General features: G+C 40.0%; 1 protein-coding gene, 6 long non-coding RNA genes and 3 pseudogenes across 8 annotated transcripts, besides 9 other annotated features; 3 read left to right on the forward strand and 7 right to left on the reverse strand.

Annotated features, from left to right (window-relative positions):
* Positions 1–25,889: 25,889 nt before the first annotated feature.
* On the reverse strand, positions 25,890–41,882 carry SDR16C6P (short chain dehydrogenase/reductase family 16C member 6, pseudogene; annotated as a pseudogene). Its single transcript, NR_103832.1, has 4 exons — positions 41,774–41,882; positions 41,295–41,426; positions 33,114–33,271; positions 25,890–26,015 (listed from the first exon to the last, which is right to left on the reverse strand). The product of NR_103832.1 is annotated as a short chain dehydrogenase/reductase family 16C member 6, pseudogene (transcript).
* Positions 40,795–41,994: an enhancer, noted in NCBI's record as "P300/CBP strongly-dependent group 1 enhancer chr8:57302182-57303381 (GRCh37/hg19 assembly coordinates)". NCBI's record gives its function as "activates an origin of replication core promoter dependent on BRD2, BRD4, P300/CBP, MED14 and CDK7 cofactors, with strong dependence on P300/CBP, by STARR-seq in HCT116 cells {active_cell/tissue: HCT116}" and the evidence as "EXISTENCE:reporter gene assay evidence [ECO:0000049][PMID:35650434]".
* Positions 46,115–86,054, reverse strand: LOC105375849 (uncharacterized). The gene is made up of 7 exons (XR_928910.2): positions 86,001–86,054; positions 73,144–73,233; positions 65,725–65,886; positions 63,798–63,879; positions 61,714–61,845; positions 48,780–48,914; positions 46,115–46,563 (listed from the first exon to the last, which is right to left on the reverse strand). It is a non-coding gene; the product is annotated as an uncharacterized LOC105375849 (long non-coding RNA).
* Positions 66,253–66,753: an enhancer, noted in NCBI's record as "H3K4me1 hESC enhancer chr8:57327640-57328140 (GRCh37/hg19 assembly coordinates)". NCBI's record gives its function as "activates a minimal SCP1, AML or CMV promoter by ChIP-STARR-seq in naive and primed H9 embryonic stem cells {active_cell/tissue: H9 hESC(naive and primed)}" and the evidence as "EXISTENCE:reporter gene assay evidence [ECO:0000049][PMID:30033119]".
* Positions 66,754–67,254: an enhancer, noted in NCBI's record as "H3K4me1 hESC enhancer chr8:57328141-57328641 (GRCh37/hg19 assembly coordinates)". NCBI's record gives its function as "activates a minimal SCP1, AML or CMV promoter by ChIP-STARR-seq in primed H9 embryonic stem cells {active_cell/tissue: H9 hESC(primed)}" and the evidence as "EXISTENCE:reporter gene assay evidence [ECO:0000049][PMID:30033119]".
* A 1,791-nt stretch (positions 86,055–87,845) lies between the features above and the next one.
* Positions 87,846–89,839, reverse strand: LOC124901948 (uncharacterized). The gene is made up of 2 exons (XR_007060914.1): positions 89,607–89,839; positions 87,846–88,248 (listed from the first exon to the last, which is right to left on the reverse strand). It is a non-coding gene; the product is annotated as an uncharacterized LOC124901948 (long non-coding RNA).
* A 2,289-nt stretch (positions 89,840–92,128) lies between these two features.
* Positions 92,129–97,813, reverse strand: PENK (proenkephalin). Its single transcript, NM_001135690.3, has 4 exons — positions 97,741–97,813; positions 97,598–97,653; positions 96,988–97,128; positions 92,129–93,109 (listed from the first exon to the last, which is right to left on the reverse strand). The coding sequence occupies exons 3-4, from the start codon at positions 97,123–97,125 to the stop codon at positions 92,444–92,446; spliced, it is 804 nt and encodes a 267-aa protein (NP_001129162.1). The 5' UTR covers positions 97,126–97,128; positions 97,598–97,653; positions 97,741–97,813; the 3' UTR covers positions 92,129–92,443.
* Positions 96,584–97,475: an enhancer, noted in NCBI's record as "H3K27ac-H3K4me1 hESC enhancer chr8:57357971-57358862 (GRCh37/hg19 assembly coordinates)". NCBI's record gives its function as "activates a minimal SCP1, AML or CMV promoter by ChIP-STARR-seq in primed H9 embryonic stem cells {active_cell/tissue: H9 hESC(primed)}" and the evidence as "EXISTENCE:reporter gene assay evidence [ECO:0000049][PMID:30033119]".
* PENK-AS1 (PENK antisense RNA 1) lies at positions 96,979–203,239 on the forward strand. The gene is made up of 4 exons (NR_125813.1): positions 96,979–97,672; positions 147,395–147,527; positions 199,465–199,530; positions 201,490–203,239. It is a non-coding gene; the product is annotated as a PENK antisense RNA 1 (long non-coding RNA).
* SEPTIN10P1 (septin 10 pseudogene 1) lies at positions 127,802–129,450 on the reverse strand (annotated as a pseudogene).
* Positions 146,101–154,169, reverse strand: LOC101929398 (uncharacterized). The gene is made up of 2 exons (XR_001745919.1): positions 153,698–154,169; positions 146,101–147,505 (listed from the first exon to the last, which is right to left on the reverse strand). It is a non-coding gene; the product is annotated as an uncharacterized LOC101929398 (long non-coding RNA).
* On the reverse strand, positions 169,490–210,995 carry LINC00968 (long intergenic non-protein coding RNA 968). The gene is made up of 3 exons (NR_038236.1): positions 210,625–210,995; positions 171,293–171,739; positions 169,490–171,192 (listed from the first exon to the last, which is right to left on the reverse strand). It is a non-coding gene; the product is annotated as a long intergenic non-protein coding RNA 968 (long non-coding RNA).
* Positions 210,158–210,297: an enhancer, noted in NCBI's record as "active region_27401". NCBI's record gives its function as "activates an Ori minimal core promoter by ATAC-STARR-seq in GM12878 lymphoblastoid cells {active_cell/tissue: GM12878}" and the evidence as "EXISTENCE:reporter gene assay evidence [ECO:0000049][PMID:35858748]".
* Positions 211,583–211,632: an enhancer, noted in NCBI's record as "active region_27402". NCBI's record gives its function as "activates an Ori minimal core promoter by ATAC-STARR-seq in GM12878 lymphoblastoid cells {active_cell/tissue: GM12878}" and the evidence as "EXISTENCE:reporter gene assay evidence [ECO:0000049][PMID:35858748]".
* Positions 215,662–215,837: a silencer, noted in NCBI's record as "fragment chr8:57477049-57477224 (GRCh37/hg19 assembly coordinates)". NCBI's record gives its function as "represses an EF-1alpha promoter that drives an FKBP-Casp9 reporter gene in an ReSE screen in HepG2 liver carcinoma cells {active_cell/tissue: HepG2}" and the evidence as "EXISTENCE:reporter gene assay evidence [ECO:0000049][PMID:32094911]".
* Positions 216,419–217,876, forward strand: LOC105375850 (uncharacterized). The gene is made up of 3 exons (XR_928912.3): positions 216,419–216,459; positions 217,457–217,553; positions 217,732–217,876. It is a non-coding gene; the product is annotated as an uncharacterized LOC105375850 (long non-coding RNA).
* Positions 235,841–236,341: an enhancer, noted in NCBI's record as "H3K4me1 hESC enhancer chr8:57497228-57497728 (GRCh37/hg19 assembly coordinates)". NCBI's record gives its function as "activates a minimal SCP1, AML or CMV promoter by ChIP-STARR-seq in primed H9 embryonic stem cells {active_cell/tissue: H9 hESC(primed)}" and the evidence as "EXISTENCE:reporter gene assay evidence [ECO:0000049][PMID:30033119]".
* Positions 236,342–236,842: an enhancer, noted in NCBI's record as "H3K4me1 hESC enhancer chr8:57497729-57498229 (GRCh37/hg19 assembly coordinates)". NCBI's record gives its function as "activates a minimal SCP1, AML or CMV promoter by ChIP-STARR-seq in primed H9 embryonic stem cells {active_cell/tissue: H9 hESC(primed)}" and the evidence as "EXISTENCE:reporter gene assay evidence [ECO:0000049][PMID:30033119]".
* On the forward strand, positions 239,553–239,919 carry RPL37P6 (ribosomal protein L37 pseudogene 6; annotated as a pseudogene).

The following is a 288,358-nucleotide window of genomic DNA, read 5'->3' on the forward strand; positions in this document are numbered from 1 at the left end:
TCTATTAAGTCCATTTGGCCTAATGTACAATTTCAGTCCAATGTTTCTTTGTTAATTTTTTCTCTAGATGATCTGTCTAGTGTTGTGAGTGAAGTCCCCCACTACTACTGTATTACTGTCTATCTCTTTCTTTAGGTCTAGTAATACTTGTTTTGCTCGGTTGCTGCTGGTTTTTATTATCTTCTTTATGTGTTGTCAATTTTTTTTCCAACTTTTTTTTTAGGTTCAATGGATACGTATGCAGCTTTGTTACATGAGTAAATTGCATGTCCCTTGGGTTTGGTCACCCAGGTAATCAGCATAGTACCTGAGAGGTAGTTTTTTATTTCTTACCCTCCTTCCACCCTCCATCATTAAATAGGCTCCAGTGCCTATTCTTTCCTTCTTTGTGTCCACGTGTACTCAATGTTTGGCTCCCACTTATAAATGAGAATGTTTTCTGTTCCTGCATTAATGTGCTTAGGATAATGGCCTCCAGCTCCATCCATGTTGCTGCAAAAGACATAATCTCACTTTTTTAATATCTGTGCAGTATTTCATGGTGTACGTGCACCACGTTTTCTTTATCCAATCCACCACAGATGGCCATCTAAGTTGATTCTATGTCTTTGCTATTGTGAATAGTGTTCTGATGAACATACATGGTATGTGTCTTTATGGTAGAAAAATTTATATTCCTTTTGGTATATACCCAGTAATAGGATTTCTGAATCAAATGGTATTTCTATTGTAAGTTCTTTCAGAAGTCTCCAGACTGCTTTTCACAGTGGCTGAACCAATTTATCTTCCCACCAAAAGTGCATAAGTATTCCCCTTTCTCTGCAATCTCTTCAACATCTGTTGATTTTTGGCTTTTTAATAATAGTCTGACTGGTGTGAGATGGTGTCTCATTGTGGTTTTTATTTGCATTTACTTAATGATTTGTTTGTGTCATCCCTGATTTCTCTCAGCAGTGTTTTATAATGCTCATTGTAGCGATTTTTCACCTCCCTGATCAGCTGTATTCCAAGGTATTCTTTTTGTGTCCATTTTGAATGGGATTGTGTTTTTGATTTGGCTCTCAGCTTTGACATTATTTGTGTATAGAAATGTTACTAATTTTCATGCATTGATTTTTTTATCCTGAAACTTTGTTGAAGTTTATCAGATCTAGGAAACTTTGAGAAGAGACTATGGGGTTTTCTATATATAGTATTATATCACCTGTGAATAAAGATAGTTTGACTTTCTCTCTTTCTATTTGGATGCCTTTTATTTCTTTCTCTTGCCTGGTTGCTCTGGCTATGACTTCTAGTACTATGCCGAATTGGAGTGTTGAGATTGGGCATCCTTGTCTTATTCTGTTTATCAAAGGGAATGCTTCCAGCTTTTGCCCATTCAGTATGATGTTGGGCATCAGAATAATAAGATAGCTCTTATTATTTTTGATGTATATACCTTTGATGCCTAGTCTGTTGAGGGTTTTTGACATGAAAGGATGTTGAATTTTGTCGAAAGCTTTTTCTGCATTTATTGAGATGATCATGCGGTTTTTGTTCTGTGTATGTGATGATTAACATTTATTGATTTGTGTGTGTTGAACCAACCTTGCATCCCAGGGATAAAGCCTACTTGATTGTAGTGGATTAGCTTTTTAATATGCTGCTGGATTAGTTTACTAGTATTTTGTTGATGATTTTTGCATCTACGGTCATCAGGGATATTGGTCTGAAGTTTTCTTTTTTTATTGTGTCTCTGCCTGGCTTTGGTATCTGAGTAATGCTGGTCTCATAGGATGAGTTAGAGAGGAGTCTCTCCTTCTCAGTTTTTTGGAATAGTTTCAGTAGGATTGGTACCAGCTCTTCTTTGTATGTCTGGTAAAAATTTGGCTGTAAATCCCAGTGGCCCAGGATTTTTCTGGGTGTTAGGTTTTTTTTTACTTATTCAATTTCAGAACTTGTTACTGGTCTTTTTAGGGTTTCAATTTCTTCCTAGTTCAATCTTGGGAGGTTGTATGTTTCCCGGAATGTATCCATTTCTTCTAGGTTTTCTAGGTTGTGTGCATAGAGGTGTTTATAACAGTCTCTGAGGGTTTTAAAAAATTTATTTCTGTGGGGTCAATGGTAATGTTCCCTTTGTCATTTCTGATTGTGTTTATTTGGATCTTCTATTTCTTTATTAGTCTAGCTAGAGGTCTATCCATCTTATTTATTCTTTCAACGATCCAAGTTTTTGTTTTGTTGATCTTTTTTATGCCTTTTCTCATCTCCATTTTGTTCAATTCAGCTCTGATTTTGGTCATTTCTTTTCTTTTGCTACCTTTGGAGTTGGTTTGCTCTTATTTTTCAAATTCCTCTGTGTGTGATGTTATGTTGTTAGTGTGAGATCTTTTGACTTTTTTTTATTATACTTTAAGTTTTAGGGTACATGTGCACAACGTGCAGGTTTGTTACATATGTATACATGTGCCATGTTGGTGTGCTGCACCCATTAACTCGTCACTCAGTATTAGGTATATCTCCTAATGCTATCCCTCCCCACTCCCCCCACCCAAAAGCAGTCCCCAGTGTGTGATGTTCTGCTTCCTGTGTCCATGTGTTCTCATTGTTCAATTCCCACCTATGAATGAGAACATGCGGTGTTTGGTTTTTTTGTCCTTGTGATAGTTTGCTGAGAATGATGGTTTCCAGTTTCATCCATGTCCCTACAAAGGACATGAACTCATCCTTTTTTATGGCTGTATAGTATTCCATGGTGTATATGTGCCACATTTTCTTAATCCAGTCTATCATTGTTGGACATTTGGGTTGGTTCCAAGTCTTTGCTATTGTGAATAGTGCCGCAATAAACATACGTGTGCATGTGTCTTTATAGCAGCATGATTTATAATCCTTTGGGTATATACCCAGTAATGGGATGGCTGGTCAAATGGTATTTCTAGTTCTAGATCCCTGAGGAATCACCACACCGACTTCCACAATTGTTGAACTAGTTTACAGTCCCACCAACAGTGTAAAAGTGTTCCTATTTCTCCACATCCTCTCCAGCACCTGTTGTTTCCTGACTTTTTAATGATCACCATTCTAACGGGTGTGAGATGGTATCTCATTGTGGTTTTGATTTGCATTTCTCTGATGGCCAGTGATGATGAGCACTTTTTCATGTGTTTTTTGGCTACATAAATGTCTTCTTTTGAGAAGTGTCTGTTCATATCCTTTGCCCACTTGTTGATTGTTTGTTTTTTTCTTGTAAATTTGTTTGAGTTCATTGTAGATTCTGGATATTAGCCCTTTGTCAGATGAGTAGACAGAAAAAATTTTCTCCAGTTCTGTAGGTTGCCTGTTCACCTGATGGTGGTTTCTTTTGCTGTGCAGAAGCTCTTTAGTTTAAATAAATCCCATTTGTCAATTTTGGCTTTTGTTGCCATTGCTTTTGGTGTTTTAGACAGGAAGTCCTTGCCCATACCTATGTCCTAAATGCTATTGCCTATGTTTTCTTCTTTTATGGTTTTAGGTCTAACAAGTAAGTCTTTAATCCATCTTGAATTAATTTTTGTATAAGGTGTAAGGAAGGGATCCAGTTTCAGCTTTCTACATATGGCTAGCCAGTTTTCCCAGCACCATTTATTAAATAGGGAATCCTTTCCCCATTGCTTGTTTTTGTCAGGTTTGTCAAAGATCAGATAGTTGTAGATATGCGGCATTATTTCTGAGGGCTCTGTTCTGTTCCATTGGTCTATAAAGCTGTTTTTGTACCAGTACCATGCTGTTTTGGTTACTGTAGCCTTGTAGTATGGTTTGAAGTCAGGTAGCATGATGCCTCCAGCTTTGTTCTTTTGGCTTAGGATTGTCTTGGCAATGCGGGCTCTTTTTTGGTTCCATATGAACTTTAAAGTAGTTTTTTCCAATTCTGTGAAGAAAGTCATTGGTAGCTTGATGGGGATGGCATTGAATCTATAAATTACCTTTGGCAATATGGCCATTTTCACAATATTGATTCTTCCTATCCATGAGCATGGAAGGTTCTTCAATTTGTTTTTATCCTCTTTTATTTCATTGAGTAGTGGTTTGTAGTTCTCCTTGAAGAGGTCCTGCACATTCCTTGTAAGTTGGATTCCTAGGTATTTTATTCTCTTTGAAGCAATTGTGAATGGGAATTCACTCATGATTTGGTTCTCTGTTTGTCTGTCTGTTTTTGGTGTATAAGAATGCTTGTGATTTTTGCACATTGATTTTGTATCCTGAGACTTTGCTGAAGTTCCTTATCAGCTTAAGGAGATTTTGGGCTGAGACAATGGGGTTTTCTAAATATACAATCATGTCATCTGCAAACAGGGACAATTTGACCTCCTCTTTTCCTAATTGAATGCCCTTTATTTCCTTTTCCTGCCTGATTTCCCTGGCCAGAACTTCCAAAACTATGTTGAATAGGAGTGGTGAGAGAGGGCATCCCTGTCTTGTGCCAGTTTTCAAAGGGAATGCTTCCAGTTTTTGTCCATTCAATATGATATTGGCTGTGGGTTTGTCATAGATAGCTATTATTATTTTGAGATACATCCTGTCAATACCTAATTTATTGAGAGTTTTTAGTATGAAGAGTTTTTTTGTATGAAGGCCTTTTTTGCATCTGTTGAGATAATCATGTGGTTTTTGTCTTTGGTTCTGTTTATATGCTGGATTACGTTTATTGATTTTCATATGTTGAACCAGCCTTACATCCCAGGGATGAAGCCCACTTCACCATGGTGGGTAAGCTTTTTGATGTGTTGCTCTATTCGGTTTGCCAGTATTTTATTGAGGATTTTTGCATCAATGTTCATCAGGGATGTTGGTCTAAAATTCTCTTTCTTTGTTGTGTCTTTGCCAGGCTTTGGTATCAGGATGATGGTGGCCTCATAAAATGAGTTAGGGAGGATTCCCTCTTTTTCTGTTGATTGGAATAGTTTCAGAAGGAATGGTACCAGCTCCTCCTTGTACCTCTGGTAAAATTTGGTTGTGAATCCATCTGGTCCTGGACTTTTTTTGGTTTATAAGTTATTAATTATTGGCTCAATTTCAGAGCCTGCTTTTGGTCTATTCAGAGATTCAACTTCTTCCTGGTTTAGTCTTGGGAGGGTGTATGTGTCGAGGAATTTATCCATTTCTTCTAGATTTTCTAGTTTATTTGCATAGAAGTGTTTATAGTATTTTCTGATGGTAGTTTGTATTTCTGTGGGATCAGTGGTGATATCCCCTTTGTCATGTTTTATTGCATCTATTTGATTCTTCTCTCTTTTCTTCTTTATTAGTCTTGCTAGTGGTCTATCAATTTTGTTGATCTTTTCAAAAAACCAGCTCCTGGATCCATTGATTTTCTGAAGGGTTTTTTCTGTCTCTATTTCCTTCAGTTCTGCTCTGATCTTAGTTATTTCTTGCCTTCTACTAGCTTTTGAATGTGTTTGCTCTTTCTTCTCTAGTTCTTTTAATTGTGATGTTAGGGTGTCAATTTTAGATCTTTCCTGTTTTCTCTTATGGGCATTTAGTGCTATAAATTTCCCTCTACACACTGCTTTGAATGTGTCCCAGAGATTCTGGTATGTTGTGTCTTTGTTCTCATTGGTTTCAAAGAACATCTTTATTTCTGCCTTCATTTCATTATGTACCCAGTAGTCATTCAGGTGCAGGTTGTTCTGTTTCCATGTAGTTGAGCAGTTTTGAGTGAGTTTCTTAATCCTGATTTCTAGTTTGATTGCACTGTGGTCTGAGAGACAGTTTGTTATAATTTCTGTTCTTTTACATTTGCTGAGGAGTGCTTTACTTTCACCTATGTGGTCAATTTTGGAATCGGTGTGGTGTGGTGCTGAAAAGAATGTATATTTTGTTGATTTGGGGTGGAGAGTTCTGTAGATGTCTATTAGGTCCGCTTGGTGCAGAGCTGAGTTCAGTTCCTGGATATCCTTGTTAACTTTCTGTCTCGTTGATCTGTCTAATGTTGACAGTGGTGTGTTAAAGTCTCTCATTATTATTGTGTGGGAGTCTAAGTCTCTTTGTACATCACTAAGGAGTTGCTATATGAATCTGGGTGCTCCTGTATTGGGTGCATATATATTTAGGAGAGTTAGCTCTTCTTCTTGAATTGATCCCTGTACCATTATGTAATGGCCTTCTTTGTGTCTTTTGATCTTTGTTGGTTTAAAGTCTGTTTTATCCAAGACTAGGATTGCAACCCCTGCTTTTTTTTTGTTTTCCATTTGCTTGGTAGATCTTCCTCCATCCCTTTATTTTGAGCCTATGTGGGTCTCTGCACATGAGATGTGTTTCCTGAATACAGCAAACTGATGGGCCTTGACCCTTTATCTAATTTGTCAGTCTGTGCCTTTTAATTGGAGCATTTAGCCCATTTCCATTTAAGATGAGTGTTGTTATGTGTGAATTTGATCCTGTCATTATGATGTTAGCTGGTTATTTTGCTCACTAGTTGATGCAGTTTCTTCCTAGCCTTGATGGTCTTTACAATTTGGCATGTTTTTGCAGTGGCTGGTACTGGTTGTTCCTTTCCATGTTTAGTGTTTCCTTCAGGAGCTCTTTTAGGGCAGGCCTGGTGATGACAAAATCTCTCAGCATTTGCTTGTCTGCGAAGTATTTTATTTCTCCTTCACTTATGAAGCTTAGTTTGGCTGGATATGAAATTCTGGGTTGAAAATTCTTTGCTTTAAGAATGTTGAATATTGGCCCCCACTCTCTTCTGGCTTGTAGAGTTTCTGCCAAGAGATCCACTGTTAGTCTGATGGGCTTCTTTTAGTGGGTAACCCGACCTTTCTCTCTGGCTGCCCTTAACATTTTTTCCTTCATTTCAACTTTGGTGAATCTGACAATTATGTGTCTTGGAGTTGCTCTTCTCGAGGAGTATCTTTGTGGCATTCTCTGTATTTCCTGAATTTGAATGTTGGCCTGCCTTGCTAGATTGGGAAAGTTCTCCTGGATAATATCCTGCAGAGTGTTCTCCAACTTGGTTCCATTCTCCCCATCACTTTCAGGTACACCAATTATACATAGATTTGGTCTTTTCATATTGTCCCATATTTTTTGGAGGCTTTGTTGATTTCTTTTTATTCTTTTTTCTCTAAACTTCTCTTCACACTTCATTTCATTCATTTCGTCTTCCATCGCTGTTACCCTTTCTTCCAGTTGATCTCATTGGTTACTGAGGCTTGTACTTTCGTCATGTAGTTCTCATACCATGGTTTTCAGCTCCATCAGGTCCTTTAAGGACTTCTCTGCATTGGTTATTCTAGTTATCCATTGTAGTTATGCATCTAATTTTTTTTCAAAGTTTTTAACTTCTTTGCCATTGGTTCGAACTTCCTCCTTTAGCTCAGAGTAGTTTGATCTTCTGAAGCCTTCTTCTCTCAACTCATCAAAGTCATTATCTGTCCAGCTTTGTTCCTTTGCTGGTGAGGAGCTGCATTCCTTTGGAGGAGGAGAGGTGCTCTGATTTGTAGTTTCTGGTGTTTCTGCTCTGTTTTTTCCCCATCTTTGTGGTTTTATCTACCTTTGGTCTTTGTTGATGGTGACGTACAGATGGGATTTTGGTGTGGATGTCCTTTCTCTTTGTTAGTTTTCCTTCTAACAGTCAGGACCCTCAGATGCAGGTCTGTTGGAGTTTACTGGAGGTCCACTCCCGACCCTGTTTGCCTGGGTATCAACAGCCGTGGCTGCAGAACAGTGGATATTGGTGAACTGCTAATGCTGCTGCCTGATCGTTCCTCTGGAAGTTTTGTCTCAGAGGAGTACCCGGCCGTGTGAGGTGTCAGTCCACCCCTACTGGGGGGGGTGCCTCCCAGTTAGGCTACTTGGGGGTCAGGGACCCACTTGAGGAGGCAGTCTGCCCGTTCTCAGATCTCAAGCTACGTGCTGGGGGAACCACTACTCTCTTCCAAGCTGTCAGACAGGGACATTTAAGTCTGCAGAGGTTATTGCTGTCTTTTGTTTGTCTGTGCCCTGCCCCCAGAGGTGGAGCCTACAGAGGCAGACAGGCCTCCTTGAGCTGTGGTGGACTCCACCCAGTTCGAGCTTCTGGCGGCTTTGTTTACCTACTCAAGCCTGAGCAATGGCAGGCACCCTTACCCCAGCCTCGCTGCTGCCTTGCAGTTTGATCTCAGACTGCTGTGCTAGCAAAGCGTGAGGCTCCATGGGCGTAGGACCCTCTGAGCCAGGTGCGGGATATAATCTCCTGGTGTGCCGTTTGATAAGTCCATTGGAAAAGCACAGTATTAGCGTGGAAATGACCTGATTTTCCAGGTGCCGTCTGTCACCCCTTTCTTTGACTAGGAAAGGGAATACCCTGACCCCTTGCACTTCCTGTGTGAGGCGATGCCTCTCCCTGCTTTGGCTCACATACAGTGCACTGCACCCACTGTCCTGCACCCACTCTCTGGCACTCCCCAGTGAGATGAACCCAGTACCTCAGTTGGAAATGCAGAAATCACCCATCATCTGTGTCACTCATGCTGGGAGCTGTAGACTGGAGCTGTTCCTATTCAGACATCTTGGCTCCACCCATCTTTTGACTTTTTGATGTGGATGTTGAGCACTATAAACATTCATCTTAAGATTGCTTTAGCTGTGTCCCAGAGACTTGGGTATGTTGTATGTTTGTTTTCATTCATTTTATAATGAAGTTGGTTAGTTGCTCCAAAGTTTACTGGACTCAGCCATGAAACAAAAGGATGAGCTGAGGGATTATGTCTCCTGGCTCCAGAAGCATATAACTTAGCCTCAGTTTCTAGGGGTGCCCTGGATAAGAGTCTTCTTTTCTGTAGATAAAGTGCTGAAATTGCTGAAAATCAGACACAAGCTCTTATCATACAAGTGGCTAATCTGCAACAGAAGGTGCACACTCAGCCTTGCCAGGTGTCTACTGTTAAAGTGACACCAATGAGTCAGATTCAGTCTATTTATGTAATCCTATATTTCTCAAAGGTTTTTTTCATTAAAGAATATTTTTTCTTTACTTTCTTCTGACTTAGTTCAAATAATCAGTCTTTGAGCCCTGAGAGCCTTCCCTCAGCTTGCTCATTTTGCTGTTAGTACTTTTGATTGTGTTATGAAATTATTGTAGTGAGGTTTTCAGTTCTATAAGCTTGGTTTTGTTCTTTCTTAAAATTGCTACTTCATCTTCTATCTCTTGAATAGTTTTACTGGATATTTTGGAATGGGTTTCAATTTTCCCCTGAAACTCAATGATCTTTATTGCTATCCCGATTCTGAGTTTTATGTCTGTCATTTCAGCCATTTCCTTCTGGTTAAGAACCCCTTGATGGGGAACTAGTGTGACCATTTGGAGGTAATGAGACACTCTTGTTTTTAGAGTTGTCAGAATTCTTGCACCGGTTTTTTCTTATCAGTGTGGGCTGATGTTCCATTAACTGTGGTGTAATTTGAGTATAGTCACTGACTGATTCTAGATATTTTCAGAGGGTCAAGACTTTTTCTAAGACCTTTATATGTGGTTGAATTCTTGTTCTTGGTTTCACAGAAGGTATATTAGCAAAGCATTTTTGGTGTTGAAGCTTGGTCTGTGATCTAGTACATGGCACTTGAGCATAATGGCTGGTAAGTAGGTTCTTGTTTAGCCATGTGGCTCCTTTGTATTTCTTTGAATTTGTAGCCATGCCCCCTCTCAGTCTTCTGAGAGTTTGGGCTCCTTTCCCACTTGAGGCCTGGAAGATCTTGGCTTAGGACTTTCTGGCATGAGCTAAGGCTCTTTGTTCCCTCCCCAGCTTGGGGCCAGCAGGGACAAGAACCTTGACAGTCACAAAAGCAGAGGACCTTTCACTTTTCTCTTGGGACTCCACTTCAGAGAAACACTGAGCTGATGTTAATTGGAAAGACAAGCCTGGGATGGGGCAATTGTTGTGGGCCCAAGTCTGGGGGCTCCACCTGGTGATGAGCCAAAAGGATGGGGGCCTCACAGGGAAGACAGACCAGCCTCTTCTTTCTAGGGTGGCTGTGGCATGCTGGAGATGTGAGTATAGCACTTAGGGTCTTTGTTGCTTTCCAGGCTGAGGTCAATACACACTGCAGTGACAATGACAGAGGGCCTTTCAGTTGCTTCTGGGAGCACCAGCCCAGAGAAGTGTAGAGCTGCTGCCAATGTGAATGTTTATCTGGGTGGGGGGCTGCTGCACTGCAGGCCTGAACCAGGGGTTCTGTCTGGTGAAGAGCAGCGACCTAGGGGCTCACAGGGAAGAGTGACTGGGGTTCTTTCTGTATGGCAGCTACAGCATGCTGGAGGTCCCAGTGAAGCAACCAGGTCCTTCCTTCCCCAGTCTGAAGGCAGTAAGGACAGTATTGCTGCAACTCCAATGACAGAAGAGCTGAGGGTTGTCTATGGGATTTCCTTCCCAGAGAAATGTATAGCTGCCAGTGACAAAACAAATCTGGTGGGGGCAGGATAGTTGGTGCTGGAGGCCCAGGTCAATAGGCCCTGTCCAGTGAGTAGTAAGGTCCAGGGACCCATATGGAAAACAGTCTGGCCACTTTTCCATAAGGCAGCTGCAAATATCATTTTCCACCCCTTTACTTTCAGTCTATATGTGTCTTTTCAGGTAAGGTGAATTTGTTGTAGGCAGCATATTGTTGGATTATATATATACGAATATATATTTTGAAATGGAGTCTCGCTCTGTTGCCCAGGCTGATTGCAGTGGCACAATCTCAGCTCACTGCAAGTTATGCCTCCCAGGTTCACACCATTCTCCTGCCTCAGCCTCCGGAGTAGCTGGGACTATAGGCACCTGCCATCACACCTGGCTAATTTTTCATATTTTTAGTAGAGACGGGGTTTCATCGTGTTAGGATGGTCTCAATCTCCTGACCTTGTGATCCGCCCACCTTGGCCTCCCAAAGTGCTGGGATTACAGGCATGAGCCACCGCTCCTGGCCGTATTATATTTTTTTATCCATCCTACCAGTCTGTATCTTTTAAGTGGAGCATTTAATCCATCTACATTCAAGGCTAATATTGATATTGAGGCCTTGTTCCTGCCGTATTGTTGATTGTTTTCAAGTTATTTCATAAATTCTTTGTTCCTTTCTTTTTCTCTTTTTGTCTTTGTGGTTTGATGAGACTTTGTTGTGTTGCCATTTGATTCCTTTCTCTATGTCCTTTGTGTGTTTGTTCTTTATAAGAACTGTGAGTTTATATTTCACTGTGTTTTCATGGTGGCAAATATCAACCTTTCTTTTCATATTGAAGACTACTTTGAGCATTCTTGTAGAGTCAGTCTGGAGGTGACAAAGCCCCTCAGTATTTGCTTGTCTGGGAAAGACTTTATTTCTCCTTCATTGATGAAGCTTATTCTGGCAGCATATAAAATTCTTGGCTGACAGTTTTTTTTTTTTCTTTTAACATTTTGAAAATCGCATCTCATCCTCTTCTGGCCTGTAAGGTTTCTGCTAAAATGTCCACTGTTAGTCTGATCAGGTTTCCTTTATAGGTGACTAGATCCTCTTCTCTTGCTAATTTTCAAATTCTTTTTTCACTTTGACTTTAGGCATTCTAAATATAATATGCTGTGGTGAAGTCTTTTTTGCAGTGTATTTTACTGGGAATTGTTGAGTATCTGTATCTTGATGTCTGACTCTCCTGCTGGTCTTGGGGGAAGTTTTCATGAATTATTTTCTTAAATAGGTTTTCTTAACATTGTGATCTCTCTTCATCCCCAGGAATACTGATTATTCATATGTTCTGTCACCTTATGCAATACCAGATGTAGGAAGACCCCTTGAAACTAGTGCTACTGAATAAAAGATGAAATGCTTTTGATTATTGTAAATACAAAGTTGCATGCAGGATTGTGTAAAGACAATGCCAGGTTGGACTGCCAGAATGAGCCAACAGCATGTGATGTGCTTTCCCCTGCAGAGAGCCTATGAACGGATGTGCAGTCAGGGAGGTTTCACATCACCAAGATTCCTATCCCAGAAAAGCAGATGTTTATAGCTCTGGGAATGGAATGCGACCCTTGTGGAGAGCCTATAAACGGATGCATGGGAGTGGGGGCTCCTGTCCATATGAATAAGATAGGGCTATAAATGCCCTCATCTTGCCACAGCTCTTCTAGGCCTCTTCAGGGTTAAGGCATACTCCCTTCTGAGAATTTCTGGTCTAACCAGTTGTCCAGCTTCATGTCTTGTTTCTATGGATTGTTTGTAATCAGCTTTTGATGCAGCTGTTACTGCTGATTAATATCTTGCTAATCATAGGTTATGGAAAGACTGTGTTTCTGTTTTAAAGCTCTGTTAGAAATTATTGATGCACACACTATATTATAAATTCTTATCCCTGTATACTGTACTTCTGCATTCAGATGTTATGTTAAAGAATTACTTCATCCCCATGTGACCATCTCACCTCATAGTCAAATGACCCTAAATCCCTCACTAACCTACCCCCGCCCTCACTAAACTTAATAATAAATGCTGGTATATTCAGTGCATTGTTGGCACCTTGGGACCAGAAGCTGGTGACCCCCTGGACCCAACTTTTGCCATCTTGTTTGTGTCTATTATTTCTTGGCCTGCTGATCCACCTGGGAACAAAGAGACAGCCCCATTGCATTGCAGGCTGCTGGCCAGATCCCGCAATAACCAGACATCTGAAAGTCTTTTTAATTCCTGTTATCTTATTTTTGTCTGGCTGAATTATATCAAAAGATCTGTTTTCAACTTCTGACATTCTTTTGTCTGCTTGGTCTAGTCTATTATTGAAGCTTTTGAATGTATTTTTTCTCTCAATTAATTTTTTTTAATTCCAGAATTTCTTCTTGTTTTTTAAAAATATCTATCTCCTTGGTAAATTTCTCATTCATTTTCTGAATTGATTTTCTGACTTTGTTGTATTTGTTTTCAGATTTGTCTTTCATCTCATTGGGCTTCTTGAAAATCAATATTTTGAATTATTTATCTGGCATTTCAAGGAATTTTTTTGATTGGGATCTGTTTCTGGACAATTATGGTCCTTTGGTGGTGTCATATTTCCCTGCTTTTTCATGTTTTCTGTTTCTTTCTTTTGATATCTGTGCATTGGTTGTAGCAGTCACTTGTTCCAATTTTTTGAAATTGCTTTTGTAGGGGAGAATTTTTCTTGCAAATACATGTGGGTTGGTTGAGTAGAATACTTTGGCTTTGATTTGGTTGCCTGCAATAGTGTGATCTTTGTATGACTTCTTTGCCAATACACAGGTCAGTGGTATCTTGGTATCTGTAATTTCCTTGGTGGCTTAGAGTTAGTTGAGATTGTGTTGAAGTTTTTCTGGGAACTTGGATGCCAATTGTGCCAGCCTTTGGGCCCAATAGTGGAAGCAATGGGATGAATATGCCTGCTTTTATGCCACAGGGTGGCTTACACTGGCTCCATTGTTAGTGGGTCCTAGGGGGCTTATTCTTGGGTTTCTAGATGGCTTGCTTAGAAGGTAGTATGGGGATTGGTGGGCCAAGTGTGTAGGTAGGTTCTGAGGCTGCTGGACAGCCGTTGTCACAGCAGTAGTGGTGGAGAAACCCATGGGTATCCAAGTGGTCCATGTTGGTGTTCCTCATAGCTGCAATGGGTTGGGCAGGCTAGTCCCCTGTTCCAAAGCTGCTCATAGTAGGGTGGTGAGTATTGTCCTAAGTGTGCTTAGGAGAATTCCATCCCCTCTCTCCTTGAACTGGCTAAGTGATGGCTGCAGCTGCATTAGCTTGAACTTGGTCCATGGGTGTGACAGAGCCCAGCATTAAACTCTCAAAATGGTGCCAACTGTGGGTTTGTGACCAGAAGGGGCAGAGCCCCCCTTACCTAAGCAGCATGGGCAAGAGGCTGTGGGGATTGTGGTTGCTTGAGTCTCACAGCAGCTTGTGGCAGGGCAGTGGGTATTGTCCTAGATATGTAAAGAGGAGCTTGATTTTTCTTTTCCTTCCTTGGCTGGGTGGTAGCTGTAGCCACATCAACTCAAACGACCTGAAGAGGGGGTGAAGCCCAGCCTTAAATTCTCAAATTGGCACCTTGGGCCTGTGGCCAGGGAGGGCAGTGTCCTCCTCAGCCAGGCAGCATAGGCAAAAAGCTGTGAGTAGTATGGTCTCCTCATTTTTCATTCTCACAGCAGCCTGTGGCAGGGCAGTGGATACTGTCCTGGATATGCATATTATAGCCTTGTTCCATGTTCCCCTTTGGCCAGGCAGCAGCTTCAGCCATGTCAGCCCAAATGCAGCCCAAGTGTGGGGTGCAGCCCAGCATTAAACTCTCAAAATGGCAGCTTGGGCCTCAAATCAGGGAGAGTGGGATCCTTGCCAGGCAAGCATGTGAGCAAGAAACTTTGGGGAGTGCAGTCCACTAATGTCTTTGTTTCAATGGGAGCCTATAGCAGGGCAGTGGGGACCCTCTCAGGGGTACATGGGAGCCCCCAGTCTCCCCTCTACTTTCTTGGAGCAGTGCATCAGCTGCAGCCATGTCTGTAGATCTTCATTATCTAGGCTCTAAAAATGGCAGCTTTTGGAGGCTGGTCTAGTCACAGATGCCTGTAAGATTGTGTGTTGATTCCCTTTCTGAATCAACGTCTCTGTGCAATCTTTAGAGAGCTCTGTATAATCTTTAGAAAGCTCTTTATTTCAGGCCCAAGGCCCAGTGGGCCAAGAGTTTCCCCATAGCTATATCATACAAGCCAAGGGGGTTTCTCTCTTACTGTTCCTTTTCATCCAGGAGACTCTCTTGGCTCTCAGTCGGTCCCTGGTTGGGCAACCTGCCTTGAACCCTTTCCTTCCTTACTTCTAGTGCTTCCTGTCTCTTTTCTGGTAAATCTTAGTGTTCTCTCCTAGATAATATGTCCAAAATGTGAGCATCTATTTACTATTCTGGTTCCTTTTTATGGAGGAGGCACATAGTACCTGTGTCTAGTCAGCCATATTGATCCTCCTCTGTCTCAAAAATATTATACACCATGATCAAGTGGGATTTATCCTGGGGGTGGAAGGATGTTTCAACACATGCAAATCAATAAGCCTGATACATCACATCAACAGGAAAAAGAACAAAAACCATATGATTACCTCAATAGATGTAGCAAAGCATTTGATAAAATTCAGCATCCCTTCATAATAAAAACTCTTAATAAATTATTTATAGAAGGAACATACCTCAACACAAAAAGGGCCATACATGACAAACTCACAGCTAACATCATACTGATTTGAGAAAAGCTGTAAGCTTTTCCTCTAAGAACTAGAATAAGACAAGGACATTCACTTTTATCACTATTATTTAACATAGTAATGGAAGGTCTAGCCAGGGCAATTAAGCAAGAGAAAGAAAAGGGCATCTAAATTGGAGAAAAGAAAGTCAAATTGTCCCCTCTTTGCAGACTACATGATCTTATGTATAGAAAAACCTAAAGACTCCATCAAAAAACTCTTAGAACTTGTAAACAAAATCAGTTAGTTGCAGGATATAGAATTGACATACAAAATTTAGTGATGTTTCTCTACATCAATAATGAAATAGCTAAAAAAGAAATTAAGAAAGCAATCCTACTTATAATAGCTATAAAAATAAAAGTATCAAGGAAAAAATTTATCTAAGGAGGCAAAAGATCTCTTCAATGAAAACTACAAAAATACTGATGAAAGAAATTGAAGTGGGCCAGGTGCAGTGGCTCATGCCTGCCCTCATGATTCAATTACCTCCCACTGGGCCCCTCCCATGACACATGGGAATTATGGGAGCTATAATTCAAGATGAGATATGGGGGGAGACAGAGCCAAACCATATCACTCCTCAAAAAACTAAAAACAGAACCACCATATGATCCAGCAATCCCACTATTAGATATTAGCCAAAGGAAAAGATATAGGTATGTCAAAGAGATATCTGCACACTTGTGTTTATTGCTCCTCTGTTCACAGTAGCAGAGATATGGAATCAGCCTAAATGTCCATCAGTGGATGAATGGATAAAGAGAATGTATATATACACAATGGAATACTATTCAGCAATAAAGAGCAATGAATCCCATCATTCCCAACAATGTGAATGAGCCTGGAGGACATTATGTTAAGTGAAATAAATCAGGCACATAAATTAAATACTGCATGTTCCCATTCATATGTGGAACCTAAAAACGCTGAGCTCATTAAAGTGGAGAATAGGATCACAGTCATTAGAACTGTGAACCCCAAAAATCTGAGACAGGTCTCAGTTAATTTAGAAAGTTTATTTTGCCAAAGTTGAGGATGTGCACCCATGACACAGCCTCAGGAAGTTCTGACAAAATGTGCCCAAGGTGGTTAGAGCAGTTTGGTTTTATACATTTTAGGGAGACGACATCAATCAACATATGCAAGATAAACATTGGTTTGGTTTGGAAAGGTGGGACAACTCAAAGCAAAGGCTGGAAGACTCGAAGCTGGGAGGGGGCTTCCAGGTTATAGACAGATAAGAGACAAATGGTTACATTCTTTTGTATTTCTGATTAGCCTCTCCAAAGAAGGCAATCAGATATGCATTTATCTCAATGTGCAGAGGGGTGAATTTGAATAGAATGGGAGGCAGGTTGGCCCTAAGCAGTTCCCAGCTTGACTTTTCCTTTTAGCTTAGTGATTTGGGGCTCCAATATTTATTTTCCTTTCACATTTTCCCCCTTTTCTTTTAAAAAGTCTTTTGAAGAAAACATTTTAGAAGAAAATGAGTCTCTGGTCTCAGGTTTCATCTGATCTCTCATAGCTAGGATGGTTTATTTCTAGATGGGCAGGTCCTGAGTTATTAGGAAAGCTCAGTTTTAGCAGGTTGTGAAGTCTTATGTTCTATGAGAGAAAATAGGAGGTGGAAAGGAGAAAAACAATAATGAAGGAAAGGACAATTCTGGAAAATCAATGTAGGTCACATTATTCTGAAGTCCATACATCAGTAGGTAGGTATGAAAGTGGCTTATGTATGTAAACAGGTTGCTGTTATTTTTTTCTGAAGTTTAAGTTGGTTAGCTTTAGTTTGCAAGACTTTACAAAAGCACAACTTAGTTTTTGGTGACTCCAAATTAGGAAAAATGAAGGAAAAGAGAAAAAAATGGAAAACATTATTTTGCAGACTTGTAGCCAAGAAAAATCAGAATTTGGTCCAAAGTGTAGAAAATAATAAAATTTGAAAAACATTAGGCAAGACAAGAATCTAACATGAGGTGTACTATAGTTTTTGAAACATAATTTTTCTCTCTCCAGCTTCCCAATTTTACTAAAGACAAGTCATTGTAGGACTCATTTGCCTTATTTTACTTGGCCTGATTATTTGTATATAGTGCAGCAAGATTAATTTTTTTAACAGAGGTTTTAAAATTGACTGTGAACCAACTTTTTCCATAGAAGGAATCTCACATAACACTTTGTAAAAGCTGAACCCAGCCATGGACTTGTACCATCAAATACTTACGAAGGGTTAATTCCTCTTCTCTTTAGGTTCCAAGATAAACTTGGGGTCCTGGGCCTGTCAGAAAGTGACATTCTTTACTTAATACAGGTCAGGAACCCTGTACATGCATGGTGTAAAAAAGATATGAGGCCAGTTTTTCCAAGGGGCTTTTATTGGCTCCATAAGTCAAGTTTGATTCCTTAGAAGAAAGCACACCATTCCAGTCAAAGCCTTGGTAAAATAAACAGCTTCTCTAAGTGTGTCCTGTTACAAATGAAAACAGATTCTTACTGCACTTATGCAAATAACTGTATTGCCATAAGTTAAGAATACTCACAAATAGTTTCCAAAATCTGTAGAAATCAGGTAGAAAGAAAAAAAATATGCTCCAAATTTTGTTCATAGGAGTATTCTAAATTGTGGAAAGCTGTCAATAGCTCAAAAGAAAGGTTTTCTTGACTTTGAAAAACAAAGCAAAGGATTAACAACATTTTAAGCAAAAAGTTAAAAAGATTACTTCAGTCATTTATTCAGTTCATGCAGTTAATTCCCATTCACCCTGATATTCATGAACATTTCAGCTCTCCAGTAGTCCTGACAATTTTTTTCTTTGTTCTGATGTCACAATCTCGAAAGTTATCAGAAACCTCAATTCAAGAGCATCTGTTAGTTTTTATAGCTTATTATAAAACCACCTTCTAAAGAGGACATAAACAAGACAATTGTCAGTGGATGACAAAAGTTTTAGGGCAGCAATAGTTAAAGACACAATTGACAAGGAAATTTATTACCTCTGTGGCACACAATAATTTAACATGACAATTATAATAATAATTATTATTATTTTGAGACGGAGTCTCACTGTGTCACCCAGGCTGGAGTGCAGTGGTGCTATCTCAGCTCACTGCAAGCTCCGCCTCCTGGGTTCATGCCATTCTCCTGCCTCAGCCTCCCGAGTAGCTAGGACTACAAGTGCCTGCCACCACACCCAGCTATTTTTTGTATTTTTAGTAGAGATGGGGTTTCACCATGTTAGCCAGGATGGTCTTGATCTCCTGACCTCATGATCCACCTGCCTCGGCCTCCCAAAGTGCTGGGATTACTGGAGTGAGCCACTACGCCCGGCCAACAATTATAATTATTACTAATAATGTAAACAAGGTCATATCAGAATTACAAAAGCTCATGGTTTTGGAACACATACCAATAACATATTTATACAAGTACAGCCCCCCACCAAAACCAAATACCATTTCATATTTGACAATGCTTCCTATATAATTTTTGTACCAAATAAGCCAAATTATGTTATTTTTGGACTTTAGGGAACCTAACATCTTAAAGGATTAATTAGGTCAGTAAAAGGCATAATTTATAATTTGATTTTGAAAAGTCTGTCAAATATCAAAGGTTTAAAACACTTGATATCACAAAATAGAATCACAGATCACTGTAAAACAAGTCATTCATTTAACCAAAGTGATAACTCAAGGATTTCAAAAAAGGTGAACCCTCATTTTTTGAGAGAGGAGACTTAATTTTCCAAATGAGAAGCCCTAATAAAAACAGCATGAAGCCAATTAAATTTGTTCTTTAAAATTTTATAAACAATCTATAAAATTTTAATCTTGACCATAAGATATCACTTCCATAAGCCTTTTATAACCTTTATAACCTTTATTAAGGAGTCAGTTAATGCTTGAAGAAAACCTTGTTAATCTGACATAGGGGCCCGTACGCTGGTCTAACATCAGTATGCCTTTGACATTAATGATTAATTTATAGAGAAACTGAATTTATTTTATCAAAAATTGGCCCTTACAATCTCACATGCCCACCTCTTCTGCAATAGTCCCTGGGCCTTCAAGAGTTGAATAGCTTTAATTTCTGGCCCTGTGTCTCAGGAATCCAGTTTATTTTGATTTACATCTTCTACTGGGCCTGCCTGAAGATGAGGCTTTAATTGCTGTCAGTGTTTAAGATTTAGCAGGACTTGGTGTTCTTTTTAGACCCAGCAGTCAAAGCCCTGTAATTTAATGTCACAAGTACTTTAAAAGCACACACGGAGAGATATGTGGACATAATAACCTTGATTAAATCCTAGCTACTTGGGAGGCTGAGGCAGGAGAATTGCTTGAATCTGGGAGGCAGAGGTTGCAGTGAGCCAAGATTGCGCCACTGCACTGCAGCCTGGGTGACAAAGCGAGACTCCCTCTCAAAAAAAAAAAAAAAATTAATCTCAGTTTTTTCCTAAGCAAACCAAAACTTAATAATAATGTCATAGGAATTGTTTCAATACCCTGTAAAATCTGTTAGGCCACTTACCAAAGGCAAAAGAAAAGACATTCTGCACTGCACAGAATATTATGTTGGAAGAAAACATTTCCTTTAGACCTTTAAGAAAACATTGCTAGCATCAGGCCACAACAAACAGAACTCAAGGAAAAAAACTTATATGAGCTGAAAATGAGTAAGGAGAGTGTTACAATTTTGCACCTTTGAAAGGGGGAGATAAAACTGAAAACACTAAGATACAACAAAAGTTGAACTTTGCTTTTTAAGAAAAACTCTTGAAGCTGGGTGTGGTGGCTCACACCTGTAATCTCAGCACTTTGGGAGGCTGAGGTGGGCAGATCACTTGAGGTCAGGAGTTCAAGACCAGCCTAACCAACACGGGGAAATCCCATCTCTACGGAAAATACAAAAGTAGCCAGGCATGGTGATGCATGCCTGTAATCCCAGCTACTCGAGTGGCTGAGGCAGGAGAATTGCTTGAATCTGGGAGGCAGAGGTTGTGGTGAGCCAAGATCATGCCATTGCACTCCAGCGTGGGCGACAAGAACAAAACTCCGTCTCAAAAAAAAAAAAAAACCAAAAAACTCTTATAATTTATTAAGAGCAAATCAATCCTTAAGAAAATTTCATTGTTCTATCCAATTATTTAGTGTATAAGTTTTTTTTACATCAAACCCAATCTCTAGAAAGATCTATAATCTCCCTTTAGTTATAGACAACTTGTTTCTTGGTTTTTTAAAAAGTATATCTGCTTATTTTGACTTACACAGACCATTCATGACATGCTTGGACCTTCTGGTTCCTCCTGAACATCCCTCTTTCTTAAAAAGCCAGTCATTTTATTCCAGCACTAAATCTGTACAAGATTATTTCTCATATAAAATTATTTCTCCTTCAGCTTTCTTACAAAAAAACTCTTTATTTTTATAAGTTTTTAAACTTCTCTCTTATTTTCTGGTTCCTTTCACCTTGTTTTATACATAACCCTTAAATAAGCTTTGAGGCTGGGTGTGGTGGCACATGCCTGTAATCCCAGCAATTTGGGAGGCCGAGGCAGGCGAATCACATCAGATAAGGAGTTTGAGACCAGCCTGGCCAACATAGTGAAACCCTGTCTATATTAAAATACAAAAATTAGCCAAGTGTGGTGGCACACACCTGTAATCCCAGCTACTCAGGAGGCTGAGGCAAGAGAATCGCTTGAACCTGGGAGGCAGAGGTTGCAATGAGCTGATATCATGCCACTGCACTCCAGCCTAGGGGACAGAGTGAGAATCTGTCTCAGAAAAAAAAAGATCTTCAAATTAGACAAAAATTTTTCAACTTTTTAAAAAAGGACACAACTATTTTTTAGAAAGAATGTTTTTCTACAAATATATTTTATTGGAAAATACCCAAATAATGAAATAGCTATTGTTTAATTTACTATAACTTTAGTTTCTAAATTATGACAAGTTTTTCTACAAGTATTTATCCCGTTACATTTACCTACTTATTTTATTTTAATCATTTACCTAGATTATTTATGAAAACTGCCATAGTCATTATTTAAAGTTATGAAACTGCCATTGCAAAATTATAACTGAGAAGGTGAAAAAGATTTGATGTAACTGACTGCATCTTGCTTCTAACCTCCAATCTGTCCTTGTTGATTTTTGGGCAAATTTGGGAGGAACTTGGTTTATAGTTTCACTTTGAAACAAAGGTGATAACAGTTCCTTCCCAAAACAAACCTTACTGCCTGCAGACTAGACTGCCTAAAGCCACAAGATTAGCAGTTATGGTAATCTTACTAAATTCAAAATGTAGCTATTTTTATTAAACTAATATCAATGTCTTATTTATTAAAGATTACACAGCAAAGATCATTCTGTCTTGAGCTGTGTTTATAGCTTTATAACCCCTATGCCAAATTTTGACACCTTATAGTATTTAGCAGGAATAAGTATGAAATTGCTTAATTAATAAATGCAAACAAAAATGTATGCTGGCAATTCTTAAGACATTTTCTAATATAATTATACTTTACCAATAATCTTAAAGCTAGCTTATTTATTAAAGATTTTAGTTAAGTTGCATAAACTTGAAAAAGCATTTGACTAGTCTTTTTTCCACATAAAGTATTTGATTCAAGTGCTTTTATTTTCTTAAGCCAATTAATTAGAGCTTTCTTCTTTTTTTTTTTTTTTAGCTCTTTTTGACTGATTTTTGTTTCCTCTTTTTAAAATTATTATTATACTTTAAGTTTTAGGATACATGTGCACAACTTGCAGGTTTGTTACATATGTATACATGTGCCATGTTGTTGTGCTGCACCCATTAGCTCATCATTTAGCATTAGGTATATCTCCTAATGCTATCCCTCCCCCCTTACCCCCTCCCCCCACCCACAACAGTGCTCGGTGTGTGATGTTCCCCTTCCTGTGTCCATGTGTTCTCATTGTTCAATTCCCACCTATGAGCGAGAACATGCGGTGTTTGGTTTTTTGTCCTTGCGATAGTTTGCTGAGAATGATGGTTTCCAGCTTCATCCATGTCCCTACAAAGGACATGAACTCATCCTTTTTTATGGCTGCATAGTATTCCATGGTTTATATGTGCCACATTTTCTTAATCCAGTCTATCGTTGGACATTTAGGTTGGTTCCAAGTCTTTGCTATTGTGAATAGTGCCGCAATAAACATACGTGTGCATGTGTCTTTATAGCAGCATGATTTATAATCCTTTGGGTATATACCCAGTAATAGGATGGCTGGGTCGAATGGTATTTCTAGTTCTAGATCCTTGAGGAAACACCACACCGACTTCCGCAATGGTTGAGCTAGTTTACAATCCCACCAACAGTGTAAAAGTGTTCCTATTTCTCCACATCCTCTCCAGCACCTGTTGTTTCCTGACTTTTTAATGATCGCCATTCTAATTGGTGTGAGATGGTATCTCATTGTGGTTTTGATTTGCATTTCTCTGATGGCCAGTGATCATGAGCATTTTTTCATGTGTGTTTTGGCTGCGTAAATGTCTTCTTTTGAGAAGTGTCTGTTCATATCCTTTGCCCACTTTTTAATTAGAGATTTTTAAAGTATATTTTCAGTACTGAAACATTGTGTACACAACACATAAATGCATAGACATGTTAGGCATGCCAATAGAAGTCCATCTTATAGATTCAGCTTTACAAGTAGCAGGATACATTCTTGGCTGAGTGAAGCAAAAGCTGATATGTCAGATCTTCTGACACCTGAGTGAGGGGTTGTGGATCAGTTTATTTAGAAGAAAATGGCCCTTCAAAAACCACTGCTGGGTGTCAACTGAGCTAGGCAAAAATGTGTTAATGCTCTTGCAGCATGAAAGAAAAGTTAAACTGTGCTTTGAATACTTCATTTAAGAAGGCAGAAAGATATCAACATTTTAGAAAGGTTTTACTCACAAACCTGTTAAAAGATAAGTTTCATTTTCTTACAAATATTGCTTGTTTAGAATGTTTTATTTCTGTCTTAAAATTTTTTTCTCACTTTTCATCTCAAGTTAAACTATGCTTTTTATTTGCATGAACATAGAAATATTATGTCCCTAATACTAGGATAGATCTGATAAAATGAGTGCTCACTTTTTGGTTAACTGAATATGTGCTTTAATTTACTTGAAATTTCAATTTTTGGTGTTACCATTACTCAGTAGGTCTGGAGCCCAATGGAGATAAAGCTAGACTATTGTAGAGTGATTACAGCTCAAGAACTATTCCCAGCCCAGAGGTGAGATTGTTAGGAATGTTTGCCACATAGGTGGCATATGTTGTGCCCATTTCTCATGAGGATAAAGGATTTTAAAAGAAAGGTTATGTCATGTATTCAAATACATCAGTTAAAATGGCACTCTGTTGAATTAAGTATGAAAATGTTTCATTTTCAAACCAATAGTGTATATAATTCTAATTTGTACTTTTTTTTAGTGGAGTAAAAGAGCTAAAAGTTTGACATATTCAGATGCAAAAGAAATGATAAGTTACAGATATGTTTTATCAAATATTCAGTTTCAATCCCACTAAGGGTCTTGAAATGAACATCTAATTCTATTAGGAATGAATAGGCAACACAAATATGCCTTTACTTTGTGAGGCAAACATTATTTTTCTTAATTATGAAACTAATATGTACCTTTAAAGCTGATGTTTAAAAATTATCAAAATAAAAAACTGACTTATAAGGTCATTATTTATAATTATCTCTCTTCCAAAGGTATTATATATTATCTATTTTAAAATTAAATTAAGGTCAACTTGCATTAATATGTTTTTATAAACATATTATGTTCAAAGTCCATTGAAAAGACTGTAATGTCCTGATTTATAATGCTAAAAAATGATAAGAAAAACTTGATAGATAACTTGAATGCTTAGAAAAATAATTGGTGCGTAAACTATGTCCAGGAAACACAATTGACACTTTTGAAAGCTTCACTAATCCTTGGTAGACTGCAATCCTTTAAGCATTAGGAGGAATTGTGAATAGTTTATCCTTAGAACACTTTTTGATTCTCATGTTTGAGTCTTGAGCTACTGGTGTTTCCCTTCAGTTTCAGTCTGAAGTTCATTTGCTTTCTTTCTCCCTTTGAAAGAAGCCATGCAAGTGTCCACTCCAAGGTACTCACCAAAGGCAATCAACATTTTTGGAGATATTATTCTAGAAGAAAAGCAGAGAAAAAAATTATGATCCTTTAAGAGGAATCAAATAAACTACTTTGCAAAGAGTAAGTGCAAATTATACAAAGTTCAAAATGTCACTTAATGGGAGGGCTGAAGAGAAAAGTGCTGTGTCATCCCCAAGTGCCATCACCATCCTCAACACCAATGGCTCTCAACCCTGGCTACACCTTGGAATCACCAGAGCTTTGAAAAGCCCCAAAGTTCAAGCCACAATTTATCCCTGTATCACACCCCCTGAGTTCTGTGGAGAGACTATGTATATCCTTATTTACTAGACTAACAAAAGGTAGCAAAACTAGAAAAAAAACTGGACCAGTTAAAGCAGAATTTCTGGAGGGTAGGGGCCAGGAATCTGTAGTTTTAAATGTTCCCTGGGTGATTACAATGTGCATCCGAGATGAAGAACCATTGTTTTAGTTCCTTGAGGATAGAGGCTGTGTCCAGCTCAGTTATGCTCAATTCAGCTCGATGTGGCAAATATTTATGGCATGCTAATTACACGTTAGGTATTGTCCTAGGCTGGGGCAAGGAGCAGGAAACAATTCAGACAATATTTTCTGTTCTTAGGGATCATGCAAGGTAGCAAGTAACCACGGGTGAAATGAGTGCGCCAAAAACCAGGGTCAGGTGTGATGGAATGTACAATGTGGGACTTTGACCTAGCTGAGCAATCAGGGTAGCTAAGGATGAATAGGAAATATGTTAAATAGATATAAATAGTAAAGAAAGTACTTTATTTATCAGTAACATAATTTTGTAATAGTGAATCTCTGCTTGTGCTTTCTACTCTGCTACTACTTACAGCAGAGGAGGAGTATTTCTTGACGGTAAGACCTTAAGCTCTGTAATCAAATTGGAAACTTCAGTTTGAAACTTTGTTGCAGCACATATTATTAGTTGTTTAACCCTGCAAAAATTACTGTCTTTAAACCTCAGATTTCCTAAATTGATAAAATTCACACAAAGCTATTAGCACAGTAGCTGGCATGTAGTAGTCACCCCATAAATGCTAAATCTGGACCTGGGTGGAATCCATGAACAAATACCTGGAATTCATAGCATGGGCCTTGTATGAAGTTGCTGGAGCTATTTCGCAAAATAAAATGAAGAACTTGTAAAATACTCTTAATATTTTTCTGGCAACATACTTGTGTTTTTTTGTCCCTTGTTTTCAAAGTAGAGCTCTACACTAACCAAACTAAATAGTTGACCAAAACCAAAAACATAAAAAACAAACAAAAAACCCCAAATAATTTGTTACTTATTTGTGTTGAAACAAAAAATGTGTGTTTTGCAAGACCTAAATAATTGTTAAATTTAGTCAGTGTCTGAAGCAACCAAGACACAGCAATAGTCCGAAAAGTTGTTTTTGCACTATTAAGGTTCTTCCTCTTACCATTAAGTAAATATATAAAGTTGCTTTCTATGCAAAAGAGGTAGCAGTGATTGGACAATTTGTTCACAATAACCAGAATGATAGTGAGGTCATTATTAACTTACTGTTTAAGAATCAATCCGATATATGCAAATTTGGGTATCATTAAATAAACTTGTTCCTCTAAAATAGCATTTAAAATTTTTTTGGCCACATACTCCTGCTCCAGAATTGGTAACAGAAACGGATACCTGGAATAACAATAACAAATAGTGATATCATCAGACTGGTATCTTTTTGCTGTCATCATAGGGCATTGATTATGAAATTTCAGATATGGAACTATAACATACAGCTTTAAACAGTCAAACAAAGGCCAGCTGCAGTGGCTCACGCCTGTAATCCCAGCACTTTGGGAGGCCGAGGTGGGCAGATCACCTGAGGTCAGGAGTTTGAGACCAGCCTGGCCAACATGGAGACATGCCATCTCTACTAAAAATACAAAAGTTAACCGGGTGTGGTGGTGGGCGCCTGTAATCCTAGCTATTCAGGAGGCTGAGGCAGGAGAATCGCTTGAACCCGGGAGGTGGAGTTTGCAGTGAGCCGAGATCGCACCCCTGCACTCCAGCCTGGGCAACAGGGTGAGACTCCATCTAAAAAAATAATAATAATAATAACAAACAAACAAACAAACAAAAACTAGTCAAACAAAATGCAAATCTTAGGAATTGCCTTGTGTTTTCTCTTATGATCAGTAATAGGACTAGTGCTAATATATTTAATTTCCTGGAGTAAACTTCCTGCTTTTGTTGATTTTCTGCTGTGTGATGGTCTAAACATATGGAAGTAATTGCTTTTAGATTTTTTTGTTTGTTTGTTTTAATACAGAGTCTCGCTCTGTCGCTCACGCTGGAGTGCAGTGGCACAGTCTTGGCTCATTGCGAGCTCCGCCTCCCCGGTTCACACCATTCTCCTGCCTCAGCCTCCTGAGTAGCTGGGACTACAGGTGCCCACCACCACGCTCGGCTAATTTTTTTTGTATTTTTAGTAAAGACGGGGTTTCACCGTGTTAGCTAGGGTGGTCTTGATCTCCTGACCTCGTGATCTGCCCACCTCAGCCTCCCAAAGTGCTGGGATTAGCTTTTAGATTTTTTTCTTCTTTCTTCCCTCTCTGTCCCTCCCAAACATCCCATAGTTGTATACTATTAAGAAGCAAAATTGCAGCCAGGCACAGCCCAATTGCTAATGCCAGCACTTTGGGAGGCTGAGGTGGATGGATCACCTGAGGTCAGGAGTTCAAGACCAGCCTGGCCAACATGGTGAAACCCCATCTCTACTAAAAATACAAAAATTAGCTGGGTGTGGTGGCCCATGCCTGTAATCCCAACTACTTGGGAGGCTGAGGCAGGAGAATCACTTGAACCCAGGAGGTGGAGGTTGCAGTGAGCAGAGATTGCCTCACTGACTCCAGCCTGGGTGACAGAGTGAGACTCCATCTCAAAAAAAAAAAAAAAAAAAAAAAGCAAAATAGCAAAAATTATCTTACCAAAAAAAAAAAATCTCTTGAACATGTGTAATGTGTCAGTTTAGGTAGATCATTGTTACAACATTAAGCAGAAATAGATGTTTGTGAAATCAATAGTTGAAATGGATCAGAATATAAATAAATATCACATAAGATATTTTATACTTTTATATTGTTCTGCTTAATTAGTTGAACCACACTTCCCTCAAAAATTCTGTTTATCTCAGCTGATTTTGGGAATCTGATCAATTTTCCACAACTGAATGTTGACAGTTAGTCTTTATATTTTATTCTCCTAAAGTTTTCCAGAACTATAGCCTAAAGGGCTCTAATGATTATTTAAAAATAGAATCTACAGATCATTGTTTAATTCTCTACCATTTTAGGATTGTGAATCTTTTTCTGGAGACTGTTTTTTTTTACGTTTGTTTATCTAAGGACACCAATTTTATACAAGTTATCATTTAACATCACTGACTTCTCTGGCTACCATGCCCCCTTATCCTGGCTGGTCATATTCTTTCTGTGATCTTAACATTCGAGCTTTTAATAAGACTTAGTCACATATTAACAATTCTTACTAATATTATTTTAATAATAATGTTAGAAACAAAGTAAATAGCTTAAAAATGTATATAAGTATACTTACATTAGATATAACTACATATGTACATATACATAAGTTTATTATAAATGTTACTGAGATAAAACATGTATAGTACATGATTTATTACTACTAATAAAATATACATTACTTTTTGTTATAAACACCATATAATCAATTACTTTTCACAGAATGTTTTGCTAATTTTTGTTGAATTCTTGCATCACATATATTCTGTCACATGGATGTGACACACTTTGGTTAACCATTCATCAGTTGATGGATATTTAGATTGTTTTTACCTTTCAGCTGTTATGAATAATGCTGCATAAACATTTGTGTACAAGTTTTTTGTGGGGACATGTATTTTCATTTCTCTTGGATATATACCTAGGAGTGGAATTGCTAGGCCATGTGGTAATTCTATGTTTAACATTTTGAGGAACTATCAAAGTATTTTCCAAAACAGTTGCACCAATTTACAGTACCACCATCAGTGTTCGAGGGTTCCAATTTATCCATATCCTTACAACACTGTTATTGTCTGTCTTTTATATTATGCCTTCCAAATTAATGTGAAGTTATTCATTGTTTTTAAATAACAGCTTTATTGAGAAATAATTCATATACCGTAAAATTCACTTCCTTAAAACATAAAATGTGGTGATTTTTAGTATATTCAGTAAATTGTTCATTGCTATCTAATTCTAGAATATTTTCATCACTCCCCCAAAAAACTTCGTACACATTAGCAGTCATTTTCTCCTTGGCCTTTCCTTCAGTCCCTGGCAATCGATAGTCTACTTTCTGTTTTTGTAGATTTGCCTATTCTGGCTATTTCATATAAATGGAATCATACAATATGTGGCTTTTTGTGTCTGGCTTCTTTTGCTTAAAATAACGTTTTCAAGGGATATCCATGTGGGAGCATGTTTCAAATTTCATTGCTTTTTATGGTTGAATAATATTTAGTTGTATCAACATACCACATTTTGTTTATTCATTCATTCATCACTTGATGAACATTTGGGTTGTTTTCACAATTTGGATATTGCTGCTATGAACATTTGTATAAAAAATTTCCTTTTCATTTCTCTTAGGTATATGGCTAGGAGTTCAAATATGCTAACTTACTGTTTGGCTTTTTGAAGAATTGTCAAACTGTTTTCCAATGCGGCTGGACCATTTTATAATTCCATCAGCAATGTATGAGGATTCCAGTTTCTCCACATTCTCATCAACACTTGTTATTATCTATCTATCTATTTGAGTTTAGCCATCTTAGGGTGTTTGAAGTACTTTCTCATTGTGCTTTTGATTTGCATTTCCCTGGTGATTGATGATGGTGAATATCATTTTATGTACACATTGACCACTGACCACTTATATCTTTTTTTTTTTTTTTTTAATGGAGTCTCACTCTGTGGCCCAGGCTGGAGTGCAGTGGCACAATCTCGGCTCATTGCAACCTCCTCCTCCTGGGTTCAAGTGATTCTCATGCCCCAGCCTCCTCAATAGCTGGGATTACAGGCGTGCACCACCACACCTGGCTGATTTTTGTATTTTTAGTAGGGATGGGGTTTCACTATGTTGGCCAGGCTAGTCTCAAACTCTTGACCTCAGGTGATCCACCCACCTAAGCTTCCCAAAGTGGGATTAGAGGCATTAGCCACCATGCCTGGCCATCTTTATTTGAAGAAATATCTGTTCAGAGCTTTTGCTATTCTTAAAAGTTGGGCTTTTAAAAATTGTTGAGTCATCAGGAATTATTTATATATTCTGGACACAAGTCCCTTATTAGCTCTAAGATTTGCAAAAATCTTTTCTCATTCTTTGAGTTGTATTTTTACTTTACCGATGTTGTCCTTTGAAGCATAAGAGTACTTAATTTTGATGAAACTACTTTATTTATCTTCTGTTGTTGCTTGTATTTTGACATCATAGCTAACAAACCATTGCTTAATTCAAGGTCATGGAAATTTACATCATTTTTCTTTAAGAGTTTTATGATTTTATCTCTTATAGGTAGCTTTTGGATTTATTTTGAGTTAATTTTTGTATATGATGTAGGGGTTGAGGTTCAACTTCGTTGTTTTGCATATGGCTATCAAGTTGTCCCAGCACTATTGGAATTGTCTTGACACCCTTGTTGAAAAGCAATTGAGCAAAAATGTAAGAGCTTATTTCTGGACTCTCAGTTCTATTCTGTTGATCTATATATGTCTATCCTTAAGAAAGTTTGACACTGTCTTGATTAGTATAGTTTTATAGTAAGTTTTGAAATGGGGAAGTGTGATTCCATCCGATTTTCTTCTTTTTCAAGATGGCTTTGGCTTTCTGAGTACCTTGCATTTCCACATAAATTTTAGAATCCACTTGTCGAGGCATGCAAAAAAAGCAGCTAGAATTTTGATAGGAATTACATTCAATCTGTAGATCAATTTGGGGAGTATTAGTGTCTTAACAATATTAAGTCTTCCAATCCGTGAACGTGGGATTTATTTTTATTTAAGTTTTCTTTAATCTCTTTTGAAGATGTTTTGTAATTTTCATAGGATAAGTTTTGTACTTTTTTTGTTAAATTTGTTCCTAAGTATTTTATTATTTTTGAAGCTATTGTTAAATGGACTTGTTTTACTAATTTCATTTTTGGATTATTCATTTCAGATGTATGGAAATACAAATGAGTTTAGTACATTGATTATGAATATTGATCCTTTGCTGAATTCATTTTGTAGATGTAATTGTGTGTGTCTGTGTGTGTGCACATATGTATTCTTCAGGATTTTCTATATACAAGATCATGTCATCTGAGAATAAAGATAATTTTGCTCCTTTTTTCCAATCTGAATATCTTTTTTTTATATTTTGTCTAAATGTTCTATTGAACAGTAGTTGAATCAGAGTGGTGAATATGGATAGCCTTGTCTTGTTCTTGATCTTGTGGGGAAAGCATCCAATCTTTCAGCATTAAACATGATGTTAGCTCTGGCTTTTTCATAGATGCCACTTATCAGGTCGTGGAAGTTCCCTTTTATTTCTACTTTCTTGGTCTTTTTATCTTGAAAGTGTGCTGGATTTTGTCTAATGCTTTTTCTGTGTGTTTTGACATGATCATGCAGCTTTTGTTGTTCTACTGAATGATGTACTGTATTAAATTCTCTTTAAATATTAACCCAATCTTACATTCCCAGGATAAATCCTCTTTAATCATTATGTCTTAATGTGATAGGTTGCTGGATTCAGTTTGCTGGTATTTTATTGAGGATTTTTGTGTTTATGTTCATAACAGGTATTGATCTTTGGTTTTATTTTCTTGTGATGTCTCTGTGTAGTTTTAGTATCAAGGTCATCCTGCCCTCATAGAGTGAGTTGGGAAGTGGTCAGTCCTTTTCTATCTTTTTGGAAATTTTTGAAATTTTGGTAGCTATTCTTCTTAAAAGGTTTTATAGAATTTCCCATGAAGCCCTCTGGATCTGGGATTTTTCTTGTGGGAATTTTTTTAGATTACTAATTTAATATCTTTAAGTCTATTCAGATGTTTTTTCCTTCATGAGTCAGTTTTGTTAGCTTGTGTCTCTGTAGAAATTATTCCATTTCATCTAAGTTATCTAGTTTCTTGGCACATAATTTTTCGTAGTATTTCCTTATGGTCCTTTTCCTTTCTGCAGCATTACCAGTAGTGAGGTCCTCTTTTTTATTCCTGATTTTAGTAGTTTGAGACTTCTCTGTTTTTTCTTTCTTGGTCAGTCTAACTAAAGTTTTGTTAATTTTGTTGATCATTAATGTTGTTGGTTTCATTGATTTTTCTTAGTTTTCCACTCTTCTTCATTTCTGGTTCTCTTCAGCTCTTCCTGTGGATTTGAGTTACTATCTGGTATCGTTTACTTACTTCAATATAATTTTGTCCCCACTCACGTCCTTTTTGCTGTTATTTTCAAAAATATTACATTTCTATATGTAGTAGGCCAAATAAAACTATTATGTACCTTTTATTTATACAATTGTATTTATAATCAATGAAGAGAAGAAAGGAAAAGAAATAGGCATTTATACTGTCTTTTAAAAATTACCTACTTTGTCACCTTTACTGTCACTTTATTTCATGTGGATTCAGATTACTCTCAGGAGTCACTTGTTTTCATCTTGAAGAATTTCCATTAATATTTCTTGTGAGGTAGTATGCTAAGCAACAAATTCTCTGTTTCAGTTTGCCTTCCTTTTGCTTTCATTTTTGAAAGAAACTTTTGCTGGATATAAGATTCTTGGTGGGTAATTTTTCCCCCAGTACTTTGAATATGTTATACCACTGCCTTTTGACTTTCATTATTTCTGTTGAGGTGTCAGCCATTAATCACATTTGGTTTCCTTTGTACATGATGAGACCTTTTTTTTCCTTTTGCTGGTTTCAAGATATAGCTTTGTTTGTGTCTTTTAACATTTAAATTTTAAATGATTGTCTTTGCTAATTTTGACCAGCTTAATACATGGCTCTTTGGGGAGAGCTTTCCCCTATACATTCTGTCAGCTCTTGACCACTTGTTTTGGAACTTTCTATTTAATTTTAAAGCTTCACTAGACTCTAAATAGTTTCATTGCCTCTAAGCCAGGCTTTCTGTTGGCTGTCTCCATGTCTCACAAATAAAGTTGATTCATGTCATTTGGATTGTGTCAGTCTCTTTTTTAATGATCATAACGACTACACTCGTCCTCATATCCAGTTTACACTTTCCAATATACTCACTGACTGGATCCGTATGTAAAAGCTCTCATATCACATTTGCATCCTAGTTTGGGCTGTTCTAGATAAATTTAACCTTCATACCAAAATGTCACTCTGCATTATTTACCCCCATATATTAATCAATTTTACAAAATATTTTATTTCAGAGGTTATTTATACCTTTATATTCTCTTTAGGAAAAAGTTGTCTTCTCAATACTACAATACCAAATATTTTCAAAGTTCTCAGTATTAATTTATTTTATATTTTAATATACTGATTAGTATTTTAGGTTTAAATTTTTACTATACCATAAGCCTCATAACTATATTATTGTCTTTAAATTGAATAAATTTATAAATGTCATACATATTGAAATTTTCTTTTACTAAATTAGTCATTCACATTGTTTCTTTTGTTTTACTCTCCAATTTCAAAACTTCAAAATGATCAGATGATGACATATAGTGGAAGTTTGTTATAAGAGCAAAGATTACTTTAAGAGTTAACTTGCTTGTACAGCCCTCAAACATTCCAGTGTTGATGAAATGTGGGCACACGATGGTGCTTTTAACTTCAGTTTTCTTTATCATAGTTAATTCAAAAAAGAGAGATTCAGCAAAGCCAAAGGCTGCAAATTTACTTGCAGAATAATCTGAAAAAAAAGTGAGGAACTATTAGTAATAGAGCTTGACAAGTTAATTCTTGGAATTATTTTAAAAATTGAATCTCCTTCCCCTTTTTGTGGCTTGTCCTTGGGGACAAAGCATTCCTGTCAGAGTCAATTTATGTGGCCAAACACTCCACTCCTACATATCCACACTCTACACCCAACAAAAAGATGGAAATCATATCAGTGTTTCCTAACCCAAGAAGACCAAAGCCAATAGGCATATTCTGGCTGTTTTTTTTTTTTAGAAGAGAATATATCTCCTTCTGGAAATAGAAGAGAATGCTGGAATTATAAATAGAGTTCAATATTCCAGAGATTTCCCCTTGATGCAGGAACAGCTTCTATCTATCTTGGAAGAGTCCTAATTTCTGACTTCTGTGACACATGGTGAAACAAAGTACTCATCTGATAGTCCATTAATACCAACTACTCCTGCTATACTTGAAATACAAACCAGGTGACCATGGTTAGCTTTAATCACGGCAGGAAGGAAGGCCTTACAAGTCTGAAAGGTATAAATGCACTTTGTCAATATTTCATTCATTTATTACTATATTTGCTTCATAAGTATTTGATGAGTTTACTAATTTAACAAATATTTATTTAACACCATAATGTGTTAAATTCTGTGGCAGTAGAAAAGTAGGTACCATATAATCATTGTTTTCAGTGAGATTAGAGGTTATTATCTACTAATCTGTATTATTTGATTTCTTTTTCTTTTGAGGTAAACTATACTAATTGACTCAAATGAACATTTTATATTTGTGGTTGGCTAAAAATCTTAAAACCTAGTTTTTCTGGTATGCTGAACTTTTCCATGTAGTTTTTAGCAATTTATATTAAAATTTAATTGCATTTACCTTCCTGGCTTTACCCTAAACAAGATTTGCCCTTGCCCTGATGGTTTGGCAGAATGGGAGGAATTGTTTAAGGAAAAGTGAATTTCAGTGCAAGCTAAACACACCCAGGTAAGTAAAGCACTACCATATCTTAGATCTATTCTTATTTCAGCACTCCTTTTCTCATTCACTATGTAAATCCAAGTTTCTAATATCATTATCTTGTTGGCTGTGTTATTCTACTGGTTCTCTTATAAATGATTTCAACCTAACCTTGACAATGCTCTGATCTGTTTCTATGAGTTTGCAATGTTAACATTGTCAGAATTTGGTATGTATAGTTTTGGAGAGTGCCAAGATGTGCTCACCTACAAGGGGCCAGTAGAATAGAAAGCAGACACTGGATCAAAGAATGACATATTTGTTTTTGAGATATTCTTCATCTCAGTAACCTTGTCCCAGAGCTGCTGAACTAATTGGCAAGTTTCTGCTTAGATGTGAACAATTGGCCTCTTTTGACATTTCCCATCCAAACGCGGTGGCAATTTATACATGTGTCTTATAGTTGTAACATCTTTGTCTTTCAAAAATTAAATTCTTGTTGCATCAGTCATGACTGTAGACTAGTTAGAAATGACAAGAGCTGGTTATTGTCTTTCAACACAAAAGTGTGAAAGATCCGGCCAGATGCCCAGAGGACATCTCAGTGACTGTCTGGTAGACCCAGTTAGGTTTAAGGACAGGAAGCCTAGGTATGGAGGCCCAGCAGTGGCACCACTATTGATATCTAAAAGTTTATGAAACTTTCAAGAAAATGAAGCTGAGAAATGGAGTTGAAGGTGAGTATCAGTGCTACCTTTGTAAGAAATCCCATGGCTGGGGACAGTGAAACTCCCCAGAGTAAGGGAGAGAAAGCAGTGACCTACAATAGTTTATCATACAGCCGAACACTGGTGAAATTATAAAAAACAATGATGACGGTGGGAAGTTACCTGTTCACAGGGATGTAGCCACTTTTAGGAGTTTTGGTTTTTGAGACAGAGTCTTTCTCTGTCACCCAGGCTGGAGTGCAGTGGTGTGATCTCAGTTCACTGCAACCTCTGCCTCCCAGGTTCAAGCCATTCTCGTGACTCAGCCTCCCTAGTAGCTGGGATTACAGGCACGCACCACCACGCCTGGCTTATTTTTGTAATTTTTGCAGAGATGGGGTTTCACCATGTTGGGGAGGCTGGTCTCGAACTCTTGGGCTCAAGTGATCCACCTGCCTTGGCCTCCCAAAGTGCTGGGATTACAAGCATGAGCCACAGTACCCAGCCTAGGAATTCAATTTTGTTTGCTTTTCTCTATCAACATTTTTTTTTTTCCTGCAAAGTTTTCTGTATATGTATTTACTTTTGGCTGTGGCTGAATTTGTGGCTAGCTTCTCGTATGTTCAGTTGAGAAAAAAGTTCTCCCTCCTAGAGGGAAAAGGAATAGGTAATGACAAGGGTCTGTTTGAATTTGCAGGCCTATGTACCAGTAGAGCACTTTTTTAGGACATTCTAGAAGATGAATTGCTCATAGGGACCCATACCTAGTGCTCACTAGATGTATATCTATTACTAAAGGAAAGAAAAAGGAATATAATTAAGTGTTGAGTCAGCAATTAGTTGCCAAAAATGTATTTTACCTTTTGTAAAATATTTTTAGTGCCTGAGAAATTAATAGAAAATTACATATGGATCTAGGTTTGCACATTACTCCTAATCAAAGTAAATCTGTGAACAAATCAGATTTGTTTGCTAAACAGCTATATTCTGTTAATCAGGATTTCCTGATTTTATCACATGTGGGATGTAATGAAAACAAACATCAGATTTGCTTGATTTCATTTTATTGCATTTATGTAAGACTTCTTTTTTTTTTCATGGAAAAGCCAAATTAATAAACTTTCTAATTTTTTCAATACTGGTTTATGGGTCAGACAGATTATCTTTGTTTCCACAAAATATTTCTGGTTACAAAGAATACAAATATGCATACAGTTAAATTGAACTATAATGAATGATGACTTTACTATCAAAAAAAGATTGATGTTTTTGAACTTTAGTTTTGCAAGTTGCTTTCACTTAATTACTGCACTTGCATTGCCTTTTATAATTTTTCAGTGTCATCCCTTTGACCACCTTTTAATATCACCAGTGATTGTATTGCTCTGTAGTGTAACTTAAATGGCTTGAATATTTTAGGATAATATTAAGTTGGGTAAATTTATGAGAAATTTTTGGTTACCAATACAATTAAAAAAATTTAAATTCATAGAGAAAAGGTATTGAGTCACTCAGCACCATTTCGACCTGCTTTTCGTAAAGCTTCATTTGAGATAGTAAATTCAATGTAATATACACCTTAACTTTTAATATGATAAAGTTGTTTATATTTTAAAGTGATCATTGAAAGCCAAAAGTGATATAGTTACATAGTGATACATTTTTTTGTGTGTGTTTAAGCTCGTATACACATATAAGAGCATATTAAAACTAATGAACAAAAGAAACTTCAGTATGATAAAGATGATGGACCTGATAGCTTAAAATCTCTTGGAATATTCCAGTCTGTTGTAAACAAGAGGTATTGGAAGGTTATTTTTGACCTTTGTGTAGTCTGCCCAGAGAGCATGGATTCTTATCTTGTCAAAATATTCTTACTCTGAGCACTTGAGACCTACTTAACTTTTTGTTAAATCAAATAACCAAAACTGGCCACATCTGAAAGATCTAAAATCCCTTAATAATTATACTGTGATGTGCTGTTAGGTGTATTTAAAAATCAAAACAAAACTATTGTCACTCTGGCTCTTAAGGCAGCCAATTACAGCTCTTCCATAGTTTTTGTTTAGAAAAATAAGTCTATAGAGGTGTTTTTGCATTCAAAGTCATCTTTGGTACTTCTTAGGTGACCAAATCACCCATGGTCTGTTCCCTTGGCCTGATTTCATTACACGGCAATTAGCAGCAGCAGGGTGGCTAGAGAAAATGAGGTACACTGGGTATGCTCCACATTTCTTCATTAGCTGAACCCTATTTAGGACCTGCCCTGAGAAAATGTGGGGAAAAATTGTCAACTCCAAAAGAGAAACTCAACATTTTCTTGGATGAATTCATTAACACAAATATATTTAACCAGAAATTGCACACTTGCCAGGACAGTTAGAAAGACCCTGAGGATTTGTCAGTGCTCTTGCTATAATAAGTAACCAAATTCTTATAAAATAATTATGTCTTATACCCCAATACCAGTTTCTATTTTCTTAATTTGGTATCTTTGGTTATTGAAATGAATTAACTAGAGCCATTGAGTTTTGTCATCAGTAGGTAATTTCTAGTCTTCCTGTTCTTGCCTGGAGTCTTCTAGAAGTACAAACTGGAAACTGTGCCTTGTCAAGACAGCCCAGAAGGACACACTCAGAGTCGCAGTGTGGCCTGGACCGTGCCAAGGATCGACTCATTGGAATGGGCTTCCCAGTGTGGGCTGACGTTGCCACAGTGAGGAGGCCCCTGCAAGGTCATGTCTGGGGCTGAGCCAGGTCCACAGAACCTGTTTAGTACAGGAGTAGATGGCTATGTGAAAGCAGGCCCTCACCAGCATCAGGCAGAACAGAATTAATGGTATATGTCTGGGTCACAGCATCAGTGAGGGAAATTTAATGTGGTCGAAGTTCTATTTTCTAATGGGCATGTGAGCAAGCCCTTTTTACTTCTTGATGTGTTTTCAGTTCTCTCTTCAGGAAGCTAATGCAAAGTGGCATGAAACTTTTTGAATGCTATCTTAATTCAAGGAAAAATATCTTATGGGGATCTTGATTTAGATTATAAACTGAGTGAAGATTTGAAGGAATGTAAGGATGATAATAATTTTAGTACTTGAAATTCAGATAAATGTTTTCACAATAGGTTAAGCTTAGAAAAATGTGTGGAATGAAATTTAACTTATTCTAATCATTGTACATTCATATACAATCAAACTAATTTTACAGATAATATGAAAGCTATTAATTGCCATTGTGCACAAACCTACTGATGGCAGTCGGTAGATTCTATTATAATGACTTACTGAGATCCTTTATCTTTCATGGTGATGTGCCTATCTGTACCTGTTCAATAAGTAGAGCGAGGCCTTCTTTTCCCAGGATATAATGAGTAGTTTGATAATGCAACCAGAGCACAGGTGTGCCCAGTTTAAGAATAAGTTTAATTTAATCATGTATGACAAGCCTATTCTTTAGGGATGATGGTTGCTATTCATATATTGAACCAGCTGCCTCCTCAGGAAATTGAACTGATACCTGCTTTATGGGTCACAAGTCCCCTTCCAGCCTTACAGGTATTAAGGGAGGTCACTTCCTGGTAGACCAGGAGCCTTGGCAGGTTTGGGAGACCTCAAGAAAAAAAAGGCAAATCTCTCACTAGAAGAATTGCAGTACAATTTCTCCCCAGAAGTACTGCAGGCAGCACCCGGTGGAGATATATTTATTGGGTTTGGTCTCATAAACCCTTGGAATAGATGAGCTAGTAAGAGCAGTAGAACAAAATTTTAAAAATCTCTCTAATTCTTGAGATGAATCAAGATTCTTTCCATCATCTTCAGATGGAAGTTGATTTCCTGGTTTCAGTGGTTGCTCAGTATCATCTGTCTCTAGGTTTGCTGACACACAACCAGAAGGCTTATGTGTGTTTATTAATAGCTCTTACCACTACCTATGGAGCTGATTCAAGGCAAACAACAGAGCACATACACAACGTAAAGATACAAGTTCAGAGGCTACATGAAGCCTAAAGAATGAGAAGGAGCTACTATGTGAGTGAGGAGAAAGAATATTCCTGTTGGAGAGAGAACAGCTTGTGCAAAAACCCTCAGGTGGGAAAGAGCTTGATGTTCTCTGGAGTTTAATCAGGATCCTTGGCTTGTAGAAAATTAGCAGAAAGTAGCTGGCTGTGGTGGCTCAAGCCTGTAATCCCAGCACTTTGGGAGGCCGAGGCGGGCGGATCACAAGGTCAAGAGATAGAGACCATCCTGGCCAACAAATTGAAACCCCGTCTCTACTGAAAATACAAAAAATTAGCTGGCATGGTGGTACCTGCCTGTAGTCCCAGCTACTCAGGAGGCTGAGGCAGGAGAATGGCGTGAACCTGGGAGGCGGAGCTTGCAGTGAGCTGAGATCGCACCACTGCACTCCAGCCTGGGTGACAGAATGAGACTCCATCTCAAACAAACAAACAAAAAAAGATGTGTTGGAAGTCACCAGTGTTGAGGGTGGAAGGCCCTGAGGAGCTGTTGGTGAGAGATGAGGATGGCTTCATCCAGGGGCTGGCAGCAGAAAGGAGAGACATGCACTTGGGCATGTTGTGCAGGGACAGCCAAGGTTGCTGGTGTTGAGGGAAGGGGAGGAATCAGGATGATTTATAGATTTGTGATGTGATTGTAATGGGTGCACCCTAGCTCCATTTAACAAGATGACATTTCCCCTTTCTGAAGGAAATGTTTGGGGTAGGGTAGTACAGGGAAGGAAATCAATGGTTTTCACAAATGTTTCTGGAAAACATATTATACGGCAAGCACTGTGGTAAGTGCTCAAGGAATATTGGTTAAAACAGGTTAGTGGGGGTTCCCATTATCTTCCCAGTGACCAAGGAAGAAGACCAAGGAAATAGTTCTGAGTTCCATGGAGAGTGGTATAAAAGTGTACAGTGGAAAGAGGGAGGAATCAGGAGACATGTAAAGGAAGCCCATTCCAAGGTCCTATTTTTGGAGACACAGAGAACTAGGGCCATACCTGTCCCCACTTCCCCATGTCTCCCAATGCCCTGGTTTCAGCACCTGTTTCTCCCACAGGCCCCATTTGCCGCTGATCCCTGTTCATTCCTTGGCAGCATCAAGTATGAACCCTCTTAGTGGAAACATCTCTGGTAACTCTTCTCTCCTTTAGCCTCTACCCACTTTCTAGAGTTGCACTGACCAAGGAGGTAGCCTTTAGGCATGTGTGGCTGTTTAAATATGCATTTAAGGTTGGGTGCGGTGGCTCACAGCTGTAATCCCAGCACTTAAGGAGGCCAAGGCAGGTGGATCACCTGAGGTCAGGAGTTCGAGACCAGCCTGGTCAACATGGTGGAACCCCATCTCTCCTAAAAATACAAAAATTAGCCGGCACAGTGGCGGGTGCCTGTAGTCCCAGCTACTCAGGAGGCTGAGGCAGGAGAATCGCTTGAACCCAGGAGATAGAAGTTGCAGTGAGCTGAGATTGTGCCACTGCACTCCAGCCTGGGCAACAGAGTGAGACTCTGTCTCAATAAATAAATAAATAAATATGCATTTCAATAGATTATATGATATAAAGTTAAAAGTTTAGTGCTTAATCCCATTAACCACACTTCAAGTGCTCAGTAGCCACAGATGACTAGAGGCTTTCATATTGGGAAGCACAGATGAAGGCCATTTCCCCCATCAAAGACAGCTCTACTGGGCAGCATTGTGTAAACCACTCCAGGCCTCAGGAAAGACACTCCTGAGCCATGAATTAACTCATCTTTTTCTGTAATTTTTCACTCTGTACTTCTTCCTTCTGTAAGCATGGGCCACCATTTACCAGTTGCCTGACCTTGGGGAATTCATTTAAATACTTTGGGCCTCAGTTTCCTTATTTGTAAAATGAGAGTGAAAATGGCATAATGGCTGCAAGTACTCAACAAATAGTGGTGATTGTGATTCATCCCCCCCTTAATTCCTCTATTAGAATGCCCAGTCCTGCATGCCCATAAACCACCACTCTAAAAATAGCCCCTGTCTCTGCACAAGCTCCTTTTGCACTCATGGCCAAATTAAATCTCTCTTGTATAATTGCTGTCACTTTCAGTTTGTATTTAGGTGGGAAGATTTCTGACAGCCTAATAAGTCTTGGGAACAAACTGCAGAGGGTAGAGGGAAAAAAAATTTCTCTGATAATTTGGAAGAAAACAAGATCAGGAAAAGCACAACAGATAAACCCTGCAAGGATTGAGACCCCACATCTTTCAATGGAAAATCCCCAAATGGTATGTTTATAAAGAAATGCATGAACAAGTGTTTATAGGACTGCATGGAATTTTCGTACTCACCAACAAAATAAAATGATAAAGAAAGAGGTTTACCCAGAAATGAGTGATGGCATTTACAAGAAAGGATTTTTCCACCATGTGATCTGGAATATCGAGGAAGGGCTTTCCCGTGACTAAGTCAGCATTGTTAACGAGGATGGTCACGTCACCAAATTCTTTCCTGACCTGGTCAGAGGGAGGCAAGCATTGGTTCAATTGAGGCACTGCATTTTGACATTTATTTTCTCAAGTTGCGATTTTTTTTTCTCATTTTCTTCATGTAGTTTCTCTGAAGCTAGATTTTTTTTTTTTTTTTTTTGAGACAGAGTCTCATTCTGTCGCCCAGGCTGGAGTGCAGTGGCACAATCTCGGCTCACTGCAAGCTCCGCCTCCTGGGCTCACACCATTCTCCTGCCTCAGCCTCCCGAGTAGCTGGAACTACAGGCGCCCGCCACCACGCCCAGCTAATTTTTTGTATTTTTAGTAGAGACGGAGTTTCACCGTGTTAGCCAGGATGGTCTCTATCTCCTGACCTTGTGATCTGCCCGCCTCAGCCTCCCAAAGTGGTGGGATTACAAGCGTGAGCAACCGCGTCCGGTCGAAGCTAGATATTTTTATCTTGCATGTAGAAATTCTTCAGCTTAAAAAAAAAAAAACAGATTTAGCCAGATTCTGGATTTTTTGTGTGGAGACGACCTGCAGCATATTTTCCTCACCTCCCATTTCTGTTACCTGACTGCCCGTTCCCGGGTCACTAATGGCAGTGGAGTCTGAGTGACACTGCCTGCCTGCATGTCTCAGAACGGCTCCCTTTAGATGGCCTTCAGGTTTTCCCGCAGCACATCAGCAGGTGTCTGATGCCTGCTTCTGTGGGCGTCATCTCCCCTACTTCTCTCTGAGGAGGAAGGCAAGACATATCTCATCCCCTCAAGCCGGGTGAGTTTTGCATGAACACATCCTAAACATGGATGCCTTTGATCCGCTGCCGATGGACTTCCATGTTTCTGTGCTCTTCTATCCAATGGACCCCGTAGAATCGAATTACTCTCTGTGACTGATGTTGCCTTGAGTTCCTCAGCTGTGCCGCTATTGTGCCTCCTAAGTCCTCATCATTTTCCTTCACCCTTCCCTCCTAAATTGCCCACCTCATCTGCCTGCACGAACCCCAATATACCACAAGCGCTGATCAGAGAAGAGTATGCTCCAGGAAACACCTGAGGGACTGGTTTCCTCTCTTCACCGTTTTGACTCACATTATTATGACTTTGTAGGTGACATTGAGAAAGGTGACCCAATGGCAAATCATGAAGTATGTTTAAACAGCAATTAAGACTTTCCTCCCCTGAAATGGATCTCTCAGCTGCTACAACTATCTGTTTCTTTTTTTCTAAACAAGGAGCACTACCTGCCCTGATTTTGTTTTCTAATTCCTGGTCCATGCACTGCTAGTTGAGCCTGCCAGATAACACGATTTGGAGAATAAGGTAAATATTGCTGCTGATGTAGTAGGTTGGAATGAGCTAGGAAAGGAATAGTTAATACTGCTGAGCTGATGCTGGGCTGAGGAATTAGACTCCTCTACTAGGGAGAGAGGCAGGGCAGAGGCAAACATCCACAGGAGACTAACTTTTAAAGAAGGGCATCTCATTGGCTTGGTGAAGCAATCAGTGTGAGCAAGTGCTCAAGACCAATGAGGTGGTAACAGGGACCCAAGAAAGAGGTAGAATCTTCAGCTTAATACGTTCCTGAACACTTAAGAAAAGCCCAGTGGCTGCTGTCATGCAGTTTAAGAAGCCTTGAGCCTTAGGGACAACAGGGACAAGAGAAATTTTATTTAGATCATGGGATTTAATTTTTACTTTATCTCCAAGAGGCAGTCTAGGGAGGCATCATTATCCTAGTATACAGATGAGGAAACAGGCTCTGAGAAATTAACATCTTGCCAAAAGACCCATAGCTTTTGAGAAGAGCAACAGTGATTCACACCCAATTTAAATACACACAAAAAAGCTGTTTCCCTCCAAATTTACTACTCTTTCTAGTAAAAATGATTATTGCTGTAACAAGCCAGTCTCATGTGTGTGCACATGCGCACACACACACTCACACACATACAGATAAATATTAATCATTGATTGGACCTGGACATTTGAAAATAAATTGTGAACCTACTTATTTTAACAAAAGCAATTTATTAATATATTGGTTTTCTATGAATGTTACCTCACTCTAATTTTGGGAAGTTAATTACCATGCACCTTTAGAATGCTGTTATTGCTATTCACTTTTCCACGAATTTCAAGGAATCTGGTAAAGCCTGTGGTTTGTTGAACGTCTTGAAGCACAACCCTAGTATTTAGGTTTCTTGGAAGTTGCTACATAATTGAAATAATACAAAAAACACATATAAAGTAGTTGGCTGAGAAAAATTCTATTTATAGGAGTGCGGAAAAGAACATTTTAATATGAAAAGATAATTTTAGGTTAAAGTTTTAGTCTGGTTTCTACTAAGTAACAAGAAAATGTTGACCAAGAAGGAAAGATTTGTTAGGGGTTGGCAGTGGGGGAAGAAGGCAGGAGATTACAATACTTTTGATCAAAGAAAGAGGATTATGAAGGGGTCTTTCGATTATGCACATATTGTTGATGTCCCTTTGGGAATGCAGCATGGGGTCTGACCTAGGCAATGGGGTCCCTCACTTGTCTGCTCTATGGCCTGGGTAAGTTCCTTAAACTCTCTCTGCCTCTGCTCCATCACTAGTAAAATGGAGAAAATGATAGTACCTACTTCGTTGTGAAGATTATATGGGATAATACTTTGGAAGAAAACACTTTTTCCAGGGTCCTGATCTGGCTAGTTAGTGGTACTGGGACTGGAGCTCTGTTAGACTACTTCCCAAGCTCATCCCGGATATATTCGTCTACTAACTTTTCCAGCCATGTGTCTTTCCTTTTTACAAATGAGGACTAACTTTGATCCCACTTGCTTTGTACTAAAATATGCCTAAGGATCTACAAAACAATACTTGCATTAGCTGGTGATGAATTATAAAGAACAAATCCTATGGGACCAACGAATAAAGAAGAAGGCAATAGAAAATGAAGGTCAAGGGTGAAGAGGGTGCTTCAGAAGGTTAAGTGTCACAAAGTAGGACTCAATCAATATTTTTTGAATGGATCAATAAGTGAATTCCATATATAGAGCTTAGATTGATTGTCAAAGGGGAGGAAAATCCCTTGGAGATTCTGTTATCAAAGTGTTTGCACCCCTTTGGGCCATAGCATAGTGGATAAGAGAACAGACTTTGGCTTCAACCTGCCTGGGTTGGAATCTTGGCTAATCATTAGTTTTATGATCTTGGGCAAATTACATATTCATTCGGTCCTCAGTTTTCTCATTTGTAAGTGGGGATGATGATAATGATGTATACCTAAGAAGGTGATATTGTGTTGATTAAATGAATTGTGATGTGTGTAATGTGCTTAGAATAGTAACTATTTGTAATATAGTGGGCTTTTGGTTTTTTTCTAGTGCTGTCTTGACCAATTTGAGGCCATGGCTAGAGGCTGATCAGTTCCCCTTCCTGAGCAGCCAGTTAAGTCCACATATCCAAACACTTCACTTATTGAGTCCTCACACTCTGGGCTGCTCTATGCCCACCACAGTTACACCAGGGCCAGGTACCAGACAACCAGGGGCAGCCTCCAGGCCCTAGAGCCCCCTGAAGTTATTCAAATTAACCAGTCCTGAACATGCTTACCCTGCCTTGCCCATTCCTTCCTGAGGAAAACACATAAAGGCCCCCACCACTGGCCCGACCTCCCTGCTTCATGAGTGACCCCAGTGCTCCCCTTCATGGTCCTGTAGGCTGTGCTGTGTTTGCCCCTGGGGACTGTGAGCAAAACAAAATGGAAATGCTCGATTCTGTTTCTTTCTCTCCATCTGCGTCTGGCCTCACCACACCGTACTCGAGGTAACATGGTTGAAACGCTACTCAAAAGCTGACCCATTGCTGTTAGGGTACCTGCTAGCTACGTAACAGATGGTAGCTACAATTTAGAGTATTTGTCAATAGTTAATGTGGAGTTAGAACAAATATCAACAGGCTAAGTCTAAGAGGAAATTTGATCTAAAATATGCTAAATGCATATTTATATTTATTTTTATTTTTGTTTTTACTGTATATTTCATATATAGCCTCAGTACATGATGATAATGGATATGATGCATTAGAATCACAAACCACTGGCCCGGTGTGCTGGTGCACGCCTGTAATCCCAGCACTTTGGGAGGCCAAGGTGGGCGGATCACTTGAGCTCAGGAGTTCCAGACCAGCCTGGCCAACATGGTGAAAACCCATCTCTACTAAAAACAATATATAAAAATTAGCTGGGCATGGTGGTGTGGGCCTGTAATCCCAGCTACTGAGGCAGGAGAATTGCATGAACCTGGGAGATGGAGGTTGCAGTGAGCTGAGATGGGCGCCACTGCACTCCAGCCTGGGCAACAGAGCAAGACTATGTCTCAAAAAAAAAAAAAAAAAAAAAAAGAATCACAAAACATAGAAAGTTAAGTTAAAGCTGGATATGATCTTAAAGATCATTTGGTTCAATCCTTTTGTTTTACAGACGAAGAAACAGGGACCTAGAGAGGGCCAGTAACTTGTTAAACATTGCACAACCAATGAGCTGCAAAGCCAGGAGTAGGCCGCTTTTCTACCACCTCCTGCCAGTGAATGAGTCTCCCGGAAACACAGCTGGGCAGCGCTGGGCTCAGGCTTCTCAGATCCCCACTTGCCTTGTTTACACTGTTCTCCCTTTTGAAGGTTACATAGTCTGATTTCTGACATGCAGAATCAAGCAGGAAACACATAGAGAGCTTGAGGGAAATTTATGACAAACTTCTATCTGTAAAAGTGCATACAAGATGCAGTATTTTCTTTGGGAACAGAAGCAGAGAACACCAGTCAGCTTACCTGATCAGCAACTCTGTAGACCTCTTGTCTGTTGCTACAGTCACACGTGTAGGGAAACACTTTCTTACCACCCTTTTCTTTGGCCAGTCGACACGTTTCCATATTGCCTTCTTGATTAACATCCCATAGAACTAAAATGGCTCCAAACCTGGCAAAATATATAGCCAATTGCCTCCCAAGTCCACTTCCAGCTCCCGTTGTAAGTACAATCTCTCCAGCAACATTCTTTTTCTTCTTGGGAATTATCTTGTAAACCAAAGATTCCAAAAAGTAATATGGAAATTTTCCCAAAAGTACTGAGGTGTCTGCAATCACATCCATGTTTATTGACTGCAGAAAGGAATGTTCTAATAAGGAAAAACGTAAGTGATAAATCCATGATACTATGGCAACTATTACAGTACACAGAGAACATTTTGCACAAAGAAATTTACCTTTGAGATTTACCTTTCATTCTCCAAAACATACAAATTAACAACAATTGACACAATTGTCAAACTTAAAATTTATATAAATAATGATTATGGAAATATTTTTTGTCAACAAGTACCTTTCCCTACAGGGCACTTGCTTACACTAATCTAATTTAACCCATAGGTAGGTCACAGATTACTAGGCCAATTTTACAGGTAAAGATATAAAATCTTCGAGCCTTGAGTTGCCCAGTATTATTTGACTAGTAAACTAAGACGTTGGAAGTACATCAAGTGCTCTCAGGGTTGCAGAACAGTTAAGTGGTGCCACTACAATCCCACAAAGGACTTGGACCCAGGGTTGTGTGGCAGGGAGTCTGGTTTTCAGTGGGATAGTGGAGACACTGAGAAAAATGGGCAGGGAGGATTGCATTTGAGTTTTAGCTAGAAGGCTGCCTCTAAGAACAAGGAGAAAGGGTATTACAGCTTCCCCTTGTTAACTTATTGAAAATATTAACTATATTCTAAAAGGTATTCTCCTTGGAAAATTTTAGGGACTTAGAGTGTTCACTTGGAGATTTCAAGCTTACAATCATCAAAAAGATTAAGCCATGAAAAATTCACTCTCTTCTCTAAGCTTATATAGACTTTTCTGATTCAAGCACAACCCTAGAAACATATAGTACATTACAATGATGAAACGAAGCTGTATCTTATCACCTATAAAAAAATACAGGTATTATGGAGAAGGCATTCTGGGCCACAGGATTTTTGTGTGGAGAACAAGAGAGAATTGGGACTTTCCTCATAACTTTTCTGTATAAGAAAGTCTGTTTTCAAGGTAGATGATTTATCTTGAAAGAAATTCAAGTAGCTTTCTATGAAAATCACTAAATTGCAGCAACATATTGTTATGCTTTGGGACCACTTTGAGGACAAGAGTTTTGACATTTCTTCAAACCTGAACTAATAGCTCACACCCTCAGACCACTGAAAGTGTTCAATTTTGGAATAAAAGAAAAAAGTACAAATAAGCCTTGATAGAGAGAGTGCTGGCCAGAAAAGACAATTATTCCTATGCAGGTCCTGGGGCGGCTGTGGCAACCAGGCAGTTAGAAAAAAAAAAATCGTGAAGCATTCCCATGAGCAAACACTTAAGTGCTAAATGGCACCATGTGCTTATTTCATTCTCAGAATAGCCCTGTGGGGTAACTATGAGGCTTAAATGGGGACATAACTTGCTGAGGGTTGCACCATTTGTAGGTAGAAGTGGGATTTGAGCCCAGATTCTATGATTCCAGAACTCCTTTTCTTTTGACTACTACACATGTAACTCCCCAAATGACTTCAGTTAACTGGGCCTTGAATCACAAGGATCGTCTTTCATTTTTCAGGCATGTACTGAGTGCTTCAGGTTGAAGAATAGGCCATGAGAATGGAGGAAGTATTAGTACCATGTTCACCCACATTATGTAGGGTGGAATGAGTAGGATTCACTCTGGAGACGTGGACTCAACTGCTGGCCCTGCCACCGACCAGTTGAGGGCTTTGGGCAAGGTTTGCCTTTGTGAGCCTCTGGGTATTTGTCTGCGAAGTTGGCATGATATTTAACTCCCAGAAATGCTATACATTTTCAAATATCAAATGTAACAAAGCATTTTATAAATTGTAAAATGCCATGCAAATATTAGCTTCTATCACTTGCACAGGAGCCTCTTTGATGATGACACTGAGTTTGCAGCCAGCTGGCCATAAAGATGCCAAACACGCAGGCATGGGAAGCTTTTCTCTACTGTTTAGCGTTGTGCCTCAACTATGAAATTGCTGAGGAGGGCATGGGAGACGAGTTTGTTGACAGGTGTAGGGCTCCACTGAGGGGCCAGGACAGGAATTCAGGCACATGTGTGTGGCACACACAAGCACGTTCCCTCCACTATCTCTTGGCTTTCTCTCATGTCCTTAACCACCTCTTCTCAACTTGCCAAAAGCCACGCTAGCGAACAACAATTAGAAAAGAGGAATAAAGAGATGATCATAGAATGACTTCACACCCCTATTTAGAAATTGCACTAAATCATGCTCAGAGAAACTCATTCTCAGCTGCAGACACTTAGAATGTTCTCCTGAATGGCTAAATAAATGAATCTTACCTGCAGAAATGCTGCACTCTGGTAGCACGGGCGTCCTTACAGGGGCTGAAGCAAACACCACTCATGTCGGTAGCTAAAAGCTCGCTCTTAAATAACTTTGGGTTTACTATTTCTCCCACAACTTCTGAGATCTGTCTGTGTGCAAGATAAAGGAGTGTCAACCATGAGAATTTGCCTGGGCTTCACTTGTGCTTGTATTAGTGCAATATATGGCATACAGCCTGCACTTTCAACTCCCAAAGTGGCCTGGAGGAAAGGTGCGTCCTGTGAAGTAATTTATAGGCATAACACTGGTTTTATGTCAGGCTTCCCGTGGGTATCTTGAAATCTTTATTTCTACACTGAGGACACAAACACCTCCTTAGTTCTGTTAGGAAAATGTGAAACACAGTTGCAGCATCATCTAAACAAGTTGATTGTCAGGATTCAATATTTTCTCCCAATTTGTATTATGAAAACTTATCAATACAGAAAACTTTGGGAAATGGCACATAAATGTTCTAAGAACCCAAACTTGAACCAAACAGTCAAGCCAAACATTTTACCTTTTTTTTTTTTCAACAGATTCATCAATAATCATCTCACTCCCCAGCTCAAAAATATTGAGACTTCCAAATGCACTAAGAATAACATACAGTTGCCTGTCATGGCCTCCCTTATCTCTCCCTCACCTCTCATTCTCTACTTTTCTGCTTTTTTTTTTTTGAGATGGAGTCTCACTCTGTCACCTGGCTGGAGTGCAGTGGTGTGATCTCGGCTCACTGCAGCCTCCACCTCCTAGCTTCAAGCAATTCTCCTGCCTCAGCCTCCCGAGTAGCTGGGACTATAGGCACGTGCCACCACACCCAGCTAATTTTTTGTGTTTTTAGTAGAGACGGGGTTTCACCATGTTGACCAGACCATAGATCTTGATCTCTTGACCTTGTGATTTGCCCACCTTGGCCTCCCAAAGTGCTGGGATTACAGGCATTAGCCACTGTGCCTGACTGCTTTCTTTTTTTTTTTTTTGAGACAGAATCTCACTCTGTTACCCAGGCTGGGGTGTAGTGGCCCAATCTCTGCTCACTGCAACCTCCACCTCCTGGGTTCAAGTGATTCTCCTGCCTCAGTCTCCCAAGTAGCTGGGACTACAGGTGCATGCCACTGCGTCTGGCTAATTTTTGTAGTTTTAGTAGAGATGAGGTTTCACCATGTTGGTCAGGCTGGTCTGGAACTCCTGACCTCAGGGGATCTGCCCGCCTTGGCCTCCCAAAGTGCTGGGATTACAGGCGTGAGCCACCATGTCTGGACACCATATTTGCTTTCTATCTCCTCCTCTCTATCTCTGGCTGAACCGTTTGAAAATAAGCAAATATCATATTATACTGCAAATACTGAGCCCTCATCTCCTAAGAAGGAGTTATTCTATATAACCCCAATAAAATGATGAGACCTGATAAAATTAACAATTTCATACTATCATCTAATCCATATTCAAAGTTCCCCATTTGTCTCAAAGATCCAATTAAGAGTCATGCATTGCATTTGGTTGTGATATCTCTTCAATATCCTTTTGTCTGGAACAGCTCTGCTTCATCTTTCTAAAAAAATTATTGATTTATCTATTCACTGACTTTTTGAAGAGTCCAGGCCAAATGTCATGTAGAGTGCCCCATATTCTTGATTTGTCTTTCTTTTCTCATGGTGTCATTTAACTGGACTTCTGTTCCCTGTATCTTCTTCAAACTTCAAGTTAGAATTAGAGAGTTGATTATACTCAGATTAAATATTTTTATCAAGAAAATGTCATACATGATGTGGAACACTTTATTGCAAAACATTAAAATGTCTAGTGTCAGGCTGTTGTTCCATTATTAATGATGGCAAATTCAGTCACTAGGGAAAGTGGTGACCACAAGATTTCTCCCTTGTTCGGGCACATTTCCCACTTTATAATTGCTAGAAGTCTGCGGAATGGTACTTGGGCACCATGTGACTCTTGCTCCCCATAATCTTTCACCTAATGGTTCTTTAAACTATAGTCTTTATTTTTTAGAGCAGTTTTAGGTTCACAGGAAATTGAAAGCACAGATTTCCCACATAATCCCCACCTGCCCCAGTCCTCCCAACATCAACATCCCCCACCAGAGTGGTCCATTTGTTACAATTGATGAACCTACATTGACACATTATTATCACTCAAAGTCCGTAGTTTACATTAGGGCTCACTCTTGGTGTTGTATGTTCTATGGATTTTGACAAGTGTGTAATGACATGTATCCATGATTACAGTATCATACAGAGTAGTTTTACTGCCCTAAAAAATAGTCTGTTCTCTGCCTATTTATCCCCACTTCCTCCTAACCCTGGGGAACCACAGAACTTTTTACTGTCTCCATAGTTTTGCATTTCCTAGAATGTCATATTGTTGGAATCATACAGTATATAGCCTTTTTAGATTAGTTTCTTTCACTTAGTAATATGCATTTAAGATTCGTCTGTGTCTTTTCATGGCTTGATAGTTTATTTCTTTTTAGCACTAAATAATATTATTTTATCTGGATGTACCACAGTTTATCCATTCACTTAAAGACATCTTTGTTGCTTCTGAATATTAACAATTACAAATAAAACTTCTATAAATATCTATGTGCAGGTTTTTGTGTCAACATAACTTTTCAAGTCCTTTGGATAAATACCAAGGAGCACAACTGCTGGATCATGTGGTAAGAGTATGTTTAGTTTAGTAAGAAGCTTCCAGACTGTCTTCCAAAGTGGCTATAACCATTTTGCTTTCCTTCAGCAATTAATAGGAGTTCCTGTTGCTCCACGTCTCCATCAGCATGTGGTATTGTCAGTGCTTTGAATTTTAGCCATTCTACTAAATGTGCAATGCACCTCAAGATTTTAACATCTGTTAATGACCCTTGCCTAAATCAGTGATTACACTTGGGCATGAAAATGCTGATTTTCTAGTTTAGCATTCTTTCCACATTTATTAACTGGCCTTCCTCTGTAACAGGTATCATTTTGCTGTATTTTTTTAATAGTCTTTCTTGCAATGGAGGATTCTAAAGAAAAGAATGACTCTCACCATGTGGATTTGTTATGCTTTGTGCCTCTCAGGGACTCACAGAAAGCTACATGTAACTGACTGTTACTCCATCATTTTGTATGCCTCATAAAACCTAGCCAATGTCTTGCATATGACAAGTATTCAGTAATTATTTATTGAATTTAATTTAATTTAAGAATGAGTCTCAAATGCTATCATGGATGTGGTCAATGAACTCTCAGTGTACTTACAAGTTCCTGGAAAACAAAAATGATATGAATCAAATATATAATGGCAGAAGAGAAATATTTTGAAATACTTTTAAGATTAACATCCCATAATTACTGCTTTACATATCTCTCTCCTCCACTAGACTATGAATTTCTCAAGGGGAAGGACTGGACAAATTAACTTTGTATTCCTGGTACCCAATGAGGGGTAAAACTCACAATCAATTCTTCATAAATATTTGCTGAATCCACGAAATAAAGTTGTAAGATTGGTTCATTGTTGGACTATTTTTTTTCTTCTGTCATTCTAGTATGTCTTTTTAAGCCTGTGGCTTCCTTTCTTAGGTTCACCATGTGGCTGCTGGTGTTCAACAATCACATTTAAGTTCCAACCAGGAAGAAGGGGAAGGCAAAAAGCAAAAAGAGCATTTTCCCCAAAGCCTGCTTCTGCTACTTCTGCTTTTAGCTTCACGACAACTGTCATCTGCAGAGGAAGTTGAGAAATGTCATCTCTTAGCTGGGCATATTGCTCCTCCAATAACATTAGCATTCTGTTACTAGGTAAGCAGGGGTAGTATTCTGGCAAGATCAGTTTGGGGCAAAATTTCCTATTTTTCTATTTTGAAATCCTTAGTAGAGTTGTCTTCCCTCTAGTTGAATTCATCCTTCCAATTTCTCTTCTGAGAAAATAATACTTTGATACACACATCTATATACACATATGTGTACATATATACACATACACAGACATGTACACAAATGCATATATGTATATATTTGCATTGTGTTATATATGCACATAGAAATATATGTTTCTATACATATGCACATAAAAGCATATATGTATTTATATCCACCATCCCTGTATACACTCACATATACATACACACATATACACACACATACACACACACACACACACACACCTTTTTGTCATAGCTCTCTGGGAGTTCTCTGGGATTGACTGGGATTGATGTTGAGGAAAAGGTGTGAAAGATCAGAACGAATAAGTGCAGGGAATAGAATTAGACAGGACTCTCTTCTACAATGTCCAGGGGCAGTTTTGATTAGTACAGTACTAGATATTCTTACTCAGGTTTTTGCTTGTTTATTCAGTAATCACTGAACTTACACTATAAGCATGTATTCCAAATAATCATTTTGTTTTCTCTTGTAATCACTGATGTCAGGTGCCAAGTGTCTGCCCTGCAATAGTGGGCATGACATTTGGGAAGCCCACTGTCCAGCTGCAAAGGAGGCCTGAGCTTAGCTAGGCCTCTGGACACTGCTGATCAGAAGAGCGAGTGCACAGGTGGATGCGCTATCTATGCGCCTTTGTCTGTCTTCATACCTTGGGCCTTGGGAGGTTTGTTCTCAAAACCCCGTTCCTGCCAAAAACTTTTGTATTTGCTACTGACAGTTTAATCATCAATTCATCATAGCACACCTACATCCCATACAGCCATGAGGAACACAAGACCCAGGTGAAGAAACAGCACTTTATTTCTCTAGAGTTGAATTGTCTTAGCTCTCAAGGCTCCATTTCTACTTACAGCAGATGATTAATCTTACCATTTCCAAGTTATTCCTTATGTCTTCTAGGTTAAAGCCTAGTCTTTTTTGGATAGATAAGTCAAAATTCTACACTCTGCCTCATTCCATTGGGTGGCATTAAGGCATTGCAGGAAGGCACAGGTCTTCTTGGTTGACTTTCTCTGTGGCTTTTGATGTTGATGTCACCCTCCTTTTCACTCTTTGTGGACTTCTACATCACAGTGTCTGCTGCTGGGATTTCCACCCTGTTCTGCTTTCCAGGGGCCAGGTCATGCATGTCACTCTGCCTGCTCTGCCCATCAGCAATTTCTTTGCTATCCTCTCTGAGTTCCTGCTAGGCCTTTCCCTAAAAAATGTGGTGGTTGGCTAATGATGCCCTGTCCATGTAGTGGCCCATTGCACTTGCAGATTCTGTGTTCCTTCCTTTCCTTGGCTGAGTCTTCTAGGGTATACATTAAGAAGCTCATAAAATGTTTGTGTTTCAAATTTGTGTCTTCCAAAGTCTTGCTTTGCAACTCAAATCCCTGTTTTTGACCCTTTGCTCTGGTTAATTTTTTAAATCATATTTTTGCTTGGTCAATACATCTCAGGCACAGGACATCCCACTAGGAGCACTACATTGGGTAATGTTTCATAGGACCTTTCTGTGTAATCCCTTGAGAGTCAGTGGGTCACTGCTGGTCACCTGAGCAGGCATGCACAGACTGACGGCTGACTTGACTATGCCTCTCAGATTTTACTATAATCTTTCAATTGTTAACTGTGAGGTAACATTTCACATGAAGAAAAACTTAGGAGCGACACTATGAAAGCCTCATTATGCTGACCTCTGCCCTAGCCCTGGAGTAGGAATGCAGAAGATTAAACATCAGAGGCAGAAACATTCAATGAAAGGAGGAATCCAAACCCAGATGAGGTTGCCTCCTGTCCAAAGAGGAGCCAGCATCCTCAGCAAAGCTTTTAGTTCCAGAGAATATAGAGCTTTTGACCCAGACCCAGATGCATTTCAGTGGCTGGGTTAGGGGTCTAGCAAACTTAATAAGGGTTTGGGGTTTGCTCTAAGCAGCTAGGGCTGTGCTTTCTGCTTAATAAAACAGCCAGTAGCCATCTGCTATGGTCTGAATATTCCCCAATATTTTTATACTGGTACTTAATCGCCAAAGTGATAGTATTGAGGTGGAGGCATTAAGAGGTGATCAGATCATGAGGGCTCCACCCTCATGAATGGATTAGAGCCCTTATAAAAGGGCTCTAGAAAACTAGCTAACTTGTTTTTCATTTTTGCCCTTTCTGTCTTTTCTGCCATGTGAGGACACAGCATTTATTTCCTCCAGAAGATACAGAACAAGGCACTATCTTGAAAGCTGAGAGTGGCAGCCCTCACTAGACACTGAATCTGCTGGTGCCTTGTTCTTGGGCTTCCCAGCATCCATACCTGTGAGAAAAACATTTCTATTATTTATCAATTACTCAGTCTAGGATTTGTCATAGAAGCATAAGTGGACTAAGAGAGAAATTGGTACCAAGAATTGGGATATTGTTAATAACAAATACTTGAAAATGTGAAAGTGGCTTTGGAACTTGGTAATGGGTAGAGGCTGGAACTGTTTGAAAGTGCATGCTAGGCTGGGCACGGTGGCTCACGCCTGTAATCCCAGCACTTTGGGAGACCGAGACAGGTGGATCACGAGGTCAGGAGTTGAAGAAAAGCCTGGTCAAGATGGTGAAGCCCCGTCTCTACTAAAAATACAAAAATTAGCTGGGCATGGTGGTGGGCAGCTGTAACCCCAGCTACTCAGGAGGCTGAGGCAGAGAATTGCTTGAACCTGGGAGGCGGAGGTTGCAGTGAACTGAGATCGCGCCACTGCACTCCAGCCTGGGGGACAGAGTGAGACTCTGTCTCAAAAAAAAAAAAAAAAATGCATGCTAGAACAAGGCTAAATTGCTGTGAGCAGAGTGTTAAGGGTGATTTTGGTGAGAGCTCAGAAGAAGAGGAAGAGGTCTTCTTAGAGATTGTCTAAGTGATTGTGATCAGAATGTTGGTAGAAATATAGACAGGAAAGGCGATTCTGATAAGGTCTTAGATGAAAATTAGGAATATGTTATTGGAAATTAGACAAAAGGTCATTCTTTTTACAAAATGGCAAGTAACTTGACTGAATTGTGTCTGTGCTTTGGGGAAAGCAGAACTTGCAAGCAATGAACTGTGATATTTGGCAGAGGAAATCTCCAAGTTAAGTGTTCAGGCTGCTGCATGGCTTCTCTTGATGGCTTATGATAAAATGCAAGAAGAGAAGATGAATTAAATATGGAATTTATAATCCTAAAATACACAGATATTAAAGAGTTGGAAATATCTCAGCCTAGCCATGTAGTAAAAAAAAGAAAAAAAAGGCTTGTTTGGGGGAAAATACTAATGGCGGCTGGCAAACTACAATATTATTCATCAAGACAGTGGGAGAATGACCCAAAAGGCATTTCAGAGATATTTGAGGCTGCCACTCCCATCACAGGCCCAGAATACCAAGATTTTGAGGGCACAGTGGTTTCAAGGGAGGGGCCCAGGGCACCAGTGGGACCTTACAGCTCTCTGTCCAGGCCTGCCTCAAGTCTCTGCTTCATATATTCTGGTGCAGCACTCCCAGGCTGCCCCAGCTGTGTCTCAAGCAGGCCCAAATGTTGCTGGGGTTGCCGCTACAGATGGCTCAAGCAGTAAACCTTGGCAGCATCTGTGTAGTGCCAAATCTTTAGGTGGGCAGAGTATATGAGCTGTGGAGGCATGGCTACCTCCACCTTGAAATAAATCTCTGTTGCTTGTAAATTACCCAGTCTCAGATAATTTGTTATAATGGACTAAGACATGAAGATCAAGCAATTTCTTTAGCTGAGTTTTAGAAGAAACGTGACACACAATTGGAAACGTTCAGGCATCAAGGCAGGAAGCAACAGTGCATGATACGAGTTCAAGATGATGAAAACTCTTACTGTGCTGTGCAAATAGCCGCAGGATTTGAAGTGAATGTAAATAGAGCAATAGAAGAAATAGCTGGCTGGGAATGGGAACACTGCTATTATTGGAGAGACTCCAGCTATGTGTTCAGGGGAACTCAGTGAAGGGTACTTACCAACATAAGTGAGAAAGGGGGTTGTGACAAAAAGGATAAATATGTCCCAGAGGAAATGATGCCATCAAAAAACCTCGCATACAGAATTCTCAGAGGTAATTTTATGATGTCAAAAGCACAATGCATAAAATATTAAAAGCTGATCCAAACTTAGAAAGGTGTGGGAAAATTCAAGAAAGCATAGGAAAGATGCTTTTCCCATATGGTAAGTTACATGATGAGAAGACAAGCATGGGTGGAACTTAATACATGCTTTACAAAGAAATAAAACACTTTAATTCTCAATGTTTCAAGTGTTTTAAATTACTTTGTACAAAGTAAATACTAGTTCTACTATTTTTAAGTTTCCTCATACATTTATAACCAATGGTAATAGAGCTTTTAATGTTTTGGCAAAAATTTTTAATGGTTATGGCATAATTGTAATATTTCCCATTTACGGTTGAGATTGTTTTATATGCTTACAACTTGCACTGAAATTTTTTGGGTCATTTTTATGGTCTTGCACTACTTTTGCTATGCTTTCAATGTTTGTTGCCTCCCAAAATCATATTAAAATTCAATTGCCATTGTAATAGTATTGAGAGGTGGGACCTTTAAGAGGCAATTCAGCTGCGAGGGGCTTTGCCCTCATGAGTGCATTAATGCCATTATCACAGGAGTGGAATTCTTATAAAAAGATGAATCTGCCCCCCTCTTGCCTCTCTCTTTCACTCTCTCTTTGCCCTTATGCCATGTCAGGATGAAGTAAGAGGGCCTTTGCCAGATGATGATGGCTCAATCCTGGACTTCCCGCCCTCTAGAACTGTGAGCCAATACATTTCTGTTTATCGTAAATTACCCACTCTATGGTATTCTGTTACAGCAGCACAAAATGAACTAAGGCAAATGGGCAAAATGAGGAATGTCATTATGTAATAATATCTCATTGTATGTTTCTATTTTTTTTTAAGAGATGGAGTCTCACTGTAGTGTCCAGGCTGGGCATGAACTCCTGGATTCAAACAATCCTCCCACCTCAGCCTCCCAAGTAGTTGGGACTACAAGTGCATACCACTGTGCCCAGTGTGTTTTTTAAATTTTGAGATAATTTAAAACTTATAGAAAATTTGTGAAATTGTTACAGAGAACTCCCCTATCTCTTTCTTTCTATGTATATGTACATAATAATAACACATATATATTTTTCATCCATTATTATTTTTCTTTTTCTGCATGATGTCTCATTGCATTATTGCCACCTAATCCTCCACTGTGTGTTTCCACAAAACAAGGACACTCCTGCAAAACCACAATACAACCATTTACATCAGAAGGTGAATATGTAGCTCACAGTCTCCATTCAAATTTCTCCAAACACTCCAATGTTGTCTACTATTGTTTGAAAACATCGACTGGGCACAGTGGCTCACATCTGTAATCCCAGCACTTTGGGAGGCCGAGATGGGCAGATCACCTGAGGTCAGGAGTTTGAGACCAGCCTGGCCAATATGGTGAAACCCTGTCTCTACTAAAAATACAAAAATTAGCCAGGCATGGTGGTGGATGCGTATAATCCCAGCTACTTGAGAGGCTAAGGCAGGAGAATCGCTTGAACCCAGGAGGCAGAGGTTGTGGTGAGCTGAGACCACGCCATTGCACTCCAGCCTGGGCAACAAGGGTGAAACCCTGCTCAAAAAAAAAAAGAAAGAAAGAAAGAAAGAAAATATCAATAATATATATTCATATTGATATTATTTGAAAATATAAACGTCAAGATATTTAAAAAATATATATTACCTGGCTCTGCCACCTAAAAGCCTAGAATTTATTACTGCCCCAGTAGTAACAAATTGGATTGTTTTTTTGCTTGTAGTTGACATTCTTTTTAATCTCCCTTACTCTGAAACCATTCCTCAGTCTTTTCTGGGTTTCCACGGAAACCCAGGAAAATTTTGGCTTTCCAAAATTCCGTGACCTTGGCAATTTTACAAAGTGCAGTCCTTTTACTCTGTAGGAAGACCCTCAGCATGGGTCCATCCAATGTGTCCTCATGTCCAGATATAGGTCATTCAAGCATTTTTGAAAGGAATACCCAGAAATGACAATCCTTCCTCCACCTCAACCCTGACCCTGCCATCAACTTCTCATCTCACCTCACTCCTGGCGCCTCTGAGGGGAGGGAGAGGAAGAAGAAGAAGAAAAAGAAGAAGGAGAAGGAGGAGAGAAAGGAGGAGGAGGAAGAGGAGGAGGAGGCAGAGGGGGAAGGGGTGGAGGGGGAGGAGGAGGAGGAGGAGGAAAGTCTTGTAAGCTTTGGAAATGACCTTGCTTTCTGGCACAATAAGGTACCTCAGGCCCACCTTAAACTTCTATATCAGAACTCAAATTAGCTGTTTCTGTAAGAATTTTCATTCCTGGGTCGGGCGTGGTGGCTCACACCTGTACTTTGGGAGGCCAAGGCAGGCGGATCACCTGAGGCCAGGAGTTCAAAACCAGCCTGGCCAACATGACAAAACGCCATCTCTACTACAAATATATATATATAAAAAATAGCCGGGAGTGGTGGCAGGCACCTGTAATACCAGCTACATGGGAGGCTTAGGAAGGAGAATCGCTTGAACCCGGGAGGTCTCCACCTCCCGGTAGAGGTGAGCCGAGATTGTGCTATTGCACTCCAGCCTGGGCAAGAAGAGTGAAACTCTGTCTCAAAAAAAAAAAAGAATTATTGTTCCTTCCAGCAGAATATCAGACACCAAAATCTAGGATCTTAGGTTGCTCATTACTACTGAAGCAGCAATAAATTCTAAGGTTTTTTTTTTTTTTTTTAAAGTGGCAGAGCCAGATAGTATATATTTTAAAATATCTTGACATTGACATTTTCAAATCAACTTTAGCATTGAATCATTTTAACTTGTTTTTTATTCTATATACATCTTTTTCCTCTTACATTGAAAATCTTTCTTCCCATAGCTCTTCTTCATTTTCTTTCAATATAAGGAGAATAGTTACAAAACACATAAATATTACTACAAACAGCAAAACTGCTGAGGAAGTTCAAAATTCCCCTGAGTTTCTTTTTATTTCTAGAATGCCTTCCACTATAAGCACATGGTTAAAGTACTATGTTCTAAAGGAAATTGAGATACATGTTCCTGTGTTATTAACTTGATATACACACAGGTACATTTGTTTCAGTTTGTTTAAAATTAAAAATATTCTTTTAAGATTTAGTTTTAGTTATTGTTTGGAATAGGTAATTCATATTAATTATTCGAAGAACAAAGTTATATAGCCAGGTACTCATGGTGGATATCCTTCTATTCCAGCCATAACTACCCCATCCCATTTTTTGTGCTTTCTCTCTCTTTCTCTACGAATATATACATATATATATACATATATATACACGTCCATATGAATTTATACACACACACACACACACACACATACACACAAACACATGATTTTGATGTACCTAAGTTTATCTTTTAACCCTACCGAACTCTGACATGGCCTGGAATTCTTGTCAACCCCTCCTAGAGATTAATCACACTTGGCAACTGGGGTGAAATCTAGTTGCCATCTCACAACATCGAGCAAAGCTCTGCTCGATGTTGGCTTTCCCAATTACATGAGCTATTCAAATCCTTATTGATCCAGCTGCATTTGGCACAAGACAGGGCAGAGACTACTCAGTGGTCTATTGCAAGTTCCAGGTGCCAGGAAATGAAGTATCTGCCTTGTTTACAATTGCATTCCTGGCACATATTATGTGCTTAATAAATATTTTCTGAATATGTGAAATAACAGTCACCATGAAGAGAAGTCTGCTGACCTGAAAACTTAGCTTCTAATGTGTTTGGGTTCTGCTCAGCATGCCCCATCAGATGTGGACACCAAGAAGCTCACTACAAAGACTAATGTGGGTCCTTGATGGTCAGTGGTGCTGAGGTGTTCCAAGTTAAAAGTCAACTGACTTCTCTGGCAGTAAGTTCATTGGGCTGCATATTTTCTACTCAGGTGAAGGGAGGGAAAGGATAGTGGCTCTCAAATTGTGGTCTCAGCAGTGTGGTCTCAGCAGCAACAGCATCGCCTTGGAACTTGCTGGAAATACAAATTATTGGGCCTCACCCCAGACCTATGGAATCAGAAACTCTGGGGAGCAGCCCAGCAATTTCAATTTGAACAAGGCCTGCAGGTGATACTGGTGCACACTCACGTTTGAGACCCACTGGGCAATAATCTACAGAGGACTGAGGATCTTTGCCAGGTGCAGAGAGAGAAAGGTGTCTGGCCAGCATCAGAGCATAAGAAAGCAGGTGAGAGGGCTCAGGTCCTCAGACTGAGGTGTCAAGGAGGGATTCCAAGCCTGTAGAAGGCGGGAGAGAACAAAACATGTCTTGAACCTCTGCCTGAGCTTGGCATACTGTGTAGCAACAGGGGTTCAGGTGGAAGGGTAGGAAATAAACAAGATCCTGGATTATGTTACAGAATCTTGTTTACAAATACAAACAACAACAACAACAACAAAAAAGTCGTGACCCAACTTTTGGAAGTGTAACTTCACAATGGATTAGCTAAGAGTTTGACTTATTTTTATCTTACCTCAACCACTTGTCATGGGTTCGTTAGTTTACCCATGAATGTGTGGTAGGCAGAAGTCTAAGAGGGCCGCAAGGTTCCTGCCTGTGGTGTGCACACATCTTTTCCAAGTCATTCAATCAAACAAGAATGGAGGCATTGCTGTGAGGGGATTTTGCAGATGTTCTTAAGGTCCCAAGTTAGTTGACTTAAGAAAAGGGAGATTATCCTCTGTGGATCACATCTAACCAGGTAAGCCCATTAGAGGAGACTGGGCTGACCAGGCTCTTGCTGACAGAAGAGACTAGAAGGGTAAGAGGAATTCAGCATGAGGGAGATTCTCCATGCTGATTTGAAGGTGGAGGGAACCATGTGACAAGGAATGACTGTGAGTGGCTTCTGACAGCCAGCAAAGAAATAGGACTTCAGACCTGCAACCACAGGAATGGATCCCTGCTACTCCACATGAGCTCGAATGAGAAACGTAAGCTTCAGATGTCCTTGTCAGCACCTGGAACAGAGGACCCAGCCATGCTGTGCTCAGGCTTCTTCTGTCCTGTAGACTGTGTGAAATAAATAAAGTTGTTTTAAACAGCTGAGTTTGTGTTACTGTGTAACATCAAACATAGGAGATCAAGAATCCTAAATTAAAGGGAGAAGAGGACTGCCTGGTGGTTATCACACATCCTGCTAGTCTCGTCCTTGCCTCCATCAGCACGGTGAAACCTTCCTGATAGGGACTGGTGACCTGGGAGGTTGCACCCTCAGCAGAACTGAGGACCCGCCTGAGCAGGCCAAACGGGCAGCTTTGAAAATGGAAAGGAAGGGCAGGTATCAGAGGCACTGTAGAAAGAAGTGACTATGTGACCACTGTGACTGAGGGATCCAATGGTGGACGTAGTCTAAATGCCTTTGCCTGTCATTTAATGTCTTTGTAATTTGATTCTAACTAGTTTTTCTGTTAGATTTTTTTCTGGATTTTTTCCCTGTCACTTAAGTTCTGTGCCACCTAGCTTACCCAGAGTCCAAGGAGCAAGCTGTTTATATTCCCAACTCTCTCACTCGCTAACACTTTTCCCAGCCTGGAATGAGCTCTCTTCTCTTCTTCCACAATTGACAATTGACAGTCCCAATTGACAGTTTAGAGACAGAGAGAGGCAGTGGCCCTTCCATGTGTTGTCTCTACTAAATACTGAAAAATGAAGAAATGCCAAATAAGAGTCACCACACCTGTGGCTTTAAAAATTGACTGTTACATTTTTAACCCAGAAAATACACTGTAGTATAATTTTGATAATGACACAACTACAGGATTTATTTTTTAAAAAAGCATTAACTCGTGATGCTTGCTATGTATTCTATAATGAGCATAATCTTCTTCCAGAACTTTGAGTGGACTCTATGACAATGTATGTAAGATTTAGTAATGTGAGGCCCAGGCCTGATTCCCACCTCCCAGAGCCCTCTTGGCTCCATCCTGCCTAAACACCACATTGTTAGACGAGTGGGTCCTCCATCCCATCACAGCTCTGATTCCATTTTCTCCATTGCAGTGCACAGTGACAGCACTTTTCCTGAATTATTGTCTGATCTGTTTATTTTTGCCTTCTATTGATAATCAATTTTAAGTACATATGCCATTTGTGTGCTATCCATTCAGCTGATTTTTAAGCCATTCATTTATTTAACCAACGTTTTTCTTTTTTAAATTTCCAACTTTCATTTTAAGTTCAAGGGTACATGAGCGGGATGTGGAGGTTTACAACATAGGTAAATGTGTGCCATGGTGGTCAGCTGCACAAATCATCCCATCACCTAGGTATTAAGCCCAGCATGCATTAGCCATTCTTCCTCCCACTCCCGACCCTATGGCAGGCCCTAGTGTGTGTTGTTCCTTCTCCTTGTGTCCATCCATGTGCTCTCATTACTCAGCTCCCACTTATAAGTGAGAACATGCAATACTTGGTTTTCTGTTCCTGCATTAGTTTGCTGTGGATGATGGCTTTCAGCTCCATCCATGTCCCTGCAAAGGACATATCTTTCCTTTTTATGGTTGCATAGTATTCTGTGGTGTATATGTACCACACTTTCTTTATCCAGTCTATTATTGATGGGCATTTAGGTTGATTCCATGTCTTTGCCATTGTGGATAGTGCTGCAGTGAACATATACGTGCATGTATCTTTATAATAGAATGATTTATATTCCTCATGGTGTATACCCAGTAATGGGATTGCTGGGTCGAATGGTATTTCTGGTTCTAGGTCTTTAAGGAATAGCCACACTGTCTTCCATGTGGTTGAGCTAATTTATGCTCCTGCCGATAGTGTAAAAGCATTCCTTTTTCTCCACAACCTCACCAGTATCTGTTGTTTTTTGACTTTTTAATAATAGCCATTCTGACTGGTGTGAGATGTGGTTATCTCACTCATTGTGGTTTTGATGTGCATTTCTCTAACGATCAGTGATGTTAAGCTTTTTTTTTTCATGTGTTTAACAAACATTTTTCAAATACCTGTTTTGTTGAAAGTTGTATACTAGGCTCCAGGGATTACAGCTATGACAAAGCACCGAGGATTATTTTTTTCGTAGTAAGTCTAGTGGGAGACAGATAGAAAACAACTAATTGAGTAAAAATATTTAATTCCAGTTATATGTCATGGAGGAAAAATGCATTGCTCTCAGAGAATCCAAAATAGATCTTACCTAGAGAGATTGATGTGCTTTGTTACCCCATAGTGAGTGTTTCACGTTATAAGGATACAGTAGCTATTAATTAATAGCTTAATGAGCAAACCAGGATTTCTGCCATTCATAAAGTACATAAAACCTTACTCTTTACATGAAATAGATGCAAAAAATCACAGTAGATTTAAAGATAAACACTTTGATAGTTTTTTATATTTCAAGTTTATTGTGGATAGATACCTGGTTTCCTTTTACCTTTTGGAACTTACTGAAATATATCCATGGTTCTGAAATAGAGTTGTAGGACAGTAATGGATCTTTTGAAGTTATTTGGCCTATTGCCAGAATTTTGACATCAAAGTAAAGTTCAACAGTGAGCCTAACACTAAGAAACTACATTGGCTAATAAAATGGCCTGGAAGACTTGATAGAACACTTACCATTTGGGGCTGTTGTGAAATTTTCTTAATTGTACAAGCCAGCTTTGAAATTTTTACAACATAATAGGTACAAGGTTAATTGTAACAAATGTAGTTTGCCCAGACTATTTAGACTAGATTAAAAGTGATAGCAAAAAATTAATAAAAGTGATTTTGAAGAAATATTTTTAGTTGAATATAGAAATGCAAATTGGATCCGCTATCATAAAATTTAGAAAGGTGTTTCTCCCTTATTAGATATTAGGTTTTGTTTTTACATAACATCCTATTTTATGCAGAGCACAACGTGCAGCCAGTCTAGGCCTGCAGAGCTCGTGAAACTAAAATAAAGACATCCATTTCAATAATGCCCCAAATGAGATTGATGGCTATCATCGCTCCCTAACTGATCAAAAGGAATCAGGGCTTGGGGAGGTCATGCGTAAGTCACACAAGTGACCCAAAGCTAGACCCTGTCCTGGTACTCTTTCCACAATATCACATCTGAAAAATTTATACAATTAAATGTATATATATAATTAAAAACATACACATAAATAAAACCAACTCTAACAGAACAAAATCCATTTAAGAGAAGTAGGAGTTGCAGAACACAGCTTTCTTTATCGATTCTGTCAAACTCCAAGGACTTAGGGGCGCTAGAGACTTATACTTTATTAAAATAATCCACGAAAATTACTGTATGTGTGTGTGTGTTTTCATTAATAAAATATTGTCTCTTTCCTGGAGTTGAGTCTTCCTTCCTGTAAGCAGATTTGAATGTTGTTATAATATATTTTGAGCCACTCTAAGAAGGGAGGAAAGGACACAAAGTGGAAATGCTCACAATTCTGGTCGTCTGAGGAATGTGAAATCCCTCTGACACTGCAGTGATTTCACCAGTCCCATTTTTCTGCTTGTAGTTCTGCAAATGGCCAACCATACTGAACAGCTTGGTCTGACTGCAGGTGCCAGTCTCCCCATGGAGCTGCTTCTGAGATCTTTTTTTCTTCTGCAATCTCAGGGATTTTTATCTGCTCATTACTACATGCTGGGTCTCAGCAACCACACAGGGTGTTCAAGTCGAGTTTAATCAAGAGACTATTTACGGAGATGTGGACAGGGCATGAGGAAACTGCATGGGAGAATGAGGTGACCAGTGGCTGGTGACAGAAGGCTGCCCTGGGTCTGAAGGAGCAGAGGCAGGGACATTACCAGAACCGAAGGCAGAGAGGAAAGATGGAGAGGAATCTGAGACCTTTAGTTCGGGGGCCCAGTTAGCCAGTGACAACCCTGCAGGGAAGAAGCTGGAGGTATAAATAATTCATAACTTACTCTTTAATCTGCTGGTATGTCCACTCAGTCAAACTCAACATGAAGCCAGAGAACAATGCAGCCCATCCATGTAATCTATTTAGGTAGCTTCTGGCAGGTGTGGAGCCAAGTAGATGCTGTTTATCAGACAGTTGCTCACAAGCCTGTAACACAACCTGGCCACTTTAAGAAAGCCAAAGCATGGCCATCAGTTCAGGCAAAGCTTGACTTTGCTTCAAGACAATGGGTTTTGAGCTCTTAGTAGAATTTGCTTTATTTCAGTCTCCAACTTCAGCAGTCCCTCAGCCCTCCCTCCCTCAATATCTGCTGAGTGAGCTTGATGTTGGGTTTGTAACCTAGAACTTACACTTTGAATATCTTTTCTGGTGGACACAACCTAGAAGAATGTCTAATAGCTATTTGTTAGAGAAATGAATAGGCATAACTCGCTTGACCTTGTCTCAACTAATCCTCTGTTGAACTTGTCTCTGGTTTGGTCAGCATGTTTGTTTTCTCACAACCCAAGTGCTCTATTTGATTGACAGCCCTCACTGCCTTCCAAGGCTAGAACCTGTTCCTATCCTGTTGGGATGGGACAAGAGGGAACTTCTTGGCAAAGTGCACTTGAGAATACCAAAGTTTGGAAGCGTTGACTTTTCCACCTTCTTTCCTATTCTTTTAAGAATTTTTGGGGGAGGAGCCAAGATGGCCGAATAGGAAAAGCTCCCGTCTACAGCTCCCAGCGTGAGCAACGCAGAAGACGGGTGATTTCTGCATTTCCATCTGAGGTACTGGGTTCATCTCAATAGGGAGTGCCAGACAGTGGGCGCAGGTCAGTGGGTGCGCGCACCGTGCGCAAGCTGAAGCAGGGCGAGGCATTGCCTCACTGGGGAAGCGCAAGGGGTCAGAGAGTCCCCTTTTCTAGTCAAAGAAAGGGGTGACAGACGGCACCTGGATAATCAGGCCACTCCCACCCTAATACTGCGCTTTTCCGACAGGCTTAAAAAACGGCGCACCACGAGATTATATCCCGCACCTGGCTCGGAGGGTCCTACGACCATGGAGTCTCGCTGATTGCTGGCACAGCAGTCTGGGATCAAACAGCAAGGCGGCAGCGAGGCTGGGGGAGGGGCGCCCGCCATTGCCCAGGCTTGCTTAGGTAAACAAAGCAGCCGGGAAGCTTGAACTGGGTGGAGCCCACCACAGCTCAAGGAGGCCTGCCTGCCTCTGTAGGCTCCACCTCTGGGGGCAGGGCACAGACAAACAAAAAGACAGCAGTAACCTCTGCAGACTTAAATGTCCCTGTCTGACAGCTTTGAGGAGAGCAGTGGTTCTTCCAGTACGCAGCTGGAGATCTGAGAAGGGACAGACTGCCTCCTCAAGTGGATGCCTGACCCCTGACCCCTGAGCAGCCTAACTGGGAGGCACCAGCCAACAGGGGCACACTGACACCTCACACGGCAGGGTACTCCAACAGACCTGCAGCTGAGGGTCTTGTCTGTTAGAAGGAAAACTAACAAACAGAAAGGACAACCACACCAAAAACCCATCTGTACATCACCATCATCAAAGACCAAAAGTAGATAAAACCACAAAGATGGGGAAAAAACAGAACAGAAAAACTGGAAACTCTAAAAAGCAGAGCGCCTCTCCTCCTCCAAAGGAATGCAGTTCCTCACCAGCAATGGAACAAAGCTGGACGGAGAATGACTTTGATGAGCTGAGAGAAGAAGGCTTCAGACGATCAAATTACTCTGAGCTATGGGAGGACATTCAAACCAAAGGTAAAGAAGTTGAAAACTTTGAAAAAAGTTTAGAAGAATGTATAACCAGAATAACCAATACAGAGAAGTGCTTAAAGGAGCTGATGGAGCTGAAAACCAAGGCTCGAGAACTACGTGAAGAATGCAGAAGCCTCAGGAGCTGATGCGATCAACTGGAAGAAAGGGTATCAGTGATAGAAGATGAAATGAATGAAATGAAGCGAGAAGGGAAGTTTAGAGAAAAAAAAATAAAAAGAAATGAGCAAAGCCTCCAAGAAATATGGGACTATGTGAAAAGACCAAATCTACGTCTGATTGGTGTACCTGAAAGTGATGGGGAGAATGGAACCAAGTTGGAAAACACTCTGCAGGATATTATCCAGGAGGACTTCCCCAATCTAGCAAGGCAGGCCCACGTTCAGATTCAGGAAATACAGAGAACACCACAAAGATACTCCTTGAGAAGAGCAACTCCAAGACACATAATTGTCAGATTCACCAAAGTTGAAATGAAAGAAAAAATGTTAAGGGCAGCCAGAGAGAAAGGTCGGGTTACCCTCAAAGGGAAGCCCATCAGACTAACAGCAGATCTGTCGGCAGAAACCCTACAAGCCAGAAGAGATAGGGGGCCAATATTCAACATTCTTAAAGAAAAGAATTTTCAACCCAGAATTTCATATCCAGCCAAACTAAGCTTCACAAGTGAAGGAGAAATAAAATACTTTACAGACAAGCAAATGCTGAGAGATTTTGTCACCACCAGGCCTGCCCTAAAAGAGCTCCTGAAGGAAGCGCTAAACATGGAAAGGAACAACCGGTACCAGCCACTGCAAAATCATGCCAAAATGTAAAGACCATCAAGACTAGGAAGAAACTGCATCAACTAACGAGCAAAATAACCAGCTAACATCATAATGACAGGATCAAATTCACACATAACAATATTAACTTTAAATGTAAATGGACTAAATGCTCCAATTAAAAGACACAGACTGGCTAATTGGATAAAGACTCAAGACCCATAAGTGTGCTGTATTCAGGAAACCCATCTCACGTGCAGAGACACACATAAGCTCAAAATAAAAGGATGGAGGAAGATCTACCAAGCAAATGGAAAACAAAAAAAGGCAGGGGTTGCAATCCTAGTCTCTGATAAAACAGACTTTAAACCAACAAAGATCAAAAGAGACAAAGAAGGCCACTACATAATGGTAAAGGGATCAATTCAACAAGAAGAGCTAACTCTCCTAAATATATATGCACCCAACACAGGAGCACCCAGATTCATAAAGCAAGTCCTGAGTGACCTACAAAGAGACTTAGACTCCCACACATTAATAATGGGAGACTTTAACACCCCACTGTCAACATTAGAATCAACGAGACAGAAAGTCAACAAGGATACCCAGGAATTGAACTCAGCTCTGCACCAAGCAGACCTAATAGACATCTACAGAACTCTCCACCCCAAATCAACAGAATATACATTTTTTTCAGCACCACACCACACGTATTCCAAAATTGACCACATACTTGGAAGTAAAGCTCTCCTCAGCAAATGTAAAAGAACAGAAATTATAACAAACTATCTCTCAGACCACAGTGCAATCAAACTAGAACTCAGGATTAAGAATCTCACTCAAAACCACTCAACTACATGGAAACTGAACAACCTGCTCCTGAATGACTACTGGGTACATAACGAAATGAAGGCAGAAATAAAGATGTTCTTTGAAACCAATGAGAACAAAGACACAACATACCAGAATCTCTGGGACGCATTCAAAGCAGTGTGTAGAGGGAAATTTATAGCACTAAATGCCCACAAGAGAAAGCAGGAAAGATCCAAAATTGACACCCTAACATCACAATTAAAAGAACTAGAAAAGCAAGAGCAAACACATTCAAAAGCTAGCAGAAGGCAAGGAATAACTAAAATCAGAGCAGAACTGAAGGAAATAGAGACACAAAAAACCCTTCAAAAAATTAATGAATCCAGAAGCTGGTTTTTTGAAAGGATCAACAAAATTGATAGACCACTAGCAAGACTAATAAAGAAAAAAAGAGAGAAGAATCAAATAGACACAATAAAAAATGATAAAGGGGATATCACCACCAATCCCACAGAAATACAAACTACCATCAGAGAATACTACAAACACCTCTACGCAAATAAACTAGAAAATCTAGAAGAAATGGATAAATTCCTCAACACATACACTCTCTCAAGACTAAACCAGGTAGAAGTTGAATCTCTGAATAGACCAATAACAGGAGCTGAAATTGTGGCAATAATCAATAGCTTACCAACCAAAAAGAGTCCAAGACCAGACAGATTCACAGCTGAATTATACCAGAGTTACAAGGAGGAACTGGTACCATTCCTTCTGAAATGATTCCAATCAATAGAAAAAGAGGGAATCCTCCCTAACTCATTTTATGAGGCCAGCATCATTCTGATACCAAAGCCAGGCAGAGACACAACCAAAAAAGAGAATTTTACACCAATATCCTTGATGAACATTGATGCAAAAATCCTCAATAAAATACTGGCAAACCGAATCCAGCAGCACATCAAAAAGCTTATCCACCATGATCCAGTGGGCTTCTTCCCTGGGATGCAAGGCTGGTTCAATATACACAAATCAATAAATGTAATCCAGCATATAAACAGAGCCAAAGACAAAAACCACATGATTATCTCAATACATGCAGAAAAGGCCTTTGACAAAATTCAACAACCCTTCATGCTAAAAACTCTCAATAAATTAGGTATTGATGGGACATATCTCAAAATAATAAGAGCTATCTATGACAAACCCACAGCCAATATCATACTGAATGGGCAAAAACTGGAAGCATTCCCTTTGAAAACTGGCACAAGACAGGGATGCCCTCTCTCACCACTTCTATTCAACATAGTGTTGGAAGTTCTGGCCAGGGCAATTAGGCAGGAGAAGGAAATAAAGGGTATTCAATTAGGAAAAGAGGAAGTCAAATTGTCCCTGTTTGCAGATGACATGATTGTATATCTAGAAAACCCCATTGTCTCAGCCCAAAATCTCCTTAAGCTGATAAGCAACTTCAGCAAAGTCTCAGGATACAAAATCAATGTACAAAAATCACAAGCATTCTTATACACCAACAACAGACAAACAGAGAGCCAAATCATGAGTGAACTCCCATTCACAATTGCTTCCAAGAGAATAAAATACCTAGGAATCCAACTTACAAGGGATGTGAAGGACCTCTTCAAGGAGAACTACAAACCACTGCTCAATGAAATAAAAGAGGATACAAACAAATGGAAGAACATTCCATGCTCATGGGTAGGAAGAACCAATATCATGAAAATGGCCATACTGCCCAAGGTAATTTACAGATTCAATGCCATCCCAATCAAGCTACCAATGACTTTCTTCACAGAATTGGAAAAAACTACTTTAAAGTTCATATGGAATCAAAAAAGAGCCCGCATTGCCAGTCAATCCTAAGCCAAAAGAACAAAGCTGGAGGCATCACACTACCTAACTTCAAGCTATACTACAAAGCTACAGTAACCAAAACAGCATGGTATTGGTACCAAAACAGAGATATAGATCAATGGAACAGAACAGAGCCCTCAGAAATAACGCCACATATCTACAACTATCTGATCTTTGACAAACCTGACAAAAACAAGCAATGGGGAAAGGATTCCCTATTTAATAAATGGTGCTGGGAAAATTGGCTAGCCATACGTAGAAAGCTGAAACTGGATCCCTTTGTTACACCTTACACAAAAATCAATTCAAGATGGATTAAAGACTTAAATGTTAGACCTAAAACCATAAAAACCCTAGAAGAAAACCTAGGCATTACCTTTCAGGACATAGGCATGGGCAAGGACTTCCTGTCTAAAACGCCAAAAGCAATGGCAACAAAAGCCAAAATTGACAAATGGGATCTAATTAAACTAAAGAGCTTCTGCACAGCAAAAGAAACCACCATCAGAGTGAACAGGCAACCTACAAAATGGGAGAAAATTTTCGCAACCTACTCATCTGACAAAGGGCTAATATCCAGAATCTACAATGAACTCAAACAAATTTACAAGAAAAAAACAAACAACCTCATCAAAAAGTGGGCGAAGGACATGAACAGACACTTCTCAAAAGAAGACATTTATGCAGCCAAAAAAACACATGAAAAAATGCTCATCATCACTGGCCATCAGAGAAATGCAAATCAAAACCACAATGAGATACCATCTCACACCAGTTAGAATGGCGATCATTAAAAAGTCAGGAAACAACAGGTGCTGGAGAGGATGTGGAGAAATAGGAACAACTTTACACTGTTGGTGGGACTGTAAACTAGTTCAACCATTGTGGAAGTCAGTGTGGCGATTCCTCAGGGATCTAGAACTAGAAATACCATTTGACCCAGCCATCCCATTACTGGGTATATACCCAAAGGACTATAAATCATGCTGCTATAAAGACACATGCACACGTATGTTTATTGCGGCACTATTCACAGTAGCAAAGACTTGGAACCAACCCAAATGTCCAACAATGATAGACTGGATTAAGAAAATGTGGCACATATACGCCATGGAATACTATGCAGCCATAAAAAATGATGAGTCCATGTCCTTTGTAGGGACATGGATGAAACTGGAAATCATCATTCTCAGTAAACTATCACAAGAACAAAATACCAAACACCGCATATTCTCACTCATAGGTGGGAATTGAACAATGAGATCACATGGACACAGGAAGGGGAACATCACACTCTGGGGACTGTTGTGGGGTGGAGGGAGGGGGGGAGGGATAGCACTGGGAGATATACCTAATGCTAGATGACAAGTTAGTGGGTGCAGCGCACCAGCATGGCACATGTATACATATGTAACTAACCTGCACATTGTGCACATGTACCCTAAAACTTAAAGTATAATAATAACAGAAAAAAAAGAATTTTTATCTTCTCTCCAAGATTTCTACTTTTGGAAGCATAGTTTCAGTGTAGCCAATTTTCTCTCACAACAAATGTAATTTAGGTAATAGTATCATCCCATTAACACACTAAAGTTTAGGTAACTTGCCTAAGATTACAATGTTGGGATGCCAACATTGTAACCTAGGCAGTCCAGTTCCAGAACCTGTAGTCACTCTTATCTATTGCAAAAGAGAGGAAAGATAGCATCTAAGGAGTGCTCTGGAAACTAGCTACCATTCTTCTCTGCTCACTGCAACCTCCGCCTCCTGGGTTCAAGCAATTCTCCTGCCTCAGCCTTCTGAGTAGCTGGGATTACAGGTGCCTGCCACCACACCTGGCTAATTTTTTGTATTTTTACTAGAGATGGGGTTTCATCATGTTGGCCAGGCTGGTCTCAAACTCCTGACCTCAGGTGATCCACCTGCCTCAGCCTCCCAATATGCTGGCATTACAGGCATGAGCTACTGCGCCCGGCCTGAAAACAGTTTTGACTCTGCCACTATTTTTACCCACTGAATTTTCTGCCTCTTCTCTTCCTCATTATTTTTGTCTGGAAATTTTATTTTGCTTTAAAAATACATAAAATTTGCTTTTTGAAACCGTCAGTACTAAATTAATATTAATGTTTCCAGAACAGAAAAGAGCTAAGTCTAAGAGTCTCTGTGTTGATTATACTTAATTTCTTGTTTACCTGTTTCTGGATTTATCTTATTTCCTTTCCCTCTTCTTTTCTTCTCCGTTTGCTATTCCTTCTGCTGAAGTATATCCTTTAGCATATCTTCTAGAAAGAGTTACAAAAGTTCTTAATGTTTATATTATTCAAAACATCTTCCTTTTTTTACACCGTTAAATGCTGGTTTAAAAGGATGTAAGATTTGGGCTTGAATCTATTCCCCAACTCCATATCCCACTTTTCCTCTACTGCCTTTAAAAGATAATTTCCTACAGCTCCTAGGATGTATTGTTTCTATTATAAAATCTCCAGTCTGCCTGTTATTTCTTTGTATTTAATTTTTCTTTTATCTCTGGTAGTTTTTAAGATTTTTTGCTTTCTTGATGATGTTACAAGTTTTACTATAGTGTACCAGGTATGGATTTGCTTTTATGTAAACTGCTTGGCACCGTCTTCATGCTTGCCATCTTTGGATTAAAGTTTGTCTTCAATCCCATAAAATTTGTAGCCACTATTTAAAAAAAACAACAGCTATATTGAGATATAATTGACATACTATAAAATTCAGTCTTTTAAATTGTGTAATTAAGTGGTTTTCTAGTATATTGACCAAGTTTTGTAACCGTCACAACTATTAATTCTGTAATATTAAAACATTTTTAAAAATTGTTTATTTATTTATTACACATAGCGTCTGTCTCTGTCGCCCACGCTGGAGTACAGGGGGACAATCATAGCTCACTACAGCCTTGACTTCCTGGGCTCAAGCAATCCTCCTGCCTCAGGCTCCTGAGCAGCTAGGACTAGAGGTGCACACCATCACGCCTGGCTAATTTTTAAATTTTTTGTAGAGATGGGGTCTCACTATGTTGCAATGGCTGGTCTTGAACTCCTGGCCTCAAGTGATCCTCTTGTTTTCACCTGCCAAAGTGCTGGGATTCCAGGAATCAGTTACTGTACCTGGCTTCAGAACATTTTGATCACCCCAAAAGAAACATAATAACCATTAGTAGTGACATTCCATTCCCTCTGTCTCTGAGCCACTGACCATCACTAATCTGCTTGCTGTTTCTATGGATTTATCTATTCTGGATATTTGCTATAAATGGAATTATATTATACGATATGTGACTCTTGTGTCTTATTTTACTTAGTATGATGTTTTCAAGTTTCACCCATGCTGTAGCATGTATCAATATTTAATTTCCTTTTATTGTCAAATGATTTTTTATTATATGGATATACTACATTTTATTTATCCATTTATCAGTTGATAGATATTTGGGTTGTTTTCATTTTGTGGATATACCACATTTTATTTATCCATTTATCAGTTGATAGATATTTGGGTTGTTTTCATTTTGTGGCCATTATGAATAATGTTACCATGAAAAGTCATGAAACCGTTTTTGTGTGGACATATCTTTTCTTTTCTTTTCTTTTCTTTTTTTTTTTTTTTTTTGAGACAAAGTCTCCCACTGTCGCCCAGGCTGGAGTGCAGTGGTGCGATCTTGGCTCACCGCAACCTCTGCCTCCCAGGTTCAAGCAATTCTCCTGCCTTAGTCTCCTGAGTAGCTGGGATTACAGGCGTGTGCCACCTTGCCCGGCTACTTTTTTTTTGTATTTTTAGTAGAGACAGGGTTTCACCATATTGGCTAGGCTGATCTTGAACTCCTGACCTTGTGATCTGCCCACCTCAGCCTCCCAAAGTGCTGGGATTACAGGCGTGAGCCACCGTGCCTGGCCTATATCTTTTCTATTCTCTTGGGTATATATTTAAAAATGAAATTTCTGGGTTTTATGGTAACTTTATAATTAACTTTTTGAGGAATTGCCAAACTGTTTTCTAGCAGTGTGTAAGGGTTTCAACTTCTCCACATCATTGTGAATAGTGGTAATTATTCATCTTTTTTATTATAGCCATCCTCATGTTCTTCAAGGGCTACTATTTTTTTTTTCACTATTTCTTCTATGCCATTCTTTGTAGTCTCATCTTAGGGAACAAGCCACTCAATCAATTTTTGTCACTTAAAAATTCTTCATTTTGTTGTGGGTTAATTTCTCATCACTATCTTTTTATTACTGAACGAAGTCTTTAATTCTGTCTAGAGTAGAATAAATCTTGTTTAAACACACTTTTTCCCAATGACTATAGACATAATTTATTGCTAACACATTTTAATTTTATGATTTCTTGCTTCTTCTTAATGAATGGCCTTCTTGTCTTTATCGCTTTGAAAATACTGAAACACTTGTTTTAAACTTTCTGTTCAGATTCCTTTAATATTTGCATTTCATCAGGAGTGAAGTCAATGTTGCATTTTTGGCTCTTGTTTTTAATATTATTTTCCTTATGTAATTTAGAATTTTATAGTGTTGCTCATATCAAATAGATATATTTGTTTTTCTCTCTTTCCTCACTTTTACCTGTTTAGTAGTTTTGCACTTTTGGTTCAGAAATACATTTTACATTGGAGGTTTGGGGTTACTTCCCCATAATGATGTAAATAATATTGCAAATCTAATGGTAAAGCTGGCAAGTGGCTTTGGCCAGATCTTATTCCTCAACTGTGTCTTCTTACTCTTCCTGTTGCTTTCAGTACATGCAAGAGGACTGTCTCTATCTGAGGTCATTGGCAGTGGAGCTGTCTCTTACACCTTGCCACTTGTTCTCAGCTATCATGAAGAAGGAAAGAAGGCTGCCTGCATCAGACAGGCACAAGCCTCAGAGCCCGGGAGCCCACAAGCCCACCATTCAGCTCTAACTTAGTGTGGTGCTTACCTATTCTGTTTCTTTGCTGCGCATGGGTTCATTATCTCTAGGCATAATTATGTCTTTTAAATTAAAACAATTTACATATCTTTGCTATGAGTTTGGATGGGAACAAGGGCTCATAATGATACTTCTTGAATGCCTATGACAAGCAAAATAGACACAGTTCCTACTTTCCTGGGGCTTTCTACTTGTTGAGACATGAATTAAGAAATAGTTATAAAGTGAACCAAGTGCTGTGACAGCCCAAAATCCAACAAACCACCAAACAAAAAAGAGTGTTGTATGAGAGCTATGATGAAGAAAGGGAATCCAAGCAGGGAGGAGTGCGGAGGTGGACCTCTGGAAGTCATTAATAATAGAGTAAACCAGTAAGTAGCTTTTTAGAACAGCTGATTGGTAGTGCTTGGCTGATATAGAGTGAAATGTTTTATTTTAGTGGTTTTAAAATTCTGATCAAAAGTCTATAGAGTTTTTCCCTTGCTAGAATACCTTGATATTAAGACCTTGAACAGCAATAAATCAGTCATATAAAATCCAGTTTTTGTTTCATTTGAAGACTTCCAGGTATAGTAGATGCTCAACTTGACAAATATTCCCGTGATGCTTCAAGAAGGAGGGCAGGATTCAATTTAGAGATCTCTAATCACATAAAACCATTTCTGCTTGGTACTCTTTTAACAGCTCAGTATTCTTCTGTCCAAAGGCTCTACGCCTTCCATTTGCTACAGCAGTCATTACTAGACCATGCTACAATTTGGGGAGGCTGATTGGGCCAATAATTTAATGCATAAGTTAGTGGTTGACACATTTTGAAAATGAGATTCCTTATGCACAAAGGAGTTTCCACATGATGTATTCCAACTCTCAAATGCTTCCCCTTTTTATGCTTTATTGTCCAAAGGATGATTTAATGTTAAAATTGTCAGTTTACTATCAGGAGACAGGCTTGTTTTCTATTTGGAGTAGCTTCCCACATATAACAAAATTATGTGATTCCTGGAGTTTTCAGAAAGTTAAATTCACAAGATTTTTCAAGAGACTTGCAATTTGAGGCATTACATATATAGCTTAAGATACACTGTGATGGAAAACTTTAACTTCTTAGTTACATAGTACAATATACAGAAAAAGGATTATTTGGTACATTCCATTAAAAGTTATCTATATCTCAATAAGAAAAATGCAATCAGATAAAAGGTAAAATACATAAAAATTTATAGAATGTTCAGGAAACAAAAAATGAAGCTCAGACTCACTAGTACAGAGAGACTTAACACAAATTAATGCAAGATACTATTTTACCCATCATTGTGGCAAAATTAAGTAACTGAAATTATTTAACACTGTCAAGAGTATGAGGAAAGGACACACATATATTGTAGCTGGGAATATAAATTGGTACAGTACTTTAGAAGTATGTGGCAATAACTACAAAATATTAAACATACATGTCCTTTGATCCAGCGATTTAAAAAAAATATTTATTTATTTATTTTTAACATTTATTTTAGGTTCAGAAATACATGTGAGGGTTTGTTATGTAGGTAAATTGCATGTCACAAGGGTTTTGTGTACAGATTATTTTGCCACCCTGGTAATAAGCATAGTACTAGATACGTAGTTTTTCAGTCCTCACCCTCCTCTCTCCCTTCACACTCAAGTAGGCCCTGGCGTCTGTTGTTCCCTTTTTGGTGTCCATATGTACTCAATGTTTAGCTCCCACTTATACATGAGAATATGCAGTATTTGGGTTTTTATTACTGTATTAGTTTGCTTAGGACAATGGCCCCAGCTCCATCCATGTTGCAGCAAAGGACATTATCTTGTTCTTTTTTATGGCTGCATAGTATTTCGTGGTGTATATACACCACGTTTTGTTTCTCTAGTCTACAATTGACAGTCATTTAGGTTGATTCCATGTCATTGCTATTGTGAACAGTGCTGTGATAAACATACGCATGCATGCATCTCTATGGTAGAACAATTTATATTTGGGTATATATCGAATAATGGGATTGCTGGGTTGAATGGTAATTCTGCTTTGAGTTCTTTGAAAAATCGCAAAACTGCTTTTCAGGATGGCTGAACTAATTTATGTTCCTTCCAGTAGTGTATAGGCATTCCCTTTTCTCTGCAACCTTGTTGCCATCTGTTATTTTTTGACTTTTTAGTAATAACCATTCTGACTGGTGTGAGATGGTATCTCATTGTGGTTTTGATTTGCATTTCTCTAATGACTAGTGATGTTGAACATGTTTTCATATGCTTGTTGGACTCACGTATGTCTTCTTTTGAGAAGTGTCTGTTCATGCTCTTTGTCCACTTTTTAATGGGCCTGTTTTTTGCTTGCTGATTTGTTTAAGTTCCTTACAGATTCTGGACATTAAGCCTTTGTTGGATGCAAAGTTTGCAAATATTTTCTCCCATTCTGCTTGTTTACTCTCTTGATAGTTACTGTTGTCAGATGCATAGTTTGCAAATATGTTTTCCCATTCTGTAGGTTGTCTGTTTATGGCTGTGCAAAAGCTCTTTAATTAGGTCCCATTTGTCAATTTGTTGTTGTTGGTGCAATTGCTTTTAGTGTCCTCCTCATAAAATCTTTGCCAGATCCTATGTCCACAATGGTGTTTCCTAGATTATTTTCCAAAGTTTTTGTAATTTTAGGTTTTTTATTTAAGGCTTTAATCCATCTGAAGTTGATTTTTGTATATGGTTAATGAAGATGTCCAGTTTCAATCTTCTGCATGTGACTAGCCAGTCATCCCAGCACCACTTATTGAATAGGGAGTCCTTTCCTCACTGCTTGTTTTTGTCGACTTTGTGGAAGATCAGATGGTTGTAGATGGGCAGAATTATTTCTGGATTTCTGTTCTGTTCCATTGGTCTATGTGTCTGTTTTTGCACCAGGATCATACTGTTTTGGTTACTGTGCCTTGTAGTATAAATTGAAGTTCAGTAATGTAATGCCTACAGCTTTGTTCTTTTTGCTTAGTATTGCCTTGGCTAGTAAGGCTCTTTTTTGGTTCCATATGAATTTTAAAAGAGTTTTTTCTAATTTTATTAAGACTGTTGTTGGTAGTTTGATAGGAATAGCACTAAATCTGTAAATTGCTTTGGGCACTGTGGCCATTTTAACAATATTGATTCTTCCTATCCATAAGCATGGAATGTTTTTTTCATTTGTTTATGCCCTCTTTGATATCTTTCAGCAGTGTTTTGTAATTCTCATTGTAGACATCTTTTACCTACCTGGTTAGCTGTATTATTTGGTATTTTATTGTTTTTGTGGATATTGTGCATGGGATTGCATTCTTGATTTGGCTCTCAGTTTGGATGTTGTTGATGTATAGGAATGCCACTGATTTTTTGTTTGTTTGTTTGTTTGAGACAGAGCCTTGCTGTGTCACCCAGTCTGGAGTGCAGTGGCACGATCTCAGCTCACTGCAACCTCTGCTTCCCGGGTTCAAGTGATTCTCCTGCCTCAGCCACCTGAGTAGCTGGGATTATAGGCACGTGCCACCACACCCAGCTAATTTTTATGTTTTTAGTAGAGACAGGGTTTCACCATGTTGGTCAGGGTGGTCTCAAACTCCTGACCTCGTGATATAAACCCCTCAGCCTCCCAAAGTGCTGGGATTACAAGTGTGAGCCACCATGCCCAGCGCCATTGACGTTTGTATGTTGATTTTGCATCCTGAAACTTGCTGAAGTTGTTTATCAGATCAAGGAGCTTTTGGGCAAAGACCAAGGGGTTTTCTAGGTATAGAGTCATATTGCCTGCAAACAGGGATAGTTTGACTTCCTCTTTTTTAATTTCAGTGCCTTTTATTTATTTCTCTTGCCTGATTGCTCTGGCTAGGACTTCCAGTACTATGTTGAACAAGAGTGGTGAGGGAAGACATCCTTGTCTTGTTCTGGTTTTCAGGCGGGGAACATTTCCAACTTTTGCTTATTCAGTATGATGTTGGCTGTGGATTTGTCATAGATGGCTCTTATTATTTTGAAGTACGTTTCTTCAATGCCTACTTTGTTGAGGGTTTTTAACATAAAGGTAATCCAGCAATTCTACTTTTAAAAGTTAATCCTATGGAATATTTGCAATATGTATTACTACTAGTACCATTACTACACACACACACACATACACAGACACGTGCCTTTTACATAGAATGGGATATATAGTGCATATGTATTTAAAAGGATGTTTACTGAAGCACTGTTTGTAACGTGAAAAAATTAATTACTAGTGGAGTTGTTAAAAAAACCCCAAAGCATATATATGACACAATTCCATGCAGTAGTTAAAGAGCATCAGGTAGACTCACATGTTGATGTGGAAATATTGCCAAGATATATGAAGTGGAAAAAAAAAGGTGGCAGGAAGATGGCCAAATAGGAACACCTCCAGTCTACAGCTCCCAGCATGAGCAACGCAGAAGACAGGTGATTTCTGCATTTCCAACTGAGGTACTGGGCTCATCTCACTGGGGCTCGTCGGAGAGTGGGGGCAGGACAGTGGGCACAGCCCACCGAGCATGAGCCAAAGCAGGGTGAGGCATCACCTTGCCCAGGAAGCACAAGGGGTCAGGGAATTCCCTTTCCTAGCCAAGGGAAGGGGTGACAGATGGCACCTGGAAAATCAGGTCACTCCCATCCTAATACTGCGCTTTTCCAATGGTCTTAGCAAACAGCACACCAGGAGATTATATCCCCTGCCTGGATCGGAGGGTCCCACAGCCACGGAGCCTCTCTCATTGCTAGCACAGCAATCTGAGATTGAACTGCAAGGCAGCAACGAAGCTGGGGGAGGGGCGCCCACCATTACTAAGGCTTGAGTAGGTAAACAAAGCGGCCACGAAGCTCGAACTGGGTGGAGCCCACTGCAGCTCAAGGAGGCCTGCCTGCCTCTGTAGACTCCACCTCTGGGGGTGGGGCATAGCCAAACAAAAGGCAGCAGAAACCTCTGCAGACTTAAATGTCCCTGTCTGACAGCTTGGAAGAGAGTAGTGGTTCTCCCAGCACGCAACTTGAGATCTGAGAACAGACAGACTGCCTCCTCAAGTGGGTCCCTGACCCCCGAGTAGCCTAACTGGGAGGCACCCCCCAGCAGGGGCAGACTGACACCTCGCATGGCCGGGTACCCCTCTGAGATGAAGCTTCCAGAGGAAGGATCAGGCAGAAACATTTGCTGTTCACCAATATTTGCTGTCCTGCAGCCTCCGCTGCTGATACCCAGGCAAACAGGGTCTGGAGTGGACCTCCAGCAAACTCCAACAGACCTGCAGCTGAGAGTCTTGACTGTTAGAAGGAAAACTAACAAGCAGAAAGGACATCCACACCAAAACCCCATCTGTATGTCACCATGATCAAAGACCAAAGGTAGATAAAACCACAAAGAGGGGAAAAAACAGAGCAGAAAAGCTGAAAATTCTAAAACTCAGAGCACCTCTCCCCTTCCAAAGGAATGCAGCTCCTTGCCAACAACGGAACAAAGCTGGACGGAGAATGACTTTGACGAGTTGAGAGAAGAAGGCTTTAGACGATCAAACTTCTCCGAGCTAAAGGAAGAAGTTCGAACCCATCACAAAGAAGATAAAAACCTTGAAAAAAGATTAGACGAATGGCGAACTAGAATAACCAGTGTAGAGAAGTCATTAAATGACCTGATGGAGCTGAAAACCATGGCATGAGAACTACGTGATGAATGTACAAGCTTCAGTAGCCAATTCAATCAACTGGAAGAAAAGGTATCAGTGATTGAAGATCAAATGAATGAAATGAAGCGAGAAGAGAAGTTCAGAGAAAAAAGAGTAAAAAGAAACAAACAAAACCTCCAAGAAATATGGCAGTATGTGAAAAGACCAAATCTACGTGTAACTGGTGTACCTGAAAGTGACGGGGAGAATGGAGCCAAGTTGGAAAACACTCTGCAGGGTATTATCCAGGAATACTTCCCCAACCTAGGAAGGCAGGCCAACATTCAAAATCAGGAAATACAGAGAACGCCACAAAGATACTCCTCGAGAAGAGCAACTCCAAGACACATAATTATCAGATTCACCAAAGTTGAAATGAAGGAAAAAATGTTAAGGGCAGCCAGAGAGAAAGGTCGAGTTACCCACAAAGGGAAGCCCATCAGACGAATAGCTCTCTCGGCAGAAACTCTACAAGCCAGAAGAGAGTGGGGGCCAATATTCAACATTCTTAAAGAAAAGAATTTTCAACCCAGAATTTCATATCCAGCCAAACTAAGCTTCACAAGTGAAGGAGAAATAAAATACTTTACAGACAAGCAAATGCTGAGAGATTTTTGTCACCACCAGGCCTGCCTTACAAGAGCTCCTGAAGAAAGCACTAAACATGGAAAGGAACAACCAGTACCAGCCACTGCAAAACCATGCCAAATTGTAAAGACCATCAATGCTAGGAAGAAACTGCATCAACTAATGAGCAAAATAACCAGCTAACATCATAATGACAGGATCAAATTCACACATAACAATATTAACCTTAAATGTAAATGGGCTACATGCTCCAATTAAAAGACACAGCCTGGCAAATTGGATAAAGAGTCAAGAACCATCAGTGTGCTGTATTCAGGAGACCCACCTCACGTGCAGAGACACACATAGACTCAAAATAAAGGGATGGAGGAAGATCTACCAAGGAAATGGAAAACAAAAAAAGCAGGGGTTGTAATCCTAGTCTCTGAGGAAACAGACTTTAAACCAACAAGGTCAAAAGAGACAAAGAAGGCATTACCTAATGGTAAAGGGATCAATTCAACAAGAAGAGCTAACTATCCTAAATATATATGCACCCAATACGGAAGCACTCGGATTCATAAAGCAAGTCCTTAGAGATCTACAAAGAGACTTAGACTCCCACACATTAATAATGGGATATTTTAACACCCCACTGTCAACATTAGACAGATCAACGAGACAGAAAATTAACAAGGATATCCAGGAATTGAACTCAGCTCTGCACCAAGCGGACCTAATAGACATCTACAGAACTCTCCACCCCAAATCAACAGAATATACATTCTTCTCAGCACCACATCGCACTTATTCCAAAATTGACCACATAGTTGGAAGTAAAGCACTCCTCAGCAAATGTAAAAGAATAGAAATTATAACAAACTGTCTCTCAGACCACAGTGCAATCAAACTAGAACTCAGGATTAAGAAACTCACTCAAAACCGCTCAACTACATGGAAACTGTACAACCTGCTCCTGAATGACTACTGGTTACATAATGAAATGAAGGCAGAAATAAAGATGTTCTTTGAAACCAATGAGAACAAAGACACAACATACCAGAATCTCTGGGACACATTTAAAGCAGTGTGTAGAGGGACATTTATAGCACTAAATGCCTACAGGAGAAAGCAGGAAAGATCTAAAATTGACGCCCTAACATCACAATTAAAAGAACTAGAGAAGCAAGAGCAAATACATTCAAAAGCTAGCAGAAGGCAAGAAATAACTAAGATCAGAGTGGAACTGAAGGAGATAGAGACACAAAAAAAAAATCCTTCAAAAAATCAATGCATCCAGGAGGTGGTTTTTTGAAAGGATCAACAAAATTGATAGACCACTAGCAAGACTCATAAAGAAGAAAAGAGAGAAGACTTAAATAGATGCAATAAAAAATGATAAAGGAGATATCACCACTGATCACACAGAAATTCAAACTACCATCAGAGAATACTATAAACACCTCTACGCAAATAAACTAGAAAATCTAGAAGAAAGGATGAATTCCTGGACACAGACACCCTCCCAAGACTAAACCAAGAAGAAATTGAATCCCTGAATAGACCAATAACAGGCTCTGAAATTGAGGCAATAATTAATAGCCTACCAATCAAAAAAAGTCCAGGACCAGATGGATTCACAGCCAAATTCTACCAGAGGTACAAGGAGGAGCTGGTACCATTCCTTCTGAAACTATTTCAATCAATAGAAAAAGAGGGAATCCTCCCTAACTCATTTTATGAGGCCAGCATCATCCTGATACCAAAGCCTGGCAGAGACACAACAAAAAAAGAGAATTTTAGACCGATATCCCTGATGAACATTGATGCAAAAATCCTCAATAAAATACTGGCAAACTGAATCCAGCAGCACATGCAAAAGCTTACCCACCATGATCAAGTGGGCTTCATCCCTGGGATGCAAGGCTGGTTCAACATATGCAAATCAATAAATGTAATCCAGAACATGAACAGAACCAAAGACAAAAACCACATGATTATCTCAATAGATGCAGAAAAGGCCTTTGACAAAATTCAACAACACTTCATGCTACAAACTCTCAATAAATTAAGTATTAATGGGACATAACTCAAAATAATAAGAGCTATTTATGAGAAACCCATAGCCAATATCATACTGAAAGGGCAAAAACTGGAAGCATTCCCTTTGAAAACTGGCACAAGACAGGGATGCCCTCTCTCACCACTCCTATTCAACATAGTGTTGGAAGTTCTGGCCAGGGCAATCAGGCAGGAGAAAGATAAAGGGTATTCAATTAGGAAAAGAGGAAGTCAAATTGTCCCTGTTTGCAGATGACATGATTGTATATCTAGAAAACCGCATCGTTTCATTCAAAAATCTCCTTAAGCTGATAAGCAACTTCAGCAAAGTCTCAGGATACAAAAATCAATGTGCAAAAATCACAAGCATTCTTATATGCCAATAACAGACAGAGAGCCAAATCATGAGTGAACTCCCATTCACAACTGCTTCAAAGAGAATAAAATCTCTAGGAATCCAACTTACAAGGGATGTGAAGGACCTCTTCAAGGTGAACTACAGACCACTGCTCAACAAAATAAAAGAGGACACAAACAAATGGAAGAACCTTCCATGCTCATGGATAGGTAGAATCAATATTGTGAAAACAGTTAACACACCTGTTAACTGTTAACAGTTAAACTGTTAACAGTGGTTACTTCTGTGGGAGTTACAGAAGGTGAAAGACGAATTTCACCAATAACATTGTATAAATCTGCCTTTAAGAATTCTTATGAAGAAAAATGATGGCACTTAGAACTACCTAAAATCTCCCTGTCACTTGTTGTTTATTGCCTCACTCTACCCATAGAATGTAAATTTTGAGAAAGCAGGTGGACTTTCATTTTCAGTAGCTTCTGAGCTGAGGGTAGTGCATGGCCTATAGCAGTGGTCCCCAACCTTTTTGGCATCAAGGGCCAGTTTTGTGGAAGACAATTTTTCCATGGACCAGGGTGGGGTGGTTTCCGGGTGATACTGTTCCACCTCAGCTCATCAGGCATTAGTTACATTCTCATAAGGAGCGTGCAACCCAGATCTCTCCCATGCACAGTTCACAGTAGGGTTGGTTCGCGCTCCTGTGAGAATCAGATGCTGCTGCTGACCTGACAGGAGGCGGAGCTCAGGCTATAATGCTCACTAGCCTGTCGTTCACCTCCTGCTGTGCTGCTGGATTCCTACCAGGCCATGGACCAGTACTGGTCCGTGGCCTGGGGATTGGGAACCCCTGGCCTATAGTATATGCTCCATAAGTATTTATTCAGTTAGTAATTTGGGTAATGAAAAGGAAATAATGACTTTCTGGGCAAATTCTCTATTGCCAGTTCCAAATTCACCTAAGTCTCCATCCCGCCAGACAATTCTTTAACAAGAGTAGCCTCTCCTATCACTTCACTGCTGATTTCAAATTGTGTGCCTTCCTCATGGCCCATCCTCTACTCAGTCCTTTCTGGATTCTTTGAAGATCTAGTATTCTACTTGATTGATAAATTGAAAGAGGAATTTTAGAAATTTGGCTCTTTCATTTCGTGTCTATAACTCCCTCTCCCTTCCAATTTCTTTCTAGATCAATATCAAAATGAGAGCAAGCAAGGTGGCCAGCAAAGGGTGTGCCTGAGGTCCTCCAGAGTTCTCCAGGGAAGAGAGCAACAAGAAACCCCAGGGGCGAGGTGACAGACTAAAGCCTAGTGGCTAAGGGAAGGGGGCGCCTCGCTGAGGGCCTGGGATGGAGTGGCTCCTTGAAATGTCTCAGTCATCAAAACCTGTGAATCCCTCAGAAGTGGGGTGTGCTCCTCACCTTGCTGTGGAAGGTCCTAGGAGGACCTGCCCAGTTCTCCTAATCCCAAGGAGCCTGCAAGGAGACCAGCAGAATGGTAAGGCTGACTATGGGAGAGGGCTGTTCTAACCCCAACACTCCATTCAGGACTTCTAAACACAAAAGCTGGAAGGAAAAACAGAAAGCCTATCAGTATTTTGCTAGGCAGCAAAAGATAAATTAGCAATGTCATGGAGTAAGTCTATAGTCAGGGTGATGGATAGGCTTGTGTGGATTGTAACAAGGTGATAAAAAATGATTCTTGAAGGTAATTTATAGCTTAAAGAATTCATGCATTTGATGGGTCTAAGGCAATTCACCGCAGAGCAGAAAATCATTCAGATATGTACCCTGAAAAACACACTTGAAAAGCAAAACAGTAAGGATATCCAAATGATCAATTAACATATGAAATGATGCTTGATCTCATTAGTAATTAGGGAAATGTAAATTAAAACAGAATGGCCTACTTTGAAAAGACTGACAATATGAAGTATTGGTGGGCTATACTGCAAGTAGAAGTCCAAAACAGTACAAACTTTTTTTTTTTGAGACCGAGTTTCACTCTTGTTGCCCAGGCTGGAGTGCAATGGCGCGATCTCAGCTCACTGCAACCTCCACCTCCTGGGTTCAAGTGATTCTCCTGCCTCAGCCTCCTGAGTAGCTGGGATTATAGGTGCACACCACTACGCCCAGCTAATATTTTGTATTTTTAGTAGAGACGGGGTTTCACCATGTTGGCCAGGCTGGTCTCAAACTCCCAACCTCAGGTGATCCACCTGCCTTGGCCTCCCAAAGTGCTGGGATTACAGGTGAGAGCCACCGCGCCCAGCCTAGTACAAACTCTTTAAAGCTGTCAGGCGCTATAAATGACAGTTGAATACACGTATGTGCTATGATCTGGCAAGTCTGCTCTCAGTTAAGTACCCAGGAGAAATGTGTCATGTGTGCTAAGAGACACAGTGGAGGATGTTTACTGAAGCACTGTTTGTAATGTGAAAAAAACTAATTGCTAGTGGAGTTATTAAGAAAAAACCCAAAGCATATATATGACACAATTCCATGCAGTAGTTAAAGTGCATCAGGTAGACTCACATGTTGATGTAGAAATATTGCCAAGATACACAAAGTGAAAGAAACGTGGCAGAATAAAGTGTACACAATCATAGCAGCATTATTTGCAATAGCCAAAACCTGGAAACCATCCAGGCATCCACGAGTAATGAAATGGAACTGTCGTATTTTCATACAATTGAATAGTCTGTGGCAATAAAAAGAATGAACCATGTCGATATGCAACACCATGGATGAATCTCACAAATCAAATATGGAGCCAAATAGATGGGGGGAAAAGTGTGTTTCCATGTCTATAAAATTTAAAAACAGGCGAACTAATCCATGGTTTTTCGAAGTCCTGAGGGTGGTCACCTTGGGCAGAAGGGAAGAATGGTTAACTGGGGGGGCCATGAGTGGGGTTTTTGAGATGCAGGTGATATTCTCTTTCTTTCCCTGGAGGGTGGTTCATGGGAATGTTTCCTTCATAGCAATCCAGTGAGAAGTGCCCTCGTGATATGTGGAACTCTTTGTGTTTATGTTATACCTGATAAAAAAAAAGGTAAGAGAAGAAGGATAAGCATGAAACATGGATGGCTGTGTTTAGGCTATTGCCAAGCTCCTCTGCAGATGTGAATTTTGCACTCCCTGCAGAGACATACATGCCTGGCCAATAATATAATTGTATGTTTTGTTTTGTTTGTAATTTGTCATTCTCAAAGCTATTGGCGAGTGCTGTGAGTTCTGATTTTTGGAATAGGAATTGATAAAGAATGTATTCATTGCATTTTTATTAGAAAACACTGAAAGTTTTATATAATTTCTTTTCAGGTAAACCCAGATGTTTCGATGGATGCAGAAATGATGGTAGATAAGCAGTACATTCTTCTCTCAGGAGCATGAGGAGAGATAAAACTTGTTCTTTGTGGGAGACAGTGAGATTTAAATAAGTCAGTATATCCTGCCACTCTCCTGCTCTCAGCCTTGAATCATTTTCTATCATATTGAGAATAAAACCCCAAGCCCTCGTCCCAGGCTTTCACAAGTCCTGCTGCTTCTCCATTAATACACCATGTCTCCATTTTGAGGCATTGCACTGGCTCTTCCCTCCATCTGGAGCCTCTTCCATCAAATATTCATTTGTTGAATGAATGAATTGATCTATGCGGGGGTGCTTCTGTACATTTCAGGAAAAGAAGAAAAACAAACACATAAATAAAAATGGTCAAAGCTTTACACCCCTCCCCTATCTTCTCCTAAGAATCGTTTTAGCTCAAGGCTCAGAGTCTTCATGCGTTTTATTTTTGGATAATTTCTCTCTCTCTCTCTCTCCTCTCTCTTTTTAAGACCAGTTTTAGGTTCACAGCAGAATTGAGTGTCAGGTACAGAGATTTCCTGTATGCACCTTGTCCAGGCACATGCACAGCCTCCCACATGATCAACAGGCCCCGCCAGAGAGGTCCAGTTGTTAAGGTTGATGAACCTGCACTGACACATCATTATCACCGAGAGGCCATAGTTTACATTAGGGTTCGCTCTTGGTGTTGGACCTTCTGTGGTTTGGACAAATGCAGAATGACATGTGGATAATTCTTTGATTACACAGGTTTTCCAGGTTTGTAATAGAAAACCGAACAAGTGAAGATGAGTATGAGGTGGCTTTGCAAGCAGTTTCTGCCTCGTGGGATATAACTGTCAGGAAAGGAGCCCCCTGCCTGGTGACCAGGACGGAGGCTCATGGATGGTATCTAATCTCTGAAAGAGCCAGGGTGAAGTGGGTGTGTGTGGTGGGGTGGGGGAGCCCAAGATCCACGTGGAAGAGCAATCGTGGCTGCTAATCCTGTAAGTGCTGCTGTGCGCTGGCCCTGGCTTAAAGACTCTACACCCTAACACATTTTACTTATCACAACAACTGAATGAGGCACAGAGGAGAAACCAAGGCAGGGAGAGCTGCAGTTCACACAGCTACCTGGGATTTCGATGCAGGCAGCCTGGCCTCACAAATGAACTCTCAGAGGGAGCCCAGAGCGGGACGCAGGCTTGGTGGTGGCAGTGGAAGGCCCGAGTGGGTAGGAACCAGCCCCAGCACCGGGAGAGCGCGGAATGGAGCAGCAGCGCCCTCTGCAGGTTGTGGATTTTCCTTCTTCTTGTTCCACGTGGTTTTCTCTGAGACCCTCTCAAATCAGCTGTGGCTTTGGGTTCATCTCACCCTAAGTCCTAGTCCTAGGTTAGTCCCCACCTTAGCCTGTCTCGTGTTTTCAGAACTCAGACATATGCGCTGAGTACGCACCGAGTGCCACAACAAAGTCCGGCTAGCGGCCCTTAGAATAGCAACCTAGGGGGCCTGGGCCCCTCAGAATTCAAATAGGAAATTCTTAAAAACATCAAACATCAAAGCCCTTAAGAGTTGGAAAGCAAACTTCTAATGCTGCAATTTCAAATTGAAGGCCAGACAGCTCAGGAGAAATTTGGAGAGTGAGTGAGGCCTACGCAACCCCCTCGAGTCATGTTTTGTGGACGACCGCCCGTACTTACTGCTGAGGACCTCTGGAGGAGGGGGTCCTGCGTCCTGTAATGCCCGGGGCGGGCGCACAGCCTTGGTTGGCATCGCTCCGCGGCCTGGAGAGGAGTCATCCCCGATCGTCCCTTTCCCCTTTCCTCGTGTCCCGACCCCTCTCCTCTGTTCCTTCCTTCCCTAGGCAATTTTGAAGCATCCTCTAGGTTCCCGATTCTACACCAGACATGAGAGAATTGAGGAACTGCAAGTGTGTGACGCTGTCCCACCCCGAGCATCGTGCGGCCCTTGGCGGAGGCGACCGGCGGGGCGTGGGGGGGGTAGTGTTGGGGGGTGGGGGGTGAAATGGAGCCGCAGACAACTCTTAACTACCACGAGTGCCTTAGCCCAGTCTACACTGCTTCCCCAAAAGAGAAGAAAGCCTCCTAGATTAAAAAAACTGTGCTTGGCCAGGCGCGGTGGCTCACGCCTGTAATCTCAGCATTTTGTGAGGCTGAGGCGGGAGGATTGCTTGAGGCCAGGAAGCCGAGGCTGAAGTGAGCTAGCGACTGCACTCCAGCCTGGGCAACCAAGTGAGCCCTCATCTCTAAAAAAAAAAAAAAAGAACTGTGTGTCAGGCCTCTGAGCCCAAGCTAAGCCATCATATCCCCTGTGACCTGCACGTACACATCCAGATGGCCAGTTCCTGCTTTAACTGATGACATTCTACCACAAAAGAAGTGAAAATGGCCTGTTCTTGCCTTAAGTGATGACATTATCTTGTGAAATTCCTTCTCCTGGCTCGTCCTGGCTCAAAAGCTCCCCTACTGAGCACCTTGTGACCCCCACACCTGCCCGCCAGAGAACAACCCCCCTTTGACTGTAATTTTCCTTTACCTACCCAAATCTTATAAAATGGCCTCACCCTTATCTCCCTTTGCTGACTCTCTTTTCGGACTCAGCCCGCCTGCACCCAGATGATTAAAAGCTTTATTGCTCACACAAAGCCTGTTTGGTGGTCTCTTCACACCGACGCGCATGAAACTGCGCTTGCTTTGAAAAATGTATTTGTCTGATGGTGAACTTTGTTATTTTCTCAAACACATTGTATGAGATATGTAAGTATACATATTGGACTATTGTGAGATAATAATGGCATTATCTTATCAATAATTATTGTATTATCTTTTTTCCTCCCGGGCTTTGCCTGGAAGAAAAAATTAGTTTACCAAGGATCAGGAAGATTGATGGAGTTGGGGCTCTGTGAGTGTGGGGCCCTGTGATTCCTTGCACTAATTCCAGGAGATGGGTCTCCTAACAGCATGATCATGTGGATGTCCTGTGAGCCCTGGCGGGGCTGTACAGAGAGAACAAACTGCCGAGCACAGTGCAGCTGCCTTATCAGATGGGGCACACAGGCTTGCACAGTGAGCATCTCGGCAGCAGCCTTGGTAGACTGCAGACCAGAGACTCGTCCCCCACTTTCCAGAGTTGCTAAATTCCAATGTTTTGAGAAACACAAGAGAAAGGGTTGGTGGGGGTCCTGGAAAAATGATTTAGTGAGTAGGGGTTAAGCCGTATGTTGTTTCAGTTAGAAAAATGAAAAGTTAAAGGCGAAAGATTTGCACGATCTGAAGAGAAACCAGAATGACGAGTTAATGGCACATGTTTACATACGTAACAAACCTGCATGCTGTGCACATGTACCCTAAAACTTAAAGTATAATAATAATAATAAGAAAAATGAAAAGTTACATTTCTTATATCTGAGCATTGTCTCATTAATATGAAGTAGTCATAAGCACCTTGTGTTTTGGGGATTTACCTTACAAAACACTCACAATATCTTTCCTCATTATCTGGTCACCAAATTAATTTATTCATCATTCATATATCCATTCATCCGATATTGGAGAATCTGCTACAGTCATAGTGTAGAGGTGTACAATGGTGACTAAGATGTAGTTCCACGTTCTTACAATTCTTACTAGTGACGTGGATAGGAGATAAGGAACCGCAGTGAAAAGGATATTGACTGGGCACAAAAAGTTTGGGGTTTTAATCCTATTTTTGTCCTTCAACTGCTGGGCAACTTTGGGCCAACTACACAACCTTTCTTGGCTTCCCTTTCTTCATTTGTAAAATTGGACTAAATTATCTTTAATTTCTTACTAACTTCTAAAATACTTTACTGAAGAAAAGAGACATACACATCTGATGTAAATGCAAGTATGTGTGTGTGTGTGTGTGTGTGTGTGTTTAATGGGGGCATAGCTGGCTCCTTTATTAGGCTTTGGTTTTTCTTCATGTATCTGATTTCCAGAAATGAGAGTGAAAATACATTTTATTTTGCTCCCACGTGTTTACTAATCTAAGATTTCATGCTGTGAGGAATTAAATAAAAAATGTTTTTGAGCCTTGGCTGAAGGAGAAGAAAGACAATGATTATGATGTCAAAATTATGTCAAAAGCAGATGGTTCTACTGTCCCTGAGTCTAGGATTGATGCGGAAACCCAAAGGTAAATGAGAGCCTTGGAGAAAAAGAGACTTACAAGGATATTATGCACTTGGGGTAATAGGTTTATTATCTCTATATACAAGTAAGCATTTATTGATGTTTGTCAAAAATAAGAGACAAGATAACAAAAACTATTTTAGCATGAAAACGAGATAGCTGCAATAGACTAATACTGAGCTTAAAGACTCCAAAAAGAGCACAGAACCTGAAATGACAGTTTTCAGGTTGTATAGTTATCCAGACAATGAAGTCAACTATACAAGGCAAGCAACACATGACAATAAAACACCATCAACAGTTTCCCACTGGAGGATGGAGGGAGGCTTGCTGGGGCCTGGGGCCACTAGTGGGAAAAGATATTAAAATCTCATAAATCCTCCGTATCTTTTTTCCATTTCAGGAACTTCTTTGGAGTAACTTTCGCCTTCTTCGTCGGAGGGCAGAGCCTCGGCAAAGCGCTTCAGGAAACCTCCATACCGTTTCTGGTAGTCCATCCACCACTCTGGGCGACCTACTCTTCTCATGAAGCCCCCATATCGCTTCTGCAGCTCTTTGGCTTCATCTTCCAGTTGGGGGCTTCTCTTTAAGCCTCTCATGAAGCCCCCATATCTCTTGCTCACTTCTTCCTCATTATCACTGCCATCCTGGTGGTGGCTACGCTCTCGGTTGTCCCCTGTTTCCAGAAGCTCTTTTAGCAGGTCTGAGGAATTGGCCAGCGAGTCGTCCTCCTCTGCATCCTTCTTCATGAAGCCCCCATACCGCTTGGCGAGGATCTCACTTCCATTGGCCTCTTCTTCTGGCTCCATGGGATAAAGCTCATCCATTTTCTTCATGAAGCCTCCATACCTTTTCATGAAGCCCCCATACCTTTTGGCTAGCAAATGGCTTTCTTCCGGTTTGCTATTTTCTCTGAGGGTGCTGGTGCCATCTTGAGGAAGCTCTGGTTTGGACAGCTGCAGGAGCTCCTTGCAGGTTTCCCAAATTTTCAGAGAAGGCAGTTTACCTTCACATTCCATTACGCAAGCCTGGGAAAACAATTTGATGTAATGATAAAAAGAAGCTTCTGTGATTTCATTAAGCAAATGAACTTTTGTGGACCAAAATATGCTTGCTTTGACATCATAACTTCCTTATTATAATAAGGTCATCTCCAATTTCTTATCACGACTTTTCATAAGGCTGAGCATGCAAATGAAACAAATAAAATTTGGAAAGGTGAAAGTGGAGGGGTTCACTGAATCCAGTTAGGAATCTGCCTTTGGATTTTAAACCCATAGAAATTTTAAAGAATTTAAAAAAAAATTTTCCATGCAGTTTTAACTTAGATTGACTGCTTTCACAATCTAATTTCACTGGATAATTTTCCACTTCTGATATAATTTTGTTTGAGATTTTTCTAACCAAAAAGGAGAAATTTTTATTTACCTAATCAGGGATATTTCCTCAAAATTCCTTTTATCTTCTTGTCTTAGAGATAAAATCAATATTAATAACCTAAGGGTCATTTGCTTTCTTGTGTTAATATTTTACCTAAAATGGTATCGAGTATTCCTGCAAATACTTTCAATCTTCAAAGAAAAACAACAATTTAAAAAAAGTTTATAAACACATCCTAAAAACTCAATTTAAATCTGATGAATTATTTGCATTCTTATTAATTTGTTAATTTGTTGTAAGTACAGATCTTTTGTTTTTTTCCTTTTTTCTTTGCTGGATACAACAGACTTTATTATTTTGAACAAAATGTCTATAATGATGAGATCAGATATAAAATTATACAAATGCAAGTGCACAAATTATTCATGTTTATTTTCTTCACATTTAGTCACTGTTGTACAGAAAAAGTATTTTTCAATGGAAATCATGGTGTTTGGTAAAATAGGAATCATCAGCATACATTCTTTCCTTTTTCTTATATAAATATTAAATATAAAATCATTGTAAGTCTATACATTCGAATGATCTTAAGTTTTTTTCTATTTAACACATCACTTGGGTATGATAAAGAGAGTACTAATATGTGAACATTTACAAAACATGCATGATATTTCTTAGCATTTCAGGAGTTTTTTACAGCCCTCTGAAGTCTTTCTTGGTATTATTAAAAATATACTGGTATATTAAGTGATGTTAAATACACATATATTATTTTCACAATGAAAGAAAGCATTTTATTAGTGCAACAAAATCTTGAAGGCACGTATTTAGTAAGCTCTTAATGAGTATTTAAGCTTCGTGTCTGAGAAGATTAAATATATAACTACGTAAGAATCTAAAGATGATCCATTAATAATTAAAATGTCTTATTTTATTCCTGACATATGATGAACAAATAAAAACACCATTAGAAGCTTAAGATATTTAAGGAGCAATAATATTTCCATTCTAAAGTTGTATCTAAGTGATCTTGTTGTTAAAAATTAATGTTGAATGTTTTGCATACTAATACCAAAAGATTTTTAAATGTATGTGATGTGAGATTCCTTCAAAACCAAATAGTAACAAATATCAGAATAATGCACTCGTACTAAGGTAGCGATGTTAACTGATGGCTCCTATAACCATGTATGCATGTTTTGTGGTATTTACCACACTTTGTGTGGTATGGTCAAGATCACATTAGATGGGAAATTCTATCTGGACATCAGCCATAGCACGCCTGCTCATCTCTGCATCCACCACAGTACCAATCATAAGTGTCTTTCTCATGGTAGAAGCTCAGTAAATATTTGTTACATTGATTTCACTACATAATTTTGGCTAGGCAACCTCGTTTCTCACATGTCTTTTGCATCCGAGCCAAAATCCCAGAATGTTGTAATTCTAGCGAGACAGTCACTAAGTAAACCTTTTGTCATTGAGACAATAACAACCCTAAATGTAGGGTCCAATGCAAATCAGTTATTATGCAAAATGCCTTTCTATAAGACTATTTTTATTGATGGTTGCTTATTATCTATTTTTTTCAAGTTGCTAACACTACACGTGCCATTCCATCACCTGGATTAAAGTAATGATAATAGTAATAAGTGATAACAACAAGAGCATAAAAAGCAGTATGGAAAATTCTGGAAAGAGCAGCCTTCCTCTTCTCCTCCCCCACAATCCTGTTACATGATGAGAAGAGGGTGAGAGAGGGAGAGAAGTCAAGATTTGAGGTGATACCCAGGGAAGAGCTAGCTGCTACCCAGTGAGCTCTGCTCAAGTTCCTCAACAATGCAAAAGGAAGATTAGTAGCATTTTGGGAGCTTGGTGAATCAAATAGATTAAGTATGAAAAAAACCCATTTGAATAGGCATGATTAAAAGTCAGTCATATTAATTCGCTAACTCACATAATTTAAGTAAATATGATACTACTTTGGGGTCAGTCTGTGTGATTAGAAAAATTAGACTAGAATCCATATAACCTTTATTCAGATGGCAGAGAAAGCTAGGGGAGGGGGCTGAGCCCCTGACATGTTGAGCAGGCAAAGCTCAAAATATGTGTGACTGGGCACAGGGAATTATGGGGTCAGAAAGTGGAGTCTTCTATGTGGCATGTTTTGGATTTTTCTTCCTCCTTCTGTGTCTAAAATTCTTTATCCACAAGATCTATCCTTATATTTGTAGCACTGGCTCAATTTTTAGGCATAGGTTAAAAGCTCATGACTACAGGAGAAAGAAGAAAGATGGGTGAAGGGGATTGTTTCTCCTATTGAAGATGAAACATTTTTCTCATAGTTTAAATATACAACCTTCCTATGTGTCTTCTCTTTAATGCCAAGTTAGCACAGGTCAAAGAAACAAACATTTAACCTGAAATATATACCACAGATATTTGGAAACTGTTCCTTGGTTTTCTCCCCATTTCAAACATCTACATAAGGTAAAATTTCCTCAATTCCAGGTGGAACCCAAAGCAGCTTGGATGAATACATTATTCTCTATGAGCTTTTTAAGTCACCATAAAATTTCAACAAATTTCAAAAGCAATGCAAAGGAATTGTCAGGGGAGCTGGTAAAAGTGAAGCTACCTGAGTCTCGAGGTTGGAGATTCAGACTCAGTAGAGCACCAGAGGTGATTCGACAGCCCATGGGGAACCATGATCAGAATGAAAGTTATTTTGTCCTCAGCTTTTTCTTTCCCCAACCCCCTGTAGTGCAGTGTATCTTTGGACTGTTGTCACCCATTGGACACTGGCCACTTCTCTTGTTCCTTTCTCATAGCCAAATTAAACTGTTGTTTTAGTTACTATTACAAAGGGCAGTTGAAACAGAAGTTGAATTCCAGCATCACTGGCTAGTGAGACAGTTTGAACTCTTTCCTGTCTACGGTTATTTCGCCTTCCTCTCCCCGTACCCCTTTTCCATCCCTTTGCTCTCTCCTATTTACAGGTGAGGGTAGGGAATGAGGGACCTGAGGTTAAGAGAGCTGGGGAACATAAATCTAAAGAAAGGCACCGAAATGTCACTAACAAAAAATTACATTATTTGTGGGAAAGATGGGAAGATGACTGCGTGTGGAGGGGCCCTTAGCTGGGATATGTTAGGAGTTGTGGTGACAGCCATCTTCCTTCTGACAGCCCAGGAGAGAACCCAGTGCTATCCGAGGTGCTGAACAGAGGACTTCTCGGGGTTCCCGAATTCCCAGGGTTAAAACAAACTTGGTTTGTGCGGCGACACCGCTACCCTTACCGGTCCCCAGATAGTCGCGGATCCCCGAAGCTAAGAGCCAGGGCAGGACTTCAGTCAGTGTTCCAGGAACAGCTGAGACACCCAGGTCACCACGGGCTCGCGCCGCTGCGGCTCCGACCCGGTGCGAACCGCCATACGCGCCGCGCGGTGGGCCGGAGGCAGTCCGCGTACTGTTGCGGAAACTCTGTCTCACAAGGTGCGCAACACTCGCCGCGCGCAACACTCACCAGGAAGTTGATGTCGGCCGGGCGCACTAGGCGGTAGCTGCACGTCGCGCAATCCTGGCTGCATTCGGCCCGCACGGTCGCCAGGAGCCCGGGGCCGAGCAACAGCAGCCAAGTGCAAAGTGTCAGGAACCGCGCCATGGACTGCGAGGAGAGAGGGACGCGTGCTTCGAGCCTGCCTGGGCGCAGAACGGGGTCCCTCGGCAGGACCCTCGCCGCGACAGCCTCAGCAGGGGATCGTCGAGCAAAAGCCCGCAGGAATGCTCCTTTCTGGGGCCCCGCCCTCCCGGCCGACAGCTTTTAGGTAGACGTGGAGGCGACTCAGATCGCCTCGCGGTTCCCGGGATGGCGCGGTCGCCCCCAACGCGAGGCTGCCTGGGGCACCCGGCTCTTTTCCTGGGCGTCCGCGGCCCAGGGCAAGATTCCGGAGAGAACGCCGCAGACCAGGGGCGAGAGAGCGGGAGCCGGGGGAGGCAGGACATTGACTGGGGTCACAAAGAAGAACCAGGGAACGCTGTTGGGGAACCCATGCAATGAAATGTGAAGGGAAAGAGGGCGGGCAGACGTCCCCAAACCCGCTCAGCAAAGACAAGCTTCGGGCAAATTCACTCACGTTGACGCTGTTCGGATGGAGCAGGCCAATTGGAAAAGCCGGGTTCAGACACGACTCTAGAGGGAAGAGAAGAAGGCAAGTGTGAGGAGGGCGGGCGTCGGGGAGAAGCGGGCCCGGGTGTGCTGGCGGACGTAGGGCCTCACCGTCGCGGTCCTCAGCGTCTCTGCGGGGTCACGGGCCAGGCTGCGGGGCTCTGAGCGCCTGCCTCGCCGTCCCGGGGCTTAACGGCTGCTGGAGCCACTTTATAATTAGCCCCAAACCGAAGGAGGCGCGCGCGCCCCAATCGCCGGCGGGCTGCAGCTGACGCAGGCCCTACGCCAGCCCCGCGCCGACGCCTTCGCGGGAGGGGTCGGTCCCCCAGCACCCGCGCGCCGCTCCCCCCGCCGAGCTCGGGTGGGGGCCACAGGGGGCGCTCGGTGGCTCCCCACACGGCCAGGTGACAAACCCAAGGCAGTTAGGAAGTTTGGGGAGAGTGAGATAGGATCAAGTTTCTCCGCATAAAGTCACTGAAATTGCACCGTGGGATGCGGGCTCCAGGGAGGGAAGCGAGGTGGGGGCGTTTGGAAGGATAGATGGACTGGCTTAGACTTCTGGAATGTGCTGGAGACCCAGCGGGCCGGTGAACCTGCCCCTTTCCCGCCTCCTCCCTGGGCCCCCTCGCGGGTCCCCGTGGGCACCAAGCACAGCCGTCCGGAATGTCGTCATTTATTGACCAACCTGTCCCCCACACTTGACTCCGAGTTCCTTACTGCAGCATCTAACAGCGTCAAGGTGCGCAGTTTAGGCGCTCAATTAATGGTTACAGGAACTGAACGATTGAAAGTTTCTGGGAATCTTAAAATCTCAGGACAGAATTTTCACCTTTCCAGTTAGAGACCCTTGGCCAAGCGTAGAAGCAGGTAAACCCTCAGGTTCCGGGACTGCGCGCTTTTCAGCCACTGTGGGAGAGGATCCGTGTTTAACCAGCTCCCCGGGGCTCCCAAGTCGAAGACCTACTGCCTTGAGAGCGCTGTCCAGGGTGTCCGGGGGTGTTGGATCAGTGAGAGGGGGGTGCCGGGGCGGGTGTAATGTCAGCGCGCCAGGAGTGTGGTGGGGAGGGAGGGATGAGGGACACCCTACCCGGGACGCCGGGGCTTGGAACCTCTTCTCCACCGGGAGGGGGCCGAGGGCACACTGTGGAGGCTGGTACTGTCCATTAAGACACGCTTTCCCGCTTCCTGGCTCTGCAAAAGATTGCTAAGCGGCAAGCTGCTTACATTGCCTGAGGCCTCAGTTTCCCTATTTGAAAAATAGGAACAGAGGTAATATGCCATTCATAAGGTTCTGGAGAGAATCAAATGAAATAGTGGACGAAATCTCTTAGCCTTGTGCCTGGCACTATAGCAAGCCCTCAAAACATCTTCTAACCATCCGTCATCCGTCCGTCCACCTTTCCATCTGTGACCATTGTCTGCTTACCTTATAGCTACCATCGATGTATCCAATCCACCTATGCATCTATGTCTCCTAGACCTAGGGGGAAACCATAAACAGTTCCTGGGAAAAGGTCCCAGAGGTTTCCAGGCCCTCTGCGCCCTCTGCAAAGGGCTGATTTCTACAGTCGCTAGGACCTGCAGCGGCGCTGCTCCCGCGGGGCTCCGGCCGCGCTGCATGTCCCATTATAGTCGCTAGAGGGCAGCGCTCTCCTGCGTAGGCTGGGCTTGCGGGGACTGGGGTCTCAGTTCTCCGCAGGCCTCAATGTGCGGGCTTGACACGCAGCCCTCGGATTAGCCCCGAAGCTGCACCCGAGCACCGCCTGCCTCCCGGCCGGGGCATCACGGTAGCAAGGTCGGGAAAGCAGAGCCCTGGAGTGGGGCTGGAGAACCCCGGACATAGCCCTAGGGAGCCAGCATTACCCTCTGAGCAGGAAAACACAATGTTTCCCGCTTTAGGTTCTTTTCATCATGGGGCCCCTTACTAGCTCCTTACTCTCTCCCCAAGGCAAAGGAGAGCTTTTGTCTTTACTTCAGATTTTTCCTTGTTGCCTGGGCTTTGGAAAGGAAGCTGACTCCACTGCAGTACTCAGTGCGAAAGTATTGCATGAACAAATTCTACCTAAAATTAAAGGAAACTTGCTATAGCTGAGCACTTGCGAACCTGGGATCACCTAAGAACTTTAAACGCATAATCAGGAGCGGGAGGCTGAGGTAGGTGTGTGTGTGTGTGTGTGTGTGTTTGTGTGTGTGTGTGTGTGTTTGGAATGACCACATCACGCGATGCTTTTTAAGGGTGCACAGCGCGCAGTAGTGGAAACAGTGCATTTCTGCACCCTGGCGACACAAAGGCTCGTTAGGATCTTGGAAAAGTAGAAGCTTAAGTTTGGGAGAGGTTTTAGGGATAATTTATTCCACCGCCCGTTCTACAGATGGTAAAAACCAAGGCTCAGAACGTCTGAGTGACCAGCCAGGGCAGTGGCAGACCAGGTTTTCCAGCCTCTGAGTTCCTTCCCGAAACCTACCTCAGGCCTAGTTTGTTTCTGTTGGAACTAGTCATGTTTGCTCTGAGTTAGGGTCTCTTGGCGCATTTGCATTTTCCCCTGAGACTCCTGAAATGTCAGGGGAGAGAGAAACAGAAAGGGAAAGAGAGGGCGCCTCCTAGGGGCAGTGCAAGAGTGTGCAGTCCCCCACGAGACCTTCCTAGATGCTTGGGGCACAGTGGTTGCTTGGTAAATGTGTGTCGACCGGCTGACTGACTGAATGAATGAAGTGATAGGAGGTCGACCTTGTTTGCCTACCCCAAATCAGTGACATCTCTTCCCATCATCCTCCCCCATCGACCTGAGAAACTAAAAGTCATTCTGGTGGCAATGAGTTGTAAGAAATTCATTTTTTCATCATCTTTTAAATATTTATCAAGAGTGAACAGACTTTGCAGTTATGATCTGGGAGAAAGCTGCTCTAGAAATCAGACTAAAAAAGGGAAGGGGCTCTGTCTTAAAGCATTCAATCCAGACATTTTTTATTTTCAGGTTAGGATCAATAACTCATCTTCTGATCCTAGGGTCCCAAGCATTTGCCCAAAGGGATTCATCCTAGAGACCAAGAAATCTGACTTTTTAACCCTGATGATGAATGGCATTTTACTCAGTTCTTAGGTGTTCTCAGAGTCTAAAAAGGTGGGATTTTACAATGTTCTTTTAGTGTCCTCTTCCATTATTTTCAGATGGAAGATGGCTAAATTGAATGACGTCTTTCTGGTACTCACTCCTCTGCTCCCCTCCCCTTCCTGTCACCCAAGCACACGTGTTTTATTACAGAAAGCCATTTCTGTCTGCCCCCCTCTCTCTAAAGTAGCAGTAGTGGAAACAAGCCCCTTCAGCACTCAGGCAATTGTGTGATGGTTCAGCATAAAAGCAACATGTTCTAACATTTCAGATGTTTGGAGTCATGCCAGAGTCAGGGGAGACATCCCCGTTTTCAGTTACAATCTAAAGTGCACAGTTTGCAAAATGTGATTCTGTGAGTTGGGCATATAACTGTGAAGTAGCACTGTTAAGGGATTCTTTTTCAGACTGGCTCAGAACACCATAACAGAGCAGCTGGAAGTGGGGTTGGCTTGAACGAGATGTTTTATGGTGTCACAAACCCCATTTTAAGGAAAGTCAGTGTTGGAACATTCTGGAAAATGTACCAGGAAATAGAATAAAACTCTAGGAAGAAAAGGTAATCTGGTACAAAGTTGCCAGATTAAATAATAGAAAGAGTTTAAATAATATAAATTAAATAATAGAATGAGTTTAAATAATAGAAAACATGTCAATGTGTCAGAGGAGGTGGGGAGAAAGGGAAGGTAAATTAAACCAAGAATATCAAACATATTGTTTATGTACTGTAAACTTAGGGAGGATTGAAACACACTTCCTAACTTTGGCCTTTTGCTCTCCAGGAGGGAAAAGATCAATCTTACTATTAAGTATAGGTAATTAGACAATGAATAAAGCAAGTCCTATTATGAAAAATTAGATTAAAATAAGATATAGCTGTGAGTCCAACCAATAGAGTATGTCTTGAGCAGCTCGACTTTTAATAATGACTTTTGAAATTGCCTTGAGAAATTTAATAGCCACGTGAGAGAACCAGTCAATGTTAAAAAATTGTGTTGCCTCAGTGAAACCCCGTCTCTAATAAAAATACAAAAAAAATGAGCTGGGTGTGGTGGCGGGTGCCTGTAGTCCTAGCTACTCAGGAGGCTGAGGCAGGAGAATGGCAGGAAGCTGGGAGGTGGAGCTTGCAGTGAGTCGAGATTGCGTCACTGCACTCCAGCTTGGGCGACAGAGCAAGACTCCATCACAAAAAAAATTGTGTCACCTCATTGGATTCAAACCTTATTCAACAACTTGACTTTGATTTGGTGTTTTGGTTGTTTCTGAAATCAAATATTAGATCCCACTTATGGGACCTGTATAGAAGGCATTCAAAAATATTCATCCACCACAGACAATTTCCACAGTTGAAGGAATGCTAGAAGAGAAGTTCTAAATAGATTTTGATCAATAGTAAGTTATTGGAATGAATGCAATGGCTGCAGGATACCAAGTTCTTAAGGGAATCCCTTTGCGTATGATCCACAGCACAGATGTTTGCACATAGTAGAGACTCAGTGAAGTTGCTTTTAAAACATGTGTTTTTGCTTATAGTTACATCTTCCATAGCTCCCAAGTGATGGTGAATGGTGGGATAGACCCAAGAGGTCAAACTGTTTTAATAAAATTATATAGGGAAAGCACTCAAATCTTTCAAAGCTATCAAATAAAAACTGAGCAAACTGAAAAACCACGACTCTTCTTAGATCTATCATAGAGGTTGGGTCACAGGGGAAACCACTGTCCCCCCAAATTGGAGAGACCAACAGGCAAACACAGGGGGTCCTGGCTTGCTGGTGCAGAAACCTCCCAGAGAATCAGTTGGGAGGTAGAAAAACCTGAACTACAGCTGACAAATTCCGGGAAACTGTGTGAACAAATCTGAGATAAAAATTCCAGGAGAACCCAGTCCACGGAGGCCTCCACACTTTCATGAGTTTTACTTACAGGTGTTCAACCAGGTTCTCACAATGAATAATGGAAAAAATTTCCCTTGTGCTTCAAGCAGTGGGAGGGAAAAAAGAGCCATTTTGAAATACACCGGAACATTGTGTTCCTAACAAGGTTTGCCCACAGGAGAACCTAGTTAACCAGAGTCTAATCTCCTGAAGTTTTATCAGAAAATAGCTGACCTGAGGGACTGGAAATACCCAACTCCAGCCCCCTCCAGCCATTGTGTTCTACTGAAGGGGAGGCTGGGGACTAAGAACATATGTAAAGTTCACAGCCCAGAGGTACAGGCTCACTAAAGACTGAGACCTACTCAGAGGACTGCAGAACACTCCCTTCCTGCTTTATCAACACATTACTAAAGGCATATTTATAACATTTCCGTTTACCCAGTACATCAAGTCTGGCTGTCAAGAAAAAATTACAAGACATACTAAAAACCAAAAAAAAAAAAAAAAAATCCCCACAGTTTGAAGAGACAGAGCAAGCATCAGAACCAGGCTCAGATATGTCAGAGATGTTAGAATTACCAGATGGGGAACTTAAAACAGCTATGATTAAAACACTAAAGGATGAGGTAGACAGCATGCAAGAACAGATGGGCAATGTAAGCAAAGAAACAGAAATTCTAAGAAAGATCCTAGAAGAAATGCTAGAAATCAAAAACACTGTCACAGAAATGAAAAATGCCTTTGATGGGTTTATTGTTAGACTGGATATGGCTGAGGAAAGAATCTCTGGACTTGGGGATATGTCAATAGAAACTGCCAAAACTGAAAGGCAAAGATAAAAAAGACTGAAAAAACAAAAAACAAAAAACAGAATATCCAAGAACTGCAGGACCATTATAAAAGCAGTAACACAAATGTAATGAGAATTCCAAAAGGAGAAGAGAGAAACAGAAGAAATGTTTGAAACAATAGTAACTGAGAATTGCCCCAAATTTTGTCAGACGCTAACCCCTATATATCAGGATATGTTGTCAGGAAGCCCAGACAACACTGAGCAGGATAAATGCCAAAAACCCTATACCTGTGCATACTATTTTCAAACTACAGAAAATCAAACATAAGGAAAGCATCCTGAAGGAAGCCAGAGAGGGGAAGAACACCTTACCCGTAGAGGAGTAAAGATAAGAACTACCACCGGGTGCGGTGGCTCACACCTGTAAGCCCAGCACTTTGGGAGGCAGAGGCGGGTGGATCACGAGGTCAGGAGATCAAGACCATTCTGGCTAACACGCTGAAACCCCGTCTCTACTTAAAAAATACAAAAAAATTAGCCAGGCATGGTGGCAGGCGCCTGTAGTCCCAGCTACTCGGGAGGCTGAGGCAGGAGAATCGCTTCAACCTGGGAGGTGGAGGTTGCAGTGAGCTGAGATCGTGCCACTGCACTCAAGCCTGGTGACAGAGCAAGACTCCATCTCAAAAAAAAAAAAAAAAAAAGATAATAACTACATCTGATTTCTCAGAAATCATGCAAGCAAGAAGAGACAGGAGTAAAATATTGAAAGTATTAAGAGAAAAAAAAACCCCATCAAGCTAGAATTCTTTATTTTGTGAAATTGTCCTTCCAATGTGAAAGAGAAATAATTTCTTAGACAAACAAAAATTGAGAGAATTGATTGCCAGTAAACCTGCCTTGCAAGAAATGTTAAATTCTTTAGAGAGAAGGAAAATAATAAAGGTCAAAAACTTGGATCTACGTTAAAAACGGAAGAGTATCAGAGAAAGAATAAGTGAAGGTAAAATAAAAACTTGTATTTTGTTATTGTTGATTGATCTAATAAATAACACTTTGTTTAAAATAATAAAAGCAACAGTGTATTTGATTATGTATGCTTATGTGCAGATATATGTTTAGGTACGCTTATATGTAAGTGAAATAAATGGGAGCAATGATACAAGAAACAAGAGGAAGGAATTATAATTATTTTGTCATTGTAAGGTACTCACATTACCTGTGAAGTGTTATTACATTATTTGAAATTGGACTTGGATTCCTTGTAAATGTATACTGTAAAATCTAGGGTAAACACTTTAAAAAGTTAAAAAAAGGACAACTGATATGCTACTAAGGGAGAGAAGATAGAATGATATAAAATACTCAATTAAAACCACAAAAGTCAGAAAAAGAGTAGAAGACAAAAATAACAAAGGCAACAAATAGAAAACGATAACACATATGGTAGATAGGAATCCAACTGTATCAATAACTGGTTTGGATTTCAGTGACCTAAATACACTAATTAAAAGATATTGTCAGAGTGGAATAAGAAACAAGTTTCAACCATGTGTTGTCCACAAAAAGTCCATGTAAATATAAAGGTACATATAGATTAAAAGTAAACAACTGGTGAGAGCTGTGCTAAAACTAATAAAAAGAAAGCAAAAGTAGCTATATTAATTGCAACCAGAGAAGACTTCAGACCAGAAAAAGTTATCAGGGGTGAAGAGGACCATTACATAATGATAAAGGGATTACTTCTTCAAGAAGACATAAAAATTCTTAATGTGTGTGCACCTAACAACAGAGCATCAAAATACATAGGCAAAAACGGGTAGGACTGCAGGGAGACATAGATGAATTCACTATTATATTTGGAGGCTTCAACACCCCTCTGTCAGCAATGGACAGATCCAGCAGGCGCAAAATTGGTAAGGACAAAGCTGAACTCAACAACACCATCAGGCAATTGAATATAATAGATATCTACAGACTGTTTCATCCAACAACAGCAGAATATCCATCCTTCTCAAGCTAACACAAAACATTCCCCAAGATAGACCACATTCTGGGCCATAAAACACACCACAGCAAATTTACAAGAATATGAATCATACAATGCCTGCTGTCAAACCACAATGGAATTAAACAAGAAATCCATAATAGAAAGATGAATGGAAAACCCCAAAATACTTGGAGATGAAAAAACACTTCTAAATAACATATGGGTCAAGGAAGAAATCTCAAGAGAAATTTAAAAGTAACTTAGAATTGAGTTAAAATGAAAACACAACTTATCAAAATTTGTGGGATGCAGTAAAAGCAGTGCATAGAGGGAAATTTGTAGTATTGAATGCATATGTTTGAAAAGAAGAAAAATCTAAAACCAATCAACTAAGCTTCCACCTTAGGAAACTGGAAGAAAAAGATCAAATTAAAGTAAGTAGAAGAAAAGAAATGATGGAAATTAGGATAGATTAGATTTGTTAGATTTCTCTGTCTTATTATCCTGTCTTCATGTTTTTATGTCATTTTGGGTAGTCCTCCCTTATCCATGGTTTTCCTTTGTTTGGTTTTAGTTACTTGCAGTCAACTACAGTCAGAAATTATTAAATGGAAAATTCCAGAAATGAATAGTTCATATGCTTTAAGTTGTGCACCATTCTGAGTAGTGTGATGAAATCTCATGCCACCTTCCTCTGTCCCATTGGGATGCCAATCATCCTTTTGTTCAGCATATTCACATTGTATAGTAAGTCCCCACTTAACAGTTGTTGATAGTTTCTTAGAAACTGTGACTTTAAGCAAAACAATGTGTAATGAAACCAATTTTACCATAGGCTAATTGACATAAACAAGAGTTAAGTTCCTAAGGTATATTCCTGGTCACAAAAACATCACCGAACTTCTAAATGAAACCCTAAACATTTCTAATATTAAAGATTAAAATAAATAAGAACTATATATGCATTTTAGAATGATTAATTAAAACCAGTAAGATAAGTATTTACCCAATTTTTGGTGAATCAGTGAGTGACAACAGTCATAGTAGTGGGTTAAATCAAGGAATGTTTGCAAGGTAAAAATTGTAAGGAACACCTCCTACCATCATTCAGTTCAAAAACAAACAATAACAAATATGGTGGGTTTGATGAGCACATTTGTACTGCATTGTTTCTTGTGCATTTATATAATTGTCCTATATTTTATGAATTGTTATTTTATGATAATTTGTATTCATTCATTCATTCATTTTCCAGTCTTCTTTATTCCAATTCAGGGTTGTACATGGCTGGAGCATATTCCAGCAGCTCAAAACACAAGGCAGGAACCAACCCTGGACAGGATGTCATTTCATCGCAGGGCACACTCACACACACCCCCACCCTCACTCAGACTGGGACAATGTGGTCATGCCAATTCACCTAATGTGCACATCTTTGGGATGTAGGAGGAAGCTGGAGTACCCAGAGAAAACCTATGCAGACATGGGAAGAATGTGCAAACTCCACACATAACAGTGACCCTGGCTAGGAATTGATTTTTTTTCTCATCAACATTACAACAAAATGAAATATTTGAGGGCCTGCTGGAAGTCCTAGCTAATGCAATAAGATAAGAAAATAGATTGAAAGGTTTATAGATTGGGAAGGAGTAAATAAAGCTATCTTTATTTCTATACAGTGACATGATCATCTGTATAGAAAATCTGAAATAATTAAAAAAAACCTCCTAGAACTAATAAGCAATTATAGCAGGGTTGCAGGATGTTAGGTTAGTACACAAAAGTCAGTCACTTTTCTATATACCAACAATGGCAAGTGGAATTTGAAATTTAAAAACACTGTACCATGTACACTGGGACCCCCCAGATTTATCAGCATATGTACAAAATCTATAGGAAAACTACAAAACTCTGACGAAAGAAATTGAAGAAAAGCTAAATAAATGGAGAGATATTCCGTATTGATGGATAGGTAGACTCAATATTTTCAAGATGTTAGTTCTTCCCAGAGTTATCTATAGATTCAATGCAATCTAGTAAAAATCCCAGCAAGGTATTTTATGTTTATTGACAAACTGAGTCTAAAGTTTATGTGGATGGCAAAAAAGCCAGAATAGTCAGCACTTACTGAAGGAGAAGAACAAACTTGGAGGACTGACACCACTTGACTTCAAGTCTTACTACAAAGCTGACTTATAAAAATAGTGATCAAAACAGTATGCTATTGGCAAAAGAATAGACAAATAGGTTAATGGAACAGAATAGACAGCCCAGAAATTTACCCACATAAATATAGCCCACTGATTTTTGACAAAGAAGCAGAAGCACTACAACAGAGAAAGTCTTTTCAACAAATGGTGCTTGAACAATGGGACATTCATATGCAAATAAATGAAACTAGACACAGATCTTACACCTTTAAAAAAATTAACTGAAAATGGATCACAGGCAGACTTGTATATAAAATGTACAACTAGGACACACCAAAAACCCTGTTAGAACTAATGAACAAATTCAGTGAAATTACAAGATACAAAATCAACAAGTAAAATCAGCTGTGTTTCTGTAAACTAATGATGGCTATCTGAAAAAGAAATCAAGCAAACAATAGAGTTAAAAATTACTTAGGAATAAATTTAACCAAGGGGGTAAGAGATCTGTACATTGAAAACTATGAATCATTGATGAAATAAATTAAGGAAGACATAAAGAAAGATATCTCATGTTTATGAATTGGAATAATTAATATTGTTAACATATTCCTACTACCAAAGGGATCTAAAGATTCAGTGCAATCCCTATAAAAATTTCAATGGCATCTGTTTCCACAGAAATAGAAGAAATAATCCTAAAATCTGTATGGAACCACAAAACATCCAAACAGCTAAAGTAATCTTGAGGAAAAAGAAGAAAGCTGAAGAGATTACCTGATAACAAATATACTGCAAACCTATCGTAATCAAAACAGAATGAGATCAGCGTACAAATAAACATATAGGCCAATGGTAAAGCAGAAGAGTATAGAGAACCCAGAAATAAATCCATGGATTTATGATCAATTGATCTCTGACAAAAATGCTAAAAACACACAATGGGGAAGATGCTGTCTTTAATCAATGGTGTTGGGAAAACTGGATATCCACAAGCAAATGGATGAAATTGGACCCCATCTCACACTGTGTAGAATGCTTCAATGATCATGGGAGTGCTAATATCTCTTTGAGATCCTGATTTCAATTATTTGGATAAATACACAGATGTAGGATTGCTGGATCATATGGCAGTTCTATTTTTAATTTCTTGAGTAACCTTCATACCCATCTTCATAGTGGCTGCACCATTTTACCTTTCCACCAGCAGTCACAAGCGTTCTAATTTTTCCATGTCCTTGCTAAAACTTCTTAATTTCTGTTTTTTTTTTTAACATAATGGCTATTTTAGCAGATGTGAGATAATATTTCATTGTCGTTTTGATTGGCATTTCTCTGATGATTAATGATCATGAAAAGATATGAGAATCTTTTCATATACTTGTTGACCATTTATATATATTCTCTGGAGAAATGTCTATTCTAAACTTTTGACCATTTTAAAATAAGTTGTTTTAATCTATTGTTTGGATATATTTTGGATATTAACCTATTATGAAATATATGACTTACAAATATTTTCTCCCATTTCATAGGTTACCTTGTCACTCTGTTGACTGTTTCCTTGGCTATGCAGAAGCTTTTTAGATTGATGTGGTTCCACTTGTTTATTTTTGCATTTCTTGCCTATTTTTTGGTGTCTTATCCAAGAAATTGTCACCAGAGTAATGAAGCATTTCCACAATGCTTTCCTTCTAGTAGTTTTGTGGTTTCGGATCTTATGTATAAATCTTTACCCCATTTTGAGTTGATTTTTGTGTAAGATAATGATCCAATTTTCTTCTTTTTAATGTGTATATCCAGTTTTCCCAACACCATCTGTTGGAGAGACTATTTGTTCCCCATTGTGTTTTCTCTGCACCTTTGTTAAAAATCAACTCACCATAAATGCATGGATTTCTTTGCTGTCTATTCTATTCCATTGACTAATGTATCTGTATTTATGTCAGTATTATACTGTGTTCTTTTTTTGCCATTGTAGCTTTGTAATATATTTTGAAATCAGGAAATGTGGGACCTCAAGCTTTGTTCTTTTTTTCTTAAGATAGTTTTGGCTGTTCAGGGTCCTTTGTGGTTCCATCTGAATTTTAGAATCATTTTTTTCTAATTTTTGTAAAAAGTGCCATTGTGATTTTGATAGAGATTGCATCAGGTCTGTAGATCACTTTGAGTAGTACAGACATTGTAACAATATTAAATCTTCCAATCCATTAACATAGAATGTCTTTCTATTTCTTTCTTTCTTCTTTAATTCCTTTCAGCAATGTTTTGTAGTTTTCAGTGTGTAAGTTTTTTATTTCCTTGGTTAAGCTTATGCTTAAGCTTATTCTTTAATGATGCCATTGTAAATTGGATTATTTTATTAATTTCCTTTTCAGATGATTTATTAGTGTATAAAAACACACCTGATGTTTGTATGTTACTTCTTATCCTTCAGTGTCACTAAATTTATTTATTAGTTCTAATAGTTTATTGGTGGAGCTTTTACAGTTTCCTCTATATAAGATCATGTGATCCACAAACTGCAATAATTTTACTTCTTTCTTTGAGATTTGAATGCCATTTATTTCTTTTTCTTACCAAATTGTTCTGGCTAGGACTTCCATTACTATGGTAAATGGAGTGGCAAGAGCAGGCATCCTTTTCTTCTTCTTGATGTCACAGGAAAAGTTTTAGTTTTTCACCATCGAGTATAATGTTAGCTGTGGACTTTTCATATATAGCCTTTATTATGTTGATATAATTTCCTTCTCTTCGTTGTGTATTGATTTTTTTAATGAAAGTGTGTTGAATTTTGTCAAATGCTTGTTCTGCATCTATTGAGATCATTATTTGTGATTTTTATTCTTTGTTCTGTTAATGTGGTGTATCACATTGATTGATTTTCATATGATAAACCATCTTTATATCCCAGGGGTAACTCCCACTTGAGTCATGGTTAAGATCCTTTTAATGGTCTGTTTGCTCATATATTGTTAAGAATATTTACATGTGTATTTATTAGGGATATTGACCTGTAGCTTTCTTTTCTCATAGTGTCTTTCTCTGGCCTTTGTATCAGGGTAATGCTGGCCTCATATAATGAGTTTGGAAGTGTTCCTCACTTTAAACATGTTTTATGAGTGTTTGAGAAAGATTCGCATTAATTCTTCTTTAAAGGTTTGGTAGAATTCACCAGTGAAATTATGTGGTCTTGGGCTTTTCTTTTTTGGGGGACTTTTGACTACTGATTCAATGTCTTTGTTAATTATGTCTGTTTAGATTTTCTATTTTTTCATGATTCAGTCTTGGTAGGTTGAATGTTTCTAGGAATTTCTTCTAGGTTATCCAATTTGTTGGTGCATCATTGTTGATAGTAGTCTCTTATGATCCTTTGTATTCGTCAGTTGTAATGGCTTCTCTTTTTTTTCCGGTTTTCTTTGAATCTTTTCTCTTTTTTTCTTAGTCTAGCCAAATGTTTGTCAATTTTGTTGATATTCTCAAAAAACAAATCCTTAGTTTTAATGATTTTTTTCTATTCTCTATTTAATTTATTTCTGCTGTAATCTACATTATTTCCTTCCTTCTGCTAAATTTGCACATGGTTGCTTTTTTTCTAATTTCTTTAGGTGTAGAGTTAGGTCTTCTATTTAAGATATTTTTTCTTTTTAAGTGTAGGAGTTTAACACTATAAACTTTCCTCTTAGTACTGCCTTTGCTACATCCCATAAGATTTGGTATGATATACCATATTTTGTTTTTGTTTGTCTCAAGATATTTTTTAATTTTCTTTTTAATTTTTTTCTTTGTCCTATTGGTTATTCAAAAGTGTGTTGTTTCATTTCTACATTTTTGAATTTTCAAGTTTTCCTTCTGCTGTTGATTTCTATTTTTATTCCATTGTGATCAGGAAAGATATTTGTTATAATTTTCAATTTTCTTAAATTCATTCAGACATGTTTTGTGATCTAAAATGTGATCTATTGTGGATAATATTCAGTACATTCTTGAGAGGAATGTGTATTCTGCTGCTGTTGCGTGGAATGTTCTCTATATGCCTGTTAGGTCCATTTGGTGTATAGTGTTGTTCACATTCTGTTTTCTTATCAATTTTCTTTTTAGATGTTCTATCCATTATTGAAAGTGAGCTATTGAAATTTCCTACTATTATTGTGTTGCTATCTACTTATATTTCTTCTTTCTATTTCTTTCTTGAGTTTGATGAATGTTTCTCTTGTATCTTTAGATGCTCTAATATTTGCATATATGTATGTGTATATATCCACATGTGTATATACACATATATATGTATAATTATTATGTCTTCCTGGTGAATTGATTCTTTTATCATTATATAATGTCCTTCTTTTTCGCTAGTGACAATTTTTGACTTAAAGTCAATTTGTCTGACGTAAGTATGGCCATTCTTTCCCTCTTTTGGTAGTTGTCATTTGCATATCTTTTTCCATTCTTTCACTTTCAATCTATGTGTGTCCTTAAATCTAAAGTAAGTCTTTTGTGGAAAGCATATAGTTTTGTCCCAGTAATTCTCTGCCTTTTGACTAGGGAGTTTGGTCCATTTGTATTTAAAGAAATTATTAATAAGGATAGACTTACTATTGCCATTTTGTTAATAGTTTCCTGTCTGTCTTTAGCACTTTTGTCTCTCTTTTCCTCTCTTGCTGTCTTTATTTTGCTTTTTTTGTTGTTGACATTTTGTGGTGACATATTTTTATTTTTTCTCATTTTCTTTTGTGTATCTTCATAGGTATTTTCTTTGTGTTTATTATAGGTCCTACATAAAACATCTTATAGTTATCACATCTATTTTAAGCTGATAATAAATTCAATGACATACAAAAACTTTACCCTTTTACTCTCTCCATCTTTGTTATTGGTGTCACAGATTATATATTTTATATTGTGTGCCAAAATTAAAAAGTCATTTATATTCCACTGTTATAGTATTACAGTATTCCATATTTGTTTATATATTTACCTTTACCAGCAAGCTTTATATTTTCTTATGCTTTCATGTTTAGTATTTTTCTTTTTAACTTAAAGGACTCACTTTAGCATTTCTTGTAAGGTATGTCTAGTGATGAACTCTCTCAGTGATTGTTTATCTGGGAAAACCTTTATCTCTCCTTCATTTTTTTTCTTTATTTTAATAAAGACTGGGCCTCACTATGTTGCCCCAGCTGGTCTTGAACTCCTGAGCTCAAGCAATCCTCTTGCCTCAGCCTCCCAAAGTGCTAGGATTACAGGTGCGAACCACCATGCCTGGCCCTGTCTCCTTCATGTTTGAGGGACAGTTTACCAGATATAATATTCTTGGTTGACAGTTAAAAAATATTTTAGCACTTTGAATATATCATCCCACTTCCTTCTACTTTCACAGTTTCTGCTGAGAAATCCACTGATAGTCTATAGGGGTTCCCTTACTGAGTTGCTTTTCTCTTGGTATTTTCAAAATTCTCTCTCTCTCTCTTTTTTTTTTTTTTTTTTTTACAATTTCCTTATAATGTGTCTTGGTGTGAACTTCTTTATTAATGACCCTTTTTAAAGTGCTGTGTTAAGCTTAAATTTCTGAGGCAAAATGGCCTTTTTAAAAATTCCTGGATTATCATATTCTTGGCCTCTTTTCTTGAGCTATGATTTGGTTGCCTTAGTAGAGTGTTCAAATCATGAAAGAAAGGGAATATTCTTGTAATGATTGAAGGAAACAGGCTGTTTATCTGCATGGATCCAGTGCTCCATATCAAAAATTATAATAATAGAATAATTTATAACTATAGGTAGAAAGCTGCTTCATAAAACTGTAACAAGATATTCCTAGAAAAAATGAGTTCTGGATAGCACACAAAAATCTTGTGAATAGTTATTTCATTTGGTATATATTATGTAGTATTAATCTCCAATGTATCTGTAGGTATAGAGCAAATTAGGAAAAGTAAGATGTGTTTGGACTAGGACTCAGACTGTCCACAGAGGGGAGGATGTGAATAAGTGAGAAAGGCACAAGAGAGGATCCCAGGACAAGGCAGAGTGACAGGAAGGAGCCTGTCAGTGATGGGAGTTGTTGAGATGCAAGGGAGTGTGAATGGGCATTGACTTGATGTAGGAAGCCTTTGGTGGGATGGGGTAGGAGGTAGTGTGAGTGAAATAGGAAGAAAGGAGATTACTCAGCCACTCTTAGTGAGAACCTGCAGTGGGGAGGGATGATGCTCCCTCAGGCCTGCAGGTATACAGATGTCTGGAAAATGTGCCAGAGCGTTCTGAAAATGAAGCCTCCCTGGTATCTTTGGTCTTTGCTGGGAGAGAGTAGCTAATTACTTACTCTTTTCTCTCTTGCATTGCCAGTTTTTTCTCTCTATTGCTTCTTACTCCGTATATATCCTTTTGAACATATAAACTTGCTTATTTTTCTTCTGATTTTTTACAAAAGCACTTTTCAAATCTATAATGATTCTCCTAAAAACTTCTGTCTCAACTTCTATCCTAACTCATTCATCACAATTAAGATTGTTGAAGAATGGTCTAATTTTTTTGGTAGCTCTCCTTTATCTTCTATGATTTCCTTATTCCACTGAAAATGTGCTTTTATTCTTATCACTCCAGTGAAATTGTACTTGTTACAGTAAGCAATAACATTTTAGATGAAAACCCAACAAACCTATTTCAGTTATTATACCACTTATCATATCTTCAGTATTAGACACCATTGTCCCCTCACTCTTTCCAGGTATTCTCCCTGACATTGTTCACTATTACCTTTTTGGTTGTTCTTTTTACTCTTTCCTGGATTTTTCTTCCTATATCTGTCCCTTAAATGATGATGTTCCATCTGGTTTTGTCCTGTGGTTCATCTCATCTCAAATTACACATTCTTCTTGGGAAAATTTATCTTCTCCAGGAGTTTACCTTTGATATAGCTTAGATATTTGTCTCCTCAAATCTCATGTTGAAATGTGATCCCTGATATTGGAGGTGGGGCTTAGTGGGAGATGTTTGGGTCATGAGGATTGATCCTTTATTGAATGACCTCGTGCCTTTCTTGTAATGAGTGAGTTCTTCCTCTATAATTTCATATGAGAACTAATTGTTAAAAAGAGCCTGGCATCACTTCCTTTCTGCCTTTTCTTCTCTCACCATGTGACACCATGATTCCCATTGCCTTTCACCATGAATAAAATCTTCCTGAGGCCTCACCAGAAGCCAAGAAGATGCTAGCAACATGCTTCTTCTACAGCTTGTAGAACCATGTGCCAAATAAATCTTTTCTTTATTAATAACCCAGTCAAGTGTATTCCTTTATAAAAGCACAAAACAGATTAATACAGAATATTAGTACTGGGGAGGTGAGCATTGCTATAAAGATACCTAAAAATGTGAAAACAGCTTTGGAACTGAGTAATAGGGAGACGTTGGGAGAGTTTGGAGGACTTGGAAGACAGGATGATTGGGAAAATTTGGAACTTATTAGAGACTGGTTAAATGGCTGTGAGCAAAATGCTGATAGAAATGTGGACAGTGAAGTCCAGGCTAAGTCTCAGATGGAGGTGAAGAACTTGGGAAACTAGACCAAAGATGACCTAGAAAAGAACTTGGCTGCATTGTGTCTAGGTTGCAGGGCTTTGTTGAAGGCTTTATGAAAGTTCATCATTCTAAGGCTGAATGTAAGAATGATGTCCCAGGTAAGAATGACGACCCAGGGTCTTTGGTGGAAGCAAAGCATTCAAGAAGTGTCAGGACTGCTTCCAACAGTCTATGATCAGATGTGAGAGCAAAGGAAGGACCCATAGTTGGAAATTAAAATTAAAAGGGAAGCAGAGCATAAAAATTTGGAAAATTCACAGCCTGGCCATCTGGTAGAGAAGGAAAGAATGCTTTCACTATAGGAATCCAAAGGAGTGGAATCCAAACGAGAGAAATCCAAGAAAGCTATGGAGCAACCACTTGCTAGAGACAGTAACGTGACTGAAAGGGAGCTAGGTGCTGATATTCAAGATGATGGGAAAAAAAGCTAGAGGTCTAGGAGGACAGAATGGTTTCGGGGGCCAAGCCCAGGGTACTGCTGCCCTGTGATGATTTGGGATGCTGCTCCAGCTATGGCCACAGCTCAAAGGGCCCAGGTGCTGCTTGGGATGCCACTCAGCATAGTGCAAGCTATAAGCCTTGGCAGCCTCTGTGTGGTGCTAAGTCTGCAGGCACACAGAATGCAAGGGTGACATCCCAAGATTTTCTGATTTGCAATTGCTTAAGGAAGAGAAGCTTTGTTTAAAAATGTGGGATCATCAGAAAAGAATGTTATCTCTGGCCCATGAATGTGACTCCTTTCAGGCCCCTCAGGAACAAATTTAGAACAAAGAATGATGGTCAAAGTTCAGTCTTCAGTTCCCTCTTATCTGAAATCTATATGCCAGTACATCTGTTGGTGTGGATATGGATTTTTGAAAAACAACTCAGAGCCATATGTTAGGTGTTATGTTTAGTTTCTATAGGGGAACAAAATCTAGAATCCTGTGATTCTAGATTTCTTGGCTATTATTTTAAGCTATTATTACCTTCTTGCTTATCAAGCTGCTCATTTACTTCTCATGGCTAGCCAGGTGTCTGGAATTTCCCTTGTAGTAATTAAAGATTTCCCTGTACTTCCATGCTTGGGAGGCCCCCAGACTCCTTAGGTTGTGGGGGGGTTCCCTGTTCCATCTCAGTTTTTGATCTCAGAGGCTCATAGGTGGAAGGAACTGCCCTTGAGTTTCAGATGAGACTTTAGACTTCAGACTTTTGAGTTGCTGCTGGAATGAGTTAAAATTTGGGGGTACTCTTGGTAAGGGATGATTATATTTTGCAATGTGAGAAGGACATGAGATTAGGGGGGCCAGGGACAGAATGATATAGTTGGGTATTTCCCCCCTCCAAATTTCATGTTGAAATGTGGTCCCCCAATATTGGAGGTGGGGCCTAGTGGAAGGTGTTTGGGTCATGAGGGGCAGATTCTTCATAAATGGCTTGATGCCTTCCTTATGGTAATGAATGAGTTCTCACTCTTTCATGTGAGAATTGATTGTTAAAAAGAGCCTGCCATCCCCTCCTCTCTGCCTCCCCTCCTCTTTGCCTCCCCCTCTCTCTCCATATGACATGCTGGCTCCTTTTGCCTTCCATCATGAGTAAAAGCTTCCTGAGGCTTCAGCAGAAGTCAAGCTGATGGTGGTGCCATGCTTCTTGTACAGCTTGCAGAACAATGAGCCAAATAAATCTTTTTTCTTTAAATTACCCAGTCAGGGGTATTCCTTTATAGCAGTGCAAAACAGACTAATACAACCTCTCATCTATACGTCACTTGTTCATAAATCTCTACCTCTAGCTCAGGCTTCTGCATCTACATGGACATATCTCAGTGTACATGTGCTCCAGGCAATCCAAACTTATCATATGTTAAACTACTTTAATCTTCTGTTCTTCAAATCTGTCCTCCTGTATATTCACTCTCAGTGAATGGGAGACATCTGGGTTTTTTTTTTAATTTTTAATTTTTGCCAGTCCAATAGGTGTGTAGTGTCATCAAATGATTTTAATTTGCATTTTCCTGGTGGCTAATCATGTTGAGCTTTTTCTCATGTGTTTTTTGGTTATTTATGTATTTTGCGATGCTTCTATTAACATATTTTACTTATTTTAAGCTGGGCTCTGTGGCTCACACCTGTAATCCCAGCACTTTGGGAGGATGAGGTGAGCAGATCACCTGAGGTCAGGAGTTCGAGACCAGCCTGGTCAACATGGTGATACCCCATCTCTACTAAAAATACAAAAATTAGCTGGAGGTGGTGGCAGATGCCTGTAGTCTCAGCTACTCGGGAGGCTGAGGCAGGAGAATTGCTTGAACTCAGGAGGCGGAGGTTGCAGTGAGCTGAGATCATGCCACTGCACTCCAGCCTGGGCAACAGAGCTAGACTCCATCTCAAAAAAACAAAAACAAAAGCATGTTTTACCTTTTATTGGGTTGTTTATCTATGACTGAGTTGTAAGTGCTCTTTATATATTCTGGCTGCAAGTTCTTTGTTATAAATACATATTGTGAATATTTTCTTCCACTGTCAGGCTTTCCTTTTTATTTTCTTAGTTATATCTTTTGAAGAGCAGAATATTTTTATTTTGATGAAGTCCACAATTTATCATTTTTTCTTTTATAGCTCATGCCTTTTGTGTCCCATCTAAGAAATCTTTTCCTTCTTCATTGTTGCAAAAATAATGTCCTTGTTTTGGTCTGTAAGTTTTATAGCTTTAGTTGTCATGTGTAAGTCTTTGGTACATGTCTAGTTAATATTTGTGTCAGCTGTGAGATAAAGGTTAAAGTACATTTTTCCCCCAAAATGAATACCCGGTGTTCTAGCACCACTTACTGAAAATAACATTGTTTTCCCATTTAATTACTTTGGCAACTTGGTAAAAAAATCAACTGACCACATATGTGTGGATCTATGTCTAAATTCTTTGTGATTCTTTATATCACTGATCAGTGTGTCTGTCTTTTTGCCAACAATCCATACTGTCTTCATTACTGTTACATTATATTAAATCTTGAAATTAAATGGTGTAAATCCTCTAACTTTGTTTTTTTTTTTGTAATTGCTTTGTCTATTATAGATTCTTTACATTTCAATTAATAACTAGAATTAGTTTGTCAATTTCTACGAAAAAAAGCCTGCTGGGATTTTAATTGGACCTAATTTAAATTTAATGTAATTTTAATTTGATTTAAATCTGCATATTAATTTCAGGATAATTGACATCTTCATGACTGTATCTTCCAATTCATGAGCATGGTACACGTCTTCATTTGTTCATGTCTTTTAAAAATTCTTTCAGCAATGTTTTGTAGTTTTAAGTATGTAGGCATTGTGCAAATTTTGTAAAGTTCAACCTTAAGCATTTCACACATTTTGTGATTTTTCAAATAGTACTATTTTAAGAGTTTGTTTTTCAATAGTTTGTTGCTAGTTCTGCCTTATTATTACTAAGAAGGGACAAACTCTTGTGAGTAATAACATTGTTCTACCTTGGATTAAAATTAATAGTGAATGTCTTCTGTTCTACCCTATGTGTGATTTCCCATAGTCTCCTTTTTATTCTCCACATGTAGGCACAGGTACTGATATATAATATGCACTCAATAATTTTTTTTTGAATAAAGGTATCACTTTCAAAATCAAACTGATTTTGTTTTAGGTTTCAAAAGACCATTAAAAAGCACTCAGAATGTAAAACTCTGGGGATTCTCATAGCTTGAGCTACATCTGTAAAGCAGAGTGAAGTGATGTGACAATTATTTGACTGATTTTTTAAATGTGGACATTTTTCTACACTTGATTGACATTCAAATTATCCAGTGTTCATCTTAACAAAGTAAGTGTCAAATCACATCCTCATTTATGTTATCTCAGCAGAAAAGCCTAAGAACAGAGAAAAAAGATAGGTAACTACAAATTTCAAAGCAACATTATTGTGCTCAGATGTACAGTGTAGGCAGCTGACGCAGCTCAAGGCCATTAGAGCATTCACAGAGTAATGGAATCTCTGGGTCACAGGCAAATAGAAAAAGAGACAATCCAAGAATCAGAGGGATAGTTGAATCAGATGAAAGCAGATTCCTCTCTGATCTTGAGTTTCCATGGCAGTTGGACCAGATTATAGATTTATCTTATCTTATTTTATTTTTTTAAAACCACATTATCTAGAGAGAGAAGGAATTTATTACCTTTGTGTCTTAGTCTATTTATGCTGTTATAACAAAATGCCTGACACTGGTAATTTATAAATGTGAGAAATGTATTTCTCACATTTCTGGAGGCTGGAAAGTTCAAGATCAAGACACTGACAAGTTTAGTGTCTGGTGAGGAACTGGACTCTCTGATTCCAAGGTGCAGCATCCTCTGGAAGGTATAAATGATGTGTCCTCACGTGGCAGAAGGGCTGGAAAGGGCAAAAGGAGCTAAATTCTGTGTGAAGAATCCCATTCATGAGAGAGGAACCCCCATGACCTAATCACCCCTTAAAGGCCACAACTCTTAATATTATTGCATTAGAGATTACTTTTTTTTTTTTTTTTTTGAGATGGAGTTTCACTTTTGTTGCCCAGGCTGGAGTGCAATGGCATGATCTCAGCTCACTGCAACCTCTGCCTCCCAGGTTCAAGTGATTTTCCTGCCTCAGCCTCCCGAGTAGCTGGGATTACAGGCATGTGCCACCACATTTAAACATGAATTTTGGAGAGGACACAAACTTCAAACCATATCACCTGGCGAGTATCATCATCTATTTTTGAGGCTTGAAACTGGAAGCCCCAAGCTACGTCCAGCCCTTAACATCCCCCACAACGTGTTCTATTTGGTCTATACAGTGTTTTAAATTTTTTTTTTAAAATCTATATTTTATGATAGGAACTTACGAATGCAAAGAAGGAAACAACAGATACTGGGGTCTACTTGAGGGGGGAAGGTGTGAGGAGGGAAAGGAACAGAAAAGATAACTATTGGGTACTGAGCTTAATAAGTGGGTGATGTGATAATATGTGCAGTAAACCCCAGTGACACGTGTTTATCTGTGTAACAAGCCTTCACATGTACCCCCAAACCTAAAATAAAAATTTTAAAAATCTATAAATAAAGATTAATACTTAAACATTAATTATACTGATTTTAAAACCAGGCTTTTTGTAGGAAAACCAGGATTTCTGGGTTGTCTTAGAAACAAGAAGTTGTATAAGCCCTTGGCCTTGGTTCTGAGATGGCAGCAACTGGCTGGGACTGAGGAGTCCCAGGCTTCTCTTTTGCCTGCCTTCTCTAGTTTCTCATAGTCTCCACTGTCCTTACCCAGGCTCTCTTTACTAGTGCATTTTACTCGCTTGGCTCCTGGAGGCATATGACTTTGTAAGATCTGATATTTGGGGATTCAAACCGAGAACTTGCCTGTTATCCATGGCCTCTCCCTTTCCTTGATTCTCTGCCTCCCATCCCTCATTCCCATCATCACAATGATTCTACCTCTTTAATGTCTCTTGAACCTGTCACCTCCTCTCAATCATCATATTCACTGCCTTGGTGCAGGCCTTCAATGCTTCTCAGATGAATTACTGCAACAGGCTCACTATGTTCCATGGTGTGGTAACGTTTATAAGAAGAGAGAAGCAAGGAAGGACAGACATGGGAAGGAAGAAGTTTTTCTGTCCAAAAAGCAATGGCAATATTTCTGGAGTAACACAGGGCAGGAGTGCATTTCACTTAGAACCATCCTTTCATTCCTGGCACTCGGACCTAGGCTTGGAGAGTGGGTCATTACTGGATGGAAAATCAAAGGAAGGTTCTAAATGAGGCTTGCACTTTATTTTTATCCTCTTTCTGGATTTCAGTGTTGGTTCTATTTTACCTGTTTATTCTTATCATGCTGTTTGTCACAGGAAAGTTTATAATTTAGGTAATAAAACCTTTCAAATCATTTAAATGAATATGTGTGAAAAATGAGGGTCAGACCTGTTAGCCCAAGATCTCTAATGACCGCCTGCTGGAGGTGCTGCCTGGTCGAAAGCATCTGCACTTGGAAAGTCCTCATTTGTAACATCAATGATAATTGTCTGTAGAATGTCTGAGCCAAGATGGCCTATGAAGCAAGAGAGAGACCTCAAACGTATTAACTGTTTCACACGCTTGAAAACAGACAATTTGTCTTTGACTTGTGAGAAAACCCCCAGCTATTACCGTGCCCATCAGCTTATGTAGAATGGGAAGGTCTAGCGCTACCTGCTTATAAACCCCAGCCAAAGGATTGAGGCCTCCGTCTGATAAGGCTTCATGTGCTTGTCAAATAAAAACGAATTCAGGCCGGGCGTGGTGGCTCATGCCTGTAGTCCCGGCATTGTGGGAGGCTGAGGCAAGAGGACTGCTTGAGCCCAGGAGTTCGGGCTGCAGTGAACTGTGTTTACACCACTGAGATCCAGGCTATGTGAGACAGCGAGACCCTGTCTCAATTAAAAAAAAAAAAAAAAAAGAATTTAGAAGCTGAGAACATAAATGGGCTTGCCTTTCTGTGCATATGTGTGCAAATGTTTGTGTGCATCTGAGTGTGTGTATGTCTGTGTGTGTGATGGGAATAAGGGATAAGATTATTTCCCCCCTCTTATTTAGTTAATGCCAGAAAAGTAAGAGAAAAATTGACTATGCCCGAATTATTTTTTACCTTTTATCTGGAGTATCTGCAATTGAAATACTTGAATGGGACATTCGTCTATATAACCATAGCTTATAGCAGTGGCTTTCCTACAAGAGTGCATTGACATTGACTGGGACACCTGTTAGATAAATGGGCAGATTCTTCAGCCCATGCCCAGGGGCTCTGATGCTGAGACCTGGAGGGGCCCCAGGGTTATGCACTGTGACAGGTCCCCCATATGATTCTCATGCAGTCGAACCATTAGATAGTACTTAGGAAAGGATTGTCTGCAGGAAGAAAACACACAAATGGATGTGGCCTCGACTAATGGCTTAATCTCAGGACCTTAGATCACGTGGCTAAATTGATTGTCCTGAGTGTAACTTTAAAAGTCACACATACAGGCCACACGTGGTGGCTCACACCTGTAATCCCAGCACTTTGGGAGGCTGAGGTGGGTGGATCACCTGAGGTCAGGAGTTTGAGACCAGCCTGACCAACATAGAGAAACCCCATCTCCACTGAAAATACAGTGTTAGCCGGGCATGGTGGTGCATGCCTGTAATCCCAGCTACTCGGGAGGCTGAGGCAGGACAATAGCTTGAACCTGGGAGGCAGAGGTTGCAGTGAGCTGAGATCGTGCCATTGCACTTCAGCCTGGGCAACAAGAGTGAAACTCTGTCACACACACACAAAAAACTCACACATACAGATACACATGCATCATACATGTACACTCCCCTAAATACATCTCATATCATACCCTCTACACCTCACATACCACACCCCAAATACACACCACACACACACACAGCCCACACATGCACACACCACACATGTACACACACACATGCTAAACCACACACATATCACACCATACACAAAGGGACACACACCATACACACACATCACACATACTCACCACATACACATCACACATACACTTACCCCACACATGCACATGCCACACATGCACACACACCACACTCATACACACATACACATCCTCCCCCCACTACACCACATATGTACCATTCCACACACATGCCATACTATGCATATACACATGGATGTGAGCCTTCCTTTTCATTTAAAATACAGGGAAAACACTGCTCTCTATCAAGCAGTGGTATTTTAGAGAGCAGAGGTCTTTTCCTCCAAGTCCGCTCTTGAAGTTCTTAAAAAGAAAGTGCAAGTCCCAGGAATGAGCTCATCTCTGTGTCCTTCCCAGAAGCCGCTTATTCATTGCTGCAGGACAGACTTTACTGTTATTATAATGAAAAGACAAGACAGACTACTCTAAATATCAGTTTAAAATGTTTCTTTTTAAAAACATTCCCACATGTACACGATCTTTTACTTGTTTCATGTTTACTCTGTTTTGGGTTAAGAAATCTGAATGATGTGATGTGTCGTGAGAATAGAAGTGAACAGGATGAAATCGCGTGAACAGGACAATGGGGGGGTGGTGGTGGAGCCCTCCGCTTTGGGGCTCTGAGGCTTCGGATTGGAACCATCTGGTCCCTGGTCCTAGCTCTGCTACTTGTGGCCTTGGCTAAGGTAGTAACCTCTCCAAGCCTCCTCTACAAAGGGATCATCATCGTAGTACCTCACTCATGGAATTCTAAGGATTAAAATGGAAAGTGCTTACAATAGGGTGAGAAACATACTAAAGACTCTGTAAATGTTTGTTTCTGTTAATAAGCAGAATTATGCCTGGACGTGCTTAAGCTCCCAGACTTTTTCTACACTGCCCTCAGTTATCAATCTCCATTCTGACTACTTCTCAGTGACCAAGAGAAGAGAGGAAAGAGCTGGGAGAATAAGGCTGTGGGGAGGATGAGGCAGAGGGGATATGGGAGGATGAAGAAGCATTCTGGTGCGAGTGCATTGGGATCACTGAGTGTAGCCTGGTCCTCTCTCCTTCCCACCGCAGGACCTGATGATAGATCCCTGATAATTATGGTCTTTCTGGATGGGCCAGGTGGGCAATTTTATTCTTTGTAATCTTCAAAGGTACAAATGAATCAGTTTTATGACTTCTGCTTTACATCAAAATAAATTTCAGATGTCTCAAACATTGAGCAGCTTTGAACGTAACTTGTTTTCTTTTCCTGCATTCAGGAGCCATAAAGTCTAGCCAGGATAAGGCCTCAGACCCAGTTCTTTACAGCAGATATTGTGAAATAGTGACCAGTGCTTGGAACTCGGCCCACACATGGCTCATATAGTATGTTTTAAAGTTTTGAATTGGCTTCCATCATTTAAGAATAAGAGATCTTCCATAAAAATTGAGATTTTCGGCCTGGCGCAGTGGCTCATGCCTGTAATCCCAGCACTTTGGGAGGCCGAGGTGGACAGATCACCTGAGGTCAGGAGTTCAAGACCAGCCTGGCCAACATGGCGAAACCCCATCTCTACTAAAGATACAAAAAATTAGCTGGGCATGGCGACGCATGCCTGTAATCCCAGCTACTTGGGAGGCTGGGGCAGGAGAATTGCTTGAACCTGGGAGGCGGAGGTTGCAGTGAGCCGAGATGGTGCCACTGCACTCCAGCCTGGCTGACAGGGTGAGACTTGATCTCAAAAAAATAAAATAAAATAAAATATTAAAAAAAATTGAGATTTCCAGCTTATTTTGGGAATAAGAACTGGCTTCTGCCCAGGCGTTTGGATGCACAGATGGAGGCCGGATCGCAGGGGCCCTGGGAGGGGCATGGCTCCAGCAGCTCCTGCCCTCTGGTCCACGTGGCTTGCTGGACACATGCTAATCTACTTGGAGCCTTGCATTCTATTGCTGGCTCTAAAAGCTTTATGAAGTGACTGATCTAGAAGGACCATAAAATCTAGAGAAAGGACTTAATCTCTTTGGACTTAATCTCTTTGGACTCAGTTTACTCATTTATAAAATGAGCAAGGACCCTTGCAGTTCTAAAAATCTGCGTTTAGCTATGAACACTGCATTTAGCATGGGGCTGACATGTCAATGTCTAGCTTCACTATTAACCCTCATTTCCCTTCTGCTTCCCTGCCTTCATCTGCATGGACCAGACTACCACTCAGCCCTGAGAGGTCCAGAGCCAGCAAGGATAGGAGAAGCCGCCGTTGAACCCCAATGGTGGTCTCCACTTCACGCTCACTTCATAGTATTTTGGTTGTAGTATTTGATACTAAACTTATTTTTTTGTGCCTGGGAAAGAGTGGGTTCTCAGTAAATATCTATGGAGTCAGTAGATTAATTGGTAGCCAGGTTGGCTTTCCTACTTGCTGGGGCAAATCAGGGAGTGAGGGGCTACTGTTGTCAAGGTTAGATTTTCTCCCATACACCAAAAACCCCCACAATTATTGCACAGCAGATACTTAACAAAGTATAATGAACAAGCACGGATGAGATTGTTTCTCAGTAAGCTGAACTGCCAAACGAGTGAGAAAATGTAGTTTAAGACTGGGGTTCTCTGAAAAAAATACCTCTGCCCTCTCTAAAAGTTAAACTATAGTTTTGGTAGTTTGTGTGGTGCAAATGAAACATTTTATATATGTAAGAAGCAATGGAGCCAGCAAGGATAGGAGAAGCCTCTGTGCAGAGACAGCTGTGGTGGAAGAGTGACTCGAATGTTTAAGTATTATCAAGACTGCTGTGGTAGAAGAATGACATGAATTTTTAATTATTATAGCTTGTTCCTCTGTGAACTAAATGATGGATTCTAAGTGCATGGAAATGAGATACAAACCTGACCCTTAAACAACAGCCAATGGAATAGTGATAAATTTAAATGCCTCTTTTGTCCACTCATATTCATTTTCTTATGCAAATAATACTCGTAGAAAACAGAATAATAAAACAAACACATACCCACTACCTAGATGCATGTCCATAATAAATATTGGCATATTTTCCATGTTCAAGGGAACAAATTGTTCAGATTGTAAAGCCTATTTTGCTCTCTTCCTCCGTGTTACTTCCCTATCTCTGCCTTCAGAGTGAGCCAGCTTTTAGAACAGTGTAGGTCTTCTCATTCATATTTTTACATTTTGTTCCGTCCATTTGAGTTCATAAAATATACAAGATTGTGTTATGTGTTTTTAAAATCACATTTAATGATATCAGATTGTAAGTGTTCTAGGACATTATTATGTTTTTGAGATTTATCCATGTTAATACAATTATTTCTATTTTAATCATTTAAATTGCTTTCTAGAATGATTAAGCCACAATTTGTGATTTATTACCTTACTATGAACATCTAGGTGATTTCTTTTAGAAACAATGCTGTAGTAAATATCCCTGAAGAATTGCTCAGGAAATACACCTACCTTGGGTGACCAGGGTGTTGATGTATGGGCACTTTCTGTCACCCAGGCTGGAAGTGCAGTGGTGTGAACATGGCTAACTGCAGTCTCAAATGCCTGGCCTCAAGTGATCGTCCTGCCCCAGCCTCCGGAGTAGTTGGGACTACAGGTGTGAGCCATCATGCCCAACTACTTTTTAATTGTATTTGTTATTGACAAATTGCTCTATGAAGGAGTTGTACCAGCTTACGCTCTCAGCAGTAGTATTGAAATTTCCATTTTTCACATCTTCTCCAAAACTTGCCAGATATTAAAATTGTCACCCATATGATGGGTATGAAATGACACCTCATTGTTATTTTGCTTTGTACTAACCTTATAGCAAGTGAGATGAACATATTTCTATGTATTTATTGATCATTTGGGATTCTATTTCTCTGAAGTATGCATATTCTCTGGCCATTTTCTATCCTAATCTTTTTCTTTTTTGACACAGACTAATTAAGTTTTATTGTCTGAAAATACTCATAAAATACCTCATCTCCAAAATAATTCAAATACATAATTAATTGAATATTTTTAAAATGACAGTTTTCAAAAAGTAAAATTAAACACATTTTAGTAAATATATATATGTTTTATTTGTCAAGAGTAAATGTCAGTTTTACTTAGAATATTCAAGTACAAAAAATGAAAATTTATATATCTATGACTGTTAAGAAATGTTAGAAATCATTAAAATGTTCTGAGAATACTAGTAAGGCACTGAATGCAAATACCACCTGAAATATGAATTATGTGCATTTTTATATCTTTAATATTCAGATGTTCATAGTTATTTTCTTAAAAAGTATTTTTAATAAAATGATTCAACCTTATTATTTTTCCCCTGGAAGACAGAGTTTAAACAAGTATGTAATGAAAAGTTTTCCTAAGGAAAGCTGTGATACACTCATGCTCAAAGGTACTTTATCCTTAGGAAAAAAGAGTTTCTATGTCTGGATGTTTTAACTTTTAAAGATATTTTGTTTCATCACAGTAATACATCAGCCATAATAAGGCATAATAAAGCATGAAGTCATCATATTAAATAATCTGACACAAAAGCTTAAGATCGTATCACCAATTGGGTAACTATCAAAAATTTTTAAGTTCTATAAAACTATTAAGAGGTTAGAGTTTTAGCTCTATAATACATCCCAAAACATATTCCCTCAAATTTTTATTATATATAAAAAAGGTTCATCTTGGATATAAATGTAATCAGTTAGCCACGATATTAATGGGTTCTTTATTTTCAGTGGCACTGACACTTTGCTCTTTGGTATAATGCACTGCAGTGACAATAGCTTGGTAGCAAGAGAAAAGATTTAGATCCATCACAAAACAGCAACTTAAAAATTTCTAACAACAGTGAATATATACGAATATATAGGTACAAGCTGAGTATCCCTTATCCAAAATGCTAGGGACCAGAAGTGTTTTGGATTTCAGGTTCTGGAATATCTGTGTATACACAATGGGACCCGACTCTAATTGCATAATTCATGTTTCACATCCACCTTATACATATAGCCTGAAAGTAATTTATACAACATTTTTAATAATTTTGTGCGAGAAACAAAATCTGTTTAAACTGAACCATCAGAAAGCAAAGGTGTCAGGTGGGGAATTTTCCACTTGTGGGGTCAAGTCATTGTTCAAAAAGATTCAGATTTTGAAGCTTCTGGATTTCAGATTTTTGAATTAGAGATGCTCAACTTGTAGTATCATTCACTCTGGCTTACGTATTGACCTCATACTTGAAAGTACTTTTCCATAAATATCAGTAACTGTGGCCGTTCACCAAATATAGAAGTGATAAAACAAACAAAAACAGCAAAATCAAAGCACACTTCTAGTTTTGTTTTTGTTTTTGTTTTTAATAAATTTTGCTTGTGATGATGACCTTCTGTGCTCTGGAACTTCTGTTTTACAAAAAATTGGAGTTCTTATGGTCCTTGTCCTTACTCAGGTTGCTGCCTGTTGCCAGAAAGGACTGGCTGTGAAATATCTCGGAGGTAGCTTTCTTTTTAGAGAAAGCAATTATTTCTTCTTCCAAAAGTCTTCTTTGTTCTTCAAGCTTCATTCTCTCTTCTTGGTGAAGTCTCTTAAGGTGCTCAAATTTGGCCTGTAGCTTTCTCTCAGCTTCTTTCAATATGGCTTCTTTCTCCTTCACTGGCTGCACAAACATCTGTTTCATTTCTTCTTCCTTCCTCTGACGTTCACCATGGAACTCATGTCTTTTGGCTTCATAGGTCTCTTGAAGACTGACCGGCTTGTTTTCTGGGCCCACATCTGTAAAGCCCATTTCCTCCAGTTTGCAGCGCCTGTAAAGCTCATAGTGCCTGGTATGGGTCTGCTATCGCAGGTCCTCCATATTTGTACAAATGAACATTTCCCGCAGCTTTACAAAGTCACAGTGGTTTTCATTTTCCACCTGTACAACACCCCAAGGGTACTGGCGAGCTTTAACCATCTTGTTTCCGACTTTTATCTCATCCATACTTCCCACAACAGCAAACGGCAACTGTCCATTCATTGCAGCGTTGACCTTAGCAATAGTGTCATCATCCGTTGGAAACTGGTATATCTGGACGCCATTGCTGACCAGTTCACTCATGAACTTGATCTTAAACTTATGTAATTCAGTTTTAGAAACCGTATCTGCTTTGGCAATCACTGGTATAATGTTTACCTTGCTGTCAAGGTTCTTCATGGTTAAGAGATCAAGTGTCTTCAGAGAGTGGCCTGTCAGTGAAATGAAGTAGAGGCACACACGGATGCGAGAATCAGGGTAGGTAAAGAGAGAACGTTTAATCTTCAGTTATTCTTGGAGACAGGCCTCAAACTGAGCATCTATGTAGTCAACTATCGGTTGGTAGCTCTCTTCTTTATTTATTTGGTCACCAAATCCCACTGTATTCACAATGATCAATTTCAATCGAACATTACTTTCCTGGAGTTCATATGTCTGAACTTTAAGTTTAACATTTGGGCAAAAATGTGAGGATTCATAGTCTTCCAAATTAGTATTAAACAATGTGTCAATCAGTGTTGATTTTCCAATTCCAGTTTCCCCCACACAGAATATTAAAGCAGAAACCTTGCTGAATGGATCTGTTCACCAGCTGATCAGGCAAATTCTCAAAACCAACATGGCCAGACACAGTCAAGGAACGAATGTTTTCTCTTTTTCTCTGTTCATCATCAGATCCTTGTGAAGACATACAAGTTGTTTTCGTTGCCATGTGAGACTGAAAGAGCAGGTGCCGCGCCACCTCGGAGCCATGGTCGCGGGCGGGGGCACGGTGAAGCGGCTGTATCAGCCCGGCCCGGAGCTGCTGGTCCCGGCTACGGCGGCGGGAAGGCCGGAGGGCTGCAGTCCCTAATCCTTTTTAAATTCAATATGTTGCAAATAACTGCTCTTAGTCTAAGATTTTTATTAAATTAATTTTCAAATCATGAAATAAGTAAAATTTATTAATCCTTTTCTTATGTTTTTTGATTTTTGTGTCTGAAGAAATCCTGCCCACACCTTATATTGGTTAGGATGGCTACTATCAAAAAAACCTTAAAATAATGAGTGTTAGCAAGGATGTGGTGAAATTGGAATCCTGGTGCACTATTGATGAAAATGTAGAATGGTGCAGCTGCTGTGGAAAATAGTACGGAGCCTCCTCAAAAATTAAACATAGGATTACCATATAATCCAGCAACTCACTTCCAAGTGTATATCCAAAAGAATTGAAAACAAGATCGCAAGGATAAATTTGCACATTCATGTTCATAACAGACATATCACGATAGTCAAGAGGTAGAAACAACCCAGATATCCTTCAGTGAATGACTAGATAAACAAAATGTGGCAGAAATATAAAATGAAATAATTTTCAACCTTAAAAAGGAGGGAAAGCCTTTCACATGTTACAAGATGGATGAACTTTGAGAACATTACACTAAGTGAAATAAGACAATGACGAAAAGACAAATTCTGTATGATTCCACTTACATGAAGCATGTAAAGTAGTCAGATTTAGACAGAAATAGAATGGTGGTTGTCAGCAACTGAGGGGAGACAGAAATGGGGAGTTGTTATTTAATGGGTATAAGATTTCAGTTTTGAAGATAAAAAGTTCTGGAGAGCTGTTGCACAACAATCTCAATATACTATATACAATTGGACTCTACACTTAAAAATGGTTAAGATGGGCTGGGTGCTGAGGCTCATGCCTATAATCCCAATGCTTTGGGAGGCTGAAATGGGAGGATCACTTGAGGCCAGGAGTTTGAGACCAGCTTGGGCTAAATAGGGAGACCTGGTCTCTACAAAAATAAAAATAAAAATAATTAGCTTGGCATAGTGGCCCATGCCTTTAGTCCCAGTTACTCAGAAGGCTGAGGTAAGAGGATTGCTTGAGCACAGGTGATAAGGTTTGGCTCTGTGTCCCCACCCAAATCTCATGTCAAATTGTAATTCCCAGTGTTGGTAGGTGATTGAATCATGGGAGTGGACTTCCCCTTGCTGTTCTTGTGATAGAGTTCTCACTAGATCTGGTTGTTTGAAAGTATGTAGCACCTCCCACTGCTCTCTCTCTCCTGCTGGCCATGTGAAGACTGTGTGCTTCCCCTTTGCCTCCCACCACGATTGTAAGTTTCCTGAGGCCTCCCCAGAAGCAGAAGCCTGTACAGCCTGCAGAACTGTGAAGTGATTAAACTTCTTTTCTTTATAAATTACCCAGTCTCAGGTATGTCTTTATAGCAGTGAGAACAGACTAATACCAGGAATTTGAGGTGGCAGTGAGCTATGATCACACCACCGCACTCCAGCCTGGGCAACAGAGACCCCGTCTCTAAGCAAAGTAAATGAATAAATAAAAACAAACAAAAAATAAAATAAATTGGTTAGGATGATGAATTATATATATATATTTTTGCCACAACTACAAATTTTAAAAAAGAAATCGTGTTCAAATTGGAGATCATAAAGATGTTTATCTCTATTTTCTTATGGTAGTTTTAATTTTTGACTTGTGTACTTAGGGCTTTAATCTACCTAGATTTCACTTTTGAATATGGTATGTTTGTTACAGTCCTATTTATTGCATAGTCCATCCTCCTTCAGTTACTTGTGGATCTGGTTTTCATCTCTTTACTTCCTCATTAGTCTGTTATATAGCTCTGTGCTGGAGTCATACCTCCTTAATTACTATAGCCTTATAACAAAGTCTTGATTTTTGATAGGGCAAGTCCGTCCTTATTGTTCTTCTCTTTCAAAAAAATTATCTTGACTATGTCTTCTATGAGAGTTTTAATAAGGGCTTATGAAGTTTAACATAAAAATCTTATTTGGGTTTTGATTGTCATTCCATTTAACTGGGGTGCAGTGCAAAATTTATGGTATTGAGTTTCTTATTCAAGGGCATAATATATCTCTCAATTTATTTAAAATTTCTTTAATGTCTTTCCATAAAGTTTTGTAAATTTTTAAATACAGACCTTGGACATCTTTTTATATTGATTTCTATCTTTAATTGTTTTGTTGCTATTGTGAATAAAAGCCTTCTTTATTATAGTAGTTTTACTGGTTGGTTCAAATTTTTAAGAAAGCTATTGATTTTGGTATGCTGATTTTGTATAGAACAATCTTTTTGGACTCTTCTATTAGTGGTCATATTTGATGTATAAATTCTATTAAAACTTCCATATATTACATGAGAACAATGAGAATTTGTTTTTCTTTTCTAATCCTTATAACTTTATTTTCTTGTCTTGTACAATGTCACTATATCCAATATATAGAAGTGGTGCATGTAAGTAGTGATAATAGCCCGATAAGTCTTATTCTTGACTTTTAAGGGAGACTTTTAACACTCCATGGCTTATTATTATGTTTGCTGTAAGTTTTGGTGCTCTTTTTCAGGTTAAAGGAGTTCCCTTCCATTTCCTCATTAACCCACTTATGCCCAGTGTTCCATTATTGGAACCCTAAGCATGTGGGAGTTATTTATATCCTACTACTCAAGGTTATCACCAAGGTCTGATTTTTTCACTTGTGCAAAAATTCAAAAAATTGCAACCTCCAGCATAAATGGGTTAATATTATTTTTCTAGTCATGACAGGAGTTTAACATATTCATAGGCCTTTTCTGAATTCCAAGTTTGATTGTATTGTTTTTATTTTTTAGTCTATTAATGAGGGGAATTTTATTACTAGGTCTTTTTAATAGAAAGGCCTTTCAATTTCACACACATATACACATACGTACACACATATGTATCACACACAGTGCTAGGTTCAGTTTATTAATATTTTTCATAATTTTCATATCTATGTTTATAAATAATATTAGTCCATTTTTCACTTCTATTTTTAATAAATAAATTGGTAGATTTCTTTGAAACAATTTTTGCAAGGTAGTGATTATTTGTTCTTCGTACATTTGGTAAAATTTTCATGTAAAACCTACTGGGCTTGGAATTTTGGGGGATACATTTGGCTACTGTTTAATTTTATTTAATAATTTAAAGGGTAACACAGAGTCAGCAATTCACTTTTGTTTGTGAAAGGAAGAGCTTTTAGCCTTTTATCAGTGACAAAGGAAAAAACCAGGATGTATAAGAGAAAAAAAGAAGAAAAAGGAAGGAAAGGAGCGAAAGAAAAGAAGAGGAAGAAAGAAGAGAAAAAACTAGGCAGTTTGGGAACAGTGAGTCTTGTTTTTTATTTTTGGGATAAACACACTGAATAACTTGTAGCTAACACCACAAAACAAGGCCAAAACTTTGGGAGTTTAGTTGTTGAATATACTTGACAGGCTATCTCTGAATAAAGTCTGCATAATATCCTTCTGTTGGCACCTTCGCTTTAGTTAGACAGGATCTGCACTGTTTTACTCAAAAAAAATTTTCTTAGTTTCTCCTTTTTCAGTCAAAAGAATTTCCCAAAGGAGCAAATTTCACTTTAAGAATGTTTAGTCTCTGTGATGCAGAATCATCAGTTAGAAGTTTACTGGATATTAGACATGAGAAGAAGGAAAACCCACAGAATAAAAATCATAAAAGTTATGAAAAATATTTTGAAGATATTTTGTATTCATTGTTTTTTTTTTGAGACAGGGTCTGCTCTGTCACCCAGGCTGAAGGGGCAGTGGCGCCATCACAGCTCATTGCCGCCTTGACCTCCTGGGTTCCAACAATCCTCCTACCTCTGCCTCCCAAGTAGTTGGGACTATAGGAGCATGGCACCACACCCAGCTAATTTATAAATTTTTTGTAGAGATGTGGTCTTGCTATGTTACCCAGGCTGGTCTCAAACTCCTGGGCTCAAGCAACCCTCCCACATTGGCCACCCAGAGTACTGGAATTATAGGCAAGAGCCACTGCACCTGGCCTACATTCATTTTAAAAACTACTTTCTGCCTAATAAGCAGAGTAAGTCTCAATAATTAGTCTGATCAACTTCAGTTAACAAAGTGACCTTTTCACCTCTAATTGATTGATTATTTTTGTTTACCCATCTATTCATCTATTAAAAATTAATTATTACACACATTTCATAGTGGCTGCTTAACAATCAAGGATAATTGTATTACCTAGGGCTATTTTAGTTAACAATTTCATGATAATCTTTAAAATTTTGGTTTTTTAAATAATTAAATTTTGTTATTTAAGCCATAAGCAAGTTAGAAATTACACACTCTACTTTAGTAACTAGTTTAACTAGAGTAGAAATCCTTTTACAAACCAGTGAAATCCAATGTCAATGTCTTAGATCCCTCCCTAAAATTGTCATGTCTGATTTCTCATAAGATCTAATTAGGAGGTTTCTTTAGAATATTTGGAAAGGTCAAATGAATGTATCCAAAATAGATGTCTAAATTTAGTTTGTCTGATTTTGGAGGGAGACAATCATAGCTAGAATTAAAATATTATATAGTGATTATTGCATTGCTTTAGGAGAAAATAATTAAACTGAAGTTTCTGTCAGTATGCCTATGTCCCTTTCTTTTGTGGTATTCCTTGGATTCCTGTAAAGCTTTGAAAGTATCAGTGGCAGCAGGTAATTGTTGGGCATGTTGCCATGTGCCTGTAGTCCCAACTACTTGGGAGTTGGAGGTGGGTGGATTGTTTGAACCCAGGAGGTCAAGCCTGCAGTGAGTTGTGACAGTGCCATTGCACCTCCAGCCTGGGTGACAGAGCCGGACCCTGTCTCATACATGTATGAGGGTTAATATTTTATAGGGTACTTTGAGGCCAGTTATCAAATTTAACATTTTATAGGTGTGGTGGTGAGAAAAGATTTAAAGAGGACTATTATGAAAGAAAAGAAGAGAATGAGGAGATGCATAATATGGTAAAAATGCAAAGGTAAGTCTGATGGTCCATCAAGGATTTCAGTCTGAAGGTTTTGGGAGGAAGCTCTCTACTCAGGAAGACACCTTCTTAATCCATAGAATTTTGAAAGGAATCTGTCTACTTTAACATATGACCTGCTTCTAGGGATCTTTTCATGAGCCTCAGGGTCAGATCTTCATTTGTACTTGATGCCCAGGCTATGGAATTCAAAGAATATTTGCATTAGGGCACATGTATCTGTAGATGTGTGTCCTGAAGCTTAAGGACAACATTTGTAATTAGGAGAACCTGAAGCAGTTCTTTCCAATGGGGCGTCAAGTCTCACTTTCGATACTCTTTTAACGTACTCAATCTTCCAGATGTACATCTTTCATGAGATGTAGATCTGGTGGCTGTTATCATTAGCGCAGGAAGTGAACTTGAGGACCTTAATATTTTTATTTTAATATATCATGATCTTAGTTTGTTTTCCCAGAGCTTTAAGGAAGTTTCTGTTTATGGCTGAGTAGTATTCCATGGTGTATATTTTTAATCATTGGAGAGTATTGAATATATTCTCCACTTGGAAGGACAATATTGACATATTCATATTGTCATTAATGTATGTTAATATTTTCTTTCCAAGTGGGGAAAGTATTAACATATTTTGTGTGTGTAAATGAGCTTTAGTGTTTTGGTAAGGAAAGAGTTTGAGTTAAACCAGGACATTTACACATTATTATTAATGCATATTTAAACTTTGAAGCAACTGAATGAAATTCACTTGTAAATGCACAAATGATCAATGGAGTAGGGTCCTAAGTCTTGCCCTACCTTTGCAGTTTTTCCTTAATTATGGAAGTATTGGGTTACTCATTGTGTTTCTTGGGGAACATTTTTCATCCCAATGTTTTTGAAAAGTTTCATCCAATTTTCTCTGTCACATAGATTAGTTTTTGTTAGATAACAATGAGAGGTCGGAGATTGGCTTTGGGTGACTTCATGTGGCACAATTTTTGAGATAGCATTTTTTTTTTTGAGACGGAATTTTGCTCTTATCATCCAGGCTGGAGTGCAATGGTGCAATCTCAGCTCTCTGCAACCTCCACCTCCCGGGTTCAAGCGATTCTCCTGCCTCAGCCTCCCGAGTAGCTGGAATTACAGGTGTGCGCCACTACGCCTGGCTAATTTTTGTATTATTAGTAGAGACAGGGTCTCACCATGTTGTCCACACTGGTCTCAAACTCCTGACCTCAGGTGATCCACCTGCCTCAGCCTCTCAAAAGTGCTGGGTTTGAAGGTGTGAGCCACCATGCCCGGCCATATCTTTTCTTTTTTATATAAACAGCCAGCTATGTTTAAATATCGTTTTATTATTCAGAAATCAGAGCAAACAACGAATGGTTTTATAGTATTAATTATGATTAAAACAGTAAAGACAGTTTAGCAAATAGGTGGAAAATTTTCTTTAGTTTTAAGAGTATATTTTAAAGGCTGGGTGCGGTGGCTCACGCCTGTAATCCCAGCACTTTGGGAGGCCAAGGCAGGCGGATCACGAGGTCAGGAGATCAAGACCATCCTGGCTAACACGGTGAAACTCCGTCTCTACTAAAAATACAAAAATTAGCCGGGCACGGTGGCAGCCTGTAGTCCCATCTACTCGGGAGGCTGAGGCAGGAGAATGGCATGAACCCGGGAGGCAGAGCTTGCAGTGAGCCGACATCCTGCCACTGCACTCCAGCCTGGGTGACAGAGCAGGACTCCGTCTCAAAAAAAAAAAAAAAAAAAAAGTATATTTTTAGACATCCACTTCCCAGAAGATAAAGTAGATGTACTTTTTCCTATTCCTTCTGCTAAATACACCTAAAGACTCTGGACTATAAATAAAACAATATAAAAGAAGGATTCTTAGAGGTGGAGAGAAGAACGCAGGTTAGTTAGGGACCTTCAGATCTGAGAATAATGTGATGATGAGTTCTCTGGATTTTCTTTTTATTTCATATATCTCAGACTTGGAGCCAAATAACTCAGCAACGCAGAAACACCAAATCACTCAGACCTCCCCACCACCCAACTCCCCAAGAAAAACTCCAAGAAAAAAAAGCTTGTTCTTTGTAGCCAAAAGACCAAGAAAGGGGTAGCTTAGGAAGAAGACTTTTTGACAATTGCTATTCTACTCTAGTCAAAAAACCACAGAAAACCTAGTCCCCACCCCACCCGAACACAAGCAAAGGCTGAGTGGAGAGCTTAGACTTCCACCTTCCTGAAGTTGCAATAAGGTATCCTTAAACCTCTGCCAGGTGGTTTCTGAGAAAGTTAAGTGGGGAGCAAAGACTTTCTTCTTGTTGGCAGGTATCAAGAGTTCCCCACACCAAAGTGTCAGTAGAGATATTCTGTAGAAAGCCTAGACTTTCACCTCCATCCAGCAGTAAAGAGGCGTTCCACTTTCTCACCGCTGTGGTAGTATCAGAGGAAGCTGAGTAGAAAGTCAGTACTTTCAACATTGCCTAACAGTATTGGGGTCACCTCAATATGTGTCAGTGAAGACCCTGTGGGGACCATGAACTCCCATGCCTGCCCAGCACTTATGAGGAGCTCCTCCCCTTAGGTGTCAGCTGAGACCAAATGGAGAGTCTGGACTTTTCTTACTCCATCTAGCAGTAGCAAGGCAGTTCCTCCCCTTGCCCTGTTGGAGTGGTGTCAGAGATGGTGAGCTAAAGCAGAGTTTAAATAAGATCTGGCATCTCAAAACATAATACAAAAATGTCAGGTTTCAACAGAAAGTTACTCGTTTTACCAAGAACCAGGAACATCTGAAACTAAATGAAAAAAAAAAATCAACAGATGCCAACTTCAAGATGACAGAGATTTTAAAATAATCTGAAAAAGATTTTAAATAGCAATGATAAAAATAGCTTAATGAGAATTTACAGAAACAATGGAAACAAATGAGAAAAATAGAAAGCCTTAGCAAGTATGCTAGTTTGCTAGGGCTACCATAGCAAAGTACCACAAATCAAGTGGCAATAGGTTTTAGAGTTTAGAAGCTAGAGATCCAAGATCAAGGTATCATCATGGTTGATTTCTTCTGAGGGCTTTGAGGGAGGGTCTGTTCCAGGCCTCTCTCTCTCCTAGCTTGGGGTGGTTTGCTGGCAGTCTTTGGTGTTCCTTGATTTGTAGGCAAATCACCGTGATATTTGCTTTCATGTTCACATAGCTTTCTCCCAATGTTCATGTCTGTGTCCAAATTTTATCTTTTTATAAGAACACTGGCTATATTGGATTAGGGACCCAACCTACTCTGGTATGACCTTATCTTAATTAATTACATTTGCAAGAACTCTATTTCTAACTAAGGCATGTTCTGAGAGACTGGTGGTTAGGACTTTAGCCTATGAATTTCTGAGAGACACAATTTTAACCCATAACAGCAAGAAAACAGAAAGCTTCTTCAAAGAAATAGAATATATAAAGAATAACCAAATATAAATATTAGAACTGAAAAATATAATCATTAAAATAAAAGCTAAGTGGATAGACTCAACAGCCAGTTGGGGGAACAGAGAAAATAATCACTGAACTGGAAGATAAAATAATATAAATCACTCAACTTAAATAACACAGAAAAATAGACTAAAAAGAAATGAACAGAGCCTCAGGGGGCTCTGTTTTGGGACTATAACAAACTACCCAACTGTCATGGCATTGGAGTCCCAGAAGGAGACGTAAAAGAGGGTGGGGGCTGAACATTTTCTAAATTTGGCGTCAGATGTAATCCTAGATTCAAGAAGCTGACTGAATCCAAACCAGATAAACCTAAATAAATCACCAAAACACATCATAGTTAAACTTATAAAAACTAAAGACAAAGGTCTTAAAAGCAGAAACAGAGAAATGATACCTAACCGTATAAGAAAACAACAATACAATTACAGAGGATTTCTCATCAGAAACCATGAAGGCCAGAGGTAGTGTCACAATATTTTTCAAAAGTTAAAAAAGATACCTGTCAGCCTAGAGTCCTATAGCTGGTGAATATATCATGAAATAAACAGGAAATTAGGACATTCTCAGATAAAGGAAAAGACAATTTGTTGCCAGAAGATCTATCCTGAAGAATGCTGAAGGAATTTCTTTAAATAAAAAGGAAATGATAAAAGAAGGAACTTTGGAACATCAGCAAGGAAGAAAGAAAAATACAGTCAAAAATATAAATGAAAACAATAATAGGCTTTCTTTCTCTACTAGACTTCTAAATTATGTCTGACAGTTGAAGCAAAAGTTATAACATTGCCTGATGTGGTTCTAAATATGTGTAGAGAAAATATTTAAGAAATATATTATAAATGAGGGATGATAAAGGAACACAAAAGGAGATAAGATTTTGATATTTCATTTGATGAAACCACATTATATCACATTTTTGTACACACACATATGTATGAATATACTTACACACATATATAAATATATATGTAAATACTTAAAACAACTATTGAAAAAAGTTATTCAGAGATAGACTCCAAAACACTGTAGATAAATCAAAATGGAATTCTAAAATATGTCTAAGTAGCCCACAGAAAGGCATTAAAAAATAAGAAAATAGAGAAAAATAGAAAAAAAAAAGCACACATAAGCCCTAAAATATTTTAATAGCCCTATAACTGTTAAGGAAATTACACTCATAATTTAAAAACTTCCCCGCAAAAGAAAGCTCCAGACCCAGAAAGGCCTACTGGGAAATTTTCTAAGATGTTTAAAGAAGAATTAACCCCAGCTCAGTATAATCTCTTAACTACACTAAATGTAAATGATCTAAATATACCAACTAAAGGATAGAGATGGATAAAATGAGTTTAAATCACAATCCTTCTATATGCTATCTGCAAGAAGCTCAATTAAGATTCAATGATATAATCAAGTTGAAACTAAAAGGAAGGAAACGGTTATATCATGCAAAAATTTTTAAAGGAAATCAAGACTAGCTCTGTTGATATCAGATGAAGTAGACTTCAGGGCAAAGAATATTATCAAAGACATAGAGAGATGTTATATAATGAAAAAGAATCAACTTACCCAGCAGGTATAGCAATACTAAATGTATATACACCAAAAAACAGAGTTGCAAAATGTGTGAAGCAAAAACTGAAGGATCTAAAAGGATAATTAGACAAATCCACAAGTATAGTTGGAGACTATTGTTACAGTTGGAAATATCACTACAGACATTAAAATATCCAAAAAAATGAGATATTACTAAAGACTCTACACATAAATGTAACAACTTAGATGAAATGGACCTTTGAAAAACACAACTTACTAGAACTCATCCAATGTAAAACATAATTTGAATAGCCCTATAAGTATTAAGGAAATTACATCTATAATTGAAAAACTCCCCCAAAAAGAACTTTCCAGACCCAGATAAGTTCACTAGAAAATTCTCCAAAATGTTTAAGGAAGAATTAACACCAGGTTTATACAATCTCTCCCAGAAAATAAAAGAGAGAATACTGCTTAACTCATTTTATGAAGTTAGTGTTACCTTGACACAAAAAACAGAAATAGACAGTAGACACACACACAGACACCCAGCCACCCCAGAACATACAGATTCACAAATAAAAAGACAAAAATCTTAAACTAACATTAACAAATAGAAGTCAACAATATTTAAAAAGATTGTACCCTGATACGGTTTAGATATTTGTTCCCTCCAAACCTCATGTTGAACTGTGATCTCCAATGCTGGAGATAGGGCCTAGTGGGAATTGTTTAGGTCATAGTGGGGGATTCCTCATAATGACTTGATGCCATGCCCTTGGTGATGAGTGAGTTCTCACTCTATTAGTTCATGCAATAGTTGGTTATTTATAAAAGTATGGCACCTCTTCCCTCTCTCTCTCTTGCTCTTCTTGCCATGTGACACCTCGCCCTTCACCTTCTGCCATGAGTAAAACTTCCTGGGGCCTTACCAGAAATCAAGCAGATACTGGCACTATGCTTGTAGAGCCCGCAAAACTGTGAGCCAAATAAACCTCTTTTCCTTATAAGTTACGCAGTTTCAGGATTTATTTATTTATTTATGTTGTTGTTGGTGGTGGTGTTTTTGAGACAGGGTCTCATTCTCTCACCAAGACTGGAGTGCAGGGGCACGATCATGGCTCACTGCAGCCTTGACTGCTGGGCTCAAGTAATCCTCTCACCTGAGTAGCTGGGACCACAGGGTGTGAGCCACAACACCTGGCCAGTTTTTTAATTTTTTGTAGAGATGGGGTCTCCTTATGTTGCCCAGGCTGGTCTTGAATTCCTGGGCCCAAGTGATCTGCCCATCTCAATCTCCCAAAGTGCTGGGACTAAAGGCATGCGCCATTGCCCCTGGCCTCAGGTATCACTTTATAGCAATGCAAAACAGACACCATCACCAAGTGGTGTTTATTCCAGAGATGCAAATCTGGTTAATTATTCAAAAATCAATTAATATCACTGGACATGGTGGCACATGTCTGTATTTCCAGCTACTTGGGAGGCTGAGGCAAGAGGGTCACTTGAGCCTGGCAGTTTGAGGCCAGCCTTGGCAACATAGTGAGACCCTGTCTCTAAGAATAAAATTTAAAAAGTCAATCAATGTAATTCACCATATTAACAGACTAAAGATGAAAAATCTCATCATCATATCAATTGACTCAGAAAAGTATCTGACGATATTCAACATCCATTAATGATAAAAATTTTCTGAAAATTAAGAGTAGGAGGGACTTCCTCAATTTCATAGAGAGCATCTACAGAAAACCTACACCTAACATTATACTTTCCCTTTAAGATTGGGCAAAGGCAAAGATGTCTACTTTTTTTTGAATGTAGGTTTTTATTAAATGGTATGCATCTGTGACAAGATCCCTGAGCAAATAGGCCAATGTATGTTCAAAATACTTTCTTTTTAAGATTTTCCAGGCTCTGAAATGCAGCATTTTTTAAAGTGCAGGTCACTGGTAGTCCACCTGAAGATACCCACTCTTAGCACTCTTATTCAACATAATGTTGGAAGTTCTAGCAAATGCAATAAGGCAATACAAAGCAAACATGCGCACAGATTAGAAAGAAAGAAAATGATCCCTATTTGCAGATGACATGGAAAATCCCAAAGAATATACAACAAACCCCTATGGTTATGGAAATATTTTGTATCTTGACTGCATGCTAATATCCTGATTGTGACATTGTACTATAGATTTGCAAAATGTTACCATTGGAAGAAACTGGATAAAGGTTATATTGACTCTTTCTTATTATTTCTTAGAAATGCATGTGAATCTATAATTGTCTGAAAATAAAAATAATTAGTTAATTGAAAAGTATATCTTTAAAGTAGGTGTTAAGGCTGGGTGCGGTAGCTCACACCTATAACCCCAGCACTTTGAGAGGCCGAGGAGGGCAGATTGCTTGAGCTCAGGAGTTTGAGACCAGCCTGGGCAATATGGTGAAACCCCATCTCTACAGAAAATACAAAAATTAGTTGGGCATGGTGGTGCACGCCTGTAATTCCAGCTACCTGGGAGGCTGAGGCAGGAGAATCACTTCAGCCTGGGAGGTAAAGGTTGCAGTGAGCAGAGATCACGCCACTGCACTCCAGCCTGGGTGACAGAGGGAGATCCTGCCTCAAAAAAAAAAAAAAAAAAAAAGTTTTTAATCTAAATAACTGAGTTTGGTTTTCTTTGGATGTTAGATTATCTCCAATAGGTAGCTCTTAATTTATTTTAGAATTTTCAGTGGAGAGGCACATGAATAAGTTAGAAAACTCCTTTGTTTCCATAGCATGCTGAAATCATGGATAATTCCAAAAGCAAAATATATTAGTGGTATATTTACTCTTAAATATCTGGGGAGGTGCTATGTTCATATTGAGTTATCTCAGTAGAATTAGAGCAGAATATTTTATATTAAAATACTTATAAATTATAACATATAAGTACAAAGAATATCTTTTTCTTAAGCTCTGAATCATCTCTAAATATTATATTAGGATTTTCATCAGAGTTGAACATCAGTCAAAAGAGAAAGAGAAATACTTAGAGTGTGAACAACTCTTAGATTTCGGCAGAGATTTTCTCTTATTAGCAAGAGAGAAAAAAGGAGCCTGACTTATGTTAGCACAGTTTTTAACAGGTATATAGGAAGAAGACAATAAAACAGGAGACTCAGGCTGGGTGCGGTGGCTCATGCCTGTAATCCCAGCACTTTGGGAGGCTAAGGCAGGTGGATCACAAGGTCAAGAGATCGAGACCATCCTGGCCAACATGGTGAAACCCAGTCTCTACTAAAAATACAAAAATTAGCTGGGCATGGTGGCACATGCCTATAGTCCCAGCTACTTGGGAGGGTGAGGCAGGAAAATTGCTTGAACCAGGGAGTTGGAGGAGGTTGCAGTGAGCTGAGATCGTGCCACTGCACTCCAGCCTGGCGACAGAGCGAGACTCCATCTTAAACAAAACAAAACAAAACAAAGCAAGAAACAGGAGACTCAGATATCCTGTATCCATTGAGAAAATTATCATTACTGTGAATCTTTTTTCTCTAGTGGCGATTGGACTTTTCTGTAACTTGGTATTCTGCAGTTTGTTTTATTTGCTTGCTCAGGACTTAAGGTGCTTCTTTAATATGAAGAAATATATTTCTTTAATTTTGTAAAAATTTCAGTTATTATACATTTGAATACTGCCACTTCCCACCCACCTTGTTCTTTACTTCTGGAACTTCGATTTATGTGTGTTGAGCCTCTAATTCCATAGAGTATTTGCGAAGTCAGAAATGTAACATATACTCATTTAACATGATCTCGGGTTCATCGAGGAATAATTTATACACAGTAAAGTGTTCTCTTTAGGTGCTCTGTTCGATGAGTTTTGACAAATGTATGCGCTCATGTGAGTGCTAAAAAGATGTAGAATATTCCTATACTCAGATAATTTCGCTAATGCACCTTTGTATTTAATCCCCTTCCCCCACATCCAGTCCCTGGAAATCACTGATCTGATTTCTGTCCCTATAGTTTTACCTGTTCTAGAAGGTCATATAAATGAAATCATAGAGGATATAGCTGTTATTTGGCTTCTTTCACTCAGTGTAATGCTTTTGAGATTCACGTAGATTGTGGCATGCATCTGTAGTTCATTCTTTTTATTGCCGAGTAGTGTTCCATAGCATGAGTGTATCACGGTTTGTTGATCCATACTAGTGGTGGACATTTTAGTTGTTTCTGTTGTTGGCAATTTTGAATAAAGTTGCCACAAACATTTACCTATGGGTGTTTTTATATCTCTTGGGTAAACACCTGGGAGTAGAGTTGCAGGGCTGTTATGGTAACATCTTAGGTGTGGGATTGCTTATGGGTACGATAAGAAACAAACAGCTTTCCAGTCATTGTACCATTCCATTCTTATCAGCAGTGTATGAGAGTTCTAGCTGCTGTGCATTCTTGCTAGCACGTCGTACTGTTAGTTTTAAATTTTAAAAAAGTTCTTTGGTAAAGTGTCTGTTTAAATCTCTTGTCAATTTAAAAATTGAGTTTTGTGCCTTTTTATTATTAAATTGAGTTCTTTATAATTTAAATGCATGTCCTTTACTAGGTGTATGTTTTGCAAATATTTTCTCCCCGTCTGTGACTTCTCTTTTCATTTTCTTTACAGTATTTTTCAAGAGCATACTTTTTTATTTTTAAGAAGTCTAATTTAGCAGTTTTTTTCTTCTATGTTTTGTGCTTTTTGTTTCCTAAGTCATCTTTGCCTAACCCAAACTGATAAACAGGCCGTAGGGGAGGTGTCAGTGTTCCCGGAACAACGATTATATTCATTTATTGGCTTGAGGCTTTCAGGTAAGGAAGATAGTGTAATTTCAAAACTGCACTTGGTGCAGATCTACAGATGCGTTTGTCTCAACATTAAGGCCTGGATACATAACAACATTTCTTGCTGCTTCCCAAGGCTAGTGGTGGGCAGCCTCTGTGTGTGTGTGTGTGTGTGTGTGTGTGTGTGTGTGTGTGTGTGTCTGCGAAGGCATAGAGCTCCTTCTCCTTAGTGCAGGCTTGTAGCAATATTCCCTCTCTCTGCGTGAGTGTCAGAATCCTCATATCTGACCCTAAAGTCCCCGCCCCCACTGCCCTGGTAGGATTAGCTTCCCTCTATTGTACAGACTTTTCTTTTCTTTCATTCTTAATACTTGACAACTGGACATTTCTGTGTATTTTAAGCTTCAAGATATATTTGGAAATACTTTTTATACTTATGTCATCCAGTATTTTATGTTTGTAGCAGGTAGAGGCCCTCCTTACAATAGGTGATCCACCATATTGCCAAAAATTCTCTCTTTTTTTTTTTTCATGATCAAGTAGGGTTTATTTTTTTAAATGCAGGGATAGTTCAACATTATAAAATTTACTAATGAAATTCTTTAAATTAAATCACTTGAAAGAATGTGTGTATATTAATATGTGTTATATAAATGTATTAATAATTCTGTTTATACATTTTAATAACATAATCATTTCTCCTCTGCATAACCTAGAAATAAAATCTACTTAAGCTGAAAAAGATTTATCCCTGAAACTTATAACGATTAAACCTTTTTAATGATGAAATGTCAAAGCATTTATTTATTTATTTATTTATTTATTTATTATTATTATTATACTTTAAGTTTTAGGGTACATGTGCACAATGTGCAGGTTAGTTATATAGGTATACATGTGCCATGCTGGTGTGCTGCACCCATTAACTCGTCATTTAGCATTAGGTATATCTCCTAATGCTATCCCTCCCCCCTCCCCCCACCCCACAACAGTCCCCAGAGTGTGATGTTCCACTTCCTGTGTCCATGTGTTCTCATTGTTCAGTTCCCACCTATGAGTGAGAATATGTGGTGTTTGGTTTTTTGTTCTTGAGATAGTTTACTGAGAATGATGATTTCCAATTTCATCCATGTCCCTACAAAGGACATGAACTCATCTAGAACTAGAAATACCATTTGACCCAGCCATCCCATTACTGGGTATATACCCAAAGGACTATAAATCATGCTGCTATAAAGACACATGCACACATATGTTTATTGCAGCACTATTCACAATAGCAAGGACTTGGAACCAACCCAAATGTCCAACAATGATAGACTGGATTAAGAAAATGTGGCACATATACACCATGGAATACTATGCAGCCATAAGAAATTCTCTTCTTGAAGACTGTGTTTTCTGATTAAACCCGCCCTTACAATTTAGAATTTAGTCTCTTTTTTTTTACATTTATTTAGTTATCCTTCAAATGTTTTAAATCAAGTGCTGAATTGTTTTAAAAAAAATGGGAGATGGATCCTCTTTCTTGAAGCTTATAACTTTTATAAAATCCAAAGAAGTTGCTTTAAAAATTCCCCTCCCAGACAATTGCATCCCCCACCATCTAAGTCTCTGTTATTCAATTTTCAATTTCTCTTCCTGGTTACATAGTTTGTGCACTTTGGTTTTACTCATTAATTATACCTTTTTCTCCTTGACTTACCAGAATCATTAAATGACCACAGGATTTTCCCTATTACTGCATATTTAAAAATCTTCTTTTTCATCAAATAATAGTGTAGAATATCAGAATAACCTGCATATTTGCTGCATTATGCACTTGGAGATTTGTAGAGAACAGAACAATAATTTTTATTTGAGAACAGAAAAATAATTTTTTATTTCATGTATTTCCGGTTCTGTTTTAAGTCTGGAGTGATTATGTGGGAAGTATGAAACATGCCTCAACCCACAATGGTCTTACTACCCGATTGAAGAAGATAGGCTTTTAAAAGAAAAAATCTTATAATGCTGTAATATGAACAGCATGTAATGAAGTGCGGCAACATTGACTCATAAGTGCACAGAGGTGGGGACAGCCATGGAAGGATGAGAGGTTGGGTGAGGCTCTCCAGGGCCCTCAGAGCTCTAAAGACACTGAAAGATTTGGAATGACAAACAAAGAGAGACGCTGTTCTGACTGGGAAACAGCCTCAATAAAATACAGAGTACACATGGAATATGAGGGCTCCGTAAAGGGACCCTCATGTTCCCCACTTCAGTCACAGAAAGTAAACAACTCCCAATAAAACGTTTTCTGCAAATAAAATAACCAGTACTTCTCTTGAGGGGGTCCACAAGGAGCACTTTTACAGATGGATGAATTGGCAGCTATGTTTTGTTTGGTAAAACAGAAACCAGCAGGCAAACATCCTGATATTAACTCAGGAACATCTCCAGCCACAACATTTTCATTTGTTCTTACGTATTCTTAGACCAGATGAAGTGGATTTTTCCCTTACAAAGGAATTCGGAATGTATACTAAGGAAACCATTCCCTTCTGGGATCCAATCTAGTCCTTGTTTGGGAAACAAAATGTGAAACATATCCAGGTGGCTGAAAGAGAAGAGACATCCTGACAATACTCTTCAGAAGGCTCCCTGGATCCTCCCTTCCTCCACGTCATTTTACCAGCCCTTGAAAATGTACTTTTCTCCCAAATAAGGATACTTATATTCGCATTCTGTAAGCAGTCCTAGTCTTAGTGAGAGAAGGCATGCGCATACCATCCCAAGCATGCGCTGCAGAACAAGAGATCAGCGTGCTTCCCCTCAAAGGCCTATTCCCACGGGCCTTTCCCGTGTCCCCTCTTGTCACCACTACTCATATCTCTATATTTCACACCAAAGCCAGTGGAAGCCAATGGAAGTTCCACAGTCTGCCTAGATTCCGTAAGGGTCTGATCATCCAAGGGCAAGAACAAATTGCTGGCAAACAGTCACACACATGTTTGTAATCACTGACATTTGCACTGCTACAAATAAAGAATGCATTTCTCCTACACATGTACATTGAAGATGGTTAGGAAAATCTGTTTTGAGTTAAGCTTCTTTTCTTTGATATGCATTTCCAATTACTAAACCAATGCTGCTTTAATTTTGTTTGTAGGAAGCTGAACTGACACGAAACAAAAGAAGTCCGTTGTTTTGGATTGAGTTCCATACTTGGCTGGCCCAGAGGTTGATCTCACCACCATTCAGATATCCAAGAAGAAGCCACCTGTTGGATTTAAGAAAACCCAGTAAGATGTTGCTACTACGGTTTTTTTTGTATGTGTGTCTCTGCAGGTAGAAACCTAATTAGCCAATAAAATGTACTTTTGCATGAGAATTGAAGTAAACTTTGTCTCAAATATGAGGAACTATGTCAGTCATACAGCAATTGTATGGCAAGCCTAAAGGATGGTCAGCTTTAAACAAATTTCCACAGGTAGGCCCAGGTTTCCTGTCTCTTTTTTAGTGTATCTTTCTTGCTCACAAGTACCTTACTCTTTCATTAACTCCTTCATTCAAGTCTCCGGCTCTTAATCAGCTCCTTCTCTCACCTTCTTTGCCTGAGCATCTCTCCTATCATATTTTCCCATCTAGACCACACATCTGCCACTGGCCCCCTCATAACCACCATCTCACTAGCCGGGGTTGACTCAGCTCTATGCACAAGATATCTCTGACTAACTCCTTCCTATAAGCTGAGACTACCATCCATCAGCATATCTTGGACTTGGTTTCCTAATTTTGTTCTTCCACTTGCCTTTATTGCTCTTTTAATTCTATTCCAATGGTTTGTCTGGTGGATTGTTCTTTATTGCTACCCATACAGGATGAAGACATTAACACAGGAATAAATTTATTCAGCATTTTGCTCCCTGTTTATCCCCAGATAATTCTTCAGTATAGAGACAGGTTGGTATTTTTGGGGTACTGCCATCTGGGCCTCTGCCATCCATAAACAAGGGATGGGGGGTGTGGATGGAAAAAAGAAAAATGACTATGCTGATTTCTGAAAATTACTGAGATTGAGAAAACCAAGGTCTCACATGGAATAGTTGTGTTAGATCCCAAGCTGGATAGTAAGTCTTCAATATCGTTTCTCTGAAGTCATTTGGGTTTTAATAAGGTCAAAATAACCAGGACACTGAAATTGGTACTATTGCCATCAATAAAGAATAGACAGCATTTTTGGCTGTCATCATTAGCAGGAGGACAGATTGATGGTATTTTGTCCTAAAAGCTAAGGACCTTCCTACTTCTCACTCAAAATCTTTTCCTTAATTATATTTACCTGAATTGTTTTGTAGCTATTGGTCCTTATATTCTGTATTAGAAACTAAATAAATCTATTTCAATCTCTTAACTAAGATTTATAATAATACAAATTTATTTCTTAGTAGTCTATGTTTTGGTTCAGAGTGTACTGTTAGGAAGAAGACCTATTTGGAGGGTTGTTCTCTACCCATCTTTTTGGGAAAGCAGTATGGAAGAACACTGAACCATTAATCAGAAAGGAGACACAATTTCTTTTTCTTCAACTTGACAACCCAATTCTCAACTGCAAGGCAAGAGAAAAAAGTGAGGCACATCTGTTCCATCCCCTGCTGTCTATCTCTACCCTCTATTCTATAGGTTGAAATAAGAGAGGCTAGAAATAAGATGTTGATCTTCAATTATATTTTTCATTCATTCATTCATTCATTTCCCATGGGAAAGATTGAGGCCAAGCAGGTGAAACAAGGTGAAGAGGATGAATGGAAAAGAAAACATATACAATATTTAGCCTCCCAAAGTGGGGTGTGAGGCACTGGTGGAGACGAAACAGTGGGTTCTCAGCTTTGGACAGATAAATGCCTGAAGCTAGTGTCTGCCTTGAGATAGTTTTGCTCTTTACCTCTCTAAGTACAAATAGCAGATGACTCAAGTTTGAGCAGAGAAGTGGGCAGAAGTGTTTGTTCTCTGCCTCCAGATGTCTCCAGTGATTGTCTGGCAAGCCGCCACACAGGAAGACAATTGACTGAGTGGTACATATTCCTCATATTCTCGCATTTCTAAAAGTCCCAGTTTATTTATTTCTAGTAATTGGTTCTGTCGTTGACTGAAAAATATATATTATTAAAAAAAACTTTGTAGAAGACAGGCTTTGCACTTCTTTGCTTTTGTGCTTTAGAAAGCAAAGTGGTATTTTCTAAAACATTACTGGTTCCACCCAAACACTTTTTCTGGAGATACAATTAATTCAGGTTAACATAACTGAACAAATATCCATTGACTATTTGTCTGTAATATAGAAGAGGACTTCAAAAGGTTCTTGGAAAATGGAATTAAAAGATAGAGGCCAGGCATGGTGACTCATGCCTGTAATCCCAGCAGTTTGGGAGGCCGAGGCAGGAGGATCACCTGAGGTCAGGAGTTCAATACCAGCCTAACCAACATGGAGAAACTCTGTCTCTACTAAAAAATACAAAATTAGCTGGGCGTGGTGGCGCATGCCTGTAATCCCAGCTACTTAGGAGGCTGAGGCAGGAGAATCACTTGAACCCAGGAGGTGGAGGTTGCAGTGAGCCAAGATCGTGCCATTGTACTCCAGCCTTGGCAACAAGAGTGAAACTCCATCTCAAAAAAAAAAAAAAAAAGAAAGAAAGAAATAAACAATATAAACTTGATTTCTCAACATAAGCTCTATGTAGTTTAAGACACTTATGTAAGTGATGGTATCAGCCATTTTAGTCCATTCCTAAAAAACTGATGGGCCTGGGAATTTAACCATGTCAATGTAGTCTTTTTGACATTATTAACTGAAGAAAAATAAGTGCTCTTTAAAGATATTTTTAAGATTAGGAAACAAAAAGAAGTCAGAAAGTGCCAATCAGGACTGTAAGGCTGATGCCTAATCATTTCCCATTGAAATCCTCATAAAATTGCCCTTGTTTGATGAGAGGAATGGGCAGGAGTATGTCGAGGTAGAGAAGGATTCTCTGTTGAAGCTTTTCTGGGAATATGTCTGCTAAAGCATTGGCTAACTTTCTCAAAACACTTTCATAATTAGCAGATGTTATCATTCTTTGGTCTTCCAGAAAGTCAACAAGGAAAATGCCTTGAGCATCCCCCAAAAAACTGTTGTTATGACGTTTGCTCTTGACCGATCCACTTTTGCTTTGACTGGACCACTGCTAATTCTTGGTAGCCATTGCTTGGATTGTGTTTTGTCTTCAGGATCATACTTCAAACATAGTATAGCCATGTTTCATCTCCTGTGACGGTTGTTCAAAGAAATGTTTCAGGATCTTGATCCCACTTGTTTAAAATTTCCATTGAAAGCTCTGCTCTTGTCTGCAGCTGATCTGTCATGCAATGTTTTTGCACCCATAGAGTGGAACGTTTGTTCAACTTTAATTTTCAGTCAGAATTGTGTAAGATGAATCACTTGAGATATCTATGGTGTTGGCTATTGTTTCATTTTCTAATCATCTGTCCTCTTCAGTTTGGATATAAACAAGATGAATTTTTTCTGTCAAATCGATATGAATGGTCTGCTGTTGTGGGCTTCATTTTCAACATCATCTTGTCCCTTCTTAAAACGAGTTATCTATTTGTATACTGCTGATTTATTTGTGGCATTGTCCCCATAAACTTTTTGTAAAGCATCAGTGACTTCACCATTCTTCCACCCAAGCTTCACGATAAATTTGATGTTTGTTCTTCCATCAAGTTCAGCAGAATTCATGTTGCTCTGATAGGGATGCTTTTCAAACTGAGATCTTATTCTTCTTAATAACGCAAACTAGATCCTATTCATATATGTATAACAAGTTAGCACAAGTTTATTTCAGTGTAAACAAGTTTTGAAATCTTTGCATAGTTTTTTCATAATATGAATTTCCATGAACTTTTTGAAGAACCTAAATGATATGTGTGCTGTTATAAGCAGTTAGCAAGAATTTTAACCTGCAAATAAATATATTGAGGATTATATTTTCTGTGACAGAATAATTCTACTTCCTGTGTTTAGGAAATAACACAGTAAAAAATGTACTTTGATATATTTTCTATCTTTTTTGAACAAACAAAGAATTGTGATTTCAGTTTCATGTGTTTTTTTCTGAGGAGCTGTAACATGTCCTGGCAAGTGACAGTCTATAAAACATCTACTTAGATTTTACCTTCGTCTTTGAAATAATAGCCTGACCATGTTTCCAATCAACATGTCTGCAGTCAGTGCCAATTTTCCTTTGTACTATGTATCTTTTAATAAAAAGATATAGCACTAACACTTTTTTTAAATCACAAAACACCTCTACAAGGAAATGTACTAAAATATCTATACAAAAGAATATATGTAATATCTATGACTAAGAGCTATGAGCAGATCACTAAAAATCAAACTGGAGATAAAGCCAGAAAAATGCCCAAAGCCATTTGGAATTTTCTTTCATCTTAAGCTGCTTGTTGCATTCCTAGATGTGGTGGAATTTCCACCCAGTTTGTAACTTTCTATTCCCTGTTTCAACAACAAAATCTACATGCAGGCACATCTTTACAGAATTGTTAAACTGTATGCATTTGCACTCTCTTCCTCTTCAAACCCAAGTAGTACAATCTCAAATTCTGCATAGCATCATTAAAGTATTCTATAATTAAACCTATAATGATAGGTACATAAGAACAGGGAGTAAAAATCATAGATACAGCCAGGCATTGTGGCTCACACTTGTAAACTCAGCACTCTGGGAGGCTGAGGCAGGAGGATTACTTGAGGCCAAGAGTTCAAGACCGGCATACACAACATAGTGAGACCCTACTTCCATGAATTTTTTTTTTTAATTTTCCAGGCATGGTGACATGTGCCTATGGTCCCAGCTACTCAGGTGGCTGAAGCAGGAGGGTGGCTTGATCCCAGGAGGTTGAGGCTGCAGTGAGCCAAAATTGTGCCACTGCATTCCAACCTGGGCAACAGATTGATACTCTGTCTCTTAAAAAAAAATCATAGGTACTTCCAAAAAAATGTTAAATCAACTAAAAAAGCATCATGCAACTTTTACGAAAACTAACCTAGCTCCTTGCAGGCAAGATGATTGCAAAGATTTTCAGAAGTCTGATTATGGGTCACAAAAGAAGCGTGTCTCACACATAATCCTGTTCTGGGTGGTTAAGGAGGAAGGAAGTGTACTTCATCAGTGGAAGTAATAGAGAATGGAAAAATTATACGGTGGATGGTGCTGTGTGGCTTTGTGAACTACTTTGCTGCATTTTCCCTTGAGTGTGACAACATTTTTAATGTAACTGTGTCTTGCATCTTGCAGCACAAAACCCCTGAAAATGAATTTCTGATGGTTAAGAATGAGTCTCATGAGGAAATCAGGAAAATTTTTAAAAATATGATATGAATAGCTCTTACAATGGATCTTTAAAAAAATAAAATGTGTTTTGAAAGAAAGGTTTGTTTGGGCTTATCTCGCCACAGGACTGTCTGGGTTTCTACCCCCAGTGGAAAAGCGACGCCGCTCTGGCTTCCCGCCTCCTTTTGTTCTGTGGCAATCATCCATCCACGTCTGCAATGTGCCTACAGTTTCCAATCACACATTTCTTTCTTGCTGCCACTGTGGAGTTAAGGCATATGATAGCATTTGGAAGAAAATAAACATCCCTTGTAATAGGCCAATATGGCAAACCCTGGTGAGTGGGATCTATCAAAAGCAAACTTGGGTAATGATCAAGGGAGAAAATAAAACCTTTATTCTTGGCTGCTGAGAGTGGTGACTTCCAGCTAGGCTGTTCTTTCATTTTATTGTTAGGGTGAGTTCAAGTACACCTAACACCCCAAGGGGATCACTTCGTTGAAAGACTCTATACTTAAAAGAAGAAGAAATTCTAAAGTTATAAACATATCTAACTTGGAACCATCAGGGTATTCCATATTTTAGGGCATTTTCTTTTCAAGTTCTCCTTCAGTTCACATAAAAGCCCTACTTCTTTGTTTTTCTTGGCCAAAGGATGGGGCCCTGGACAAGAGTTCTGGAAAATCCTATGGAGGCCTTGGGAGCTTCCCCTCCTGGTGCTGGCAGCCGGCAGATGCCTGTGATGCTATCTATGCCTGTCAGTTTAATCTCACAGCACTGCCTAACAGGCACGACATCGTCCTAGAGTGTTTTTACTGGAACTGTTTTAATGACTGTGAATAATATTTTGAAAGACCCAACACCTGATCTTCTATTAGCAAACCTGGCTATTTTGCTTTTAAATGTCCAAAAGAGCCAATTATCCTGCAAATCTGATTCAAGTGTACCAGATTGAATTAGAGAAGTGCATATTTCAGGAAACTTCCCTTGCATTCCAAATCTGTCCAGTTGAGATAGGGTTTTTTGATAGAAAACATTTCCTTTTTTTTTTTTCAAACTGTGTCTCATTTCAGAATACTTACAATATCTCTCACCCTTGGTAACAGAGGGGAGGGGTTCATATGTTGACATCCAACTTCCTGAGAGGTGGTGAGAGACAAAATCTCCCCAACCTCCTTACCCAACTGTAATGATGAAAGATGTACAACAAAATGATGTCTTGTTTAATGTGGGATTTTATGTGCCACTGGAACATAGGCAACATCTAATGTGAAACGGCTTCTGCTTCAAACAGAGGGCCACTATTTTGCCCTCTGTTTACTATGTTGCCCAGGGTTGCCACAGTCTTGCTAGAGTTCCAAGCACGGTGGTTATCAGCAGAGATGGATGCCATTGTAAGGAGCCTGGAAATCCCAGGTGTAGGTACTGAATAAACAAGAAAGATATTGTAATAATCTCAGTTTTGAGGACAAGGGAAAGAAACAACCACTGAAGAATTTTGATAAGAGGTTTTTCTAGTCTTCACACCATTTTCAGGAATATTTCAGCAGGGTAGGACTTAGGGCCACTTATTCAGCCTCATGATTGGCCAGTTTCTGTCCATTCCTGCACCTTTTCTCCTCCTTCTCTTGTGGGTAGTTCTCTCCAGTTGCCTCTTCTCTTTGCATATCCAGGACATGCTGATAACATTAGTGTTTCTGCAAAGATATTGATTTTAACAGGGAAAGGAGATGGGGTCTGGCATATGGTAGATAATCAATGTTGGTTGACTAAATAAAAGCCAAACTTCATCTCCACTGACTTTATTACTACTTAAACTGAACATTTAAAAAAAGAATTAGTCTTGGACATGATGCAACATTATTGCTGAGCCAAACTTTTTTACTATCTTGGGTTTTACAGCCTTCTTGTCCTTCTGGTTAAGTGAGAGCAGGCAACTCCATCTGGCATGTAAAGAACTGGAAAAAATTTCTATGGATTTTTGTACCTGTTTATTTCTCCTTGTACATGTTGTAGCTACTGGTAGAATATTTGGATTTTTGCCAGTTTGTTAGAAGAGTAAATTTTACTTTACATTTACTTTTTATGAGCAAGATTGAGCATCTTGTTATATGTTTAAGTGTCATTTGTGTTTCTTTTTAAAATAATTTTTTATTGTTACCTCTCGCCCATTTTTTTCTATCAGGTTGTTGGTCTTTTCTCCACTTTTAGAAGCCTTTGTAAATTAAGGATATTAGTTAGCTCTTTGTGTTTGTTACATGTGGCAAATATACTTCTCTAGATTGTCATTTGTTTTATACTTTGCTACTGTAAATGTGTTTTAATTTCACAGAGCTAAATTTATCACTATTTCTCCTTGTTGCCTCTGTGTTTTGAATCATGATTAGGAATACTTATGCGTTTTCAGGTAATTAAGAAATTCATCTCTGTTTTCTTTTCATATTTGTGTGGTTTCATTTTTTACATTTCAATCTCTAAACTATTTTGAATTTCCCTGGTGTCTATTATAAGAAATATATCCTATATTATCACTTTTCACATTGCTATTGAGTTATCCCAATATTATTTGTCAAGAAGGCCATCCTTTCCCCATTGATTTGAAATTCTGCTTTTTTACATGCATTAAATTTCCACATACAACCATGCCTATTTCTGGATTTTCTATTTTATCACATTAGTTTGTCTGTGAACCAATATTATGCTATTTTTAATTATATAGACTTTATCATTCATACAGTAACAATAATTTGTAATGTCATTTTATACACAGTAGGAAAAGTTTCCCCCCACAACCAACCCACTGTGCTCCTTTCCTGGGGCTTTTGTAGTTATTATTGCTTGTTTGTTCTTCCAAATGAACTTTGTTACCACTTTCTCTAGCTTTAGAGATAAAAGACTGTTGATATTGTACTGAGATGGCATTAAGCTTGTTAATCAACTTAGGGATGATTTACATCTTTACGATAATGAGTTTTTCTGCCAAGGTATACTGCATGTCTTCCCATTTTCCACTAAGTAGGCTCTGTAGTTTTTAGGAGTGTTTTATGATTTTCCTCATATAGGCTTTATATACTTCTTAATCTTAGTGTTAAAGTTATGCCCAATGTTTTCTTTTCTAAATGTAAATAGAATCTTTCCCATTATAATTTCCCATTAATTTTCAATTGATTTTTGTTTTACATGTGAGAGCTATTTTTGAAAGTATCCATTTAAACTACTATAATAAATTATCTTATTGTTAATACTGGTTTTCCACTGATTTATTTTTTAGGGGGACGCTACGGATGTATAATTTTATCACATGCAAATACCTCTTTTTAATTCTTAGACTACTAATTGCTTCTCTTGTCTTATTACATTGGCCAAAATCATCAACATGATATTGAATAGTAGCTCTAGTGCATTTTAGAAAGCTATTCACAAAGAATAAAGTTGATTGCTTTGGGAACTTTTCCTCTTTTTTCTCACTTTTCCCTCTTCCTTCCTAGAAAGAAAGAATATGAGAATGAGATGCAGAGTAGAGTTCCCAACATTAAGCATGAGAGAGACAAAGGGAGTCTAGGAATCTGGATAATTACAATTAGAATTCGGACCTTGGGATATCTATGGTTCACAAGAAATGTGTTGTTTAGCTGCCAACATTTCGATGCTTCATTAATGTAGATGCTTCCAAGATAATTGCTCAATTAATTATCAAGACTCTACATGTTCACAGAGATATTTGACCTGAGTTATTTCCTTTGCCAGGATAACTTGAAGGATGAGTAAAAGACTTAACTTGGATAAGAAAACCTTCTCATACATTCTGCTTAAGTCAGAAAGCCATTTCCTTGAAGTTTCTTAGCATTCTAGGGCTTATATGGTGCTGGGTTGAATGCTAAGTGTTTACCTCATTGGTTCCACACAACACACCAAATTGAGTACTGGAGGTGTTATGTAACTGGCTCAAAGTTATAAAACTCGTAAGAAGCAGAGGAAATTGAAACTGAGGATTATTGAACTCTAGACTGCCTCCCATGTGGCCCAAGTGCTCCAAACTAGGCCCCCGGTTTGGATATGAACGTGCACTGCCAGTGAGGATCTTCGAATGAGGTGTTCTGGGGTATGTAGGTTTCATGGCTGCTCCTGAAGCAATTACTGATTATCTCTAAGTGATCACTGGCATTAGCATTATTAAATGTCCAGTCACATTTAAGAAGCCATGTGGCTATGTGGCTTTGTCACATCTGTTGACCACAGAAAATGACTCAGTCTATTATCCTGACAAATTGAATTTCAATCCCTTGAGAAAGATACTCAAATTGGAAAATCATCTGCACTTTTGCTTCCTTGCTACATCTCTGGCTTTACTACAATCATTTCTTAAAACTTCCAACAGAACAGCAACAGCTCTCACAATTGGCATGTTAAGGATCCTCTATCTGAATTATTTAGGAAAGCTGTAGAAAACGAAAAAACTAAGACTCAAGAGCAAGCTACTGTCTCTTTTAGAGGATGAGCTTCATACGGCTATTTTATTCTTTTCCATGTTAGAAGCAAAGTTTTAAAAAATACTCTTTATGCTTTTATGCAAATGTTATGTGATTTTTAAAAGTATTATGCATAAAGACAATAAAAAATTAAAAGTAAATACTTCTTTTTTCATTAGCAGGTGTTCAGTAATGTGTCAAATCTTGATATACCTAATTTGTCTTCTTTCAACTTTACTTTTGGATTTCCTGATTCCAATTTTTCAAAAGTTGACAGACATCATGTTATTGTCACTAATTCCTCCCACTCAGCTCTCAGAGGTTCATTGTTCTGAGGGAGAAATTGTCATCTCCCCTTTTCCCTCCACTGGCTCAGTTTAAGAAAGTGAGTCAGATTACGGGTCTTTTTTTTTTTTTTTTTTGCTTCAGCACAGGCTGGCATTTGATTCTGGAGTATCCCAAGACCTTTTCTAGAAAATTCCAACTCTTCTTCCTCTTCTCCTGCTCTTCAGTCTTCAGAGCCTCTTTGTGGTTCAAGGGGTGTGGGTAAAAGGGAGAGTTTGCTCGGCACCACTGGGAGGAAGCTCCTGAGCTGACCCTTAGGTACTGGGGAATACCTGTCCTAAGACAGTTAAGTGAGACTTTTCAAAACTGATGGATAGTATCTGGCTTCATCCACAGAGAAGACCAGCAGAATCGCTTGGATATTGGGACATTAGGCATACTCATCTAGAGCTCCTCCAACCCTCTCTTTTGAGTTCAGGGCATAACTTCTTCCATGGACCACTCAGTCAGTGACATTTCCATGGCTAGTTTGGTGCAGCGTGTGTGAGTTCTCTAACGCTGACTGCTCAGCCCACTTCTGATAATTGTGGCCTGAGAAAAATTTAAGAATTTAAAGGAGTAATGTTGGTATTTCTGAAAACCTTTTGTTTCTAGTGGTCTAAGACTGGCATTGAAGTCTAGGAGCCCAGTGGCATCCACGTAGAAGAATCAGCTTTGCAAGCCGAATGCATACAGCTGTTGTGGAGCCTTATGCTCCTACAACTTAGTGGAGCATCTTTAAGTAAAAGAATACAGACATTTCTTACTCTTTCTTTCTTTTTTATTGTTTTTTTTGAAACAGAGTCTCAGTCTGTCACCCAGGCTGGAGTGCAGTGGTACAATCATAGCTCTTGGCCTTGAACTCCTGGGCTCAAGCAATCCTCCCATCTCCACTTCCCAAAGTGCTGAGATTACAGGCATGAACCACCATGCCCGACCACTTTTCCTTACTTTATGAGATATAGAATCATGTGAACAAATTGCTAAAATCTTGGAAGGTGTCTTGAAGGTTAAGCATTTTAGCTTCCAGTCAATTCTTCCTCTGTCTCTGAGCAGCTCAATTGACTCTCTTCACCTGTGGACTTCTGTGACCTTGTGACTGTACTAGCATTTCATCTTAACTTTCTTGTCACACCATTGTTTCCTCATTCATAACTGTTTCTCAGTTATACACACTTATTTTGATGTGTATTTCTCTGTAGCCCACCCTCTCTCTACCTAACAAGAGTGATCTTACAAATTATTTTCTGGAACAGCTCAGTTTATGTTGTCCTGATAGTTATTAATAGAACTCTTTTTCACTATCAAAACTTCTATAGTTTAGATGATAAGGTTTGTCACTTATTTATTGCTTTTAGTGACTTTTTTGAATACACTGACATTGCTCATACAAGATTGCCTAGTTTCTGGACATATTTATATTTCTTCCTAACTTAGTTTTGGCTCTCCACTGTCCTTCCCAGATTTAGTTAATATCTGAGCTGGAATCAGTCAGGATCCTGGGATTGGATGGATGTTTTATGATTGATTGATCTTTGCAGCAATTTTAGCAAAGTATTCAGCCTTATTTGTGAAGCCATCAGTACAGAACAAACATTCATGACATCACAATTATCCCATCTCAAGTAACCAAACAGTACCCTGAACCCCCAAATTGCTCCTCCTCGTAATCCATCCTATGTAATGTCACATAAACTTGTCCAAGCCAGACACTTCCACTTACTGTAACAGAAGATGCAGTTCAAAAAGAAATATCTTGCCAGGCGCTATGGTTCATGCCTGTAATCCCAGCACTGTGGGAGGCCGAGGCTGGTGGATTGCTGGAGCTCTGGAGTGCAAGACCAGACTGGGCAACATGGCAAAACCCATGTCTCTACTAGTCTCTACTAAAAATACAAAAAAAATTATCTGGGCATGGTGAAGCTCACCTGTAGTCCCAGCTACTTACAGGGCTGAGGTGGGAGGATCACTTGAGCCTGGGAGGTCGAGGCTGCAGTGAGCCCAGATAGTGCCACTGCACTCCAGCCTGGGCAACAGAGTGAGACCCTGTCTCAAAAAACAAAAACAAAAAACGGAAAGAAAATTCTCAATGACGTATTTTTTTTGGAGATGAGTGTTCATGGTCTATTTATGTGACATGTACCTTGACAAAATAGTTCGTATAAATATGATTTTAGGTCTGTTAGGTGTGTGAAGGAACAAGCAATAAAGAGATCAGAAAAATTTCATGAAACTGCTTGTGCTCACCAAGCTTGTTTCATGTGTGACTCTTGTATAGACCAAATAGGAAGTGGCTGAGATCCTCAGGCTCCCTAGACAAGGGGAAATAGATGTTGTTGGTTGAAGTCAGGTCTTGGAGTCAGATCTGGTTTGAATCTGTTCTCTGCTACTTATAAACTGGCTGGGCTTGAGTTACTTAATGTCTCTGAGCCTTGGTTTTCTCATCTGTGAAACTGGCATAATGATGCCACCTGTCTCACAGGTTTATTGTAAAAATTAAATCAGACACTATTTGTGTCCAGTAAGCATGCTGCTAAGGCATAACTGTCAGCATCATCCTCATCATCTGTGTGACTCTCTTGTAGTCTATTGACATTTTTGGCATCATTTTGAAAGAGTAGAATCGTGGTTGTGGGAAAGCATTGAGGGTAAACCTTAGAAATAGCACATTTTAGCAGGAAAATGTGGAGCCCAGAAGCAGGAATCCAGGTTCTCTTACTATTGGCTTTGCAACCACAGGCAGGTTGCTTCTCTGTGTTTTAGGTTTCTCAGTTACCAGTGGTAGGTAGGGGTGTGAGAAACACCAGTGCCCTCACAGGTCACATGTACCAAATGAAATCATACATATTAGATTATTTTTTTAAAATACAAAGTACTACATTCACATATGATAGGTTTGTGGTTATAAAGATTAAGGACCAGGCCAGGCATGATGGCTCATGCCTGTAATCCCAGCACTTTGGGAGGCCAATGTGGGTGGATCACCTGAGGTCAAGAATTTGAGACAGCCTAACCAATATGGTGAAACCCCATCTCGACTAAAAATACAAAAATTAGCTTGGCGTGGTGGCTGGCATCTGTAATCCTAGCTACTTGGGAGGCTGAGACAGGAGAATTGCTTGAACCCGGGAGGCAGAGGTTGTGGTGAGCCAAGATCACACCACTGCACTCCAGCCTGGGCAACAAAAAGATTAAAAACCAGATAAGCTTTGGTGAGGATACGTGCCTGCTGGGGCTTTATCGGCGAGGTGACTTGAACACCATTACTCGCATTTTGTTGTGTTCCACTTGTGTCTAATTCTGGCTGACTTGGCCATATCATTATAAAAGACCAATGCATCAAAGAAGAACATTTCATTAATTAATTATTTTATAGAGCCAGGGTCTTGCTATGTTGCCCAGGCTAGTCTCAAATTCCTGGCCTCAAGCAATCCTCCCATCTCAGCTTGCTGAGTAGGTGGGATTACAGGTGCAAGCCACAGTGCCTGGCCATGAACATTTATTTTAATGTTACTTGACTTTTCATTGCTTCCAGTGCTGGGGTCATGGGACTGGGTTCCAGCCCATGTACCCCCATCTAGATGTTGGACTTTGGGGAGGCCAGCTGACTTCTGTAGACACCTGTCCTCATTTCTGCATTGAGAAGTTGAGAATAGATCTTTCAAAGCAATCTACGGACCACCTGCCTCCCGTGACCACTATAGTCTGAGTGGCCACTCTCTCTTGCCTGAAATGTTGCAAGTTGCAAGTCCTAATTGATTTATGTAATTTGCTGCTTTGACAACCACTTCTTCCACATCTGTTCTCACATCACAGGTCAAACTTTTCCAATGGACACCTTCAGTGTCTTCCTCTGCTCTTGGAATAAAAGACAAGCCCCTTCCCCTTCCTTAGGCTCCAAACCTGTCCTAGTCTGGGTATCCTGCCTCTTCAGACCCTCTTCCCACCTCACCTCACCTGGGCACCCCCCAACTTCTAGCTCCACTAACTTCTTTCTGCCACAGTGCTATTACTGCCCCTTTGTCTGGTCAGCCCCTACTCAGCCTCCTGCCCCCAGCTCAAGTGCAATTTCCTCACAAAAGCCTCCTCAGGCCTCCCTGGACTGAGCAGGCCCCCACTCCTGACTCTCCCAGGGCAGGACCTTTCCTTCCTAGCTCATGTCAGCATTGCAGTTTTATATTAGCTCATATGCTCATTCGATTCCTCCTTGCCTCCCGCTCTGAACGTCACTCCTTGAGGACAGAAACCAGGTTTATCTTCATTCACTATGGATCCTCATGTACCTGGCATGTTGGAGGTGCTGGATAAATATTTTTTGAGTGCATACCAAAATGAATGAAATATACATGAACTATAAGGTAATTTTAAACATTTCACGTATTATGATTCTATGCTTTTTTATCCACCAACTCAGGGCTATTTAATGTGATTCTTATGTGGGACATCCCAATAAAGCTCTATTATTTCTAGACGTCTAACTTCTCAGAGTCCAATACTAGGGATTTAGTAAATTAAGTGGACACAGGTATTCTGGAATTCTTTCAAGGATGTGAATTATGAGCCAATAAGGCAAGAATCAGGATTCCAGAAGAACCCAGTGGAACTGATGATGACCAAGCCTTCTCCATGGACTTTCTTTGGGTTGAAGCTGCCCAAAATCCCTGCCAGAATGATGCTGAAGTTAGGACCACACAGAGAGCCTGGCTGTTAGTCAGCACTTGGGTTGTAGGTGACTGCAATGCCCAGTCATCTTTATCCAGTCTAGGCCATGTTAACCCTCTCTTGCTCCTTCGCTCTTCCGGACGGGTGCTGTGATTCGCCTCTGAAAAGTCATGCAACCCTCTGGTGTGCACAAGCCCTAGTCTGCTTATTAAATCGGAATTCCAGGGGCAGCGGCTTGCCTGGTGGATGCCCCTCTCCCCATCTCTCCTGGGCTTTGGCACTCATTCTGTCCCAGGAGACCTGCCTTTCAAGTCCCCAGAGTGACTCAGGGTGACTTCATACTGGGTTTCATTTTCATGTATTCAGTTCAAGTACATTCTTTTAAAAGCTCTGCTTTTCATTGACAGTAAGAAAACTGCCCTGGTTTGTAGGTCTGACACAGGGCTTGGAAACTTCACTTTTTAAAAGGATCACAGGTGACTTTGATACAGATGCTCATGGACAAAGCTTTACACTGTTCTAGAAGCAGCAGTACCCACAGCTCAGGCATTCATGTTTCCTTTGAGCCAGCCTCAGGGATGAGTGAGTGTGGTGGAGGGAGCTAATTGGTGATAAATTGGTGGAATAGGTCCCTAGCCAAGGGCAAACCCAATTTTTTTTCGTCTAATATCCAGAGACAGTTCAGCTTCACTTGTTTGTCATATAACACTGTCTCTACCCTGCCTGCTGGTTGGAGCACAGTTGAGCATGTGAGGGTGTGCGGAGCTCCAATTATGTGCACTGGATTGATGGGGACACATCAGCCTTCACAGACAGCCAGGGAGGGTGAGAGCAGGCCAGAAATGGCGCCCACGGTCACAGAAGTGTAGCAAGAGGAACAGTCAGTTTGTTAGGGAAGCAGTGAGTGAAGTGTTATGAGATATTTATGTCTAGGAAGAGTGTGCTGGTTACCAAATTAATCCAAGCGTTCTTAAATGTTTTTCTAACTATACAATTATATGTGCTTATTATAGAGAATTAAGAAATATTTCAAAATAGGAAGAATAATATAAAATTCCTCTGCAAAGCAACTTCTCAGAAATAACTAGCAAAATTTTACGTATCCAATATGAAATATACATTAAACACATATTATTACAAATATCTGTTATACTATTTATATATAAATATAGATTACATAATATTTATATGCTAAAATATGTTATGTATTTAATATTGGCAATACACAAAATATCACTATTTACATATACATGTGCACATATATATACACAGAAACACCCATAAATTTTGTTTTAAACTTGAAATAATAAAGTTTATATTTTGCTTTTTTTCACCTGACATTACATTGTGACATTTTCCCCATGAGATTTGATAGTCTTCAAATACATGTTTTTTTTTTGGTGGGGGAGGATGGAGTCTCACTCTGTCACCCAGGCTGGAGTGCAGTGGCGTGATCTGGCTTACTGCAAGCTCTGTCTCCCAGGTTCACGCCATTCTCCTGCCTCAGCCTCCTGAGTAGCTGGGACTACAGGAGCCCACCACCACGCCCGGCTAATTTTTTTTTTTTTTTTGTATTTTTAGTAGAGACGGGGTTTCACCGTGTTAGCCAGGATGGTCTCGACCTCATGATCTGCCCGCCTTGGCCTCCCAAAGTGCTGGGATTATAGGTGTGAGCCACCGCACGCGGCCAAATACATGCTTTTTAATAGCTATATGATATATGATGTCATGATAAAAATAAATTATTACTTGATTTTAGCCATTTATATTGTTTCTAAATATTCATTATTATAAAAAATGCTTCAATGAGTGATCTTGAACTTAGATTTTAGTCTGTTTCTTTGATAATATTAAATTGTCATTCCTTTAATAAGTCAAAAGCAGGGATGATTGTGTTCTAATTTAGTGTCTTGCTGAAACTGAGTCAAGAAACATTTCCAAAGTGGAATTGTGGAATAGTGGAATTGCTTTCTAAATATCTGATGTCAGAGGAAAGAAAGGAAGCTGGGAGAGCCCCCTTCCCACTGCACTGTCCCCGCCCATCACAGACAAAGGACTCTCCTCTCTCTGTCTACTGTGCATCTGCACAGCCAGTTGAGCCCTGGTTAGTTCTGGCATTTGTGGGCAGGGAAAGCACTGTAACTACTTTAGCAGCTATTTCACTAAAGCTTTTCTGTGTGGCGTTCATGCATCTCAGAGGGTGTAGCCTGGCTCACAGAGTATCTGATTCCATGTAGCACAGCTTTGCTATGCTGGAGCCAGGGTGGAGAATTGTACCACAGTGTTAAGAAGACAGCCCACAGAACCTTGGCAGGCAGAACATCATGCTTTGAAAAAGTTAAAGATTGATGATAATTAGTTAATGAGATGTCAGGCTCACTAAAGAGAGGAAATCATTAATTAGTACTTAATCTGTTTTTAGATATACTAGACTAGAGTCTTACAATTTCCAGCAGCATCAGCTTTAAACCATGACATGAATGCAAAGTGTAATTTCTACCAGCAGACTTTTTGTAATTATCTTATTAAAATATGCTTTGGTACACTGAAACAAACATTAGTTTTAGTTCAATTTTAATTGTGGGGAATGAGAATTTGGAGCACTGACTTAGAGTTTCTAAGGAAAGGGAAATTTCATAGCGATGTGTTTAGATTCACTCTCCTTCATCCACTGTAGAGGAGCTGGTTGCCCAAGCATTGCCTTTTGGCAGCTTCTCATGGGGAGGTGATGTCACATCTGCCTCTGAAGGCCCATTTGGAGGAGATCCTTGAGATGGCCTGGGATCCACCCCATGCTCACCCCAGCTCTGTACTTTTCTTCTGCCTTCATCCCTGTGGCCTCCTGCCTCCTCTCGGTCGGGTCTGTCCTTCTCCTGTGTCTCTGGGGTATCCCTTGATCCACACACACAGCCCTGGCGTGGACCCGCCCTCACTTGCACTGTGCTCTTGGGTTGTGGGGGTCACCATCAGGTGCTTCTGTCTGCTTGGGGCTGGCTCCCAGCTCTGCTCACTTCCTGTGCAAACTTGAATGATAGACTAAGATTCTCTAAGCCTCCATTTCTTCATCTACAAAATGAGGCTAATAACAGGAACAATGCCATCAGGTTTTCAGGATGAAATGAGGTGACAGACATTTGGCACACAGCCAGGATTCGTTGAGTGTTTGCTCTTAGGAATATGATCATAGTTTGAAGTCAGTCAGTCGAAAGCTCTTTAAAGTCAGAGAATTGGCTTTGAGCTTTCTATTTCATCTCTGCAGGACTCAGCATGGGGTAGAACATCTGTAGATGCTGAATACTTGTCATTTGACTCTATTTCCTAGAGTTTAATGATTTTCTATTAGCACACCCTGGCTTTTTTGACTGTGACCTGGGTGTTTCTGCCCAGGTAACAATGAGGCTGCAGCTGCTTTCTCATTTTACACATGATCAGTGGTGCATTCATAAACGTTTTCCAACCAGTTCAAAAAAAAAAAAAACAACCCACTGATTTGTGGTTTTCTTTGGTGTAAATAGTTTCATCATGGCCAACTTTGAGCTACCGTCGTGACAGGAACTGGCTCACAAAAGCCCTCAAAGTTTTTGCAGTTGACATTCTTGAGCTGCTTGACCTACATACTGCAACTGGACTCCTCTAAAAGTAGAAACCAGGGGGCTTCAGTGGCGCCTAACACTGACGTCAGAATTCACAAGGGTGAGCTGGTGTTCTGAGTGGCATTTAGCTTTCATGAGACCTTGAATCAAATCCGAATTCACATCTGACATTTATCCTGCACATCACAGGGCAGCATTGTGGACAGTGTTGTTGGTCTTCCTCACCATCCTGGGTGTCTCAATGAGAAATGTCAAAATTCATCTGCTTTACAGGTTATTTCATCGAAGGGAGAAAGAACACTTGTTTGCCATATGATGCGTAAAATGGGTCTAATTAGCCACGGATCTAATAGCAAAGCATTCTTTGAATTGAGGTTTGATCCTGCAGAATACTTTTTCTTTCTAAGCCATCGTTCATCGTTAAATGCATAAGGACGGTACAGGCCATGTCCCTTGCAGTATTCCCAAAGGCCTGCTGCATACAGCCACATGGGTCATACAGAGCACAGCTCCGGAGATGCCCCTCACGTCAGCTCCGATAAGAATGATGCCTGTGGAGCTGTGCAATGCTGCTGCTCTTTCTATTTTTACTTATATGTATTCCCTACTCAAAGAAGTTGACAACTAAATAGCTAGAAAATGAGAAATGTCAGAAGTGTCTAGCACACATTTCTAGAGCAGTTTCTCAGAAAAAGGGTCACCCCTGTTTAGCCTATGGCAGATGAATTGCCTTATCCAATACAGAAAAGACTTGAGTAGTTACCACATACAAGAACTCTGCTAGGTGCAACTATAATATTAAGATGCCTTAAGTAGGCCGGGTGTGCAGTGGCTCACACCTGTAATCCCAGCACTTTGGGAGGCCAATGCCAGTGGATCACTTGAGGTCAGGAGTTCAAGACCAGCCTAGCCAACATGGTGATACCCCGTATCTACAAAAAATACAAAAATTAGCCAGGTGTGGTGGCATGCGCTTATAATCCCAGCTACTCGGGAGGCTGAGGCAGGAGAATTGCTGGAATCCGGGAGGCAGAAGTTGCAGTGAGCAATATTTCGCCACTGAACTCCAGCCTGGGTGACAGAGAGAGGCTCTGTCTAAAAGAACAAAACAAAACAAAAGACAAACAAAAAAATATAAAATAAGATGCCCTAAGTGCCCAGCAAAAATCTGTGGCTGCCTATCACCCTGTCCATTTGTGAGTTAAATTGTACACCTCAGTGTATTCTATCGTGAACCCTTCTGGGTACAATAGAGGTAACAAAAAGGCACAGAGCACAGGCCACCCTCAAAGAGCTTCCTACCTTTTCAAGAAACCCACATGTGTGCATATGCATCCTGTGGGAATAATATAGTAAACACGCCACTCTGCAGTGACATGCCGACTTGGTTTAAAGCCCAAACATTTAAGAAGACATCTGTTTAGATGAATGTGGTCCATTTTAATATAGTTGCTCTTGGAATCTGAATAATTATTTCAATGTTGCTGCTATTGTACAAATTATATTTGCATTTTCTTTTTTGGAATTGCCTGCAGAGTCCATGACATGTCCTTGTGAATATCCACAGTTAATGCAGTTTTTTCAAGGGTAGATTTAGGGCGAATTCTTTGATAAATGTATAGGTTTATAAGCTGACTATGAAGGTACAGCAAATACTATAGGTTGGCTTATTCAACATGCATCTCAATCTCCCAGCCCCTTGTGTTCCCTTGTCTTAGACACTGGGAAGCTGAATATTCAATCTCCCAGCTTTTGTGTGTAGCTTAAGGTAGGTAGCAGGGCAGGCAGTCTTTGCCAATAATATGTACATAGAACTTCCTGGGAAAGGTTCTCTTCTCTAATTAAAAGGCAAAGCCTTGGAGAAGGAAGTTTTCGGCCATTGGCTCGTCCTCCGTGCCTGTGTATGGGATATAGGAGGAGTATCAGGTGGATTACAACCATGAGGACACTGTGAGGACAAAAGCCACTTCCTCAGGGTGCTTGGTCAGAACAATCGGAGGACCTGGGCTCTGGCAACGTCATGGAACTGCCATCCTAGTCCCAGACTGCACATCACTGGATGTCCTGCCCAATATGGTGAAACCCCATCTCTACTAAAAATACAAAAATTAGCCAGGTGTAGCCTGCAATCCCAGCTACTCGGGAGGCTGAGGCAGGAGAATCCCTTGAACCCAGGAGGCGGAGGTTGCAGTGAGCTGAGATCATGCCACTGCACTCTAGCCTGGGCAACACAGCAAGACCCTGTCTCAAAAGAGAAAAAAAAAAGAGAACAAGAGTAAGTAGGAAAAACAGTTAGAAAATTGTCCTGGTTAGAACTTAGGATTCATTTTGAGAAGTACAGGAAGATAAATATGAGCAGAAGAAAGCAGAGACAGATTATGGAGGACCATAAATGTTCATTTAGAAACGAGATCCACGGGTAGGAAACAATTGCATGTTCTGTAGAAGGCAAGAGATACGGTATGCTTTCATACGAGTTGTCCGGCACCTCTTCTACTATAAATAAAAAAGGAAATAGACTTAATCAAAACAAGCCAAGATGACTTTTTAGGGGAGTACTTTTGCTAACATGCTGTTTCTTGGATTGTAAATCCTGAACACCAGGGGCAATTCCTGTGCCTGCTTGATATACAGTTCCCTTGCTGGAAACCTCAGGTCGGTGAGGACAGTGTTTGTGGAATAAAGGGAAGAGGAATTTGTTTCTTGCCTTGATGCACTTTCAGCAACTTTGCATCCTTAGGGCTACTATTTCTTAAGATTTGACAAGGAATAGAAAGGTATATTACATCTGGGATAGGAATAGAGCATTAGAAAAGTATTTGATCAATTTAAATTATGCATGACTCTAAACAGCAGAAAATTAAGTCAGTGGTCTTGGAGGCTGGCTAGTAATGGAAACCTGCTACAGTATACTTAGTGTATAGACACAGTCTATTTCTAGTATAGTGATGACAATGTAGTCCAAAGTTTGCTGCTTGAGATGGCTTTAATGAAATAGATAGCTTGATTCTCCCTCCTCTTTCCCCTCCTCCTCCTCCTCTTCTCCTCCTCCTTCTTATTTCTTCTTTTCCTTTTCCTTATTTTGTTTGAGACCTATTTAACTTAAGCATTCATTGAAGCATCTTTTTCAGATTTTGTCAACGTCAATACAGCATTGATCGTAATTGAACTATAGATAGAGCCTACTGGGACCAGACAATCAAACTTGAAATTAGAATTGATGCTATGTGAATCTATAATTTTTATCTACAGATTCTCATTTCTATTTGTTCCATCATTTGACTTTCCTGATGATAATAACTAGTCTCCAGTTTCTTTTCTTTTCTTTCTTTTTTTTTTTCAGACGGAGTCTTGCTCTGTCTCCCAGGCTGGAGTGCAGTGGCGCGATCTCCACTCACTGCAACCTCTGCCTCCTGTGTTCAAGCGATTCTCCTGTCTCAGCCTCCTGAGTAGCTGGGATTACAGGCGCACACCACCACGCCCAGCTAATTTTTGTATTTTTAGTAGAGACAGAGTTTCACCATATTGGCCAGGCTGGTCTCAAACTCCTGACCTCAGGTGATCCACCCACCTCAGCCTCCCGAAGTGCTGGGATTACAGGCATTAGCCACTGCACCCGGCCTCCATTTTCTTTTTCTGCAAACATGTTCTCTGCTAAGTCCAGACAGTGAACCCTGAGTTTAGCCATCTATGTATAAGTTGACATTTTGCATAACTTATATTTTCGGGGTCTCTTCTTATCACTTTCTGTCTTTGCAGCTAAAACCAGGTTGCCATTTAGGAATGGCTCTTTGCAATTTTTATTTGAATGAAAAATTTCCTATGATTTCATGTAGTTCTCCACATCTTTAATGTATCAGAATTTAAAATAAACTACAGATTGCTCAGTTCAATAGATACAATGTTTATATATACGATGATACATGTCAATATATATATAAGGTTTTAGACTTAAGTAAAATATTGATTAGATGAAATAGAAATAAATTAATACAAATCTCTGCCCATGTTATGTCAGAGTAATTAATATACTATACTTACACATTATTACATATAAGGCCCACATATGATGTTTTATATGTAATCCTAGTATGAGTCACCATTTTGGAAATAAATCATCATTATGAACCAAGATGTACATATTTTTAAACATACAAAGCCAAATTCTTGCCTGTCTGCAAGTTGAAACACATGGGCAATTAACGGTACTTCAGAAAACTGAAAAAGATCTCTTAAGGATTTATAAAAGTTTGTTAAATTTTTAGCATTTTTAGCAACACACTTCCAGACCTAAAGCCATCTGAGGCTTCTCTATTTTGCTAGTATCTGAGACATGTTAAAGCTCTATTTAGCGCTAGAAGTTTTGACCATTTGCTCTCTAGAGCCACCCCATCTGCTCTGGAGCCTGTGGAGGGTGGGCAAGGCTGCACCCTGGGGGCTGGTCCTTGCTCAGAGCCTCTCTGTAGCTTAGGGGGAGGCTGCACCTTGTTCCAAAGCAACACAGACCTCTCTCTGCTTAACCTAAAGAGACATGAGGTGCCAGGAGCCACAGGGCAGGGCAGTTTTATTGTGGTGATTCTGTGTTAGTGACAATGCTGAGTCAGTGTGTCACTTTCAACAGGCATTTTAAATTTCCTTTGGATATTGTGATCACTCTTCCAGCAGGTCCCTCATTCCTATCCCGTCAACTTCCATTTCTCTTTACTCTCATTGATCATGTAATAAAGCAATGGGAAATTTCCTGAAACAACTTTTATTTTTATAACCTTACTCTGTGGTGTATCTATGCACAACGACTAAAGGAGTGGAAGCTCATTACCAGTAACGTTTTCGAGGACTTTAAAACCAACTTTTCTGTGCTGAGCTGTCTGGAAGTTCCTCATGATACCGGTGACCACATTTTTCTTATCATTTTCTTATGAAGTTATTTTGAAAATTTTCCCATCCAAATGGACCAGTGGGTGGACAGGGGACACAATTACTAATAAACTATGTAATCATTTACAATATAAAGTGGGAGAACTTCAACCAGGTTTTGGCAGCTAGCTGGTAACACTCCTGGTAACATAAAAAGGTATCTTGCAGTTAAAAAAATAAGTTTTGAAATAGTAAACTCATGACGGAAATCTTAAGTTATTTAAACATTTTCCAAAGGACATAGTCATCCCAAGAGCAATAGAATTGAAATAGGAACATTGTTAATTTATGTTGGGTTAAAAATACTTTGCATATTTAATGTTAATTTTAGCTTTAGCTTTTGCTCAGAAGTTCTGCAAATACCTGAAGGGATTTCAGCTTGCTCACCACCTCTCCTACACACCCCTGTCAAATGGCATGGACTGCTATTGTTATCAGTTTTAGTAGTCGCGTTATTTTCCATGTGAAGTCAGAGTTTAGAAGCGCTGCTCTTTTACCACTTTGGATGATTCCTACACTTCCTGGGAGGGAAGGATGACAATAGTCATATTGAATTTGTGTTCCATTTTGTCTCCTTTTCTTTAAAATTTTGCCACTGAAAGTGCAGAATATCTGAAACAGAATGAAACCTCACTGGAAAATACAGTCTGTTAGTGAGTGCTGGTGATACAACTTACCCCAAAGGAACAAGTTCAAATTCTGAAGTTCATACCTTGGTGAGGGTGAGATAAGTTGCCTTGCTGTAGCATGCATTGATGTCTAAGTATGCCTTAGGAGGAAATAATAATGCACATGTTGATTGTTAAAAGTACTATCTGCTCCATAGAAACCTGGAATCTTTTGCAAAGTCCGTGATACTTTGAAACACGAAAGGCTGGAAGTGTCATTAGCTGGGAAGGATGAATGCAGCAGCTATTGGAAGGATAAACAGAAGGTCCAGGTGGGAGCCGATTCTCCAAGGAGCTCGCTTCTTTGGTTCTCAATGGGATGGTGGAAATAAGCTTCAGACATGAAGAAGTCTGAAGTGGGTTAAGGTTCCAGTTCTCTTCTTGAGGAGTCTTCTGTCTTCCTGGTCCCAAACGCAGACCATTTTATGAAAGGCCTTTACCAGGCAGCTTTTCAGCTTCTGGAGAAACATTTCCTGTCAACTGGGCTCCACCTGCAGAGATGAGACACAGCTTGGGCAGAAGCATGGACCTCCAGGGCCTGAAACTGAGCACAGAAGACCTATCTTCTTTGTAAAATACATGAAATATTATTTTACAGTGATGACAACAACTTTAGTAGAGCCCAGAAGTTTATTGAGTGCCTGCCTACTCTGTGCCAGGCCCTGCTCCAGGCCCTGAGGGTCTTAACAGTAAGATTGAGCCAGCTCATGTCCTGGATGAGCTGATATTTTATGGAGGGAGACAAACAATATGCTAGGAAACAAGAGAAAAATAAGATAAAGACAGAGATGATGGCAGATTCAGATTAGTGCAATAGAAGACGCTAACGGGATTCCAGGAGACAAGAACTTGTTTCAGATGCAATGTAGGTAAGGTGATTCAGGAAGGCCTTTCTGTAGGCGTACATCTCATTGCAAAGGATGAGAAGAATCTAGAAATGGGAAGAACCAAAGGACAAGCATTCCTGGCAGAGAAAACAGCAGCTGCAAATATGCTGAAGCCCTTTGCATTCTGAGAATAACATGATTTGGGTCACCATTGAAGAGACTGTAAATCTTTTAGCTACCTTACTTTTCTTTTAAAGGCTTGTTTTTGTGAGAAATAATTGGTCCCATCCCCACTTGATTTTGACATTAAGTGTGGCTAAGTAGAAGGACTGATTTTCCAATATTATGTCCTGCACTGCATAAAGAGAATGCTAAGTTTTCTGTTGTGTTGTTGTTTATTTTTGTTTTTTGTTCTCTTGGAGCTGCTTTTAATTAGAAATAAAACATGGCTTTAATGTTAACATCTGATTAATGTAAAGAAATATGTGTGCATGGTTTTTCTTGTTTTTCCTCTGTTCTATCCAAGATCATGAATATAGGTTTATGTTAAAAGTAGTTGTGAAAACAAATGTGTGTGTCACTAGAAATCACACACTTTTGAAGGGTTATAATCCTTCTCTCCTAAAAGTCTATCAGTAGAATCTGTTTTATTATAGAGAAGCCATCTACTTGGTTGTTTTCAATAAGTCCTGAATAATTTTCAAAATAAGGTGGCATTTTACTCTTTCTGATAAAGATAGCAAAGACACTGCTTTGAATTTCAAAGTATGACAGCATTATTACTCAGACAGCCTTCATTCTTTTCTGAAGTAACGGTTCTTTTCCTTTTTCCTAAACTGTTGTAAATGAAATATGAAGTTCCTTTCATAATAACATGGTTAAAAATATTAAAACTTTCAAAAATATTACCTAATATGTTAAAGGAAAATTTATGCTCATATTTAAATTAGAACAATGAGTCTGTGCTAAACTTATTATAGAGTCATTACTTATAGTAGATGGATATATATAATTTTAGAAATAAGGCAGAATTTACTTTTCAGAGCATTGCCATTTTTGGCTGTGCTTACTAAATAGCAAAGAGGTGGAAGTACACGAGTAAATGGTTGTGAAATACGGGTGGTGGGCCAAGTAATTTATCTTCAAAATGTTACTCTGTCACAAGTGGCTTATCTTTTTTGCAGCCAAAGGATCTAAACTACTCTGCATGAGCAAAAGAAAATGTGCAGAAAGAAACATTCCTCAAAATGAGTTTCTTTCATGTTGTTTCAGCTCAGGGTGACAAATACTGGAGCATCGAAATGGAACTAGCCAGGTATAGGAAGAGCTGCTGCAAAGAGCAAAGAGTGGATGCATTTTCCCCTCTTATCCCTAGATCTGGGAGATGTGGCTTTCCTTTGAAGCTTTTCTGTACTGTGGAATTGCAGCAATTTCCTTGTGATTCTGCTTCCAAGCCTGGGCTTGTAGAAGATGGAGGCAGAAGGCAGGAAAGTTAGATGCAGAAAGGCAAAGCAGAGCCTTCGGGATTGTGGAAAGTCAGGACCATCTTCCTGCAGCAACACATCATGCAGAGATTGGTTTACTGTAACTTTCTTCATGAGAGTCTGCAGTTCCTCATACACTTGGCAACTCATTACACAATTATTCCCAAACGCCTTCTGCTGAGCTTCACAATGGCCTGATGGCTTTCAGAGCTCCCTCCCTGTGCCCACTGGATCACCCTTTTTCTCCTCCTGTCCACCCTCCTTGGCCTAACACTTAATGTGGCTCCCTGGTCATGTCCTTAGTCCTCTTTCCTAGTTCTATCACGACTTCTATCAAATCTGCATGGCTTCCATTTTCTATCACGTCCCTGACCCAGATTTTCAGTTGCCTCCTGATTGCTTCCTCTAAGAACTATAGACATCAAAGCTAATTTAGGTTAATCCAAAATTTAGGTTAATCCCCTCAAGCATAAAATTTATCTGCCTTCTCTGTTCCCAGTCATGGTGTATGCCTGCAGCCACCCATTTTTCATAGAGTTAGTTTTGACTACAACTTCTTAGTAGTGCATTGGTCACCAGAAACTATTGCTTCTGTGGCATATATATCCTAAACCTGTGAAATCATCACAGTTCCATTGCTGTCCTTCCTGCCTCTGATCCCTCACTACTGTAGTTGTTTCCTGTAGTCCCCAATACACACACACAGAGCCAGCAGATTTTCCCTCTAAAAGCCATATGTGCTTCCTTCACCCTAACAAAGTCTTCAGCAGAGCCTCCAACCTCTCCCTAAGAGTGTATGAGATGAAGTCCAAACTCCACATGTCACAGAGCCCTTCACATCCAACCCCATTTACTTCTTGCCTAAGTTCAGGTCAATAAGTACTATTGCATACCTAATGTATGCAAGGCACAGGGAAAATAAAGATGGGTAAGACACTGCGAGGAAACTTGCAATCTGAAGGGATAGAGAGAAGAACCGGTGATTTAAAATTAATGATTGAAGTGCTTGGAAGAAGACACGCATCCAACCACTTTTTATACTCCGCGTACACTGGACATCTCCCTGTTTCCAAAGCAGGCTGAGCCTCGCATTGCATTTTGTGATTTTCCTCTCTGAAATTTCCATTCGCCCTTTCCTGCATGACATTCCTGCTCCACCTTTCAGATCCTAGGGGACTTTGTCTCCTCTGCGAAGTTTTTCCTTACTTCTGCAGACAGCTGCTTGCTTCTTGCTCTAAAATTGCTAATGCATGGGCTCATGCTGCTGTCACCTTGCTCACTGGAAGGCTGGACTGCCTTTTTTATGTCTGTATTCTTTGCCCTCCTCTCATTCTTTGGTACTTCGTAGATGCCCAATTTCCGTTCATTGAATAAATGAATCCCTCACTTGGCTCAAGTTAAAATCAATCATCTTACCTGGACTGATAAACATTTCAGCTCCCTGGAGCTCCTCAGTCATAAGTATATTGAGGTAGCAGGTTACCTAGATGAAGACTTACAAAGCAAGACCAATTATCTCCCACTCCTTCCCTGCTTTCCTTCCTTTTATCATTCTTCTCGTAGAGAGAAGAGGACCTGGAAAAGACTAGCATTTTGGAGACTGGGAATGGTGACTGGGAGGCCACAAGAGGGCTGCCTGAAGAATGTGCTGGAATGAGGGAAAGAGATTGTGTGAGAGGGTTTGGGCTACCCCATCCTCCAGGGCTCATTCGAAAGCACTGTTCAGTCACTAGCGTTTTTCTACTTAATCAATGGTGAATAGCTTTCCACAGGATTTCACTTTTGCAACATGATTGGTAATGGCTACATAGTGTTCTTTAGATGACGTCTTATAATTTAACTTTAGATGATGTCTTATAATTTAATTAACTTCCCCTATTTTTGGGAAGTCAGACTGTTGTTTCTTTTGCACATCTAAAAAAGGAACACCTCTCAGGTCTGACTCCCTCCTGAGGACAGAGATCTGGCTGTGCCCTTGTCTCTTGCAAGGAAATCTACATGTTGCTAGGCTGTTTTGCACCCCCAGCCTGTCCTCTGGGAATAGGAACGAGCCTGCTCACTGGCCTGGATATTCTGTCGTAAGAGTCATTTTTTTTGGCTTTGTAACACATAAGTATTTCAAAAGCCACTCTTGTGGCCTTCTATTACACTATGAAAAACTGAGGGTCCACATTTGCCTTGAATGCAGACCTCCCTGCCCTGCTGGGGATGTCTCTCTCATTTATCTTTGCTGCAGATCCCTGACTTACACCCTGACTTGTAATCTGGAACCACGCAGAGATTTTCAATGACAATGTGGGGAAACAGAATTTGTCTGAACTTTGGTGATTTTGAATGAAGTTTATATAATAATTAAAGCCAGGTATGATTGTTCTAGCTCCTTTTCCACCCGAACTGGGGGTGGTGCAATTAAATTCTGACACTAATGATCCAGAGCTAGTGTCAGACCCTACAATGAAGGGTTAAGTCTTCCATAAGATAGCCCTCACCTCAGAGGCCAGCAGCAAGTTCCAGGCCCCCCCGGATCCCCCACAATTCTGACTGATGAGTGCTTCAGTTTGGATAATTCACAGGAATGCCTCACAGAACCCAGAAAAGCATTATACTTACTCTTACAATTTTTGTTTGTTTGTTTGAGACGGAGTCTCGCTCTGTCACCAGGCTGGAGTGCAATGGGACAATCTCAGCTCACTGCAATTCCGCCTCCCGGGTTCAAGTGATTTTCCTGCCTCAGCCTCCCAAGTAGCTGGGACTACAGGCACATGACACTACACCGAGCTAATTTTTGTATTTTTAGTAGAGATAAGTTTTCACCATGTTGGCCAGGATGGTCTCCATCTCTTGACTTTGTGATTCGCCCTCCTTGGCCTCCCAAAGTCCTGGGATTACAGGCGTGAGCCACTGTGCCTGGCCTCTTACAGTTTTATTATAAGGGTGTAAACCAAAAAGTGTCCAAGACAGATATCAATCAGTATAGAGGTTTATTTTGCCAAGGCCGAAGGTGCACCCAGGAAAAAGAAACACAAATCACAATAGGATCTGTGGCCTGTGCCTTTTCCAAAGAGGGTTTTGAGGACTTCAATATTTAAATGGGAAAGATTGGGTAGGAGGGAAATGATGAAAGAAACTAGAAAGAGGAAGATGGGCAATGAGGCCAGTGGCTACATTCTTGTGAGGTTTTGATTAATGCTCATTGAATCCACATTTTACCTGTCCAAAGACAGAAGTTGGGGAAAGTCAGTTGTGCATGCATCTTGCTCTTGGTAGATCTACATTTAAATCAGGTAAAGTAAGCATGTGGAATCACAGCTCTCTGAGGACAAAAGGAGGAAGATTTGTTTGTTTCATTTGAGTTCTCAAGCTTAACTTTTTTCTTTGGCATATCAAGTGTGGAGTCCAAAGATTTTATTTTCTTTTTACAAGGGATAAGCACAGAGCCAGAGGCAGAACTTTCATGCCCTGTCCTCAAAGAATTGCCCTCCTTGCACATCATCAGTTCACCAACCAAGAGGCTCCTCTGAGCCTTGATGCAAGGGTTTTTATTGGGGTTTTATTAAACCATTGGCCACTTGATTGAACTCGATCTCCAGCTCTTCTTCCCAAAGGTTAGGTGGCTGAAAGTCCAGCTCTCTAATACACACATGGTCTCTCTGGGACCAACTCCCCCTCCTGAAGCTATCCAGACACCCACCACTAATCACCTCCTTAGCGTAACAAAGTTACTTCCATCACTCAGGAAATGCCAAGGAGTTTTAAAGCTCTGTGTTAAGAACTGGGGGAAAAGACCAGATAAACATATATATATATATATATTTGAGACAGGATCTTGCCCTGTCGCCCAGGCCAGAGTGCAGTGGCACATTCATAGCTCACTGCGGCTTCAATCTCATGGGCTCAAGTGATCCTCCTGCCTCAGCCTCCTCAGTAGTTGAGACTATAGGTGCACAACACTATGCCCAGCTAATTTTTGTATAGTTTGTAGATACAGGCTCTTACTATGTTGCCCAGGCGGGTCTTGAACTCCTAACCTCAAGCAATTCTCCTGCCTCAGCCTCCAGTCCTCTGTATTAGTTTGTTCTGACACTGCTATAAAGATACTACCTGAGATTGGGTAATTTATAGAGAGGAGGCTTAATTGACTCACAGTTCTGCATGGTTGGAGAGATCTGAGGAAACTTCCAGTCATGGTGGAAGGTGAAGGGGAAGCAAGGTATATCTTCTCATGGTGGCAGGAGAGAAACAGAGTGAGAGCGAGAGAGCACAGGGGAAACAGTCACTTTTAAAACCATCAAATCTTATGAGAACCCTCTCACTGTCACAAGAACAGCATGGGGGAACCCGCCCCCATGATCCAATCACCTCCCACCAGGTCCCTTCCTTGATTTGGGTGGGGACACAGAGCCAAACCATATCAGGGTATGTTTCTGAGCAGGGGTTGTGATTCCAAATAATGAGATGGCTTTCCGAAGCTTGTTCTCTTTCCACTGTACCTACCACATTTTCTCTAGTTTTTCACTACTTTGAATACCTAGTTGAAGCATATTTTTGCAGTTAAGTTTTTTCTAAATTATGTTTGTTTTTGTCTTTTCTAAGGGCAGATTTGGCAGTCTTCTTGAAAGGAAGTAATGCTTATTGTGGTCAGAAGAAAGAGTGAGGCAACTCAGGGTCTGAAAAAAGAGACATGAAGAAAGCTGAGGACCAATCCATTCCAAGGTTCACTGTGGAAATGGGGCCCAACCCTTAAAAGGTGTGTCCAGATATTGGTCTTTTCTTTCTTTAGGTCAGTTAACTACTGCTGCTGCTGCTACTACTACTATTGCTGGTATGCATTCTCCCTCAAATATCTTCAGATTATTATTATTATTATTATTATTATTATTATTTTTGAGTTGGAGTTTCACTCATGTCACCCAGGCTGGAGTGCAGTGGCACGATCTCGGCTCACTGCAATCTCCACCTCCCAAGTTCAAATGATTCTCCCGCCTTAGCCTCCCAAGTAGCTGGGATTACAGGTGCCCACTACCATGCCCAGCTAATTTTTGCATTTTTAGTAGAAACGGTTTTTCACCATGTTGGCCGGGCTGATCTCAAACTCCTGACCTCGTGATCCCCCCGTCTCGGCCTCCCAAAGTGCTCGGATTACAGGTGTGAGCCACCGCACCCGGCCATATTTTCAGATCTTAATGTTGATGCCCCAACAAGATTTTCTACTAGAAAGTGTGATTGCCTATTTGGGTTTTCATCCAAATCAGTCTGATGTGAGTTGGACCCTGTACATCAGCTACAACTCAGTCTCTGACACATTACTGGGCAAATCAAGCTAGGAAACCACACACTGGGGTGCCGAGGGACAACAACCACGACGTCAGCCATTAACAGCATGGCTGTGGGCTTCCTGCTGTACTAAAACTGAGGTGAAGGCAAGGGAGTACGGACTGATGTCTGGAAAAGTACAGAATTGGTAACTGTCACATTATATGCATGTGATTGTGTCAGACGTCAAAGGCAGCTGATCTTTGCCTAAAGAAGAAAGGATAGAAAGGAACAACCTTATACCATTCTCAAAAAATTTCTTAATTAGAGAAAATGATTATTACTTTTTTTCCAGAGTTGTGCTGTATTTCCCAAGCTATATGTTTTTCATTTTACCATTGCACAAGTAAAACTTAGGAAGCTGTGAATTTATTGTTGAGTTAGGAATTCAAACAATCCATGTCAAAAAAGAAGCAAGCCTGAACAAAGGAGCTGCAGGTAGAAAAGAAAAATCTCAGCTTAAAAATTCAAGGAATGAACATTGAACTCTCTGTGTATAATTAAAAATTACACCACTTAGAATACAATTACAAAAACAAATTGCACCTAAATCTTTTCTGTCCAATTATGTGATTTAATGCAGCGGCTTACAAAAAAAAAATCTCTGCTCATTTTTATCTGTGTGTCAAACATTAAGCCCCTAGTGGTATTTTTCAGGGTCCATTTTTACTGTTGCAGAGAAACAATTAAGGTTATTATAATTAACTTTCCCATGACTGAAAAACTCTGAGTAATGTGAGCACCTGCTGATATATGAGACACATAATTATATAGTGTCTTTAAAAATACTGCCAATTTAAAGTAATTTGATAATTAATGGTAAATAAAAAGTGCCTAGGAAAAATATTTCTGGGACCATTGTGGTCAAAAGTAAGTGCAACTTAGAAATTGCTAACGTTTTGCTCATAGCTTTGTTTTAAGGATATTCATGATTCAAAGAGGCTAATTCATGCTAGTGCTGGTAGGCATGTAAATTTCAATGCTTATATAATATTTAAAGCAACAGTACCTAGCTCCAAATGCTGGAATCTTGGAGAACCAAATGCAGCTTATATTTCCATGATTGCCATTCAGCTAAAAATGTACTATTGAAATCAGACATTCTAAGAATTGGCAGGTGTCATTCCTACACAATGCCTGTGATTCTCTTTGGTGAAAGAAACATCTGGTGATGTACTAAATTTTAAACCAGGCTGAGTCTATTGCTTGTTTTACGAAAATAACCGTTAAGTTTTAAAATCTGATTTGTCTTAGAGACAAGATGCTAAAGTCTAGGCTTTATTTGGAGTCAAAATTTCCAGCCACATCAATGAGGAAAAGACCACACTAGTTGTAACTGGTCTCATCATTTGATGTGTATATTGTCTTATGAGGGAGTTGGAGGCCTATTGATTGAAAATGAGATGTTATTGAACAGAGTTACTAGGAAATAGCAGATTTGAGTTCTGGTTTCAGCTTTGTGATTCAGATGTTGAGGGATAGTTCGGCATCAGTTGGCATTGTTTAAACCTCATTTCCTCATCCTTAGAGAACATTTCTTGCATAATGACTAAATTTGGGTTGTATTTTATTAGTTTGAATAATGATACAGGTTGGAATAAAATTTCTATGTTTTTCATTTAAAATAGTAATTTTGGTACCGAAGTGCTGGGAAGGAAAGAGTATGGTCCCTTTAAATGATACTGAAGCTGGGAAGGGAAATGCTGGGTAGAGGAGGGCGTGGCCCCTGGCCAAGCCTCCACCCCCACGGACCTTGGTGAGGATAGGCATTTCCTGCCCAAATGTTGCATTGCCCAAGATCACCCTGGCCTGCCATGCCCATCCTGTGCCTATAAACACTGCCCCCCGCCCCCACCCCAGTAGGCAGAAGCACAGGCAGCTGGACTTCCAGAGGAACACATCAGTGGGGGAACACACAGGCAGCTGAACATCCAGAGGAATGCACCAATAGGCACCAGCACGCCAGTAGGCCACCGATCGGCAGAAGCAGAAGGACATGGAGTTTGGCTGGGGCAGTTGGAGGAGAGCCTGGGCCACCAAGAGCCCGACTCTAGGGGAAAACCATCTCCCTTCTGGCTCCCCCATCTGCTGAGAGCTACTTCCACTTAATGAAACCTTGCACTCATTCTCCAAGGCCACGTGTGATCCGATTTTTCTGGTACGTCAAAACAAGAACCCAGGGATACAGAAAGCCCTTTGTCCTTGTGATAAGGTAGAGGGTCTAATTGAGCTGACTAACACAAGCTGCCTATGGACAGCTAAACTAAAAGAGCATCCTGTAACACATGCTCACTGGGACTTCAGGAGCTGTAAGCATTCACCCCCAGACACTGCTGTGGACTTGGAGCCCCAGAGCCTGCCCATCTGTATGCTCCCCTAGAGGTCTGAGCACTGAAGAAGTGAGCCACACCCCCATCCCATGCTATCTGAGGGGGGAAAGGGAACTTTTCCCATTTCAATATCAGTCTTATAAACATCTTACAGGAATACAATGTACAATTACTTGTTGTAGGAGTAAAATATTTACAGATGACTTTGAGGTACAGAGCCATAAATGTGCAATGAGCTGTGTTAGAAGGAAACAGACTCCCCATTGTGGGAGGTGTGGGATTGCCAGAGGCTCCAGGAGTGAGCATCGGGATGCTGGATGCATTGAAGAGGCTCAAGTACCAGACTGGGAGTCAAACAGCCTGACTTGTAAGATTTCTAAAAGGCTTAAGGGTTTACGATGGTATCTTTGAAAATTGTACAGTGTTGTACAAACTAAGATATCACTGTGAAGAAAGATGAAGACTAAAATGAAATATTCTATTAAAAGAGCTCACCCACTACAAGTTTGAATAAAGAAATTTACCGTTCTTGTAATCCTGGAGTAAAATATTTTAACTGGGCCAGGCGCAGTGGCTCATGCCTGTAATCCCAGCTCTTTGGGAGGCTGAGGTGGGTGGATCACAAGGTCAGGAGATTGAGACCATCCTGGCCAAGATGGTGAAACCCCATCTCTACTAAAAATACAAAAATTAGCTGGGCGTGGTGGCGTGCGCCTGTAGTCCCAGGTACTCAGGAGGCTGAGGCAGGAAAATAGCTTGAACCCGGGAGGTGGAGATCGTGCCTTTGCACTCCAGCCTGGGTAACAAGAGCAAAACTCAGTCTCAAAAAAAAAATGTATATATATAAGTGTCAATGCAACTTTCACTATTTATTACTTAATAGAGTTGATTTAAGATTGTAAACACAGTCATTTAAATGCTTCCCCCCTTTTTTTTTTTTTTTTTTTTTTGAGACGGAGTCTTGCTCTATTGCCCCGGTTGGAGTGCAGTGGTGCTATCTTGGCTCACTGCAAGCTCCGCCTCCTGGGTTCACGCCATTCTCCTGCCTCAGCCTCCCAAGTAGCTGGGACTACAGGCACCCGCCACTATGCCCGCCAAATTTTTTTTTTTTTTGATATTTTTAGTAGAGACGGGGTTTCACCGTGTTAGCCAAGATGGTCTCAATCTCCTGATCTTGTGATCCGCCTGCCTCGGCCTCCCAAAGTGCTGGGATTACAGGCGTGAGCCACCGCGCCCGGCTAAATGCTTCCTTATACTTCAGATTCCTTCTCATATGCTCTTCATTCTTATTCTTTGGCATCTTTTGGATATTTTGGTCATTTAGAGACACCTGAACAGTTATATATCTGCCTTCTAAAAAGCCAAGGCAAATCTCCACATGACAGTCTTTAAAGATATGATATTAGTCAAGCTGTTCTCTTTGGACTATTTAACAAGCAAAAACTTTAATTCCCTGCTGTAATTCAAATTAAGGTATTATTTCTTGAAAATCTAGGGAAATAAATGAAAATTTTTATATTTTTTCAAAATAAAGATATGACAAAGGGTATACATTTTACAAGGCAAAAGTAGAACTTCGTTTATTTACAGTTTATGCCTGAGGGGGTGGATGAGGCTATGTTCACGTGTATAGTTTATGCCAGAATATGAGGAAGAATTGCTTACCAATCCGTGTCATAAGGGGACACTAATTAGGTTTGGATAACAGCTAGAGAAGAGAAAAAACCAAAGGCGGAAACCTAGATCCCTTAAAATATTTGTTGCAAACCCAGTGCCTCTCAAATGCCCTCTCTGTGCCAGATACTGTGCCAGTATTATGGAGCCTTGAAATGATTCCACTTTTGTGGTTTTCTATGTGAGTGACATGTTTTGCTGTGAGGAGAACTTGGAGGGTTTTCCTGCTGTCTTGAGAATGTGACATCACACATTATGAGACCGCACATGTCAGCTGCTGAACTTCAAATACATAGAAACTCCAGAGTTTCACAGATACTCTGAGAGCTTAGGCTGCACTCCACTAGCCACTTCTCTGACAAAACAAAGTAAGCCAGCTTCCAGGTGCCTTCTAGTAGTCACAGATCTCTGCTGCGTTGGATGCCATCTCTTCTGAGAACTGCTTGTGTAAAGGTACACCTCAGTCTTTGATTAGACTCTCCTTTCCACAGAGGCCTGATTCCATCCCACTTGAGCAATTTGACTTTACTAAGTTTGAAGCTCACCCACTATGTGGTAAATGGACTTCATCTAATCGAGGGTATTCCCTGTAAGATGTGTTCACGTTTAATGCATTGTGACCCAAAAGAAAAAATATCTCTTTGTATGGCAATAAACTGAGTGATTTGTGAAATCATACCATGATCATTTATTTAACCATACAGAACAGCCAGGCATTTTACATGTGTTATATTATTTGGTACTTATGATAATAATTATCATTCCTGTACTGGAAGGACATCTCATGGAAAACTGACATTTTTTACAACCTCTAAAAGTAGTAAGATGGTTGGGAGAAAAGTCTTGGGAGTTATCACTTGGTTCACTATAACAGAAGGACAAGGTGGCCTGGATGTACCATTTTGGCCCTACAGGGCTGGCTGGGCTGGTGTGGCTGCCTGGACCACTGCTTTGCCTTCCATCAGTGACAATGAGCCCTGGACAGTGGAAGACTGGTGGGTCAAGAACATTCAGGGCATTTGTCCCTTGCTCAATGCTCCAATTTAACCCACCATAAGTAGAAAGGTTGAAAACGTATACTTCCGGCCAAACGCGGTGGTGCACTCCTGTAATCCCAGCACTTTGGGAGGCTGAGGTGGGTGGATCACCTGAGGTCAGGAGTTTGAGACCAGCTTGACCAACATGGTGAAACTCTGTCTCTACTAAAAATATAAAAAATTAGCTGGGCGTGGTGGCGGGTACCTGTAATCTCAGCTACTTGGGAGGCTAAAGCAGGAGAATCTCTTGAACCTGGGAGGTGGAGGTTGGGGTTGCAGTGAGCCGAGATTGTGTCATTGCACTCCAGCCTGGGAAACAGAGAGAAACTCAGTCACACACACACACACACACACACACACACACACACACACACACAAAAGTACACTTCCAAAAAAGGAACTTCCTTGTGACGTAAATAATCTCTGTCAACATCAGCCTCCCTATAGGCTGAATTATGACATAGGATGGAAAGTGGGGTGAGGTGATCTTTCCCTCCCCTGCTTCTATCTCAACATTTCATGACTGTATGAGCTGCAGAACGAGCAGGTGTTAACTACCTAAGAAGAACAAAGAGAACAAAGTGCCCCACTGGCTTGTTGAGAAATGCACAGTTACTTTCTGAGACAGCCTCAGCTTGGCTCAAACCTAATCATTTGCTAAGCCAAAGAGGCTCAGGAATAGTTGAAAGTCAAAGTCAGGGAATATCATCATGCGACCTCACCGAGACAAAATAGAAAGGAACAGAGCTTCTGCTGTACAATACACAGTTGGAAAAACACAGTAACTAGACTAATAGATTAATTGCCTCCTCTTGAGGATTTTTTAATTTAATTTTTTATTGTTAGTTTTCAATAAAAGACCCACATACTGTGGATCTAGAAACAAATGACTGTTGCATGGCAGGGCAGCAATGGAGGGATGGAGGGCTGCAGGCCTGCTGGGGAACCATCTAGTGTTGACTCAGGAATAGGGCTCGGTGGGGCCAAGTCCAGGAGCAGAAAGTGATCATGAGGAACTGGAGAGGATAGTGGAATTCAGCTCTGTGATGTCAGGAAGATAAGTCTAATGCCCAGGTCCTGAGGCATAGGTATGAGGTATGAGGGATGAGGCACAGGCCAGGAATTCAGAGCCAAGAAGAGGAGACCAAGCAAAAAGCTGACCAAAAGCACAGGGTAAGGTATTCCTGAGTCAGCCCCAACTTACAGAAGCCCTTGCACATATTAGGCACGAAGGAAATATTTGTCGGATGAATGAAGGGATGCTTGAAGAATGAGGGTCTGTAAGGTTTGCCTTTCAAGGCTCATGGGACCTGATGATAGGATGCATTGGTCAGGATCCAAGGGTGAGTGGGAGCAGAGCGCGCAGCAAAGTGACAGATACAATTCCACATACAGATGGGTAAATAAGGCAGGAATCCAAGTAACTGAAAGAAACAATTATCTGAAAATTGAACACCAGGAAAGTGTGTCTGGAGAGAGGGGGAGGATGAGGGAGATTTCATGGCATGATTTGGGGAAGAATATCCCCAGATGGAGAGAAAGTAAGGAGTGACAATAGGACAGTAGGAGCATAAGGCATCAGAGTAGCCAGGGCATGCAGTGTATGGGGCCTGTGGGCCAAGAAGTCAGGAAAGCTGTCTGAACCCGAATGAGGAGAGCTCAATTTGGGCTAAGAACTTCAGGCAGGGTGCATGCCCATCACTGCATCATCTCATCACAATAGATGTGAGACCGGGGAAAGAAAGAGTGAGGTCTCTGAAGGGTTAGGCATGCGTTGTGGTGTAGCAGGACATTCACATAGTCCACAATTCTCTCTGAATTATGGAAATATCATGGCATCACCAAAAAGGGAAAAAAGTTAAATTATGGCACAAAAATTTTACAACATGTGTCTACTTTCCATCTTATGGACAATAAAATATGAAACAGGATAGCATTGTAAGTGCAGTTGACCCTTGAACAATTTGGGAGTCAGGGGCGCTGAACTCCTGCACAATCAAAAATCCACATATAACTTTTGACTTTCCCCAAACTTAACTACTAATAGCTTACTGTTGACCATAAGCCTTACCAATAACATAAACAGTTGACTAACACATATTTTGTGTATCATATGTGTTAAATACTGTATTCTTACAATAAAGTACGCTACAGAAAAAGATGTTATTATTAAGAAAATTGTAAGGAAGAGAAAATATATTTACTATTCATTAAGTAGAAGTGGATCACCATAAAGGTCTTCATCCTCATCATCTTATGTTGAGTAGGCTGAGGAGGAAGAGAAAGAGGAGGGTTGGTCTTGCTGTTTCAGGGGCAGCAAAGTAGGAGGAAATCCACCTGTAAGTGGATCCTCAAAGTTTAAAACTGTGTTGTTTAAGGGCCAACCATCAATGCAATGTGAACAACAGATCTAGTGCTATGCTAAACTCTGAGAGTGTGACATGGAAGGAAACTACCACGTACAACTAGTAATAGGATTTTCCCCCACCTTAAACGTTTTTGGAACGAGGAAGATGTAAATTTTTTAAAAGGAATAGTTTAAAAGCCTTCTAGATGTCGCATTTACAATGCAATTCATTGTTATAAAATACTTACTGATAACAATTGTATATCTAACATACTTTACCAACAGAAATATTTTACAGGGGTTTACATGACACATTTATCTCCTCCACTCTATAAAGCACAATCTTGTTTAAGTGAAGAATTTTGTGTCTCCATTTGGAGGATTTCTTGTGATTAGAAAATCCTTTTTGCTGGAATCATGGTGGTTGAAAAATTGTTCTTACTGTTCTGATTTTCCAAGTTTCCTTTGCACAGGCAAAAAATGTAGAGAGGAGGGGAAGGGAAAACAGAGAGGAAATTTGTGTCCAAATAGTGACAATGGAAAGGTGAACATTTAGCTAACTGAAACCAACCCAATAATCCCATAGATAGTTTCTTGCATAAACACAGAACTTGACCCTTCTGGTCTTAAAGCTTACACCTTACATTTGTTTAATCTGAGTTCCTTCCTCAGGAAATGACCTTCAGGTCTCTCAAAGAAAGTGTCAAAGAATTGAAACTCACCAGATCACCACATCCAGACAATGAGATTGGAGGACCCCTCATTTATCCTGCTTGTACACATTGTTACGTTTCTTCCCTACTTAGAAACCCCTAGTTTTAGTAGGTCAGGGAGATGGGTTTGAGACTGGGCTCCCATCACCTTGGCTGCAGCACCTGATTAAAGCCTTCTTCCTTGGCAATAAAAGTCTCAGTGCTCGGCTTTTTGCTGTATGGCAAGCAGGAGGACCTAGGCCAAACCCCTGGTGTTCTGGTAACATAACCAGAAGCCTTTGCTTTGGTAGGTACACCTGGTTATTTTCCAGCAGAAAAGTAGCCAAGCTAGAAACAGGTGTTGTCCCAGAGAGGTCTATGAGGTGGGGAGCAGGAAGGGTCTGGTGGGATGGGGCTGGTATGCAGGGCACATTCCTGAGGATTCTTTATTGGGAGAGACTTCTGCCTTAGCAAGAAGCAGCCTAGAAGTTTCTTGCCTGGGGCAGATGGTTGATTCTGTGTGCAATCTTCTAAATGGTGTGGGGTTTGCCAAACATGGTGCTTAGAATCTGGACTATCCCTTGTATTTCTGTCTTTCTTTATCCCAACCTCTTGCTCAGTGGCCTCTTTCATTTGCTTCTTGAAATGTGTGGTCTCCAGTTCCCAGATTGCTGTTTTACTCTTCCTTACGGCTCTGCCCTGATGTACCATGGTGCCTGGCACATAGCACACTGTTATTAAGAACTTGTTGAGTAAATGGCCCAATATGGCATTGACGTTTTCTTTGAAGTGCCTGTCTTAGTTTGTTCAGACTGCTATAAAAGATTACCATAGAGTGGGTGGCTCACACAACAGAAATTTATTTAACACAGTCTGGAGTCTGGGAAGTCTGAGATCAGGGTGCCAGCATGGTCAGATTCTGCTGGGGGCCCTCTTCCTGGTTTGTAGACAATTTCAGACCTCACATGGGGAGAGAGAGAGGAAGCAAGCTGTCTCCTGCTTCTTCTTGTAAGGCACTAATGTCATTCATGAGGGCTCCACTTTAATGACCTTATCACCTCCCGAAGGCCCCATCTCCAAATACCATCACACTGGGGGCTCGGGCTTCAACATATGTATTTAGAGGGGATACAAACATGAAATCCACAGCAGTGCCGAATTGTCTAGAGACCCCAGGCTCTTCAAAATCTCTCTGGTTTGCATCTGTTCTTGCCCAGTGAACCCTCCTGTGTATTTACCTTGTTTTGGTTGGATATTCCTTGTTTTTTTTTTTTCTTTTATATATAGTGAACCACAGGAGATTTGGGGGCTGATTATATCTGACTGCTGGTAGTCTAGTACATGTGATTTCTGGTGCTCACTCTTCACTAGACCTGGGATCTAGGACGAGTCATTTCAACTTGCAGTATTTCAGCTTTCTCATCTACAAAATAGAAAGGTCCTAAATGTTTTATATGATTCTGGAACTTCTAGTTCTAACATTTTGTCACTATAAGAATTTCCCCTAAATCATCCCTTTCTTATTATAGTCATTGATTACTTAAATTCAGTGATGTTGAGATGGATTGCTGTGTTTCCTTTTTCTTTAACAATGACCACAACTGTATGTCATTATTATTATTTAGTAGAAGGCTTGAGGGGAGAAAGTATCATTAGAATAATATTTTGGATTTTCTCTTACCTGCAAGCTGGCTTTCTCATTTTGCTCCAATAGTCCTTATGATTCGGGAAAAGAGGACAAGGCAGAAGCCCCTTTGGGAAGGAGGAGCATGACCCTGTGGAAGTGGCTCTGTCTGGCTTGTGGATTGTGGGCAAGCCTTTCTAAAAGGCAGCAACCGAACCCTGTTTGCTGCATTAATCTCACTCTGAGCGCAGACTTTTGAAAGAGAGGGTGGCATTGAATGGGATGGCAGCAAAGCTAAAAGTCAACAGGCCCTTTTTTCTTCACCCGGTGGGCCTAGACTGACACCATCTTGCATGGGGTCCTGCCAGAAGCATCCTACAGCCACATCAGAATAAATAGTATGGTAGGTGGGTGTATGTAGACAGACGAGGCTCAGAATTTATTGACCATGAGTCTATTTTGACCTTGAGTATCTTGGAAGGTATTTTGGAGTTCCCGTGTACCAGAGGAGAGACGGACGGGCTGAGATCAGAATCACTAGGTGAGGGTAAACACCCAGGGGCCTTGTCAAAGGGGGCATGGTAATCCTATCTAAGGGCTGCAGAATAGATGAGAGATCCAAAGCAAGGCCACGTCAGCAGCTGAGAAAGATGCTACGCATGACAGAGACAACATGGACCTTGAGATGCCGGGTGCAGGGTTCAGGAGCAGAGGTGAGCAGGGCCTGGCAGAGAGGACTGCATTGCTGCAGAGGCCAGCAGGAGCCCAAACAGCAGGGCCTACACTGGCTGCACACAGACCTGAGACCTGTGTCTCCCTTGCCCACCTGGGGACATGGTAACTCCATGTGTATCCCACCCACTGGGTGCTCTTGTGGCAGGAGAGGCTGGAGAAGGAGCATACGCTTGAAATGACAGTTGCAGTGAGGAAGGAGGCAGTCAGAAGCCTTAGGACACTGCTTTCCTGTGAATAGACACGTTTAAAAGTCCTTTTCCCCTCCCTTGCTGTACAGTGGCGCTGATGGGGTGGGAGACTAAGGAAGGAAAGATCAATAGTAGAAAATAAGCAACACAGATGTGCTTTGCTCACTTGAGTGGAAGTGAGCACAATTTCAGTCCAGCCACGGCAGCATCGTCAGAGGAGGCTGCCTGCCTTGCGTTTCCCACCTGGAAGGGAGCTCCTACCTGCTCTCTCTGCATCATTTCTCCAGCTGGTGGTCTGGGCCCCAAGATGACCAGGAAGGGAGAAAATTACCTTGTCTCCCCTGGGGCCAACAGTGCACAGAATGGATGGGCTTGGTGGGGGAAAGGCTATGAGCACTTGAGTGCTAATACTGTGGTCCCTGTCCTGTGTCTGATAAGGCCCTCCGTGTGCAGCAGTTGTTTTCTGTTAAGGAGTTACACATGAAATAAGAGAAAGAAGTAGTCTGATGAATGCCATTTTCCATTTTGGACGTACAGACGGTCACTCAAATTCGCACTTCAATTTTCCTGTGTGGAAATGGCAAAGAGTGACAGGTCCATTATCAATCTACTAAAAAACTGACCTGGTGATCATGGGAGTCTTTCATGATGAATTTGATTCTATAGTCTCTTAGAATTAAGATGAATTTGTTTTTGTAAAATCCCAGAATATAATTAATAAAAATGGTAAGTGTCTTCTCATTCCCCTTCATAAGTATGATGCCAGGAAACGACATTTGCAATCTCATGCTGGGGAAAGACACTGTCATGGGAGAGGGAGAACACTGGGCAGGAACAGAATGGGGAGGAGGAGGGAGGGCAATGGTGCTAGTAAAATTCCCCTGCATGGGAATAATGTACTTGGCACAGCCTGGCGTTCTCATAATAAAAAGAATAACTATCATTCTCCTTTCCCCATGAGGCAAAACAGATGCTGTCTCTATGACGAAGTGCTCACTCTTCAGTGGAACAGCCATTTCCACAGCCAAATGTCTCAACAGCAAACTGGAATTCCTAAGCCAGGTTCCCCATTCTGTGCGGCACACCCCTGAAGCAGGTGGAGACTGTGTTCACCTCACAGTGGCAGCTGGAATATGAGCGTGCTCGGGGGTGGCAGTTGCAGAGGGAGGGAGGAAGGGAGAGAAAGGAGGAGACTGAGGGAGAGAAAGAGAGAAAGACACAGAGAGAAGGAGAGAGAGAGAGGGAGAGACAGCAGGAGAGAGAGGGCGGCCAGAGAAGCAAGCACTGTCACATGCACACACACACACACACACACACACACACACATGCAGAGAGAGAAAGGGAGGGAGAGACAGAGGGGCAGGGAGAGAGGGAGAGACAGTGGAGGGGTGGGACAGAGAAGCACACACACACACAGAGGCAGAGAGAGGGAGAGAGATAGAAAGAGAGAGGCAGACACAGAGGCAGAGAGAGAGGGAGAGACAGTGCAGCGGGGAGCAGAGAAGCACAAACAGACACACAGAGGCAGAGATAGAAAGGCAGACAGAAGGAGAGGAAAAGACAAGGGAGGAGAGAGAGAGGGAGAGGCAGAGGGAGAGAGAGGCAGAGATGGGAGAAAGAGACAGAGAGGCAGAGGAGGAGAGAGAGAGAGAGAGGGAGAAAGCGGGGAGAGGCAGGGAGAGAGGGAGAGAGAGAGGGAAGAGAGGAGACAAAGGCAGACAGAGAGAGGCAGAGAGAGAGGGAGAGACAGTGGCGGGGCAGAGAAGCACCAACATACACAGAGGCAGAGAGAGATGGGGGTAGGGTGGGGGAGAGTGGTGGAGAGTCAGGGAGAGAGAGAGATTGGTCTCCCCATCTTGCCCTCACTGACCTCCTGCCAGGGTGCATGGGACAGGCAAGGGAGCCACCACAGTGAGAGTAGAGAGCTCTCCTAATGTTCTCAATTGAGAACAAAAAAGAGGTCCTGTGATTGTGGAAGGATGACTTGGATACAAGGAAGGACGTGTCATTCCTCGCAGCCACCTCTGAGGTCCCAGGGCTGTGTGCGATCTGGGCACTTACCTGCCTGCCAGACACATTGAAGCCTGCGATGGACATGCAGGGGAGAGGGAAAGGGGCTCCAACCTGGGGAGCCCACATGCTAGTCAGGGAGGGGGTGACATCGAATTGTGCTCTCGAGCTCACAAAGCCCTTTGTTGAGCTCCATTGCATTTGTTCTTCACCTGCACCCTGCATTATGTTGCCAGGGTTTTAGCGTCAACTAGCTTACCCAGTTACCCGACTTGGAAGTGGCAGAGATGGACTCAACTGAAGCCTGCTAACTCTCATTTTAGCCCCTTTCTACCACATGCTGCCTTTTATAACATAGACCCCAGCATGCCTGGGTGGAGATCTGCTGGAGTTTATGAGCCTGGGTACCCTGGGAAAAGATGTGGATGGGATTGAGTGAATGGAGGTGCAAGTAGTTTCTCTCTCTGGGCAGCAGCCACTGCTTGGACACCACAAACACTTCCCTGCAGCTGAGCACCAGGTTGATTAGAGCATAACATTTCCGGGGAAAATGGGAAAACTTGCAAAATGCAGTTTGTTTTTTCCAGAGGTCCATGAGAATGTTTGTCCAGTTCATTCTTTTTGGGCCTTTATGGACAAGCAGAGGCAAATCTGAAGTGATGCTTGCAGCAAGGCCTTCTCTACAATGGAGAGGAGGCGCATCAACTCCCTTTCCCCTCCCCTTGCTTTCTGAGGCCCCTGTTTCATTTGTCATGAAGGTGGAATCGAGGCACTCAGACGTAGGTAGGGCACAAAAAAGCTGCTAAAAAAGCTAACATCCACGTGATGATGACCCCTTCGTTCTCCATGGCAATGTAAGTGCTTCCAGTGATTCTATGTGTTATGAGCATTTTTCATCTTAAAGGAGATTTCCATCTACCTTTCCTGGTCCATTTCTTTTTCCAAGGAGAACACATATCAGAAAAATAAAAGGAAATCAAACAGCACAAGTATTTAACCCGAGTCTGGCTGCTCCTGGCCAGTCCAATCCACATTTTAAAGGACAGAGGCGAGGGGCCAAATCTCCCCTGGATAAGCGCCTCTGCTAGAGTCACAGACTGGCTCGGTGATCTTAGCACTTAAACTTTCAGTAACCCAGTTTCCACATCTGTACAATGTGGACAGAAATATATCTATCCTGTGGGATGGTAGGGAGGATTAAACCAAACAGTGCACATCCCAGGTGGAATGCAGTGCCAGGCACACAGTGCACACTCAGGTATGGTTTGCTGGATCCTCAGCCGCAGCACATGTGTTCCAGACCCGTTTGCTACCACAGGTGTACTTGTGTCAACGGAAAATGGAAAGGCAGAAGCCACACGCTTGAGGCACATGAGCTCCACGAAGCTCAGAAACTTTCTCTGGGGACAGAGGGAGGTGAATCTGCTAGGTGCCCCGCCTCACGCCTCCTATCCTCACAGTAACAAATGCTTCAAATAGCATCACCTGTCAGAGTGTGTTCAGTTTCTAGATTGTCAGGCAAAACCTCACTTAAAAAGAGAAAAAGAAAAGAAAACCACCAGGAAACTTAGTTTAGATCATGTCACATGGCCAAGAATATGTCAATTCTGGAGGAAACTTGTTTGTCAGAAGGTAAGATATTCATGGCACGCCACAGAGCCGAATTTCCAGGGTGGCAATATCTTGTCCAGGGGTTTGTTCCTCTCCTAATGAAGGCTGTCACACTGCAATACTTTGGGGGATGTGCAGACTGGAGGAGCCCAGCCCTGTGCATGGCACCCTCCAACAACAAGGAGATTGCATCTTACAACTGTCAGGAAAATAGATTTGCTGCCGAGCACTTGTCTTAGTGCAGTTTATTAGACTGCATCAGTCATCTTATGCTGCTTAGTCCTCAACACAAGAGTTCAGATGAGGAAGAGCATGCGAGATGAAAACACAAAGGGAGAATACACAAAAGGTAGAGGCTTATCTTCACTGAGAAATGCTAGGTGGGGTGCCTAGGTGATGATGGAGAGCACAGAAAAGGTGCCCATCCAGTCCCTGGTGTCCTGGGGACACAACAGTGCAGGCTCTCCTTTAGAAAGTGGTTTTGCGGTGACTACCGTGTGCTGCCATTTCCATTCTTGTCCTGTAAGAGAGGCAGGAGTGCCTCAATGGGGTTGTCTCTGTGCCCGGTGGGACTCAGTGACAGCAGCCAGCTGAGGTAGCAAATGCAACAGCTTGGCGGATCCAACTGCAAAGTCTGCCAGGCTCAGGCTTGCTTGGGCCATTGAAGGATTCTGTGTGTTTTCTCCTCTGGCCTCAGATGTGTTAAGTATTCCTCCAGCGTGCCCACCCTCTGAGGCCAGAGATAGGAGGTCATCAGGCCGTCAGCTGGCAGAGAGGAAGTCCCTTCTGACCTTGAACAGCCGGTGAACTGCTATCCACAGTCTGAGAAGTAGCCACACTCTCATGTTGCCCATGCCTTGATGAAATACCTAGCCAACTTTGAGGCCTTCCCCCATGTGCCTTTAACCCTCCTGTACCAGGTATTTTCAAGTAGCTGTTTCTTTTCTTTGGAAATTTTTCTCTTTCTCTGTCTAGACACATTTTTCAAAGTCTAGACAGAGACCCAACTCCTCCAGGAAGCCTGTGTGGATGATGACAGTCTCTGATAGTTTTTCCTTCCTCTGATTGCTTGCATTTTCTGTACAAATTTACCACAAACTTGCCTGTCTCATGGTTACCTTAGAAATAATGTTGATCTTGTTTTACATTTTTTTTTTCCTTTCTAAAAGGCAAGCATTGTACTTCATACTTCTTTGAATGTCTGCAGACCAGCACATAAAAGGAGCTCAATGCCGCTTTGTAAAATGGCCTTTCTGTGATTCTGGGAGAACCTGGTTTACACTGTGGACTATCAGTAGTGTGTGTGTGTGTGTGTGTGTGTGTGTGTGTGTGTGTGTGTGTGTGGTGATGGACGGCCATCCTGCTCCAGGCCTCAGGAAGTGGGAGTAGGCAACTGTGAGATTAGACAAACCTGGAATATTCACAGCATTGTCGCCTTTAATACATTCCAAATGCGAACTGCAGTGGCTGAGAGTGACTTGTTTCATAGGCTCCTTTCTTTCCCCTGCCAGCCCATGAGTGTTAGGAAAGGAGAGTTGCCTAATTGATCTCTGCAGCTGCAGGACCCAGCACAAAGCCCTGCCCTCAATAAGTACTCATACATTTGTAGGAAACATTGTTCTCTCCTCTCCCCATCATCCCAGGTTGGCCCATACTAATAAAGAAGAAGTCCCTCCCTTTCTGAGGTTTTAGAGAAAATTGGCTTCCCTCCTTTCCTTGCCCCGCACTCATCATCCCCAATGGAGGGGAGCACAGGATAGGATGTGAAACTGGGGGAAGGAGCTGGAACCGGATGGCTCCTATCACTGGGGTGGTCTCTTTTCCAGAACAGCCTATCCAGGGGTCATACACTTCCTTCTTCCCTATGGAGAGGTCTGCAGTGGTCTGTCTGTCAGCTGACGGGAAAGTACAATTGGAGGGAGCATGTAAATGCTCTATTATGTCCCCAGATGCAAAATGTTTCCAGTTCTGCTTCACTCACAACAAACCTGATGTTTTCATCTCTTTCTGTATTCTTTCTGAACTCTGAGCAGGGAGAGGAGCCATCATTAACTATCACTACCACATCTCAATAAAGGGAAATATCTTGAAATAATATATCTTGAAAAATGAATGCTGGGCCTGCCTTACCTCCGCTTCTCTGTATGTGTCACTCTTGCAGGCCAGTCTCTCACTTCACCTCCATGAGCACGGGCTGCACTGCTGGTGTGAACCATGGCAGGACTGATGCCTCAGGATTTCAGAAAGAAGAAGAAAGCAAAAGACTTTTCTGAGCGCTTCTTTTTGTCCTGAGCTGGCCTCTACTATCTGGCAGGCCGTATATTTGCAAGAGGTCCTACATAATGGCTTTGAGGATTCGGGTGAAGGTGGTTGAGGAGAAGCCTAGTGTGAACTCAGATAGGCAGGTCTCCTGAGGTATGGAAGGAGAGTTTATGTATTCACCATGCCTTTTCTTTTCTTCATACTTTGACGGTATGAAGTGTGAAGTGGGTAGCTAATTCCCAGAGATCACAGACAACTCCTCTGGGAGCTTGCCTTTCATATGCAAAGCAACCAATCCACAGCCTACTCCCACCACCTCCTCTATGGGGATTTCACACTCTGGGCCAGCCTTCCCTTCCCTAATCACCCCAGGGCAGGGACCAGACAGCTAAGGACAGCCCCTAAGTCCTCAGAGCCTTGAAATGATTCAAACCAGCCAATCCTAAGCATGCGTATCCTGCCTTGCCTGTGTTCCCCATGGAAACCACAGTAAAGGCTCTTGCTGGTGCTTTGCTCCTCCACCCACCTCCAGACTGACCCTGACGCTTCCCTGTATGCACTGCCCCCCATGTAGTGCACCCCATCCTCTTGGGATCTGTGAGTAATGAACTGTCTTTTCAGTGGCACTTGTCTGCTGATCTGTTGGCCTTGCCAAACCTAAATGATAAAAAAGCTTATATTTTAAAACAGTTTAGAATTACTGAACTCGAAAGAGAGTCATGAATAGAAGAATAATAATATCGCCATCTCTCATTGGAAACTCACTTTGTGCCAGTCGTTTCTGTAAGTTTATTCACTGCATTAGTTAATTCAATCTTCACATGTTCTCCTGTCCACTGATGCATTTTTCAAATCAGGAAAATGACTGGGATCAGAGGAGATAAATAACCCTTCCAAGGTGACACATCCGGGGAGCGGACGAGCAGACACAGAAAACAGCACACATTTGCAGAAAGGAAAGGAAATGGTGGAAATGGCTGTGGGCTGGCTTCAAAGTGAAGGATTTTGTTGTTTGCGAGAATTGGAAATCACTGCTGCCTTCATGAAGTTGCAGCAGATAAGCCATCTGGCCTTTGCACATGAAAGATCCCTGTCCCTGGTTATTTATTTATTTTTTAATTTAATTTTTTTTTTTGAGACAGAGTCTCACTACGTTGCCAGGCTAGAGTGCAGTGGGATGATCTCGGCTCACTGCAACCTCTGCTTTCCCGGTTCAAGCGATTTTCCTGCCTCAGCTTCCAGAGTAGCTGGGACTATAGGGGTGCACCACCATGCCCAGCTAATTTTTTTTTGTATTTTTAGTAGAGACGGGGTTTCACCATGTTGGCCAGGCTGGTATTGATCTCCTGACCTCGTGATTTGCCTGCCTCAGCCTCCCAAAGTGCTGGGATTACAGGCATGAGCCACCGCCCCCAGCCTTGTCACTGGTTTTTTAATAACTGGTGATGAAAACTGATGGGTTGGCTGGACACCCATGAAGAGTCTTCCGCTTATCAGCTGAAGACAGCGCCAGGCCTCACAAATCCCTGCCGCTCACAGGCTCCTGTTCTCATGCCCCAGGTAGCTCAGAGACCACTGGAAGTCTGAATCACATCAAACCATTGCCTGAGCCACAGTTCCTCTTGGCCTCACAGGGCTTCTGTTGCTTAAAGGCCCCAGGGAGTGATTTGTGGAAACCATAAATCCATTTTACAGTTGAATGTCAACTGTAATGCCTTCTACTCAAAGGAAGCCAAGAACTAAATTTCAAAAAAAGTGAATGCCACAAACTCTGGCTGTTTACATTACGTCAAAACAAGTTGAAAATTCAAGTTCAGTTGCTGCCCATCTTCCTGTGTTTTTCAATTTTGCTATAAGAGATTCACAAAGGTGGTGGTGTTTCTTTTTTTCTTTTTTTCTGCTAGATTCCTTGTAACTTAAAACTGATTGACATTGGTCTGATGAATGTGTGTGGTGTAGACAGTCCAGGGCTTCCAAGTCCATGTGGGCAAGGCACCGTATTTCAAAAGACAACCTAGAAGGGGAAGTATTAGTGCCTCCAAATTCAGTGTGAGTTGAGCATCAAAATCACCTGGCAGGCTCTATGAACGTGACCCCAACTGATGGCCCTTTGACACTACCTGCTGGAGCCGGCTGAGTTTGCCCATCTCACTTATTAAACACTTGCTCCTTCAGAAAATCCTACTTTAGCTTTTGTTTAGCTGGGAATTTCAAAGACAGATCTTTCCTTCCAAAAAAACATATTTGAGGCCTGCAGGGTCTGGACAAGAGGATGCTTTAAATAGCTCTTACAATTTTCCCCCATTAACTGGGCCACCCCACCAAGAATGTACATCTTCAAATTCTTCCAGAGAATTCAGATGTCAGCACCAGCAGTGCACAAAGAATGAATGGTTACTGCTGGTGTGTTATGGAGGAGGAATCAGCACTCTGGGAGTCAGTGCACGGATTTTCTATTTTTGTTTGTTTTTTTGTTTGTTTGTTTCCAGACGGAGTTTTGCTCTGTTGCCCAGGCTGGAGTGCAGTGGCTCAATCTCGACTCACTGCAACGTCCTCCTCCCAGGTTCAAGCAGTTCTCCCAAGTAGCTGGGATTATAGGTGCGTGCCACCACGCCCAACTAATTTTTGTATTTTTAGTAGAGACAGAGTTTCACCATGTTGGCCAGGCTGGTCTCGAACTCCTGACCTCGTGATCCACCCTCCTTGGCCTCCCGAAGTGCTGGGATTACAGGCATGAGCCACTGCACCCAGCTGGATCCACAATTTTTGGAGTTGGCAATCATTTGGTTAAGGCATACAATTTTGCCATTTTGGTAGATTAAAAATGGTCAAATTTTAGCAGTTTCATACAGTTCGACCCATTCTACACATTTCTCCCATGTTACTGTTATCTGGAGAGAGGGTGACCCACCAACCTGGTTTGTTTAGGGCTGGTCCTCTTATGGCACTGAAATCCCACATCCAGGGAGGCCCCTCTGTCTTAGGCAGACTGGAGTGGTTGGTCACAGCTGGGAGACCAGGTTCCAGCTCCTCGGCTTGGTGTATGGGGCACCCCATTTTGCCTGCGTCCTCTGCTCCATTAAGGTGTTATTGATAAGGGCAAACATAATTATAGTCACTAAGTGCCAAACATTGTACATGACCTTATTACTCCTCAAAACAGTCCTCTGAGGCTTAGAGAAGTTAGGTGGCCTCCGCAAGATCTCACCTATATTGGGGCTGAAGCTGTCCATGACTCCCGAACCTCAGCATTCTGTTATGTGCCAGACACTCTGCTAGGCCCTGGGATTAAAATGAAGAAGACAGGCCAGGCTTTTGACACTGAAAATGGAAAAATGTTAAACAACTAGTCGTTGGATAACATTCCTTTGAAAATGCGGTGCCCCTTCCTGGATTTGAGGACACAGAAGTAGTTTGGTGATGCTGTGCTCCCTGTGAAGCCTCAGAGGCAGGGCATGGCTCCCAGACTGTGCAGTGTGTGGGGAGCGGTCAGGTAAGGTCAGTGCCTGACAGAACAGTCAGGAACTCCACACCTGACTGTTCTGGTTGGACACGTGGATTAATTTTCAGGGTTTCTCCCTGTGGATTGTTGCTCTTATGAACAGCTTTTAAAAATGGGGATTATTGGTACCTAATATTTTACTGAAAAATAAAACTTATCAGAGCACTAGACAGTTCTTTCAAAGACAGCTGTTGGCCTCCCAACTTGATCAGCTGTATTCCTCAAATGGGGGTGCTGTGGTTTCCCCAAGGAGATGAGAAACCACAGCACAAACAAAGAACATCTTGGTGGATAGCTGATTGTATTTGAAGATCTGGGGAGTTTTTCTCCATTAAAAAACAAAACAAAACAAAACAGACTCACATAAGAGGAAGGTGGGAAAAATCTTATGAATTCCTAATGTAAAACATGCAGAATTAATGATTGTGAAGTTACTTCAGCTCTACTCCTAAGCTCTCAGGTCACAGAGTTAAATTTTGAAGTGCACAGAACTGGACTTCAGTAATAAACCATGGAGTGCTAAGCTTACACGTCGTTCAATTATCCTCTGAACTGGATTTTTTTTTCTTTTGTCATGTAGGTCACCAATAATGTGGAATCCATTTCGTGGAGACAAGCTACTTTTAGTCAAAAATTGTAAGGCACGGTGAGTACTCAAGCATATGACTATAATTTTCTGAATGGACTTTAGATACCAGGGTTTAAAAGCATTTCAAAATGTCTACATCATAGTAGAAGCTTGGATTAAGCTATTTTATACTTCATAGTCACTGTGGTTCGGTCTCTAAAATTATGTACATTGTCATTGAATAAAATTCTTCTTAAACAACTAGAACAGTTGGTTGATTTTAAATGACTAATTATTGTTATATTATGTGAGAGCACATAAGATATGTTCTGCTTTACAAGTAAAGTCTGGCAACGTTTCCCATGGTTTGCAATTCAAATTGGATGTCTCTGAGTCATTAAAAAGCAGGTGAGCAGCAGATATAAAACAGTTTTTTGAAAGGGGCTATTTGTTTTCCTATATTGGCTTTGCTTAAGAGAATTATTTAAGGCTGAGAGAGGAGTGAGGATGAAGCAGGAGTTGGGCTCAATTTTGTTCACTAATTCAGTTAGCCTAGTCATTAGCTTAGCATTTTGAAGCTTGAGTGTTAGAATCTACAGCGTTCTCCTAAGAAAAAAGTAAAATGTGATCTCCAAGTCCAAATTAATGAAAAAGTTTCAATGATATTGAACAGGCTACGTGGAGGAGAGCAGAGGAAATTAGCAGGCTCCTGCCTCCTCATGGCTGTCTTGGGGAGAAGGTTGAGTGAATTGATTTTTTTTAAATTATACTTTAAATTCTAGGGTACATGTGCACAACATGCAGGTTTGTTACATATGTATACATGTGCCATGTTGGTGGGCTGCACTCATTAACTCATCATTTACATTAGGTATATCTCCTAATGCTCTCCCTCTCCCCTCCCCACTACCCCATGACAGGCCCCAGTGTGTGATGTTCCCCTTCCTGTGTCCAAGTGTTCTCATTGTTGAATTCCCACCTATGAGTGAGAACATGAGGATGAGGTGTTTGTTTTTGTCCTTGCGATAGTTTGCTGAGAATGATGGTTTCCAGCTTCATCCATGTCCCTACAAAGGACATGAACTCATCATTTTTTATGGCTGCATAGTATTCCATGGTGTATATGTGCCACATTTTCTTAATCCAGTCTATCATTGATGGACATTTGGGTTGGTTCCAAGTCTTTGCTATTGTGAATAGTGACACAATAAACATACATGTGCATGTGTCTTTATAGCAGCATGATTTATAATCCTTTGGGTATATACCCAGTAATGGGATGGCTGAGTCAAATGGTATTTCTAGTTCTAGATCCCTGCGGAATCGCCACACCAACTTCCACAATGGTTGAACTAGTTTACAGTCCCACCAACAGTGTAAAAGTGTTCCTATTTCTCCACATCCTCTCCAGCACCTGTTGTTTCCTGACTTTTTAATGATCACCATTCTAACTGGTGTGAGATGGTATCTCATTGTGATTTTGATTTGCATTTCTCTGATGGCCAGTGATGATGAACATTTTTTCATGTGTTTTTTGGCTGCATAAATGTCTTCTATTGAGAAGTGTCTGTTCATATCCTTCACCCACTTTTTGATGGGGTTGTTTTTTCTGGTAAATTTGTTTGAGTTCATTGTAGATTCTGGATATTAGCCCTTTGTCAGATGAGTAGTTTGCAAAAATTTTCTCCCATTCTATAGATTGCCTGTTCACTCTGATGGTGGTTTCTTTTGCTGTGCAGAAGCTCTTTAGTTTAATTAGATCCCATTTGTCAATTTTGGCTTTTGTTGCCATTGCTTTTGGTGTTTTAGACATGAAGTCCTTGCTCATGCCTATGTCCTGCATGGTATTGCCTAAGTTTTCTTCCAGGATTTTTATGGTTTTAGGTCTCACATTGAAGTCTGTGATCCATCTTCAATTAATTTTTGCATAAGGCATAAGGAAGGGATCCAGTTTCAGCTTTCTACATATGGCTAGCCAGTTTTCCCAGCACCATTTATTAAATAGGGAATCCTTTCCCCATTTCTTGTTTTTGTCAGGTTTGTCAAGATGGCCGATACACAACAGCTCCAGTCTACGCATCCCAGCATGAGCGATGCAGAAGACGGGTGATTTCTGCATTTCCAACTGAGGTACCGGGTTCATCTCACTGAAGCTTGTCGGACAGTGGGCTCAGGACAGTGGGTGAAGCCCACTGAGCATGAGCCGAAGCAGGGCGAGGCATCGCCTCACCCAGGAAGTGCAAGGGATCAGAGAATTCCCTTTCCTAGCCAAGGAAAGCTGTGACAGATGGCACCTGGAAAATTAGGTCACTCCCACCTTAATATTGCGCTTTTCCAGTGGTCTTAGCAAACAACACACCAGGAGTTTATATCCCGCGCCTGGCCCAGAGGGTCCCACACCCACAGAGTCTAGCTCATTGCTAGCAGAGCAGCCTGAGATCGAACTGCAAGGCAGCAGCAAGGCTGGGAGAGGAGCACCCACCATTGCTGAGGCTTGAGTAGGTAAACAAAGCGGCTAGGAAACTTGAACTGGGTGGAGCCCACTGCAGCTCAAGGAGGCCTGCCTGCCTCTGTAGACTCCACCTCTGCAGCCAGGGCACAGCTGAACAAAAGGCAGCAGAAACCTCTGCAGACTTAAATGTCCCTGTCTGACAGTTTGGAAGAGAGTAGTGGTTCTCCCAGCACGCAGCTGGAGATCTGAGAATGGACAAACTGCCTCCTCAAGTGGGTCCCTGACCCCCAAGTAGCCTAGCTGGGAGGCATTCCCCAGTAGGGGCAGAATGACACCTCACATGGCCGGGTACCCCTCTGAGACGAAGCTTCCAGGGGAAAGATCAGGCAGCAACATTTGCTGTTCAGCAATATTCGCTGTTCTGCAGCTTCTGCTGCTGATACCTAGGCAAACAGCGTCTGGAGTGGACCTCCAGCAAACTCCAACAGACCTGCAGATGAGGATCCTGACTGTTAGAAGGAAAACTAACAAACAGCAAGGACATCCACACCAAAACCCCATCTGTACGTCACCATCATCAAAGAACAAAATGATAAAACCACAAAAATGGGGAAAAAACAGAGCAGAGAAGCTGAAAATTCTAAAAATCAGAGTGCCTCTCCCCCTCCAAAGGAATGCAGCTCCTCGTCAACAATGGAACAAAGCTGGATGGAGAGTGACTTTGATGAGTTGAGAGAAGAAGGCTTCAGACGATCAAACTTCTCCGAGCTAAAGAAGGAAGATCGAACCCATCCCAAAGAAGCTAAAAAACTTTAAAAAAGATTAGACAAATGGCTAACTAGAATATCCAGTGTAGAGAAGTCCTTAAATGATCTGTTGGAGCTGAAAACCATGGCATGAGAACTACGCGATGCATGCACAAACTTCAGTAGCCCTGCAAGAGCTCCTGAGGGAAGCACTAAACATGGAAAGGAACAACTGGTATCAGCCACTGCAAAAACATGCCAAATTGTAAAGACCATCAAGGCTAGGAAGAAACTGCATCAACTAATGAGCAAAATAACCAGCTAACATCATAATGACACAATCGAATTCACACATAACAATATTAACCTTAAATGTAAATGGGCTAAATTCTCCAATTAAAAGACACAGATTGGCAAATTGGATAAACAGTCAAGACCCATCAGTGTGCTGTATTCAGGAGACCCATCTCACGTGCAGAGACACACATAGGCTCAAAATAAAGGGAAGGAGGAAGATCTACCAAGCAAATGGAAAACAAAAAAAGGCAGGGGTTGCAATCCTAGCCTCTGACAAAACAGACTTTAAACCAACAAAGATCAAAGGAGACAAAGAAGGCCATTATATAATGGTAAAGGGATCAATTCAAGAAGAAGAGCTAACTATCCTAAATATATATGCACCCAATACAGAAGCACCCAGATTCATAAAGCAAGTCCTTAGAGACCTACAAAGAGACTTAGACTTCCAAACAATAATAATGGGAGATTTTAACACCCCACTGTCAACATTAGACTGATCAACAAGACACAAAGTTAACAAGGATATCCAGGAATTGAACTCAGCTCTGCACCAAGCGGACCTAATAGACATCTACAGAACTCTCCACCCCAAATCAACAGAGTATACATTATTCTCAGCACCACACCACACTTATTCCAAAATTGACCACATAGTTGGAAGTAAAGCACTCCTCAGCAAATGTAAAAGAACAGAAATTATAACAAACTGTCTCTCAGACCAAGTGCAATCAAACTAGAACTCAGGATTGAGAAACTCACTCAAAACTGCTCAACTACATGGAAACCAAACAACCTGCTCCTCAGTGACTACTGGGTACATAAAGAAATGAAGGCAGAAATAAAGATGTTCTTAGAAACCAATAAGAACAAAGACACAACATACCAGAATCTCTGGGACACATTTAAAGCAGTGTGTAGAGGGAAATTTATAGCACTAAATGCCCACAAGTGAAAGCAGGAAAGATCTAAATTTGACACCCTAACATCACAATTGAAAGAACTAGAGAAGCAAGAGCAAACACATTCAAAAGCTAGCAGAAGGCAAGAAATAACTAACATCAGAGCAGAACTGAAGGAGATAGAGACAGAAAAAAATCCTTCAAAAAATCAATGAATCCAGGAGCTGGGTTTTTGAAAAGATCAACAAAATTGATAGACCACCAGCAAGACTAATAAAGAAGAAAAGAGAGAAGAATCAAATAGACACAATAAAACATGATAAAGGGGATATCACCACCGATCCCACAGAAATACAACTACCATTAGAGAATACTATAAACACCTCTACACAAATAAACTGGAAAATCTAGAAGAAATGGATAAATTCTTTGACACATACACCCTCCCAAGTCTAAACTAGGAAGAAGTTGAATCCCTGAATAGACTAATAACAGGCTCTGAAATTGAGGCTATAATTTATAGCCTACCAACCAAAAAAAGTCCAGGACCAGAGAGATTCACAGCTGAATTCTACCAGAGTTACAAGGAGGAGCTGGTATCATTCCTTCTGAAACTATTCCAATCAATAGAAAAAGAGGGAATCCTCCCTAACTCATTTTATGAGGCCAGCATCATCCTCATACCAAAGCCTGGCAGAGACACAACAAAAAAAGAAAATTTTAGATCAATATCCTTGAGGAACATTGATGCAAAAATCCTCAATAAAATACTGGCAAGCTGAATCCAGCAGCCCATCAAAAAAAAGCATGATCAAGTGGGCTTCATCCCTGGGATGCAAGGCTGGTTCAACACACGCAAATCAATAAACGTAATCCAGCATATAAGCAGAACCAAAGACAAAAACCACATGATTATCTCAATAGATGCAGAAAAGGCCTTTGACAAAATTCAACAGCCCTTCATGCTAAAAACTCTCAATAAATTAGGTATTGATGGGACATATCTCAAAATAATAAGAGCTATTTATGGATTGATGTTTTTATACATATTAGACTGTTTTGATGAGATGGCCTTGCCAAGTAGGTGTTTGTTTTGTTTATTTTCTTCCTTCTGTGTAAAGATTTTTAATTCCTTGAACCATCCTCTAGTTCCTATGGTTTTCTCATTGTTCTCTTAGGAAAGTGAAAGGTAATAGGAAATATGCACTCTTTACCCTTTCTTTGTTCTCGGGGGGCATTGTGATGTTACCTTGAGTCCTGTATTGAGTTTTCAGTGACAATGCTATGAGGCATGTGAGTAAGCATTTAATAATGACCAAGAACTAAGTCAGATTCAAACCCAGCAATACAGAATTCTCATTTTAATTTCAAGTTATGGATATTTGTCTTTGATTTTTATGGATTTTCCCATTTTTAAACAAACAAGTTTTCAATGCTTATCTTCTCAGTAAGAGATGGGAAGGCCTATGAACATTTTAGCAACCCAAAAGATGATTCCTCAGTTTTTTCCTAAGGGGAATGTTTTATTTATAGGTAATCAAAGGAAATGTTTGTTTCCACAGGGAAGTATGGATAAAATATAAAATCTGTTTTTCAGTATCAACTAGGGTTCACTAGGCAGTATGTTGGTACAGAGATGTAAATGTGAAAAGGAAAAATGTGAAGAAGAATTATTTTTAAATATAAGTTGCCACTTCTGTAACTCCCCCACCCCAAAAAAGAGATTAGAGTTGTCCAAGATAGCTGTAAACTTGAGTTCCTATTAATTTGCATATATATTCAGGGAATGAGATTAAATTAACAAAGGAGGAGAGAAAGCAACTCTGGACCTGGAGCACAACTGCTGTTGTGTTGATGCAGAAAATGACTGGCTCACAGACTTTCTGCAGAAGCTGCCACAATTCTTTGAGTTGTGTTAAGAAAAAACTCTGGAGCTCAAGAGAGTCTGGCTTTGAATCTAGGCTTCACCATTTATGGATTATATGAATTTAAGCATATTACTTAACCTCTAGGTTCAGTTACCTTGTCTATAAAGTGGGCACCAACAAAATACCTTGAAGTTTTAAAAAAAAATAGAACTAAGTAAGTTAATATTTGTGTAACTCATGCTGCAGTTTCTGACAAAATAAAAATTCTTAAGTGTTTACCTTTTTATATTACTCAACTAACAAGTATTTACCACTAATATTTGACATGTAATTAAAATTTTCAAACATTTAATTTTTTTCCTTGTGTTAAGATAAAATTATAGTGACATTAATAAAAAGATAACAGGTAAGGATTGTCCTTTGGTTAACTTCGGTTAATTTTAAGTGGTGTTAGTGTGATATGACTTTAGCATTACTCATTATTGGTTATTCTATGTATCAGTTAGGGGAGAGAAATCATCCAGAAATTTGAACAGGGAAAGATGAACATAAAGAATTATTAACTGTAACAGGAGACTGGAGTAAGGAGTGTTTGGCTAATAAGAACTAGAGGAATATTGGCATAGCAGCTGGAAGGAGCTGCCATTCCCCGAGGCACTGGCAGGACTTGCTGGAAATCCACCCTCTGGAACTCACTGGAGATATTCCTTCTAAGGTGACAAGGGAAGCTGTTTGTGGGAATGTATTTCCCAGGAGGCACTGAGCCTTTGCACCCAGTGCCCAAGAGAGACTGTAGGAGGCAGCTGCTGGGTGCCAGGCACCCCTGGCTGCCTTGCCCTGCAGGAGCCTGGGAGTATGGGGGAGCTGTCTGCCCTGCAGGAACCTGTCTAGAACAGGAAGCAAAACACTTGTGCAGTATCTCACCAGTGGCCTTTACTGACAAAGCTTAATATCATAACATTTAGCAAAGCGAAAATACTTTAGTGGCTCAGAACCATTTTCACAGAGCAAGCAAAAAGGGTGAATTTGGAGCTGAGCGTGAGTAAGTGGCTAACTCTGCTAGTAGGAGAAACACTTTTCCAAATATTTATGTGAAATATATATGGTAAGACTTATGAAATGAGAGAATGTAAAGATACAAAGTACCTGAGAGCTTACCCCTGGTCAGTTACAGAGAGCCTGAACTGCCTTGTTTTTGTCTTTTAGTACATTTGTTTTTCTTGTAGTGAACTTGGAATGTAAAGCTTGAATTGACAGACCCTACAAGAAGCAACATTATGAAATTTGGGTTTATGGTTATAAAAACATTGTTAAAAACATTATTCATCATGCTACATAGAGTTTTCCAATGAGTACTCTGTGAAGAATTCTGTCTGGTTGCAGTTCTGATGAGCAATAGATCTTGTTTCTCTTAAGACATGAAACACAGCAGAGCAGTAGCTATCCTGAAGTTGGGGTCATTAAACACTAGTCAACACTGGATATTGATTTGTGCAACTGATGAGATTAGGAGGCAGTTTAAATAAGAAATTAATCAAAGGCGGAGATTAAAAAAACAACAGGAAACATGCATGAGACTAATACAAACATTGATAATGTAAATGTACTTCCTAGGGTAGAATATAAATTTTTCCCTAAAGTTTCTTTCCAGCAGCTTTATGAATTAATTGGTATTTGATTGATTGATTGACAACTCCAGTTATTAACTAAATTGAATCAGCTGGGAAACATTGCCTGGATTACTTCCTCAGAATTATTTCTGCACAGGGACTATATGATTGAATGTAATCAAATAGACTCAAGAAAGAATTAAATTCTTTAAAGTCACTTAGGCTTTTAATTTTTTCCCTCCTTTTTTGTTTTTGTCTAATAATTGAATACTCATTTAAAAAATGTGTTATTGATATATCTAAGGAATTAAATGTCATTGAACTAATGTTACCTGTAACGAGGAAGAAATTGTTATTGAAAGAAGGGAAATAAAAAGAGAATAAGTTCTGCAAGACTACTTTTGTGCCTATGTTTATTTGATGAATTCTGGTAAGGGAGACATATGTGTCTTGCAATCATTGTATACACATTGAGCTTATATGCATATTGCTTTAAAATGCTCTGTATTCAATATTTCTACGTCTCCACTTTCTGTTTAAGATCCATCTAGTTTCTCCTGGACAGGAACTATGTATTCTCTGCTTAAAACAGAAACATCTTGCAAAACTGGCTTGAGTTGGTGATGCTAAGTATGCAAATAGCAGGGAGCGCTGTCTAACTAATAAGAAAGTTTAGTTTGCCAGAATTCTATTCATATCAAAGAATCTCAGAAATAGTTAGAAAGTCTGTTTTGGTAGCTACTTACTACCTTCATGATCATCAATAGTTTATGGTTCTATGGTTGCTACTTTTCCCAGTAGCATTTGTGCTTCCTATTTGATTTTTTGAAGATTTTTGTCAGGTATTAAATAGATTGATTTCTTTTTAAAAAACAGCATAACCCAATAAATCTTTTTCTAGATGCTACTTAGTGGCCCATTCCCACTTCCCGTTTTGCATGTGGTCTTGATAAGGTTGCCCCATTCAACTAATTTGTGCTTAGTAGGAAGGACACTTGAGAGCAGTTGGGACCAGTGTCTGTAATAAATAAATATGAATTCATAATTAGGCAGAGTGAGAATGCCCAGAATGGTTTATCATCACAACCATTCCCAAAGCAGGGTTGAGGTCTTATGGGGAGGCCTTACTCTGCTGTTTGTGATCATCCCCAGCTGGCACACAAGCCCGCTGAGTCTGCAATGATGTCTTCTCAAAGTATATTCAAATATTTGCATTTAAATCAAGAGAGTAATAAAAATGTCAGTTTTAAAAGAGATTATGATTTAAATGGTCTGTTAGAAAAACTACAGCAACATTGCTTCTCTCAAAGAAGAAGGCTGAAAGGATAATTAGACATCAGCAGAATACCAACACATTACTGGGAAAAAGAAAGGGCACAGGAACTTCTAAAATTCACAGAAATAAAAATCAGCACAGGGACCTAGACCTTCATTAGAACCGAGTGATGAGATGAGCTACTAATGTTGATGAACAGCAGTATAAATGTTGTAAGGTTTCAGAATATTCCTTGGGATTACTCAGGGAGTGAAAAATTGACACATTTTACATTCTCTTTTGGATTTAAAATAGCCAATAAAATTAGTTTTCCTAACATATACTTAAATCAATATGCACGCTGCAAGAAGCCAAGTTCGAGGGCACAATTTAGCAGATATCATGTGTTAGTTGTTGCTACTGTTAACAGCCTTCTCTTTTTTTCCTGGGGTCAGAGCCAATTAAGAGACGTATAGAAGACTGAGAGTTAGAGATCAAAATACCGGCTTTATGGCTTATCAAAGCCAGATAGGAGAATAGGGTTTTATGTGTGGGCCAAAGGGGATACTAATTTCTCCCCTATGAACTGAAGTCAATTCCGTACACTGCGCGGGACTGCACCTAGGGCAGTGAGGGTGGGGTGCTGCCCCCTAGCGGAGGGCTCCGGTGCACACAGGCGACAACAGCCACAGACCCACCGCCCTCCTGCTCTATCTCCTTTGGTAATTCATGAGACAGTTTCCTGGGAAGTCCCATGTTTAATTTTCATCTTAATTGACTTTGAAACAGTATTCTCTGTGTAGCCATGAGAAAATGAGAATTTGTTTCTTATAGATCTCCACTGAACTACTTTATCATTTCTGATTGAGTCAATTCCTTATTTTCCTCTCGTAAATAACACCCACTCGCCTCCAGGTTAAAGTTTTCCTTACTTGACAAAATCAGATACTAAACAAAATATGATTAAAATAAGTCGAAACTCTTGCTCATCCTTACCAGAGTTGCACAAATTCTATCTTGAATATAACAGGCACAGTCTCGGGATTTTCTTACTCTGATTCAAATACAAAGTGAGCAGCTGGTTTATGGCCCAGCAGGAGCCAAGGGCGACCCACCTACCTCCTAATCTAGAGCTCTTCCCACTTCGCAGCACTTGCCACATAAGTAAGATGGAGGTCTCACAGAGCAGTTGCGAGTGCACTGTGGAGGCAGGTGGCTTTGAGTTTGGATTTCAGCTGTGCTCTGACTAGCCCTGTGACTTTGAGAGAGGTTATGACCTTCCTGGGTCTCCAGTGTTTCATGGGCAAAATGCAGACCACAACGTTTCTGTTGCAATATTGCTGTATTTAAATGAGATTATGTGTTTGAAATGCATCTTACTGTGCCTGTGGTAGCTTAGCACTAATAAGTGCTGGCATGACCCATTGTTAAGCTGCACTTACCCATAGTATGAATAAAAAATAGTTTAATTTTACACAAGTTGTAAATGAAAAGGGAATGAGTATGTAAATAAACCATTTGAAAAGATACATCAGTTACATGGCTTCTTCCTAGAAACCAGTCGTCGGCAGAAGCGATCTATCGACACCTTCTTTCTTTTCTCATTTCTGGTTTGGTTTCTGGCTGCTCTTCCTCATTTTTTCCTTTTGTGGCTGCCTTGTGTCTCTGTGAGACCACTGGGGCTTTGTTCCTCCAATCTTGTCTCCCTCTGTCCAACCACAGCTACCTTTCTTCGTCCTCACAGCCTGATGTCATGATAAGGGGAGTAACTTCCCCCTTCCACATATAACAGAAAGTAACACTTCAGCAACCCCCAACTCTGGAGTTAATAACTCAGTTTTCTTTTGGTTCTGGAACAGTTCAAAGCTCTCTCTCTCTTTTTTCTTCTTTTAAAAATGTATTTGACAAACACTATGTAGTACTTGCTATGTGCCAGACACTGTTCTAAGCACTTTACAAGTATTAAGTCATTTTATCTTCCTATATCTAATCCAATTTTATATAAAACAGAAACCAAAGCAGAGAAGGGCTTAGTAACTTACCTGAAGTTACCCAGCTGGTACTTAGTGGAAGCAGGATTTCAGGCTGAGGAGTCTGGCCCCGGTCTCTGTGCTTTTAGCAGCTCAGCCCAGCTGCTTCTCGGCCACCCTTGCGACATCATCTTCCATCTCACACTGCCAAGGGCAGGAATGCCAGACTTATTAGAAAAGCCTTGAAAAACTTAAGAATGTAAGTATTAAAAAGTTCAGCATCTCAAATATTTATCATTGCTTTGTAGTGAGAACACTTAAAATCTTTTCTTTTAGATGTTTTGAAATACATAGTACATTAACTATAGTCACCATGTTTTGCAATAAACCACCAGAACTGATTCCTCCCATGTAACTGAAACTTTGCACTCTTTGGCAAACATCTCCCCTTTCCCCGACTTCCCCACCATAAACACATACAACTTTTATTTGCCAATTAAAAATAAAATAAAAACAAAAAGAGGTGCAACGAACAGTTGTGCTTTCATCATCCAAAACACTAAGGGTAATGCTGGTCCAAGAGAATGACAGATTTTTGAGGATGGTTTTGTTGTTTTTATTTTGTTGGTAGCACAGAGGAGTTGGGAGAGTTCTGAACACAGAAAATGAAAGAGGAACTGGAGCAGGGGACAGGAAATTTACAAATGTCAGAGCTGAAGTAGTAGAGCAAAAGAGGGACTATTGGTTGGGCTTACGGGATCATTGTGGAGTTTACCATTGTCATCCTGAGCAAAGCACAGGGCTGAGAACAAGGAGGGAGAGGGAGGAAAGAGCCTCGGATAAGGCAGTGCTGGGGCCAGAGGGAAGGCTGCTGTCATCTCTCAACTGGGATTAGCTACCCCATGCCTCCCGGGCTTTTTGCCTTTCTGAATTTGGGGGTGGCTATGCCTCAGAGATGTGCTCTTGGAGGAAACTGAAGCACACTGAAAGTGAAATGTCACCTCAGTTATGAATGATCCTGATGAAGACGGTAACCAGGAAGTGTCTGAAGCCTGAAGCCACCACTCTATAAACACCAAATGTATTGCTGAGCTCGAGAATAAAAATGATATGTGTTAACTGTAGGCAAGGGACACATAAGCAAGGCAAAGTATTACCAAGAGGCACAATTTTTTTTTAATTGTTATATATTTTTGTTTAAAAATTTTAAGAATACAATACATTGTTGTTAGTTATATTACCATGTTGTATAATAGCTCTCTTGAATTTACTACTCCTGTCTAACAGATATTTTATATTCTTTGACCAACATCCTCCTAACTCTCCCATCCCTGTCCCTGGTAAGCACCATTCTATTCTCTACTTCTTGGAGTTAGACTTTCTTAGATTCCACACATAAGTGAGGTCATGCAGTATTTGTGTTTCTGTCCTGGCTGATTTCAGTTGGCATAATGTCCTCCAGGCTCATCCATGTTGTCACAAGTGACAGGATTTCCCTCTTTTTAAGGTTAAATAATAATCCATTGTGTATATATGCCACATTTTCTCTATTCATTCATCTGTTGAGAGATACTTAGGTTGATTTCACATTTTAGCTATTGTGAATAATACTGCATTGAACATAGGAGTGCGGGTGTCTCTTTGATACACTGATTTTAATTTTTTTGGATAGATACCCAGTAAAGGGATTGCTGGATCACATGGTAGTTCTATTTCTATTTTTTTCAGTAACTTCTGTATAGTTTTCCATGCTGGCTGTATGAATTTACATTCCTACCAACTGTATACAATGGTTCCCTTTCCACTACATCCTCACCAACACTTGTTATCATTCATCTTTTTGATACAACCATTCTAACAGGTGTGAGAGGGTATCTCATTGTGGTTTTAATGTACATTTCTCTGATGATTAGTGATGTTAAGCATTTCTCATGTACTCATTGATCATTTGTATCTCTTATGTTAAGAAATGTCTTTTCTCATCCTTTGCCCACTTAAAAATCAGGTTGTTTTCTTGCTATTGAGTTGTTTGTGTTTCTTACGTATTTTCAATGTTAACCCTTTATCTGATACATGGTTTTCAAATATTTTCTCCCATTCTATAGGTTGTTTCTTAATTATGTTGATTGTTTCCTTTACTTTGCTGAATCTTTTTAGTTTGATGTGATCCTGTTTGTCTAGTTTTGCTTTTTTATTGCCTGTGCTTTCTTGGTCATTCCCAAAAATCATTGCCCAGACCAGTATCATAGAGCTTTGCCCTTCTGATTTCTTCTAGGTAGTTTTACAGATTCTGGTCTTAGGTTTAAGTCTTTAATCCATTTTGATTTGAGGTTTGTGTATGATGGAAGATAAGGATCCAGTTTTATTCTTTTGCATGTGGGTATCCAGCTTTCCCATTGTCATTTGTTGAAGAGGCTCTCCTTTCCCCATTTAGTATTCTTGGGCTCTTCATAGGAACAAAGTGACACAATTCTTAGAAGTAGTGTTAGTACAATAAAACCCAAACTGGGCAGTAATATGGGTCTCTGGCACCTCTAGTTATTGTCTGTGGGACCCTGAGCAGTTTCAATAAGCTCTCTGTGCATTCATTCCCTGAACAGAAAAATGCAGAAAACACCTAAATGGTTAGCAATCATTACCAACAGGTTAGAGATGGCATTTGTTGAGTGTCTTGTTCAACACCTGGCAGATAGTAAGTGCTTAAATATTTTCTGAATGAATAGTGGGAATTCAAAACTACTAGTTTTCCACTGGAACAAAAAAAACTTAAAAGACTCCAGAGGCCCTGTTTATATTAAAAGCTTGTGAAAGCACAGGAGAGTAGTGCGTGGAATATGAGACCACACAGTTGCACCACCCAGAATTCAGGGTCATTACAGATTTGTCAGAGGTGTTTCATTTTCTGAATAAAAGAAAACAAATAAATTATTGTTCTTTTCAATATTATATTTGTATCAAGAAAATGTACAAGAAATGTAGAGTTTCATTCTCTGGGCAGGCCGTATCAGCTGAGGCATCAGAAAGAGACAACACAGCCCTCATTTGCTTCCATTGCTTTGTGGCAAGTCTAAGGATATTTCAGAGTGAAACAAATATGGACACAAAGGATCTGAGCTCCTTTTCCAGAAGCATTTTTTCTGAGGACAGACCCAAACAGAGATGGCTCAGTGATATAGTTTTGATCTGTGTCCCCTCTAAATCTCATGTTGAAATGTAATCTCCAATGCTGGAGGTGGGGCGTGGTGGGAGCCGTTGGGATCATGGGGGCAGATCTCTCATGGCTTGGTGCTGTCTTCCTGAGAGTGAGTTTTTGTGAGATCTGGTTGTTTAAAAGTGTGTGGCACCTGCCCCCTCACTCTCTCTCTTGCTCCTGCTCTGGCCATGTGATGTGCCTGCTCCCTCTTGGCCTTCTGCTGTGATTATACTTCCCAAGGCCTCCCCAGGAGCTGAGCAGATGCCAGCATCGTGCTTCCTGTACAGCCTGCAGAACCATGAGCCAATTAAACCCCTTTTCTTTATAAATTAACCAGTCTCAGGTATTTCTTTATAGCAATGCAAGAACGACTTAATACACCCAAGTGAACCACAGTCTATGTGATATTTGAGGACTGTGGAGAATGTGGCTGCTCCAGGAAAGCACAGAGGGACAGCTATGCTCCTCTCTAAGGAGAACCCCCTGTAACTGATGGCACAGAGCTCAGTGAAGGCAGCGCCATGGGCAGTTAACAAATGAACGATTAGCAGGAACCTAGAAGAGGAAAAACTGATTGCTGGGAGTCAGCACCAGTTGTCTCAGAAAAAAAATCTTTCCAGGCTGGGCGCGGTGGCTCATGCCTGTAATCCCAGCACTATGGGAGGCTGCGACAGGTGGATCACCTTAGGTCAGGAGTTCGAGACCAGCCTGGCCAACATGATGAAACCCCATCTCTATTAAAAATACGAAAATTAGCCGGGCGTGTTGGTGCATGCCTATAATCCCAGCTACTCGGGAGGCTGAGGCAAGAGAATCACTTGAACCCACGAGGTGGAGGTTGCAGTGAGTGGAGATCGTGCCACTGCACTTCAGCCTGGGCGACAAGAGCAAAACTCCATCTCAAAAAAAAAAATCTTTCCAGAATAAACATATGTGTATGTGTGTATATGTATATATATGATTGTGGTTTGGTACAGCAGGGAAATAGTATAGCTGTGTTTAAGTAAGAACTTGGTAAATCCTTTTTGATGATATGGTTAGGTAGACTCATAAATAGGTTGTTGAAAAATTCTTGTGTAGAATCTGAATAATGGTGATGATCTCATAGAAAACAGGTGCTCCTGGTATCCTCAGTGCTAGTGAACTGGTTAAATTTAATGATGAATTTGCTTCTGCAGAGACAACTTAAAGGTTATTCATGGTCTTGCAACATTAACATTTAGACACTTCTCTACAATTTCATGTTTCTTCTTGGAGGACTTGTTGATTTAATTTAAAAAATGTCATTTACTAATGGTAAAGGTCATTACATGAAAGGAAAATGATAAATCTCTAATATTCACTAATGAAGGATTTATGGTAAATATCACACACTTAGAATTATCTTCAAAGTAAGAATAACGCTTGTTTGGCCTTTTATTAAAGCTCCAACTATCAAGGCTAATATTTTATCAATCTTTTGTATTTTGATTTCCATTCTACTTCACTGCATGTCCATGTTCAGTGTATTAACTTGCTAAAAATGGAATTATAGGTGTCTTTAGGGATAAATATATAATTTTTGGCAGATTGAAGACATTTGCTAATAGTGAAGTCTTCCTCATTTAGCAGTGAAGTCTTCCTTTGTTTGAACAGTGTGAGGCCTCAGGGGTTGAACTGTAATTGATTCAGGCTAATCATATTAACCCCATTTGTTTTGCCAGTGATTTTTTTCCAGGTTTGTGCATGTGACCCAGTTCTGGCCAATGAGTCCAAATGGGAACTCTATTGGGGATTCTGGGAAAGATTTTTCTCCTTGACAGAAGAGAGAGTGGGGCAAAGAGAAAGCTCTTTTTGCCTTCTTTCCTCCCTCCCTTTGGACAACTGCTATGTGAGCATATGATGACTATAAAGAAACAAGCCCTGCTGGGTGCAGTGGCACACGCCTGTAATCCCAGCACTTTGGGAGGTTGAGGTGGGCGGATCACAGGTCAGGATGTTGAGACCATCCTGGCCAACATGGTGAAACACCGTCTCTACTAAAAATACAAAAATTAGCTGGGCGAGGTGACGCACGCCTGTAGTCCCAGCTACTTGGGAGGCTGAGGCAAGGGAATTGCTTGAACCTGGCAGGCGGAGATTGCAGTGAGCCAAGATTGCACCACTGCACTCCAGCCTGGGTGACAGAGTGAGACTCCGTCAAAAAAGAAAAAAAAATAAAAGCCCAAGGACAAAAGCCCACACGCTATGGATCATGAGGAAGGGTGAAAGTGTGGAGTCCTTGGTGGCATTGTTGGTGTGCCTGCCCAACCCTAGCACTGCCTGCCTCTGAATCCATATTAAGTAAATGGTGTGTTAAGCCCTGTTGTGTGCCATTATTTGCCGAGGAACAGATCCTAACTGATGCACAGGTGCTATAGTTTTAATGTCCCCTCCAAAACTCATGTTGAAATGTAATTGCCATTGTAACAGTGTTGAAAGGTGGGACCTTTAAGAAGTGATTAGGTCATGAGGGACTCTGTTTTTGTGAATGGATTAATGCCATTATTGTGAGGCTGGGTTCCTGATAAAAATGGATGAAGTTCCAGCCCCCAACCTCTCTCTGACTCATGCACTCTCGCTTCGGGCTCTCTCACCATGTGATGCCTTCTGTCATGGTATGATGCAGCTAGAAGGCCCTCACCAGATGCAGCCCCTTAATCCTGGACTTCCTGGCCTCCAGAACTGTGAGCCAAGTAAATATCTTTTCTTTATAAATTACCCAGTCTGAGGTATTTTGTTATAGCAGCAGAAAATAGACTAAAACGACAGGTATCCCTAACTTTTGGTAGGCCCCAGAACAATTTCTTGTAGTTGCTGTGGTATAAGTTCATGTTAAAAACCTGCAAGTTCTGAGACAGTGCATCAGTTCTCCCAGAAGTCAATGCAGCTTGCAGGTGTTGCATGGAGAAAGGAAAAGCACAGCTTGGCCATTGAGAGATTGTTTTGTTTGTTTGCTTATTGTGTTTGCTTGCACATGTTATGAAAATTAAATTAATTTGAAAATCCCTTTTTGAATGGATGATTTAGAGATAATATTTCAACATAAAAAAGATATATGTGTACTGAAAGAGTAAAATGAAAAATAAATGAGATCTGACATCCTCTGTTAGTGCATTTTTTACATTTATTCTCCATTCCATTTGATGTATTAAGGCTTTTTGGCTGTGAGCTTAATGATAAGCTCACAATCTTCCCCAGGAAAAAGCAATTTGAAAGTGGTTGTGGCTGAAGGCACATTATGATGGCAGAAAATCAAATAGAACACTGACTTCCATTTAAGATTGTCAGCTTGATGAATAGAGTGATGTTGACTTAAAGCAGACAGGACCTGACAGAGACGGTCTATTCCCAACAGGTGGAAGGCATGTGGAATGATTAAATAAAACATATTTGGTCACTCTATCCTAGAAACTATGTATTTCACAACTTTTGAACATACAGAATTAAAACAAACTAATACCTAGAAGCTTTCAAGCCAAATCCTCTTTAAATAATGTCCATTTTGATTAAGTTTGTAATCATGTACATATTTTCTCCTTTCTTCTTTGATGGAAATTTTGATTCTTTGCAAAATTTTTTACCTAATTTATTATTCAAAAATAATATGCTTTTTTGTTAACAATTTTATTTTCTAATTTGGGATGCAATCCTAATCTTGTGTGATTAACCTTGTACTTTGTGATTTTTCAGATATTATATTTGTGGATTTTCATAGTTCTTGACTTCTTATACAATCGGAGAATTAGTGGAGGCTGGTTATAAGTAGTAAGCATGACTCAAGTTTAAGGTATGAACCCTGCAGACTTACCAGTCAAACAAGATTGGAAAAATATAGGAGTCAAACATTTAAACTATTAATATTCACAGTTTCTAATGTATTTATTTAAACATTTCTTTCTCCCTCCTGCCCCTGCTTCTCTTACCTCTCTTCCTTTACGTAAAAAAAATTTTTATTGAATTCTTAGTGTGTGTCAAACTGGAGATGGAGGAATAAGAAACACTTGGCAACTTCAAAGCTCTCACTTTCTTCTGGAGGAAGAGACAGATAAGTGTAGGTATATGCAAAATGACACTCGCGATAGACTTAGTAAGCATGCTGGCAGAAGTTTGAAGAGCTTCACAAGATCATGGAGGAGGAACTTTGCTTAAGGAAGTCAGAAAACATAGATGAAAATGATGATTACATGGTTTCATTTATTTATACCAAAGAGTGTTACATACTTGGCATCTGTCTATTTAAACATTTGAGAGGAAGATAAAGATGAATGAAGACTAACTTCTGAAAGACTAAGTTCACCGGAGAAAACAATTAATGGGTTAAATATGTTTTATTTGTATTGAAGTATCTCTGTTTCAATGCAAGAAACAGAAGAAAGGGTGTGGGCAACGTGGGGATTCTGTAAGTTGGACATTTGAGGGCACAGAGGAACGGCTTATACAAAGGAACATACGTAAAGTGAGTAACACACACCTGGCATCATGGAAGAGGCCATGAAGAGGGATGAAATATGAGTAAAGACTACAGCTCGTGGTATGAAACCATTGTTTAAATACTGTTTTCAAAAATTTTTATGTTTCAAAGTTTTTATTATGGACAATCTCAAATAGGTGCAAAAGTAGAGAGAATAGTTTAAGGTCTAATAGTATTCGTATAATAATAGATAACTCTGCCCCCATCAAGTGCTCATCATCTGACTTCAACCAGTCTTATTTGATGCATACTCCCCTTCCTCCACCACAGGATTATTTTGAATTCCAGACATCATAGAATTAATTGCAGCTATAAATGTCTTTGTATTTATCTTTATAAGGTAATTCTTTTTTTCCTAAAACCATAAGATGCAAACATTATCTTATCTGAATTATTAATAATGAGTTCTAAATATTATCAGATTATCTAGTTAGTGTTCAAATTGTCACATGCATTTTTTTTTTCCAGTTGCTTAGTTTGAATCAGGATCTGATATGGTTTGGCTGTGTCTGCACCCAAATCTCATCTTGAATTGTAGCTTCCATAATTCCCACACGTCATGGGAGGGACCCTGTGGGAGGTAATTGAATCATGGGGGTGGGTCTTTCCCATGCTCTTCTCTTGATAGTGAATAAGTCTTATGAGACCTGATGGTTTTATAAAGGGGAGTTCCCCTGCACAAGCTCTCTTGCCTGCCACTTTATAAGATGTGCCTTTGGTCCTCCTTTGCCTTCCGCCACCATTGTGAGGCCTCCCCAGCCATGTGGAACTGTGAGTCCATTAAACCTCTTTTTCTTTATAAATTATTACCCAGTCTTGGGTATGTCTTTATTAGCAGTGTCAGAACAGACTAATACAGGATCCAAACAAGGTTCACTGATTATATCTGGTGAATATGTAGCTCTAATCTGTTTTCATCTACAGGTGTCCACATCCTGACATTTTTGGTTCCCAGCAATTCATTTATGAAAGAAAATAGGTTGTCATGTAGCATTCACTACATTCTAGACTTTGATGATTAGTATGATGAGTGTAAAATCATGCAAATATACAATTAACATGCTCTTCTAGATTGTAGATAGATCTAGATGCCTAATCAGATTCTATTCAATTTTTTTGGCATTGATACTTTCCAGGTGGTGGTGTGTATTTCTGAGAGGAGGCACACAATGTCATATTTGGTAATGTTAAGATTGATCAATGAGTTCCTAGTGTATCAGCCTGATTCATCCACTGTGATCTTACATATCAACTTTTCATCTTATGGTTTTAGTAACTAAAAACCATGATTGCCTAAGTCCATTATTTCATTGGAGGCTGATAATGGCAATATTCCAATCCAGAGTAGATAGTAAATCCCACCAAGATGTGATTCTGAATGGCTGGATTCATGGTCCAGAGTGCAGCTAGTGAACAACTCTGTGTGGCCTGAAAAACTGGGATTTTTCTTTTTTTTTTCTTTTTCCTTTTTTTTTTTTTTTTAAGATGGAGTCTCGCTCTGTCTGAAGTGCAGCGGTGCAATCTCGGCTCACTGCAAGCTCCACCTCCCGGGTTCACGCCATTCTCCTTCCTCAGCCTCCCGAGTAGCTGGGACTACAGGCGCCCGCCACCACGCCTGGCTAACTTTTTTTTTTGGTATTTTAGTAGAGACGGGGTTTCACCGTGTTAGCCAGAATGGTCTTGATCTCCTGACCTCGTGATCCACCCGCCTCAGCCTCCCAAAGTGCTGAGATTACAGGCGTGAGCCACTGTAATTAAAAGTAGAGTAATTTCTACTTATATAGTGGCAGGCAAGAGAGCTTGTGCAGGGGAACTCCCCTTTATAAAACCATCAGGTCTCATAAGACTTATTCACTGTAGAATCATATGTAGAAGAAAAGTATGCATTTCAATACCCTTCATAGATTCAGTATCTCCTTAGCGTAGTCCATTAGTAGCATTTGAAGCATAATTCCACATCTGAATTTCTGCCAGTGAGATGTGCTGCTGTTGTTAGATGATTTGGTAGTGTTCCTCCATTCATTCCTACCAGCTCCTGCTTAAGTATTATTTGTTTACTATATTCGTGTATTTTCTTATTTTTAATTAATGTACTTATTTTTGGAAGAAAATACCACTGAGGAGCATGGCAATAGTATCTCATGTGGCAATATTAGAATACCAGAGCCGATAACATTCCGAGCATCCCTCTGTGAATGCATTGGTGAAAACAGCCATCCCACAGTGATATGTCATTGAACACCGCCTTGTTAGCCTACCTTGAGCCTTCCTAGATGGCCACATATAATAGATTTCAATAATATGTGCAAATTGGTGTTTGACATTTGTAGTCACAAAGGGAAAACATTCAGAGTGACTCATGCTGCTTTTTAATGCTCTGCTGTCACTGTCTTGAAATTCTTTTAAGCTCTTTTGCTACGCCACTAGCATATAGCATTTGAGATGCCTCATGAGTCCAGAATTCCCATGGACCCACGACAGGTAGGATTTCAGAGAAGCTTAGAGTGAGGACAAAGTAAGCTGGGGCATTGACTCTCCCCAAAGGCTAGTCTCTGTTTGAGCCAGGACTTCCTTTGAATGCAGAAAGAAGCAAATGGTTTGCATTGACTCTCCCCAAAGGCCAGTCTCTGTTTGAACCAGGACTTCCTTCGAATGCAGAAAAAAGGAAATGGTTTTCTAAGACCAACAGACCCTTTGATATCCTTTTTTACTGGTGTTACTTCTTTGTATTAGCCATCACTTATGCTGACAAGGATGACATGGGGTGATGATATTGTTCTTTTCCCCTTCAATCCTTCCTTACTTATCCATAGCCTAAGGTAGAGTGTTGGTAGAGTACATACACACCAAGAGGTGAAATGAACACAGTTGAGTTAACTTTGTGTAGTTTCCTTTGTTCTGGTAAGAACAAAATGCACATGCATGCATGAACTACAAAATGAGAATTGTGTAATTCTGGTGATTCTGCATCCAAGTAAGCTGTTCTTATATTTGCATTTAAAACAATATAAAAATGCATAATAAAATTTGTGCTAATAATTTAATGTTTTAATTTTCTTTACTTAGAGCAACATTAAATAGCAAATAAAAAACATCTTCACAAGCCAAGTCAGAGACCATAAAATAAAGGAAAAAGTTTTATATTTTGGTACTTTCAATGGCACTTTGGGGCCTGCATTTTGAACAAGGGGTCCCACATTTTTATTTTTCACTAGGCCCTGCAGATTCTATCGCCAGTCCTGTCTGTAAGAAACTACCAAGTTCTGTGATAACGTTTTCCCCTTGATGTCACACTTGAGTAGTTTTCTCTTTTCTCCTAGTTATTTTGACATTTTGTATAGTCCTAGAAAGACTGACTTAATGAATGACTTGTCTCATATTTAGTCTGCGCAATGGACTGAATGTGTATGTCGCCCACCAAATTCATATGTTGAAGCTCTAACACGCAAGGTGATGGTATTAGGAGGTGGGGTTTTTGGAAGGTGATTAGGTCATGAGAGTGGAGTCCTCATGGATGTGATTAAAGCTATTCTGAAAGGAATCCCGGAGAGCTCTCTTTCTCTTTCTGCCATAGGAGGACACAATGAGAAGAGAGCGGTCTGCAATCCAGAAGAGGGCCCTCGCCAGTACCCAGCTCTGCTGGAACCCTAGTCTCAGACTTCCAGCTTTCAGAACTGTGGGAAATAAATGTCTGTGGTTTCCAAGCAACCCAGCCTATATGCTTTGTTATAGCAGCCAGAACTGACTAAAACTGGTAAAAGGGTGCTTCTAACCATACAAATTTTAAGCTGTTTCAAGCTCTCTGCAGGCCACACAAAGGCCATGGTCCAGTCAGGATGTTTAATTGGATGGGATATTCTCATGAATTAATTACCCAACTGTCTTATTTTTATATTTAAAATATTATATCCAAATAAGAACACAGATCCAGGTTTTTATTTACAGCCAAGAGAAAAGTGCAAGCAATTCCCTAGGGTAGTCCATGTCAAAGCAAAACAAAACAAACAAAAAGCTCCTCTTGCATGTAAAGTGGTCAGTTCTTGCAATGCTCCCTTCTGATAGTGGAATTTATGGTTAAAATTAGACTTCCCATTGATCAAATTATGCTTTAGCATTTCTTGGAGAGTAGCAAAAAATATGTTTCTCAGTTAGGCTATAAACAAAAATCTATAGCAATTAACTTAATTTTTAGTTAAAAATTGTGGTAAAAGTTTTAACTTAATTTTTAAAGAGAAACAAACCCCCAGGAGACACAAATTCTCTGACACCTTGATCTAGGACTTCTAGCCACCGGAATTGTGAGAAAATAAATTCCTGTTTCTTAAGCTATCCAGTTGTGGTATGTTGTTATAACTCTAGCAAACCAGTAATTTCACTTCTTTTGGGTATTTACCCAGAAATGAAATTGCTGGATCATGTGGTAATCCTCTATTTAATTTTTTAAGAAATTGCTGCATCATTTTCTATAGCAGCTGCAGCATTTTACATTCCCACTACTAATGCACAGGGGTCCAATGTCTCCACATGCTCGTCAATACTTGTGATTTTCTATTTTCTTAAGTTTTAACTTTTGGATGATAGCATCCTAGTGGGTGTGAAATAATATCTCATTGTGGTTTGATTTGTATTTCCCTAATGGCTAGTGATGTTAGCATCTTTTCGTGTGCTTGTTGATCATTTGTAACCTTATTTGGAGAAATGTCTATTTAAGTGCTTTGCTTATTTTTAAATCATTTTTTGTTCTTGCTGAGTTGTAGGAGTTCTTTATGTGTTCTGGATATTAACCTCTTATCAGATGCATAATCTGCAAATGCTTTCTTCCATTATGTGAGTTGCCTTTTCACTCTGTTGGTAGTGTCCTTTGATGCACAAATTTTGAAGTTTAACTTACCTGTTTTTTCTTTTTTATTTCCTGTGCTTTGGGCATCATTTCAAAAAAATCTTTGCTAAATCAAGTGGCCTTTTATCCATTTTGAGTTAATTTTTGTATATGATATAAGGTGAACATCCAACCTCATCTTTTGGCATGTGGTCTCTCTGTGTTTTTATGGAAGGGTTATTATCTCAATTCTGAATTTTTGCTCTTTCTTATAGATCGCTATGTCTTTATCTCCATAACTATTCTTTATCTTTCATTTCTATGTTTTTGGTTCCTTTACAGGTAATATCACTAATTACTAGTTACGTTTACTAGTCTAATGCACTGATCGCTGTTAAACAATTTATTTCTCTTCTATTTACATAACATAAGACTGCTTCTGTTTTATACTTACAATTTTCCTCTTGTTTTTTCTTTTCATTTTTGTGGCTCCTGTTGCACCTGTCAATGTATTGCTTAGGTCTGGAAATAGCAGGTAGGTTCATACATTTATTCATCAGATATGCACAGGTAGAAGTTGCAAATCAAGAGAGCAAAGTAATCTGGACAAAAAAATCTAAAGAACACTCTTAGAGCCAGACTGTGTGCCAGTAACTGGTAGTTTTCTTCTTGGAACAGCTTCTTTGTAGATGATGGTCAAGTTCAGGATGTTTGCCCCAAGCTCTTCAGAACAGGCTGCCCTTGCCTCCTCTCTTCTCACTTTATAAGCTCTTCCTGATCAAGCTTATTTAGTCTGTGAGCTCAACCATAACCTAGACTTGGTGGTTCTCAAGGCTTCACTTCCAGCAAACACTCCCTCTGAGCTCCAGCTGTTTCTTACATATCTCCATGCGGCTTTCCCACGCTGAACTCAGCCACTTCCCTTTTGTATTCTCCTGTCAAATAATGACTCTATGATCCATTACCAATCCAAGCCAGAGACCTTAGAGACTTCATGGACTCCCTGTCTGCCATTTCTCAACCATCTGCAAGTCTATTGATGCCAGATCCCAAATACTTCTTTTGCCTGCCCTTGTCCTCTATCTCCCATGTCCCTGATATAGTTGCACTACAAGATCCTCTTCTTCATTACTCACTGGCTGCCTCACTTCCCTCTGTGATTACATATTGCCCTCAGCATGATTTTTATAATGTCCACATCTTCTGAATAAGGTCATCAGACTCCCATCCTCAACATACTCCAGTTCATTTTTTGGTTCATCTGTTTACTAATTTTTAAAAATTCTTTTAGAAGTTGTAGTCTAAAGTGTATTACATTGCATGTTTAGTATTTGTGATCCAGCGTCTCTGTAGCTGCCAAACCTCGTTTGTGGCCTAAGACAATCTTTCTCCTCTATTTCACTCTTCCTTTATCACCCTCTCTCACACACACACTTTATATTTAAACCAAATACAATTACTTGTATTTAGACAAGTACATACTCTCCACCCTTTTGAATGTGTGGTTCCTTCCACAGGCATAATACCTTTCTGTCACCCAGCCACTAGAAAATCCCTACACGTTACACAAGCTGCAATTCCAATGCTTCCTTCTCCGCAATATCTTCTTTGAACCTCAGGCTGGCCTCAATGCTCCCATCCCCTCTCCTCTCACTGCACTTGGTAGGCACATCTGTTTAAACTATGGCCTAATCAATTTGTAATGGTTCTTTATTGATTGGTTCTCTCTGAGGGCAGGGATCATGGCTTGTTCTCTTTGTATCCCAGTGCCTAGCACAATTTTTGGCAAGTGAAAGACCTTTTATGAGACTATGCCAGTGCCTGCCTTCCTACTAGCTTCATATTTCAGTCTTCCATTTTCATTCACTAATTTTTTTTCTTTGACTTCTTTGGTCTTGTTATAGGCTTCATTTCTTCTGTAGTAATTAAACACGATGGCACCAGCCACAGAAACAGCATACTCTCTGTATGTGGTAATGTTGTGCACAAAGCAATGGAGTGTCGGAGGTGCACATACTTTCTCATGTGGAAGAGTACAGGGCACCCCAGGATTGGAACTCACTGAAAGAAACTCCCAAGTTGTTGTATGATAACAGCAGATGTGACATTTCCTTGATCTGCAGTTTTCCATAAAAGCTGTGAATTTCTTAAGAGCTCTTACTATCTGCATTTCTGATGCCCTAGAACAAAGCCTAGAAAAATAATTGTTTTCACAATTATAAATGTCAATCACGGCTGGGCACGGTGGCTCACAGCTGTAATCCCAGCACCTTGGGAGGCAGAGGTAGGTGGATCACCTGAGGTGAAGAGATTGAGACCAGCCTGGCCAACATGGTGAAACTCCACCTCTACTAAAAATACAAAAATTAGCTGGATGTGGTGGCAGACACCTGTAATTCCAGCTACTCGGGAGGCTGAGGCAGGTGAATCGCTTGAACCTGGGAGATAGAGTTTGCAATGAGCTGAAATTGCACCACTGCACTCCAACCTGGGTGACAAGAGCGAAACTCTGTGTCAAAAAAAAAATGTAGATAACTTTTTTCACTGTTAGGAAAATCAATTGTAGATATTAGCCATGAATCTTTTAATCTGAATATGAGTGTATTGGGGTAGGAGTAAGTCTCGTTCTAATTAATTTCACTAAGTAACTGTAAATAACTAGGCAAATATTAAGTTCCAGGCACTGGGAGGTGCCAGGAGTAAAATGGAAAGCAAAGCAGACACATGGCTGCTTCACTAGGGAGGGAAGTTAACTTCAATTAGCGGTCACCTAATCAAGTGTAATAAACTGAAGCAGGTGCTACAAGGGAAGAAATGTTATCTCTGAGATGGAATAACAAAGGAACATACTCTAGGCTACAGGCAAGGCCACAATTAATTTTCTGTTGTTGTTCAACAAGTTCCCTCCAGCTTAGGCAAGACCCATGACAGTCGGGTGGTTGCAAGGCAATTCTGAGAGACTTCACAGATGAAGGGCATGTTCCCCCACAAGATCTCTCTCACTTCAGATGCCAGCCACAACTGCAGGGGCTCCCAGCCACCTGCATTTTGGACCAACTGGCCATAAACCAGAGATTTTCCACTATCTCCTTTGATAATTTGCTAGAATGACTCAGAATTCAAGAAAATACTATACTTATGATTATACAATTTTATTACAGCACAAAATAATACAAATTAAGACCAGCTTTAAAAAATGAGATGCATAGGGTGAGGCCTGGAAAGGTCCCAAATGGGAAGCCACTGTTGACCTCTCTGTGGAGTGAGGCACATTCTCCTGGCACACCCATGCATGATAATACACATAGAGTACTGTTGATCAGAGAAGCTCACCTAAGCTTCAAAGTCTAGAGTTTTTATTGGGTTTTCATTACATGAGTATGATCAATAGAATCACTGGCCATGAGGTTGAACTCAGTCTCCAGCCTTCCTCCCCTTCCTGGAGGGCAGGCTGGTAGTATGTGGCTCCAAGTCCGAAACCTCTAATCACATAGTTGGTCTTGCCCCATCCTGAGTCACCTTTTAGCATAAACTCAGCTATGGTCTGAGGGACCCACCATGAGTAACAGAGACGTTCTTATCACTTGGGAAATTCTAAGGGTTTAAAGCTTCCTTCCCAGGGATGGACGACAAAGGCCAGACAAATCCAGATAAAGCGGCCCTGTGTCTGCTTTGCTTTTCATTTTACTCCCAGACCCTCCCAGTGCCTGGAACTCCATATTTGCCTAGTTAGTTAATTACTGAATGAAATTCGCTGGACTGAGACTTACCCAGCTTATATCCGTATTAAAAGACCCATGGTTAATATCCAAACCATCTTCTAAAGTGGCTATACCATTTTGCATTCCCACCAGCAATGAATGAAGATTTCTCTTGCTCCACATCCTTCCTAGAATTTGGTGCTGTCAGTGTTCTAGATTTGGGCCATTCTAATAGGTGTGTTAAATACAATTTATAGGAGGCCATTGGTTTGGACTGATCTCCTAAACTGGGCCCAATGGACCAAACCAAAATGGAGTTATTCATACTGAAGTTCCATGCCACCTAGCTTACACTAAGTTCTTTATCTAAACTTCTGAAAAATTGAGAGAGAGAGAATAGCCAAATCCCAAACTGGCCAATTTTAGCTAGCATGATAATGACATCCCCTCTTCTTTAATCTTCATAAGAAAAGCAACTTCAAAATGACTAATCTGCTTTTTGTTTTTTTGTTTCTGCTTTCCTTACTCTTTTCCTGCCTATAAAGCCAACCTTCTCTACTCAGCTTATCAGAGCACTCATTCTAGTTGATGACATGAAGTGTCTGATTCTAGGTTCACAAATAAAGCTGATTAAACCTTTAAACTAAGTGTGTTGTAATTTGTCTTTTGACAGGTGTGTAGTGGCATCTCATGGTTGTTTTAATTTTTACTTCCCTGAGGACATATGATGTGGAACATCTTTTCATATGTTTATTTGCCTCCCAACCTCTGGCAAACACCATTCTACTCTCTGTCTCTCTAAGCTTGACTATTTTAAATTCCACATATAAATATCATACAATATCTGTCTTTCAGTCTTTGTATATTTTGGGTAATAGTCTTATCAGATGTGTCTTTTTAAATATTTTCTCCCAGTTTGTCGCTTGTCTTCTAACTCTCTTGAAATTGTCTTTTGCAAAGCAGAAGTTTTTAATTTTAATGAAGTCCAACTATCAATTCTTTCTTTCATGAATTGTGCCTTTGGTGTTGTATCTGAAAAGTTATCTCTATATCTAAGGTCAACTAGGTTTTCTCTTCTGTTATCTTCTAGAAGTTAACAGTTTGTGTTATGTTTGTTTGTTTGTTTGAGACGGAGTCTCACTCTGTTGCCCAGGCTGGAGTGCAGTGGCGGGATCCCCGCTCACTGCAAGCTCCACCTCCTGGGTTCATGCCATTCTCCTGCCTCAGCCTCCCGAGTAGCTGGGACTACAGGTGCCCGCCGATACGCCCAGCTAATCTTTTGTATTTTTAGTAGAGACGGGGTTTCACCATGTTAGCCAGGATGGTCTCAATCTCCTGACCTTGTGATCTGCCCGCCTCGGCCTCCCAAAGTGCTAGGATTACAGGAGTGAGCCACCGCACCCAGCCATAGTTTTGTGTTTTACATCTAGGTCTGTGATTCACTTTGAATTAATTTTTGGAAAGGATGTAAAGTTTTTGTCTAGATTCTTTTTTTTTTTTTGCATGTGGATGTCCAGTTGTTCCAATACCACTTGTTGAACAGACTGTCTTTGCTTTATTGTATTGCCTTTACTACTTTCTCAAAGATCAGTTGACTATATTTATGTATATCTATTTCTGAGCTTTCTATTTTTTCCATTGACCTATTTGTGTATTAGTTCAACAATACCACACTATCTTGACTACTGTAGCTTTATAGTATGTCTTGAAGTCATACTATAAGTATGTAAGTACCTAGGTAAGTATCAAGGTTATGTCAGTCCTCTGACTTTGTTCTTTTTCTTCAATATTGAATTGGCTATTCTAGGTCTTTTTTCTTCTTCACATAAACTTTAGAACGACTTGGTTGATGTCCACAAAGTAATTTATTAAGATCTTGATTGAGATTGCATTGAATCTATAGATCAAATTGGAAAAAGCTGACATCTTGACAATATTGAGTCTTCCTATCCATGAACATGGATTATCTCTTTATTTACTTAGTTCTTTTTTTTCTTTCATCAACATTTCACAGCTTTCTTCATATAGATCTCAAACATATTTTGTTAGCTTGACACCTAAGCATTTCACTTTTGAGGGTGATAATGTAAATGATATTGGGTTTTTAATTTCAAATTTTACTTGTTCATTGCTGGAATATAGGAAAGGAATGCATAGTTTTTTAGAGCCTTTCAGAGAGTATGTAGAGCAACAAGAACAGCAAGCAGGGGACAGAGCCCTGGGCAACATCAACATTCAAGGGAATAGAAGTAGGAAATCTTATAAAGAGAAGAGAAAAAGTAGACAGAAATGTGGGAGAGGGGAATGATGAGCAGGAGAACACAAATCTGTCTCTCTCTCTCTGTCTCTTTCACACACACACACACACACACACACACACACACATATTTCAAGAAGGAAGCTAAATGTCCACCAACGAGGCCTGGACCAAATAAATTATACTTTATGCTACATGACCATTAAGAAAGCATCTATTCATGAAGTGGTATGGGAAGAAAGTTGATAGAATTCTTGAGTAACAAAATAATTTGAGGAAATAGGATTGTCACTATTCAAACCATTGTTTTGAACATTTTTGTTATGGGTTAAGTTTGGCAAAAATTAATAAATATGAAAACTAATGTAAAGTTCTATACTTAGGTCTAAAAGGGGAAGATATGTCTTTATAGAATCATATGTTCAAAATATTTAGCTGATTAAAGACAAAAAATTTTATGCATGGAAGTCAACACCCTGCCCTTCCTATTTGCAATGAATGGAGCATAATGGCCTGAACTCTATTACCATTCCACTATAGTCACATCCTCTTGCCATTTTAATCAACCGCGTTTTTGCTGCTCCCTTGGCTTGGAATGCTCTTCCCTAGAGACATTCGTGGCTCCCTTCCTCACTTCACTCTGGTCTTTGCCCGAATAACCTCTCAGTGGTGTCTTCTTCGACCACCTGTTCAGTATACCTCCCTCTACACGTACTTCACTTTCGGTCCTTTCATCAGCTCTAGTTTCTTTTGTCAACTTAAAATCACAATAGCTGTAAATTTAGAGAGGAGAGCTTTATTTCTTATAAATGGTTGCTGCCTGAAGGTTGGGAAGCATAGCCGCCAGCAGAATCTGAAAGTGCGTATTTCAAAGGAGGAAGGGTGAAACAGGAGTTTATACTGAAGGAGTTGGCTAAGTACACATATTTAACAGTTTATAGGAGGAGCCTTGAATATTCATAAAGGAGGGACACTTGCACACACATAAGCAACAGTGAATATTACATATGTCCCATGTTTACTTTGGCATGGAGACTTAACATTTAACTGCATTAACATTGGGCTGTATACATCAAAAGGTGAAAAAGAGACAAAGGCATTCTGTGCACAGCCTGTGTAAACTGGCCAGAACCACTCCAGGGTCAGTGGTCTTTTATCAGGAAGAAATGCTGTCAGTTGTTGTGTCAAAACCACAAAAAGCCTACAGCATCAGGTAGGTGTTTGAAATCTGCAGTGGAGCAAGTCTTTCTTAAAAGGGCTGGTTTCTGTTTCTCCCTGAGGAAATAAAGTTCACTGGATGTTAGCGAAGGAGGGGGTATACCGAGGTGTCTCCAGCCTCCTGTTCTGTCATGGCCAGGAACTCAGTTTTTAAAGTTTCTCTGGGGCCTCCTTGGCTAAGAGTGGATCCATTCAGTTGAGTGGTGGTCTTAGGATTTTATTTTTATTTCTTACTTTCATGGTACTATCCCTGCCTGACATTGTCATATGTTCATTTGTGTATCTGTTGTCCGTCTCTGCTTCTAGAATGTAAACATCACGAGGGGCCATTTGGTCTGTCTCCCTCGCATCCGCTGCCCTGCCTCCAAAGGGCTTCACTCTAGACTTTTTATTGGCTTTGCGTGGAAAGGCATAAACACCAATAGAGGGCTAAAGCAGACTGAGGCATTCCCTGGCATCGTCAGTCTTGATCTCTTCTATACAACCACACCTCCTCCCTTTTATCACATTCACCACATTATTACCATGTTGTAATGGGGGAGAACAAATGTTATTATCTGAACAGCTGGCACCAGAATGTCTTTGTTTAAGACACTCCTTAGGGTAGAGGGTGAGACTTCAAGAGCAGGGCCAAACAGCAAAAGGATTTTGCTAAGAACAAGACCTGAAGGAAGATTGGTTCCATTTGGGGTGTGGTGGTGGTGGGTGATTGGGGTGGGAAGAATGAGGAGGAGAAAGAAGGGGCCAGAGGGAAATGGAGAGAGGCTGAGGTGAGGGGGAGTCAGTAAGATACCAGAGTCAGGGTGACCAGATGACACTTAAGGAACAGTTCTCTCCTCTTGATAGCTTTGTTTGTCCAAAAATATTTTGTGAGAATAGATTTTATTATATGGTGTAACAGAAAGATGAGACCAAAAGGCAAAATATGAAATAATAGTGTGAGCACCTAGAAATTTGTGGAAATCTTGGCTGATGTTTCAAACATCACATGCTGAGGAATTTGGGAGTTTAAGACAAGATCTCAGGAACATCCCGAGCAGGCAGGGAGGGCCGGCGAGCAGAGGTACCTGCTACTCTTGGCTCCTTTTTTTTTTTTAAACCACTTTGTCTCTTATCTCCCAGCAAATCCTTATACCTTTCAGTTTGAAACACAAAACCTTCAGGTTTCACTAGTGCCTTGTGAAGTGGTTAATGTCATAGAATCTGGCATCAGACACTGGGTTTGAACCTCAGCTCATCATACCTTAGCTGTACAATCTTGGGTATGTTACTTAACCTCTTTGTGCCTCACTTGTCCAATCTGTAATATGGGAATAGTATTTCTTAAGGTTGCTGGGAATATTCATGCTTAGACATAATTTGTACTATGTAAGTGTTTTCTTCTATTCTTGTAATTATTATTTGGATAGATCAGAGAGAGTTTGAGATTTCAAACATAAAGTGGCTAGCCTATGAAAACTGAATGTAGTGACCAAATTGGAAAAGATCTGTGGTCTCTTGGATTTTCTGCCTCTCCTCTAAAAAGTACAGGTTCTTCTTTCCGGAGAAAGAAGAGAATATTTATAAGCTCAGACACCTCCTCCCCATTTCAGTAAGATGCTCAATTGTTTCAAATTTGCCTGAAACCTAAGGCTAAAGTACTTAAAAAGAAAAGGAATGTACTTCCTGCTGGCTCTCATATCCTTCTAGGAGAAGGTTCCAGGCTGAACTTGAATTCCCCCACCCGGAAGACTCTTGTGGGAGATGTGTACACGCCCATGCTGGGCAACGTCTGGAAAATGCATGCCAGACTTGGTCACAGTGATCTCACAGAACAGAGTCCTAGTCAAGATGTTCCATGTTTGCACTTGCAACCTTGGAAATAGCAAGAGATTGTAGAGGCTTCATGAACTCTGAAAACTTGCTTATGGATTGCAAGAAAAGCTGTGAGTTTTCTAGATGTTATTTGCCCTGAGGACTAAATTCTGATTTTTTTTAAATCTTGCCCAAATTCCTTGAGTGTCATGCCCTACAAATCATAAATTATCACCATATGGGTTTTATTTAACTCTATATATCATGACTCACTTTCCAACCTGACTCTGGCATAACATTATAAGACAAGGAAGAAAATAAAAATATTTTACCTCAAAACATATTTCTTTGTCATATTTTGAAAAGGCCCTGTGAAGCTGTTCTTCATGGGGGAAAATTTGCATCTGTAAAGAATCTCTGTTAACATAGCTAGATCTTTTTCTTCCACACTTTCCCAATCCTAAAGAGATTAATTAAGATCTGAATAGGAAACATTTGTCATCTGTTGTCTCTAAGGGCAGCCACTATAAGACTTCAAAAGAACTTTGGTCTCCACAGTCTTTATCTCAACCTGAACATTCCCTGAACATTCCCTTTCTATCAATCTCAGGTCTTTAGACACACTCAACCAATTGTCAACCAGAAAATGTTTAAATTCACCTATAGCCTGTAAGCTCTCCACTTTGAGTTGTCCCGCCTTTCTGGACCAAACCAATGTATTTCTTAAACGTATTTGGTTGATGTCTCACGCCTCTCTAAAATGTGTAAAACAAAGCTGCTCCCTGACGACCTTGGGCACATGTTCTCAGGACCTCCTGAGGGCTGTGTCACGGGCCATGGCCACTCATATTTGGCTGAGAATAAATCTCTTCAAATATTTTACAGAGTTCGACTCTTTTTGTCAACAGGCCAGGAGAGGATGTCAGCTGCACAGAGAAAGAGACCAACACTGCTGGCTCTTCCAGTTCTGGTCGGACCCTGTGGAGCACACAGCCCTTTTGACAACCTCCTGAGGCCAGTCTCTCCTCCCCCTCACAGAGAGGAGCTGGGTGCACTAGAGCCCCCAGGAGGCTTTTGAGCAGGCAAGGGGAGGGCTGTCCTCAGAGCTTCTGGAAAGACAAACTTTTAGATAGTCAGGAGGTTACGTGTCCCAGAGAGAAGGCTCACATGTTGACCTACAAAAGTAGAGAGGAGGCTGGCAGGATGTCTGGCCTGTGTGGCCAGGGTATGGCTGGATGGAACATGGAAAAATACAGACTGATCCTTTAACATTCAAAGAGGAGCAAACTGCCTCAACATTGCCCATTTAGACCAGACATGAGAAGATGCGCCATTCTGCTGTCAGGACTGAGTGGAGGTTTCATCAGGAATAGGAAATGGAAGGGAAAGATAGAGGGTGCTTGATCAACCAAAGAATTTATACCAAGATCCAGCCAAGTGTAGCTGGATGGGGCTTTTCCTGTGCTGCCAGGGCTGTGGTGATTGTGCTGTGGACACGCTGGTGCATGTGTATGCTTCCTTCATAAGTAATAGAGGAACTGTGGAAACATTTTTAGAGGGGATGGCTCAGTATGAAGGCAGCAGCTGGTGTTCTCTGGGTTCTGGTTACCCTCATACCTTTTAGGCTTAATTGTTATACTGAATTCAGGGCTCCTTTCTTTCTGTTAACTGTAAGAACAATCTCATTCTAAGGAAAGAGGGCCTGGAAACTGCAGCTCATTCTGGCTTCTTCCTCCCTCTTCATCTGGCCCAGGAAGGCTGAGGGGCGGGGCTGTGAGAGGCCTCCTTGTCAGAGCCCCCATACGTGATGATCCAAGGGAGTTTCCTCTTTCCTGCCTGACTTGGTTTGGATTTGTGTTGCTGCCCAAACCTCATGTTGAATTGTAATCCCCAGTGTTGGAGGAGGAGCCTGGTGGGAGGTGATTGAATCATGTTGGCGGATTTCCCTTTTGCCATTCTTGTGATAGTGAGAGAGTTCTCAGGAGAACTGGTTGTTTAAAGTGTGTAGCACCTCCACCTTTGCTCTCTTCCTCCTGCCAGACATGTAGGATGTGCCTTCTTCCCCTTCACCTTCTGCCATGATTTTAAGTTTCCCGAGGTTTCCCCAGCCATGCTTCCTGTACAGCCTGCAGAACTGTGAGTCGATTAAACCTCTTTTCTTTATAAATTACCTGGTCTTAGGTAGTTCTTTATAGCAATGTGAGAACACACTTATACAGTGTCTTTCAAGTCCCCAGAAAAGACCTGAAGATCTTTCTATGATTGTCCCTATGACATTTGGAAGCAGGGACAGCTTCTTGGCATATGCATGTCTTCAGCTCTGCATTGTGACCTCCATGACCTCTCATTAGGCACTCTGTGTGACCTTGTCAGGGTGCCCTTATGTGGCAGACCAGGTCTCACTAACGCAGGCCTCCATAACAACTCTTTCAGTACTGACCCAGTGGTTAAGTTAAATATTAAAAGCTGATAGAGCCAGTGTCCTTATACAAAGTCTGGAATGTAAAAAAAGCCCACCAAGAGTTTTGCCTAGGCCTTTTCTGGGCCTTAAAGTATGACAAAATAATGAAGGAATTCTGAACAGGCCCCTTTTAGGATTAAACAAGTTTTACTGGGGGGTCTGAAGAAACTCCCCAGGCCTCCACAAAAAGTTTATTGGGGTTCTGAAGGAACTCCTCAAACCTCCGTGATTTAACAGGAGACAAGATAAGGGTAATCACCCCAGCACCTGGACCCATTTAGATTAAGTAAATTTACTGAGGCTCCAGAGGAAGGTCTTCAGGACTCAGATCTTAGTTATAGATTAGAAGAAGTTAATCACTTATGTTTTTAGAGGAGTGCAAACTTACGTGTAGACATATAGCTTAGAAAGTATATAAGCTCTGGAAAACTTCATAATTTTGAGTTGGTCTGGCAATAACTTCCAGGCCTTCTCCCTGTAACCAGTAGCGGAAATAAAACTCTCTTCCCCACCAAGTTCATCTGCATTTCATTATTGGGCCACGAGAAATAGCAGCCCAACCCTCAGTTTGGTCTGGGAACACTTGAACCTCCACCTCCAGTTGTCAGGCAAGATCAGTTCCTAAGGATCTCCTGGGGACTCCTTGTCTGTCGGGATCTTTTGCCTTTTCTGCCATGGAGGGATGCAAGTGAAACAGAACTCAGTTCTTGTCCCCAAGAAACTCACAAAGGAAATGGGATAAATACAATAAAAGACATATAAGCCCATCAATTCTTTGCTGATTTAAATGTTTCTAATTGTTCATTGTTTCTCCCAACTAATGGATACCTGTTTTTTTCAGAGTGTTTCTTTACTCAATTCTAAAAGAGGTAAACACTCAAAAGTTATGGACAGATTTTAACCAGTTTATAGAATATATAAAGTGAGTTCATGTAATAATAGGCATTTTTGCTTCATAATTGCCAAAGAAAACAGGCATTTAAAGCCATTTAGTTGTGTGAATATAGTCTGTTAAATTTTCACCACTGAAAGTTTCCAGTTTGTTAAAATGTTCTAAAGAATACCTAAATGCAGTAGCTTCCTACCTGAATAGTTTGTCTGTTTTGAGATAATTTAGTTTTTTATCTTGACAAAATTTTCATACAAAACTGCCTATTCTCTACTTGGTAGTCACAGTCTCAGAATTCTCCCCAGGGATTTTTACAATTTTCTAAAATATCTAGTATCAAATCGAATGAACTATCATTAAAAAAATAGACTCAATTGATTAAATAATCAGCACAGAGGTTCCAGGCATATCCCTTGTCTGTGCAGAGGGAGACTTCACGCTTGGCGGAAGTACATGCTAGGGAGAGGTATGATTTGTGGGGTGTTCTAAAGCCCCCATTTAGGTTCCTTTATATTTTCATAGATAAGCTTTATTATTTTGCGGAAAGATACCAAAGCTTTAAGGCTGTTGTTAATTACGCATTCCCCAGGATTGAGAGTGGGGGGACATGATCAGCCCTTATCAGCCTCTGATACCTCAGTAGGAATTAAGATCATATTTGAACTGAAAGCAACTAGGAGATTATTTACCACTTATTCTTCACTTCACAGATGAGGAAACTGAAACCCAGAGGACATACATCATTTGTCCACAGGGGTGATCACACCCAGTAATTAGCAACAGAGCTGAGACATCACAGTCGCATTTCCATTTCTGGGTGCTTGCACTAGGTTTCCAATTACGGGCACTTTTCCTGGGGCCCCACTGGCTGCGTTCAGCTCTGTGGGTGTCAGCTGGTGGCTCGGTGTCGGGCCTTCCTGGGACGCTAATGGGGCACCTTGATAGGAGAGGTCAGGGACATTCCCTGGGTGCACATGTGTGCATGCTTGTTTGCGGGGTTGGGAGATGAAGCCATGTGTGAGGGGAGGCCCAGAGGCAGCATGAAGCCAGTGGAAGCTGAGGGCAGAAGTGGTGCGAATCAGGGTACAATGCGTTGCTGCAATAAGTCTGCTCAGAGAGAGCCCCTGGGAGGAAGGGAGCACAGGCCAGCATTTGCATTGGGGTTCATCTTCTTCTACATTTTCATCAGGCAAGTGGAATGCCTGCTTTGTTCACAGTTCTGAAGGCAAGTTCTTATTTACACCAGATTTCTAGGGGTCTTTAGGGACCGTGAGCATGCTTTTCTCTGTTTCTCAACTCACAAGTGAATAGGGAGCAAAGTGCTTCGGTGTGAAGAAATCATTACAGCCCTCAGGATGAGCAATTAGCCCTTCTCCCCAGTGAAAATAGCCCCTTGGAGAAAGCCCTTGGAGCCCAGGGCACCAGAGAGCCAGTTTGTTTATTTCCTTTATTGGTGGTATTTGCTAAATTCTTGTCCCTAATGAGCTAATAGACCTTGGATGCACATAAAGGCCATTTATTTAGTTTGGTAGGTTTACATATTTAAAAGAAAACAAACCCCTTAGAGCACTGAAGAACAAAGTCATGCAGCTGCTTTAAAGTCTTAATTGTGACAGAAACAAGTCTTTTATTTTAAATCAGCAAAATAAAGTTAAGTGGAAAACTAAAAGCTCATGCCTGACAACCATATTTTCCCAAACAGATGGAATCCTTTTGGGTCTCAGAGACTATTTTACCAGTGTTTTTAATTCATAGCCTTAGAAAATCCCAACCCAAGTAATTTCTTTTTCAGAAACATCAGATTTATACCATTTGGGTTTTAGAAAACAATGAGAGGCTTCTAAAGTTAAAAATTATTACTTAGGGATTACAAACAAAAGCTTGAGTTCCTTACTGAAGGACATCAAGAAATGCATTTAATCAGATAAGTAAATTTATTTCAACAATCTAAATTATAGTTTTATTCCCAAGTTAGCTTACGTAAACTGTCTTCTGTAGAAAATATGAAAGTTTGGTAAGATTAAATTGATACAAAGTTAATTGCACTCAAACTTTATTTGGGTTGTTAATAGATTTGATATTAAGCAAAAAGAAGTTAATTTTCTCATGACTAGAAGAATTTGTTTGAAGTTTCACATTAGATCTTATGAGGTACATTAAATTAAGTTCCCAATTTTATAATCAGAAATATGTCAATTAGATTTCTTTGAAGTTACTCCATGATAACTTGGAAAGTTATCACATTTATTAAGTCATAACTCTAAATGGGTCTTAGATTTTAGGGTAAGTAATATCTCAAAAGGAAAAAAATAGAAACTCAAGAATGTTCCAGGAGTCAACCTATTGAAAAGAAAACAGTGCTCTGAGTTTGATAGCTGGATATTAAGGTTCTCTGATCTTTGCTGTTCCTTTTATATTCCACGACCTGTTTATACCCTGGCAGCTAAAGCAATTGCTTTAGAAGAAAAAAATCAGACCATTCTCTATAAATGATTTGAAAAGCTGTTTTTCAAATAAAAAGAAATAGCGAAGTGCTCTTTTTAAAAACCTAACTTCTAAAATACTAAAAAAAAAAACCCACACACAAAGAAAATACTTGCTTTCAGAATGTTTATATTTCTATGTTTTAATTTCTTTTCAACTTAAAGAGTAGATTACCACCCCAAATTACTTTATTCTCCATTTAGTGAGGCTTCTGCCTTATTCCAGAAAGCAGCCAACATTTTGGCTGCACCTGGTTAAATTTGTTTTCTTTCATATTTTGTGGGAGCACAAGACTCAATGCTAAGGGACACCTAAATAATTTCAAACATTTTTTTCCCACTTAAATTTATGACATCTTGATAATTACCATAAAGCATAATTGATACCAGTTAAAATGATCTATTATTCAATGCGGCTGAATTTTGTATATTACTCCAAATGACAACAGTGACATAGTGCATGGCTATAAACTCAGGTATGACTGTGATACTACAAGGGATATTTTGTTTATATCTGCTCTGTACTTACAGAACAGGCAGGCTGTAAATTGAGCTTACTGCTGATTTACTGGGCTCATAGATTTATTACTTATACATTCAATACATTCCATAAAGAGTTCTCAAACACCTGTTATGTGTCAAGCATCTTGTTCTGCATTGCAGACAGCTTGATGGAAAAACACAAACACCCGCTTGAGGAACAGCCTGAAGATGGGGCTTCAGTGTGTGCTTCTGTGGAGGCACCCGGGGAAATGCAGAATCCTCACCTAACTCAGAAGGGGAGCCATCTGTTACTTGTCTTAAGGAGATCAGCTGTGGTACTGGTGAATACTGCACATGTATCACTTATGCTATGGTTGTAGAGCTACTGAACAAAATCAGAATTTAATTTTACTTTGGTAAGAGCCACAAACAAGCCTGGAAGCAGTAGTATTGGAGAACCAACATGAGAAAGGGTGTTTCTGTGGGTAGCAAGGAAGAGATTCTCTCAGGAGATACAAAGGAAGTGACAGAATGCCAACCTCTCATTCTTCTCTGGAGTCCAGATGGACATTGGTGATAACGGGAGCCAGTACAGAAGCTCTCCGGGGATGACAGGGGAGCAATGCCTGGTCCTGTTGATCCCTGCTGAAAGGAAGACTTCCTCCTAGGTGGTGGGGTTTCCCCTCCTCAGGAGTCATACAATTTCTGGGCTGCCTCTTGTCAGGCTACCAGCCATTGATGACTATTGTCTAAATCTGTCACTTTCTTAGAAATTGTAAAATGGCAAAATTCTAATTTTTTACCTATTTTTCATTTATTAGCTAGAATACTTCTATAGAGAGAAACTTCCCCTTATCCATTCTTAGGTTAACCTGAGTATAGAAAAGACAGGATGAATGTTTAGTAGTTTTCAAAATAATGTGTGGTTTCTGTCTGTATTCCAAACACAGTGCATGTTTAATACATATGAATGTATAGGTTTAATTTAATTATATTTAATGTTTTGTTACATTTCAGTTATTATCCTCATTGCTACTCAAATCAACCTATTTATATCTAGCAGGTGTCTTTGAAACAACCCTAGGAGTGTGATAGCTTCCATGTTTGCTGTTATGACCAGATAGTAAAAATTTTAGGCTTTGCAGGTCGTAAAGTCTGTGTTGCAATTACCATTAGATGGTATGTCAATAAATGAGTGTGGCTGTGTTTATTTCTAGTCTTGGCCGCAGAAGCGAGATGATGAAGGGAACGTCATCATTTGGAAAGCATTGCAATAAGACGTACACGTTATGCCACCACTGTGGCTCTAAGGCCTACCACCTTCAGAAGTCGACCTATGGCAAATGTGGCTACACTGCCAAGCGCAAGAGAAAGTATAACTGGAGTACCAAGGCTAAAAGACGAAATACCACCAGAACTGGTCAAATGAGGCACCTAAAAATTGTATACCATAGATTCAGGCATGGATTCCGTGAAGGAACAACACCTAAACCCAAGAGGGCAGCTGTTGCAGCATCCAGTTCATCTTAATGTCAACGATTAGTCATGCAATAAATGTTCTGGTTTTAAAAAATACAAAATAAATAAATAAATAAATAAAAAATAAATTAAAAAAGACAGCCCTACAGGCCAATTTTTTGTGGACTCCTGTTCTAAAATAATCACAATCTGTGTACTAAGACAAAAATGCCTAGCAAATGCACATCATTAAGTGTATTTAATCCTTGCTCTATCTCGTGATCCTACCAAAATGTATTTCTATTTAACTAGTCAGAAAAGGAAAAGAGGCAATCATGGAGAAGAGGTAGAGTGAATGGTAGGGGCGATGGCATTGCTTTGATAAAATAATAATGCTTCTTATTGCGATTAAAAACATATCTCTATATATACTCATAGATGTATAAAAATATAAATCTTTGTATGTGTACAAGTGTATGTACACATGTATGCAAATGTCTCAGGTTGCTTAGTTTCGTACTTTTGTAACTGAAGGGCTATATTTAATCAGACATCTTAAAAACCCGCTGGCAAGGCTTTCTTGGGGGTGCTTGGTGTTACTGTTTGTAGATTCCCAGAATCTCAGGGTTAGATGGATTCTCACCTTAAATAGTATAACCCTTCCAGTGGGCGACTTCCTTTATGAATCAACCAGCAACCAGCCATTCAAAAGCCATTTGAATGCCTCTAGTGATAAGAGGCTCACTTCCTCCGGAAGCTGACCATTCTTGAATGATTCTTTAAATGATTTTCTTAGTGGTAAGCCCACATCTGTACCTTTTTGAATCACTTCTGTAAGGAAGTCATTTCCAGCCAACTGGTTTCATCGAATTCGTCTTTTACAGGCTTTCCTATGGCCTGCACCTCTTTGTAGAATTTGTCACCGCTGTATATGTGGGTATTTGATTAGTTACTCCCTCCTGTGCTAGACTGTAAGCTTCAAGAGGGCAAGGATACGGTTTTTACTCACTTTGTATACCAAACATCTAGCACATAGCAGAGTCTCAAGAAATAATTGTTAAGTGAAAACATTTGTTGCTATTTTTCCCTCTATAGTTATATAAAATAAGTGCAACCCACTAAAATATCCACTGGCAGTACCACACTCCTCTTAAATATTATTTTTCCTAAGGTAAATATCTAAAGCCTCCTCAATAATTCCTTTTGTTGGAAAGCTTTTGATTTTTTTGTTGTTGTTGTTGCCTTCCTTTGAACAGCTTCCAATGGGGCACTCAAATTTGACCAATACCCCAGATGTACCTTGACCAGATCAGTTTTAGAATGGGACCATCATGTCCTTATTGTAGAGACAGAAACAACCATTAGCATTTGGTAAGAACATTGTATAGCTGATTTATGTGATGCATTAAAAATATTTTGTCTTACTTGTATACTTCTGAGTAGACTGAATCTGATGGCAGTTAACACTATCATGATGCTTGATTTATGCAAATCCACTGCGTTCCCAGTTGCTGTTTTCCTTCCTGAATTATATTGCTTTATTTAAATGTCCTGCTTATTTATTTTATATTGGGAGCCGATGTGTGTGATCTCTGAGTAGTACAACTGAACATAAATACATTACTACTCTTTAAACAATTTTAAAACTGAGAGAGTTCCTCTATACATACCACTGGGCAGCCTTCTTCCCCAATTATTTAAGTCTTCCCTGACGTCAGAAAAATAACACACCATTTCAGTTGGTTAGGAGTTGATCTTTGCATAGCATACTCTTTTAGGATCTTATTTTCAACATATCTTGATTTCTAAATACCTACAAACCTGTAGTTTCCAAGCTGCTCCTTGTTTCACATGATTTCTGGAGAGAACAGCAGCTTATCAGTTTCCACGTCCCTGATACAGGCCCCTCTCTGCTCCAGCAAAGCTAGTCTTTCCATGGGATTTGCAGTAGTAATTGAGTATCTGGATCAGGCATCTTCTGTCATGAATTCCTTCCTTGGAATACATTCAGCAACTGTCTAACCTCATCTCTCTCACAAACAACATAGGCCTGAAACATAGTGATCTCTCTTATTAATTAAAGGCACAAAGAGCTTGGGACCTGCTGCTCTGAGGGATTCCAGACCATCAAGGGCTCTGGCAAATAGCTGACCCAGGCAGAAATGCTGGCCAGCCTCTTCCCTTCTAGGGTGTGGACTCATCTGACTTTCATTCATTTAAGGAGGAGAGAATGCACTGATATAGATTTCCTCTCTGCCTTTATCATAATATTTCACAGGCACCACAGTTGTGGGTGTAAACTTGGATGATAAAATGCAAACAATGTAGGATTTTTTTGTTCAACTTTGGATACAAAGATGAGTTTAGTGTCCCTATTCTCTTTTCTACCTTCTTCTGGTCAACCTCAGATACTGCTATAATTCCTGCTATGTCTTTGTTCATTGGAGCCTCACATCTTCCTTTCCTAAGCTTTAGGTCCAGGATTTTCATTGCCAGTTGGGCATCTCCATCTAGATTTTATAATGTTTTCTCAAACTGAAAGTATATAAAATCAACATCATCAGCTTTTTCTCCAAATTCTTTCAAAATCCTATCTTTCTCTTAATACTAATAACAGCTATTTGGTTCCTCAGACTCAACACCTTGGAGTCATCTTTGCCACCCTTGTGTTGGTCTTATGTGTGCATAAAGCTTGCACTGCTGGAAAGCCTCTTACTTGCTCCTCCACCTCAAACCTTCAATCCATTCTATGTACTTGAATCTTTCACAAGCATGACCACTAGACTGGAAGTCTTACAAGGGTAGGGGCTGTTATTTTCTGGTTCACGGCTGTCTTCCTAACACAGAAAACCATGTCTGGGGCACTCAAAAAATTTCTTGAATGACTTAGAAACTTCATAAGTTTTCATATGTTATTGCATGATGAAGAACTCCCAGCTTGGTATTTGATATGGCTAGGCTTTGTGTCTCTACCCAAATCTTATCTTGAATTGTAATCCCCAGGTATAGAGGGAGAGAACTGGTGGGAGGTGATTGGATTATGGGGGTGGTTCCCCTATGCTGTTCTTGTGATAGTGAATTTTCATGAGATCTGATGGTTTTATAAATGGTAGGTTTTCCTGCGCACATACACGTTATCTCTCACCTGCCGCCACATAAGACGTGTCTGCTTGCCCTTCCACCATGATTGTAAGTTTCCTGAGGCCTCCCCAGCCATGTGAAACTGTGAGTCAATTAAACTTCTCTTCTTTATAAATTACCCAGTGTCGAGCAGTTCTTTATAGCAGGACTGCCTGCACTAATACAGTATTGCAGGTATTCCATGACTCAGCACTCTTTTACTATTCAAAATCAAAGCAGTTCCCCAGAATTCATCTCAAAAGGATAAATACAATTACTACGCAGCTTACTCTGCTGAGAAGCAACTGTAACTAGGATTTTTGTTGTTGTTGTTGTTAACAAAGAGGTCTGCACGAAAGACAATGGTTTTCCTAGTCCTTTGCTCAGACATAATCACAGGTATAGAAAAGGAAAAAAAGAATATCCTGATATCATTGGGACCACTTATGATGAGGGCAAAGTTTTAATTTGAAACTAATCCAGGGTGTGGTAAAACTGCCAAACTTTTCTCATGGTTTTGAAACAGTGGAAATGCTTTAATTTTGAATAATTTAATCGGTCAAACTTAACAATTAATAGGAAAAAAATCATGGCCAATTTTAAGGTCTACTAATTTATACACAGTTAAACTCCACAAGTATTTGTTTAGTAAGTGATTCCCGGCTATTCGTTTTCATGGAAGAGGTGGTCTCCTTAAAACTGCATTTTTTTGGAGTATGATATAGAATGATGGGAAGGGAGGGTGAGATGTCAAAAGGAACCGTATAAAGGAGGCACCTTGGGCTCAGCTGTCGGCTAATTAGTTAAGCTTTTGAATAGCAGGAAACAGCAGCAGAAAATGAAACAATTGAGCCCAAAGAGCTGGTTTTGGAAATGGGCAGAAAAAGCCGTTTCACTTGCTGTGTGGACAGCGGTATCGAGGAGGCCACTATTTTACAAAGCTTCAGCTCGTGAATGCCTAGAATTTTAGATTAAAGTACACTCATTTGGCTTAAAATTTTATTTCCTAATTTTGCAGAATGACCCTTAGGTGGTAAAACGTTGCACCTTTGCAGTCTTTTATACCTTTAAAACTGATTTCATTTGCAATCATTTCCTCAGAGAGGGGAAAGTTAAAGGGCACCCGGGTGGCTCATAGGAGCATTCACAGGGCACATACCAATTGGGGAAATGGTGAAAGAAGAAGATAACACTCAAATTTCACAGTTTTGACAAGGGCCACTGACTTTCCATTCATTTGTTCTGTAAGTAATTATTGAACTCCAGAGGTGTCTTTTTTGAGTAATGTGTTTGCATAGGCCAGGTGTAAGTTCCCAGAGTTGATGTAAATATTTCTTAGGGTGAGGACCTGTATAGCAGAGAGCATGGAGAGAGTGGCAAGTTACCATGGTCTGGTGATCTGAATGAGGGCACTAGAAGGAATATTGTAGCCAGGCTTTCCCTTGCTGTGGCCTCCCGCTATTGTTTCTACCACCACTGCTTCAACTTGTTTTTAGAGGCTGTGCTTAGAGTTCATATCACAGGGGTGTCTGCATATATGTAAGACTGACGGTCATATATGATTTGTTCATTCGTTCATTCATTGAACAAACATTTCTAGAGCAGTTTCTATGTGCAGGCACTTGATTAGGGCATGAGATATACTGACTTCTTAAGGGCCCTTGCTTGACAGCTTTAACCCAGCAGGAGAGACAGGTATGGACAGGTGATCACATGTGTGATGCATACTATACAATGAATGTGTAGGATGCTATGAGCATGGAACCTATCGTTAGGGAGAGGGACTGGGAGGACAAGGATGTCATAGTTGAGGAAGGAACCAGATTATTTAGGAACTTCTAGGCTGTTTGTTGATGTGGGACTTCTTTTTCTAGGGTCAAAGGGAATTAGTGAAAACATTTTAAGCCAGTGAATAACATAATAATATTTCGGTTTTTAAAAAGAACATTTTGGGTGCCACATGGAGTGTGGGCTGGAGGAGGCAGGAGGGGCTTCTGGTTATTTAATTAGGTGGCCATTACAGGATTTCAGGCAGAGATGATGCCGGCGTGGCCTAGTGTACCGGCAGTTAGGTTAGGGAGAAGGGGGTTGGTGAGCGAGACAGTTAGGAAGTAGTAGGTTCCAGACTGGGGCTTGCCTGGAGGTTGTACTTACGAGAAAGAGGGAGTAAAACAAGACTTCCAGGCTTCAACCTTGAGCAACTAGGTGGATGGAGGTGCCATTCCCACTGTAGGGAAAGGTGAGGAAGAAGCAGGTTTGAAGGATAGTTCCTGAGTGCATCTTTCCACATGTGGAGTTTGAAGCACCAAGGGGGCAAACAAATGGCAATTTTTTTTTCTTTTTTTCTCTTTTTTTTTTGAGATGGAGTCTCGCTCTGTCGCCCAGGCTGGAGTGCAGTGGCGCAGTCTCAGCTCACTGCAACCTCCGTCTCCCGGGTTCACGCCATTCTCCTGCCTCAGCCGCGGAGTAGCTGGGACTACAGGCACCCGCCACCATGCCCGGCTAATTTTTAATATTGTCAGTAGAGACAGGGTTTCACCATATTAGCCAGGGTCGTCTCGATCTCCTGACCTTGTGATCCGCCCGCCTGGGCCTCCCAGAGTGCTGGGATTACAGGCGTAAACCACCATGCCTGGCTTCGATCAGGCAGTTTTTAAGCTTTTTGGTGGGGCAGGTGGGGAAGGGATGCACAGACCTCTTTGGAAAGCTTATGAAAACCATGAATCTTCTCCCTAGGAAATGCATACACAAAAAGACACGTAAAATTTTGCTCACAGTGACAATGGGTTCAGAGGTTAGTTTAATTTACTTAACATTGATTGGACTTATTGGTGTGTGGATCAAGTGTAGGATGACCGCACAGTCCAATTTCTCCTGTGCCATTCCTTCCTTGTACCTGGAACCGTGGTGTTTCATCCAGTTAGTGCTCCCTTTCAGCCTCAAAATTTCCTATTTGGATAATAAATTTTGTAGTGACCTTAGGGGCTCACATATCCTCTAACCTGACTCAGACCTTCCAGCAATTCACGGATCCACTTCAGGACTTCTGTTTTCTCACCATGCTGGCCACTGACCGCCACAGCACCTTTGCTTGGAGGATCCTTTGAGCAGTCATGCCGCTCTTTCTCAAGCCGCCTCTCCATATCCCATGTTCCCCGTCAAAGCAAATGCCTTTTGAAAAGCATTTGTCTTCTGCCAAGATTCAGTCATCTTTTATCTCTTCCGAATCTCTGTATTCTTCTGAATTCCTCCCATTTATTCCCTCGTTTATTCCAGCATAGTATTACTTTATATGGCTTATTCATTGCTTCATGGGTCAGTTTTATTTCTCCAGCTAATGGCAGTGCGATGAAGGGGAAAATGCACAGGCTGATTAGCAAGTGCGCAAACAAACATAAGTTTCATAGCTGCTCTGAGACTCAGTTTCCCCATTTGTGAATTAGATATATTACCTAGTTTGTAGGGCTGTTGAGAGGTTTATATGAAAACCGCACAGTGCCTGCCATAGAATGATTCACAGTATTGATTATCAACTTCATTTATACTGCCCTCCCCCTCTCCCTGAGATTCTCTCACAAGGCTGAGCTCTAGTCAGTGAATAGTAACCATGTCAGAGGAGGAGGCTGAACATACTGTCTATAGTTATTGGTGAAATAAAAAAGGCAGCTTTGGGCACAGTAGCTAGAAGAACAAATATGTTTTCAGAGATTTTTGTAGTAATTAATTACTGGTGTTTTTTTTTTTTAATTTGCCAACAACTTGATGTTTTCACCTACTATCTTTTGTTTACATTCCACAATGCTTCTCGAGGAAGATCGTCATCACAATAGGGCAAAATGTGGTCACTCAACCACAGAAAAGTGGACATTTTCTTGGGAATTTCATCGTATCTTGAATGGCTTCTTCCTTTTCATTTTCCTTAAATGTTTAATATCCTGAGCAAGTCCACCTGAGCCATTTCTCAGTCACACAGATTTTTCCCTTATATTATCTTTGTCTACCAAGTTAAGATTTTCCTATAGCTCTTCACAGAGCCCAGTTTCTTTCTGATTCTTTTTAGGAAGAACTAAGATTTCCCTTCCTCCCTTTCTCCCTTTCTTCCTTTCTTTTTCTTTTTTATATAGAAGAAAAAAAAATCCCCAAATGTCCCACTTACTCCTTTGCTGCTTTTTCTGTCTTGGTTTGTCGCCCAGGCTGGAGTGCATTAGTGCCATCTCTGCTCACTGCAACCTCCGCCTCCCGGGTTCAAGGAATTCTCCTGCCTCAGCCTCCTGAGTAGCTGGGACTACAGGCTTGTGCCACCATGCCTGGCTAATTTTTGTATTTTTAGTAGAGATGGGGTTTCACCATGTTGGTTAGGCTGGTCTCGAACTCCAGACCTCAGGTGATCTGCCCACCTCGGCCTCCCAAAGTGCTGGTATTATGGGTGTGAACCACTGTGCCCGGCCTGCAAGTCCTAATTCTTTTTTTTTCCTTCAGTTGCTTTAGGGGTACAAGAGGTTTTTGGTTACCTGGATGAATCGGATAGTGGTGAAGTCTGACTGCGCCCATTACCCAGGTAGTGCACATTGTACCCAATTATGTAGTTTGGTTAATCCCTCACCCCCCTCCCAACCTCCCACCTTCTGAGTCTCCTATGTTCTTTATATCACTCTGTGTGCCTTTGTGTGTCCATAGCTTAGCTCCCACTTATAAATGAGAACAAACACTATTTGATTTTCTTTTTTTGAGACAGAGTTTCACTCTTGTTGCCCAGGCTGGAGTGCAGTGGCACAATCTTGGCTCACTGCAACCTCTGCCTCCTGGGTTCAAGCTATACTCCTGCCTCAGCCTCCCGAGTAGCTGGGATTACAGGCATGTGCCACCATGCCCGGCTAACTTTGTACTTTTAGTAGAGACAGGGTTTCTCCATGTTGGTCAGGCTGGTCTCGAACTCCCGACCTCAGGTGATCCACCCACTTCAGCCTCCCAAAGTGCTGGGATTACAGGTGTGAGTGAGCCACCATGCCCGGCCCACTATTTGGTTTTCTATTCCTGCATTACTTCACTTAGAATAATGGCCTCCAGTTCCATCCAAGTTGCTGCAAAAGACATTTTTCATTATTTTTCCTGGCCAAGTAGCATTCCATGATGTATATATAGCATATTTCTTTATCCACTTATTGGTTGATGGACACTTAGGTTGGTTCCATATCTGTGCAATTGTGAATTGTGCTGCAGTAAACATATGTGAGCAGGTGTCTTTTTGATATAATGAGGAAGTCCAAATTCTAAATTCAATTCCCTTTCTTCCATGGCTTAGGTTTGCTGACTACGTGTAATAGTCTACTTAATCAATAGTCAAGGAGCAATATTCTTAGTTTTGTAACTATGGTTAAGCTCTGGGAAGAGAAAAGAAAAAGACACATTGTTTTCATACTGGTTTTATTTCAAAACAAACTCAATTACCATATATTGGAAAAACCATTTTCTCAAGTTCAAGATGACACAGGTGACCTGTGTTCTGGAGAAATACATGTGTTCATTCATGTCAGTCTCCTTCCTTGATGGTGTTCTGCCAGGAAAGGCAAGCACTGCCAACCAGGCAGTAGACCACATCTGGCAGTCACTGTGCTTGTTGGTCACACACAGGAGCGTTTGTGTATCCTGTGCCCTCCTGGAATTTCCTTTGAACTCTCAGGAGAGTCAGAGCTTTGGACACACATCATCTGCAGTTCAAAGTATTCAGAAGCAATTAGACTGCAGCTTTCAGTCAATTAGTTAACTACCTTTTAAAAGGCAATGTGTTTATGTGATCTGAAGAGAAATCAGAGAATTTACCTGCCTTTCTATCATTTTGACAGCAGCTTGTCTTTTCAATGACATTCTCAGGAATAAAAATTCCTCGTACATGAATAATCTCCAAACATCATCATCAGAAATAGTACCAATTATGTGTGGTCACAAGTGTGTTCCCTCAGGGTGATCTGGGAAAAAAAGAAGCAACACGAAACCAAACAAGCAGAGCAAAGACCACTGTCCTTATAGTTCCTACTGAAAAGCAAAAACAAACAAAGGAACACCTGCTTGTATGTGATGCTCCATGCTTTTGGTGGTGCTGGAAGAGCCTCGTGCCAAGTAGCACCTCCTGTGCTGGGTCAGGTTCCCCAGGCACCAGTGCTTTTTCCACACGCCCTCTCATATCATTAGAGACAAGTGCCCTGACCTGGATGTGATGGGCCTTGACTTTTGGTGTGATCTCAACAAAGTCAGTGCACTCTCAGTATTTCTAGTATTTCTATTTTTTTTGGATGCTTGGATTAGAGAAATAAATATAAGGCGTTGGTTCATTAAATTCCAAAATCATTGCAGAGCTTCTTTATTCAACATATATGAGAAGAGAGAGAGAGAGAGAGGAGCTGACTTCCTCAGGCTGTTTAGCTGGTTGGTGTTGTATGCTGTGTGTTTTTGCTTTTCTTCTCTAGTATCCCCAGCCTTCTCCAGTTGAGGAATTTGGGACTCAGACGGGCTTTGTGGAGCTCCATCAAGGATTCAGAGCCAGTCAGCAGAGAAGACAGGACTGGATCTCGGGTCTGTCTGACTCCATATGCTTTTCTCCCCTTCCTGTCTACACTGCCATGTGCGAGACAGATTTATTTGGGAATCAGGACAACATTTGATGAATTGAGAGCTAAAAATGGATAGACAAATGTCAAGCTCATTTGCCTGGCCACTTCTGTATCCTTTAAATTCTAATTGCCCCTCTCCAGTAATACCAAGAAACATGAGTGCTTAGCATATGCCAGAAACACTATCAAAGTTACTTACCCATATTAAGACTTTTAATCCTTATAGCAACTCTGTGAGGACTGTACTGTCTCATCTCTATTCTGCACCCAAGGAAACTGAAGCAGGAGAGGACCTACCTCTTGCAGGCTTGGGATGTGAGTCCAGGCAGGTGGCTTCAAAGCCTGTTCTTAACCACCTCACAATACTTCCTCCCATCTCCTCTTCTCACCTACTGCCTCTCCTCCCCTCCTATGACCACGTCTGTGGCCATCCCACCAATATCCTCGCCTTAGGCCTGCCCTCTCCAGAGTTCTACAGACAGTGGGATGAATCTGGCAAGTTCCTTCAGGCCCTCAGTTGCCTGGAACTGATCTGATTTGCTACTACACAGTAACAGAGCTTAGGACATGTGGAAGAAAATTAAGGATAATAAGGAAGCATGGAGGGGGGAGAATCTTTGGAAGAGAAGATGTTGATATATTCATTTATCACTCAATAATTTCATTGAGATTTCACTGGGTACAAAACATTGTTCCAGCCAGATGTTGGAGGAGGACACAAAATGGTTCACAAGGTCTCAGCCTTTAAGGAACATAGGATCTGACAGGAAAATAAAGCAGAGAGCATTATGTTTTGAAATGGTAAGAGTTGAAGATACTCAAGGAAAACATCATCTGTCATTACCGGAGCACACTGAGAAATGCTGGGATGAATCTGAGGTTCAATCAAACACATTAGCACACATCCAGGGCCATCCACACCTGGTGATGGGCCGGGCAGGGCAGCAGACAGCAGGCCCCAGCCCCCTTGCTTCTGTACCCAGCACACATCCAAGTGGCTGCACATGGCCCTGTGCCTGCAGGGAGCAAATTTCTCCAGACTTGGTTGTTGATACTTCAGCTTGAGAAGATGTCCAAGGAATTGGGAACGTGGCTTCTAAACTGAGACATATGGAAAAAGAATCACATTTGAAGTGGTGTTTGAATCATACTCTAAAATTTTTGTAAAATTTAGGAAAAATACCACTTAATTTTTTTTCACATTTCCTGAAAATTATCAAGAATGCAACATTTGTCATTACAGTCTAAAGGATTGTGAGGGAGCTCATGGTTAGTCACAGTTTTGAGGGCACTTAAAAAATAAAACTGATTGGGAGGCCGAGGCAGGCAGATCGCAAGGTCAGGAGATCGAGACCATCCTGGCTAACACGGTGAAACCCCATCTCTACTAAAAATACAAAAAATTAGCCAGGCGTGCTGTCAGGCACCTGTAGTCCCAGCTTCTGGGGAGGCCGAGGCAGGAGAATGGCGTGAACCCAAGAGGCTGAGCTTGCAGTGAGCCAAGATGGTGCCACTGCACTCCAGCCTGGGCAACAGAGGGAGTCTCCGTCTCTAAATAAATAAATAAGTAAATAAATAAATAAATAAATATAAGAAAACTGAACACTGGGAGGCAAAAGAGGTCACTGGAAAAATGAAGTTAAAGAGGCATCTTATCTGGCCTGATTTTTAAAAGCACTATTGAAAACTTTGAACACCTGTGAAAACAACCTTTTCCTATTTCTGGGAAATTTTGCCTCTTTTCTTTCTCATCTCTCATTAAAAACAAAAACAAAAACAAAAACAAAAAACAAAAAATGTATTTTGGTTGCTGTGCACAACAGTTACTTTAGAATATTTAAAAATGAATTTTCAAATCATCTGGTAAAGTTTCTGAAAGGCTTTGCTATTGCTCAGAGGCTGTGTCGCTCATTGTGACTTGGATTTTCCCCATTTTATACTTACCTGTGACTCCATGGGGCTGAAATACAATTTCAACCTAGTCTCACGGTTACACATGGAAGAAGAAAATATGTGTTATCTTTTCTGGGCTTTAGTTTGAATGGGAGCTTCTGATCCAAATGTGCAGCTTCCTCTGCATGCCCCCATGTTCATGTCCTGCCATCATTTTTGGTTTGTGATTAGAAGTGCAACCATACTTTGTTGACTCTGCTTCTGTTCAAACCCATAGAAAGCAGAGCAAAGGGCTGATCCCTTCTTGGCCTTTATTCTACTTTTTGTGTTTTGTTTTGTTTCGTTTTGAGATGCAGTCTCGCTCTGTTGCCCAGGCTGGAGTGCAATGGCATGATCTTGGCTGACTGCAACCTCTGCTTCCCAAGTTCAAGTGATTATCCTATCTCAGCCTACCATGTAGCTGGGACTACATCACACGCCACCATGCCCGGCTAATTTTTGTATTTTTAGTAGAGACAGGGTTTCACCATATTGTTCAAGCTGGTCTTGAACTCCAGACCTCAGGTGATCCACTTGCCTTGGCCTCCCAAAGTGCTGAGATTATAGGTGTGAGCCACAGTGCCCAGCCTTTTATCCTACTTCTAAAGCTTTTATTTTAGATAATGAGGATGTAACCTAGATTATTAATTTGGTTCCTTCTGCTCAGTCCAGTGGGACAGTATCTAGGATTTATGAATGTGTTGTTGCTAGGTGCATGGAACTAGATCCTGCTTTAATAAGAGCACAGGCAAGCAGCTATGGGCTGAATGGAGTAGGAAGACCACCACTCATGATATTTTATTTAAATATTAAAAATATGTTCTTAGTAGAGTAGAAAATTGTGATAATAATAAATGGGCACAAGCTCTCCATCTCGATATGCTTTTTGATGTGTCTGGACATGTCCCACAGTAGGTAGATTGGGACAGAAGAGTGCAGAGCCCTAAGGGAACCAATCAAAGGCGAGCTTGCAGGTCTGCTGTGGGGGGCAGGTAGTCAGGCAAAGCCACAGAGAAGTGCAGACAAGTGCAGGCTTAAGCTGGGACTGGCTGGCTCAGCTTGTGAGGCACAGGGCACTTCAGAGGCTGAGCAACCAGTGAGAAGGCAGGGAGCTCATTAGAGGTGTGGTGAGGGAAATGCCATCAGCAGGGACCTCTATGGATTAGGAAGAGAGGAAAGATACGGCATTTACCTGGAAGAACTAAGATGTTAATTTAGCAAACTTAGAGGAAACTGTTCAGGGCAGCCTCTCTTTAGGATGGGAGAGAAACAAAGAAGGAGAGAAGACAATGTAAAATGGTTTGAGTTGCTTTAATTATAAGGACAAGGATAGCTAAGGTGTGGTGAAAAGGCCACCAGTGCCAGGCGCAGTGGCTCAAGCCTATAATCCTAACACTTTGGGAGGCCGAGGCAGGCGGGTCACTTGAGGTCAGGAGTTCGAGACCAGCCTGGCCAACATGGTGAAACCCTCTCTCTACTAAAAGTACACAAATTAGCTGGAAATCGCTTGAACCCAGGAGGCAGAGGTTGCAGTGAGCTGAGATCATGCCACTGCACTCCAGTCTGGGCAACAGAGCGAGACTCTGTCTCACAAAAAGAAAAAAGGCCACCAGGTCGGGTTAAAGGACCTGGTCAGTGCATCACAATCTGCTGTATTAGAATATTGTAACTGCCCGACGGGTTCTTCCTGCTCACTGCACAAACAAAATCAATTCACAAAGACACAAAGACCGTAGCATTACAGTGAAGAAAGAGTTTAATAGACATGAGGTTGGCCATGCCACATGGGAGACAGAGTTATTATTCAAATCAATCTCATCGAAGGCTTGGAGATTAGGGGTTTTTCAAAGGTTATTTGGCTAGGCAATGGGTGCTTACAGCTGATTGATGGGGGTGGAGATGAAATCATAGGTAGTTGAAGCTGTTCTCTTGTGCTGAGTCACTTCTGGGTGGGGCCACAGGAGCAGGACCCACAAGGTGGTCCAAGTGAAGCCACTGGTGTCAGACATGCAATAAACATGAAAATATATCTCAAAAGGCCAATCTTTTGGCCTTTTGAGCCAAATGTTATCTGATGTTATCTGCGGGAATAATTGGGTAAGCTGTGACTTCCAGAGTAATGGCTGGCAATCATTTGTGTCTACACCTTAGCAGAATTGAGGCTCCTGTCTTCCTCCTAGCCTGGTGGTCTTTCATTAGCTTTACAAAGGTGGTTAAATTTGGGGGAAGAGCTATTATCATTAAACTATAAACTAAGTGTCTCCCAAAACTGGCCCAGCCTAAGCTCAGGAATAATTAAGACAGCTTGAAGGCTAAAGGCGAGAGTGGGGTTGACTAGATCAGATTTCCTCCACTGCCATAATTTTCTCACTCATATAATATTTGCAAAGGTGGTTCCAGTATGACCAAAACACCCCACGTACAAACACATACTGTTGGGTAGTATAATAAATAGGCCAAGACTGTGCTGCTCTAGTCAGTTCACACAGAACAAGGTTTAGGGAGGGGTTTGGGATAGGTAGCCACTGCAGAAGAAAATGAAGTCATGAAGGCTCAAAACACAACTTTTGGGAAAAAGATTAATTAGAGACTGCACACTCAAGATAGCCTCTGGGTCTTGCTGACCCAGAGCTTCTCTGTTGACTTGAGTGATAACTCATGTGTTTCCATACTTGTGTTATCTTTCCAAATCTACCCTAGCTTTGCTGCTTGCAAGGAAATCCTAGTTTCCAAGGAGCAAGGCTTGGAAAATACATGTACGCACCTGCTTTCTCCAAGCACTCTAGGCAGCTGCCCCTTGGGCTGTTCTCCCACTCTTACCTCCCCAGAGGCTGGGCTGCTGGAGCGTTTGCAAAACACCAAGAAAACTATAGCATCCATCCACCAGTTTCCAGATGGTCTCCCCAGCTTGATAATGGCTCCCTGGTGAATACAGAATGGATCATGACAGAGGCAGGAATTTGTGGTAGCTGTAAAGTGGAGAGAATAATCTGGAAATAACATCCAAGATCTCGCAGGAAACTGTTCCATACATAGAGGGCTCCAGATGAGTGAAGACTTGCCCGTTAGTCACAGTTGCTCCTCTCACTGTGTCCAAGAGAGGACTGGTCCTCTGTTGTCCCGAGGCAGGGGAGAATCACTAGGGCACAGCATGCTCCAACAAGGCCCTTTCCTATTGCTAATCGAGGTCAAGCAACACCTTGGCTTCTGTTTGTGCAGAAAGCAGACAAAAGGTTGGTTTTTGTTTTGTTTTGTTTTGTTTTGAGATGGAGACAGAGTCTCACACTGTCACCCAGGCTGGAGTGAGGTGGTGTGATCTCCACTCACTGCAATCTTCACCTCCTGGGTTCGAGCAATTCTTGTGGCTCAGCCTCCAGAGTAGCTGGAATTACAGGAGCCCACCACCATGCCTGGCTAATTTTTGTATTTTTAGTAGAGACGGGGTTTCGCCATTTTGGCCAGGCTGGTTTCCAACTCCTGACCTCAGGTGATCCACCTGCCTTGGCCTCCCAAAGTGCTAGGATTACAGATGTGAGACACCACACCCGGCCATGTTTTTAGTCATCTCTTGTGGGGATGGGAAATGATAATACTACTTGAACTTCTCATAGGTTAGGCTTTCTTATGGGTTAAGTGCTTTAGAGCATTGTTTTGCTGTCTCTTCTCTAACCATTATGGAGATTTGGGGAGCTCCTTCAGACCCCCAATAAACTTGTTTGTGGAGGCCTAGGGAGTTTCTTCAGACCTTCAATAAAACTTGTTTAATCCTAAACAGGTCCTGTTAAGAAGTTTTTCATTGTCTTGTCATGCTTTGAGGCCCAGGAAAGGCAAAACTCTTGGTGGGCTTTTGTTACATTCCAGCCTTTGTGTAAGGACATTGGCTTTATCAGATTTTAATATATAACTTAACTACTCAGTCAGTACTGACACAGTTGTTATGGAGGCCTGCCTGTTCACCCGTTAGGGAGGCATGGCCTGCCACAATTGGGCCCATGACCTGATGGTGCGAGGCCCTATAATTGTCACAGGCTAGGAGACTTCTCCTGTTTGCACCAGGATCAGCAGAGACCAGGGAAGCTGCTGGGTCCCTGCTGGTGAGTTGCATTCAGGAGCCTGTGACAGGAAGAATTACCAAAGATAAGACCATGCCTGTGGGCAAGATGCTTGCTGGTTGATTTATTCTCCAGGTAAGCGTGTAAATAACTGAGAAGAGAGACCAAAGGTGCAGAGATGGAGCATACTGATTAGGAGCTGATGGACTGGTCTGTTCACAGAGCAATGGGGATGGAGGACTCTTACGCGTGAGAGTTGTTCAAATGTGCCTTCTCTCTGCCTCCTGAATTTCTGTTATGGTTCCTGTTTCTTAATTTTGTTCTTACTATTGAAGATGATTATTTGAATAAACATGATTTATTTGTACACTTTTTCACACGTTGGAACAAGCATCTTTTGTCAGACCTTGTGTCCCAATGTTTATGGCATAAAATACAGTGACTAGTATTGTGTGGCCCTCTGCCTGGGGCAGAGAGCCCAGGAGCCGTTCTTGGGGTAGCCCCAGTTGCGGGCAGCTCTGAACTCTGGCTAAGACACCAGGGGATGGAGTTGAATCTAACATCTTCAAGCTCAATGCACATGCGGTGGTTCTGTCTCCTGGTGTCCCTCCTGTAAGCCCTCCGTTTTTCCTAGGGCTGCTGGCAAAGCAAAAGTTAAAAGTGGTTCCAGCAGACACAGGCCCTCCAGCTGCCAGCAATTAGCTTCCCCAGCTCTTCCCACAGGAACCTCCTGCTGACTTAATGAGCTAAATGCAGGAAGGTTGTCTCCTCTGGTAGGTGTCTCCCTGGGCAGGAAGATGCTCTGGGAGGGCCATGTGTGAGCTCCAAACTGACTCCTACACCGTGTCAAAGAGCTCAGCCCACTGACACATGCCTCACTTTGAAACCGAAACCCAATTCTAAACTTCCAGTCAGAAGCGAGCTAAGAGAAAGATGGAGACAACAGAAATAAGCCAATTTTTCAACAGTAAAAAATGCCTTACTGGCCTGTGTACCTGTTTCCCTATGGACAAAGGAGTATTTCTCACCTTCTGCCATAGCAGAGCCAGCACTCTACATAGACACAGAGCTTTTCAAAGCCTCCAGAACGCATCTTCCTACCAGGATACCACAGTACTTACAATGCCCAAATAAAATTCCAATCTCTCTAATTGAATATAAATGTATGGAATAAAGTTTTGGAATTTAACACTACTCAAACATTTGTTGTTTTGTTTCCTTCTTGCAGCTTTTCTGTTCTACTAAGGCTAGGGCTAGTGATTAAGGCTTATTGCTCCAGGGAAGGGGAGGGTTGATGATTAGTTTTGCATTTCAATCTCAGCTCTTGAATTTCAAATTAGACTTTAAAAATTTCATCATGAGTTAATCATATTCATTTAAGTAAATGGAAGGCTTTTTTAGAATTCCTAAAGCTGGCTTTACAATGAAGAATCATGGAAGTATTCCAGCTAAGAAATTAAGAAGAAATGATAGGATTCGAATAACACAATTTAGAGTGCTTAATGTATTAATATATCTAGGTAATGGCCATCAATGGCTGCTAACTTCATGAAAAGGGAGACAATCAGACATTATGTTCCTCCTGATGGAAGAATACTCCATTACTTACCGTATGTTCTTGGAAAAAACGATGACAATAAGAACTAAATTTGTTGAAGCCTCTAGGTCCAACTTCCAATTTATAGAAGATAAGAGAAAGGAACTTGTTAAACTATACCTTGGGGATGCAATCAGCAAAATCCAGACTATTGGAAAATCCACAAGCCCCACTGCTTGGTTTCTCCAACAAATAAGTAGCAAGAAAAGAAGAGAGGTGGAGAGAGATTTTAGATAAAAGAGATGTGAGTGGCATAACCAGTTGTAATGTATAGATATTATTTAGATTCTAATTTAAGCAAATTATAAAAACATGATATTTATGAGATAATTAAGAATTTGAACAATGGATTGTTGAAAATCCTTAGTTATTTTCTAGTGAGGTTTTAGCAGGTCAAGGGCCCACTAAGGTGATATTTTAGGGCCTAAGGCCCTTGACCTGTTAAAGGTTCACTAGAAAATCACTGACAAGGGGCGGATTGATTAATAGGAGAGAAATCATACAAATGTATTTAACGTGTATACACAGGGGCCTTTGGAATGAAGACCCAACCCGCCAATGAGGTACAGAAGCCTCTATGCCACCTGGAGGTTACAGAAAGAATGAGGGTTCAGGGCATGGCTAAAAGCAGGTTTTAATGCCAAGACAGGTTATAAGAGGGAGAGAGGAAGTGGCTTGTTCACAAGCAGCAACAGTGGCCTTGTTATATAGAGGAAATTTTCCAGGTGGTAGCTGTCAGAGAGAATGGATGGTAAATATCTCTTTTTCAGACATTTAAAGGTGTCAGACTCTCAATTAATCTCTCCTAGATTCAGGAAAGACCTAGAAAGAGATGGTCTGATTGCATTGAGGGAGGTTGTCTGCAGATACAAATCTCCCCCACGAAAGACAGTTTTGCCAGGGCACGTCAATCTGCTGGCCTTGGGGCAGCTATTTCAAAATAAGTGAAAGAAATATATTTTGGAGTAAAATATTTTATTCCTTTCAATATTAAGGAATAATTGTCACTTTTTTGCTGTGTTATTGGTATTGTGGTTATGTTAAAAAATGAGTTTTTTTTTTTAACGTAACTGAAAATTTGATGGATGAAATACATACTGAAAAAATGACAGGCAAACTTGTATGGGATTTGCTTCAAAATAATACGGGAATTTTAAACCAAAAATAAAATTCTAAGCCCCCCAGCCATCTAAATGGACCCCTTTTCTCAGAAAGGGCATTCCAAAGTTAACCTAAAACACGAGTTCAGGCCATGATGAGAAGAAGGAGCTGGACATGCCTCGTGATACCCTCTTCCCTTTTGGAATTACTGATAGAACAAACTCTATGTTTGATAAGAAACATTTACAATCTATTCTCTCTGAAGCCCACTACCCAGAGGCTTCATCTGCATGATAAAACCTTGGTTTCCACAACCCCTTATCCTAACCCAGACATTCCTTTCTATTGATAATAACTCTTTCAACCAATTGCCAATCAGAAAATATTTGAACCTGCCTATGACCTAGAAGCCCCTACTTCCAGTTGCCCTGCCTTTCTTGGGTGAACTGATGTATATCTTGCATGTATTGATTGATGACTTATGTCTCCCTAAAATCTATAAAACCTAGTTGTAGCTCAGCCATGCTTGGGCACATGTTCTCAGGATCTCCTGAGGGCTGCGTCAGAGGCCATTGGTCACTCATATTGAGCTCAGAATAAATCTCTTCAAATATTTTACAGAGCTTGACTCTTTTTGTCAACAGAATGGAATGTGGATGGGAGTGTAGGGGCCAAGGGAAATCATCCCCCTCACCTTGTGACCATTTGCTAAAAATCACTAAGAGGCAGATTAACGGGAAGAAAAGCATACAAATTTATTTGATCATAGTGACCCAACCCCCTACAGGGAGCAGAAGCTAATATACTGTCTTGAAGTTACATAGAAAATAGAGGCTTGGACCTTGGCAAAAAAAGGTTTATGGGAGTGGGAGGAGAGGAGGCCTGGCTAGTAGAGGCTAGTAGAGTGTTATGTAGATGAAACCATACAGGTAGCAGCCATCAGAGAGGGTAGATGGGAAATGTTTCTTTCAGACTTTTAAAGGTCTTTCAGACTTTCAGTTAATCTTAGACCCCACAGGGGAAGACCTGGCTGCACTAATGCAGATTGTCTACAAATGCAAATTTCCCCTGCAAAAGACAGCTTTGCAGGGCTACTTCTTTCTGCTGGCTCACTGACAGCCATCGCAAAATATGGCAAAGAAATATATTTTGGGGTAAAATATTTTTATTTCTTTCAAGGGTACAGATAAACCAAGATTAGCTATAATTACTGCAGTTGGGGAACATACATGGGGATTTTAAATACTATTCTGCTTCCTTTTGTGTGTCTCTAAGATTCTCCATAAGAAAAAGTCTTAAAAATGAAGTCATATATTGAATTGCAATGATAATGCAAGTTTCCATCCTAATATTCAAGAATAATCTGGATTTCAAATTGTTTCATGGGCTATCACAACTAGATACTTGATGTTCTTTCACTTGGAAGACTATTACTCATTCCAAAATATTAGAAGGCTTTGTTCATCTAACAAGTACATCAAGGTCACCCCCAACTGTTAGTCAGTACATTCTTAAAGTACAAGGGTGTTGTTATGCCTCTGAAAGCAAACATAAACTAGGCTATCTCTTATAGAGAAGTTGGGAATTACAAAATGCAATGCTTGCGCCAATAGGATATGAGCTCTGGCCCATAATGTATATAAAACTCTAGGGATGGTCACAGAAATCATGATTTGGCCTGGATTGCTTGTGTCTATTTCAATCCTTAGGAATTATCAATACCTAGATTTAAAATGACTAGATAGGACATAAAGAAAAAGATACAACTTTGAAAGAAAGAGACAAAATTAAATAGCCTATGATGATTGCTGGGACAGTGTTGTTCAGCTATTAATATAAATTATTATTAATATTTACTGAATTACTTTAACATATACTACCTATATCTTCCTTTATTTAGCACACTTAAGAACTGTGTGCTAATACTAGTGAAAAGACTTGATGTTTATTTAGAATTTATTTGAAATTATTAAAACATCACTGCTAATTTGCTTGTACAATGCTTGCAGAATTTTAAAGTAATTGAACATAAAGTAATTTCCTTTGAGTAACTTCTAGGCACAATAGACAGAATAGTTTTAAAACATCTTCCATAGAGTTCCCTTAACCATAAAGGTCTTTTAAAGATTTATGAATCGTATGAGAAAAAGTATCATCCAGAAAAACACCAGGATAGCTAAATAGTAGAACGGAGACCTTTATTGGTAATATCTGTTTGCAAACCAAGGGCAGTATCTGGTGTGTACTGCAGGTGCTCTGTTTTTGAGGAGGGAGAGAGCAGGTTGGTGTCTATGCCTCACAGGGCCTGTATTATACAACAGAATCACACAAATTTGACAGGTTTGGGGGAAAAGCTATACATATTTATGAGGGGAGTCAAGGGCATGTATGTAACATACACCCCATATTTACTTTGGGGCAGGGCTTTAGCATCAAAATGAGGTGGAATTTGCCTCTTTACATCAAAAGGTTAACTATGGGACATAAAGAGACAGTTTGTGTGCAGCCTCTATAGAAGCTACTGAAACCAGCTTAAGGTCTGACATTGCTTATCAGAAAAGGATGTTTGTAAGGCCAGTTCTCTGTCCAGTCAGAGTTGTAATGGTCTAGGTTGTAAATCACAGTTAGCAGGGGTTTGATTATCTGCCTGATAGCTCCTGTTGTTAGGGAGTTTAGCAAGAGTATGGTTTTTCCTGTGGCCATAAGGACTAGGAAGTTGCCATCCAACCAAACCCTAGACCCCCAACCTGTAAGTAACTTTTGCTTCCTTATCCTTAGCACCCATCTTAGTAGACAGAGAGACATCTATTTTGGTCTCTAAGGTCACAAGGGCATTTGACAGCTATGCGCTTGTTATTATTTGTGATAAGTTGGTGGCTCGCCCTTGCTGTTCTGCTAAGGCCAGAAACTGGATATCCTGTAAGTGGCTTTCACGGCAGTATTAGATTCTAATTCTTTCAAAAAGTTCATGCAAGTTTGGGTCTATAACGGTATTTCCATCTTTCAGGACAATGATGGCGTTGACATTTTGAGGCTATTAAATATATCAGTCTAATTTGAATGGTACTTCCTAAAGCCCTTCCTCTGTACTCAGTCTCAGGTAGACTGAGTTTATGGTGTGGTTCCTGTTCTCTCTCTGCTCATGTGAGGCTACACATATGTGAAATAAAAATAAAAACTCAGGACCCCAGTTCACTCTGCCAAAGGAAAAAATTAAGCTGAAACCTGAGTCTTGCGCGGAGCTATCTTTCCTTCTGTTCTTAAGCAGAGAGCTACAGATAAAAGATTAAATATCTCCACAAGTAGCTACTCTATGTTCACCTTACCTTATGTAAAAATGCTAATTTACTGGACGAACACATAGTTGACTATTCTCCTACTGGCTCCTTTTCTCTTGAAAAATGTGGATTCAGGATTGTGACCATATCCTCCCTCTTGCCCCTCCAGCCCACTTTTCACTTTTACATATTGAAGCCCTCAAAATCATCTTTGGAGAAAGGCACAGACCACAGACTGGTTCTGTGATTCCATGTTTTTCCTCCCGGGCATGTCCTTAACCTTGGCAAAATAAACTTCTAAATTGATTGAGACCTGTCTCAGACACTTCTTGGTTTACACATATGAGAATGAACAACAGCTAATCAAATGCTAAAATGTACCTGACCTCCTGTTGCTATGGAAGGCCAGGAATAGGAGACACCTATGCTGCCTCCAGGCATCAGGAAGACTTCAAGGAGGAGGCAGTGTTTGGGCTGGATCTGGGAGGATGTGCAATATTTAAAAAGAGAAGACAAGAGAGGGTGTTTCCAGCACTGAGGGTAAAGGGTAGGATATGTGGTTTTCGACAGCCTGTGTATGAATCAGTTTCCCCAGGCCCACCAGCCTGTGGTACTAATGAGGTCACAGTAATATTAGCAGTGTGCATTTTGCTAGTTTTTCAGCATAGCCACGTTAACTGTTTTTAAGCGTATAGCACAGGGGCATTAAGTACATTCACGTTCTTATAACACATTCTCATTTAATTTTTCACAACTTAAAATCCTTGATACTAGCCATACAAGGAGAAGGATAAATTTAAAGAGTATATCAGTTATCACCTAAAAAGATAAAGGCTGCTAGTGGGTTTTTATGGTAGGGGGTGGGGGCTTGTTTATATCTCAAGTTGTTGTTTTCTTTTTTTTCGATACGGAGTCTCACTCTGTTGCCCAGGCTGGAGTGCAGTGGCCCGATCTCGGCTCACTGTAACCTCTGCCTCCTGAGTTCAAGCAATTCTCGTGCCTCAGCCTCCTAAGTAGCTGGGATTACAGGTTCGTGCCACCACACCCAGCTAATTTTTTTGTATTTTTAGTAGAGACAGGGTTTTGCCATTTTGTCCAGGCTGCGCCCGGCCTCAAGTTTTAATCTAGGAATTATGCCAATTAAATGCTGAGTTCCTAGAGAGAAATTATTTTGTTAGACTTTCTTCTCAAGTTCAGGATTTTCCAAGTTAGTGAATTTACTGTATTTAGGATTAACAAGAAAGTTTCCATTTTAACCCCAGATGACAGATCTCTTTAGCTGGCCGTAACTAGGGAGTCTCTCTGGCAGCAGGAGGTTAAGAATAGAACAGATTATCAATGGAGGTTGTGAAATTGCTTTCCCGGGAAGAACTTTGTGAGCAAGAGGAGATACTATTTGCCTGAAATGATTGATTCAGTTCTTCAGTACTGAGCTTTTCAACAAAAGAGCAATCTGGTTTCTTAGCAGAGGGAAGCCTTGACTGATGTGGGCCCCTTGTGTGATCTGCCCCTGGGAAGTGTGGAGGAAAGTTAATACTGAATGTACTCATTCGAAGGGAGGCAGCACAAGGATAAAGCAATCAGACTGATCAGACGACCACTGTTTCCTGCGCAGGGACAGACTGTCCATTCCCTTGCCTGTCATCACTGGCCACCCTCTGTTCCAGGCTGGGCCACTGCCGTCTGATCCTTTGTTATATGAACAGACCAACAAGCATTTAGGAATTCGTTTTGTTGAGGAAAACAACTTAGCCCTTAATAATTTTAGGAAAAACCAAGAGGATTATCAAAGTATTATATTTTAAATGGTACAATGTCTCATGAAATTCCATGTCTGACTCCTTTGGGAAAAACACCAGGAAGATAAGATCTCATTCAGTTGTTCTGTGTTCATTCCATCAACAGGGACATGATACGATAGGTCCTGGCTAGTTCCACGGGGAATACACTGGTGAGTGTGGAGGACACAGGGGATGGCCTCAGAGTCGTTCTTTCTGTGTGTCTTTCTGCTCTTGCACCTTCATCTTTTGCACTCCCTTATAACTAAGGCTCCTGGGATTCAACAATCACACACCCTGAGTGTGGAGAGGCTGAGTGAAACTGCAGGTGTCTTTGCTGCATTCTCTCCTGTTTCTGGCAGGGAGGGTCCTACAGGTGTTTGTATCTTTGTGCATAGTACCAGACATCCCGGTGGCCATGTGCTAGTTTCATCGGTGATGTGAGGCTGCTATGGGGCACCTGATTTTTGCTCATTCTGGTCTAGCAGTACAGTTCTGGAGCCAACCATTCTGCACGCAGCTTCCCAGTCCCTTCACCATGGCATTTGATTCCCCCATTTGACTGTGGCAGAGGCAGCAGCTCCCCTGGAAGGCCAGTTCTGTAGTATTATATGTTCTACCTCTACATTTGGAATGAAAACCCATACTTGGGATATAAACAACTTCCAAAAATCACAGATACTATTTTATATATAGTTTTTATGGTGGTAGAAATATTATTTTTTGTTTTGAACTTATACATGTTTTCCAATTTATTTTCATATGTATTGTTGAGTTCTTGGATGTAGAGTATTTTCCCTTTAAGGGAAGGTCATTTTCTTTTGAATATCCTCAATCCTTGTTCGACTAGAGGGTGGGTCCTGAAGGGGCTGCTATAATGGAGCATCTTTCATAACTATGTAAGCCTCTCATTGATGTCCACTCACAGAAACAATTTGGATGTCACAGGATCTGCTACTCCAGGTAGGCAAACACACCAGGCACTTTGAAGGGAGGATACTTAAAACAGACTACTGTAGCAGGGACTAGCAAGAAAATACTGTTCATGTCTCTAATCAAAATTGAGAGAGCAAAGAAATTGTCTTATAAAATGAAGATTTAATTCTTGTCTTCATGTAAGCAGAGAGGTTTTAGTGCTTTTAAATGCACAGTTAAACATAAAACAATCAAACTTTGCATTGTAATAGACTAAAGAGGCTAAGATGCACCATAAACATCCCTTTAAGTCTCAGAAGTGCCCTGTATGGCTAGTTATAAAAGTCAGCAAGCTCTCAGGTGATGACTTAGTGAGAGCAAAACTTTCCAGCAGGAAGGGTGAGGTGAGAGAGGGAAGAAAAGGATGGAAGATGTCAAGTTGAAGAATTCTTTCCCTAGTCCTGAAGATTTTTTTCCTATATTCTTTTCTAGAAGTTTTATAGTTTTATGTTTTACATTTAAGTTCATAATCTATTTTGAGTCTTTTTTTTTAGGTGTAAGATTTTGGTCACTATTTTGTATGTTTCTTTTTGGTTTTGTTTTGCCTATGGATGTCCTATTGATCTAGGACTATTTATTGGAAAGGCTATACTTCCTTCAGTGAATTGTTTGGCTCCGTTGTTAAAAATTAGTTGGCTAGGTGCGGTAACTCACGCCTGTAATTCCGGCACTTTGGGAGGCTGAGGCAGGTGGATCACCTGAGGTCAGGAGTTCAAGACCAGCCTGGCCAACATGGCGAAACCCCATCTCTATTAAAAATACAAAAATTAGCTGGGCATGGTGGTGCACGCCTGTAATCCCAGCTACTCAGGAGGCTGAGGCAGGAGAATCGCTTGAACCCGGGAGGCGGAGGTTGCAGTGAGTCGAGATTACGCCACTGCACTCCAGCCTGGATGACAGAACAAGACTCCATTCCCCACCTCCCCCCCGAAATTAATTGGACATATTTATATAGATCTATTTCTGGGTTCACTATTTTCAGCCCCACTGGCCTGTATATTCACAAATACCACATTGTCTTAATTGCTGTATGGTAAGTCTAACTACCAGAAAGAATGATTCCTTCCACTTTCTTCTTCTTTTTAAAAATTGTTTCAGCTGCTCTAGATCCTTTCCATTTTTATATAGATTTTAGAAGAAGCTTGTCTATGCCTACAAAACAGCTTGCGGATATTTTGATAGGAATTGCATTAAAGATCAATCTAGGAAGATATGACATCTTTACAATAATGAGCCTTCCAATCCAATAACATAATATGCCTTTCCAAATATTTAGGTCTTCTTTAATTTTTTTCACCAGCATTTATAATTCTCAGCATACAGATCCTGTAACTGTCTTGGTAGATTTATTCCTAAGTAGTTAATGTTCTTTGAAAAAGTTGTAAATGGTATTGTATTTCTGATTTTTGTTTTTACTTATTTGCTGTCATTATATAGAAATGAAATTAATTTTTGAGTGATCATATATCCCATGAAATTAGTGAAATTATTTATTAATTCTAGGAGGCATTTCATAGGTTTCTTGGGATTTTCTGTTTAGCCAATTATATCAGCTACGGACAGTTCATTTATTTTTTACCAATGTGTATTAGCTTTATTTTTCTTGCCTTAATGCAATGACTAGAACTTCCAGTACTATGTTGAATAAGAGTAGTAAGATCAGACATTCTTGCCTTTTTACAAATTTCAGAGAAAAGGCACTAAATCTTTTACTGTATGCATGTTAGCTATAGGTTTTTGTAGCTGTTCTTCATGAGACTGAGAAATTTACCCTCTATTTTCTCTTCCTATTCCCTATTTTTTCTAAGAGTTTTTATCATGAATGAGTATTAAATTTTGTCAAATGGTTTTGTGTTTTGATTATATCAATGGATAAAATCATATAATTTTTCTTCCTTAGCATGTTGATATAGTGAATTATGTTGACTGGTACTTGAATATTGAATCAGCCTTGCATATCTGGAATAAATCTCTCCTGGTCGTGGTGTACTATTCTTTTTGTGCCCTGTGGGATTCCACTTCCTAACATTTTCTAAATTTATGAGAAAAAAACTTTTTTTCCTCCCACCCTCCCTCCTTCCCCTTCCTCTTTCTCTTTTTTCCTTCTATCTTTGTCTGATTTAGCGTCATGGCAATACTGACTTTATAAAAATGAGATAATAAGTGCTCCTTCCTCTTCTATTTCTGGAAAATGTTGTGTGAAATTGGTCTTAATTCTACTTTGAATGATTGCTAAAACTTCTCCATATAACCACCTGAATTTTAAGATTTATTTTTCTGAAGTTATTCTTTATAAGTTTAATTTATTTAGTAGTTATAGGGCTGTTTAGGTTATCTTTTTTGTTTTGACTGAATTTTGGTAGTTTGTGGTTTTTGGAAAATTGGTCCATTTCTTCTAGTTGTCAAATTGATAAGTGTAAAGTTGCTTATAGCATTTCTTTATTATGTTTTTAGTAGCTGCAGGATATGTTTTTATGTCTCTAGTTTTCTTCTTGATAGTGGTGATTTATATCTTCTCTCTTTTTGTTTTTCTCAGTCTTGCTAGAGATGTATTGATGTTATTTTTTTTTTATAACCAGCTTTTTGTTTTGTTAATTTTCACTATTGTTTTCCTGTTTTAAATTTCATTGATTTCTGTTCGTTATTATTTTATTTCTTTTGCATTCTTCAGGTATATTTTACTCTTTTTTTCTAGCTTCTCAATGTAAAATCTTTGACTATTTGTTTCAGATCCCTCCTGTCATCTAATGTAAATATTTCGTGCCATACATTTCCATCTCCACACTGCTTTACTTCATCCCACAAATGTTGTATGTTGTGATTTCATTTCATTCAGCTCTCTCTATTTTTTTCTTTCCTTTGAGATTTTTCTCTTTGACCCATGGATTGTCTAAATAGTGTTACTTTCCAAGTGTTTGAATAATTTTCTGTTGTCTTTCTTTTACTGGCTAGTTTGATTCCATTGTGGCTAGAGAACATATTTGTTTAAAAAATTGGTGAAGGTAGATTTTATGTCCCAGGATATTGTTTTTCTTGATGAATGTACCACAGGCACTGAAAAAGAATGCATAGTCTATAGTTGTTGGGTAAATATTCAATAAATGTCAATTAGATGCTATTAGTTGATGAATCCTTCTGCATCCTTGCAGATTTTTTGTCTTGTGTCTTGTAGTTCTATCAGTTTCCTAGAGTAGAATATTGAAGTTTCCAAATTACTAATTATGGATTTGTCTATTTCTCATTTCAGCTACATTGGTTTTGCTTCATTGTTATTGAATGTCTATTGCTTTGTGTAAACACATTTAGAATTGCTATGGCTTCTTGGTGGACTGATCCTTTTATCATTATGTAATGTTCACTTTTGTCCTTTTGTCCTTAGTAAAAGGTTTTACTCTGAAGTCTACTTTTGTTGATATTAATATAGCCACTCCTGCTTTTCAAAAATTAATGTCAGTATAACATACACATTTTTCCATCCTTTTACTTTCAGCTTACCCATGTTGTATTTGAAGTGAGTTCTTTGAAGATAGCATATAGTTGGCTTATGGTTTTTAATTCACTCTGCCAGTCTCTGCCTTTTAATTGGTATATTTAGACAATAATTATGTTAATAACTGTTAGGGGTCATACCATTTTCCGCCTGCGTTTGTTTTCTGTATGTGCTCTATGTTTCTAATTTGTTTCTTTCTTCTTGCCTTACTGTGGGTTACTTGAATATTGTTTAGAGCTTAATTTTGATTTATTTATAAGATTTTTTACTATGTCTCTTGGTATAGTTTTCTTTGTTGGTGCTTTAGGTATTACCATATACAAATGTAACTTACCAAGCTCACTGGTATTGAATTTAACCACCTCAAGCATAGTATAGAAACTGTATTTCCATTTGTGTCTCTTGACTATCCAACTTTTAAAATATAATTGTCTTCAGATTTCTTTTATTTACATTGGATACCACATCTTGTTCTGATTTTTGCTTCCAACTAAAATATGATTAAAGAAACTCATAAACTAAATAATCTATTAAATTTACTTCTATTTTTACCCATTCTGTCTTATTCTTACTTTTCTGAAGGACAATTTCCCTGCACATAGGATTTGACCCTTTTTCCTTTCTGCACTTGAAATATGTTATACCACTTCCCTTTGGTTTTCTCCATAGAACCCCTTATGGTTTCAGTGGAGAAATCTGTTGTCATTCTAATTGCAGTCCCTTTATAGGTATGTATCATTTCTCTCTGTTTTGAATTTTTTTTTCTATCTTTAGTTTTTAGAAGTTTAATTATGATGTATCCTGGTGTGAGTTTCTTTGGGTTTCTCTTAGGATTTAATCAGCTTGTTGAATCTGTAGGTTTGCATCTTTCACCAAATTTGGGGAGTTTTCAGTCATTATTTCCTGAAATACTTTTTTATACCATACCTTTTCTCCTCTTCTTCTGGAACACTGTTAATATGAAAGCTAGTTATTTTGTGTTTGTCCTACAGATCTTTGAGACTCTTCGTTTTAAAACATTTTAATCTAGTACCTATTTCTTGCCTTCTTGCTTACTGATTCTGTCCTTTGTCATCTTCACTCTACTATTGAGTATTTCCAGTGAGGTAGTTCATTTGTTTGTTTGTTTTGGTTATTGTATTGTTCAGTTGTATAATTTCTATTTGGCTCTTTTTATGATGTGTAATTTTTTTGTTAAAACCCTATTTTTAAAATTTATTTTATGAGAATTTGTAATTATTATTGAGAAAGTTTGTGATGGCTGCCTTAAAATCTTTGTCAGATAATTCCAACATCTGATTCATGCTGGTACTGGCTTCTGTTGATTGTCTTTTCTCATTCAAACTGATTTTCCGGGGTTGAATAATGTGGTGAGTGATTTTTTATTTTGTCCTGAATATTTTGGTTATTATGTTTGAAAAGTATCTAGTCATAACTTCTTTTGGCAGTAAGTTTCCCTTTTTGGGTTTAGCAAGTGAGTCAGGCCTACTTTTGTATTCCAGTGGCAGCTTCGTTTTCAGAGTCCTTGCAATGCTGTTCTGGTTGGCTCCATTCTTCTGATACTGCTGTGGCTCTTCCTCAATCCCTGCTACCATCTTCTTTTGGGACAGAAGGCCTTGGGCTGCCTGTTGTCATTAGGTGACCTTCTGGAATTGGGGCAGTAGTTGCTCGGTTTGTGTCTCCTTATATCACCAGATGGACAGCAGGGGGCCACAGCGTTTCACCTCTGCTTCTGTGGGTGGATGGGACCACCTGCCATGATCTGTTGGTGGATGGGGGCTGGGAAGTTGCTTTACTGTTTTACTGAACTTTACTGTTGCATTGCTGGTGGATCAGAGAGCACACAGGTACCCCTCTGTGAAGTGGAGGTTAGGGCTCTCTGTAAGGTGTTCCTAGTTGGGCTTCCCCTTTCCTGGCCATTTGGACAGAGAAAGCAGCTCTTTATTTTCTTTTGTCTTTCCTCCTTCCTTCCTCCCTCCCTCCCTCCCTTCCTCATTTCCTTCTTCCCTTCTCCCCTTCTCCCCTTCCTTTTTTCTTTTTTTCCTCTTTTCCTTCCTTCCTCCTATGACTGTTGGTGGTTCTTGGCTGTAGGACTGTCTGGCATCCAGCCTGGAGGTATATAGTAGAACAAAATAAAACCCAGGTTGCTCACCAACTTGTTGATCCTCCTTGCCAGCCTGCCTTCTTCCTTCTGTCTCTCAGAGACCTTTCACTGTTGTATGTTGAATAATTCCCAGGGCATTTAGTTGTATTTAGAGGAGAAGAGCAATGCAAAGGGAGTTAATGCCCAGGGTATTTAGTTGTATTTAGAGGAGAAGAGCAATGCCAAGGGAGTTAATGCCCAGGGCGTTTAGTTGTATTTAGAGGAGAAGAGCAATGCAAAAGGGTTTGCACTGGTGGCAGCTCCACCTTCACACTGACTTCACATTGGTGCAGAGGACCAGATGTTGAGTCAATCAATGGAGATATATGGATTATTCAGGTTGTGTGAGACATTGTGTTTGTGAGATAAACTCAAAGGTGTCAGGGCAGCATTGGGAGCCACAGTTATAGCAGAAAAAAGTTAAAGGAGGAACAGGTAATTTTAAAATATTAATGATAATAATAACCACTAACATCTATTAAGTGTTTACTCTGTGTTAAGCATTGTGGTAAGTGCTTTTGCAGGATCATCTTATTTAATCTCTTAAAGTAGACATTATTGTAAATGGATACTATCTCCATTTTACACTAAGAAACCTTTTTATTAAGAAGATTCATAACTTGCCTAAAGGCACATCCTGCAAACTATGAACTTAATATTCAATCCATGTCTGAGTCCAGCCTTAGTCTTACCCATGCCCCACCACCTCAGATATCAGTGGGAGAATCTTCTGGTCCCATCAGGCAGAGTGTGGAGAAGCTATATATTCTTGGGCAATCTGGACCTCAGTTTTCTCAGCTATAAATGTGATTAATATCAACTTTACAGTGTTGTTGTCAGGCTTTGAAGAAAGTCACAAACAGGAAGGTACTGTGTAAGCAGTCAGGAGCGTCAGGGAGGAATGCAGGTCCACAGAAGTCCATACTGGAAGGGTCTAAACTCAGGAGAGAGCAGTGCTCCCCCAGCTCCCCAGCTATCCTCAGGGAGCTTTGAGCGTGAGGGCTCAGGGTCTGGCCACAGGGGTAGGTGTTTCTCCAGCTGCTCTCAGGAAGCTCAGGCTCTGGCAGTGTGAGCTCAGTGACATCTTGATAGGCAGGAGCATCTGGCCACAAAGAGACAGGCTGTGTAGGCAGAGTGACCACCTGGCAGGCTGGAAATTTCAAGCCAATTATTTTGTTGTTGCTGTTGCTGTTATTTGTTTCTTCTAAAGGAAATCCATTTTTAATATGTATGACTCCTAAATTATTCTAACCTTATTAGACAACGTTCTTCAGAGTACTTCCTCAATTATCCCCTTTTTATATCGATTATCTAATACTAATTCCCTCTCCCATTTATTTTTTTGCTTCCTTTTTTTTTTTAAATCTAAACACAAAAGAATATGGACTCATTACAAGAACTGAAGAAAACTTTCTCAGATTTAAAAAAATAGGGTAATGGTTTACTTGAATATTTGACATCATTATTTGTGCCCTTCTGTAATGTCTAAATATAAGAATGGAACATGGTCATTTATAAAAAGAAACACAGACAGCCTGACCAGTTTTGGGCCCTAGTACCATTAATTAATAATTATTGAATACTAAGTGCAAAAGGTAGCTGTTATTTTATAGGCCAGCAAATTGCAAATGCTGATTTTATGGAAAGCATGACAGCATTATAGCATTATAAAGCCAAGCTGTAGCCCAAATTGCACAGGGATGGAAAAGTACAAGCGCATGTCATCAAAATATCAATTTACAACCTCCTGTAGAAACCCGGTGATGCTTGGCAGGCCTGTGAAAGGAGCAATCCTACCAGGCTAATCAAATATTTCAGAGGGGGCAGATAGAGGGACTCACTTCATGAAGAGTGAGAATCTTCCACATTTCAGTGAGTGCAAATTCAAAACAAGAACATTTCAAAATCAATATGAAAAAGAGCACAGGTGAATATTTTAGAGCAACAGCATGACCCTGTTGGAAGATGAACACATAGACTGGAATGTTCTATGACAAAGCACTTTTCTTACATTGCTATTTCAATCAGAAGAAAAATATACAGATAACAATATGGCATTCTTCAATGTGTAGCCCCCAAATCTTCAAATAACTCCAAGGAAGATGTAACTTAATAATTTTTATTATGTGACTTTTGTTAAAAATTTCCTTCTGTGTGGGTGCAGCGCACCAGCATGGCACATGTATACATATGTAACTAACCTGCACAATGTGCCCATGTACCCTAAAACTTAAAGTATAATAATAAAAGAAAAAAAAATTTCCTTCTGTAATGAAAGCATATGATAATTTTGTTGTTTCATGAAGAACATTGTGTGTTGCAGCAAGAATTAGGATGATGGGGGTGAAAGTTGCCCGTGACATCTGATGGGAGGGTAGATTGTGCCCTGAGTTCAGGGGCACAGGAGAGCTCATCACACCATTTTGAGTCCAAGCAGAGTCACCTCCTCCCTTTTTTTTCACAAAACAAACTCTCTACCCTCTATGGAGTGCATGAAACAGTGATGGACACCATGGGGACATAAGTGGCTTCTCCTGCCTGGACCGGTGACCTGGCAGAAGCAGATGTGAGCAGTGGATTGGCAGGAGGGGCGTCACAGAAGTGTCAGTGGAAGAAGCAAGAGGGAAGAGTGGACTACATATCATTTTCTAGTAATGGGAGCTGTTGGGGGTGGACGGGAGAAACCCCCTCCTGCTCCAAGAGGTTAAGGCTAGCATGGAAGCACGGTATTCTGTGCCAGGCCAGCCCTGACTCCATTCCTTGGTGTCTGTTAGAGCAGCAGTCACCAACTTTTTTGGCACCAGGGACCGGTTTTGCAGAAGACAGTTTTTCCATGGACAGGGAGTTGTGGGGTGGGTGTGGGAAGGGTAGCAGGGATGCTTTTGGGATGAAACTATTCCATCTCAGATCATCAGGCATTAGTTAGGTTCTCATAAGAAGCACACAACCTAGATCCCTCGCATGCGCAGTTCACAATAGGGTTAGCCTCCTATTACAATCTAATGCCACAGCTGATCTCACAGGAGGTGGAGCTCAGGCTGTGTGGCTGGGTTCCTAATAGGCCACTGACGGTAGCAGTCTGCAACCTGGATGTTGGGGACCCCTGTGTTAGAGGACCCCATTGATGGGGTTTGGAGATTCTAAGGTAGCAAACAGTAAATACCTGCTGGCTTGTAGCGTCTTGTGAGATTTTATCATCCTCATGATTCCCATAGCACTTTGGGAGTTAGGCTATGAACATCCCCCACTCAGCCCCAAAATGAACTGTCTGAACAAAAACAAAAAAGGAGAGAACACTTTCCCTTCTTAGTCCTGCCAGCTGCACTTTTCACTCCGAGGTATCTGGTAGGTGTTCTGCTTTCTTTCTTTTCCTCAGAGAGCTCCTATCTTCTGAGGACATTGAGTTTGACTTCTTGGACTTAGGTTGTTTCCATGATCAGCATCAAGAGCTCAGAATGCACAGGTTGGTGACACATGCATATTCTGGTTTCTCCTGTCCATTTTATTCCTCAAAGAAGGCTATGGTGACCCCCAAACACAGACACTAAAGGGAAATCTCTTTTATGACCAGTGCATTTAGCACCAGGAAGAAAAAGGAGAAAGGGGGAAGGAGGTATAGGGGCAGGAATAGAACTACACGTTCTATTCCTGTGCATGTCACTGAGTCCCTGGAAAGAAGGGGGTGTCTGTTGAAGGAGCAGTGGAGGAAATCTGTGGTGGGGCAGTTAGGGAAGAGAGTGAAGCATGAAGAAGCTCTGTCCCCATCAGTACCCTACACAGCAGTTTCTTGCCCAAGTAGAGCTGGAATACAGGGTGGGCAGTGCAGGGGAGGGAGCGAAGAGTCAGTCTGGTAGGAGGCACTCGCCGAGGTTGTAATCCTGAGACATCACTTATGGGTGCTCACCCATGGAGAGATGGGTTTTCTTATCTTGCACATTGGCAATGACCTTGCTAGGCTCTTAGGTCTGGAGACAATAGATAGTTTCACTTGACCGGAGATAGCATGCTATTTTTTATTAATTTGTGCTTTTATTTTTCTTTCCCTGCTCTCTCAGGGGTAACTATGGATTGAAAAAAAAAAAGAAGAAAATCTGGTACTTCTTTACAGAAATATATGGTTGGAATGGAAAATCAGAATAATTAAATACTAGTGAAAAGGGTACCAAATTATAACTAGGTATTATCTTTTCAAAATTATGTGCAATAGTATAGTTTTTATATATTACATTTAATTATTTTAATACATGCAAATTTTATCTGTGTTTTTGTTTGAATGTCAAATAATTGTTCCACAGACATCTTAACTAAAACACTACTTTCCCTCTGCTAACCCTATGCTAGAAAGATACCTGAACTTTTGGAGAAGTATTCATCAGGGAATAACCCCATGAGTGCTATAAAGTGTAAAGTTAATCCCATAAAGTAAGAATAAAGCCACAGGGAGAAAGACAGTGAATGCAATGCTCCTAGTTAAAAGATATCATCAAAAGAAGTGAAACCTCCTTGTTTTTGTTTTGCGGTTCCCAGAAGTTGCATGGAGCTGAGAGAAATCCTGTTAAAAGCATTCAGTGATTTAAAATTTCAATTAAAGCTGAGCTACTTAGGGGGATTTTTCCATTACTTAAATTTTAAAGTTTACCCTTGAGCTTCATTATTTTTATCAAGTACACTTTTTACAGCCAACTGGCTGTGGTAAGGGTTTGGTTCCTTGGGGTTACAACAAAAATTACTTATCAAACCAACAAAAACAAACCAACTTAGTAACCTAGGATTGATTGGGAAAAACTAAAATTATTTAAGTACAGAGAGACTTGTATTTAATAAAAATTCACCCAAGGGTGCTGAGTTTTAAATATAGGAGAGATCCTATCCAAACGACCAAATCCTGGGGCCAGTGACGGTAATTAAGGTAGAAATTACAGAGCTGGAAGGTAGAAGCCAAGCACTATGTTACCTGTGTCTGTATGCTGGGCATTATGCTAGGTACTTTGCATCTAGTATCTAACATAGTCCTAGATTATCCCATGTTACAGATGAGGGAAATAAACTCTGAGGATGACTTATCTTAAACTCCACGGATAATGAATACTCTAGCTGGGATTTAAGCCAAGGTCTCTTTGGCACCAAAGCCCATGCTATTTCCAGCACACAAGGTGAAAATAAGGGAAGTCAGGAGCCAATAAAGAAAGTTTCAGGGAAACTGGCATGATTGGTGCTTCTGTGTGAGTGTGTATGTAGTTTGCCTTCCCAAACTGGTGCATGAAGAAAGGGTGGGATGGACTAGCCTAATGGGTTAGCCTAATGATAAAAAAGCTATGGACATCTCAAGGGTTGAGGACCTGCTCTCCAACAGAAATCAAGTAAAGGCAAGAACCTACCGACTCTTCAAATCAAACCTGCACCCCATGGATATTTGTTTGATTTTTTCTACCCTGATGAGGTGTCTCCTTGGGAAGACTCCCTCCTACCTCTTCAGACACTGGGTTAAAGCTATAATGATTGGAGAGAGATGATGGCTTCCATCCACCCTCTCAGTGACTTGTGGGTTCAGAATGCATCCAAACAGCATTTGCATTTCACACAGGTCATTTGAGCAGGGTCACCATTGTTTCACTACTGGAGGTTGACTCTCCTTCCCACAGCTAATGATTATGAGGCCCAACAGGCACCCACCCACTAGTGATAGGAGCCATCTTTTTAATTCTGATGGAGTAAAATTTGAAAAACGAAACATAATTCTCTCTCTGTGGTATATGATACAGACTGCTGACATTTCAGTGAGTTTCCATGAGCATGAGTTTTGTTTGGCTGCTGAGCTTCTTTCTTGGTTCTGTAGTGTATACATTTCCATGTGCTCTGCCTCAGCAGTCCTGGGGCCTTCACATTGTCCTCATTATTCCACAGAGAATTTGGGCTCAAACATCCAGAGCTGTCCATCCTGAACTTAAAACTATGAGGGCAGAATATGTTAAAAACTGTCAATTAGTATATGAGCAGTCTTTGTAAATCTAGTTACTCACATCTGTAGAAAGTACTTATAGGATATAGTTTATTCTGTGTAAATCACAGTCAGATTTATTTGGTTTTTAAATGGTTATGAAATCAAACTTAAAATGTTGCCAGCCTCCACACTCCCACCCCACCCAATGTTAAGCTTTTCTTGTATTCTTGTAACCACCCAATGGGTTCTTGCCCACTGCCCACATACAGCCAGTTTATTAAGACAGGGGAATCGCAAAAGAGAAAGGGTTTAATATGTATAGAGCCAACTAAATTGGAGCCTTGAGTTTTTTTTATTACTCAAATCAGCCTCACCCAAAATTGGGAAGCTAAGGTTTTTAAAGATAGTTTGGGGTGCAAAGGGCTAGAGAAGGGCAAATACTGATTGGTTGGGGTGAGGATAAAATCATAAGGAGTTGAAGCTGTCTTCTTGTACTTAGCCAGTCCCTGGGTGGAATCACAAGACCAGATGAGCGAATTTACTGGAATAGGTGGTGCCAGCCAATCCATCAGAATTCAGTGTCTGAAAAATACCTCAAACACCAATCTTAGGTTTTATAATAATGACATCATCTATAGGAGCAATTGAGGAGGTTAGTGATCCTGTGGCCTCTGGCTGCATGACTCCTGAGCTATAATTTCTAATCTTGTGGCTAATTTGTTAGTTTTACAAAGGCAGTCTGGTCCCCAGGCAAGGAGGGAGTTTGTTTCAGGAAGGGGCTGTTATCGTCTTTGTTTCATAGTTAAACTATAAACTAAATTCATCTCAAAGTTAGTTTGACCTACGCCCAAGAATGAAAAAGGGCAGTTTGGAAGTTAAAGGGAAGATGGAGTTGGTTAGGTCAGATCTCTTTTCCTGTTATAATTTTCTCAATGTTATAGTTTCTGTAAAGATTGTTTCATTATTTGTTCCACAAATTTATAAGTGAATTGAAAACGAAGGCTGTTTTTCCCATCTGAAACAAGTTAAGTAAGTATCTTGGATAAATATCTTAACATTGTTAAAGAAAAAAAAATGATTCAATGATACTTGTTAATAACGCCCAATAAGGAAGCCTTTATTCAAGACTATCCCAATACATATAGAGAACATGGCAATTGTGTTTTGCAGTGATGGTAGAGAAATTGGGCTCAACTCCAAATACAGAATAGGCAAGAGGGAATCTCTAGCCAAGCAGCAGGGTGGGGGACAGTGGATGGAAAATTTCTAAGAGGAAGCATCAAGAATTAGTGGGATTCTGCTTAAACTGACCCAACAGGGCTCTTACTGAAGACAGTCCAGGGTGCTCAGACATCACCTGAGGTGTGGTGGAAGATGAGAAACCAGTCAGCTATCAAGGATGATCAGATATTGAGGTTAAGGTGTTAAATGGACCTATATTGTTCAAGGAAAAGAAGAATGTCTCTTCTTTCTCGAACAAGATTTTTTGCTTGACTAAACTTTAGTTAGGTTCCTGAAACTTCTCCTAGGCCCATCTTTGCACTTCCTTGAAAAATCCAGTTTTATCAAGAGCCTTGCTAAGTCAGTTTGTCAAGGACCCCTCATCCTTGATACCTGATTATCCTCGAAATCTAATTGGGTTCTTCACTGGACACCATCATAAAAAAGAACATAAACTAGTTTTTATTTTTTTAAGTTCCAGGGTATGTGTGCGGAATGCATATGTTTATTACGTAGGTAAATGTGCCATAGTGGTTTGCTGCACCTATCAACCCATGACCTATGTATTAAGCCCAGCATTATTCACAATAGCATAAACTAGTTTTATAGGGAGTGTCTTAGTTTAGGCTGCTATAACAAAGTACCATATTCTAGGCAGCTTATAAACAACAGAAATTTATTTCTCACAGTTCTAGAGGCTTTGAGTCCAAGATCAGGGTGCCAGCATGGTTGGGTTGTGGTGAGGGCTCCCTTCCGGGTTATAGACAGCAAACTTGTTTTATCCTCAAATGGTAGAAGGAGGAAGAACTAGCTCCCAGGTCTCTCCTCAGAAAGGCTCTAATCTTATTTATGACGGCTCCAACCTCATGACCCCAAAGACCGGCACCTCCAAATACCATGACATTGGGGATTATATTTCAATATATGAATTTTGGAGGGACACAAACATTCAGTCCATAACAAGGATGAAAAACTGAAACCATTTTTTTCTGACAACAACTTCTCCATACAAATTATTAGGGGATAGTTTGCTCTTACCAGTCTGATTTCAGCCCCACTTTCTGTATTGCACTTTCCATCTCCTTTCTCTGGTATTGAATTCATTGGGTTACCTTGACTCAAGATAGAGAAGCACATTAGCTCTTGGATTGCTTAGTGTTGCTACAGAGTGATGGTGTTCTCATGACTCCAGAAGAACAAAAGAATTTATTATTTTCTTATTAGAACAAAGCTTTAAAATAAGTAATGTTATGTTTTCATCTATGTTAAATGTAAATATTAATGTGCTGTACAGTTGCACTTCTGAGTTACAGATCAACAGATTTTATATTTAGAAATTTCCCACCTGTGTTCATTTGCTGTTCCTTAAATAGGAACATTTTTTAAAAAAATTGCTAAACCACAAGGCATGGAGGCAGTAGTATACAGACAGCAGCTGAGTAATTATCAAGGCAAAATAGCTCCTTTCACGTGGACTGTCTTTCTGGATTTGAGAAAAGAATGAGACATCAATGAGAGGCCAATCTAAAAAAGTACCATAACAAATGCTATGCATCCATTCTTAATCATTTGCATAGGTAATAACCAGAATTAAAGGAAATTTCATGAATAAAATTGCTTCTCCTCATGAAGATTTTAAGTTATGTTGGAAAATTACCTTTGATATGTTTAAAATATGAGTGACATTTTGCATAAATTCTACGTGCAACATTGCTAGCTTACGCCAGTCCCTTGTTACAAACAAGGTCAAAAGGATATTTAAAAATCATAACTGAATGTTGACAAAATGACGATTTTTCCTCTAATGTGAATTGAAGATAATTCTCTAATTCTTTGAATTTTTACAGGAGATGTTGTGTTCTTAACTAACAAAAAAATCACAGAGTCACTGATAATGCAGAGGTTATAGGGAAACTGCATTTTGTCTTATCTCTTCATTTTGAGGAATGGGAATCTGAGGTTAGTGGCTCAAGCCAGGGTATCCCAGGTAGACCAGTAGACCCAAATCGCAGCAAGCAGAAATTAGTCCCAAACAATTTCCCCTGAAGCTGTAGCCCATGAATGCTTAAGAGAGAACCTATGTGCATTTCCCTTCTCAATTCTATTGCCTCTGCCCTCATTGACGTTATCTGTTGTTGGATATAGTTTACATTCAGTCCTTTATATTATGTTGTACCCTGCCAAGCTCATGATAAAAATTGTGTTGGTTTATTAGCAAAAATTACAAGTTTATCTTCATTCTTTCTAAAAAGACAGCTGAACTCTAATTAAATACCAACATGTTCTTTAAGGAAAACCACTTTTCTGATGTAATAGGGAAATGAAAATAGGGACTCAATAAATGTTTGAGATAAGAAATGAATCTATCAGTTTTTTAAGTTTTTTTTTGTTGTTATTGTTCTTGTTTTCTGAAAGAGAATTAAATTGTCTGCCTACAGTTCTCTGCTTAAATTCATCCTCCAGAGAATGTCCAGCTGTCTTTTCAAAATATGTGTCTGGTTATGCCATTGCTCTCTGTAAACACCTTCCTCCTTTTCAATGGATAGACTCTGAAGTCCTCAGGATGCCATCACTAAGCACTGCTGTAATTGGGCTCCAATATTCTATATAGCAGCATAAGATAGAGGTCAGAGTACAGAATCAAAATGAATATGTAGACAATCAAGGACAGATTAACATTAAGTAGAGACAGCTACTGATGTGCAATTAGATTTCATTTATTTCTTGGTCACTTTTTTTAATAAAAGGCTAATTCAAGTGTTTCCCTTCAGTGTATTCATAACGTGACCTCAGACTGTAGTTCAACTAGTATTGGGATTTGTGTTAAAATACACAATATATACTTTGCAAACTGCTATGGACTACTGTTTTATTTCCTAAGTATGTCTGAACTCTTTAGCTGTGTATAAATGTCAGAATTAGTTGGTTCCTTCTAAAATTATTGTGGAAAATACAACAAGGAAAAAACAAAAAGAAACAAAACCAAAACTAGGGTTAAAACAGAAATATGAGCTTGAAGCTGTATCTTGATCTGGGAAAGACTTAGTATACATTTAAAAAATATATTCTCACAAGGAAGAATTGAACATTTTAAAATTAGTTCATATTTGTATTTTTTCATTGATATTTAGTTTTCCTGATGGTGTGAAATCTGGTTGACTTTTTATTGGATTTCCTACATGATTCTATATAGCTGAGATAGACACTATTTTATCTTTAATCATTATTTCTTTCAGTTTTATAGTTGGATACTATCATATGAAGAGTAATTTTCGTCTGTTGACCCTGTGGATTGACTTTCTCAGATTGCTCTGAATCTAATGGAAGATAATAAATATTCTTTTACTTTTCTTTCATGGGGGTGCCTGGCTCCATCCTTCCATAGATCAAGATATCAGACTCGCTGAACTCTATTTCTAATGTTTTCAGAGCCAAAGGTGCTAAAAAAATACACAGATGTATAGATAATTGAGAAGATAGCCAAACCCTCTGAACTTAGCTGTGGAAAAATGCCTATAAGTTGTTAGACACTCCAGAGAGCATTTCCATTGGGGCCTATGACCTCAATGAAGAGCTCCACTAACTACCTCCATTGTATTTCCACTATCATAACATTATACACTTATTATGGGAAATGTTCTCTCTTTTACCTACAGACATGTATTACTCCAGAACCATGAGAAATACATCTGATAAAATATTTAATACAGTAAAAAAACAGAGGTTTAAGTTCTCTAATTTCTCCTAAGATAGACATTGAATCTATCTCTACGAAATGACAGAAAAAAAACTCTGCCATGTTATATCATATTCCCTAAAACAAGGTCAGTTGAATAAGTCATTGGGATCATAAAAAATCTAAAACTACATAGGTGTGTACTAGCCTGCTAGGTCTGCCATAATAAAATACCACAGACTGGGAGGCTTAAACAACAAAAATTTATTTCCCATTCTTAGGGTAATTCCTCTGCATTTCTAATCCAATATCAATTATAGGGCTTTGGGGATGATAAATAATTAAAATAATTACAGAAAATAAGAGTTTATTTCCAGTATTTTTATCGAGAAGCCGTGTGCTGAGAAAACAAAATGAGAAAACATGTGGTGCTGCTTCATTTGTAAAACAAATAAAAATTTATTTTCATTCATTCTTCAGACATCTAAATTTTCAACACAAATGACAAAACTCTTGTCCCATCAGAAAAACAAGTGTAGATTTTTAATGATTTTTTATGAGAAGTTAGAAAATATAGCATATGCACATTGATCATGCATTCGTTTTCAAAGTTATTTCATTTTAGCATAAGCAATTATCAATAATGACAATTATGTAAATGACTTTCAGGTAATATAATTTTATGTTATATATCATCCCAAGAAACTATTCAAATTTGAATAGCAAAGATAACCTGAAATGAATGAATGAAAGTCTGTCTTTTTTTAATTTAGTAGTTATTTAATAAATTTTGTGTGACATAGGAGCCTTCATAAGGAAACGAAGACCCAAAGAAATACATAAAACTGTTTCTTTTATTATAATTATACTTTAAGTTCAGGGATACATGTGCAGAACGTGCAGGTTTGTTACATAGGTATACACAAGCCATGGTGGTTTGCTGCACCCATCAACCCGTCATCTACATTAGGCAATTCTCCTAGTGCTATCCCTCCCCTAGCCCCCTGCCCCCTGACAGGCCCCAGTGCATGATGTTCCCCTCCCTGTGTCCATGTGTTCTCATTGTTCAACTCCCATTTATGAGTGAGAATATACAGTGTTTGGGTTTCTGTTCCTATGTTAGTTTGCTGAGAATGATGGTTTCCAGCTTAATCCATGTTCCTTCAAAGGACATGAACTCATCCTTTTTTATGGCTGCATAGTATTCCATGGTGTATATGTGCCACATTTTCTTTATCCAGTCTATCATTGATAGGCATTTGGGTTGGCTCCAAGTCTTTGCAATTATGAATAGTGCCTCAATAAATATACGTGTGCATGTGTCTTTATAGCAACATGGTTCATAATCCTTTGGGTATATACCCAGTAATGGGATGGCTGGGTCAAATGGTATTTCCCGTTCTAGACCCTTGAGGAATCGCCACACTGTCTTGCACGATAGTTGAACTAGTTTGCAGTCCCACCAACAGTGTAAAAGTGTTCCTATTTCTCCACATCCTCTCCAGCACCTGTTGTTTCCTGACTTTTTAATGATCGCCATTTTAACTGGTATGAGATGGTATCTCATTGTGGTTTTGATTTGCATTTCTCTGATGGCCAGTGATGATGAGCATTTTTCCACATGTCTGTTGGCTGCATAAAAGTCTTCTTTTGAGAAATGTCTGTTCATATACTTCACCCACTTTTTGACGGGTTGTTTGTTTTTTTCTTATAAATTTGTTTAAGTTCTTTGTAGATTCTGGATATTAGCCCTTTGTCAGATGGATAGGTTGCAAAATATTTTTCCCATTCTGTGGGTTGCCTGTTCATTCTGATGATAGTTTCTTTTGCTGTGCAGAAGCTCTTTAGTTTGATTAGATCCCATTTGTCAATTTTTGCTTTTGTTGCCATTGCTTTTGGTCTTTTAGTCATGAAGTCTTTGCCCATGCCTCTTGTCCTGAATGGTATTGCCTAGGTTTTCTTCTAGGTTTTTTATGGTTTTAGGTCTCATGTTTAAGTCTTTAATCCATCTTGAGTTAATTTTTATATGAGGTTTAAGGAAGGGGTCCAGTTTCAGTTTTCTGCATATGGCTAGCCAGTTTTCCCAACACCATTTATTAAATAGGGAATCCTTTCCCTATATCTTGTTTTTGTCAGGTTTGTCAAAGATCAGATGGTTGTAGATGTGTGGCATTATTTCTGAGGACTCTGTTCTGTTCCATTGTTCTATATATTTGTTTTGGTACCAGTACCATGCTGTTTTGGTTACTGTAGCCTTGTAGTATAGTTTGAAGTCAGGTAGCATGATGCCTCCAGCTTTGTTGCTTTTAGTTAGGGTTGTCTTGGCAATGCAGGCTCTTTTTTGGTTCCATATGAAATGTAAAGTACTTTTTTCTAATTCTGTGAAGAAAGTCAATGGTAGCTTGATGGAGATAGCATTGAATCTATAAATTACTTTGGGCAGCATGGCCATTTGCACAATATTGATTCTTCCTATCCATGAGCATGGAATGTTTTTCCATTTGTTTGTGTCCTCTCCTATTTCCTTGAGCAGTGGTTTGTAGTTCTCCTTGAAGAGGTCCTTCACATCCCTTGTAAGTGGTATTTCTAGGCATTTTATTCTCTTTGTAGCAATTGTGAATGGGAGTTCATTCATGATTTGGCTGTCTATCTATTATTGGTGTATAGGAATGCTTGTGATTTTTGCATGTTGATTTTGTATCCTGAGACTTTGCTGAAGTTGCTTACCAGCTTAAGGAAATTTTGAGCTGAGATGATGGAGTTTTTTAAATATACAGTCATGTCATCTGCAAACAAGGACAATTTGACTTCCTCTCTTCCTACTCGAATACCCTTTATTTCTTTCTTTTTCCTGATTGCCATGGCCAGAACTTCCAATACTGTGTTGAATAGGAGTGGTGAGAGAAGGCATCCTCGTCTTGTGCCAGGTTTCAAAGGGAATGCCTCCAGCTTTTGCCCATTCAGTATGATATTGGCTTTGGGGTTGTCATAAATAGCTCTTATTATTTTGAGATACGTCCCATCAACACCTAGTTTATTGAGAGATTTTAGCATGAAGCACTGTTGAATTTTGTTGAAGGACTTTTCTGCATCTATTGAGATAATCATGTGGCTTGTCATTGGTTCTGTTTATGTAATGGATTACATTTACTGCTTTGCATATGTTGAACTGGCCTTACATGCCAGAGATGAAGCCGACTTAATCATGGTGGATAAGCTTTTTGATATGCTGCTGGATTCGGTTTGCCAGTATTCTGTTGAGGATTTTTGCAGTGATGTTCATCAGGAATATTGGCCTGAAATTTTCTTTTTTGTTGTGTCTCTGCCAGGCTTTGGTATCAGGATCATGCTGGCCTCACAAAATGAGTTAGAGAGGCGTCCCTCTTTTTCTATTGTGTGGAATAGTTTCAGAAGGAGTGGTACCAGCTCCTCTTTGTACCTCTGGTAAAATTCAACTGTGAATCTGTTTGGTCCTGGGCTTTTGTTGGTTGGTAGGCTATTAATTACTACCTCAATTTCAGAGCTTGTTATTGGTCTATTCAGGGATTCAGCTTCTTCCTGGTTTAGTCTTGGGAGGGTGTATGTGTCCAGGAATTTATCTATTTCTTCTAGATTTTCTAGTTTATTTGTGTAGAGGTGTTTATAGTATTCTCTGATGGTAGTTTGTATGCCACAGAAATCTGTGGCATCAGATATGTGATCTCCCCTTTATCATTCTTTTTTTTTTTTTTTTTTTTTTTTTTGAGATGGAGTCTTGCTCTGACTGCCAGGCTGGAGTGCTGTGGCACAATTTTGGCTCACTGCAACCTCTGCCTCCTAGGTTCAAGCAAATCTCCTGCCTTAGCCTCCCGAGTATCTGGGACTACAGGCGTATGCCACCATGCCCGGCTAATTTTTTTTTTTTTGAGATGGAGTCTCACTCTGTTGCCCAGGCTGGAGTGCAGTGGCGCAATCTCAGCTCACTGCAAGCTCTGCCTCCCAGGTTCACACCATTCTCCTGTCTCAGCCTCCTGAGTAGTTGGGACTACAGGTGCCCACCACCACGCCTGGTTAATTTTTTGTATTTTTTTTTTTTTAGTAGAGATGGGGTTTCACCGTGTTAACCAGGATGGGCTCGATCTCCTGACCTCGTGATCCACCCACCTCGACCTCCCAAAGTGCTGGGATTACAGACATGAGCCACCACACCCAGCCATGCCTGGCTAATTTTTGTATTTTTAGTGGAGACGGGGTTTCACCGTGTTGGCCAGGCTGGTCTTGAACTCCAAACCTCAAGTGATCCGCCCGCCTCGGCCTCCCAAAGTGCTGGGATTACAGGTGTGAGCCACCATGCCCAGCCCCCTTTATCAGTCTTTATTGTGTCTATTTGATTCTTCTCTCTTTTCTTCTTTATTAGTCTAACTAGCAGTCTATTTTCTTAATCTTTTCAAAAAAAAAAAACAGCTTCTGGATTCATTAATTTTTTGAAGGGTTTTTCGTGGCTCTGTCTCCTTCAGTTCTGCTCTGATCTTAGTTATTTATTTTCTTCTGCTAGCTTTTGAATTTGTTTGTTCTTGCTTCTCTCGTTCTTTTAATTGTGATGTTAGTATGTCGATTTTAGATCTTTCCCGCTTTCTCCTTTGGGCATTTAGTGGTATAAATTTCCCTCTAAACACTGCTTTAGCTGTGTCCCAGAGATTATAGTATGTTGTGTCTTTGTTCTCATTGGTTTCAAAGAGCTTATTTATTTCTTCCTTAATTTCATTATTTACCCAGTAGTCATTCAGAAGCAAGTTGTTCAGTTCCCATGTGGTTGTGGGGTTTTGAGTGAGTTTCTTTTCTTCTTTTTTTCTTTTTTCTTTGAGATGGAGTCTTGCTCTGTCATCAGGCTGAAGTGCAGTGGTGCAATCTTGGCTCACTGCAACCTCTGCCTCCCAGATTCAAGCCATTCTACTGCCTCAGCCTCCCAAGTAGCTGAGACTACAGGAGCACATCAACATGCCCAGCTAATTTTTGTATTTTTAGTAGAGATGGGATTTCACTGTGTTGGCCAGGATGATCTCAATCTCTTGACCTCGTGATCCACCTGCTTCAGCCTCCCAAAGTGCTGGGATTAGAGGCATGAGCCACCGCACCCGACCTTAAATGAGTTTCTTAGTCCTGTGTTCTAATTTGATTGCAATGTGATCTAAGAGACTGTTTGTTATGACTTCCATTCTTTTGCATTTGCTTAGGAGTGTTTTACTTCCACTTATGTGGTCAATTTTAGAATATGTGCAATGTGATGTTGAGAAGAATGTATATTCTGTTGATTTGGGGTAGAGACAGTTCTGTAGATGTCTATTAGGTCTGCTTGGTCCAGAGCTGAGTTCAGGTCCTGAATATCCTTGTTAATTTTCTGTCTCATTGATATATCTAATATTGACAGTGGGATGTTAAAGTCTCCCACTATTACTATGTTGGAGTCTAAGTCTCTTTGTAGGTCTCTAAGAACTTCTTTATGAATCTGGGTGTTCCTCTATTGGATGTATATATATTTAGGATAGTTAGCTCTTCTTGTTGCATTGATCCCTTTTGTCTTTTTTGATCTTTGTTGATTTAAAGTCTGTTTTATCAGAGACTACAATTGCAATTCCTGCTTTTTTTTGCTTTCCATTTACTTGATAAATACTCCTCCATCCCTTTATTTTGAGCCTATGTTGTGTCTTTGCACGTGAGATGCGTCTCCTGAATACAGCACACTGATGGGTTTTGACTGTTTATCCAATTTGCCAGTCTGTGTCTTTTCATTGGGACATTTAACCCATTTACATTTAAGGTTAATATTGTTATGTGTGAATTTGATCCTGTCATTATGATGCTAGCTGGTTATTTTGCTCGTTATTTGATGCCATTTCTTCATAATGTCGATGGTCTTTACAATTTGGTATGTTTTTGCAGTGGCTCGTACTGGTTGTTCCTTTCCATGTTTAGTGCTTCCTTCAGGAGCTCTTTTAGGGCAGGCCTGGTGGTGACAAAATCTCTCAGCATTTGCTTGTCTGTAAAGGATTTCATTTCTCCTTCACTTATGAAGCTTAGTTTGGCTGGATATGAAATTCTGGGTTGAAAATTCTTTTCTTTAAGAATGTTGAATATTGGCCCCCACTCTCTTCTGGCTTGTAGAGTTTCTGCTGAGAGATCCACTGTTAGTCTGATGGGCTTCCCTTTTTAGGTAACCGATCTTTCTCTTTGGCTGCCCTTAACAGTTTTTCCTTCATTTCAACCTTGCTGAATCTGACGATTATGTGTCTTGGGGTTTCTCTTCTCAAGGAGTATCTTTGTGGTCATCTCTGTATTTCCTGAATTTGAATGTTGACCTGTCTTGCTAGATTGGGGAAGTTCTCCTGGATAATATCCTGAAGATATTTTCCATCTTGGTTCCATTCTCCCCATTACTTTCAGGTACACCAATCAAATGTAAGTTTGGTCTTTTCACATAGTACCATATTTCTTGGAGGCTTTGTTCATTCCTTTTCATTCTTTTTTCTCTAATCTTGTCTTCACACTTTATTTCATTAAGTTGATCTTCAATCTCTGATATCCTTTCTTCAGCTTGATTGATTCGGCTATTGATACTTGTGTATGCTTCATGAAGTTCTCATGCTGTGTTTTTCAGCTCCATCAGGTCATTTATGTCCTTCTCTAAACTGTTTATTCTAGTTAGCAATTCTTCTAACCTTTTTTCAAGGTTCTTAGCTTCCTTGCATTGGTTTAGAACATGCTCCTTTAGCTTGGGGGAGTTTGTTATTACCCATCTTCTGAAGCCTCCTTTTGTCAGTTTGTCAAACTCATTTTCCATCCAGTTTTGTTCCCTTGCTGGCAAGGAGTTGTAATACTTTGGAGGAGAAGAGGCAGTCTGGTTTTTGGAATTCTCAGCCTTGTTGCACTGGTTTTTCCTCATCTTCATGGATTTATCTACTTTTGGTCTTTGATGTTGGTGACCTTCAGATGGGATTTTTGTGTGGATGTCCTTTTTGTTGATGTTGATGCTATTCCTTTCTATTTGTTAGTTTTCCTTCTAACAGTCAGGATTCTCTTCTGCAGGTCTGCTGGAGTTTGCTGGAGGTCCACTCCAGACCCTATTAGGCTGCAGAACAACAAAGATTGCTGCCTCTTCCTTCCTCTGGAATCTTCATCCCAGAGGGGCACCCGCCAGATGCCAGCCAGAGGTCTCCTGTATGAGGTGTCTGTTGACCCCTGCTGGGAGTTGTCCCCCAGTCAGGAGGCATGGGGGTCAGGGACCCACTTGAGGAGGCAGTCTGTCCCTTATCAGAGCTCAAGTGCTGTGCTGGAAAATCTGCTGTTCTCTTCAGAGCTGGCAGGCAGGAATGTTTAAGTCAGCTGAAGCTATGCTCACAGCCGCCCCTTCCCCCAGGTGCTCTGTACCAGGCAGATGGGAGTTTTATCTATAAGCCCCTGACTAGAGCTGCTGCCTCTCTTTCAGAGATGCCCTGCCCAGAGAGAAGGAATCTAGAGAGGCAGTCTGGCTACAGCAGCTTTGCCAAGCTGCGGTGTGCTCTACCCAGTTCAATCTTCCCAGCAGCTTTGTTTACACTGTGTGGGGAAAACCGCCTACTCAAGCCTCAGTAATGGAGGATTCCCCTCCCCACACCAAGCTCTAGCATCCC

This window comes from Homo sapiens, chromosome 8 (genome assembly GCF_000001405.40).
Source record: "Homo sapiens chromosome 8, GRCh38.p14 Primary Assembly".
Classification (NCBI taxonomy): domain Eukaryota; kingdom Metazoa; phylum Chordata; class Mammalia; order Primates; family Hominidae; genus Homo; species Homo sapiens.

Bases quoted from the DNA above. Each gene is read 5' to 3' on its own strand.
- PENK (NM_001135690.3), bottom strand. From the start codon at position 97,125: ATGGCGCGGTTCCTGACACTTTGCACTTGGCTGCTGTTGCTCGGCCCC. The intron at 93,110-96,987 runs GTGAGTGTTGCG...TTGTTTTCCCAG, and splicing joins CGGCCGACATCAACTTCCTG to GCTTGCGTAATGGAATGTGA.